Here is a 243,503-nt window from a genome sequence, read left to right as displayed (position 1 = left end):
ATTTAATAAAAAAACTTAAGCTTAGTTATTAATATATTGTTATTATGTTAGAAGCAAAGTAGCTTGGTTATAGGTTTTAAATAAATTATTTAACGGTACCGAAATTCTCAGGAAAATATCAGAAACTAATTCATAAATGATTACCATCATCCATTCGCACCACAATATGATTTCTTATACTAAGTATCCATGTAGAAAATACATGTACTTAATGAATAGGCTATATTTATATGAGTGCTGGACTCCCTAATAATAATGACAATAAATAATAATGTTAATTTTAAATAGCCGGGCGAGTACGACTATTTATCTAATAAACCAAAATAGGTATTATTTTTAAATTGAATTAATAATCAAATAATGTAACTAAAATGACTAAAAAAAATAACTAAAATAATTCGATAATCTTTTACCTTTGTTCGGATCTTGCAATTTATTTATTATTATTTCTCGGTTTCTCTTCTAGTTAGTCAAAAGATACTGGTATTTAAACTAATTTAAATTTGTTTTATAAAGCATGTATATTGGTTCTTCGTATATTCTTCTTCTTCTTCTCAGTCGTGTCACTCTTGACAGAGTATATACTCTGTCATATATATATATATGTATATATATATATATATATATGTTGGCACACGTCACGGATGGCTGAGCGGTAGGTTCCGTCATCACTCGTATTCGATTGAACTCAGTTTAGTCAATAAAACTTTTCAGTAATAATTATTGAAACTCAACACACACAACTTTCACAATGACAGGGTAAACCGACAGTTTCGTTGCACATACCGACAGACCGACTGACTGACTGACAGAGACTCACTGACTGAGACGGACGGAATGACTGTCTGACACGGAATGCCACGACTCTGTCCACGTACCGCCATTTTATACTGTGGCGTTACGGAGTCTACCCTTCATTTTGTGATATTTATCAAAACAACATTTCTTCATTTAAAATAATAATCAAAACCACCGTCTTAATATTACTAAAAGTGTTATCCACGACAACTAAAAGTTGTTATCCACGATATATAACTAGTCAGTCATAAGTATTGTCACACAGTAAAAAAACTTTTCTTTTAGAATGCTGGCCACAAAAAAGGTTTATTGAATTCGAATTTCGAATTGCTCATGAAAATAAAATGTATACTTTTAGAATTTTACTCATTTTTAAATATGGAGTGGACGCTTAAAGAAGACCGTGTTGCAGTTATTTTTTTTCTCTTTTTCTATGATTGAAGGATTACTGGTGGCCCGGAGGCCTTTCCAGTTTCACCAGGACAGGTGGGCGAGCAAAGGCTCAGCCAGGAATTTCCTTCCTTCTTCCTTGTTATTGCGTTGCATCGTTGCGGTTACGCGCCAATTCAAATTTTTAACATACTGAAAATTTTGAATATAACCAAAGATTTAATAAGAAAGTACCATCAAACGATACAATGAAGACTCTAGTGTAGATGACAGGTCAAGAAGTGGTCGCCCTCGGTCTGTTAGGACTCCAGCAGTGATAAAAGCTGTGAAGGCGCGAATTCAAAGAAATCCCAAACGTAAGCAGAAACTGTTGGCCCTTCAGATGGGGTTAAGCAAAACCACGGTGAAAAGGGTGATAAATGAGACTTAGGGCTTCGGGCATATCGAAGAAAAACAGACATCGTTTGAATGCTCGTCTAATGGACCTGAGACTGAAGAGATGCCGCGCTTTGTTGAAGCGGTACGCGGGAAAAAAATATCTGGAAATTCTTTTTTCGGATGAAAAAATTTTACCGTAGAGAGAGCTACAACAAACAAAATGATAAGGTGTACGCACACAGTAGTGAAGAACGAGCAACCGTATTCCGCGTGTCCAACGAGGTCATTTTCCATCCTCGCTCATGGTATGGTTGGGATTTCTTATTGGGGCTTAACAGAGGTACATTTTTGTGAGAAAGTGTAAAAACGAATGCAGTTGTGATCAAAATACAGTCCTGACGAACCTTGTGGAACCTGTTTCTCATACCATGTTCAATAACAGGCACTGGGTATTCCAATAAGATTCGGCGCCAGCTCATAGAGCGAAGAGCACACAAGACTGGCTGGCGGCGCGTGAATCGACTTCATCCGGCACGAAGACTGGCCCTCCTCCAGTCCAGATTTGAATCCGTTAGATTACAAGATATGGCAATACTTGGAGGAAAAGGCGTGCTCAAAGCCTCATCCCAATTGGAGTCACTCAAGACATCCTTGATTAAGGCAGCCGCCGATATTGACATGGACCTCGTTCGTGCTGGATAGACGACTGGCCGCGCAGATTGAAGGCCTGTATTCAAAATCACGGAGGTAATTTTGAATAAACTTTAGTGTCATAAGAATCTATGTTTTGTTAAGTTCATTTTGGTATATGAATGGTAACATAATGAATAAACTTGTTTCAATTATTTTACATTAAATATGTGACAGAATTTATGACCTAACTAGGTATAACTAAAACGTAATCAAAAATACTTCGATAATCTTTTCCCATTGTTCAGACCTTGAAGTTTATTTATATTTATTTTCTAGTTAGTCAAAAGATACTGGTATTTAAACTAATTTAAAGTTGTTTCATAAAGCATATTTGGTTCTTCGAATATTCTATTAGATTTTAATAGCAAGAAATAAAAGTCTTCTTATTTTTTATTATTAAAAAAAAATTCATTCTCACAACAATATTTATGATAAGAACTTTTTTTATTTTTATTGCTTTGATGGGTGGACGAGCTCACAGTCCACCTGATGTTAAGTGGTTACTGTAGCCCATAGACATCTACAACGTAAATGCGTCACCCATCTCAGATATGAGTTCTAAGGTCTCAGTATAGTTACAACGGCTACCCCACCCTTCGAAGCGAAACGCATTACTGCTTCACGGCGGAAATAGGCGGGGTGGTGGTACCTACCCGTGTGGACTCCCAAGTGGTCCTACCACCAGTGATAACGCAAATTATAATTTTGGGGTTTGATTTTTATTACACGATGTTATTCCTTCACCGTGGAAGTCAATCGTGAACATTCGTTGAGTACGTATTTCATTAGAAAAATTGGTACCAGCCTGCGGGATTCGAACACCGGTGCATCGCTACATACGAATGCACCGGACGTCTTATCCTTTAGGCCACGACGACTTCAAAACACGACATGAATCACATACGCTCATCCAGCCAGAAACAGTAGACTGCAGACTGATATCCATACTTAAATACCTTTGTATGTATTTATATTTTTATATTATCGCTATTTAAAAATGAAAATCATAGTGTACCTATATTTTACATATTGAAATTCGCAGAAGAACTGGTTTGACTGACATAGCCAAAGTGATTGTTCGGAAAAAGTGGAAGTTAGCCGGCCACATATGCCGTCGCACTGACAATCGGTGGGGCACAAAAGTACTGGAGTGGAAACCTCATATTGGACGTCGTAGCGTGGGGAGACAGCTAACGAGGTGGTCCAATGTCTTGGTCAAAGTGGTTGGTAGAGACTGGATGCGAAAGGCCAGAGACCGAAGAGAATTGGGTGCATTCGAAGAGACCTGCTGAGCATTGGGTGGACACGGGTTGAAGAAGACGAATTTTGTAATAATAAAATGCAAATCTTTGTACCAAAAACGGATGAAGGAAAGGAAACACTAAAAGAAGGAAATCGATAATCAATTTTTTTATCCTCCCTATGGCACGTTGCAATAGATATGGTGCTGAAGTTATAACCTAATAGGGTTGATATCAGGCAATCGGTCATAAATGCCAAATCCGTATACAGCACGATAAGAAGTCACGCTTACTCTCCACATAATGCAGGATAAGAGTAAGAAGAAGAAAATATATTTGTATTTACATTTAGATATTTAACATTCAGACAAAGAGCAAACTTATTTCATGTATCGCCTTTGACGACATAGGAGCACATAAGCCACGTGGTCACTGTCATTGACTTTGACAATGAAAAAAACAAATGAAATCCCTTACTATATAAAATGTCACTGATAAGTTTTACTGGTAGGTAGTATGTCATTTTGTGAGTCTGCAATTATGGGGTGAGACTAAACATTTACTGTCGTGAAGCAGTCAAATTATATATTTAAAATCCCGACCCTATGCCTCGAGATGGACAGTGACATTCACATGTCCATGTATGTCGTTCGCTCAACTAAGCAACACAACAAAAACTACAGACTTCTACAACTAATCTAATACTAGTAGATGATAACCGAGCTTGGCTCAGTTTTTTTTTTGATAACGCCATCTTGTTTTGTCTTTAAAGCGGTTTGTTGCCCTCAATTAAGAAAAATAGTATTATTATTCGCCAATAGATGTTGGCAAGAGTTGATTATTGAAAACACGAATAAAACAACATTTTCTGAAAATAAATCGTAGCTAGATCGATTTATCGCCCATGAAATCCCCTGTATACTAAATTTTATGAAAATCGTTGGAGCCGTTTCCGAGATTCAGATTATGTACATATATATTAATATACAAGAATTGCTCGTTCAAAGGTATAAGATAAACCAAACAGAATCACCGCGTAATCGATTTGTTACATAACAATAATTAGTTTGCTGGCGACGTGAGGGTTGGGACCCTCGAAAAAAACCACCCCTATTTATTTACCTTGAAACCGGAAACGGTCGCTTTTTTTCCTAAACCACAAGTCAGACGTCGGTTTCCAGACGCCCGCGCCGATGTCATAATAGCTTCGGTCATTATAAGCAGATCATGGTATACTGTAAGAGTACAATAATTTGATGGTTGATTACTATGTAATCGTTGAGAATGTTTTTTGTTGATATTCTTAGATGATAATACGAAGACCTTTAGTAAGTTAGTGAGCCAACACGAGCACGTATCGCCATCTGCCCGATTCGACCATGACGTGGTCGTGTTTATAGGTTCAAATAGTCATTTAACAAGACTCAAGAGAGGTCATGAGCGAGCCGTGTTATCGTCTGCCGTGAAGCAGTAATACTTTTGAGGAATTCAATAACTTAACCTCTTTTGGGTGAGATGAAATACTTCTTACTAGATTTGTAATATGAAACAATAAAGTGCATTCTTTAACAAGTCGTAGCTTCTTTTTTTAGGCTGGTAGCCTTGTGAGGCTTTACCCTAGCGTGTTGGTGAGCTCTCGGGCTCAAACCGGAGTGTTGCTAATACTGACCCTGACACCGGATCGGAAACGCGACCCACTGCGAAGATCCAGCGAGAAACTCAGTGGGCTATGGGTTAATTCGCTCGTCGAGCCCTTCGTCGCAAGCGACGGGTTTGGCGTGGACGGTGACCGGTGCTTGAGGTACCTAAAAGCACCGTTAATGGATCGCATGGTTCCGTAATGACGTGTTTATGGCACGTACCTCCAATACATACCCACTCGTGATAAGTAAATTCTTCATGTGACGAACAAATTTGTTTGCTTTGTGTCCGGATATTTAGTATCTATATGTATATGTTAAAATTATCGCCTTTGGCTTTATCATAATATAGGCAATGATGTAGGTCAGATGAAGGCGTGTTATATCTTATATTATTTATAGATAGCTACGCGTTATTGTTATCTTAAGAAACCGAAATTGGATGACATTAGTTATAGCTCAAATACTAATATTTGTTCAGGCTTAAACCGATCTTTTTCTCTGTCCAAGTCTTCGACGTAATTTGTTAGGTAACATTGTCAAATATAGTCCAATTTTTCCATGAAGATAATTATGAGTTGAAAGAGTGGTTCAGCCGTGGTTTTGTCTACGGGAATCTGGTCTGGGGGCTCTTCCTCACCAAGATCTGAAGTTGGATTGCATAATAATTTCCCATTTGCTAATTTGTAATTGTAAAATCAATAATACGCTGAGGAATATTTGATAAATAACGCAGTATGAAAAGGTGGTGATTAGTTAAGGCTGGCTTTGTTGCTTGCTTTGCTATGAGCGTTAGCTATCACTCAGTAGGGTCATATGTTCATCGACAAATTAAATCAGACTAATGTTTTTAATGTATTAAATCGGTCGTACAAAACACTCGGTGAATGAAAGGACCAGTGCAATAAATCGGTTACCAGTCTCCATAGACATCACGTGGAACGCCCACCCTAAGAAGGTTGAACTTTCAATTTTATCGACAGCTCTCCCACCCTCCAAGCCGGAACGCGTTACTGCCTGTCAGCGGAAATAGCAAGGATTATTAAACACCCTATGTGGTCTTACGATACATCCTACCGCAATAAAATTTTTTTTTTTATTGCCATTGTAGGCAGACGAGCATACGGCCCACCTGATGGTGAGTGGTTACCGTCGCCCATGGACTTCAGCAATGCCAGGGGCAGAGCCAAGCCGCTGCCTAACATTAAGAGTTTAAAAGCTCCTGTCCTGGCGAAACTGGAAAGGCCTCAGGGCCACCAGTAATACTTCAAACATAGAAAAGAAGTTAAAAAGCTTAATACCGTCAAAGATTTGTTTCGGGGGCTCAGATTACAAACTATTAGCGCTTTTAAATAAATGCAGATACGTAGTTTAAATTTAAAATTAAAAAAAATAACATGAACATGACATATGATACATTTTAAATGTCTAGACGATAATCAAATGGCGCCGAATGTTAAGTACTCATAATAGCCGACAGGACGATACATAGCTTAAGGATTCCTATCATATCTCTAAATTTGGGGGATTGCGGGAAACAAGTCGTGTAGCGCGTTCCTAAAGCACTGCAATTACACCATAAATACTTTCATGTGCATCTTACTAAGATTTAGAAGCTTTGAAATTGACCTTGCGTGTTGTGTGGTGTATTGTTATAAGGATTCCATTCAGATTCATGTTCATTCGTCGCCACGAATACTAAGCGAAACGGTTGGTTTATAACTATAAACATTAGCTTTGCCCGCGACTTCGGCCGCGTGGAATAAGTTCACAAATAATTCTTTATTTAGAACAAATTGGTTAGCATAAAAAACGTTATAGTGAGCCAACCTTTAATATAGATATATGCTGTCGCGGACTTCTTTTTAGATCTTTAAAGGGGATCAATTCTGTCGTACATTATTGTATGCAGCGCACGCAGTGGAAGCTCTCAAAAGGGAAAAAACCCAGATTTGAAACATTCTTTATTGGTGCTCTTATCTTAGGGTACGTTATATAGCCTATGGTCTTTCTCAGTTAATGAGCTATCTAACACTGAAATAATTTTTCAAATCAGACCAGTAGTTTTTGAGTTTAGCGCATTCAAACAAACAAACTCTTCAGCTTTATAATATTAGTATAGATTGACGTAAACGTGAAATATATTTTTTTATTGCTCTCTTAAGCAGATGAGCATACAGCCCGTCTGATGCAGTTTTTTTATTTTTTTTATTGCTTAGATGGGTGGCGAGCTCACAGCCCACTTGGTGTTAAGTGATTACTGGAGCCCATAGACATCTACAACGTAAATGCGCCACCCGCCTTGAGATATAACTTCCAGGGTCTCAAGTATAGTTACAATGGCTGCCCACCTTTTAAACCGAAACGCATTACTGCTTCACGGCAGAAATAGGCGGGGCGGTGGTACCTACCCGTGCGGACTCACAAGAAGTCCTACCACAGTAATTACGCAAATTATAATTTTGCGGGTTTGATTTTTATTGCACGATGTTATTCCTTCACCGTGGAAGTCAATCGTGAACATTTGTTAAGTACGTATTTCATTAGAAAAATTGGTAGCCGCCTGTGGGATTCGAACACCGTTGCATCGCTCGATACGAATGCACCGGACGTCTTATCCTTTAGGCCACGACGACTTCAAAACATGTCGCATATGTTGTCAAATACGTTTTTTTCATATACATGTAGTTTTGAGGCTTACCTACACCCGTTTTATAATAATTCCAGTAATTTTTAATTGCTAATTAACACTAAAATATATCTCAAAAATTAATATTTTAAATTTTACACTGCTTTAGAAAATAATCAGTTTTTTTTTTCATTTCCTGAACATTTTACATTTTCAGAGATGTGCCCTTTTCGAAATTGCATATTCAATTCAGCTACAAAAATAACTAGAATAATAATTAATAATAACTGCATACTGACCATATTATTAACATAATCGGATAATTTGATAACAAATATTATTTGCTATTTAATTTTATTTTAATTCAGCCTCAAAATGAAAGTTCATAATCCGATCCGATCCTGTCTAAGTTATTTTTTATGGCGTGAGGATATAATGTCTCATCGAATGTTTTTCCCACAAATTCATAAGTTTGACGCCGATAATTTAAAAACGTATTTTATCGAAATTTACAAAGCTAGTTTCACAGTTGAGTAGCGATAAAATTAAAGATCAACTATATATATATTTTATATAATATTGCTAATGTTTTTCCAATCCTATTATTAATATCTGGTAGCCTAATGTTCTAATCCAGTTACGCTATGAGCTCACGGGGCTCAACCTGAGGGAGCTTGCTAACACTGGCTTTCAGCAAGAGCAGTGCTTTGCAGAATCTACCAACGGATCGGAATCGCGACCCACTGAGAAGATCCGCCAAGAAACTCATTGGGTATTATTGCTTTGAGCAATAACGTTTCGTAGGCAAACCTCTTTTAATTGTTGGATTTTTTTCTTAAGTTACCTTAAGCTCTGATAACTATAAAAGTCTACCTGGATACCCTAATAATATAACAATTACCCGTGATAATTGGAAATGTGAATGCACTCTGATACCAGATGAAGAAGTTTGTATTTCTAATCTGCAACCTAAAGATGGCCATGCATCAATGGCGTCTCCAGTTCTTTGTTTGGAGCATTAGCGTTAGGTTTAGGCAACGACCTTGAAGCTCAGGATGAATTGGTCGTTCCTACCCGAATGTGCTTACAAGGGGCTCACTACCAGTATATATAAGGACGAGATTCAATTAACTATGTATTATTGTATTGAATAGTTGATTGCTTAGTTTGTTGATATTCATGTTGGTTTTACACAAAGCGAAGCGATGCGAATCAACGCTAACATGCAATAATTACATTTTTCCTATACTTTGTGGATAACGGTCTGACTTATAAATATTACGATGATGCATCCAAGCCTTTTTTTTATTGCCCTTGTAGGCAGACGAGCATACGGCCCACCTGATGGTGAGTGGTTACTGTCGCCCATGGACTTCATCAATGCCAGGGCAGAGCCAAGCCGCTGCCTACCGTTTAATACTCTCCACAAGCCTCGTTTGAAGAAGGACATGTTATAGCGCTCGGGAAACACCGTGGAGGGGAGCTCATTCCAAAGCCGGATGGTACGTGGCAAAAAAGATCTCTGGAAACGCACTGTGGATGACCGCAGTGGCTCCAGGTAGTATGGGTGAACTCTACTCCGGTGGTGGGCGGTGCGATGGTAAAAACGAGATGCCGGTATCATCTCTAACAATTCCACAGAGCACTCCCCATGGAACATACGGTACAAAATACAGAGGGAACCGAAGTCCCTCCGCAGACCCAGCGGTTCCAAACGATCCGTGAGAATGGGATTATCGACATAAAAGCCTAATTCGCATTTAGCTAGCATAAGCTATCGCATGACATAGCATCGCGTATGAACATTTCACAATCATTATCGATCCCACAGAACATAATGAGTACAAAATTATTATTTAAAATACGGTTAGGCAGTCGAAATATGGCGGATTTAATATTCATAATATTATATTGAACACGATAATAAGAATGTATGAATATGATTATGTTACACATATACATACATATAGGTTAAGTATTGAGTTTCAATGTTGACAGAAAATAAATAAGTTTTCTGCATAGATTACTTTGTGCTTAGAGATATCGAGAAAGAATGATTTTAGTTATTAATTATCCGTGGATTATTTTTTAGTCTCTGCAGACAAAAGAGTATGACTCATGTGATGGTGAGTGGTTACGGTCGCCCGTGGACTGCAGCAGCGCCAAGATCACAGTGAAGTCTGTCGATTAATCGCGAAGCACTCACGCGCTTCAATTTGAACGGTAAGTCAGGAGTTATGGACTAAATTAGCAAATAATTTATTAATGGTGGTAGGACCTCTGTGAGTCCGCACGGGTAGTTACCACCACCCTGCCTATTTCTGCCGTGAAGCAGTAATGCGTTTCGGTGTGAAGGGTGGGGCAGTCGTAACCATTACGGATCCTCCCGATCCATTAACGGTGCTTTTAAGTACCACAAGCACCGGTCACCGCCCTCGTCGAACCCGTCGCTTGCGATGATGGGCTCGACGGATGAATTAACCCATAGATACAGCCCATTGAGTTTCTCGCCGGATCTTCACAGTGGGTCGCGCTTCCGATCCGGTAGTAGATTCTGCTAAGTACCACTGTTAGCAATACTTCCGGTTTGAGTCCCGTGAGCTCACCTACATGTTAGGGTTAAGCTGAAATAGCCTCTCAAGGCTATCAGCATAGGTAGGGGAAAAAATAAAAAAAATACAAACCATTCAAACATTAAATCATTTTTTTTATATCATCATTCCACATATACCTGTACTCATGTATTAAAAAAATTTAAATATATTAAAAAAATTGTAAGCCGCGCTCTCTGCGCCGAACTAATCTGTCCCGGATCTCAAGTTAATATCAAGTTATCATTATGTTAATTCCTTGTTTCGTCCACAAACTATGCTTGTTCGTTTTAATGGCGCATTAGACATATAATCACGCCGGTACCCATCTGTCCTGGACAACGACTATTAACATGAATTAGGTATTCAGAGAAGAATACATTATTGGGCTTTGAAGTATCACGCTCATAGGATATGACGGCAGACGGAATGACCCGCCGAGGACTCGTTAAATCTCGTTCGAAGTGGAATTGGTATACCAGTATACTCTCGAATGTTAGTACCACGAGAGGCTCGTTACAGAGGTCGATGACATAATAATAATTCATTGAAGTCGTCGTAGCCTAAAGGATAAGACGTCCGGTGCATTCGTATCAAGCGATGCACCGGTGTTCGAATCCCGCAGGCGGGTACAGATTTTTCTAATGAAATACGTACTTGACAAATGTTTACGATTGAATTCCGCGGTGAAGGAATAACATCGTGTAATAAAATCAAACCCGCAAATTATAATTTGCGTTATTACTGGAGGTAGGACCTCTTGTGAGTCCGCACGGTGATACCACCACCCCGCCTATTTCTGCCGTGAAGCAGTAATGCGTTCCGGTTCGAAAGGTGGGCAGCTGTTGTAACTATACCGAGACCTTAGAACTTATATCTCAAGGTGGGTGAAGCATTTACGTTGTAGATGTCTATGTGCTCCAGTAACCAGTAAAAGTAAAAAAAAAACCTGTTCATCAATGTTGTTTGCCTGATGTGGGAATCGAACCCACGACCTTCAGCGCTACAGTCAGAGTACTAACCACTACACTACTGAGTCAGTTATCATTATTAAATATGACCTCCGGGAATGGAATAAACGCATAGGATATAGATAAAAAGAATGGTAATATCGTAAGTAGAAATTGTCTTTTTTTTCCGCGGCAAAGCCGTCACGAGTTTGGGAAATAACGGCAAAGGAAAGATCTTGCACCGAGCCAGTGATATTGCCCAGTAGACCGACGGTCGTAATGTTATTCACATATTCAGGCTAACACGATGTTATTCCGTCACCGGGGAACTCAATCGTGAACTATTGTTAAGTACGTATTTTATTAGAAAAATTAGCCCACTGAGTTTCTTAGCCCACTGAGTTTCTCACCGGATCTTCTCAGAGGGTCGCGTTTCCGATCCGGTGGTAGATTCTGCGAAGCACTGCTCTTGCTAGGGTTCGTGTTAGCAACATCGTCAGGTTGAGCCCCGTGAGCTCACCTACACACGTTAGGGCGAAGCTGAAATAGCCTCTCAAGGCTATCAGCATATGTAGGAAAAAAAAATGGTACCAGTCTGCGGGATTCGAATACCGGTGCATCGTAAGATACGAATGTACCGGGCGTCTTATCCTTTAGGCCACGAAGACTTTTTAGGGCAATTATTTTTTTTGGAAATTATTTACAGTCCCTTATCTAAACCGGAAAATTTTAAATCCAAAAATAAATACGTAATTGTACATAAAAATAATTAATTAATGAAAATAAATGTATTTAGATGCAGTTTTTAGCTACGCTCACTGTAATAATGCGTAATAAATAGGTTTTATTACGTGCTTTATTAGATAAACTTGGCTTATGAAGACTATAAAATTTGCATGATAAATATCATTATTCTAATTGTCTTTTGTGCATTTTAATTTATTCCAAGTACTATTTCAAGTACCGGTCGCCAAACTCGTCCTATGAGAACGCACGGGTAGGTACCACCACCCTGCCTATATCTGCCGCGTGAAGCAGTAATGCGTTTCCGTTTGAAGGCTGGAGCAGCTGTTGCACTGTAAAACTGAGACTTTTTTCATTGATGTCTATTCCGGTAACCACTTAACATCACGCGGGCCGTGAGTTTGTGAGGCGTTCGTAATACAGCTGTAACTCGGCTATCTTAATTTTTTTCATAGACATCTACAACGTAAGTGCTCAATCCTCCTTGAGATATAAGTTCTAAGGTCTCAGTATAGTTACAACGGCTGCCCCGCCCTTCAAACCGAAACGCATTACTGCTTCACGGCAGAAATAGGCGGGGTGGTGCTACCTACCCGCGCGGACTCACACGAGGTCCTACCACCAGTAATAGGACGACTATAATATACTATACTATACTTACTATACTTTTGCTTGTTCATTCGATTTTACTTATCCCGGATCTACAAATCGAAATCAAAAAAATGTAGTACTATTGCTTATTTTTGATATACGAAATTAACACGGTTGATATCTGCCAGATATAGCACAAGAGCCCGTGGGCTCTACCTGTATGTATTTGACCAGACCTGAATTTTCGTACATTGAGACCCCTATACCTACCATGCATGAGGTGGGGACTCACTAAGCTCAAAGTGGTCGACGCGCCGAGCGCTCAGGTAGGACAGGTACCGATTTTGACGGATTTTAAATCCATTTGACCACGTCTGCCGTTTTGAAATTTTTAAAATATATGATTATTATTATCGGAAAATAAGAATGGCAGACCATTATCGCGCATTTTACTTTGTGGCAGACCACTTTGAAAATGCTAAAAAAATAAAATTTTGAAAGTAATTGACCAGATCTGCCATTGATATAATAATATGTTGTTTATTATAGTCTTAAAAACTTATATTGATCACGGCAGACCTCTACATTGCGTACACACATCAACATATAATAAAATCTTAGCTACTACCCGGCCAGATGTATATTATGTTTTCCGTTCACTGTTTTAGAGGAATATAATTTACTTGCGATTTACTTCAGCAATGTATTTACCGAAATTAATATTTTTTTATATTCTATATACTAAACTTCGTTAGTTAGACAATAAAGAAGTGAATTTTTTATGGAATAATTATAAATAATACGGTATAATTCTGATCAAAAAATAATTCAATTGCTCATTTTTATTTCGTCAAGAAAAAATTTAAAAGTGTTAATCAGTTAAAAAATATATGCATGCATTACATATATATATATATCAATTTTCATTCATCATCATCATCATCGGAGTCATCTTTATCGTTAGGCGACTCGTCTTCATCATCCATTGAATCGAATACTGCAAAAATAAAACATAAATTGTAAAATGAACGTAAATTCATCTGAACATGTTCGAGAAAGAATTGTTATCACTTACCAGGAACATTGGTGATTAAGTCACTCACAAAATATGGAAGTTGGTCACCTTCGAACCCTTTGAAGGCATATATGTTGTCCTGCTGAATCCAACCATACTCCAATGGGTCTAAAGTTGTGGGTTGCTTTTTGTAAGCATTTCTCCAAATAGAAGAAATATAGTGGGCCCTCAAAAGTTGTTGATAAAGCTCACTCTTACGCGGTGGTATTGAGCTTGCCTCAAAATTTTGATTTTTTTTCTATAATTTTCATTGATGCCTGAATCTTTATAGTTGCTAACGAATAGCTGGAACCTTCCATCATCTACATCACTAGATTTTTTGGCATTGTATAGCTGGCAAGTTAAATGTTGAATGATAAAAATGAGGAATTGAATTTTTTTTGATCAGCATTATACCGTATTATTTATAATTATTCCATAAAAAATCACTTCTTTATTGTCTAACTAATGAAGTTTAGTATATAGAATATAAAAAAATATTAATTTCGGTAAATACATTGCTAAAGTAAATCGCAAGTAAATTATATTCCTCTAAAACAGTGAACGGAAAACATAATATACATCTGGCCGGGTAGTAGCTATGATTTTATTATATGTTGATGTGTGTACGCAATGTAGAGGTCTGCCGTGATCAATATAAGTTTTTAAGACTATAATAAATAAACAACATATTATTATATCAATGGCAGATCTGGTCAATTACTTTCAAAATTTTATTTTTTTAGCATTTTCAAAGTGGTCTGCCACAAAGTAAAATGCGCGATAATGGTCTGCCATTCTTATTTTCCGATAATAATAATCATATATTTCAAAATTTCAAAACGGCAGACGTGGTCAAATGGATTTAAAATCCGTCAAAATCGGTACCTGTCCTACCTGAGCGCTCGGCGCGTCGACCACTTTGAGCTTAGTGAGTCCCCACCTCATGCATGGTAGGTATAGGGGTCTCAATGTACGAAAATTCAGGTCTGGTCAAATACATACAGGTAGAGCCCACGGGCTCTTAGGCTAATACATCTGTTTCCATATTTTAATCATTAAATTCAATAAATAAGATTTATCGTTGATTTTACAGCGCCATCTACTGTCGAGTAGCGTAAGCAAACGACGCGAGCGCCCGTTCACGCTACGGCAACTCCGCGAACCAAGCGCAATACATCACTTCGTACTAATTGAACTCCAATTTGCTTTAAATTAAATTAGATTTATTGATGTTAACGCGATAAAACGCTAAATCGTTATAATAATACTCGTTCGGTGTGAAATACGAGTGTGTTTATTAAATCAGCATGTATTTAATATGGCTTCTAAATGAGTTATTGTTATTTGTATCAAATACTTGTAATTTGCTTAATAAAGATAATTTAGTGTTTCGCTTATTAAAATCAATCGAGCTTATTAAATACATTAATTATAATATGTATTTGTACGTATTATATGTATTTATTTAAAATTAAAATGATAGTTTAATTATTAATTGGAACACCTTTGTGTTACATCTTTTTACTGGTGGTAGGAAGGACCTCTTGTGAGTCCGCACGGGTAGGTACCACCACCCCGCCTATTTCTGCCGTGAAGCAGAAATACGTTTCGGTTTGAAGGGCGGGGCAACCGTTGTAACTGTACTTGAGACCTTAGAGCTTATATCTCAAGGTGGGTGGCGCATTTACGTTGTAGTTGTCTATGGGCTCCAGTAACCACATAACACCAGGTGCGCTGTGAGCTCGTCCATCCATCTAAGCAATAAAAAAATATTCTAAAGTCCATGTAAGCATTCAAAAAAACTTGTCTTTTTCGGATGTTCTACTTCTAGAAGACGAAACTTCAATCCTATTTACTATACTGAAGTGTTTGCATTTACACGTGCGTATTGGTAATATTACGGTGGGTAACTAACTCAATTCTGCATGTTTTGGGTCGCAAAGAAATCTTGCGTTCCAGCTTTTTTTTTTTTTTTTTTTTTTTTTTTTTTTTTTTATTGCTTAGATGGGTGGACGAGCTCACAGCCCACCTGGTGTTAAGTGGTTACTGGAGCCCATAGACATCTACAACGTAAATGCGCCACCCACCATGAGATATAAGTTTTTTTTTTTTTTTTTTTTTATGATTGAAAGTTTACTGGTGGCCCGAAGGCCTTTCCAGTTTCACCAGGACAGGTGGGCGAGCAAAGGCTCAGCCAAGAGGGGTGGGATTTGCTAACAACTGCCCGAGCGCCTCCGAAGGAGACCTAACAACTCAAGAGCAATTGTTTCGCGAATGAATCTACTACCGGATCGGAATCGCGACCCGCTGAGAAGATCCGGCGAGAAACTCAGCGGGCTGATGCATGGGTTAGGTTGCACGTCGACCTCTTTGTCGAGTTCGACGAGTACGGTTACCGGGGTCCCTAAGCCTGCCCCTAGTATTAGAGCTGAAGGCATCTAATGCAAAGGTTATTGGATCTGATGGATCCGTAAGGACGTGTCTAGGGCGTCGACGGTGACTGGCTCCTGCATGATCAGGATTCGGAGAGTAGTCAGCGGCGGCAACGATAAGGCGATTATCATGACGCATAGCCTTATCGAAGTATCGTTCCGACGCTGACTTCATGTATTTCCGAATTGATTCGAGGCCCAGGTCGTCGTGTAGGTCAACGTTCCTCACGAACCACGGAGCGCCGACAGCTAACCTGCAAAAGCGGGATTGTAGGGATTGGAGGGTGTCTATGTGTGTGCGGGCCGCGTGAGCGAACACCACACTCGCGTAAGTCATGACGGGCCTTATGCAAGTTTTGTAAAGTGTCACCTTGTTCCGAAGGGACATTTTACTCCGCTTACAGATCATGGGGTAGAGTCTACCGAGAATAAACGCGGCACGGTCACGGACTGATTTTATATGCGGGCGGAATGTCATCGATGCATCCAGGGTAACGCCCAGGTACTTGACCTTCCTGGCCCAGGGTATGGGTTGTCTAAAGAGAGTAATCGGGGGTGTGAGATTCCTCCTCCTAATCCGGGAGGAAATCCGTGTGGAGCTTCCCCTCTGAAATAGCACCGCAGTACTTTTCGCTGGGTTGATGTCTATGCGCCATTTTCGGAACCACTGTCCTAGGGCTAGGGCTGCGCTCTGAAGCTTCTTCGCGATTAGGGACTTATTTCTACTAGAATAGTAAACAGTCGTGTCGTCGGCGAATAAAGCTAAATGGGTCGGCGGCGACCGGGGAATATCGTTGACGAATAAGCTAAATAGGAGGGGTGAGAGGACAGAGCCTTGCGGGACTCCAGCTGTGAGAGGTCGTGGGGAGGAGCGGGTTCCCTCGACTCGATATCGAAAAGAGCGGTTCGACAAGAAGTCCCGTATGATGAGCACGAGACTATCCGGCACGCCCATGTTGAATAGTTTGAAAATCAAACCATTGTGCCAGACTTTGTCGAACGCTTTTGCGACGTCGAAGAAGAGAGCTCCCGTGTATAACGGTTTTGGTCGATTAAGCCCCACAAGAATGTGCTCCGTGAGGCGGTGCACCTGTTGAACGCATGAGTGATTTGTACGGAATCCGAATTGTTCATCGATGAGAATGCCCTTGGATGAGACGAAATCTCTGAGGCGCTTGTAGAGCAGACGCTCATACAGTTTGCCTAGAGACATGAGGAGGCTAATCGGGCGGTAGCTCGTCGGATGATTTTTGGTTTACCGGGTTTATGTATGCCGATAACGTCCGCTTCTTTCCACACCGCGGGAAAGATACAGTTCGCCATAGCGGCATTGAAAATAGATGCCAACATCACGATGAGTTGGACGGGTAGAAGTTTAATAACGCGGTTAGATATACCGTCGGAACCGGGAGCCTTGCGAGGACGTAGGTCTTTGATCAAGTCTTTAACTTCCATCGGGGTGACGGGTGGTAACGCATCCGAGGGTGGCAAGGAGGCTCTGCGTTCTACCTCACTGTCTACTAATTCTACATGAACAGGGTCCACGGATTGAGTGCTGGGCGTGCACTGGGTTTGCAATGTATCGGCCAGCAGCTCTGCTTTTTCGTCATCATCAAAGGCCGCGAGTCGGCCTGAGGGCCTACGAGGGGGGCATAGTTACTACCGTATCCGATTTGAGAGTACGAGCTAAGCGGTAGTAAGACCTTTGGGAGGGCGCGAGTCCTTCTAAGAAATCAGACCATCTGGCATCTCGGACTTCGGCGATGCGAGACTTTACGTCGCGTTGTAGGGCACGCATTCGAATACGATTTTCCGCGGTAGGATACCTGTCGTAGGCGCGTATCGAGGCGTTCTTAGCTCTAAGGAGTTCCCTAATATCGTCGGACAATTTGAAGCGGTGAAGGAAGTCCTCCGCTACAACTTGTTTCGATGACCTATCTAATGTCGAGGTGATGTGTGATGTTAAGATGTCTATGGCTTCAGCGGTATCCTGAGGAGACGGGGTAGAGTCCGGGTTAAACGGGAGCGATGGTGGATCAGATTCAGCCAGGCTGATGCCCAGCGTGTGCCAATCCACCACAGTCCTCGTGACGGGAACGGAATCGGGAGCGCGACCGAGCTTCATGACGACGGGACGGTGGTCTGAATCTAACTCTGAAACTACTTCTATCGAGTGTAAGCGCAGAGTTACGTTTTTTAATAACGCTATGTCGAGTATATCCGGGCGATGCGCGATATTTAGCGGGTAGTGAGTCGGGGTTAACGGAGCGACGATATCGAAGGCGAGATCATCGACTAACGCGTCAAGCCGCCTGCCATTCGGGGTTGTGGTGTGTGAGTTCCACCTGATGTGTTTACAATTTAGGTCGCCCGCCAGAATGACAGAGCTCCCCATACCGAGCAGCGCCTCAATATCACTGCTTAGAACGATCTTATCCGGTGGAAGATAAACGGACGCGATAACGATCGGCGCGTGTCCCGTCAGTGAGATTCGGCACACTGATGCTTCGATATTAGCGAGCGCGGGAGGATCGAGCGGGACGCAATGCAGGGCTCTTCTATAGTAAATAACGGTACCACCACCACGGGCAGAGAGCCTGTCGTTCCTGACCATGTTATAGTTCGCGATTTTAGGGTCACGGCGCGCGGGCTTAAGTAGGGTCTCCTGCACTAAGAAAATGTCAATTTGATGGTCACGCAAAAATCACAAACCTGATCACGTTGATTTGCGAGACCGTAAGCGTTAAAAAATCCTATTGTACGGATAAGGGTTTTATTCTACTAATGTACGCCATTGATTACCGGCGGAGTGAGGGGAGGACGTACGTATTTAACGACGCGTATACGTCAGCGTATTCTTGCACAACGGCGATAAAATGTTGTGCAGTGGAGGCGGCGCGAATGGCGTCACCCAAAGCGTTAACACGCTCAAAGTTGATCGACTGAAAAAAGTCGATCGCTAGAGCGAGATTTTCGGACGCGGTCGGAGGGCAGGTCGCGGGGGAGGGACGTATCGCGGGGGTGGGACGAGTCGCGGGGGAGAGAGTTGTAGCCGTGTTCGTGTACGGCAACGGTTTAGCCCAAGCCGAGACGCTGGGCACCGACGCCGGCACGAAAGCAGGCTTAGCCTTCGGCACAGAGGGTACCGTGGCTTTGATGTCTGGGCCGGAAGCTCGGAGGCGGTTTTGACGGGCGACGCGGCGATTTATTTTTGGAGCTCGGGGGCATCCACGGTAGTTCGCGGGGTGACCTTGTGTTCGGCACAGGACACAGCTAGGCGGTTCCGTCGCGGTTTTTTGGTCGCGAGCGCAGAGGGCCGTGGCGTGATCGCCCAAACACTTAACACATCGGGGGCGCGCGTGACAGTTACGGGAAGAGTGCCCGTACAGTTGGCAGTTATGGCACTGACTAGGAGTGCCTTTTTTATGGGGGACTTCGACGGCAATACCGGAGAGCCTACAGACGGTTCGAATGTTAAAAATTTGCTTACCCTCGGGGGTAGGCTGGAGGGCGACTAAAACCATATTGTATGGCTCCCTACCGCGGCCGGTGTGCATGCGGTGCACGGAATTTACTGGTAGGCCTTGTTCTATCAGATCTGCCTTGACGAGATCGGCATCTAGCTCCTTCGGGATTCCACGTATGACAACGCGGAGTTCGCGCTCCTCCTGGAGCGTATAAGTGTGGAAACTTATACGCTCCTTTCGGAGGTAACTTGAGAGGGCCCTATGGTCGTCGGGTGTCGTTACTTTTATTTGAATCCCGTTGGCGAGATTACGGGCGCTGGCAAAATTAATATTTTGGCCTTAAGGGCCAGGGAAACTCGGTCCCAAGCTGCCTTCTCTTGAAGGATAACCGGGGGAGGGGTCTGAGTTTTAGATTGCGCCACCGGTCGCGGCGACGGAGTGGCACGGGCTGGAGGCGCAACGGGAGTCTGAGGGCGGGGGCGCGACGCGTTCGCGGCTTTGCTAATTTTAGCGGCCGCGAGAGCTCGAGACTACGCGGCACGCTTCTTACCCTTTTGTACCAGGGTGAATCCATCCGTCGATGAGGCGGGGGCGAGGTCGACCTCCATCTCCGAGTCAGAGTCGGAGGACGAGGAGGCGGGCGCAGGTGACCTACAAGCAGGAGTTTTGGAGGGCGCGACGGAGGCCGCGGATGATCGCGCTGCTGGAACGGTGGCCACGGCGGACGACGCAGTAGTTTTACTCGCCAGTATAGGCGACGCGGGAACGGCAGGCACGACGGAGGCTGCGGTGCTCGATGTAGACGCTTTGCACGCAGGTACAGGCGACGCAGGAGCAGCGAGCACGGCGGAGTCTTCGAGAGAGCTCGCAGTGTGATTGGCCTTGAAAGCCAGAAACTCTGAGGCGAGCTGTGGGTGACGAAGTCGGAGGAATTCCACGAATACAGCGTCCATGATCGCTGAGTACCCAGGTGGGGCGGCCCCGGGTCTTGAAAACACTCGCCTTGCGGCGAGGCCCCAACTTCTCGGACCTGAGCGGTTCTATTGAACACAGGTGGCAATGCGGCGCGATTACTACAGGACAAAGAAAAAGCACAACAAAACAGAAATTACAAAAAGAAGCAAAACAAATAAATACTTGCAGGAAAACACTTTGTCGGCAAATGTTCCACGAACACAAAAATAACTAAAACAAAACAAATAAAAGCTTCCAGCTTGGTCGGCAGATGTATCACAAACACAGGCCGCGCGAACAATGGCCGGGCTAACAAAAGCCGGGCGAACAAAGACCGGGCGATCGAGTGGACGATGAGCACGTCCGCACGTGACGGGTGCCTCTATCGGAATGGTATAAGTTCTAAGGTCTCAGTATAGTTACAACGGCTACCCCACCCTTCGAACCGAAACGCATTACTGCTTCACGGCGGAAATAAGCGGGGTGGTGGTACCTACCCGTGCGGACTCCCAAGAGGTCCTACCACCAGTGATTACGCAAATTATAATTTTGCGGGTTTGATTTTTATTACACGATGTTATTCCTTCACCGTGGAAGTCAATCGTGAACATTTCTTGAGTACGTATTTCATTAGAAAAATTGGTACCCGCCTGCGGGATTCGAACACCGGTGCATCGCTACACACGAATGCACCGGACGTCTTATCCTTTAGGTCACGACGACTTCGGATTCTCCCGATCCACTATCGATGCTTTTAGGTACCTCAAGCACCGGTCATCGTTCTTGTCGAACCCGTCGCTTGCGACGAAGGGCTCGGCGAGTAAATTAACCTCCAGACACAGTCGGTTTCTCGCCGGACCCTCTCAGTGGGTCGCGTTTCCGATCCGGTGGTAGACTCTGTGAAGCACGGCTCTTGCTAGGGTTCGTGTTAGCAACGTCGTCAGGTTTGAGCCCCGTGAGCTCACCTACTAGTTAAGGTTACGCTGAAATAGCCTCTCAAGGCTATCAGATTAGGTAGGAAAAAAAAGCTTTTAGGTTGGCCAGATCTCTTTCATACAATTGAGATTTCGAACTCATGTCCCAAGGCGGCTGGAAGTATTCCTGGATGTCAATGAGCTCCGACAACCTTAAAACAGCAGGTGTACCGTTAGCTTGTTCAGTTTTTTTAACTGTTTTTGAGTTTTACTGTAAAAATCTTCTAAAAATCTTTAAAAATTTGTAGTCGTCGTGGCCTAAAGGATAAGACATCCGGTGCATTCGTATATAGCGATGCAACGGCGTTCGAATCCCGCAGGCGGGTACTAATTTTTCTAATGAAATAGTACTTATCAAATGTTCACGATTTACTTCCACGGTGAACTAATAACATCGTGTAATAAAAATCAAACCCGCAAAATTATAATTTGTGTAATTACTGGTGGTAGGACCTCTTGTGAGTCCGCACGGGTGAGTACCACCGCCCCGCTTATTTCTGCCGTGAAGCAGTAATGCGTTTCGGCTTGAAGGGCGGGGCAGCCGTTGTAACTATACTGAGACCTTAGAACTTATATCTCAAGGTGTGTGGCGCATTTACGTTGTAGATGTCTATGGGTTCCAGAAACCACTTAACACCAGGTGGGCTGTGAGCTCGTCCACACATCTAGGCAATTAAAAAAAATATCTATAATTGATAGTTTTTTTTTTTCAATATTGCAAAATGATTGCTAATGTTATATAATATACATAAATGTCAGAATTATGGTCGGTTATTTTGATAATTTCCCGGAGTCTTGTTAAAATCTTTATTTTAATATCACTGTTTTGAAGTAAATCTATACTAATATTATAAAGAGGAAAGATTTGTTTGTTTGTTTGTTTCGAATAGGCTCCGAAACTACTGGACCGATTTGAAAAATTCTTTTCCATTAGAAGCCGACATTGTCCCTGATGAACATAGGCTACTTTTTTTAATTTTTTTTCCATTTTTTTTTGTTTCATGTGTGTTTTAATGTTTCCGAAGCGAAGCGAAGGCGGGTCGCTAGTCTTAAATAAGTAAGTTACAATTTTTTTATAGCATGAATAGTGATATAATTTGACATTACAGAAAAATCAGCGAAGGGACCTTCACATATACTTAAACATTAGATCTAAGCCCACTGAGTTTCTCGCCGGATCTTCTGAGTGGGTCGTGATTCCGATCCGGTGGTAGATTCTGCGAAGCACTGCGCTTGCTAGGGCTAGTGTTAGCTATTTCTCTCAGCTTGAGCCCGTGAGCCCCCCTGCCCGTTTGGGCGTAGCCGAAATAGCCCCTTAGGCTACCAGTGAATAGGTAGGAGAAGAAAATTAGATTTACAATAACATTTTCTATATCTCTGCTGACTCTGAGAAGCTAGAAAGGCAACAATTCAAACATTTTTCAGTCTAATCACGTCAAATTATATACCAATCACAATGCGTATTGCCATTTACGGTTGCCGTGTATGATCTATGGTTAACGCGTCATTAAATTAGGCAAATGGGGTCACACATCGACAATGACTCAAATTGATATTTCTGAAATCAACATTTCGTATATTGAAGACGATTTTATTAGTTTGGCATGTGTGTTTGTATGTAGCGGATTCTTATTTTTAGAGACTTCATGCAGACGTCCCATTAACTTGACAATTCGTGAACGCGTCAAGGACCGATGATAATACAATTATTATTGTTTTATAACTTTTTTATTGCTTAGATGGGTGGACGAGCTCACAGCCCACCTGGTGGTTACTGGAGTCCATAGACATCTATAACGTAAATGCGCCACCCATCTTGAGATATAAATTCTAAGGTCTCAAGTATAGTTACAACGGCTGCCCCGCCCTTCAAACCGAAACGTATTTCTGCTTCACGGCAGAAATAGGCGGGGTGGTTACGACTGCCCCACCCTTCAAGCCGAAACGCATTACTGCTTCTCGGCAGAAATAGGCAGGACGGTGTTATCTACCGGTGCGGATTCACAAGAGGTCCTACCACGAGTAAACTTGTCTATTTTTAGTATATTTTTAGACATTTCGAATACCTGATCACGCAGGAGCAAGTCACCGTCGATGTCCTACACACGTCCTTACGGATCCATCAGATCCAATAAACTTGGCATTACACGCCTTTAGCTCTAACACTAGGAGCAGGCTTAGGGACCCCGGTAACCGTACTCATCGAACTCGACAAAGAGATCGACGTGCAACCTAACCCATGCATCAGCCCGCTGAGTTTCTGGCCGGATCTTCTCAGCGGGTCGCGATTCCGATCCGGTAGTAGATTCATTCGCGAAGCAGTTGCTCTTGAGTTATTAGGTCTCCTTCGGAGGCGCTCGGGCAGCTGTTAGCAAATCCCACACCCCCTGGCTGAGCTTTTACTCGCCCACTTGTCCTGGTGAAACTGGAAAGGCCTCCGGGCCACCAGTAATCCTTCAATCATAAAATATATACATTTCGAATACTTCACATCTATTTGTCTATTTAATTGCTTTATTGTCTATTTATGCAGTGATGAAGTGCATTTCGGTTTTAAGGTACTCAAAGTCTTTGACACCATGTCTCAACGTAAGCGGCAGCTTTCTGATAAGCTGCATTTTTTTTTTTGCTTAGATGGGTGGACGATCTCACAGCCCACCTGGTGTTAAGTGGTTACTGGAGCCCATAGACATCTACAATGTAGACGCGCCACCCACCTCGAGATACAAGTTCTAAATTCTCAGTATAGTTACAACGGCTGTCCCACCCTTCAAACCGAAACGCATTACTGCTTCACGGCAGAAATAGGCAGGGCGGCGGTACCTACCCGCGCGGACCCACAAGTGGTCCTACCTGCATCATATTCAGTCATTGAAAAACAAAGCTAGTAAGAGCGGATAGCTTGTCTAGCTCACGCGTTATCTTGCAACGTACATCTGCGCAGTAAAATGTCAAACGTCGTGGCGTGAGTTGCTATTGCGAAACAAAAGGGAAGCCGCGTGCAGCAACTAGTGCATTATATACAAGCGGTTGCTCAAGGAATTTAGCGACACGATACCGAGTATCGTGCTGTAGCCGACAGCGAACAGGGCCGCACTCAGTGAAGCGACCCGTATTTTTTTATTGCTATTGTAATTTTTGGTAATGCAATTTTATTTATTTATTGTAACATAGAATTAGAAAAAGAATCCAATTTTGCATCTGTACTTGAACTAGGTCAGTGGTCGGCAAACTTATTATTAGCCAAAGGGCTTAAAAAATTAAAACGATTAAAAAAAATGAGAGCCAAGTCTGTTTGTAAATGTAGTAAGCATTTATCATAATTTTAGAGATTCATTAAATTATGATGAAATGTTAATACAAAATTTACAGCAATTTTTAAATAAACTCATATAAAAATCAATTTTCAATAATACAAAATATATTGTTTGTGTTAACATTTCATTTATAATAATGCACAAGATTTATTTAATATTAAAAAGATATATTTTTCTTGAAATAATACGTTTTTTTGTAACAAATTATTATTGCAAATCATAAAATAAATGCCTAAATTGTATACTGCTTCGATTAATATATATAATAATCGACATCAGTCTGGGGTGCTGGTATTAAATGACCGTACATACTATTAACCGGCTTTTTCCTCCACAGCCGGATAACATTAGAGGCCGGGCAAGCCTGTAGGATATTTGTGCCATAGCCACACTCAAGAGTTCAAAGAGCCGCATGCGGCTCCGCAGCCGCATTTTGCCGACCTCTGAACTAGTTGATAAAACCTGTATCTTAAGCAAGCTCCTCGTACAAAGAATACAACAGTTTATTTTTATTGCTTTTGATCGGTGGATGAGCTCACAGCCCACCTGGTGTTTAGTGGTTACTGGAGCCCATAGACATCCACAACGTAAATGGGCCACCCATCCCGAGACAAGTTCTAAGGTCTCAAATATGTTACAATGGCTGCCTCACCCTTCAAACCGAAACGCATTACTGCTTCACGGTAGAAATAAGCAGGGTGGTGGTACCCACCCGCGCGTACTTACAAGAGGTCCTACCACCAGAAAACTTCTGATACGAGAGACGGGAAGTCGTCGTGGCCTAAAGGGTAAGGCATTCTTATCTTGCGATGCAGCGGTGTTCGAATCCCAAAATTGGTACCCAAATTTTTCTAATGGAATACGTACCTTACAAATGTTCACGATTTGACTTCCATAATAAAAATCAAACCCGCAAAATTATAAGTTGCATAATTACTGGTGGTAGAACGTCTTTTGAGTCCGCACGGAAAGGTACCATTATCCTGCCTATTTCTGCCGTGAAGCATCTTATTGACCTTACAAGTGACCTTAGAACTCATATCTTAAGGTAGGCATTGACGTTGTACCTGTCTATGGGCTCCGGTAACCACTTAACACTAGGTTGACTGTGAGCTTGTCCACCCATCTAAGCAATAAAAAATAAAACAAAAAAACTGATAAAAAATTTTTTGATTAAAAGTCAAATTATGTTTCCTGAGTCCGCGCCACGGCAAAAATACCGTGGGACCTACCATTTGACGCACGCCAATTCGTACAAAGGGAGACAGATGTCGACTTTTTTCCTCTCTTTTCCACTTCGCAACGAAACACGACATGTTTCGTTGTCAAAAAATAGAAAATACTTTTCACTGAACGTGATATGTTCTTGTGAATTTTCCATGTATACCATGCATCGAGGACAGAGGTGGTAGGAATATCACTGTATTGTTACAAGCGCGTGTATTTTTACAGATTGCCTTAATGGCAATTTATTTATGGGCTAAACATAGGAATGTTGCTTCTGAAATTGGACTGCCGTGGCAATGGTTCACGGCAGCTTCTTCCAGATAATTTTAGGTGGAAAGAATGTCTGGAAGCTCTATGCTATTTACAGACAGCCTAGCCCATACTATATCTGGTCTTATGTGGTACCTGGAATGCATTTGTATCGCGCTGTTTTGATAGTTGAATTAATTCGTAATAACACAATGACTTTCTTCAAACGAAGTTTGCGGAGAGTACTCAATTGTAGGCAGCATCTTGGGTGTGCCCCTGGCATTGCTGAGGTCCATGATGACCGAAACCACTAACCATAAGGTGGGCGATATCCTCGTCTGCCTACAAGGACCTTAAACAAAAACGTAGCTACCCTTCAAAATAAAAACCCAGAATTACTCGTAGCATTAATAAAATAAAAGGCAGGTTTATACGTCGCCTTAATTCCATTGGCTTCAATTCGAATTGTTCGCTCGTATTGTAATTGGAGTACACTTACCAATTTTATAGTTTTGTCGCTTCGCCAACAGATGGCGCAGCTAGGGCTTAAAATAAGAGACTTCAAAAAGAAATGGGTTTTTAAACTCAAAAATATGATTTTCATGTTTATATGTTATTGTAACTATGCAAGGTATATTAGGTATACTTAAAAGGGAAAAAAAAACGTGTTCAAGATTTTTCACAAAAAAAAAATTTCCACCTATTCTGGTAATTTCGAGGTGTTATACCAGACTCACCGATCGTATAAGCGAGCTCACGGGGCTCAGACTTTCAAATTTACTAACACTAGCCCTAGCAAGAGAAGTGATTCGCTGAACCTGGTGGTAGGACTTCTTGTGAGTCCGCACAGGTAGGTACCACCACCCTGCCTATTTCTGCCGTGAAGCAGTAATGCGTTTCGGTTTGAATGATGCGGTAGCCGTTGTAACTATACTTGAGAACTTATATCTCAAGGTGGGTGGACGAGCCCACAGCACACCTGGTGTTAAGTGGTTACTGAAGCCCAAAGATACAAATGGAAATGCCGCCACCTACCTTGAGATATAAGTTCTAAGGTCTTAGTATAGTTACAACGGCTGCCCCACCCTTCAAACCGAAACGTATTACTGCTTCACGGCATAAATAGGCAGGGTAGTGGTACCTACCCGTATGGACTCACAAAAGGTCTTACCACCAGTATTACGCAAATTATAATTTTGCGGTTTTCATTTTTATTACACGATGTTATTCCTTCACCGTGGAAGTCAATCTTGAGCATTTGTTAAGTATGTTTTTCATTAGAAAAATTGATACCCGCCTGCGAAAGTCGAACACCGGTGCATCGCTAGATACGAATGCACCAGACGTCTTATCCTTTAGGCCACGACGACTTCAAACTGTACTATACTGTTAAAACTAATACCTAATAATAATTAGAACTCTTGTCTCAAGGTGAGTGGCGGTATTTATGTTGTAGATGTCTATGGGATCCTGTACATAAGTCTTTAGAAGTGAGCTCATCTACTCATATAAGCCATTAAAAAAACTAACAGCCGCCCCAAACATAAGTCTTTAGAAGTGAGCTCATCTACTCATATAAGCCATTAAAAAAACTAACAGCCGCCCTAACGCCTCCAAAGGAGACCTATCATCAGTTTAATGGTAGCTACTACCGGATTGGAATCGAAAAATTATCATCATAGATTCTCCCGAGTCGTCGATCTAAAGCCGATGTCAACAACCAAGCCACTTACAACATTGAGTGCCTGTTATCAACTAATATCAAAGATCCATCGCAGTATCAAGTGTCGTACATAATATTATAGTTCACTCGAAACATCTTGATACTAATAAGAGCACTTAACTCGGAACCCCTATTTGATTGTTTTGTTCTTTATTTTTATAAACTGCAATTTTATACTTTCGACTTTATCTCTATTAGGGATAGGAGCTTTATTAGCCGCAATATATATCTCAGTTCTGTGAAATCGTTTTATTGGAATTCAGACTTTCGTTGCGAGGAATAAGTTTGAATATCATATTCTGGTCGTTCCGTTAATAACTAATGTTCAAGTATCGTTTTGCGAAATTCGTTCAAAGAGTTTTCGTACATCTGTTTGTACATGTATACGTTTCGTATATATGTATATATATATTTTTTCCTACCTAAGCTGATGGTCTAGGTCTAGAAAGACCATATCAGCGTAACCTTAACTAGTAGGTGAGCTCACGGGGCTCAAACCTGACGATGTTGCTAACATGAACCCTAGCAAGAGCCGTGCTTCACAGAATCTACCGGTGGTAGATTGACTGAGAAGATCCGGTGAGAAACTCAGTGGGCTGTGTCTGTGGTTTATATCACTCGCCGAGCCCTTCGTCGCAGGGTTCGACGAGAGCGCTGACCGGTGCTTGAGGTACCTAAAAGCACCGTTAGTGGATCGGGAGGGATTGCTCGATATTGACCATTCGCAGTCAATGTTGACAATGAAATTTCTTTATGGTGTATTTTATTTTGTGTAATGTTGAGTTTTATATTGTACAAGACACGACGACTAGCTCACTGCTCAGCTAATGTTAAGGCGAAGATGGTCTTGAAGTTTGGGGTACGACAGCTCCGAAAAGACGTGTTTTGGGCGACGTCGATTGTTTAATATTTGTGCAGCAGGGGTGTTAGGTGTTATTATCGTTACAAAATTTCTGGAACCAGTCGCCGCACTCAAAGCCCGCGATAAAAGCTATGCAATAGTTTATTATCTTAATAGCATGTCTGCAATAGCAATCAATAGCTTAATCTGCATCAGCTTAATATCTCCTGCTCTAGCAGATTCTCTTTAGTAATTTTCTTTTAAATGCGACACACAAACTAGATTAGCACTCCCAATATATTCCCACATATGTACATGTTCATAGAATGGTCAGATACATCGACAATCAAAATTTTTACAAGAAGCAACTAGCAGATATTGACCGTAATTGAAGTTTCCTTTCGTTAAATTTGGCTTCAATTCAAAGGAATTCAATTCTTATCCCCAAATGGATAACAACTAAAGCCGTACTATTTGTTATGTGGTACTTATAACATTTCACATAATGCTATAGAATATGCTCAGGGGAATATAGTCATTAACAAGGTTTGTTTTAAAGGTGATTGTAGCTTATTGGATTTCGCCGTGGAATACAGGAAAAGGGGTGAACGTCGAAACACTACAAAGAATGTCGTGATAATAAGCGGACCATGTCTGTTGACCAGACTCCTATGTTGATGGTAAGTAGACAGATATATTTCATAAAGATTTGCAGAGCGTGAGAGCCTGGTGACAAAAATACATTCAACAATATTGGATCAGACGAGTTATCCAGTAAAGCCGGCTGCAGATAAATTAAAATAAGAATAAGCTATTCTTCTTCTTCTTATCAACCCATGGACGTTCACTGCTAGGCATAGACCTCCCTCAAGCCCTCCCAAGCCACAAAGACCGGTCCTGCGCTGCCTGCATCCAGCGGATCCCCGCGATCCTAAATAAATCATCGGCCCATCTTGTGGGAGGCCTACTCACGCTACGTCTTCCAGTACAGAATAAGCTGAGCTATAGATAAAATAGAAATACCATTTCTATATCGACGACTAAGCGAATCCAAGTCATATTGTAAATAGCTTACTTTGATGTTAGAAGACGACGAAGATTTGTTGTCAGGTGAGGCGGGAAACGCAAGTAACTTAACTAAATTTACTGGTGGTAGGACCTCTTGTTAGTCCGCACGGGTAGGTACCACCGCCCCGCCTATTTCTGCCGTGAAGCAGTAATGCGTTTCGGTTTGAATGGTGGAGCAGCCGTTGTAACTATACCTTAGAACTTATCTCAAGGTGGGTGGCGCATTTACGTTGTAGATGTCTATGGGCTTCAGTAACCGCTTAACACCAGGTGGGCTGTGAGCTCGTCCACCCATCTAAGCAACAAAAAAAAATCCTACCAAATCAGCATTTAGAAATATTATATTCGTTCGTTCAAAAATGTCACATTTAATCTGCCTATGATTTATAAATTCGAACAAATACGTACATCCTTGTAATATGTTTGTAAAATATTTGCGGTCCAACGGCAGAGGGACCGTGAAGCGCATACAGGGTGTTTTAAAATTCGTCGAATAATTAAATATTTTTCTTGTTTTTATTTGCCTTAATAAGTGACAACCTCGAAAGACTACCGGAAAATTGGAAGGAAAGACGCCTAGAGGACGTAGTTTCATGAGCTGGTCCGACCAGATTAAGACGACTTTGAGCTCCAGCATCAATGTCGCTATCCACTGCGCTGAGGACAGGAAGGAATGGAGGAGCATGGTCCTAAAAAAAGTGCTCTGTAAAGGTTACGACCCTCAGCACTGAGGGACACGACGCACGGAGGAGAAGGATAGGCAGAGGAGCATACGGTCTATATGATGGTGATTGGTTATTGTTGCTATTGCACGTCACCAGCACTAGGGGCACAGCCAAATCGCTGTCTACACACACTGACAGACCAGGTTGCTTCTTGCGTATTCATAGTGCTATTTATAGATAATTTTTTGCTCTTTAAATTAGAGGCACAAGAGCGGAGGATCTGTATTAAATGGTAAAAAGATCGCGCTAGTGTCACAAAGTCAGTTTTTAAGTTAAATTAGTGAGACTTAAGACCTTATTGCTTTTTACAGTTTAATCACAATTTTATTTCTTCCTTGGCCATCGAGGCTACCGACACTAAATATATTTGTGACAGAATAATACGTGAGGTATAAAAGATTTTTATTAATACTTTAATTAAAATTTATTGGATTATGTTTAAAGAGGAATTGAATGAGAATGAAAGAGGAAAAATACAACACGATGTATGCGATCTCTACAATACAGGTAGCATTGTAGAGAAGGTAAAATATAACGATTCGTGTTCACTCGAGCACTAGCTATTGTTGTGCACTACAATGTAGAGCTGTGATCTCTACCGAAAAATATGTAGAGACAGGATTTTTGTTAGCAGTACTGACAAAGCCAATAGTTTTATTTAAATTGAAGAGTGGCACATGGTGAACTTTTATTAAGAACTGTCTAATTTACGAGCCGCTTTATCATAACCGGTGCTAATTTATACTATAACATTGTTACAGACAGCACATAAGCAACATGCATCATGCTTTACCATCAATAGCAAATCAAAATTAAACTTATTTTATTTTGGGGCTCCCTTAACGCTAGAGATGACACCATATCAATCTCCGCTTAGAATTTCATTACACGTACAATGAATAGAAATCATAATATTATATAAGCGTCAAATAATTGAATTTCCGTAAACAGTTGTGTGTTCGACTGTACTGTTTTGTAACTAATAATTTAGCTGCACGATTACTGTAGAATCACATGGAACACAAATAAAATTATGGGACGTATGGTTTGTAGTTCCAATAAAAGGGGTTTCGATATTATTGTTACGAATATTACTGATCGCACTGCAACATCCAAACTCGGGTACTACGATAAGCCTCACTCAGGGATAAAGGGTTTCTACGCTGTTTTTTTTCCCTGCCTATTCGCTAAGCGTAAGCTGGAATAGCTTAAGAGGCAATTCCAGTTATTCCAGCTAACCTAAGAGCCTATTCCAGACACGCCCGGACGGGTAGGTGAGCTCACGGGCTCAATCTTATCGAATTTGCTAATACTGGCCCTAGCAAGGGCAGTGCTTCGCAGAATCTACCATCGGATCGGAAACGCGACCCACTAAGAAGATCCGGCGAGAAACTCAGTGGGCTGTGTCTATGGGATACTACTAATGTAGTGACAGAGAATATAAAGAGAACTTCATTAGATCTTCTGACCCACAGCTGGTTATGATCAGAGGCAGCTTTGTCAATGGTACAGGGTGTGGGCGCAGTTCTCTTAGGGTACGCTAGCCTTAGCACCTTCAATGAACCTGTTAAATTTGTATCTATTCCATTTTGAGAGCGTGCTTACTAGAGGGTGCTGAGGTAATTATTGCACACGACAACTACATGGGCTAGAGACGCTTTTGATCATGATGTGGCAAATTGAAAACATAAATCTATGCAAAATATGCATCTTTACAAAACCGAAATTCTGTTAGGGAGAATAAGAAACGACACGTTTGACGTCAACATAAAATTTCATTATCTTCTCTTCAAAAAATCAGATGTTTTTTACTTCAGTTACATTCTTGACTTGGCAAAACAATGTTTCTACTAGAAATAGTTTTTACTAATAGCACCGATTACTTAGTTGGATGGACGAGCTCACGGTTCGACTGATATTAAGTTTTTATCAGTCCATAGACATCACTATGCAAATGCCGTCACCGTCTTTGAGGCTCAGGATAAATTGGTCGTTCCTACCCGAATGTGCTTATACTCGTAAGGGGCTCACCATCAGTATATGTAAGGACAAGATTCAATTAACTACATAATATTATTGTACTGAATAGTTGATTGCTTTAGTTTGTTGATATTCATGTTGGTTTTACACAAAGCGAAGCGATGCGAATCAACGCTAACATGCAATCATTAAATTTTGTCAATACTTTGTGGATAACATACTGACGTAAAAATATTACGATGATGCTTCCAAGCATAATTCCCATTTAGCTAGCGTAAGCTACTAATGATTGCACACGACCACTACATGGACTAGAGACGCCTTTGATCATGATGTGGCAAATTGAAAATATAAATCTATGCAGTATATGCACCTTTACAAAATGATTGGGTTAGTTCGCTCATTGGACTCTTTGTCGTAATCGATGAGTTCGGCGAGGACGGAGACGGACGGATAAGCTCTACGCTCAATAACTAACGTTGGATCATAAACTGGTTGCATTGTTAGCTTGCGCGGGTCGGTACCAGAATTCGATTGATTTTGGCGGCGAATCCAATTGAGATTTCGGCTTCTTGTTTCCAAGTTGGTGACGGTATTCAAGTTGCCCTGTCAATGAGCCCGGTATAACTGAAATCGTGCGACATGCAATAGTTAAAATGTTCGTGTAAAAGGTTTTTTCTTTATTCTTTAATGTACACACAGTTAATAAAATTATTAACTCAACAATTGAGTTATCTACCAGCTAACCGTTCTTAAAGAGGGAGAGCTTTACATAAGTGGGTAGAAGAGTACAATCTAATCAATTTACTTATTGATACAATAACAATATCTAGTGGTCCCGCAGTAGTCGAAATTCGATTATATTGACTTCGTATTGATATTCGACTTAATTGAAATTACAATTTTGAACATTATTATAGTCTATAGTAAAACACTACTTCTATAATCTCAGATTTCGTCAAGACTACACTATAGACAAATAGCATGCGTGTGTGTGTCAAATACATGGTAGCGTGTGTGATGTTTTCTTTATTGATTTAATGTATCTTTTATACATTTTTTTAAAAAATATTTTCACTTTGCACTCCTTCTCTATATTTTCTATAAGTGTGGGAAATTTCATACTCCTCCGTCCGTCCAATTTTCGTAAAAAGGAGTACAAAGTTTTTTCTTCACGTATTAATATATAGATAATAATAATAATAATAAAAAAACACTAATACATAATATACACGTTATGTGGATAATTTTATTCACTTCATAAAATTTTCGTTTATCTTTGTTTAGTCTTTATCAGGAATTAGTGGTGTCTATTTATTTATTTAATTGTTATAATTCAATCTACGGTTGTCAAAGAGATTTGTCCATAAAATAAGTTCAGAATATCGAGCGGTGAAACGTGGCTTAAGCGATATTTCGCTCAATATCTTTGTATTTAAGGTCCGTTTTATTTGGTATTAGCATCAACAGTTCGATGTTTGTAATTAAACTTCAATTATGTTTCAGTATTCAATTAGGAACCTAGCTGTGAATAGTTGGTAGAATATGTTGAGCACTGATAGCTTAAATCTCCTGTTTCTGGATATTTTAGGGGGATCGGAGGAGGCTGAGCTCAGCAACCGACGAACAGAAAAGCCACTGAACTGAGCGTAGTTAATTAATTACATTTTCTTTTTATAGCAATCTCTGTATAGTTATGTCAAATTTATAATATTAATGTCACATGCTGAACATATCCGTGGTGCGATTTCAAAAGAGCTAAATTTTGAGTTATAACAATGAGGGCAATGACACCAAGTTATCTGGTGCTCTCCATATGAATCTTATGATAATTTTTTGAACGGTTCAAAAAACTTCTTCCGTTTTTTGGTCACATTTTTTTTCTTTTTCTCCACCTTATCATACTAGGTGGGGTCGGCACAGCTAATTTTTCTCTTCTATTCGCTTCTATCAGCCGTCAGCTCAACACTAACTCCTCTCTCTCTCTCATATCGTCATTCACAACTCCATCCATGTCTTCTTCGGTCGACCTCTTCCCCCTCTACCTTGCACTACCATTTCCAAACATCTCATAGTCACATGCATCTTCTCTCTACACATCACATGTCCATACCAAGCTAACCGTCCGCTCTTTAATTTGTTGCTTACCGGGGCTACTGATATTTTTTCCAAAATATGAAATTTTAAATAGCTCTCCTGTTGAGTTGCAAAAATGTCTCTTAAACGAAACAACTTTTCACCTTTTGATATGATTGTGTCAGACAGGAGCGATTGATGAATAGTGCAGTATTGTCTAAGCCACGTAGTTAATTATAACCGGATACGAGCTAATTTTAAATCAAGTTAACAAGAAGAATATTAACAAAAAAAAAACACAATACAAAAGGAAATATGGAAAAAATGACCTTCGTGTCGTGTTGCACTTGACACTTTTGTATTAATACCATTTTATTTTGGACTTAAATGTTTTAAAATGCAATTTAGAGAAAGATACATAATTAAAATCACTTTAACGATTCGCTAATTGCTTTTATGTAACGTTGACAATAACATTATAATAACAAAAAACGCGAGATTAAACTGTACAAATGGATTAAGCTGTTTGACTTGATTTGTATGATTGATTGATTAAGCTGTGTAACTGTAAAAGTTATTTTAATTACAGCCACTTCTAGTGAAAATCAAACAAAGTGCTAGGTTTTTAAAATCTGATCAAGCTTAAGGCGGGAGAAATTAGTAGGAACTTAGTTGTGAATAGTTGGTAGAATATGTTGAACACTGATAGCTTAAATCTCCTGTTTCTGGAGATTTTAGGGGGATTGGAGGAGGCTGAGCTCAGCAACCGACGAACAGAAAAGCCACTGAACTTACCGTAATTACAATTAAATTTTCTTTTATAGCAATCTCTGTATAGTTATGTCAAATTCATAATATTACTGTCACATGCTCATATGCGTGGTGCGATTTCAGAGCAGGTTAATTTTGAGTTATAACAATTAGGGAAATGGTACCAAGCTATCTCGTGCACTCAGGGACTTCAATAAAATGAAATGAGGATATTATTAACGTATCACGTATTGGTGTCGAAATCACTTAAAATTGCATCATTAAGGATAACTAAAATAACATTGCCGAGGTCTTGATAATTCTATTTCTATAGTATATATATTCTATAATAATATATTCTGGAATATATGATTCTATGAGGGACTTTCTTTTTTATGAATCATAGTAAAAACATAGTTTTGAGGTAAAGAGTACAGTCGAATTCACAACCTCCTCTTTTTTTAAGTCTGTTAAAAAATGCAACGAAAACCTAGGTTGTAAGTGGAGCATGCCAAATTTGGATAGCCGAAGAGTTTCGACAGCTCCAGCAGGGACGAAGATAAATTTATTTTATACGAACGCGACCGGAGATCCATCAAGGGTATATTAGTTAAACAGAAGCAGACTGTCTTTTTTATCACATAATTAGGGTTCCTTTGGATGGTTAGGTGAGCCATTCATGATTTTCGGAACTAAGCGGGGCGTGTGGAGGCGGTGCTGCTCGTTCCTGTTACGGGAACGCCGCCATTTGAGACAACCTCGTGTCTCATGTCTCATGAGGTTCTTTCATTTTTAAATTTTAGCATGACTGTTTCAAATTTTTGATGCTCATGCGAGCTTACAATACCTTCCTACCAAAAATTACGTAAAATTTATTAAATGTCCAAACTATGGTATGAATTTATTATTATAATACAGCATCAGTGGACTATAACTAGAAGATGTAATACAGAACACATTTGGATAGGTGTTTGTTGGAAGTATCAAGATATTCCCTAGAGATGAAGATCAAACAACACAAGGGAGATTCAATAATGTTCATCGGAACATCAGATCAAGTTGGTGTCCGTTCGAAGCCACTTTCGCCTTACAATCTTATACAGAACCATATCACACGTGATATAATAACGCTCTTTATAAAGTCATGAACATTGAAATCGCGATTAGGCCTCGTCCACAATGAGACAGCGGGGCGCCGGCTTATCAGAACAATGCTAATACGCGCAGCGGGCGACGTGTGAACATCGCTTTATAGTTTGCTCTAAGCATAGTCTAACAGCGATTTATGATTACCAACATTTATAATTCCACGCAGGGCGATAAAAAGTGCTCATCGACCTTTAACTCAGCCCACTGATTTTCGTGCCGGACCTTCTCAGTGGGTCACATTTCCAATCTGGTGGTAGATTCTGCTCTTACTAGGGCTAGTGTTAGCAAACTCGTCAGGTTAGAGCCCCGTGAACTCACTTTCTCGCTTGACGAAGCTATAAGCCCTAGAAGCTACTAGCGTAGGTCGACATTTAGAAAGAGACAGCCGGCTAATTTCGGCTTTTTAGAGCGCTATCCCTGTCGCAAGCTACCTATGTATGTGATGTTTTTCAGTCGTTACTGAAGTGCGGTAATGTGCGGACGACTCTTAGTGTTTCGTGTGACAGAGATAACACTTTAAGAAGCTGAAATTAGACCCACCATTCTTTCGAAGAATAATTGTCGTATAATATATTTCGGCGGCTACTGTAAAAATTTATAAAAAGTACTTTATGTATTATTGGCTTGTTCAGTTTTATTCAAGAAACTAATGCACATTTGGTGCGTACTATATACAGGTTTATATGTTTCCCTATTTATTGCCATTCAAGATAGAAGGGATGTTAAGCACAGCTGATCCGCTGTCTAGGGATGTCAAATTCAGAAGATCTAACTTCTATGAAGAAGCTACGGTAGAACGATCTGAGCTATATTCAGCTATAGACATATCTATAGCTACTTCATATCTAATGGTAGCTTCTTCGAGTCTAACATTGTAATCCCCGTCCGGGCATTGTTGGAAGAGCCCCCCTAGACTACTAGCAAAAAGGTAGGGGAAAAAAGCAATTATAACAGCAAGTATTGATTCTGAAAGTGAGCAATTATTAAAACGACAGCTAATAAAAGTTAAAATTGTTGCCTAGCATTGTTCTTTATCGAAAACAGCGATTTAAGCGAAAACGCATCCTCCCGTGGCTTGGCCCAATCAAAATCCAAGGGTTGTCCTTTTTGTGGACAAGTCTATAACGTTGTACATTTACAATGTCCCGCTGTGACCGAAAGGTGTTCACGGCTATTGTACCGTTATCTCCATTAATAAAGCTCAGTGGCAGTAGTTTGTTTAGACATTGGCGAGTGGTTACTACGATATATCGTCTTCTGGCATTAAAACTGTACAATCTCAAAACTTACTAATTTTACAGGAGAGTGATGTGATATTTTTAATATTAATCATCTTTGCAACATTTATTTTTTATTTATTATCAATGAAATTATCTGTCTATTAAAGTAAAATAAAATGATGTGTTAATTTTGTTATTAATAGTCAAAACATAGGTAAACTGAACTAAAAAAAAAACTAAAACTAGACTACGCTCTTTTGACAGTATTTAGGAGAACAATACTGGTAATAACAAATTTTTACGCATATTAACTTAATTTGGGTGGACGAGCTTACAGCCCACCTAGTGTTAAGTGGTTACTGGAGCCCATGGACATCTACAACGTAAATGCGCCACCCACCTTGAGATATAAGTTGTAAGGTCTCAGTATAGTTACAACGGCTGCTCCACCCTTCAAACCGAAACGCATTACTGCTTCACGGCAGAAATAGGCAGGGCGGTGGAATCTACCCGCGCGGAATCACAAGAGGTCCTACCACTAGTTACAATTATACACTTTTAATGCGAAAAGACGATATATTAAGTTTAATGCCGCCAATCGCTTTGAGGACGAAGAACTAATCAGTTCCTCTTCAGATTCATTATTTTGAATAGAGTCTATTTAACTTATCGCGCAGGAAAAACAAAACTCTAAAGCTGGACAGTTTTATTGAATTTCAAAAGAAGGTTTTTTCTTACTGCTTCGGTGGGTGGACGAACTCACGGCACAACTGCTGGTGAGTAGTTACCGGAGCCCATAGACATCTACAACGTAAGTACCACCTACCTTGAGATATTACTTCTTAGGTCTCAGTTTTTACAGTGCAGCCTCTCCCTTCAAATCGAAACGCATTACGGCAGAAATAGGCAGGTCTGAGGTCTGATCTTAAAGCAGAAAGCTTGGGCTAATTTGGCTGATCGAACTAATATTTCATTGTCAAACGCTAAATTAAAAAAAACAAACAACTTCCGTTCGGAATTTAAATAAAAATCGTTTAAAATGTCGCCAAATAGGTATCAAGTTTGCGAACGGCACCTTTTTTTTTTTAAATCGACTCAAACTCTATTCAAAGCCAGAATGTACGGTCAACACAAAAAGTGCTTTATGAAAGAGTATTTTTTTTTAACTGGCCACACCCATGCCGTACATTCGCGAACAATATAGGAGGAAGAGCGGTGTATTATTTCGTTATTGTGTTTTGTTTGTGATTGTACTACCGTTGAAATAGATTTGCGAGTCAGTTAAAACGTCGTAAGTGCTAATTAAACGAATATTCTATTTTGATGAGTATGCCCCTGTGATAAATGCGAATTTCGCTTGTATGTACTCGTTTTGCTTTTATCAGTAGTATTATTGGTCATTCTGAAGTGTTTCTACAACAATAATGTAAAAATAGTATTTTAGATATAATTTATATTTGTATATTTACTTTTATATTGTATTGTATTGCCAATATTGCCAATTTTTTTACTTGTTGTTATTTATTGTCCATATTTTCTTTTTCTAGGTTCAAATGTGTATTGTGTGCCTAATAAATAAATAAATAAATAAATAAGTTATAAATATTTTATTTATCTGGTAGCTTTATAGACCTCTGTAATCTGACAATTTATTATATTGTATTATAAAAAAAAGATTAAAGACGCATTTTATTATCAAAGCTATTTTGTATAATATGTGATACACAATTATCGTGCTATCTACAATTTTATTCAACTTGTCAGCGGCCCATTAGCTCAGTTGGTTAGAGCGTCGTGCTAATAACGCGAAGGTCGCGGGTTCGATCCCCTCATGGGCCACGCTTTATTTTTATTTAAATTTTATAACAATCTAATCTGATTTCTTGCAAAGTTTTTTTTTCTATATTCATCTATAGAGTAGAGACATGGTACATGAAAATCCGTGACAGCAACAAGATTGATGTCTTTGAATGAATGAATGAATGAATAAAGAATGAATGAATGAATGAATGATTTATTTTATTTCAGACTACAACAACAAGTGCATAATATGTGTACATAGTATCATTGAAGCATACTTAAAAGATGGTCAGTTTTAATAAAGAAAGGGGATGTTGACAGTCCATCCACGTGCCATCCACGATAGAACACTCTGGAGGAAAATCACATGTCGTCGCTATCCTCAGTAGTGAGGAAACGATAAATAAGTTTTTTTTTTTTTTATTTCTTAGATTAGTGGACGAGCTCACAGCCCACCTTGTGTTAAGTGGTTACTGGAGCCCATAGACATCTACAACGTAAATGCGCCACCCATCTTGAGATATAAGTTCTAAAGTCTCAAGTATAGTTACAAGAGGTCAAAGGTTTGTCAAAATTCTCTATCTCAGCTGTTTATATGTCACTGCTATAATTTTTTTAAGGGATTTTATGACCTGGTAACTGAGACCTTTAAGTCATGTCTTATTTTAATTTATATTCATATTTTTATGAAAAATGATATTATGGAGTGAAATGAAATGAAGATGATTAATTTGAGACATTAATCAACTGGGACGAAATTAAATGAGATGATACGGGATGAAATATAATCTCAGTAAAATGGTGGTCATTTACTAAGATTTTTTCAGTGGACTTTTTGGAGGATCCCGAGGAGTTACGTCCAGCGGCTTTATTTCATTTTCCCACATTTTTGCACTTTAACAGATATTAAACAGTTAATGAACCACCATTATTACACATTTAAACCCGAAGAAACACTAAATAGACAAAATAAAACAAATCACACAACTTCACTCCTCGCGTTCCCGCCAAAAAGTCCTCACTGCTATAACCATTTTCGATAGTTTTCTGTCGATTTTCAAATTGTATTATTAAAAATAGAGTCCGAGACGAATCAAAATAATCTTTGGTGTAATGTAATTTGATAAACCGTAATTACGTTACGTAATTACATGCGTTTTATGAGTCGGGGCACGTGCGAACACGATACTTAAATAAATGGTTGCCATTTTGTTTTTTTTTTTCGCGTTATGAAAACTTTTTGAGCGTTTTGGAATGTTTTTTTTTAATACTTATAAAGCAAAATATTTTGAAATGAAAAGTAATTTTTGGGATTCATTAATTAACCTTTTTAGTGCTCAGTTTATGTTTAGAATTTTTATGGAGAAATTGCTATAGGATTTTCGAAACTCCAAAAAATACCGAAATTCAATGCTAAATTCACAACAACATAATTTTAAACGGTCATTTATAAATGTTATTAAATTATTAAAAAAGATCTTATACATGCGCAAACTAGGACACGTTCGTATATATAATCAAACTGCGCAATAGTCAGTATTCCGACGCTCCACACTTTTTACGCATTAATAGAGAGTCGATCTATCGATGGTTCGCGCTTAAAGAGTTAAAATTAACCCGAATTTCAAATTGATTTGCTTTTGTCAATGACAGTACTTTTTTATTGAAGCTTATAAGATTTTTCTATGTTTCATTGCACTATATTTATGGAAGAGCTCACGGTTTAATAGATACTGAAGTTCCTAGACAAGCAATGTGAACACAACTAGACCTATTGAGACATGAGCTCAAAGTATCAATTATTAAATTAAAATATAAATTCAATACAACTAAATTCAGTAAAAAATTATAAACCCAATACGAAAGAGCGTTCTTGAATACATGCTGAGTACGTATAGTCTTAAAAAAACAAATAATATGTACCTGCTGGCAGGATCCGAACCTAGTCCCATAGCGCGTCGCGAATACACCGGACGTCTTATCCTTTAGTCCACGGCGACTGACCACGAGCGCATATCGAGATACAATTTGTATTTAACAAAACTTATAGATAATACACATAAATTAGTTATAGATAAGCAATTCAAGCACTCAAAAAGCATTTACGGGCGTCGGCCACTAGATGGCTTCGCTTCGATTAGTTTCTCATTGCTCTTGTAGATGGCAGTAACATATTATATATCCTATATTTTATTTTTAATGAATGATTTTGTAAATGTCCAGAAACCACTAGTCAATTTGCCAATAAGAAGATAATAAAGACTTGCATGATTTTTTTTCTGTGTTTAGTTATACAATAATTAAAAGCCTTAACTTTAACAATATATAGGTTTAGGGGCCTGCGCTACAAGATGTCGCTAATTCCCATACAAACAATTATTTGTCTTATAGTATCGCAATTTCAGGGTTCTGACAAAACTAATAATGGCTTCTAAATACGGGGTGTTAAATTAACTAGCAGTCGGCTCGTGCCGTGTACAGGGTGTTTCATTCCCGCTGTGAATGTTATTTGAAAATTATTACAATTACTCAGCTCACCCCTGTTCTGATCGTGATTAGGTCAAATCGGCTTTTGATGTTAAGCTGATATTGTTTTTCGATTATATCGTAATTAGCTGTATAACTTAACTAAAAAGTCTTTATGCGAAAGTCTTTTAGAGTATAGGTAATATGAAAAGATGCAAATGTCATTTAATGTCAAACTCATTTGTGAAAAAATATTACTTATAAACAGCGATTTTACTCTGTCTCTGATATTGCTGATGTCCATAAGTTACGGTAATCACTCACCATCAGATGAGCCGCGTGTTGAAAAAAAAGTGAACAAAAAAAAAGTCCATTTCAACCATCTTGCACCACATAAAGGCTGACTTTAAAAATATATCACACATTTAAAATTGGAGTGGCTTAATCCAAGATTCTTATTTTTTGGTAAACGCAAGAATTTTTTTGCTGGTGTTAGAACCTCTTGTGACTCCGCCCGGGTAGGTACCACAGCCCTGCCTATTTCTGCCGTGAAGCAGTAATGCGTTTCGGTTTGAAGGGTAGGGCAGCCGTTGTAACTATACTGAGATCTTAGAACTTATATCTCAAGGTGGGTGGCGCATTTACGTTGTAAATGTCTTTGGGCTCCAGTAACCACTTAACACCAGGTGGGCTGTGAGCTCGTCCACCCACCTAAGCAATAAAAAAAAAAAGAAAAAAATGCAATTGACGAATTGTCATTTTTTAGTTTTTCGACTATAATACTTTAAGCTATGATTGAATTAAATTTTATTGAAATTTGAGAGACGCTTGCTTTGAAAGAGACGGAAACAGTACGTTTGTCCTTTTCTGGACTAGAAAGAGACTGTTTGATTTTAATAAACTCATAGAATGCATGTTCATATGTCGTTCGTAGTATTGTAAAATTCATTTTCATATTTTTTGTAGTTAGGCCACTTCAATTCTAAAGACGTGATATGTTACATATCTCTGTCTCTCTCTCTATCTCTCTCTCTCTGTGCGAGTGTGTGTATGTTGCACATTGTATAGCAAAATAACAGGGTAGGCAAAACCGTATTCTTGCCGAACTGTAATTCCAGTTTCGGGGTATAAAATTTATTGTGGCGTAAACACATACGCGGGGATAGTGAAAAACGCGTCCGATCAATGTATTTCGGATGTGGTAATTTATGAGGTGTATTTATTAGTTTTGCTGATTGGGCGGTTGCAAGCTAAACTGTCATGCCTCGTCGATAATAACGACAATAAAGTTGATAGTAAAGCTTATAAAGTTAGTTTAATTGTGTGCGGTCGTAAATTAAAAAAAATATATATATGTATGTATGTGTGTATATGTATATGTGATTTTGTATATATGTATTTTTGTATGTATTCGCAACTTAATATAAATTTCATTGCACCTACCACTATTTACTCTGCACTACCTTTGGTTGACTGGTAGAGAATGCCTTAGGCATTAAGTCCGCCAATGTAAATTTTACATGAAGTGTAATAAATAAAAAATAAAAATAAATCACTTGAGGTACAAATTATATTAAATTAATTGGAAATATACAATATATTGCTGCAATCAACTCTAACAAAAGAACCTAAAACTAAAAACCTTAAAAAATAACAATAATGACTAATTCTTTGTCACTGAGTTTCTCGTCGGATCTTCTCAGTGGGTCGCGTTTCCGATCCGGTGGTAGATTCTGTGAAGCACTGCTCTTGCTAAGGCTAGTGTAAGCAACGTTCCCGGCTTGAGCCCCGTGACCTACACGTCAAGGAGAAGCTTAAATAGCCTTTCAAGGCTATCTCAAGGCTATATAGCATAGGTAGAGAAAAAAAGACGGAGAATATATTTTCCACCGAACGGGTGATATTGCTCGGTAGACCGATGGTCCGAATGTTGTTGTTCGGAACTTGTATATATGCAAGCTTATCTTGAAAATGTCGTAAGCGAGATTCGAGCATCTGTCAAATATCTTGTGTTGTATGATGGCTACGCGCCACAAGTAGTATATGCGTTGTCTCTGGAACTTAAGAAAGAATTAGCGAAAAAGAAAATTATAAATAACGTCCTTGTGTGCTAATGCAGCCCTATTTAATATACTATAATACTGTGAAAATATACGCGTGACAACCCTAAAACGTGTGATCATATTCAGACATTTTTAGGTGTTTTTTATAGATTGATGAAATACGTCGCATCCAAGATTCGTTATTCAATGTGCACCCACGAAAGAACGCTTTGAGTATAGCCGCGCGTATCTCCACGTGGCGAGAGAAAGGTTTTTACAAAAATAATTCTCTCCTGCAACTCGATGCGTACGAAAAAGTTTCTTAGGTCGTGATACAATGGATCGTGGTGGTTAGTAAGTTGATTCTAAGGCAAACGACAATGGCGGAAAACCAGTGTCGGCTTACCATCGCGTACGCTGACGTCGAGACCAATAATGAAATTAATTGGTGGCCATAGACATTAATGACGTAAATGCTCTAGCCATCTGAACACTTGAGATATGTATAGGTATTTCAATTGTATAGTTTTTTTTCCGATTTGTTTTTTTCCCCTGTTCCGGGGGATCTGACAAGACATGTTTTGGGCGACGGTGGCTTTGATTTTCCCCGTCGTCTTGGTCGGATATGTAGCTAACTGTGGCCACAATAAGAGAGTTATCGTACCGCGTTGCTTTTTCAACTTTACTACTTAGCGTTCTGACGCATCTCTATTATACTTACGTATTGGTTCTAGATTTAGGTCATCGTGAAGATCTACATTCCTCACATACCACGGTGCTCCGACGGCTATCCTGCAGAAACAGGATTGGATGACCTGGAGAGAGTTATGTGTGTATGGGCTATAGGGCTATAGTAGTCGTCGTGGCCTAAAGGATAAGACGTCCGGTGTATTCGTATGTAGCGATGCACCGGTGTTCGAATCCCGCAGGCGGGCACCAATTTTTCTAATGAAATACGTACTCAACAAAATATGTTCACGATTGACTTCCACGGTGAAGGAATAACATCGTGTAATAAAAATCAAACCCGCAAAATTATAATTTGTGTAATCACTGGTGGTAGGACCTCTTGGGAGTCCGCACGGGTAGGTACCACCATCCCGCCTATTTCCGCCGTGAAGCAGGAATGCGTTTCGGTTCGAAGGGTGGGGTAGCCGTTGTAACTATACTGAGACAGTAGAACTTATGTCTCGAGGTGGGTGGCGCATTTGCGTTGTGGATGTCTATGGGCTCCAGTAACTACTTAACACCAGGTGGGCTGTGAGAGCTCGTCCACCCATCTAAGCAATAAAAAAAAAAGGTCATGACGTGATTTTTTTTACAAGACGCTATTACTGTATCGTGGTAGTCATTCGAACAAGGGCTAAGTAGGTATCTCTTTAGAAAAATTGATATCCGTTTGCGGGATTCGAACACTGACTAGTTGCATCTGTCGATAGACCGGGTGTCTTATCCTTTAAGCTACGACGATTGTAAGTGAGTTCTTCTGGAACGACAGAAGTATATTACGATATATTCGGAAACCAAGAATATGAATATAGACGCTGATCGGCTTAGCTTAAGAACGAAGATGGCTTGATAGCAACTTATTGCATTATCTAGAGATATGAATTTTAATTTTATTAACGTGATAATCTATAAATAAATCTCTAGTGGTTATTCCGGATGTTCCGTTATAACTACTGAAGCATGCATCCGATTGATTTGAAACTTGGTATCCATGTAGAAAATACATGTACTTAATGGATAGGCTAATATTTATATGAGTGTTGGACTTCCTAATAATCATAGCGATAAATAATAATGTTAATTTTAAATGTCCTGTGAAGCGGGCGAGTACGGCTAGTGTTTTATAAATCCATGAATACCGGTTGCACGCACGAAAAAGTGTCACGTTCCGCCTGAGACTGGGCGTGTAAGCGAGAGCGCGGAACAAGCGATAGAGAGGCACGATCGGCCCAAGCGTTGATTTATCGAAAAAATTAAAAAGATTTTAATTAACTTCTTTTTTGTAATATACAAAATATTGATAATTCACTGATAATAATTCAATTCAATTCATAAAAGTATGCATTTTTTCATCAATGTTTCTTTACGATGTTATCATGTAAAAATATTGTCCGTAAACCGACTTTACAGACAACCAATATATATATATATGTACAAGCCGTACTCGCCCACTTCGCTGGGCATTTAAAAATTAACATTATTATTAAAATTTATTGTCATTATTATTAGGTAGTCCAACACTCATATAAATATTAGACTATCCATTAAGTACATATATTTTCTAGATGGATACCAAGTTTCAAGTCAATCGGATGCATGGTTCTGTAGTTATAACGGAACATCCATAAAAACCACTGTGGATTTGTATATTAGTATAGATATATATTTTTCAAGGCAAGACAAATACAAAATACAATTTATTTAGACTGTCTGTGCGTTGGTAAATATAGCATCAGTTGACTTCGAGCTTTGTGCAATTGCTGCATATAATTAATGGAAGCTTTTTGTTGTACCAACGAACAACATATGGCGCGTATGGATTTTTAGCAAATTTGTTCATGTCATAGCACATTTTCTGATGTTCACAACAAGGCTTGGTTGTTTGAATAAGGAAACATCGACTGACCGTATTTAAAAAGCAACAAAATAAAAATACGAAAACGCTTCATTGAAAGCGAACACGGCAGATGGCGCCCTAAAAAGGGACTTTTTCACGTAAGATTCTATTGTATCAATACCTTTGTACGGGCCCTTCGTTACACAAAAGATTGTTTTATTATTTTTTAAAAAGGGTTCCGTGGGCGTTGCATTTCCGTTCTTTATTCACTTACAGGGCTCCAAGCTATTTTGTGCGCGAGTGTTTTTTGTATTAATTTTTTTTTAAAATTTTTTTTTTGTTAATTTTTGAATATGACACTTGAAGATGTAGGCGTTGCGTTTTAGCGCATATGGTCTGGTTTTTTTTTTGTTAGTTTAGTAAAAATAACGGTATTATAATGTGATATTAATGAATTTTGTTTTGTGTTCTTCGTTTTTTGACGTCAGAGGATACAGTTTTGGTCTTTTTTTTTCTCTGTTCGCTTGTACTACTAGCCCTTCAGCTACGCCCTGATGGGTAGGTCAGAACTCACGAGCTTAATCTGAGAGAATTTGCTAAAACTAGGTAGCGTGTGACAGAGATAACGCCATAGGAAACTGAAATTAGCCGATTGTCTCTTTCTAAAGGTCGATTTTTTTCCTACCTATGCTAGTAAACTCCACGGCTTATGCCAGCTTCTTCGAGCGAGTAGATGAACCCACGAGCTCAATCTGAGAGAATTTGATAACACTAGCCCTAGCAAGAGCAGTGCTTCGCAGAATCTACAAACGGATCTGCATCGTGACTCACTGAGAAGATTTGGCAAGAAGCTCAGTGGGCAGCTTGGATCTGAAATTGGCAGTGGAGCAGGAGTCGCTTGAGTAGACTCGGACGATTTTCGATTAATCGCCATTGCAGACCGCTTGTCAGGAGCACTCGAAGATCTGGCAAGATATGTCACGAATATGCGTGAAGTTTCTTCTTTTTCACTTTCTTTTATATAAATCAAACCTGTCGTATAGTCTTCGTCGTCGAAATTTCAAAATCATACGTATACAATGGCTTAAACTTGTCTTATGAACAAATTAATTTGAATAAGGTTGGTTTTTTTCTTCAGCAAGCATCAGCAGCATCCCATTCTTGGTGGAGTTTGGAATGAATTAAAAGCGGTTGGCTGTCATAATAGGTGGACTAGAAATGGGCGACGCTTAGAGCTTCACCTGTGGTGGGTAGCATGCGCATAGTCATTCCTTATCACCGATGGTAGGGTATATTGACTGAGTCGAACTTACGGCTATACCAATTCTCTAAACCAGGGCCCATGATTGCTTAGCGCCAGCAATTAACAGGCTTTGCCTACCCATTCGGGCTGCCAATACGCCATTCCAGTAAAGCAGGTACGTTTGTAGTTAGTAAACTTGGTAAGTCGTAACCGATATATTATAGGTTCCATTTTCGTCAGTATCTTATGTTAGGAGGTGGAAGGAACTATATCTTCGATCAATTTTTTTTATTGCTTATATGGTGGACGAGCTCACAGCCCATCTGGTGTTAAGTGGTTACTGGAGCCCATAGGCATCTACAACGTAAATGCGCCACCCACCTTGAGATATAAGTTCTACAGTCTCAAGTCTACTTACAACGGCTGCCCCACTCTTCAAACCGAAACGCATTACTGCTTCACGGCAGAAATGAGCATGGTGGTGGTTTCCAACCGCGCGGCCACACAAGAGGTCCTACCACCGAAACGAGCGACTTCTTAGGGCGGCTCACAAGACGACATGGATGTAGAAAGAAAATTTCTCGTCCGCCTTAGAGCTTGGAGCGCGGCACGTCACACGGGCGTCTTGGTCATTAGGCCACGGATGCGAGCGAGAAAAAGAGCGGCGGCGGTAATTAAAATCGCGATCCGCTGACAATTACGATGCGCCCTTATTGAAATGTCTTTGTGGTTCGTTTGCTTTTTGTGTGACGGTATCAACGCAAAATGAGTCAGGTTTTTGTCGCACAGCCTGAGGGCATGTGGGTCGTACGTTGGAGTCCTGAACCGATTGGGAATATGTGAGGGTTTGACCATTTGTTTATTCGGACCTCTGAGTGGTATTATAAAGTGTGACGTCACCGTTGAAGCCGGATGACCGTGTGTGATTTGTTTCTATTTATTATTATTATTTACTAGCGACCCGCCCTCGCTTCGCTTCGGAAACATTAAATTTTATTGTTGATAGGCGAGTCCCGTCATGTTGCTCGCGGCACGACAATAACTGCGGGTGACGCCGCGGGGCGAAGCTATTCTAAAAAAAGTAGCCTCAGTCACTCCTTATATCATCAGCTACCTATTAGTGAAAATCTCATCAAAATCGGTCCGGCCGTTCCAGAGATTAGCCGGAACAAACAGACAGACAAAAATTGTAAAAAATGTTATTTTGGTGTATGTACCGTGTATAAATTCATATGCATGTAGTAAAAAGCGGTTATTTCAATATTACAAACAGACACTCCAATTTTATTTATATGTTTAATAGATGTTATTATAATTTTAATAATTTTGCACCGAAGAATTGGATTGTCATAGTAAAATAATTCAAACGACGCTTTGGATTCCCGCCAAAAATATAAGAATTTTTATGTTGTGGTGTTTATAGGCATACCAGTGCTGCTACACCGGTAGCTAGGTAGTATACTGGTAGTAGCAATTTAGGCCTAACGGTCTAAGATACTAGGACTTTCTGATTTTTTGTCGTCTGTTGTCTATATTAAATTATCTAATGTTATAATGATAATATTCTAATTATGAAAATATTTTAGTGTTTGTCTTCAATATTTTTTTACATTTCTTTCGTTAATCAAATATACAGTGTTGGCTGTTTTAAGAGATCCGTGGGCCGAATTAAAAAAAAAATGAATACGTCGCATTCTTTCTGGTCGTTCCCTCAATGCTGAGGATCGTGACTCCAATCGTATCCAAATCGTATGTCAATCTTCTCCACTCGGTCCGGTTCTGCGCCATATGTACCGCTCCCCATATCAGGCCTCCAGTCACCTCCTTGAGTTGGTCAACCCATCTAGCTGGCGCTCTTCCTCCTCCTCCTCCTCCATCCTACGTCCATTCCTACGTCGCATACGTATTAAATAATCTTTATAATATGTACCTATTCGGATTTGGGAAAAAATAAATACCAAAAGAAGATATTTTACTTTTTTTATTTGACAAAAAAAAATTAATTCACTTTTTCTCTTATTTCCACGTTCCTTACAGCGTACATACAATATAATTATAAAGTAATTTATGCTATCTAGAGATTTAATTATATTTATATTTTCTATATATTACAAAAAAAAAAACTATTTACACAATTTATTATTTTTAAAACATCCCGTAACACCCTTTTAGCATATTCATTCAAATAAAGTAATCTATTCACGTTTTCCGCTTCGACAGATTCATTATAAAAAGAAAAGAAAAAAAGATAATTGGAACTAAAACATTTTAATTACATAGGCGGTAAGCTTGAATAGATTACTTTACTTTACAAATAAAGATATTGCAATAAAATAGAATACATTTTGTTTGCAGTTTATGCATCGTTTTTAAATTTAAAAAAAAAAATGTGCAAAAGGAACTTTGCTATTTCGAATACAGAATAAAAAAATTAAATGGGTAACGTTGCTATTAATCGATTTTACTTATCGATAGTATTTTTGATAATTTAATGACCATTTTTTTATTTAGAAATGTTGATTGTGATCTAAAGTATTATACATTTTTGTTCAATATGAGAGATTTTAATATCATAGAAATATTGATTTGAGCTTCTTTTTTTTTACAATTGTCATAAAACTAATTGAGGCAAAGGGTATCATCGAATTTTAATTTTTCATATTTTCACAGTACTTGTAAATTTGGTTTAAAACTTTTAAAAATGATTTATCACAATAAACTTTTTTGTGCTTCCGTTTCGGATTTATAATTTATTTTTCTAAACGACATAATATAAATTAAAGCTTACAATTACATAAATGATTTCCTTCATAAATTAATTATGTTCATTAATAAAAAATTGCAGTGATTTAAAAAAAAAAAACTAAATCATGTAAATTGCTTTAATAATGATATTTTTGCAACACTGTCTGTTAGGAAAATATGTAAAAACAGTCAATTGTTTTTGAAACATAATTCAGAGCTGGCAGTATTCAATTAAAGAAATACGAACACATCCCGCATTCCGTCAATATTCAATACATAACATTTACAATTACATTATGAACAAATCTTATTTTTATTGTTTTAATTAATTATAAAAAAAAATTTACAATGGTCTTTTAATGTTTAAATTATTTTTCTTATTTCAAAAAAGTTGGTTGTGCCTTTTTCATTTACGATAGGAGACGGCGTCTGGGGGCGGCCATCTTGTTGAGGGGGCCATTTTGTTGAGCCGGCCATCTTTTGTCATCGATTTTGCATTTCACTTTGTCACTCGTTTCTGTGTCCGTAATGTGCTAAACTGCCGGCCATACCCTGCGAGTAAAGCCTGTTTTATTAATAAATATATCCGCTTTAAGTCCCGTTAAAGCTTTTAATATCTTAATTATTAAAACGGTGAATAAACAATAGGTTTTTTTTTGTTGTAATTCAATTAATATAACATGAATATAGTTTTATGGAACGTTGTAAAATGAAATTAGATTTTAATGCTATTTAAATAGATCACAATTGAGACGAACTAAAGATTCTATTGTTTGAACACAATAAGTATTGAGAAACTGTTTTAATACTCACGTTAGAAGTCCAGGGTTCGCGTCCGTTTGATACCAGGAATACTGCGGTACGTACGGTGGGTGAGGCTGTGGGGCTCCCTGGTGATGGAGAGCGTGGGCATGGGCGCCCTTCATGTCCCAAGGACCAGGAGGCGCGCCCTACGACAATAGAAACAGGTGGTTAAATTTGATATCAATGAAGGGACTATCACTGTTGAACGCGAGCAAATTTCAAACTTGAGTCTCGTGTTTGAAGGTGGCATTTCGTTTGTGAAGTCTTCGGTAATCACATAGCTTCAAGCCAGCCGGAACCCGATCTAATTCAAAAAGAAAAAGAGTGGCCCATGAGGGGATCGAACCCGCGACCTTCGCGTTATTAGCACGACGCTCTAACCAACTGAGCTAATGGGCCGCTGACGATTAGCATTAAAAATAATAATTTAATTTTAAAGACACGATAAAAACACAGACAAATCTTACGATAATACGTTTTATCTATTTTTATTTATTGATGGTTATAAATCGAGAATTGTTTGTGTGAATTAACAAATTATTATACATTTTTATTCGATTCAATCCAGCAGGACGATGTGTGTAAGCCTGTATCATTTGCACACGGCATTACAGTTGCAATTTCTATTTGTGAGTTTTATTTGTATACATTATTTATTTGTAAGCTACAAGAGGCGTGACTCGGATTATGGGTAAGACGCCCGGTGTACACGTTACAAGTGACGTCACTATATTAAATCCCGGTATTGCATACCAATTTTTCTCAACTCACACCTACTTGACATCTGTTTATTTCCAGCCTTAAATAAATGCATAGCTCTATGTTACTCTGCATACAAAATTGAAGAAGCTTAAACATGAAAATATATATTATGTAAATAGAATATAATAATATTAAAAAAAACACGTGTGGCACTCGGGGACTGCCGCGGTAAAGCTATTGCAAAGCATTTTTTATCAACTTATGCAATTACAATTAGACAATAATAATTTAATATTAAAACAATAATAAAAATAAGACCACGCTATATTTATAAACATTAATAAAAGCAAAACATTAACTGTCCCCTTCACACTCATAAGCTAGAGAGAGAGAGAGATGGGCAGACTTTTCATAATGCTCATGCAGTGCGACGTCACGCCGCGCGCTTATTCACAAACACTACACCAGCGCAACGTGTGAATGTGTTGAACGCGAGCTACATAGTAGGCGTAATGTCAGGTTATTTTCGTTTCGGAATTTCTTGATTCAGTCGCCGCGCTCAAAGCCCGCCATAAAAGCTATGCATTAGCTTAAAAATAAAGGCATAAATAGTTCTGCGATCATCATAAAAAATCCAGATTCAGTAAAAGTAATTTTAATTATATCTCGCGACAACCCGAAGCGAATTTTGTAACAGCGTTTATTTTGGACAGCCCTAAAAAAAATTAATTAGTATATTGGTGTTACGTCACATCGAAATACTTTTTGTGGTAAGTGCAATATTTTAGGGGTGGTGCTCACTGAAAATTGTTGCGTGTTAACATATAGTATAAGTTTGATGTTCAAAGTTATTAGTAAGTGGACAGGCGTGGCCACATTCAATGCCTTTAGACGCATTACTTTAATGAATACGTAATTAATTTTATGGTGTAGTACTATGGAACCGCCAATGGGAGATGGGAGACTTTCACTCAATTTAGGCAAATGAGTACACGACATTGGTATTGTTTATTTTTATTTTTTCCCTAAGTTGTTTAATGTTTGCCACCTTGAGAGCTGAACTGAAGCTTATTCTATTCCTAGCCTGTTCTATACCAAGGCAATGTCCTTTTTTAAGTATGGCAATTGAATTTTTGTCATTGTTGCCATTGTCAAGACACCCATATTCTGTTGTATGAAAAAAGGAAATGTAACGAAATGAGTTGAGATATAATATTGTTTAAGTAGCTGTGATTATTTACTGAGACTTCAGTAGATTTCATGGGAGCAGCCATGTCCGACGGCTTTGTTCCACTTACCCACCACTGTACATTTTCACGGACGCCAAACGGTTAATAAGCCACTGTTATTACACTTTTGAAACTGCAGAAAAACTAAATTACCAAAAATTTACAATTCACCCTTCTTGGCCCCTGGCATTCTCGCTAACCACCCTGCCTATTTCCGCCGTGAAGCAGTAATGCATTTCGGTTTGAAGGGTAGGGCAGCCGTTGTAACTATACCCATCTTGAGATATAAGTTCTAAGGTTTCTCCGGTTCTAAGGATTCCTTACGAAAAGATACAATTTAGGAAGAGCCAGAGTGAGAAAATAGACAGAGCGTCTTGTGAACCACTTGACCGTGGAGTGAGGAAAAGGATAAATTGAGCTAGGTCGTTTCTCTTATACGCATCATTCCGTATTACAAAATAAATTTGATTTAAGGATGATGATGAAAAATGAAGAAACAGATTACTACACAGCGCAAATGAAGTTTCACTTCTTTCACGAGTACCATTTTTTAATTTTATATGTGTACATATCGAAGCTTAAAAGGCAAACGTGACTAAGCGACAATAGCTGCTTTGTACATAAATGATAGGCAATAACCATATTCGATGCGCAAAATATATATATTTCTAGGTCTATTAAAATCATTTCAATCCTACAGCTACTAGCTAGATTCTGCTACAGCTAGATTCGTTAAAATAAATTTTGTTTTCAGGTATTTCAACTTTTAATTAGTCTACTGTAAAGTTCACGCATTGTCGCTTAAGCCTTGTTCGGACTAGGCGAGTATTTTAGTCGAGTACCGAGTAATTTAGTAGCTAAATGTGTCTGAGCACCAAAAATTTAGTCGAGTAGGTTTGTAAATAATTTAGTCAATTTTGTTCTATTTTTTCGGGCGAGCAGCGAGTAGTTTAGCCACTAAATTACTCGGTACTCGACTAAAATACTCGCCTAGTCCGAACAAGGCTTTAGTCACGTTTGCCTTTCAAGCGTCGATATGTATACACATTTTATGGTATATATACACAAGTTATTCAGAACTATCCTTGTATTGGAGCTCAACTATTACGGAGGGTTCTTAGAAGCGACATTAATTTCTTTGATACAGCAAATTTGATTTGTAATCGATTATCCACGGTTCGATATTAAAACAACGATTGTCTATCGAATTACAGCGATATTTTTATTTTTACATTACAATTTTTTGTTAAATGTCGTTCTCACTTATATCTATATATTATTAATACGTGAAGCAAAAACTTAGTATCCCTTTTTACGAAAATTGCGCAGACGTAGGAGTATGAAATTTTCCACACTTATAAATAATATAGAGAAGGAGTGCAGAATGTTAATATATTTTTTTAATTATGCATTAATAATACATTAAATCAAAAACAAAAACATTACATACACTACCATGTATTTGAGACACACACATACATTATAATATATATGCTCCATGTTTATTGTCAATCTTTTGTTATCGCTCAGTCTGTGGTCGAATAGAGAATAGGTTAATATTGTTTATATTTAATATTATTTGTCTATAGTGTAATCTTGGCAAAATCTGTGATTATAAATAGAAGTAGAACACTGATAAACGAAGATTGCGTTAACACTAACATCGCATGAAAAAACAATCTTTCGATGAATTTAATAATCTTATGTCTTGATGTTCAATAGCAGTGTTTACTGTTTAAGTCTTGTGCCTTTTGTCCTTAAATAAGAAAAAAAATATGCTCAAGTTACGTTCTCTATGATCCCTTCCGGATTTGTGTCGAATGTCATTCGATCCTTAGATAAATATAAGAGTTGACATGCACCGATATTTTGATAGCTCTGTAATGATTTATCTAGACTAGTGGTACCGCCGTAGTCGAAATTCGACTATGATTAATTTTAATTATAAGTTTGAACATTATTAAAGTTCTATTGTCAAAGGCTATTCTACTTCTATTTATAATCACAGATTTTGTCAAGATTACACTATAAACAAATAATATTAAATATAAACAATATTAAACTATCCTCTATTCGACCACAGACTGAGCAATAACAAAAGATTGACAATAAGCATGGAGCATATATATTATTATGTATGTGTGTGTATCAAATACATGATAGTATGTGTAATGTTTTCTTTATGATTTAATGTATTATTAATGCATAATTAAAAAAAAAATATTAACATTCTGCACTCCTTCTCTATATTATTTAAAAGTGTGGGAAATTTTATACTCCTCCGTCCGGGAAATTTTCGTAAAAAGGGGTTCAAAGTTTTTGCTTCGCGTATCAAGATATAGATTTGGTTTTAAAAAATATTCTCTTTGTTAGCTTAGAATGTCTGTGGTAGTATTTACGAACTGCCCCGGTTAATTGAAGCCATGAATTTTGCTGACAAAAGGTATGGTTTACCGACTGTTGTCTTACCTTTAACATCCAGGGCATCGGTCGTCTTGCTCCGTCCACGCTTGGGGAGCCCTCAATGTCTTCCGTTTGAGCGAAATAACCCTCCTACGGCAAAAAACCTACTTCAGCACACACCTTTCAAAGGGACCAACTTGTTTTGCTACTAATATTCAGCGAATTATATTGCTTAATTTTGAAATTTACAAGTACGCTAATTCTGTAAATACGGAGTCAATGGTCAAAGATTCTTTCTAAAGTCTGCTTCGTAAATCGATGCTGGCGTAAGGTAAGGCGTGTTAACCCTCAGACACAGCCCACTGAGTTTCTCACCGGATCTTCTCAGTGGGTCGCGTTTCCGATCCGGTGGTAGATTCTGCGAAGCACTCACTGCTATTGCTAGGGCCAATGCTAGCAATACCTCCGGTTTGAGCCCCGTGAGCTCACCTACACGCTTGGGTAACGCTGATATAGCCTCTCAAGGCTATCAGCATAGGTATGAGAAAAAAAGCTCGGCGATACATTTTTAATTGTATTCCGTTGCGTGCCAAAATCTACCTTATATTTTACAATACATAATCGTTTTTTAATGATATCGATAAGCAGTTAACAGGAAATTTAAGAAAGCGAAACAGACATCCTGGCTGAGACTAGATAAGTGACAGAGCTGACGATTACGATGCAATAACAACAACAAACTCCTTAACGAAATTTTGTGTATTAATGATTTTTTTATTTGAGCGGTAATAGCGGAGTTAAAGTCAAGTTGAACGCTGATCTATGACTTTTCTGTTGCTAAGACGTGTGACGCTCATCTGATATCAAGTGGTTAACGGACTCCATAAATGACCACCCTGCCTATTTCTGCCGTGAAGCAGTATTGCGTTTCGATTTGAAGGTTGGGGCATCCGTTGTAACTATACTGAGACCTTAGAACTTATATCTCAAAGTGGGTGGCGCATTTACGGTTGTAGATGTCTATGGGCTCCAGTAACCACTTAACACCAGGTGGGCTGTGAGATCGTCCACCCATCTAAGCAATAAAAAAAAACCTAAACATCGCCAGCCAGCTTGAGCTGAGAGTTCTAAGTTTCAGCTGTATAGTACAAAGCCTGCCCTACCCTTCGAATCGGAATGCGTTAGGAAGTAGGCAGTGTGGTAGTATCTATCCATGCTCACACGACCCCCTACCACCAGTGTCGGTATGATCTCGTGTGCTTGCATTATTTTCGCGTTACATTAAGCTTCGTCATAAACAAAAGCTTCATTCATTATTATACATAAGTATTCTAATACTAAACAATGTGATAATTTACTAAGACCCAAACGATCCTAAAGAGCAATGTCGAAGGACAATTCGCAGTTTTAGAATTCAAGTGACTTATCTTGAAAATTTTAAGAAAAAGAGTTTTATACTTTGAACGGCCTATGAAGATGTATTCTATAAGTTAGTTATTATTAAATAGTCTCCTTTAATCATAGACAAACTAAAAAATGTGGGAGTTCTTCAATTCACAATGGCGCTTACCAAAAGATAAGAATTTTGAATTAAGCCACTTAAATTTCAAAGGTGCGAATTGTTTGCCTAACCCCAAACATTACAAATGGTACAAATATTTTTCGCTTATGTTAGGGCAGTTTATTGTCGTTTCGGGAATGGAATGATCAAAATAGTGTTCATCCGTGAGCGTTCGTTAGTCTAACTTTACTATATATGTATATGTACGTTGACTTAATTTCGGGGAATCTTCAAACAGATAATTGGGTATCTCTTTGGTGTTGTGACTGGTCACTGAATAGCGGATCCCGGATTTGAAACCCGATATGGATTGGTGTGGGTATTTTTTTTTTTTGTTCAGGGTTCACGGCTGTTGATGCTTTACTTTTTGTTATCGTGTAGGATGATCGCAATACAGGACGAAATTCTAGTTTGGGATAGTTGTATAAAGAAAGTTATGAAAATTCTGGTAATGCCACTCGGTCGGTTAAGTCTTTCTTATTTCTACAGCGAAATAGACGTAGTTTTGGATTTTAATGCATTTGAAACTTCGATTATAGCAGTTGCATCTTCGACTAATACATTTGCAACTGTGACTAATAAAATTACAATTTCGACTAATACATTTGTAACTGTGACTAATAAAATTACAACTTCTACTAATACATTTGCAACTGTGACTAATAAAGTTACAACTTCGACTAACACATTTGCAACTGTGACTAATAAAATTACAACTTCGACTAATACATTTGCAGCCTCGACTTCATGTTTGAAGGTGGCTTTCACGTTCAAATGCCTAGGGGCAGCAGTAACTACTTAAGAATAGGCGGACCGTGAGTTCTTTCGCCCATAAATTTCAATTAAAAAAAACCCATAACAAATAATGAGTTGCTAGTAAATTAACTCACATATCCCACTCGGGGGTCCCATGATTGTTGGTGAGGGGGTTTGACGTCGCACGAGCTCCCATCAGGGGAGCGTCCCGCAGTCGGCTGTAACAATACCATGATTTGAGTCCTTAAATCACCTAACATTTCCTAATAATAACATTATGGTTTCTCCAATAAAAGCGATTGTTTGGATGTTTTTTTTAATTATGTAATCTGTACAGTCGTTAAAGCTTGAAACAAGATTTTTGGTATAGAGCTATCAATCTACAAAAGGCGACGCGCAAGTAATTTCAGTCTATATCTATCTATATATATAAAAATGAATTGCTGTTCGTTAGTCTCGCTAAAACTCGAGAGCGGCTGGACCGATTTGGCTAATTTTGGTCTTGAATTATTTGTAAAAGTCCAGGTAAGGTTTAAAAGGTAGATAAATATAAAAATGCTCGGAATTAAATAAAAACAAACAATTTTGTTTTTCCTTTAATGTGTCTTTTATTTATCGATTGAGGCACTACGAAGTCTGCCGGGTCAGCTAGTATTTAATGAATGTGGTTTAATTTATCTAACAAAAAACATCGACATGTTTACCCTATGTAAAATAATGAAGTGTTTCTTACATATCCGACCTTTACGTCCCAAGAAGCTTGGGGGGGCTGCTTAACGTCCCAATGGGTACCAGTGGGGGACAGTCCGGGGGATAGTTCTGACACGGGTGTCGAACTGGGTGTGGGCGAGTGAGCCTGTGTCGGTCCTCCGCTTTGGTACGCTGAAGGTGAATGCTGGGAGCCACTGGAACTTCCTCCACCACCTGTTATAAAAAAAAAAAAAAATTAAGCTGTTATTTTAACCTTAAATTTCATTGTCTTTGTGCTTATTGACCATCGAATAGCAGTTGGTTACCGTTGCCGAGGCAAAATGCCAAAACACAGTTAAAAAATATATTTTTTCGACCTATGCTGTGAGCCTTGAGAGGCTATTTCAGCTTCTCCTTGACATGTAGGTGAGCTCACGGGGCTCAAACGGGGAGTGTTGCTAGCACTGGCCCTAGCAAAAGTAATGCTACGCAGAATCTACCACCGGATCGGAAACGCGACCCACTGAGAAGATCCGGCGAGAAACTCAGTGGGCTTTGTAAAATACTTAAGCTCTTCTCTAGAACCTCAATTGCTACTTCTCAAACCAGGTCTGCGACTAACCATGTAAGAGCTGATTGTTGCTTGGTGGGCTTCCGGGTGGGAGACCCAGGCTGGGCGGGGGAGCTCCGACTTGGGCCGCCTTCATCATCTTCTTGTATTTGCTCCGACGATTTTGGAACCATATCTTCACCTGACAAACAAAAATAGTGATGTTAAACGCTATTCCAGATAAAAATCGATTTATAAATGTTGCTCTGGATGTTGTCAAATACACGGTAGTGTGAGTAATGTTTTTTTATTTTTATTTAATGTATTATTTACGCATGATTAAAAAAAAATTAGCATTCTGCACTCCTTCTCTATACTCTCTATAAGTTTGGGAAACTTCATAATGTTCCGTTCGCGCAATTTTCGTAAAAAGGGATACGAAGTTTTTGCTTCACGTATTAATATATAGATAATTACAGTTTTCGTTATTTTTTTTGGAACGAAGTTCCTTACGGCAGGCTTGGAGGAGATAGGAATTTTGCTGCGCGACTGAACTGAAAAAAATGTGATAGTAAAAACGGTAAGAAAAAGTCCGTGGAATAAGGCCTTGTTTTCCGCAAAAGTCGCCGTCATGTTTTCGATTTTATTTTTATTGCATAGATGGGTGGACGAGCTCACAGCCCACCTGGTGTTAAGTGGTTACTAGAGCCCATAGACATCTACAACGTAAATGCGCCACCCACCTTGAGATATAAGTTCTAAGGTCTCAAGTATAGTTACAGCGGCTGCCCCACCCTTCAAACCGAAGCGCATTACTGCTTCACGGCAGAAATAGGCAGGGTGGTGGTACCTACCCGCGCGGACTCTCAAGAGGTCCTACCACCAGTAAACCCGTTTGCCTAATTTAATGACGCGTTAACCATAGGTCATACACGGTAACCGTAAATGGCAATACGCATTGTGATTGGTATATAATTGGACGTGATTAGACCGACTGAAAAGAAAAAAGTCCAGAGTCTTTGAACAGGTGTAGCAGAAGTTGACTACATACTGCAGTTACTTTGCAATACTCAGAAGCCCTGTAGTCAATTTGTTAATTCATCTTCGATACCTAAGGGCGTATATAGAATATAAGCGGGTGTACACGGGGGGTAGCGTGCGCGTAGGCGGGGCCAGTGCGGGGCGCGCTACCGTTAGTGTACTGTTACACGCGCTAGTGATGCGACACAACGATTAATTATTTTTATCGAAAAACCTATTCCGATAATGTATTTGATAAAAAAAAAAACGGTACGCATGCAACTTGGCGCACGTGAATGAAGTGAAACTTCTTTTTCGATGTGTCGTATTGTGATTTTCTTCATTTTTCATTCTTAAATCAGATAGCTCTTGTAATAGGGAATGCTGTGTATAAGTGATGCGACATCTTCAACATGTACATTATATATATTTTAAATTGTTGATAGAAAAATAAATGTATGTATTTTTTAAAAACTTCTTTAAAATATTGGAAGTTACTCGTTGCTAACGCTGGCCTGTAACAGGTATACTACGCGCATGGGTTCGTGTGCCACGCTCACTCTCACTCTCACCCTGTCTCTTTCTATTCCCCCTTAAACGGTCCTTAAATTTTCCTTAAACGCTTAACGAAGTCTTGTTGGAAGTCGCATCAGAAGTCTCACTTCAAAAAAAGGGATTCTCATTTCGAAGCTGATATTACGGAGCAGCATATGAGTGCTAATTAAAATTAAATCCGTTCAAATGTAATATCAGGATTCTTAACGATAATATATCCGTCAATTTACATTACACGGAGTTTAAGTTAACGCAGCTTAAGACTAATTACAGCGCACGTCGATGCGAACGGAATGATCGAGACTTGTCTGGTCTCGCATGACAACTGACATTATTGATAACCGATCGATTTGTGCCGTGGCAACTAGCTATAAAAGCATAACCTGTTCTATGTCATAAGGTTTGCCGAGCAAAAAACAGCTCGTGGCGTTTCGTTATAATTTCGTTTACGCTTTTTTTTTCTTTACTGGTGGTAGGAGCTCTTGTGAGTCCGCGCGGGTAGGTACTACCACCCTGCCTATTTCGGCCGTGAAGCAGTAATGCGTTTCGGTTTGAAGGGCGGGGCAGCCGTTGTAACTATACTTGAGAACATAGAACTTATATCTCAAGGTGGGTGGCGCATTTACGTTGTAGATGTCCATGGGCCCCAGTAACCAGTTTACACCAGGTGGGCTGTGAGCTCGTCCACCCATCTAAGCAATAAAAAAAAAAATTAACGATGTTCATTGTCATGTAAATATGCTTTAAGTCGACAATTGTGTTGTAGTTTGATAAGCTCTTTAATATACTTTGTGAGCTTTACGGCTTCGTTCCCGACTTACGTTGTTATGTTTATGCGTGTGAGCTTTTTTTTTCTTCTTAACACTTCATCATCATTTTCTTTCGGGTTTGTTTGAAAGAAGAGTTTTTTCTTGAGAAAAAAGAGTAATTAAGGAATTGTCATATTGCTTATGATTAAATTAGGTTTCATAAGTTTCTCATTTTTAGTGAAATAGTGTTAGTATTGGTAAAAGTTTTAGTAGTAAAAAAAGTAACATATTTCAAGACAAATTTTCAATATTTCAAGACAAAATTCACAAAATCATAACAAAAATGCGTATTACCAATACGAAGTAATGACTCTTTCACATTTAAAAAGTAGCTTATAATGTTATTCTAATGCCAGAAATCAGGTTATAGGCAAAATGGAGGTTGGTAGCCGCATAGAGAATCATGTGATCCGTGAACTCCTTGATATACCTTCGCGTTAACATCGCTACCTATGACTCCCTATTAATTCTTGTCAGCAACAAGGTTATATTTCTTTCAGGGGCAGGATGATAGGAGCCAATATTGCAAACCTCACGGAAAAGAGAAGCCACTCATTGATTTCTAAGACCAGCCTATCAAGTTCGAAGATCGTCTGCGTTTACGATATTAAGAGAAGTAAAAGTATCGATATCGATGTTCCAAAATATTTGCCCCGTCTCTTCGGTTCTAACGTTTCACCCCACCCCGATTAGTAAGGTCATAAAGGCACGTACAACTTAACCCCGTTGAACGAAAGTAGTTTTATTGGTATTTTATTCCTTTAACCCTTTTAAATATGGTTTTGTTTCTTTATTTCGTTATGGGATTAGGTTTCCGTGCTCAGTTTCGCGTTCGTCAGCTAGTGATCCGGGTTCAGCTATGAGACAAGAGAAGATTTTCGTAAACTGAAAAATATTTCCATATCGAATTTCATCTGAATTGCTTGGATGTGACAACAATTTTGATTTTTTTTTATTGCCCTTGTAGGCAGACGAGCATACGGCCCACCTGATGGTGAGTGGTTACCTTCGCCCATGGATTTCAGCAATGCCAGGGGCAGAGCCAAGCCGCTGCCTACCGCTAAGTTCATTTTTAAATAACCGATACGATTTTCTATGCTCTTTTACTGATGGTAGGGAGTCTTGTGAGTCCGCACGAGTAGGTATCACCGCCCTGCCTATTTCTGAAGTGAAGCAGTAATGCGTTTCGGTTTGAATGATGGGGCAGACGTTGTACTGTAAAACTGAGACTCAGAACTCACTCACTTCAGATCTTGAATCATTCAACCAATGCGAAGTGAAAGAATACATGTAGATGTCAAAATTAAACATTATGTTTTTATATATAGATGGATAACCGAGCTCACGTCCCTCCGAGTTATAAGTGGGTGTTATAGCCGAAAATTCTTTCATAATTACTGCTTTTTTCTACGTGACGGAATACAGCATTTTTTCTTGACCGTCACACTGAGTTTTTAAAAGAATTGTAACGAAATATTTTTTCTTTTGGATATAAAACGTTTGGAAAATAAATTTAATTAGTATCGAGTGGGTACTAAGGACACCTCACAAATGCGGTGATAAGTGAAATGAGGATCTGCACTGGAATGTCAGCTGTAATGTCATTGTATAAGATAGTATTTTAATTAATGCATCTAAACCCACAAAAGTCGCCGTCATGGTTTTTTTTTTATTGCTTAGATGGGTGGACGAGCTCAGAGCCCACCTGGTGTTAAGTGGTTACTGGAGCCCATAGAAATCCACAACGTAAATGCGCCACCCACCTTGAGATATAAGTTCTAAGGTCTCCATATAGTTACAACGGCTACCCCACCCTTCAAACCGAAACGCATTACTGCTTCACGGCAGAAATAGGCAGGGCGGTGGTACCTACCCGTGCGGACTCACAAGAGGTCCTACCACCAGTGATTACGCAAATTATAATTTTGCGGGATTGATTTCTATTACACGACGTTATTCCTTCACCGCGGAAGTCAATCGTGAACATTTGTTAAGTACGTTTTCATTAGAAAAATTGGTACCCGCCAGTGGTATTCGACACCGGTGCATCGCTACATACGAATGCACCGGACGTCTTATCCTTTAGGCCACGACGACTAAAAGTGATTTATTCAGATCATTTTAGCAGAATCTTATCTAGAGCTTTCGTTATAGAACACATAGAAAACCGAAGTCTCTTCAGGACTTTCGAATTCGCCTGAATGGGTGATCAGGTCTACCGGAAATTCGGAAGGGCATATCTGTTGCGGAAATGGTATCTCTACATCCTGTATACACTATATACAAAGCGGTTAAAAATTGTTTGTTACCTGTCAAGAATTCATTGACCCCAAACAACAGAAGCATTGAAAAGCTACGTCATTGGAACATGACTCTAGTTCGAAATGCAACTTTTTTTTTTTTTTTTTGTGTGTGTGTGATATAAATGAAACCGCTTGAAGTCCTAAGCGGTCACCATTTCGTCAGGACGACGGTATGCAGTAAATCCAAGCATACCTATAAAATGGCGACGCACGGCGGCGACCACAAAGAGATGTCCGACGTGGGCCGCATAGCACCGAGAAACTTGGTGCCCTCGCGTATACAACTATTCCGCCACTTCCATGGACCGGTTTATGCAATATGTCAGGTGCTATATTCCGTTCGTCAACGGATTTAGTTATTTAAGCCTATTGAGATTTAGATTCGATGATTTTAATACCAACAACTACAGTGTATAAATAAAATACGGGCTTGTAAAATGAATATTCGCGTTTATTCTAAAAAATTTTTAATTTGATTACAACTTGTCATGCATGGGGCTAGAAAGCTGGAATGGAAGAGAGGGTTGCCAAGAACAAATCTTAAAATTAGCAACTTAGTTAGGACTTAGGTGTTATCATTACAATATTACAATAAAATTCTAATGTTCATATTTTGATTGAGCATACAGTATTAACAAACATAATTAAACAGCAAAGCTTAAATGAGCATTTTTGTCGCTAGTCGATCGGCTATTACAGCAAAGTAATTAAATAATAAATAAATATAAATATTTACTAACAATCACGCCACGTTAACTGGTCCCGTGATAAGTTCGTAAAGAACTTGTATTACAGGTACCAGATAACGGAAATAAATGTAAGATTTTTATTATACACATACATATATTTAATTTACATCCATAACCCTGGAAAAGACATTTATATTTATCATACAAATATCTCCCCTTGTCGGGATTCGAACCCGCGACCCCCCTGTGTAGTGACCATGTCACTTACCACTACACCAGACGGCCGTTAAATTTTATTAATTGCAATTACAATTTCAATTTACTGTCGAATTATAAACGTTATTATTTACTGGCGTTATAGAACTTCTGAAGCTTCGTATGCTTTACAATATCCGTGGTCACGAATGTGATCTTGTTCGTAATTATTTGATGTTATAAATAAACACGAGATTAAATCGTAATAATAGTTTTAATTATTTGCATTTACGACACGAAAATATGTACATATTAAAAACAAATTGTTAGAGTGTATTGATGAATTGAAAAGTATTAAAATAAATACATTACTAATAGTGTATTAGTAAAGATCTCATAGACACAGCCCACTGAGTTTCTCGCCGGATCTTCTCAGTGGGTCGCGTTTCCGATCCGGTGGTAGATTCTGCGAAACATTGCTTTTGCTAGGGTCAGTGTCAGCAATACTCCCGGTTTGAGCCCCGTGAGCTCACCTACACCTCAAAGAGAAGCTGAAATAGCCTCTTAAGGCTATCAGCATAGATAGGAGAAAAAAAAGGGGTAAAGATTAAAAACAACATATAATACGTTAATTTTAAATATCAACATGGTATAAGTGGGAATATTTAGAGAGTATTGAGTGTGAGAAAGGGATTAATTAATTGAAAAAAAAAAAAGTATTATTAGCCTTACAGTTCTACTGGAATTCCAGATACAAGCTGTCAATGTTAATCCTGTTAATCCTTTGCCCGATGCATTTGTAATTTTGCTATATGAAAAAGACGTATTTCAAAAATATTTCACTTATATAAAAGCTAATTACGTGTAATGAACGATAGAATTACAAACTTAACAATGCTTTAGTACAGTAAATCAATCAGATATTAATTGACGAAACGACATGAAAAAAAAACTTAATAATAAAACCAAAAAGCGAAACGCTAAATATAATAAATTGTAACGCGAAAACGACTCAATTCGAGTACTCAAAGAAGATATACGAGCGATTAATTAAAATTAAATGAATATTAATGCGTTGCTCGGTGTTGCATGAAGCCGACCAAAAAACAGTAGCGGCTTCGAGCCGCATGCCACTGTCCGCACACTGAATGATGTGGAGTCTGTGCTTATAGTTTTTTTTTTTTTTTTTGCAACTTTAGTCCTTTTGAGACAACAATTTGCGCCTTGTATTCGGTACGCTATTTTTCTCAATCGACCTTGAACAAGTACCGAGGTTAAAACAATGATTTATATGAATATCGTGATAAAAAAATGTCTGGGGAAGGTCGAAAACGATCTGTCAGTTATAAAAGATGAAATAACCACAGTTTATTATTATGTTACGAACGAATCTCGGTACGGTATTTTTTTCTTTTAAATTTTAATCAAATCGACGTTATTTACAAACTATAAAAACGAGTTTCGGGCAAAAGGGTCAAGACTAAAGATCCAAAGACAACAACAACACGAAACTGACACAGTAACGTCAAGTTAAATGTCAAAATCTTTTCCAGAGTATTGTGCAAGAGCGAAATAAAGTGTCGAATAACATTAATTGAGACCTCGACGAATGCTACTGGCTTTTTTTTTAAATGCCAAAGGGTTTTCTCTACGGCTTATCGATAAAATCCTTTTTACTTGTTTTTATTTATCTTATACCTTTAAACGAGCAATTCTAGTATATTAATATATATATAATCTGAATCTCGGAAACGGCTCCAACGATTTTCATAAAATTTAGTATACAGGGGATTTCGGGGGCGATAAATCGATTTAGCTACGATTTATTCTTAGAAAATGTTGTTTTATTCGTGTTTTCAATAATCAACTCTTCCCGACATCTATTGGCGAATAATAATACTATTTTTCTTAATTGAGGGCAACTAGCCGCTTTAAAGACACAACAAGATGGCGTTATCAAAAAAAAAAGCAAAGCAAAGCATCATCTAGTTTTTATTAATTCGCTTTTATGTTCGGATGTTCGAATGGAACTTTGTTTTTGGTTATATTATGGAAAAAAATCGAGACGACTCATAATTTGAGTTCACTAATACATATATACCAGATTCGCGTGATAAAATACTGTCGCTTAATACTGTTTTCTGTTAGAGTAGAAAAAATAAGAGTCGTATCCTTTATAATGCATTGTAAAAGTACAATATTCTATATACGATATTCTTACAATAATTATTTTTAATGTAACATAATTATTTCCAGATTTCCACTCAGCGCATTAGTTAGAAATGTTATTAATATAGTCAACATATTAGAGGCAGGTTACCATTTTTTTAATTTTTTTTTATTGCTTAGATGGGTGGACGAGCTCACAGCCCACCTGGTATTAAGTGGTAAGGAGCCCATATACATCTACAACGTAAATGCGCTACCCACCTTGAGATATAAGTTCTAAGATCTCAGTACAGTTACAACGGCTGCCCCACCAGTAATGATTGACAGCAATTTACTGCATGGTGGTCTTGAGTCAGCCAGTGTTAGCGACATCTCAAAGTGAATGCCGAAGTTAACCTTGATAAATAACATGGAAGATAAGTTTGGCTGTGCAAGATTCACAATCCGAATTCAATAACTCGATGCTCATTCCTTCATCGGTTTTTGGTTACGTAACTATACGCTCCACCTGTTAGCCTCTGAGAATTAAATTTGAAATTGATCTTTAGAATTCCAATAGACATATACAAAATAAGTGCCGCCAGCCACCTCGAGACATAAGTTCTTAGGTCTCAGTTTTTACAGTACAGCGTCTGCCCCGCCTTTAAAACCGAAACGCATGACTTCTTCACGGCAGAAATAGGCAGTGTGGTAGTAGCTACCCGTGCGGACTGACATGACGTCCTACCACCAGTACAAATATGGTCGACATATGTTTTTACGCCTCAGTGAAAGCCATTTCGCCAACCTTAGCTCGGAGTCACGGAATAACAAGTCAATGTGTCGCATTCGCGCGAAACCTATCGATAATTTATCGATACATTTTCCATTCGGGTGTACCCACATCACTATTCACAGTTTTATTTGCATATTTATAAACTTACTATCATTGAGAGCGAATGACAGAGGATGAATTTGCGTATATTACTAAATGGTCGAGTGTTTTAAACTCGCTCGGGTTATTATTACCGTCATGCTTATGTCTGGCACTAAGCATTTGTGGATCCGGTTCTAAGGGGAGGACTGTTCTGCAATATTTAGACTATGACCTCATTACGGCAGCTCATGTTACCTCAATGCTTTTAAGTTATGACACGAACCTAGAGACATGCTCACAAAATATATATATTTTTTATTTATTGCTTAGATGGTTTGACCAGCTCACAGCCCACCTGGTGTTAAGTGGTTACCGGAGCCCATATACATCTACGACGTAAATGCGCTACCCACCTTGAGATATAAGTTTTAAGGTCTCATTATAGTTACAACGGCTTCCCCACTCTTCAAACCGAAACACATACTGCTTCACGGCAGAAATAGGCAGTGCCTACCCGTGCGGACTCACAAGAGCTCCTACCACCAGTAAAAAAGTAAAAATGCAAATCTAAATGCCTTGTGACATATACATATATAGGTGGTACCTATCCGAACTGGGTCTATAAATTAAATAGTAGGGCCATAGTTGAATTTAAGTAATGAAACATTAAAAGCTCTCGTGTCGCCATGGAGTCGCCCTAGGGCTGTCGAAGCTGCTGCGATCCCGTCAATTACAATTAGCGGCGGGATTGTGTTCGGCGCAGCCCTTCTTATTAGCTAAGGGGCAAGATGTGATTACGGTTGTTTGCGGGATTCAATTTATGTTCACGCTCGTTAAGTCTTTTATGGGATATGATATGAATTGTTATGATTATATCAACAATACGTTTAGGCTCGGTCAGATTTATCTATTTGTGGATAATGAAGCGTTGTTTTGGTAAATTTGAGCTATTTGTGTTCCACTAATGGACGAACGTGATCATGGACCGCCGGGCTGTAAGTCGTCGGAGCACATCGACACCGTCACCAAGTTTAAGATGTGACATTGAAGTTTAAGATTTTTTATATGGTGGTCTGCTTTACTAGCTGAAACGCATGATTCCTCCGCGGTAGAATTGTGCAGGATAGTAGCTCCAACCCGGGCGGGCTCAGAACACGAGGTATCAGGAGTAAAAGCATGTTTATATGATGCTTGGTGGCCCCACGACCATCTCATCCGTTGTTAAGCAGTTACCCACTTTGAGAAATGAAATCTCAATCCGCCTACGTCATGGAAAACGGATAGTTCGCTTTAGGCATGTCGCAAGTGTAGCCCACTTAATGCCAAGCGAGCTGACATCATCTGCCCGTCTAGAGCGTAAAGAATTAAATAGTAGTCTCAAGAATTCACTGTCAGAATTCCTTGGATTGAGACCATATTGAGCTTTGAAATTCAGGGCAATTTTCACCATCATATGATGCTTTTTTTCATTGCTTAGTTGGGTGGACGAGCTCCCAGCCCACCTGGTGTTAAGTGGTTACCGGAGCCCATGGAGATCTACGACGTAAATGCGCCACCCACCTTGAGATATAAGTTCTAAGGTCACAAGTTACATGCTCGGGTGGATGAAGATGTCAGATGTTTGAAAGCTTCTCTGCTGTTCGAAGGTTTCCTTAAACTGGTTACCGCCTTTCTTCAAAGTCGGCTCAAGATAGCAGTTTAGAATGGAGACATTCGCTGCCAATAATTTGATACGGTTTCGTGTTGCGTCGTTATTTTGTAAGAAGAGTCTTTACGACCGAAAACGGATTGTAGAGGGTTGTTGAGATATACGGATAGAGCATGTATGGGTGGGTGTTGTATTGTTAAAATTTTATTCTAAGCAAAATTAAATGAAAATATTAATTTCGAAACAATCATATTTATATATTTTTTTTGTAATTTCATCGAGCTTAAATCCAGGCACCAGTAACCACTTAACACCAGGTGGGCTGTGAGTTCGTCCACCCGTCTAGGCAATAAAAAAAAAGATAACGGGACATTTATGCCATATTTCATTTTTCCTTAAATTCTGCTCTGCGAAGCAAGCATTCATTGAGTCTTTAATCAATTTGGATGTAATTAAATGAAACTAGATGAGAGAGGATGAAATGAAGTTTCAGTAAAATGGTGGCTATTTACCGAGATATTTTGAAAAGTCCCAGAAGCTAAGCTCAACCGCTTTGTTTCATTTTCCCGCATTTATGCACTTTCGGAGACGCTAAACATTTGTTAAGCCTCCGTTATCACATGCTTAAGCCTGAAGGAACATTCAATTAACAAAAGCTCACACAGCTTCGCTCCTTTTATCTCCGCCAAAAACCTTTTAACATTTCAATTGTAACGGTCTGAGAGGACATCGACGGATGAATGTGGAATTGTAATTCAAAAACACAACTGTACATCAAAGCCATATATACATATATATATATTAATACGTGAAGCAAAAACTTTGTACCTCTTTTTACGACAATTGCGCGGACGGAGGAGTACGAAATTTCCCACCCTTATAGAGAAATATAGAGAAGGAGCGCAGAATGCTAATATTTTTTTTAAATTATGCATTACATAACAATACATCAAATAAATAATAAAAACATTACGCACACTACATGTTTTTTTTTAATCCTACCTAAGCTGAGAGCCTTGAGAGGCTATTTCAGCGTAACCTTAACTAGTAGGTGCGTTCACGGGGCTCAAACCTGACGACGTTGTTAACACGAACCCTAGCAAGAGCCGTGCTTCGCAGAATCTACCTCCGGATCGGAAACGCGACCCACTGAGAAGATCCAGCGAGAAACTCAGTGGGCTGTGTCTGATGGTTAATTTACTCGCCGAGCCCTTCGTCGCAAGCGTTCGACGAAAACGATGACCGGTGCTTGAGGTATCCGAAAGCACCGTTAGTGGATCGGGAGGATCCGAAATGACGTGTGCCAATGTATTTGACACAGACATATATATACTCTTTGTTTACTGTCAAGCTTTTAATATTACTTAAAGTCTGTGGTCAAATTGAGAATAGGTTAATATTGTTTGTCTATAAGATTATTTGTCTTAACGAAATCTGTGATTATGGAAGTATAATAATTTTTGACAATACATAATAATGTTTATCTTATAATTTTAATTAATTACAGTCGAATTTGGACTACTCTGGGACCTCTAGTACAGTATAATATGGTAAAAGTTATTTAGTTTAAAACGTAAGTTACTATATACCGGTCAGGTTATAAGAGCGATTTCATAATTATTATCGTCATTGTCAGCGGTCCTTGATGCGCGTGGTACCTATTTGGAGAGATATACGACAAAGGGAAGATCTTCCACCGAGCGGATGATATAGCTCGGTAGACCGACGGCCCGAGTGTTGTTGTTCGGAACTTGTATATATGCAGGCTTATCTTGAAAATGTCGTAAGCGAGATTCAGGCATCTGTCAATTATCTTGCGTTGTATGATGGCTACCCGCCACACCTACATACAAACAAACACATATCGAGCGATCAAAAGCGTGATAATAGGTGAGAGATCGCGTCGTATGATAATTTCAAAGATTTTTTATTTTTTATTTATTGCTTAGATGGATGGACGAGCTCACAGGCCACCTGGTGTTAAGGGGTTACTGGAGCCCATAGACATCTACAACGTAAATGCGCCACCCAACTCGAGATATAAGTTCTAAGATCTCAGTATAGTTACAACGGCTAACCCATCCTTCGAACCGAAACGCATTACTGCTTCACGGCGGAAATAGGCGGGGTGGTGGTACCTACCCGTGCGGACTCTCCCAAGAGGTCCTACCACCAGTGTAAAATGTAATAATACCAATACCAATGCGAAACACTAAGCGTCTTTTGTAGTTCTATATTTTGAAATATCGAATAAAATTAACCAGTTACCAATATGAAAAAAAAAAACAAAAAAAAAAAAAAACGAGCACAGAATTTAAAAAAAATGATGCTCAAATAAAATATTATTATTTCTTGGCGGCATTGTTTTTTCGTGTCACGCAAGATGGCTTTCGCAGTTCCCGGAGACGGAAGTGGCGGCCATAATTATTTTCAAATTACATCCACAATTGTATATTCGTAACTTTTGTGTTGTAGGTAACCGTGAGAATGCATAGAACTAAGAACGGGTGACAATTTTTTTGTTTTGTCTATTTTCCATGATGTTTTTTTTTTTTCTTTTTTAATTTCAAATTTAATCGTGTGAGTGTCGGTGTTCTATTTTTTTTTTTTTTTTTTTTCGAACCTATTATCCGACTTGTACCTAGTATGTATTTTAGATGACCTGACGACACACGATAAGGCTGAGATTTCACAATTGCTTTGGGATATGGTATAATGCCGCGGCTCAGAGTTAAAAGCGTGGTGGAACTAGGCAGAATGGAGGCATATCTGCGATGGTGGTAGGACCTCTGGTGAGTCCGCACGGGTGGGTACCACCACTCCGCCTATTTCTGCCGTGAAGCAATAATGCGTTTCGGTTTGAAGGGCGGAGCAGCCGTTGTAACTATACTGAGACCTTAGAACTTATATCTCAAGGTGGGTGGCGCATTTACGTTGTAGATGTCTATGGGCTCCAGTAACCACAATAAAAAAAACTCCTAAATAAAGTTAAAAATTTAAGAGCTTCACAAAAAGGCTAGCTAACCTTCCGGTACGTATTACTGCTTCTCGGTAGATAGCCACTCACAGTTCCGACTCAGCGCATTAATGCTAGGCACAATCAATCTTGCGATGCCCTTGACAAGTCAGTCGCCTCACCTACGACTCGATATTTTCCTATTAATCATCACGACTGACAGCTAGGATGTGGCGTGGATAATGCGATTCGTTGCTTGGACGTCTGCGTTCGTAAGCAACGTTTGCCACGTTCATTAGATAAAAAAAAAAAAAAAACTCCCGCTTATTTTTATTCTATAACTAGCTGACCCGGCAGACTTCGTAGTGCCTCAATCGATAAATAAAAGACACATCAAGGGGACAAATCAAAGGAAAAACAAAATTGTTTGTTTTTTATATAATTCCGAGCTTTTTTTATATTTTCTCATCATCTTTTAAACCTTCCCTGGACTTCCACGAATAATTCAAGACCAAAATTAGCCAAATCGGTCCAGCCGTTCTCGAGTTTTAGCGAGACTAACGAACAGCAATTCATTTTTATATATTATATAGACTGTCATTTTATGTCAAACCAACTTCAGACACCTTTGCGTAAGTTTCCTCAAATAATTCTAAAACAAAACAAAAAAACAGTAATAACATACTTTTTGTGCATTTTATATTCGGAGATGTGTTTTAGGTGAAAAAAAATAATTAAATACGAATTGAAATACGAACGATTCAGTGTCTAGATTAAGTATTGCGTGATGAATCCGTAATAAGATTCGTTGGAATTAAGGTGATTGAATCGAAAAAAATGCTACAAGTTTATCATGGTTATACATTTTTGTCTTTAAATCCTGTATTCATAATGAATTGGCTCCAACTATTTCCACTATGAATTTCAGTTGACCGTGTTAATAATATTTATTTATTATAAAAAAAAAGAACACAATATTCCTAACCCAAAAGTACATGTTATTATCCGCAACATGCTTCGTCAAAAAGTGCAATACTTAATTTCAGCTGCAAGCGTCGTCATATCAATAGTTCAAAAGTTAATAGAAACACGCTTAGATAGCAAATCGAACTAACAATTCGTCTATTTCTCATCCTTTGTTATATAATACTAGTGGACCCGGCGAACTTTGTTCCGCCACACGGTTTGTTTCAAACACATCAACCGGTCAACTTCAAAATTCTACTATAATTAACCATAGAATATATTACGTTTAGCTGTCAGTTGCGTTTTGTTATACCACGTTTTATGTCACGTCCCTTAGGAACGTGATAAAAAGTATCCTATGTCCTTCTCCTGGTTCTAAGCTACCTCCTCACCAAATCCACCAAATCCAAATCAGCCAAATCAGTTCAGCCGTTCCCGAGTTATAAATAGTGTAACTAACACGACTTTCTTTTATATATTATTATATAGATATAACGGTCAGGATTTTAGAGCGAAATTATGAAACTTTTTTTTTTATTGCCGTTGTAGGCAGACGAGCATACGGCCCACCTGATGGTAAGTGGTCACCGTCGCTCATGGACGTCAGCAATGCCAGGGGCAGAGCCAAGCCGCTGCCTACCGCTTAAGTACTCTCCGCAAGCTTCGTTTGAAGAAGGACATGTCATAGCGCTCGGGAAACACCGTGGAGGGGAGCTCATTCCAAAGCCGGATGGTACGTGGCAGAAAAGACCTCTAGAAACGCACTGTCGATTAACGCAGTGGTTTCAGATAATATGGACAAAACTATTGTATTGTCATCAATCAGTTCTTGAATTGTCAAGTTCATCAGACGTCTTGAAGTCAACTGACGTAACTTCTCGGGATCCTCCAAAAAGTCCACTGAAAAAGTCTCAGTATTTTTTTATTTATTGCTTAGATGGGTGAACGAGCTCACAGCCCACCTGGTGTTAAGTAGTTACTGGAGCCCATAGACATCTACAACGTAAATGCGCCACCCACCTTGAGACATAAGTTCTAAGGTCTCGGGTATAGTTACAACGGCTGCCCCGCCCTTCAAACCGAAATGCATTACTGCTTCACGGCAGAAATAAGCAGGGTGGTGGTACCTACCCGCGCGGACTCTCAAGAGGTCCTACCCCCAGTAAAAATGACCAACATTTTACTGAGATTATATTTCATCCCATCTTTTTTTTATTGCTTAAATTGGTGGACGAACTCACAGCCCTCCTGGTGTTAAGTGGTTACCGGAGCCCCTAGACATCTACAACGTAAAGGTGCCACCCACCTTGAGATATAAGTTCTAAGATCTCGGTGTAGTTACAACGGCTGCGGCGCCCTTCAAACCGAAACGCATTACTGCTTCACGGCAGAAATAGGCAGGGTGGTTGTACCTACCCGCGCGGACTCACAAAAGGTCCTACCACCAGTAAGAATCTCATCTCATCTCATATCATTTCATACCACGTTTCATATTAATCAACTTCATTTTATTTCACTTCATATTATTCATAAAAAAATCTATAATATATAAAATATTAGACTGTATGGTATGATACCTTTGCTTTTCCAGTTGTAAAAAGAATACTTCTACTACTAATACTACCCAAGTTAATAAAAGAGTCTTAAAATACAAAGATTTTTATAATATGAAGCTGAAAATAATGATATTTAAAAATATTTTAATTGTATTCTATTCATTTTTTATTTTGTTTGTAATTACCGCGTATTTAATTATTATCTTTTTACGCATGTACATACCTAGTTCTTAGAAATATTAATTTCATCTTTATTGTTTTGTTACAGTGTTGCTGTGCTGTTTTTAAAGTTTTTATGATTACAGGCAAAGATGTTTCAGCTGTTTTTTTATGTATATATATATGATATCTAAGAATTGGTATTAACTGATTTTATATTTCAAACACTGAATAGATATTTTTGTTTTTCTTTTACTTATAATCTAGACAGAGGTATTGCAGCATACGGCCCATTTGACTATAAGTAGGTATCTACCGTCGATCGTGTGCATCAGAAATGTCAGGGACACAGCCAACACGCGACCTGATGCTAACGTTATGAATAAATAAAAAAGTTGAGAAAAAATATATGTAGCTTAACTTTAACTGATTGTTTGTTGGACTATTGAAACTACAGTGATACTACAAGATATTATTGAAACTGCAATGCTTTTACAGTTTTCATGGCTTAAAAAACTTATAATTACACTAGCTGAAGTCGTCGTGGCCTAACGGATAAGACGTCCGGTGCATTCGTGTTGAGCGATGCACCGGTGTTCGAATCCCGCAGGCGGGTACCAATTTTTCTAATGAAATACGTACTCAACAAATGTTCACGATTGATTTCCACGGTGAAGGAATAACATCGTGTAATAAAAATGAAACCCGCAAAATTATAATTTGCGTATTACTGGTGGTAGGACCTCTTGTGAGTCCGCACGGGTAGGTACCACCACCCTGCCTATTTCTGCCATGAAGCAGAAATGCGTTTCGGTTTGAAGGGTGGGGCAGCCGTTGTAATTATAATTGAGACCTTAGAACTTATATCTCAAGGTGGGTGGCGCAATGACGTTGTAGATGTCTATGGGCTCCAGTAACCACTTAACACCAGGTGGGCTGTGAGCTCGTCCACTCATCTAAGCAATAAATAAATTAAAAAAACTGAGTCCCGCGATGTTACCCGCAGTTATTGTCGTACCGCGGGCGATACTGCGTGGCGATTCTAAAAAAAGTAGCCCAAGTTACTCCTTATATCATCAGCTGCCTATCAGTGAAAGTCCCGTCAAAATCGGTCCAGCCGTTCTACAGATTAGTCGGAACAAACAGATAGACAGACAGACAGACAAAATTTGAATTGGCTGAATTTATCGATGAAAAAAAACGGCATTTTAAAATATCTTAAATATCAAGAATTACCGTCAAACACATTTTTAGTGTAAAAAGTTTTTTATAATAATTATATTTATTAGGAAAACAAAACCGGTGGAGGATATGCGGATGCGAATGTAACTATAGAGAAAGCAGATTGCGAATACCACCACCGGCTTTAGTTTATGGTGCCCTGGTACTTCAGTAAAATATCGAAAATCATTTTGGCGATTGTTATCTCTCCGGTATAACTAACTAGTTTTTTAGAAGCAACGACAAACTTCCAACTGATTATGTTTTCCTGGTAATTCGAAATCTAAAATTATAGAAATTTTAATGTCACTTTTTTGATATTTCGCTTATAAGCGAGCAGATGGGATTAGCTTCACGGTGGTAACTTACACAATTTCCTTTGACCTGGTGGAATCTTGGTGCATGAGGTCGAATTTTCAAAGTTGGAAGGTGTGATTGCTTCAGCCCAAAAAGACAGGCGGCACAAATTCATTTGGTCTCATGATGCCTTAAGGTGTGGCACACAAAAAATAAAATATGTTTGTTTTAATTTGTAGGCAACAGCTTGGCGTCATTGCTGAGGTCCATGGGCGACGTTAACCACCTGAGAGTATACTTTGATTTTATGCATAGTTTTTTTTTTAAAGTATCATCTGATAATTGTTTACAGTATAACAAGTTTCTTACAATAATAATTAAATATTTTTCATTTTATTTATCAAAACATAACGATTCGAAATTGATTCCTTCAACGCTCCATCTGCGGTGAGATGTTTTGCGAAAACAACATTATCGTAACCGCCTCCAAATATTTCTAAAATTCTTATTCCTATCGCAATAAAGTTAAATGTCGAATAAAAATTATAATATTCACAGCAAAAAATGCTTTAAATGCGTTTTTGCTTTTACGTACATAATGATGTTCTTTACGTGTATCGATTTAAGACTTAAAACAGCTTGTATTTTTAGTTGTTCAAGAAAATTGTATTACGGAGTTTCGCTGCGGCTTTTTACCTCACGTACTAGAGCTGAGATCTGTCATTATTCAGATAATACCGTCCGTATACGTGCCCAGAAACCTCTACACTAAGAACGGGGTACGTATTATCGATACCTTTTGAAAACTCGAACCCAAAAGACGAAAGCTATTTAAAATTACGCAAAACCAGTGATTGAGCTCTATATAGATGAACTGTCCATAAAGGTTACGATATTTTTCAATACATGTCGGTTCACCCTCGCACCTGGTCGTTTTGATAGTCAATAATTAAAATTAAAAAAAAATCGATAACGGTCCCATCACTAGCCAACATGTCGTATAGCGGCAGTGTTTGTAAACATATAATTAGTCGGTGAGTCGATGCATATCAGGTCCTATTCAGTGTGCGTACTTGAATATACTTAAAGATACGCCTCATACGAACGAAGATTTACTTCGCAAAACATAAATATAAAAAAAAAAAAAGAATTAGCAAGCCGCTGTCAATATGAATTACAGTAATTATAAGAAAGACCCGTGTCCAGCTATCGACGTCCGTGGACTATTAATAAACAAAATTCGTAAATTTGTCTATTCATTTATTATTTTTATTGCCTTTGTAGGCAGACAAGCAAACGGCCCACCTGATGCTAAGTGGTCACCGTCGCTCATGGACGTCAGCAATCAGGGGCAGCCGCTGCCTACCATTAAGTACTCTCCGCAAGCCCCGTTTGAAGAAGGACATGTCATAGCGCTCGGAAAACACCGTGGAGGGGAGTTCATTCCAAAGCCGGATGGTACGTGGTAAAAAAGATTTTTGGAAACGCACTGTCGATGAACGCAGCGGTTCCAGATAATATAGATGAACTCTGCTCCGATGGCGGGTGGTGTGATGATAAAAAGGAGATGAAGGGATTATCTCGAATAATTTCTCAGAGCATTCCCCATGGAACATACCTCCTCCTCCTCCTTGCGTCGGTTTCCTCATTACTGAGGGTCGTGGTGATGGCCTTGAAACAGTTTGTTTTTTATAATGCACCGCCATCTGTTCTTATCTGCAGCTGAGTGCAGAGCATCGTGCACTGTGGTATCAAGGGCTACATGAATCTGGTCCGTCCAACGGGTTGGGTTGCTGCCTCATGGTCGCTTGACCTCGACTTTTCCAGTGACCACCAATTTCTCAAAGCTGTCACTGTCTTTCCTTGCAATGTGGCCAAAGTATTCAAGAATCCCTCGCAGGCAAATACATTGGCACACGTCATTTCGGATCCTCCCGATCCACTAACGGTGCTTTCGGATACCTCAAGCATCGGTCGCCGTCCTCGTCGAGTTCGTGGACTTCGACGAAGAGTTTGACGTGCGAACTATCCCACAGACAGAACCCAATGAGTTTCTTTCTGGGTCTTTTCAGTGGGTCGCGATTGCGATCCGTTAGTAGATACAGCGAAGCACTGCTCTTGCTAGGGCTAGTGTTACCAATTCTCTCAGGTTGAGCCCGTGAGCTCACCTACCGGTTCGTGCGTAGCTGGAATAGCCCCTTAGGCTACCAACGATTAGGTAGGAAAAATATATTCTTTCCTTAAAGGCATTGAGAGTGGATCGAGGGGATCTGACATGACATATTTGGCGCGGCGGCTGCACCCTTCGTCTGGGTCGGGTATGTAATTCGAAGCGGCTACAATAAGGGTGTTATCGTGCCATGCCGATTTCTTGGTGAAAGATTCTGCCACTAATTTATGTGTTCTTATTTGTAGGGCCTGTCATTATACAATACAATTGATGCTTCGATTGAAATCGTTCGAGGCGGTGATGGTCCATTAGCTACATTTGGGAGAAATAATCGACGCAATATAATTTTTTATGAAAAAGCCACTACATTTTTTTTTTATGTTTGATAGATTACTGGTGGCCCGGACTTCCAGCTTCACCAGGACAGGTGGGCGAGCAAAGGCTCAGCCAGGAGGGGTAGGATTTGCTAACAACTGCCCGAGCGCCTCCGAAGGAGACCTAACAACTCAAGAGCAATTGCTTCGCGAATGAATCTACTACCGGATCGGAATCGCGACCCACTGAGAAGATCCGGCGAGAAACTCAGCGGGCTGATGCATGGGTTAGGTTGCACGTCGACCTCTTTGTCGAGTTCGACGAGTACGGTTACCGGGGTTCCTTAGCCTGCTCCTAGTGTTAGAGCTGAAGGTATCTAATGCAAGAGTTATTGGATCTGGTGGATCCGTAAGGACGTGTCTAGGGCGACGACGGTGACTTGCTCCTGCGTGATCAGGATTTGGGGAGTAATCAGCGGCGGCAACGATAAGGCGATTATCATGACGCATAGCTTTATCGAAGTAACGTTCCGACACTGACTTCATGTGTTTACGGATCGATTCGAGGCCCAGGTCGTCGTGTAGGTCGACGTTCCTCACGAACCACGGAGCCCCGACGGCTAACCTGCAAAAGCAGGATTGTAGGGATTAGAGGGTGTCTATGTGTGTGCGGGCCGCGTGAGCGAACACCACACTCGCGTAAGTCATGACGGGCCTTATGCAAGTTTTGTAAAGTGTCACCTTGTTCCGAAGGGACATTTCACTCCGCTTACAGATGATGGGATAGAATCTACCGAGAATAAATGCAGCACGGTCACGGACTGTTTTTATATGCGGGCGGAATGTCATGGATGCATCCAGGGTGAACCCACTACATCAATATCCTGCCTTAATATTGGGAAAAATACCTGAACAATAGAACCAAAACTACATTTTAGGTTTATCAAACATTCAAGATTCACAGATTGGATCGGCGTTAACCAGGACAGCTGATATGCTACAGCCTCTATAAAGATTTACAGGAACCTATGGTCAGGCACTAAAAATGTTAATGTCGTTGTAAGGAGTTTGATTTAGCTTATCAGCTCATGTCTGCTCAGTGTCATGCTGATTCACTACAGGGCATCCTATCGTTATCCCACTTGCTTTTGTTGCATAATTTTTGCAACGGACTTTTGGGAGACATTAATATTGATGGCAAAGAGATCTCTTATAGCAAATGACCGAAGTTTTAACGATCAAGGGCTTCGTGAACCAAGTTATTTAGTTTAGAAATCATAATGTCAATTTAATAGATGTTTGAGATAAGGGTGATTGATTTTTCTGAAAACTGGCGTCGTGTCGTATGTAAAGATCAAGCCATTTCCAGAGTAATGGTTTATTCAGTTCAACCATCACAGGATATGGAACCAGGTTCACTGAAAATACTACGGTTCCACTGTTTTTGATCCCAACTATTTATTATTTAGTTACCTGCCTACTATAAACCGTAATTCTCGTCTAAAATACTAGTGATCTTGTCCATATTGGGCTAGCTATCTTTCCCGCAACCAATGATTAGGTTTGAATACAGAACCGTTGTTCAGACAGCCCTAGCATCATTCTTATTTCAGTTACCTCTCGTCTGGCCATCGAAGTTCATGGAAATATTCAAATTCGTATCGTCAAAACGTGTTAAATCATCGCGTAGCTCCTCCCTCGTGGGGCTGTGTTGTTACTTTGTAACGAGATCGCGAATGTGTGCGTGTGGGAACTAGTTTAGCTGGTATGAGTGATCGTTGCATGTACCAACATTACGACCACACAGCAAAATATAGTGTTGATTAATATGTTCTGCCTCGGGTATATGGGTCGCAGTTTTTCGATGAGACAAACTAGTCGTATGAGAATCTTGTGGCTGTGTTGTTACTTTCTATTTTTTCCCCCTACCTATGCTGATAGCCTTGAGAGGCTATATCAGCTTCCCCTTGACGTGTAGGTGAGCTCACGAAGCTCAAACCGGGAGTGTTGCTAACACTGGCCCTAGCAAGAGTAGTGCTTCGAAGAATCTACCACCGGACCGGAAACGCGACCCACTAAGAAGATCCGGCGAGAAACTCAGTGGGCGGTGTCTATGGGTTAATTCGCTCGTCGAGCCCTTCGTCGCAAGCGACGGGTTCGACGAGGACGGTAACCGGACTTTCTATGTGTACGGTATTCGAGCCCTCAATCGATGTTAAGTTGTTGGAATAAACGGGATGCATTGATGCCCCGGGTCTAAGATTCAAGGTTGATCCTCTTTTTATACTTATACGGACGTAGAGATATTATGATGTTTTTCACTTTTAATTTTATGCTAGGAATTCATTCGCAGCCAGTAAACAAAATGTATATCATATATATATGCAAAAAGGATATTTACACGCTCTAAAATACTTTTGAAAACCCGCTCATTATTCTCTCAATATTAATAAATTATAATAGATTCTCAACTTCAAATTGGGTTTGAAAAGCCCTAAATAATACAACGGTTCATTGAACTTGTCGAGCCACATCTTCCCAGTCCTAAGCTTATAGTTTATAGCTTTTTTTTCATTTTTCCGCCAATGAAAAGTTCTATTTGAAGGCTCGTTAACTCATCTAATATAATTTTATTCGCAATACAGATAAAAGGCTTAAATGCCCAAACAATACATTAAAGCACCAGCTAAATGACGATTATGATCTCAAACACGTAATTGTTGTAATTAGACCGATTTAAATTTAATTATTTCAATAAAGAGCTTAATGTCTGATCATAATAATAGTGCTATTATGGGCTCGTGTTGATTAGGACAGAATATATTTGTTTTAAACACAGACAGACAAAAAAATAATGACAATTGTGTGGATAATCAAAAACGCGGGTAGTTTAGTTATAGTTTCTTAGACGTGCACCCGTTGCGTTCCCCGACAAGGAAAATGCAGTTTTTTGTCTTAAAAAATAAGGCTGAGTATAGAATTAGAATACATAAAGCCTCAACGGATAATATGTCAACTGGACAAAAATATTTCAGTAACGTGATGTTCTCCACACATCCCTAACTTTCTTTAGTTTAGTATTCTCTACGGTCTCCGCGAGTCGTAGACAAAATTAATACAGCTTTTACGCTTAAAGCTCGCGTTTATGATTATCGACATTTCAAATGAGTATTCCGTTATTAATGCCTTTAAATTATAAATTTGAGAACATGTGGTCGATCCCGGCGCTCTAGTCATATTTCCTAAGCAATAACACGCTCCACTCTGAAATCCTAAGTAGCCCTTATTCCAAATGACTCTTTAAATTTACTGTTTTAGGCTGCTAACTATGTGTCCTTGTTTACTTCATTTCAGATACCAAAAGTTTGAGAGCATGGTCGTTCGCATCTAAATTGATGGCTAACCATTGATGCAGAGGATTTATTTGGACTTGCCCATGACTTGGCTTATCTACTTTATCTCCGTTTTAAATAAACTCTTTCAATTCATGTGTTTATATGGCATAAGACCTTGGGTACTTTTGATTGGTAAAAGGATGTGTTGCGATCTTGTACTGGGATCAGTTCTTGTTGTCCTTTCTATTAAAATCTCCATTTTGAATCAGTGATGTGAGATCCTTCCAAAAGTATGGTAGACGTTGTTCCAATGCTTTCATAGTTCGTTTTCCAAGCATTCTTTCTGTCCTAAGCATTCTTTCTGTTAATTACCATCAGACTTTGCGAAAGAACTCGCCTCCACTGTGTTTTCTGCTATGAGTTATCTTTCCACAAACATGTCTGGCGGAGCATATTTACCAGTGAGTAGCGGTTTGGCTGTGTCCTTGGCATTTCTGACGTGTCTTATGGACGCTAGCCAATCATTATCAGATGAACCGTATATTCCACTAAGGGCAATAAAAAAAAGATGTGTGGTGTCGTGGGACACCGGATAGGAACGAAGTTCCTTATTATAAAAATATTAATTTTAAGTTCTATTCGAGGCATAAAGAAATTTAAACTGGAGGTTTCGCAACAATCCACGGTCATTCGGTAACGTGCGAACTTATTGTGGTACACTTCATTCACGGTTGTTTGCATAAGAGTTAGTGTATTGCGCAAACGAACGCTCAGAGATCGTGGTCAATGAATGATAAAAAATATATTATTTTTTGTACGTTATTACAAAGTTAAGTCGTACACTGTGTGCATTACTAATAAAAATCTTACGTTACGGACGTTTTTTCCCGGCTAGCGTACCCCTCCGCATCGTCCCATAAGGAACTTCGTTCCAAAAACGATAAGTCCCTACTCTAGCGTCAGATTTCTTCACTCTGTGACGGTTTCGGATTTTGGTAACGTCCTTATTAACGCACGTGTCTGGCAGTAAGCGAATGTGTGTCAGCGATGATAGGTAGTAAGTAGTACGCTGCTAGTAGTATGCTGGTAAGCGTGTGTGGTGCAGTGAGAGTGACCTCGGTGCAGCGCACCGCGGCCCGCGCCGGACGCGGTTCCGCGCTCTGGCTTCGTAATTGATGTGCATAAACACGTTGCTATGTACAGTGTGTGCTTTTTGAAGCACTCCAAGAAAAAAATTTACATCATGTTAGGAAATGAATTACATTTGCAATGTGCAAAGCTCTGAAAATCCAAACCAGAAATCAACTAGAAGTGGCAACTATGATTTTTATTTCCGATTTTGCGGTGATTTTTGGTTTTCTCCGCTGATAACCAAGAAAAACAACTAAATTATCTATATCGACCGTTAGCCTTTTAGTCGCCTAGTAGGCGGATTTGTGTTTTAACTAACTTCAAAAAAGAGAGAGACGCTCTCGATTTTTTTTTTAATTGCTAGATGGGTGGACGAGTTCACAGCCCACCTGGTGTTAAGTGGTTACTGGTGCCCATAGACATTTACGACGTAAATGCGCCACCCACCTTGAGATATAAGTTCTAAGTTCTCACGTATAGTTACAACGGCTGCCCCACCCTTCAAACCGAAACGCAGTACTGCTTCACGGCAGAAATAGGCAGGGTGGTGGTATCTACCCGCGCGGACTCAAAAGAGGTCCTACCACTAGTAATTACGCAAATTATAATTTTGCGGGTTTCATTTTTATTACACGATGTTATTCCTTCACCGTGGAAGTCAATCGTGAACATTTGTCGAGTGTGTATTTCATTACAAAAATACAATTTTCCAGTCAGTCCCCTTCTCCAGAATTAACCAGTTGGAATTTGAGAAATCTATTTGGCATTAGGTCGGTACATCTAACTGTTCGTTTCTCGTATTAATGTCTCCATTAAGCTTATAACTGACTAACTGACCCGGCAGACTTCGTAGTGCCTCAATCGATAAATAAAATATATAAAATAAACTTAAAACAACACACATCAAAGGAAAAACAAAATTACTATTTTTATTTAATTCCGAGCATTTTCATATTTAACTAACTTTTAAGCCTTCTCTGGACCTCCGCAAATAATACAAGACCAAAATTAGCCAAATCGGTTCAGCCGTTCTCGAGTTTTAGCGAGACTAACGAACAGCAATTCATTTTTATATATATAGAAAAAGAAGAATAGTACTAAAGTACTACCAATACAGCACTGTCTATACTACGTTTGGTTGACTGGTAAAGAATCTCTTAGGCATTAAATCTGGCATCGTAATCTTGTGCATAAAGTTAAATAAACAATAAAAGAAGAGCCATTAAAAATTCTTCCACATAACTATCCCCTCAAAACCCAACCAGCTGTACTAAAACCGACCATAAATTTTTAGAAAGTACACTTCTATAGTAATTAATCAATCAGTATTTTGAACATCCTATATGCAGGGACGCACACATACGTAGAACGCACACAGACAACGTGTCCGGCAGCGCGTGAACTTATTTTGTAAGTACAAAACTGCTATTTTTAAATAATTTATGTTTTATTCGGTACGTGTGTATACCTCATAAAATGATAGAGGCATATTTTTATTGGCTTTTAACGGGGACGAGAAGGGTCACTTTGTGGCAAGCGCACACTATAGTGTTGATACAGTCGCTGTGTGCGAGTATAGTTTGAGACCTATTGACCTTTAGATCTTCACTTATTTTTCGCTTCGAGTCGTAGACACTAATAAAAATCGTAAAAGAACGGTTTAGTTCCTTTTTTATTTTCTAAGTCTTAGACCAGTGAGCCGTCCGTGTCCAATAAAACTGTAAAATATTCGAATAGACGCTATTAATTTAGTAACTGTAAAAGGTGCTTTTTTTATTGCCCTTGTAGGCAGACGAGCATACGGCCCACCTGATGGTGAGTGGTTACTGTCGCCCATGGACTTCAGCAATGCCAGGGGCAGAGGCAAGCCGCTGCCTACCACTTAATACTCTTCACAAGCCTCGTTTGAAGAAGGACATGTCATAGCGCTCGGAAAACACCGTGGAGGGGAGCTCATTCCAAAGCCGGATGGTACGTGGCAGAAAAGATCTTTGGAAACGCACTGTCGATGAATGCAGTGGTTCCACGTCATATGGACAAAACTATTGTATTGTCATCAGTTCTTGAATTGTCAAGTTCATCAGACGTTTTGAAGTCAGTCAACTGACGTAACTTCTCGGGATCCTCCAAAAAGTCCACTGAAAAAGTCTCAGTTTTTTTTTTTTATTGCTTAGATGGGAGGACGAGACTCTGCCCCTGAGAGCCAAGCCGCTGCCTACCACTTAATACTCTTCACAAGTCTCGTTTGAAGAAGAACATGTCATAGCGCTCGGGAAACACCGTGGAGGGGAGCTCATTCCATAGCCGGATGGTACGTGGCAAAAAAGACCTCTGGAAACGCACTGTAGATGACCGCAGTGGCTCCAGGTAGTGTGGATGAACTCTGCTCCGGTGGCGGGCGGTGTGATAGTAAAAACGGGATGTCGGTATCATCTCGAACAATTCCTCAGACAATTCCTTCTCTCGACAGGAAGAGACTCATTCCTTCCTCAGACATCTTGAACAATTCCTTTGTCAATAACGACGAAGAGTTCGACGAGTGAACTAGCCCTTAGACACTGCGAACTGAGTTTCTCGCCGGATCTTCTCAGCGGATCGCGATTCTGTGAAGCACTGCTCTTGCTAGGGCTAGGGTTAGCAAATTCTCTCAGGTTGACCGCGTGAGCTCACCCAACCATCCACAAGAATCTGGAATAGCCCCGGATAAAGCCGTAAAATTGGTTTTAATTATATAAAGACCATATTATTGTTCGTTGATCTACATCACACTTCGAAATTATTGTGAAACTAATCGCACATTTAATGCAGAAGAACTGATAAAAATTTGGAATGTACTTGTAGTATTCTGAGCCCGGATAATTACTTATATCCTGTGTAATCGTGAAGCAGTCATGCCACTTGAAAGATAACACAGGTGTTCTGCAATAAAATAGCAACATCGACCTCACATGTCAAGGTCACTTATCAAATCAAATCAAATCAAATAAAAAAAAATTATTCAACATAAATGAAAGTACATACTTGTTGAACGTCAAAAAGAACTACCGCCAATTCACAAAAATTTGCCTCCGTCATGAGAAAAACTGGCAAGAAACTCAGCGGGCATGTCTTTTTCTTTTCTTTTTTTTTAAATATTAGATAATGTTTTTTAAATATTCATTTTTACAATGAGTATTATAACGTAACAATTATTGCAATATTGAAATGCCCGGAGCGAGCAACTCATGCCCACTTTGTGCAATCTTCTAGATTGGAGATCTAATTTTGTCATTCATTGTTTAAAAAAAATTAAAAAAAAACACGACATATTACTCTGTTATTCCCGCCAAAAATCCTTAGGTCCATAAATCGCTCAATAACGGGTAGGCTGTAAACAAAATTGTTCGTGTTAGCTTAACAAAAAAAAAAAACAAATGCAATTTGAGATTCGCCAACTGTTAGTGTCGCTCAAAATGGAAGTTCCATTGCCCGAATACGAAGAAAAAAAAACGTTTTCGAAACGTCACAAGTTTAATGTTAATCTGACAATTAAAATACAATCTTAGCCCAGTTTTCTTGTTTTCGCCAAAGACTATTACAGAGCGCAGATGGCGCGTGCCTCGCGTTTCTTTTTGCACGAAAATTAACGAAATAAATAAACATTGTATTTTTAATGGCGTTTTAACCTTTAGATCGGTTAATTTATTAAGTCTTCAATGTAGCGAGGGCTGTTTGGGGACCAGTTTTTTTTTTTGTTTTTTTTTTTTTCGAATTTTGCGCAAACGAAATACTGTACACACGTCAAGTGTGATCAGAATTTTTCGTTTCACTGTCTCTGAATGTTCGTAGGATGTTTTCAATAAAGTACCTGACTTTTTTTGGGGTGATGAGCATTGAAGATGTATGGTTTATTTGAGTTTTGTTAATATTTTGTTTCTTCCGATTTAGACATGTAAAATTTTGCGCAAACAAAATACTGTACACACGTCAAGTGTGATCAGAATTTTTCGTTTCACTGTCTCTGAATGTTCGTAGGATGTTTTCAATAAAGTACCTGACTTTTTTGGGGGAGAGGCTAGCATTAAAGATGTATGGTCTATTTGATTTTCTTAATGTAGTGTTTCTTCAGGTTTAGACGTGTAATAACGGTAGATTATCTGTTTATCGTCTGTGAAAGTCCACAAATGCGGGAAAATTAAAAAAAGCCGCTACATGTAGCTTTTCGGGCTCTTCCTAAAAGTCTTAGTAACTAGCTACCATTTTACTGAGATTTTCATTAAATCCCAATTGGTTTAAGGTCTCAAACTAAATCAACTTCATCTCATTCCACTCCATAGTGGTATCACCCAATATTCCTTTTTTAAATAACAGAATTCACATAAATTTAAAATAATTAGAAATTTTATCAACTCGACATTGGCAACCACAAGCCGATTGCCATATTGAAAAAATGAAGAAGAAATAACGTGCTTTGTATTAGCAATGTCAAGAAATATTAACGTTAAGTATTTTTTATGTCCTATTTAATTTGATGTGAAAATTTGTGTTTTATACGTCAGCTAATTTCTAATGGTGGTAGGGCGTCTTATGGGCCCGCACGGGTAGGTACCACCACCCTGCCTATTTCTGTCGTGAAGCAGTAACGCGTTGTACTATAAAATGGAGGATATAGAACTCTGGTCTCAATATCGGCGGCGCTTACGTTGCCGATGCTTATGGGCTCCAGTGACCACTTAACATATGTGACATGAACTGCTACACCCGTGCAAGGAATAAAAAAAAATCGATCCTTCGATTGATTCGATTTGCAATGATTATTGGATACTTCAAGGACGGCTTCTGGGAAATTATCACATGTTACTTACGTGGTATCGATTGCGATTCACATATGGACTTATGCGAGAACTTAAAACCAGCTCTGACAACTTATTAGCTCAGCTGCCGCACAAAAAGGGTGACCGCTTCAAAGCTTCCGTCAAAGCTGCCGCGCGCTTTAGTCGCTCGCGTATGTTGCTATTACAGCTTTCGTTCACTCTCACTTTTGAGTTCAAGGAACGCTTCGAATTAACGAGCCACCGTTTTTAATTGCCAATCAAAGGCCGGTGGGTGATTTCAAATGAATGCGTATATCTACGTAGAAGATTGGACTGGGTCGTACTTATGTGGTGTATTGACGAGATCAAGATATTAGATGGGTATAAAAATCTAGAGATCTATAGAATAGGGATCGTAATGCATAAAAAATAGGCAGGGTGGTGGTACCTATTGTAAGGTTTGTGTTGAAATTAGCAAATTTTCGGAATGCCATATGGTAACACTGTTGGTGGAAGCAATAGCAGCAGTGGGTACGAGGTATAATAAAAAAGGCGGTGGTCGGAAAAAAGACAAAGGATGGCGGTGTATTCTATAGTGAGCACATACCCAAAAGATGTAAAGTGTATTTAAAAAATAAACGAGGACAGAATGAAGTGAACTACTGCAATCTGTGTGTTATTTCATAAGATGCTTAAGCTTCTGAAATAATACGCACTTTTAACGGTCACAGAAGATCTTTTAACTTATATTCCAGAAGCTTCCAAGGGGTATTCTGGCTTTACTATGACTGGTGAGCTTACGGATCTCAGCCTGAGAGACTGTTTTGGTAGCATCTGCAAGAGCAGTGCTTCTCTGAATGTACCACTAGATCGTAATTGTGACCCACTGAGAAGATTCGGCAAGAAGTTCAATAGGATTAAGATTATCAATACGATCCACCCTTAAGTTACAATAATGTTAAGGGAAGCTCACGAATGCTTCGCAAAACGGTCTCCTCCAGCCAAGCCTCCAGCCAATGAGCGGATGTTGGTGGTACTGGCGATTTCAAACTCATTAGATTCACATAAATAAAGCCGTATTGAAGGACGAAGCGACATCTGTTCTAAGCTGCACTCCTTGTCAATATAGACGCTGCATCTGTTGTATTAAGAACGTTTAGATACGTCATCTATATATATATATATATATAAATGAATTGCTGTTCCTTAGTCTCGCTAAAACTCGAGAACGCCTGGACCGATTTGGCTAATTTTGATCTTGAATTATTTGTGGAAGGACAGAGAAGGTTTAAAAGATAAATAAATATGAAAATACTCGGAATTAAATAAAAATAACAATTTTGTTCTTCCTCTGATGTCCCCCCCCCCCCTCGTCGGACGGATTATTTTTGTTTGTTTTAAGTTTATTTTATACAAAACTTTAGTTAGGTCTTTTATTTGTCGATTGAGGCACTACGAAGTCTGCCGGGTCAGCTAGTTGTAAATAAATATATGCATTTCTAATTTTATTTAAGGTGTTTCTATTCAACTAAAATTTTTAAGTATTCAATCATCAATTCAGGACTAGATGAGTTACGATTTTTTTTTCTTTCTAATAATTTTAGGTCACAAATATTTAATAGTCGTGTTTTAAATTCAACAATAGATTTCCTATCGTCATCCCGATATTGCTCTTTGATATTTTCAATTAGTTCTGTCTAACTCATTCCTAAGGCACTGCCGCCATTTTAATTGGAATGGTTATTAGCTTAGGCCGCAAGGTGTGAAACACCGGTTACCTTCGTCGTAACACTTGTTTTTGAATGAAAAAAAATATATATTTGAAAAGCAAAAGTAGTGTAATTTTGAGGCGGGAAAAAAAACCTTGATATATTAAGTTGTGAGTCTTTAAAATGACGCGTGCCCTTTTTGACGTTTGATAATGTTTAATTATTATTGCGGATTAACTAATGTCTTTATGCATTCGAGTGATTGTTATGCTAATCGTTATTTTATCTGTCTCTTTATTATCGGGACATGTGGACAATGAAATTTATGCTTAATCGTTTGGGTTGTAAGGCCGAAATCGGTGTGCTAATTCCAGATCGTTTTGTGTTAACGATCTTTTGATATTGTCGTAAAAATATGGAAAGGGACTATTTTTAACATCGCTTGTTCGGAATCTCTCTCGACTGGCTGCTTGGTGAAGATGTCAGCAAGTTCAATTTAAAAAAAAAATTATATGCATGAACAGGGCCGGATTTAAAATTAATGCCGCTCCCGGGCACCGGAAAAAAAAAGCCGCCTCTATACTGGATTATTACTTAAACTTATAGTTTATTTATATTATTTTTCAGAATTAAAATAACTAATTTATTGAAGAAATTTTATTATATAGGTATAATCCCAAAACATTTTTTTTTTTTTTCTAACAATCATAAAATTTTTAACTTTCCAAATTTTGCCGCCCTTAAAAATTTGCAGCCCTGGCCACTTGCCCCGTCTGCCCCTAGTGTAAATCCGACGCTGTACATGAATGAATCGTATTTTTAATGACCACCAAAAGTTTTGTTTGATTGGGTACAAAGGTGGATAAGCTTACGGTCCATCTGCTATTAAGTGGTTAGCAGAACCCATAGACATGGACAGCGTAATTGCCGCCACTAGAAACCCGACTAAGTCTCACAGAACATACTGCTTTGCCGGAGAAATAACACCTACCCGAGCGCCTCCAAAGGAGACTTAACAACTCAAGAGTAACTGCAGTATGCTTCTGTAATGTTTTCATATACATACTGTCACGTGCGCTGGTTTAGTTAATAGACAAAATGGCCTCGCTACGGACGACACACATGGTAATGGTTCTTTTATCATGTTTATATCGGCATCAAGCGCATCTAGGTAGCTCGTATTGTAACTGGGCGTTTTGTGAGCCTAGGTACCACCACCCCGTCTATTTCTGCCGTGAAGCAGTAATGAGTTTCGGGTTTAAGGGTGGGGCAGCCGTTGTAACCAATACCGTCTTTACCATAAGGGCACACGGGGCCCGTGCCCAGGGCCCCCATTCTCAGGGGGCCCCGAAAGACCGACAATTTCTCTCACACGTTTATTCTCAAAACATTTTTGTCGGGCACATTACACTTTTTTCAGAAATCAGTAATCAGAAGGTATTTACAAGGCATATATATGCCTTGCCTATAATAGAAGATTTTGCTCAACAGAAATCCCAAAAGAAACCGTTATCGAAATCGTAACCAAAAAACCAGCAGCATTCTAATATCATTAATGACATATTATATCATACCGTATTTGATTACCTATAATAAATGGTCATATTCAATAAAAAAATGTTATTATAATTCGCTTTTTTTCGTTTTCAAAAGGGCCTCAAATTCTTGTGTGCCCAAGGACCCCATCCTGGTTTAAGACGTCCCTGGGTAACCATACTTGAGACCTTAGAACTCATATCTCAAGATGGGTTGCGGCTTTAAGTTTTAGATGTCTATGGGCTCCGGTGACCACTTAACACCAGGTGGGCTGTGAGCTCGTTCACCAATCTAAGCAACAAAAAAACCACATAGAACGAGTATTGCACATGTAAAGAAAATAGAGTCGAAGCGATAGCGCCTCTTTCTTGAAGTCAGTTAAAACACAAACCTATTGTTAAAGCCAATAGTCGGTAGGTGACTAAAAGGTTAACGGTCGATTTATATAATTTAGTGTTTATCTTGGTTATCGGTGGGACAAAATCAAAAAACACAACAAAATCGGAAATAAAAATCATAGTCTCTAATTCTAATTATAATAATTAATTCTAGTCGATTTCTGGTTAGGATTTTTAGAGCTTTTCAGATTGGAAATGAAATTGATTTCCTAAGATAGTGTAATTATTCTTATTTCTGCCGTGAAGCAGTAATGCGTTTCGGTTTGAAGGGTGGAGCAGCCGCTGTAACTATACTGAGACCTTAGAACTTATATCTCAAGGTGGGTGGCGCATTTACGTTGTAGATGTCTATGGGCTTCAGTAACCACCTAACACCAGGTGGGCTGTGAGCTCATCCACACGTCTAAGCAATAAAAAAAAACGAGGTTGCGTATTTCCTCCTATAGTTTTTGAGGTTTGATCCGTCGGGTATGTGTCTTTTGTGTGTTGATTCATTTTAACTTGATTTTTTTTTATCGTAGACTAGTTTTTGACCGACTCTGTGGTGGTTAGCATCCCTGGAAGTTTTTTTTTATTGCTTAGATGGGTGGACGAGCTCCCAGCCCACCTGGTGTTAAGTGGTTACTGGAGCCCATAGACATCTACAATGTAAATGCGCCACCCACCTTGAGATATAAGTTCTAAGGTCTCAGTATAGTTACAACGGCTACCCCACCCTTCAAACCGAAACGCATTACTGCTTCACCGTGCGGACTCACAAGAAGTCCTACCAATTTTCATATTTTTTATTGCTTAGATGGGTGGACGTGCTCACGGCCACTTGGTATTAAGCGGTTTCCGGAGCCCATAGACACCTACAACGTAAATGCCGCCACCTACCGTGATATCTGAGTTCTCAGGTCTCAGTTTTTACGGTACATAGATAAGTGCGTAATATTTTATGTTAGTAAATACCTATAGCTATTTACTCACCGCTGTCTGTCGGTTTTTAGGTTAGAGATAAACGCGCGTACCTGCAACAAAACGCCTCAATGTTTAATTGGTTTATAATTGCAGTATTTAAAATAAAAATATTTTAAAATATTTAGTAGGTATTGTCAAGTGTTCTCGGAGTTCATTATCCACTGTCTTAATGATTTCCTCGGCTTCAGTGAGCCTTAGATACAAAAAAAAGGTTTTTTTTTATTGTCATTATCACGAGAGGTGAAAGGCTAATTGGTTGAAGCAACATTTCTGTTAATACGCGACATTTATCTTTGTTATTAAAGGTCCGTTTTATTTGGTATTTAACCCATAGACACAGCCCACTGAGTTTCTCGCCGGATCTTCTCAGTGGGTTGCGTTTGCGACCCGGTGGTAGATTCTGCGAAACACTGCTCTTGCTAGGCCCAGTGTTAGCAACACCTTCAATTTGAGAGCTCACCTACACGCTAGGGTTACGCTGATATAGCCTCTCAAGGCTATCAGCAAAAGCAGGAAAAAAAATTAGCATCAAACATTCGATGTTTTTAATTGAGCTTCAATTAAGCTTACCCCATTCAAATAACGGAAAATAATAATTTTGTTATAATATTTTTTTCAAATTTTAAACTTTAAATGGCTTGTCTTGTAAATTTGCAAAAATTTCGCTTATACGAAACATACTTTCAGCCCTCGTAATATTATTTCCAGTGTTATGGATGCTTTACAGATCTTGTTGTGTCGAACGGTTAGAGTTGTTTTAGAATAACTGCAAAGGGTATATATGTATATATCTTCTGCCGCGAACGGCGCTTTTAGGTACCCCAAACACCGGTAATCGTTCTCGTCGAACCCGTTGCTTGCGATGAAGGGCTCGGCGCGTAAATTAACCCACAGACACAGCCCACTGAGTTTCTCGCCGGATCTTCTCAGTGGGTCGCGTTTCCGATCCGGTGGTAGATTCTGCGAAGCACTGCTCTTGCTAGGGTTCGTGTTAGCAAAGTCATCAGGTTCGAACTCCGTGAGCTCACCTACTAGCCCAGTGACGCTAATCGCTGATATAGTATCTCTAGACCATCAGCTTAGGAATAAAAAGGGGATTGCTCGGCAGATCGACGGTCCTAATGTTATTGTTCAGACTTTGTATATATGTAAGCTTATCTTGAAAATGTCGTTAGCGAGATTCAGGCATCTTTCACATATCTAGTTTACTAAAATGGCTACAGGCACACGAGTTGGCTAACGCGAAATTAAGCCGTAAAATTATTTTTAAACTATTTTTTTAAGCATTGTTATTGTATACACCAGTAAAGTGTCGATAAAACTGTTTGGTGTCAAGTTTGGAATAGGTCAATAGAGAGTTTGTTATATTTGAGACATCTTCTGAATAAATATAATAAGTTTGATTTAAATGAAGCAGGAATAGATGGATAGGAATTTGAGATCAGAACTTGATTAGGACATTTCGGATATAGTAATTTTAATTTTTTTTGCTTTGATGTGTACGAGCTCACAGCCCACTTGGTGTTAAGTGGTTACCGCCACTTTACGCCAGATTTGCCCCAAACCCACTAGGTATCAATGACCTCATAGCAGCTACGACTTCCACCACTGTATTTACAGGTTTTGTGGTGTGGTAGTGGCAGAAGTGGAACGGAACATAAAGAAGCCATCAGCTGTCATTAAAATTTATTCAACTGATTCAAATATGAAAAACACAAGAAAACGCCATACGAATTCGAAATAAGTACCGCGAATGAATTGAAATTCTTTTGAACGCTCGAATTTGAATCTTATGAACACAGCATAAAGTCTTTTTCGATCGTTGTCGATAGAATACAAGAAAAATACATTCAAATTTGAAATATAATGACCATTTCATTTTCGACTTTCGATCGTTTGAAAATGAGCTTTATTCGTTTGACGAAAAGGAAGGATGGCGGGTCCGCGTTAATGGTTTGTCGGGAGTCGCGCACCGTGACGTCACATTTCGGTAAACACGGTCGATGCACATACAGTATGACCACACTATAGTGAGATTATATTTTTTTTTTTGTATTATTTTGTAAGCAAAATATTTTTTAGCGAAAATTTATAGATAAGGAAAAGCATTTCAAAGTATGCTTTGCAAGTTTTTGGTAACGTCCTCAAATGTGCATACAGGTGATGTAGACACTAGTAAAGCTAGACGTAGACAAACCGTTTGACAAAAAAAAAATCTGCAGATTAATACGTAGTCAAAACATTTAGGGTGGCCATTTTGAATCCGTTATGAAACTAAGAATTTTCGATAAGTTTCTAAAGAACAGTTACGAGGCGGTCATCACGCGAGCGTTCGAAATTCGAAAACTAACGTACTGACGTTTCCGGTTCCTAAAAATTAAAAAAAAAAAACTCTACTGACTGACAGCTCGACAAATTCCCCTTCATGCTGCCCGATTTGAAGCGTGCACCTTATCTCCTTGTGTCTGAGTTTGGTATTAACAAAAAATCCAATTGATTCGTTTGAATATAAAATTGTAGGTTGTAAGGTTTCGTCATAAAGGCGCCGATGTGTTTTGATTCGGTCCATGTTATTTCGTGTTTTGAAATATCAAAAAGATATTTTATTCGAAATACGAATTTCGTTAAGAACAGATGGATTGAGCATATGGTGAACACGGACATTGCTAAGGATGGTTTCTTTTAATTTTTTTTTATTTCAATTTACGTAGATCTTTCGACCGTTGATAAAGTTCCGCAGTGTTTGTTTCCTGATAATCATATTTCGAAAATTGGCGGGTACTGTTTTTAGGGTAGTTCAATTAAAGCTGTATTTGTAGATTTTAATTTTTTTTAAATCTGTATCTTAATACGTGAAGCAAAAACTTTGTATCCCTTTTTACGAAAATTGCGCGGACGAAGAAGTATGAAATTTTCCACACTTATAGAGAATATAGAGAAGAAGTGCACAATGCTAATTTTTTTTAAAGAATGCATAAAATATACATTAAATCAATAAAGAAAACATTACACACACTACATACCATGTATTTGACGCACACACGCATGCATACTATTTATTGTCAAACTTTTGTTCTTGACGTCTGTGGTCAAATTGAGAATAGATTAAATATTGTTTGTCTTTATTAATATTTGTCTATAGTGTAGTCTTCGCGAAATCTATGATTATAGAAGTTTAATAAATAGTCTTTGACAATAGAGCCCTAATAACGTTCAAACTTATAATTTCAATTAATTATAGTCGAATTTCGACTACTGCGGGACCACTAGTTACAATAAAAGACCTTGCGAATAAATAACACTGAAGTGTGAAACCTACACTGACTCTGTCAATGTCAAGTGTACAAAGATATTAAGTGTATTATCTATGACAAGGAGACGCCGTGTATAATGTTTGATATTGTTTGCTGACCGAGATTGTGATAATAATTGTTTCTTATTCGAAACATTGTCATCCTATTAATGACATATGACAGTTATAGAATAGTGAATGTCGTATGCTAATTGATAATCGATTTCGGATATCGATATTCAATATCGATATATGTTTTGTTTGAATGGAATCCGTTCAAAATGTACACTGCACATTTGAACAATGAGAGGAATTTTCACAGAACGTTATTTGGCGACAGAAGAGCCCCCTTATTCTGATCGTAATGAACTATACCAAGGCATAGTTAGCAGGTGTCAGCCAGCTGTGGACATCCTCAACATGTCCTGATGTACCCACCTGATCAACTCTCGATGCTGTCAGAAGCGACTAACCCTAACGGCGAATAAAGTTCAGTGTCTCAGAGTGTGAAAATTCAGTGGCTTCAGAAGCTTCAGTAACCACTCAACGTCAGATAGGCCGTGAGTTGATTCATCTGGCTTTGCAACCGAAAATAATGAAAAGTAGACGACCTCATAACCCATTAAGTGATGTTACAACTTGAAGGCGGCATTGAGAAGTGGCGGATGAAAGGCGATTGCATGCAGCAGAGATGCGAATGTTGCGATGGATGTGTGGAGTAACGAGAATCGATAGAATACGGAATGAATATGTTAGAGGAAGTCTGAAAGTGGCACCTCTGACAGAGAAGCTGAGAAGTGCGCGTTTGAGATGGTATGGACATGTGATGAGACGAAATGAAAATGAGGTTGGTAAGAAAATGTTAACTATGAATGTGGAAGGATATAGAGGAAGAGGTAGACCTAAGAAGAAATGGATGGATTGCGTGAAAAACGATATGGGTAAGAGGGGAGTGAGCGAAGAAATAGTATATGATAGAAGAGTATGGAGGGAGAAAACATGTCGCGCCGACCCCAGGCGACTGGGAGAAGGGCAGGATAATTATTGAGAAGTGGCTCTCCTACCTCATAATTGCACGGATAGCTGCTTTGCGATCGAAATGAGAGGCTTAGTGGTTCAGATCCACGTGAACTCATAACGCATCCTAACAACGACATAGAAGAGTGATCATAACACGATCTATTCCCACTAATTATGACGGTAGTTGCATGTATTTTTTTTTTGTTTAAAGATCCCTATCTTACATTACCGAATCAAGAAGGACGTTGAAACGTATTGAAATTAACAAAAATAAAAAAAAGAAAGTTGTCCGACCGTATGTAATACTCGGAAACGACCAAGAACCCGACCTTTAACATTGCACAGATACAATTACATTTCTTGACATTTAACAGGTTCGACTTGACACTTTCGTCACGGATTTTTGGGATACGAAAAAAAAAAAAAATCGTCTATGAACCCGCGATGTATTCGAATTAAAGGAATTCATTAATAGCTTCTTTTGGGTTCCTTCCACTTTACTTATAGCTTTATTTTAGCATTTTCATGGGTATTCTCAAATCGAAGACATATTTAAAGCTATTTTCACTGCGTCACCAATTGTTTTTATTACTTTTTACTTTATTTTATTTAGGACTTATGCAGCGATTTCTTTTGCTTACCGGAGAAGAAAAAATCTATAGTATTCGCGGGAATGATAGTTCAATGGTATGACATTTACGACCCACCTTGAAACAGAGGTCGGAGTCAACTGAAAAAATACCTACTACAGATTCTCTTCAAATATTATGACAGTGATTGAATAAAAAAATAAATAGCAATAAATATAAGAACGTTGTTATTAATTGCTTTGAGAATTACTTCCAGTCGGCGAACGGATATCAACACGGACTATGTTCGTGAAATGTTAATAATTTTAAATATCGAAATCACTCGAGGAATGAAAGGCCATTTGGTTTAAGCGACATTTTGCTAAATACGCGACATTGTGTTTGTAATTAAACCTATTTTATTTAATACTAGCGACCCGCCCTCGCTTCGCTTCGGAAACATTAAATTTTATTATTGATAGTTGAGTCCCGCGATGCTACCCGCGGTTATTGTCGTACCGCGGGTGACGCCGCGGGGCAAAGCTAGTCTAAAAAAAGCTTAAGTTACTCCTTATATCATCAGCTACCTATCAGTGAAAGTCGCGTCAAAATCGGTCCAGCCGTTCCAGAGATTAGCCGAAACAGACAGACAGACAGACAAAAATTGTAAAAAATGTTATTTTGGTGTATGTACCGTATATATATTCATCTGCATGTAGTAAAAAGAGGCTATTTCAATATTACAAACAGACACTCCAATTTTATTTATATGTAGAGATTAGTATCCCGAATTGTGGACACGTGGAATCCACAATTCGACGTTTTTAATTGAACTTCAATTAAGCTTAACCCATTCAAATAGCCAAAGAAGTTTTTAGTTACGATATTTTTTCCAAATTTTAAGCTTTCAATGACTTACCTGTTAAATTGCAAAAATGTCGCTAAAACTAAATAGCTTTTCGCCCCTCTATATAGTATTTTTTTAAGCCAACAGCAACGTATTATGTCACATGTGGGTACCTCCATTTTGTCGTCGTATAGAGCTAGTAGCTTAGCGTATAGAGAGGTAAGAGAATAGAGTTTAATAAGTTAGTAAATAATATCTGATTGGATTCTGTTGATGTGAATTCATAAAGTTTTATTAAACGCTTTTATGCGTATGTATTTTAGTGACATAGTGAGTTAAGAACGTACTTACACTTAGTGTTTTATTAAATTATTTGTCACATAACTAAAGCGATTGGAATAAGTGATTTTTTTTGTGACATAATGACTTAAGAACGTACTTCCACTTAGAGTTTCATTAAATTATTTGTCACATAACTAAAGCGATTGGAATAAGTGATTTTTTTGTGACATAATGACTTAAGAACGTACTTCCACTTAGAGTTTCATTAAATTATTTGTCACATAACTAAAGCGATTGGAATAAGTGATTTTTTTTGTGACATAATGAGTTAAGAAAGTACTTCCACTTAGAGTTTCATTAAATTATTTGTCACATAACTAAAGCGATCGGAATAAGTGATTTTTTTGTGACATAATGAGTTAAGAACGTACTTACACTTAGTGTTTCATTAAATTATTTGTCACATAACTAAAGCGATTTTTTTGTTTCCCTTGTCGACGACGCCTTGTAGGATACGGCTCGCCTGATGGTGAGTGGTTACCGTCGCTCGTGGACATCAGCAATGCCAGGGTAAAAGCCAAACCGCTGCCCACGAATGAATGAACTCTTTCGATATTATCCGGAACCCAGAGCATCAAAACGATTCCGACAAACGGACGATTCTTTACAAACGGCGCGTTACTTTTTATGTTTCATATATCGAAATGATTGATAGGAGATTTGATGTCTATTTTTTTGTTTGTTACGTCATTAGCAGTTAATTAGTTGTGAACTCGATTGTTTGATGTTGTCGGCTGAGGGTGGATAGAGGTGGCCACACGGTTATTTTTGTTGTTTGAAAGCAGTCTTGTTTGTTTTGATGTGTCTCTGTTGGTTTGACGATAAAATAAAAATGCAAATTGACATTGACAATGTCATTGACAATAATTGTTTTTGACACATTTCGTTTTGCTGTTAAACGAGCGATCTCGTGAGGGGTCTGGTGTTAACAGGAGTTGTGGATGTCACCACGTATATACCGCTTTGAGTCACGAAGTTAAGATCGAAGAAGGACTATATCTGAGACCTACCAAACCTGATAACTAAATAAAAAAATTATTGGCTCGCAATACGCTTCGCCGTAACTCAGAATACTTTTATTTAAGTTGACTTTACAAAAACATTCCTAATCGAAAATTATTCAGTGGCATTTGTATAAGCGCATCATTTTTAGGATGACGTTATCTAATAGTAGGTATATTCTTCGACTTTAGTAGATAGCGGACGCAGATCAAAGTAGCTTTAAAGCAGCCTAAGTACGATTTCATCTCTAGCTTAATAATTTAATTTTAAATTTTTTAACGTTTTTGTATATTTGACAGTTTTGTATATTTGACAGTTTTGTATATTTGACAATTTTGTATATTTGACAGTTTTCGTCATCACGGACGACTGTCTTTAAATAGATTTCTAACTTAATGCTGACCGATTTTAAGAACATACGAGTTTAAGCTTCCGAGCTTCGGGAGACAATGACATAGTCAGTGCTGATCCACATGCTTGAGACGTTTACACAAGATCGTTGCAAATTCAGAACAGAATATAATTAAAAACGCCTTTATTGGCATGTAACAGTACTCTTAGACACGAATCCGTCTCGCACACAAAAGACGGCACGTTTGATCACAATTACAGCCTCGTCCGACAAATAAACGATCGCAGACTGAAACGCAGGTGCCCCGCCCGATGATTTATTGGTAACACCAAAACAAATCGATACACTAATTGGATTGATTCGATTATTACATCAATCGATATTGCACAACACTTTTGTTCGTTGAATGAGGATTTTTTTATTTACCACCCTTGGCCTTTTGAGGCAGGTAGTTTTTGACAGTGACGTGTGAGACGTCACCGAACGTATTTTTTTTTTCCCGATGGATGTTATAAAGCTAAGACATACGCCGAGAAAGGGTCTAGTATCAAGGCGATGGATTGTGATAGCCAGTCCGCATTTATAGATGTTAAGGCGTACAGTGATCCCGTTCCATTGGATGCTGGTGATGTCTGTTTTCTCGTTAACGCTGATCGTGAAGAGCGTTCCCGATTTTAATTCCCTATGGATTTATTTTTAGCAGCAGACTCTTGTGCTGTCCTATCCTCGGGTGGACATACGACGCGTTTGTCACAAAGTACAGCTTTAAGCTCAGGTTGGTGAGCTCATGGGCCCAACCTGAGAGAATTTGCTAACGCTGGCCCTAGCAAGAGCAGTGCTTCGCTGAATCGGGAAACCACTGGGAATCGGAATCGCGACCCACTGAGAAGATCCGGCGAGAAACTCAGGCTGTGTCTGTGGGAAAGAGTTTGGTATTTGCACTGTGCTAGCTTAGGAATTTTATTTATTTTATATTTTCTATTTCTAGATAAGGGTTATACGAACGTTGCTATTCATAGTTTAACAAAAAAACAGTAATTAACTGTTATAAAATAAGTATATATGTAACTGTAAGAACACCTGAGATATTCGCAGTTCGATATTCAAATCGTACATTAAAATTTTGTTTTGCAAATTGAAATTCTTGTTGGACGTTACGAAACATAGTACCAACCTACAAGTTACAACTAGAGAGACACGGCGTCTTGAGTAAGCATCCGGTGGTCCAATCGAGCCAATATACGTACCAGCTCAACATGACCCCCGATAGCTTACACAATTTCCCCTCTAAGCCCGTATTAGTTCGAGTTAAGAAGCGAGGGGGAGTTCGTTTTAAACTGGCCGCCGTCACTTGAGCGTATTACGGGTTAATCGGGACTTCCTACTTATGGACCCGTGAGCGAACCGCCGCTGAGATTTGTTCCAATTTCGAATTTGAACTTTTGATTATGGAACGTACTCGGGCGAGCTAATACGAAACGACCTCGTGTTCTTAATTAATAAAACCTGCATTCGAAAACGTTCGAATGTTCGATCATTCTTTTTTTTTGTACTAATTCAATTCTCTTTGGTTGGTAACTGTTAATAATTTTATGTTGCTATTCCTGGATTTTCAAAACAGTGAATTCGACTAAAGAACATTCGTAGCTCGGATAAAAAATTACAACAGTAAAATATTAAACTGAAGGTTAAATTATTTTATCTATATATTAATACGTGAAGCAAAAACTTTGTATCCCTTTTTACGAAAATTGCGCGGACGGAGGAGTATGAAATATCCCACACTTATAGAGAATATAGAGAAGGAGTTCAGAATGTAAATATTTTTTTTAAAGTATGCAAAACATTCAATCAATAAAGAAAACATTACACACACTACATACGCATATTTGACGCACACACGCATCAATACTATTTATTGTCAAACTTTTCTTCTCGACGTCTGTGTTCAAATCGAGAATAGATTAAATATTGTTTGTCTTTATTAATATTTGTCTAAAGTGTAGTCTTGACAAAATTTGTGACTATAAAAATATAATAGTCTTTGAAAATAGAATCATAATAAATAGTGCACACACTTATAATTTCAATTAATTATAGTCGAATTTCGACTACTGCGGGACCTGTAGTTATATTAAATGCAACTGACATTAAGATTCTGAAGTTAATCTTTGGCGGGAACTATACTTTTGTGTCTGACGTAGGCTTATGGTGCAGTCCGTAATTTAATAACCGAGTTATTGGAATACCGAACAGTTCTTTTTAAGCTACAATTAATTACATCAATGGAATCATTGGAAATATATTTTTCTTGCAATAGACATTGACCGAACGTACCTCTATTCAACCTATATACATATTTCCTTTTGTGTCTGTACTTATTATAATAAAGTTTTTATTTATTTATTTTTATTTAAATACTTTTATTTTATTTATAATTGGAGAATATTAGCTTAACGTTCCCAAGCGATCTAATATAAGGCGTTTTCTGTGCATTACGTTTAAGAAAAGTCACAGTGAAATTTTGTAACAATTTATTTCATTACAAATATATGTACTTAATCTAACTATAATTGCTCCAAATATAAAGCGATTTGGCCTATGCTTAAAAATCTCCATCTCGATACAAATTCGACCGTCTTTTTTTTTATTGCCCTTGTAGGCAGACGAGCATACGGCCCACCTGATGGTGAGTGGTTACCGTCGCCCATAGACTACAGCAATGCCAGGGGCAGAGCCAAGCCGCTGCCTACCGCTTAATACTCTCCACAAGCCTCGTTTGAAGAAGGACATGTCATAGCGCTCGGGAAACACCAAGCCTCCAAGACGGCAGTCTCAGAGAATTCAAATTGTAATATTTTAACCACTTAAGTCAACAGGTGGATCGATAGTCGCATGTCCACGTTTTTTTTTTCCTTAGCAACACTGAATATTGAAATGACATATGTAAACGTCACTGTCACATTTGACAGCACATTTCGCGATACCACACGAAATTTCAAAATTGGAACAAAGCAACGAGCAAAACGTGGCGTATTCATGAGCGCGTAACTTAAATGGTTTATAGGAACAAAAACAAAAAAACAAAAAAACCACGACCATTTCACGTGGACACCTCATTCCCTCACGCCACTTTCTGAGTTGGGTCGAAGCTGATAAACGTTTAATATTAATGAGGTGTTATTTTATACTGGTCCATTCGTTTACACGAGTCTTTGTTGTGTGTTTTCATTATTCAATATTTATTAAATAAAATCTTATTTATATCGACGAAAGTGTATTTGGTTAAAGCGATATTTTATCAACTTTACAGGACAGCCATTTAAAGTTCAAATTTTGGAAATAAATCGTAACAAAAAAGTCTTTTTTTTATTGCTTAGATGGGTGGACGAGCTCACAGCCCAACTGGGGTTAAGTGGTTACTGGAGCCCATAGACATCCATCGTAAATGCACCACCCACCTTGAGATATAAGTTCTAAGGTCTCAAGTATAGTTACAACGGCTGCCCCGCCCTTCAAACCGAAACGTATTTCTGCTTCACGGCAGAAATAGGCAGGGTGGTGGTACCCACCCGCGCGGACTCGCAAAGAGGTCCTACCAGTAATTACGCAAATTATAATTTTGCGGGTTTCATTTTTATTACATGTTATTCCTTCACCGCGGAAGTCAATCGTGAACATTTGTTGAGTGCGTATTTCATTAGAAAAATTGGTACCGGTGCATCCGTTAGGCCACGACGTCTTTAGCTATTTGAATGGGGTAAGCTTAATTGAAGTTCAATTAAAAATATCGAACTGTTGATGCTAATACCAAATAAAACGGACCTTTAATCAATCCTTTCACCCCTCGTTATGTGAGTGTACTTCTTCGAACCATATACTCCAAAAAACTCCTAACTAAGCCGCCAAATAACACAAGCACAAAGAGTTCGTATATCTGTATTTAGCACACTTTTATTAGTTTGGTATGTATGTATGTTTGTAAGGGTATCTTTGATTATCATTTTTACAGACTACAAGAGGTCTGATAAGCTTCAAAATTTGTACACAGACCAAAAACCTATAAAACTACAATATTTTATAACTTCGTTATAATATTCTGACTAGCGTCAACAGGATTAAAAAAAAATGTAATTAATTGCTTCATCCTCCTCCTTGCGTCGTTTTCCTCATTACTGAGGGTCGTGACTCCTGCGCTGTATCAGTTTCTCCCGTACGATTTCCCTCCATTTGCTGCGATCCTTAGCTTTGCTACATAAACATAATAATATAAATATCACTAGCAAGTCGGCCATGCCCTTAATACTGTCAGTGTCCATGACAAATGCATCGGTAGCAACGTTTCCATCATCAATTACAGTCATTGAAATTGAAGCAACACTTGACATTGCATACTCCGCGAGTTTTATCTCGTGTCGTCCGTAACATTGGAATCGATTCCGTGCCACGTGCACTCGAATGCGGGTTTCCTAGTATAGAAGACATATTTTTTTTCCTACACACAACTAGTTCAATACACATTTTTATGTGAATACCATTGGAAAAACTCATTGGTGTTGCGTAATTCTGGTTCGCGCGACCATTGTTCTAGAACGTTCTTCCTAATGATTAATTATCTTTTGTTTAGCTTTTAGCTGAGCTTAGGATGTAAGTGTGCTCTGAGGAATTGTTCGAGATGATATTGTGTATTGATGTAATTGTTCGGCATCTCGTTTTTACCATCGCACCGCCCGCCACCGGAGTAGAGTTCATCCATGTTACCTGGAGCCACTCCACGCGGTCATCCACAGTGCGTTTCCAGAGATCTTTTTTGCCACGTACCATCCGGCTATGGAATGAGCTCCCCTCCACGGTGTTTCCCGAGCACTATGACATGTCCTTCTTCAAACGAGGCTTGTGGAAAGTATTAAGCGGTAGGCAGCGACTTGGCTCTGCCCCTGGCATTGCTGAAGTCCATGGGCGATGGTAACCACTCACCATCAGGTGGGCCGTATGCCCGTCTGCCTACAAAGGCAATAAAAAAAAAAAGTGTTTTCCCAGATACTAAGTCCACTGAGTTTCTGGTCGGATCCTCTCTGTGTGTCGCGTTTGCGATCCGGTGGTAGATTCTGCGAAGCACTGCTCTTGCTAGGGCTAGTATTAGCAACGACCTCAGGCTAGAGCCCCGTGAGCTCATCTACTTGTCAGATTACGCTGGCATAATCCTCTAAAGTTAGGTAGGCAAAAAAAAACACAATACTTCGTCCCGTGACCATCTTTGTCAAAAGGACAGCCGTCTCATAGTAAAATAGCCTTGTTTCAAGGTGGGTGATGGATATTACATTATGATATAGTAGATATGTTATTAGCGGGCGATGAGCTCGCTTACCCAAACTAGAGCATCAATAAATGCAAATGATTTTTAGACGTGATTATGTTATTGACACGTTTTTTTTAGCTTCAAGTGTCTATAATATTTTGGTCATGTTGCACGCAGGTGGGCAAATTGGAACGCCTTGTGGAGACCGGTAAAATAAAAATACCTGTCAGCAACGCACTCCACCAAGCTACAGAACGGGGTGGAGACGGCTAGTTGACGGAATCAAACGGAGTCACGATCCTCAGCAATGAGGGACCGATTGAAGAGAGAGAGAGAGAGAGAGAGAGAGAGAGAGAGAGAGAGAGAGAGAGAGAGAGAGAGAGAGAGAGAGAGAGAGAGAGAGAGAGAGACAGTCTATAATAAAGATATTTTTCAACGCGATTTTCTCCGACTTGAAAACGTCCGATCAACTTGAAAACTCGCACACGCGTCAATGACTCAATGACGATACAGTAGTTAAATAATAAAACACTTTAGCCTAATATCTTGATTAAGATAAACAAGAGAAAAAAACCTATATAATTCTCGAATCGGCTTGTTGTTAAAAAGGGGCGCCATTTTATTTTTCAAACTACATTTACTAGATGCAACAACAATGAATCGACAATAAATTATTAAATTAATAATGTTTCCTTGTTTTTACGTAATAAGTCATTCTTTAGCACGGCTCCTATTGATAATGACTCAAGTCGCAAGGTAATCTTTATATTATAAGACAAATCGTTACTAATAAGCTAGTAATTGTTTGGATTGTAAGTAGTAATGCTTACATCTCGCACGAACTGGGATGTGTGTAAAGCGTTGGCGTTTGAAAGAAGGATTACTGGTGGCCTGGAGGCCTTTCTAAATTTACCAGGACAGATGGGCGAGCAAGGGCTCAGCCAGGAGGGATGGGATTTGCTAACAGCTGTCCGAGCATCTCCAAAGAAGACCTAACAACTCAAAAGCAGCTGCTTCGCGAATGAGTCTACTACCGGATCGGAATCGATATGTTATACTGTGAACTTACCGTCCGTATTGATAGAGCAAGGTGCCTATAGTGACGTCAATAGGCTATGGGTACGTCACGTCCTATAAGGCATGTTGTGGTCCCTCATCGCCCTTCGGATCCGAAGCCTAAGGCCTCTGTCGTGGCCTATACCGGTACTTAGGTCAATTTGGTTTGGTACCACCTCGCTACGTATCACTTACTGTGCTTGAACAGCGTCATATCGCAGACGACTGCTGGCTCGTATAAAGAGAACTAGATGATGATATTCTTTTGATAACGCTATCTTGTTGTGTCTTTAAAGCGGTTAGTTGCCCTCGATTAAGAAAAGTAGTATTATTATTCGCCAATAGATGTCGGGTAGAGTTGGTTATTGAAAACACGAATAAAACAACATTTTCTGAAAATAAATCGTAGCTAGATCGATTTATCGCCCCCGAAATCCCCTGTATACAAAATTTTATGAAAATCGTTGGAGCCGTTTCCGAGATTCAGATTATATATATATATTAATATACAAGAATTGCTCGTTTAAAGATAAGATATGATGTCGACAAAAGAGAATATCGCATTCAACAGAACAAAACAAGAGTATCATCATTGTAGTCTAATCATTTTAAATCAAAAATGCATTTTTAATTAACCCTTTGACTGACTGTAGGTCACCAGTGCCTTACGCGGCGCACTGAAGTAATTATGTCGATTTCTGTTACCTACTAACGCGTCTGGATTGCTTAACTTTGTCTTCTATTGTTTTTAATGTATTTTATAATCATTTAAGTCTCTCAGAAATAGATTCATTCTGAGTATCGTTCGGATTTGCCTTCCCTAAAGTCAACTAGATATTATCGTAGCGCCTTAAGAGAGAGAGAGAGAGCGAGAGAGTATTCTTTATTGTACATCGACAAAAGAAACAATGGGAAACATTAAATACAAAAAAATAAGTACAATTGGCGGTCTTATCGCTAAGAGCGATCTCTTCCAGACAACCATCAGGTGGAAAAGAATCGTTTGGAAACTGATTACACGCGGTGTACCAATCAATTGAAATATATATATACACACATACACACTTATACACATATACATACACAATTCCTTACTTATAGTAGCCTTAGTAACAGAAATTGGCATAATTACTTCAGTGGGCCACGTAGGGTATCGCTGACCTAAATTTTAGTCAAAGAGTTAAGGTTAACTTAACAAGCATAGAATAGACTATAGCATAGAAGCCCTAGCAGCTTCCATATGAAAAAAAAGAATCGTGAGAATCGGTTCACCTAGAAAAAAGTTCTTAACCAACAGATATTAAGCTCGGACGGACGGGTTACGACCCTGCCTATTTATGCCGTAAAGCAGTTTGAAGAGTGGGGCAACCGTACTGTAAAAACCAAGACCCTATGTGAGCTCCGGTGACCACTTAACACTAGGTGACCCATCAACTCGTCCAGGCATCAATTAAAAAAAAAGCATACACATAGAGTCGAATTGAGATCTTCTGAAGTCGGTAAAAAATAATAATAAACCTTTACTGTATTAATATTCAAATTCAACACAACTCTGTCTGGTGTGAACGTAGCGTGATGGTGCTCCGAAGTGACTGTGGCGTTTCAAGGCAGCCCATTGAATGGTGGGAGGTTCCCCTGAACTAAATATGTGCATAGCAAGGAAATTATACAATAACCAGACGTTGCTTGTACCAAGTAATTGCTGGTAGATCTCATGGAGGCGTCTTCGAGGTAAAAGAAATAGCACGTGGTTACAAACTTGAAAGCCGTTAGTTTGGACAACACTAAAACCCCGTTTAATGATACATAAACCCAGATTAGTACCTTAAAACCGCTGTTTTTTTGGGGATATTTGTACATTAAATTTAACTCATAGTTTGTATGGTTGGTAACACCATAGGTACCGTCGTGAGGTTGAAGCCTCAAATGTACTGTGAGACAACTGTCCTGTACTGCAAAGCATGACGGCTTTGCGGCAAAAATAGGCAAGGTTGTGGTACCTACTTGTTCGCATTCAGAATACCATGTAGTAATTACGATTTTCCCTATCTAGTCGCTGGTAGCCTAAGAGGTTGTTTTAGCTACGCCTACACGGGTAGGTGGGCTCACTGGTTCAACCTGAGAGAATTTGCTAACACTAGCCCTAGCAAGAGCAGTGCTTCGCAGAATCTACTATTTTGACCCACTGAGAAGATCCGACGAGAAACTCAGCGGGGTAATCCATACTTATATATAAATCTACAGTGGTTTTTACGAATGTTCCGTTATAACTACTGAACCATGCATCCGATTGACTTGAAACTTGGTATCCATGTAGAAAATACATGTACTTAATAGATAAGCTAATATTTATATGATTGTTAGACTCACTAATAATAGTATCAATAAATAATAATGTTAATTTTAAATCCCCAGCGAAGCGGGCGAGTAGGGCTAGTTATATTATAAATATTTAAACTGTATTCAATCTTTTGGCTCTAACGATTTATGATATCATGAGTATTTTACTTGATAAGGTGGCGTCATTTAGTTCTTGGTAGCTTAGGGCTCAGATAGCTGCCCTGCGTCACGTGTCCCTTAAACTGGTCTACCTGTCCCAAACGATTTCTAGCTAACGTTTATCTTTAAAAATATGTTTACTTACTCAATTTTAATAAAGCAAAGGTTTCTCTTTGACTTCTTAGGTTTTTTTTTTCAACGAATGAAGAGATATTAATAAATTTGTTGACCACACCCTGAGTCGGATGCATTTACACCGTATTGTAATAATGCTGATTTTTGTTTTCGACTCCAATCGTCCTAAATATCCTATCATAATCTCAGTTTCTATAGACGCAAAATGTGTATGTAGGTATCTTAGTGATTAAACAAGAATCGTTTTATATATTCGCGTGACAAAATATTGAGTAACTCAACACTGAATCGATTATAACAGTTTTCTTTGTGTTCCTTGTTAGGTACAGCTCCTTGAAATCGCTGCTAAGCTTAATGATTCGTTTGAGGAAATAAATGACAAATGGTAGATTTTATGAGTGACTTTCTAGCTGGGCCTATCTCTAATATATATATATATATAATATATCTCTCTCTATATATATATATAGAGAGAGAAAAAGAGTGACGACTCTTGTTTCATCTTGGTATTTGCTTGATTGAGTTTCCAGAAGCAATTACGTTCTGAACGATTTTAAAGTATGTCCTTTGAGAAAATTCGCTAATGAGTTCAAAGCTTTTTTATATATCTAATATGTACGTTGTATGTATTTTAGATAAAATCAAATGTTAAAGTTTTTCCGTGTAGAATAAAGAACAAAATAATATTAATTTCATGTTACTAGCCTACGCTTTTTGGTGTGAATGTCGATGCGGTGTGAATGTAAGCTATCTCTTTTAAGACGCGAAAATTAATAAATAATACCCGGGCTCCGCCCCCTCACATACGCGTTAAGGCATCAACAATTTATTGTACTGTTTAAGCTATTGTGTTTGAATACGTAATGATAATTACAAGTGAATTGATATTTTTTAAACGCTTGGACACGGTATAGAGAACGCGGTTCGCGAAATATCATATTAAATAAAGTGAAGTTGATGGGTGCTCATGGTACTACTCGGCTGCTCATAAAGAATGGCATTAAGGATACCTTTTGTCCTATAGCTAACGAAGTAGACACATTTGTTTGTACTACCTATAATATGTTTTTTTTTTTTTATCGCCCTTGTAGGCAGACGAGCACAGGGCCCACCCGATGGTAAGTGGTTACCGTCGCCCATGGGCTTCAGCAATGCCAGGGACAGAGCCAAGCCGCTGCCTACCGCTTAAAACCGGGTCTTTACCCCCGTTAACAAAACACCCATCTGCTTTCACCTATTTTCATATCATTGAGCTCTGTTGAGCCATTTAAAAGCGTCTAAGGTGACTTTGTCTCACCTTTATATCCTTAGAACAGTGACTAATCTATACTAATATATAAATCATCAGTGGTTTTTACGGATGTTCCGTTATAACTACTAAACCATGCATCCGATCGATTTGAAATTTGGTATCCATGTAGAAAATACATGCACTTAATGGATAGGCTAATATTTATATGAGTGTTGGACTCCCTAATAATAATGGCAAAAAATAATAATGACAACTTTAAATGCCCAGTGAAGCGGGCATTTAATCGTCTAGTACATTATAATTTAACAATAGCCTTTTCTTTTATGTATAGTTGTGTCACCGTCACTCCTATATATCAAAAATTATCCAACAGATCCGGCCTCAATTTAGGATTCCCTGTGTTAAATGGGTATCAGAGACTGACATACATTAGATACTTTTTTTAAATAACTACATTTATAGATAGTAAGCACTCAGACAAAGAGAAAACAAATCTGTTCATCACGCGAATGATTGCTTGATGCGGGAATAGAACCCACGACTCTCGGCTCGGTGTGTCCAGACCGCTAACTACGGCACCACCGATTCAGTCAAGTTGTTTAATTAATATTAATATTAATTCAGTCAGTATTCGTAGGTCGTTTGATTTACTTTAAATATAAAATTAACAGACAAACAAACACATGATTTTATATATACATAATTTTTATTGCTTATATGGGTGGCGAGCTCACAGCCCACCTAGCGTTAAGTGGTTACTGGAGCCCATAGACATTTACAACGTAAATGCGTCACCCACCTTGAAATATAAGTTCTAAGGTCTCAGTATAGTTACAACGGCTGCCCCACCCTTCAAACCGAAACGCATTACTGCTTCACGACAGAAATAGGCAGGGTGGTGGGTATCTACATGTGCGGACTCACAAGAGGACCACCAGTAAATTTCCACTTAAATATCTCCACTTATATCTCCAAATCTCACTTAGAATTGCAATGGAATCACTTAGAATTTTATTACGGGTGGTAGGACCTCTTGTGGGTCCGCGCGGGTGGGTACCACCACCGTGCCTATTTCTGCCGTGAAGCAGTAATGCGTTTCGGTTTGAAGGGTGGGGCAGCCGTTGTAACTATACTTGAGACCTTAGAACTTATATCTCAAGGTGGGTGGCGCATTTACGTTGTGGATGTCTATGGGCTCCAGTAACCACTTAGCCCCAGGTGCGTTGTGAGCTCGTCCATCCATCTAAGCAATAAAAATTTTTTGTAAGAAACATTCGGAGTTGGCATTGACGGTTTTGCATGGGTATCAAAGCCATGACCTTCAGTTAGCGAGGTCGCGTTGAAAAACTTAGAGTATACATACATACGCTCAAGAAAACAATCTAGGTAAATAAAAACTTGCATTAAAAATCTAGACTTTATTAAGGATAACAAAGGATGAAACGGCTCAAAAAGTACTAGGACGGCATGAAAGAAAAGAAGTTTTTAATACTTGGAAATCAAGAAAACGGCACACATACCGAGCAGACGACACGGCGATACTGTGTCGAACACTGTGCTCACTTCGAAGGAAAAACGCTTAGCGTATTAAACACAGAGCCACAAATGGAAAACCCTTTCCAAGTAAACGTTGATTGCCTTGAAGCTGCATTAAGATCGTCCGTCGCGCTCTAACACGTAACAGCCGGCGTTAGCCCCGTCTCTCTCGCTCGATTACGCAAAAGCTAGTTATGCCGGTGTTGTGTTAAAATTGTTTTCTAATATGTATATACTATACAGTTTTTTTTTTTCATTTATTTAATTGACCAAACGTCCATTGTTATGTTCCGTTATTTGTAAGAAATAATTGTTTTTTTTTATCTTTTTTTTTTTTTTTCTTTAGTTATTCCCCCAATTTTAGAAGTACGGTGTGCATAACAATAAACGAAAAGCTTTCTAAAAGTTTTGTACAATGTTGAAGTTTAACTTTTGCTTAATGTATCCGAAGGAAGACGAGTGTACGGTCCTCCTGACGGTGAGTGGTAATAATGCACCAGTAATACCATAGAAAGACTGTTCAAACCCGGTTGATGGTAACATATTTCCGTGGTACCTTAAGAAAATCTAAGACTCTACTGCGTAGAACTGAGGTACTTAAAATCAGTGTTACGAAGCGCTGATCTAACCGGCCTTAGTCACCACCTTTATCATTCCTGCCACGTCATCAAATTGATAGTTATAACATAAACACCCTTGAGACGTGAGGTCGTGCCTCAAACGGGAACGCGTCGCGCGCCCCGACGACCTCACAATACGCCCGGCAGTAACATTGTCTAAAAGTCGACTAAAAAGAAACAAATCGGGAAAACCTAAAGGAAATGACGTCACACAAACAAAAATCATAAAAAAGAAATCCGTGCTATTAGCAAAAAAAAATACACAAAACAATTATTATTTATAGATGAAACTTGTGTGTGTGTTTTTTTTAAATAATGTTTTTATCGTTCACAAAGAAATATTATTATTACTAGAACTACCCGTATTCAGAGTACATGGATGTAGCTGCTATTAAATACTACATTTCTAGATGAGCCAATGGTTTTGGGACTGTCTACGCAGCAGTACTGCCTTCGGGTAGGATCTTATGGCAGGAGGCGGCATTGACCCATGTGTGAACCGGGAAATTGTTCACTTATGTAAGCATGAAAAAAAAACGTTCGTAAAAACGTCATATTTCTATGACTTTCCAATTTAGTATAAATTCTTGAAGCTCATGAGGCTTGCGAGGCTTTCGTGCCTTAAGTTTTTTACCTTTACTGGTGGTAGGATCTCTTGTGAGTCCGCACGGGTAGGCACCACCACCCCGCCTATTTCTGCCGTGAAGCAGTAATGCGTTTCGGTTTGAAGGGTGGGGCAGCCGTTGTAACTATACTTGAGACCTTAGAGCTTATATCTCAAGGTGGGTGGCGCATTTACGTTGTAAATAACTGTGGGCTCCAGTAACCACTTAACACCAGGTGGGCTGTGAGCTCGTCTATCCATATAAGCAATAAATAAAAAAAGCTGCTTTCAGACTACGCTATAATATAATAGCATATAGTATATAGCTCATAGCACAACAATATCGCGCACCATACATTGTTAAGGACACGTTCACACTGTACTGTACTATATATTATTGAATAAGTATACGCTGCTATACTATATGGCACTATAGTATAGCGTAGTCTGAAAGCAGCATAAATGTCTACGGGCTAGTCTTAACATCAGACGGCTCGACTGACCATCTGCCCCGAGATACGATGACAAAAAACAGCCAAGCCTCATGGTCCGTTCGCTTATTTTCTCAAGGCATTTAGAGTTCATCAGGATTATTGAACCGTGTCAATGACGTCATTTGTGCTTAGCTGTGATTAGATTGAACGTAGAGAGAAATTAAAAAAAAAATGTGTGCAATTCAGACGTGGTAGACGTGAAACCTTCAAAAATTTTGGCTCCAAGATAATGAACGAATGTAAAATTTCGGGAAGAGGATAATTGTAGGTTTTAGTAATGTATAGTGATACAAATTTTGATAATTATTACATTTTATTTTTAAACTGAGTTCGTATATATTACATAGATTTATTCAGAATGTATTTTTTTTCCTGCCTAAGCTGATAGCCTTGAGAGGCTATTTCAGCGTAACCTTAACTAGTAGGTCAGCTCACGGGGCTCAAACCCGAGTGATGCTAACACTGACCGTAGCAAGAGCAGTGCTTCGCAGAATCTACCACCGGATCGGAAACGCGACCCACTGAGAAGATCCGGCAAGAAACTCAGTGGGCTGTGTCTATGGGTTAATTCACTCGTCAAGCCCTTCTTCACAAGCGACGGGCTCGACGAGGACGATGACCGGTGCTTGTGGTACCTAAAAGCACCGTTAATGGATCGGGAGGATCCGTAATGACGTGTTGAGAATGTATTAAGTACGAATATTTGGTACGAAGCAGAGCACAAAGAGAACCACGAATATAAGAAACACTGCATAATGCTTCCTATCTCGTTTTCTCCCATGTTAAATCTGATGAGTTTATGTATCTGTCTCTTTTTACTGTCGCTTTTTCGTTTCATTGACTTTCAAATCACAACGATGCTAAAAGAAGTTTTCACTTCAAACAAAAAACTAGTACTTTCATGCCACTCAAAAGGCGAAACCATGCGATGAATAAATCCACCTTCACTAAAGATTTCTTCATTTAATTCTCTATTTAAATTGAACTTCTGATTATGACAGATTACCATCGCAAAAACCGTCCGACACGACTGGCAACATTGCTCAATGCACAACTTTAAATTCAAGATAATAAAAAAAAAAAATCCTTGCGTAACAAATCGAAATACGTTGCCACCGTAAAAATAAAAATAAAAACATGACATGGCAAGGTCGACGCGGACACATAATAATTAAGTCCTAATAAATAATTATTAAAAAAAAATTGCAATTTTTTTTTTAATTACCTACTTGCTTGTAGTTAGGCAATATTACACTTCGAGAACCCGTTAAGAGGTGTTTTTTTTTTCTTCATTCAGCTGACGAGATGAGTTTTTACGTCACTTAATAAACAATTCAAACACCGACACAAGACTGATACTAAAGTGGAGATTGTGTTATGCACCGATAAAAATCACATTACTTTTAAATTAAGCTAATATAGCATGGACAGTTTCATGCCACAGTGCTGTAAATAAATAAATAAATAATAGTTTTAAATAATATTAATAAACGCCCACGCTTTTTTACAATAAAATCGTTTTTTCTTACACTATTTTTAATTCAAATTTATTAAAATTTATTTTCTATTTTTTAGTTACATTTTCTATAAAAGCGTATTTTGTTAGTTTTTTTTAAACTGTTATTTTTCACTTTTTGGTTGAATTCCAATTTTTTCTTTTTTTTTTTTCAATTTTTTTTTTAAATATTTAATTGTCATCGGTCCTTAATAAGTATACCAAATTTAGAATTAATCCGAGGTTTTGAAGGGGGTCAAAATCATGTTCAAAGATTCCGTTACAAACACACATACATACGTCTGAAGCTAATAAAAGCGTATTAAAAATCATATAATCAGAATAGGGTGAACAATGACTAAGACAAAGAGGATAATTTTTATCCATATGTGTATATTTCCATATGGTAAGCGTAGTGTGGGTCGACCCTAAACCAGATGTAACGACGACCTAGTGAGAATCGCTGGGTCACGATGGATACAGGTGGTAACGGACCAACCGCACTGGAGATCAATTGGCTTATATTCGGCAGTGGATAGACTGAGATGATGATGATATTTCCATAGACACTTAAACGCTTAGAATGGTCTGGAAATTTCTGGTGGTAGGGCGTAGGGGCACGCACGGGTAGGTACCAACCACCCTGCCTATTTCGGTACTGAATCCTCGGCTACTGATCAGAGATAATGGAAATGGGACTTCAGTTTCGGGTAAGTCTAGATGTCATTTTTATTACATTAGTGGGTGAACTTTATTACATTACTGGTGGTAGGACATCTTGTGAGTCCGCACGGGTAGGTACCACCATCCCACCTATTTCTGTCGTGAAGCAGTAATGCGTTTCGGTTTGAAGGGTTACGCAGCTGTTGTACTGTAAAACTGAGACTTATAACTCATGTCTCAAGGTGGATAGCGGTATTTTCGTTGTTGATGTCTATGGACCACTCCACACCAGTTCGACTGTATGCTCTTTCATCTAAACAATAAAATAAACCGTATGTTTGGTGAGGCCTAAACTCGATACACCGTCAGAACAACTGTACGTAGTTGCAAAACAACTTTAATATAAAATAATAAAGTAAGTAGCTTCTTTCAATATATACAAGCACACGTTTTAATTAAGCACAGGAAACACACAAACGCTATTGACATCGTCACGCACACATTCAAAAATAACGCGAGTACGGTCAACAAAACAAAAGCAAAAAAATAATAATTTTAAAATCTACATAATAACTGCAGGAACGAACGGAATTTGAATTTGGTTCGGAATTCGTCTTAGTTTTAAACGATTGATCGCCTCAAAGTCATTTGAACACGAAAAAGACTGAGAAAAGTCCGTATAATAATAGTTTAAATAAAGAATGTTCAGCAGAAAAAAGGGTTTTCGCGCATCACAAGGTATTATTTATACACTAGCTGCTTTTTAATACACGCTTCAAGACTCACGAATGTATACACCGAGACGCTTATAGTCCTACATTTTGTTACTGTTCCAATCTAATCGTACTCATCGAACTCGGCCAAGAGTTCGACGTGCAACCTAACCTAAACATCAGCCCGCTGAGTTTCTCGCCGGATCTTCTCTGCGGGTCGCGATTACGATCCGGTAGTAGATTCACTCGTGAAGCAGCTGCTCTTGAGTTGTTAGGTCTCCTTTAGAGGCACTCGGGCAGCTGTTAGCAAATTCCACCTCTCTTGGCTGAGTCTGTGCTCGTCCACCTGTTCTGTTGTAACTGGAAAAGCCTTCGCGCCACCAGTAATCCCTCAATTATACAAAAAAAAACAGTTCGAATGCAGGCTAGGTTTATAAAAATACAATTATTAGTACTACTATATGAAAAAAAAAGATGAAAATGTATTCGGATCGCTAAATGGAAACTACTGGAATGTGTAGTATTTAAAAAAATGTACGAAATATTAAGAAATTAATCTGTTGTCGCTACCCCGTTTTTCCGTTTAATATAATGCATCTAGATCCAACTTGACTGACTCAGATCTCGTGATAAATCCATGAAATATGACTATAACTGCGTTTCTAAAATATTACGAAACAACTCAACTTCTCGATGGTTCGACCGACACATGTTTTTATCGAAATTAACATTAATAAGCTTTGTGTGTTAATGCAATGTTATTAACCCACTAAGTATCTCGCCAGATCTTCTCAGCGGGTCGTGATTCCGATTCAGTGGTAGATTCAGCGAAGCACCACCCTTGCTAGGGCTTCTTCTTCTTCTTATCAGCCCATGGACGTCCACTGCTGGACATAGGCTTCCCCCAAGCCTCACCACAAAGACTGGTCCTGCGCTGCCTGCATCCAGCGGATCCCCGCGAACTTCAATAGATCGTCTGTCCATCTTGTGGGAGGCCTACCCACGCTACGTCTTCCAGTACGCGGTCGCCACTCAAGAACTTTCTGGCCCCAACGGCCATCCGTTCTACGAGCAATGTGTCCTGCCTACTGCCACTTCAATGTCGCAATCCTTTGGGCTATGTCGGTTACCATAGGGCTAGTGTTAGCAAATTCGCCAGGTTAAGCCCCGTGAGCTCGCCCAGATGCTCACCGAGCTAGTATAAGCCCTTCCTCGTCACCAGAATAGGTAGGCAAAAAAACCAATGCTAAGAAAGCTTTGTTGCTTAATTTCAATGTATAATTTTTATTTTACCTTTAACTCAAATTTTAAGCCATCACGAAATTACACCTTGACAGTTGTCATTTATGACAGCAAACGTCATGGGATGGCGCTGTAGCTGTAATGTTTTGACTAGAAGGCAGCGGTGTGTTACATTTTTTGTATACGAACGCTGACATTTCCGTTGTACGTAATGATATGACTCGCGGCCGTTGTTTAAATGTAAGGGACCTTTGAGACCGAAGATTGATCTCGAGATATTGATTAAAAGTGTGCTTTTGTATTCGGGTCATCGAAGATAAGAGTATGAATGGAAATAGAACAGTTTTCCGACGGTAGTGCGTGTTGACCACACTATTATCAGACTTTATTTATTTATTTTTCTCATCTGTTATTGTAATGATGATGTGTTACTGTAACTAATCATTGTTAGCCTAAGGGACTATTCCAGCTACGTGCGTACGGATAGCTGAGCCCACGGATTCAATCTGGGAGGACTTGCTAACACTAGCCCTAGCTAGAGCAGTGCTTCGCAGAGTCTACCACCGGATCGGAATCGCGACGCAAAAAGATAATCCGGAGATAATTCGCAAAAAGAAACTCATTGGACTAGTTTTACCGGTAGTAAGTTATTAAGATGCTTACTTAGGACATGAGAACTTAGCTGAAACATCGAGGAGAAGAAGGCAGATATAGTTCATGGTATTTCAAGTTCTTTGAGAAAATACAAGAAGACTTGGTAGGAGCTTTTGTAAAGTCCAAAGAAATTGAAGGCCAAAGGTATCATTCATTGACGATCACCCAGACATTCTTGTGTAGTTTAAAAATAGATATCTTCGAACTTATTTAATGATCTAACATCATGTGCGTCGCAAACGACGTCCAATTTAGCATGACCCGTTAAACACTTTGAACTCACCGTTACGAGTTCCACTTAAGAGCAGTCAGACGTGCCAATTTATATTTGCGCTCCGTACGTCCGATGTGAAAGATAAGGTCGTGTAAAAAATGAAGTAATTGCAAAATACAAAAATGCTTTTCGTTTTCCGTTGCCGTATTTTGGTTTTTAAAATTGAATGTCAATTCGTTGCGGGCTTGCTTGTCGTTTTTTTCTTAGCTGTCAAAGTCATTTTCGTGAGTTTGGCAAACGGTTGAAAAAGTATCCTTTTTTTCCCCTAACTATTAACTGATAGGCTAAGGGGCTGTTCTAGCTAAGCCTGGACGGGTAGATAGGCTCAGGGGCTCAACCAAAAGTCTCCCTTCTCACCTGGCTACGTCATTTCTGTAGCGAAGCAAATGACATTATTGTTCGCAGCGATAGAGTCGTTAATGTTTATACAAAAACAAAAAACAACCAATAATAATTATTTTAATCCGATGAACTTTAAGGCTTACGGTCGGAATTTATACGAGGGATTATGAGTTTTAATGAGGTAGATTGAAGCGTTCAATTCGTTCAGACGTGTTATTGCGATTTACGGTAAATTTATCGCGAACGATGCAAGTCTTATGGAAATTTTAATTAAAACGAGCCACGAATTGCTTCGTTTTTTTTTATTGCTTAGATGGGTGGACGAGCTCACAGCCCATCTGATTTTAAGTGGTTACTGGAGCCCATAGACATCTACAACGTAAATGCGCCACCCACCACGAGATATAAGTTCTAAGGTCTCAGTATAGTTACAACGGCTGCCCCACCCTTCAAACCGAAACGCGTTACTGCTTCGGAGCCCATAGACATCTACAACGTAAATGTGCCACCCACCTTGAGTTATAAGTTCTAAGGTCTCAGTATAGTTACAACGGCTGCCCCACCCTTCAAACCGAAACGTATTACTGCTTCTCGGCAGAAATAGGCAAGGCGGTGGTACCTACCCGTGCGGACTCACAAGAGGTCCTACCACCAGTAAACTGTGTCGCTGTTCGCTTAAATGCTAAACAGAATTACATCTATACGAAACTTTGAATGGGTAAAGGGGCTATCCGAGCTGAGTCAAAATTAACGGGCTCTCTTTTCATTGATAAGACATTTTAGCTGCTTCTTCTGAGGACAGGAACATGAACCACGTCAATGACCTCGAGAAATTCATTGATTAATCCTGAAATTCTAGAATCACAATGACTTAATTTAGAGTCTACAATTGAGCCTGGTGATCCTTTTATACTACACTAAGCTACACACACACACACAGCTGTGAATACGAAAATCAAATTTCACGATAAAAGAAGTCAAAAATCAAAGGCGAAGTGCGTTTTACCCACTGACGTTATGTGAGTCTGTGAGATTAAGCAATTGTTTTTATTTTATGATTCCACGTAATGAATTTGAATCTTCTTTTAAATCTATATATTAATACGTGAAGCAAAAACTTTGTACCCCTTTTTACGAAAATTGCGCGGATGGAGGAGTACGAAATTTCCCACACTTAAAAAGAATATAGAGGAGGAGTGCAGAATGCTAATATTTTATTTAACTTATGGATTAAAAATACACTAAATCAATAAAGAAAACATTACACACACTACCATGAATTTGACATATACATATGTACTCTTTGTCTACTGTCAACTTTTGTTATTACTTAAAGTCTGTGGTCAAATTGAGAATAGGTTAATATTGATATCTTTAATTATATTTGTCTATAGTCTTGGCGAAATCTGTGATTATAGAAGTTTAATAGTCTTTGACAACAGAACCATAATAGTGTTCAAATTTATAATTTCAATTAATTAAAGTCGAATTTCGACTACTGCGCCACTAGTATAGTTTAATCCGCAAATTGATTTGCGTCCGAGCCTAGCTGAAATGTTCCCTTAGGCTACCAGGGAAAAGGTAGAGAAAAACAACTGATCGTTTCGTCTATTTGCCCAGCCCTTCAAGTCGGAATGCTGCACTGGAATCGCGGCAGAAACAATCGGGAAGCTTCCTGGTCCGGTCGGCAAAAATGCACAAAACCTAATGTTTTTTCGATGTTAATTAAGATATAAATATGATATAACATGTCGTTTTTAATACCACCGCGCCACAAGGTCGTGAGAAAGGAGATGTTGATCCATTGTATGGTAATTAACGTTTTTATTATCAACTTACGATACAAACGCAGAAGCCAGTTAAAAATCAAACGAACCAAGTGTTCTCGATGTTACAGACATTGATTACTGGTGGTAGGACCTCTTGTGAGTCTACGCGGGTAGGTACCACCACCCTGTCTATTTCTGCCGTGAAGCAGTAATGCGTTTCGTCTTGAAGGGTGGGGCAGCCGTTGTAACTATACTTGAGACCCTAGAACTTATATCTCAAGGTGGGTGGCGCATTTACGTTGTAGATGTCAATGGGTTCCAGTAACCACATAAGACCAGGTGGGCTGTGAGCTCGTCCACCCACCTAAGTAGTAAAAAATATATATTGGCAAATGCGTCACAGTATTTCCCCATGGATACCAGATAAAGATACCGCGTAAACAGAAACAACAATTTCAAATTATAGTCATTCAGAGTTACTTAACGTATGCGTTACCTAGGCGGCACTGAAAATTTCGAGAATTAACGAAGTGACACAACATTACTATTTAAAAATGTATTTATTGCTTTTCGAAGTATTCTCCGCGAAATTTGACATATTTTTCCATACGATGGAACCAATCATTGAAGCAACCATTCCATTCGGAAGTTGGGGTCTCCAAAATGGCCGTTTTGTAGGCGTCCACAGCTTCTTCAGGTGATTAAAATCTCTGTCCACGCAATTTATTCTTTATTTTAGGGAAAGTATAGAAATCATTAGGGCTTAGGTCGGGGCTGTACGGCGGATGGTCTAATAATTCTGTGTTTTCTTGCTCTAAAAACTCTTTTGTTCTGTGCGCGGTGTGAAAACTCGCATTGTCGTGATGGAGGATGATGCGGCGGTTGCAGTTCTCTTTACGGAGTTCAGAAACGACCTGTGGCAAACAAATGCTAGCATACCATTCTGCATTAACCGTTCTTTGTCCCTCAAGAGGAATAGTCGTAACATGGCCGGTTTTGGAGACAAACGTGGCCACCATTTTTTTTGCAACACTCCGTGAACGAACAATTTTTGTTGGCTTTAACTCATTTTCGAACACCCAAACTCGTGACTGGTTTTTTGTTTCGGGTTCGTACGCGTATATCCAGGATTCGTCACCTGATACAATGTTGTATACAGCATTTGAGGATCCTGCGTGGAATCTTTCGAGAGTTCTGTCGCACCAAGTAACGCGAGCCGCTTTTTGCTCTTCACAGAGCGAATGCGGTATCCATCGGAAAAACAACTTTTTTACACCTAATTGTTCATGCAAGATTATTTGTATTTGACTCATGCCAATGTCTAAAGTTGCCTGAATTTCGCGGTACCTCACATGTTTTTTTTTTTTTTTATTTTTTTTTATTGCCCTTGTAGGCAGACGAGCATACGGCCCACCTGATGGTGAGTGGTTACCGTCGCCCATGGACTTCAGCAATGCCAGGGGCAGAGCCAAGCCGCTGCCTACCAAACCTACATGTCGATCTTCCTCAATCAGCTTACGCACAGCATCAACGTTTTCTTGGGTGACTGCAGTTTTTGGACGACCTTGACGGGGATCATCACTGAGCTTGACACGTCCACGTTGAAACTCAGCAAACCAGCGATAAATTGTGGTTTTGGATGGGGCTTCATCACCAAATGCAGAAATCATCCGGTCAACACACTTTTTTTGTGTTAAACCACTTCGAAAGTCATAATAAATCATCGCTCTTGAATTTTCTCGAGTCAATTCCATTTTCTCAACGACTAAACAAGTTTGACAAAACCTCGTGACAAGACCGAGAATCTTTTTTTAAATAAATAAATAGTATTCGATTTTTAAAACCAAGGAGTTTTCAATTAAAAAGATATATGTTTTATATGACAGGAACAGTGGAAATATTCCATTCCCGATACTTTTAGTGCAGCCCTCGTAAAAACGTATGCCTATTTATAAACTTAATGTTTAATGATCTTTTAATCTAGTTCATTAATAATTTTATTGAGTTAATTTAACATTTTTATGTTGTACAATTATTGCATGATCTTAGTCGGGTCTAGTTGAAGTTGTGACTTCTCGCGTAGAAGGCATGATACTGATAGGCTATGACAGTGTCCTTTTGCACATGTTCCGATGCGGGCTCAACACATCTGCTTGATATAACACGAGCTCATTAAAAACGCAAACTACAATTAAAAAGTAATTAGAATTAGTAATTGAAGTCGACGTGGCCTAAAAGATACGACGTCCGGTGCATTCATGTGAGCGATGCACCGGTGTTCGAATCCCGCAGGCGGGTACCAATTTTTCTAATGAAATACGTACTTAACAAATGTTCACGATTGACTTCCACGGTGAAGGAATAACATCGTGTAATAAAAATCGATCTCGCAAAATTATAGTTTGCGTAATTAGGTACTGGTGGTAGGACCTCTTGTGAGTCCGCACGGGTAGGTACTACCACCCTACCTATTTCTGCCGTGAAGCAGTAATGCGTTTCGGTTTGAAGGGTGGGTTGTAACTATACTTGAGACCTTAGAACTTATATCTATATCATCTAAGCAATAAAAAAAAGGTAATAAAGGTATCCAGACGCCTTAATAACAGAAATCGGCATAATTATGTACTTGGGTGCGTCGCGTAGGGCACCGGTGACCTACACAGCAGTCCAAGGGCTAATGCCTCAAAATACTCTTATTCTGTGACAAATACGAGATTGTACTATTAGGTACGAAGTTAAAGAAAGTGAATAATTTAAATATTAACTGAGGCTTAAACTAGTTCGTACTAAGATAAATTGAGTACTAATTAAATGCAGGATATAACTACACAATCTATCTGTATTTATGATCTAAGTCGTGTTTCACTTGTAGCTTCATATATTTAGTGCATAATAGAGCTCGACGTTATATTAACGTTAAATAAAATAATAATAATAATAATTGTGAGGAGGTTTCTCACTCTGGAGTCCTAACCACAGGTGGCTTGTGTCGTAGACACCGCCATCAGCGGCAATCTATCTTTATATAGTGTTTTTTAAAAATTGTATTTTTAAAATCTTTTTTTAAAAAATATTATGTAATTAATACGATTCTAAATAAATATAAATAAATAATAATAATAAATCCACCGACATGTGGAGGGTGGTATCTACAGAAATAATCCCGGTAGATGTGTCGGTGAATGGTTTGATCCCTAAAAGCCTCTCAAAACATCTCGAGAGGCTTGGTCTCAACAAAAAGTCGGTGGTGGCCCAAATGCAAAAAGCAGTTTTGCTCGACAATGCCCGTATAGTTCGCCGGTTTCTCTTCCTATAGTCCCTAACGCTCCGGCCGTTTGTTGCCCACCTCGCCGGAGTGTGTCCTGCCGTCTTCCCAGGCGTGGCAGTGTTTAATACATTATAATAATAATAATAAATATTTACTAACAATCACGCCACGTTAACTGGTCCCGTGATAAGTTCGTAAAGAACTTGTGTTACAGGTACCAGATAACGGAAATATATGTAAGATTTTTTTATTATACACACACATATATTTAATATACATCCATAACCCTGGAAAAGACATTTTATATTTATCTTACAAAAATCTTCCCTTGGCGGGATTCGAACCCGCGACCCCCTTGTGTAGTGACCATGTCACTTACCACTACACCAGACGGCCGTTTGAATCATTTGAAGCGTTAATGATTGTATATCGAAGTATTAACGTCGACTAGTGGTCCCGCAGTAGTCGAAATTCTACTATAATTAATTGAAATTATAAGTTTGAACATTATTATGTTTCTATAGTCAAAGACATTTTATTTTGCTTCTATTATAATCACAGATTTCGCCAAGACTACACTATAGACAAATATTAACAAAGACAAACAATATTTAATCTATTCTCAATTTGACCATAGTCTATAAGCAATAAGAAAAGTTTGACAATAAACAAATAATATGCATGCGTGTGTGTGTTTCAAATACACGGTAGTGTGTGCAATGTTTTCTTTATTGATTTAATGTATCTTTTATGCATTATTTAAAAAAAAATATTAGCATTGTGCACTCCTTCTCTATATTCTCTATAAGTGTGGAAAATTTCATACTCCTCCGTCCATTGAGATTAAATATTGTTTTTCTTTGTTAATATTTTTTACAGTGTATGTATTTTTTAGTCTTGGCGAAATTTGTGATTATAGAAGTATAAAATACAATCATAATAGTGTACAAACTTACAATCCCAAATAATTATAGTCGAATTTCGACTACTGCGGGACCTCTAGTATAGATTACTTCATATAGGTATTTTAAAGATACTTGTTCAGTCGAGAGTCTAAGAATGTTGTTGTACATATTAAATACGGCGCGCGTGGACAACAACAATAACAAAAAGATTAGATATCACTTTTGATGACGTCCATCAATAGTTTTTTATGAAAGAACTGTGATGTTTAAGAACTCACCTATTTTTATGAAGCGTAAGCTGAAATGCACGAGAGGTGGAAATAAGAAGATAGTCTGTGACACGAGATTTTTTACCGCCAAAATTAAGACAAAAAATAAAAAGAGTATAACTTAAAACTGTGTAAGCCTCTGCAAACAATAAACCTCCTATTGTTTCGAGTGATCCAAAAAACACGATTTTCACGCGAAATAAAGAAGGGACTCTATTCGGACTCCCTTATAACAAAAATCAGACGACCTAGTGGCGTAAACAGACAATACTAATCTTGCTGTCATGTAGATGACATTGCAGCTGGTCATTGAAATGTGGTGTACCACAACCCGTGGACATCAAATTGAGAGTTATAGTTGAATTTTCAAATAAATGCCACAATTCCTATTAACTTCGAAATACCAGCGGTATGTGTAGCGATGTGCAATTAGAAACAGTGTGCTTATTACGTTCGTACGTTCTCGATCGCGTAAAAGTAAAAAACGCGCCCCTAGCGGCAAACGAAGAGAAGCTGTTCTAACTCCATACAAATTTGAGTTAACTTTCACGCTATCGAGAACGTTAATAAACTCGCACTAAACACACAGACATGCCTCACTTCCCGCTACCGTATATATCAAAGCAATTTGTGAATGTCTCACAAAAATAATAATTATGTAGAACAGATTTTACGGGAAACGAAGAGAAGCTGTTCCAACTCCATACAAATTTGAGTTAACTTTTACGCTATCGATAACGTTAATAAACTCGCACTAAGTACACAGATATGTCTAACTCCCCGCTGCCGTATATATTAAAGCAATTCGTGAATGTCTCACAAAAAGTAATAATTATGTAGAACAGATTTTACGGCAAACGAAGAGAAGCTGTTCCAACTTCATACAAATTTGAGTTAACTTTTACGCTATCGATAACGTTAATATACTCGCACTAAGCACACAGATACGCCTCACTTCCCACTGCCGTATATATTAAAGCAATTCGTGAATGTCTTACAAAAAAAATAATCGAAGAGATTTTACACGATAAAACATTATTTTCTATAATGTATATTTAACAAAGATAACGATTCTTGTATAAAAAAAAACATTGCGATCCCCCGAATGACCTCAAAAGTTACCAGTGAACACGTGAACACACAAATGCGTACATATATAATATACAAGCAGACAAGGGAAAACAGTTCGTGACCATTCTTTCGTTTTCATATTAATCGATTTTCTCATATTTTGATATACATGTAGAGGTGTTTATCGATTACAGTTTTCAAATCAAAGAAATCGAAATACATTTTCCCAACTTTACAAGATTTGTCAGTAAGATCCAGCCTTTTCTTAGTTTCTCGGCAGATCTTCGCCGGTCACGATTCCGATCCGGTGGTAGATTCTGCGAAGCTCTTGCTAAGGCTAGTGTTAGTAAACTCTCTCAAATTGAACCCGCAAGTTCAGCTACACGTCCGCGCGAAGCTGAAATAGCCTCTTAGGCTACCAGCCAAAAGGTAGAAGAAAATACTGTTCTAGTTACGTCTAGTGGTAGCTAAATGTTGTTAGGTCGATCATCGTTAACTCGCCCACCAGTTAGGTGTAACCGGAAGATTACCATGAGTAGTGTTGCCAGATGACCGTGTGAATTTCCCCCCAACTTTTTTCGGAAACCCCCCGAAAATAGGCTTTTTGAAGAAAAAAACCCCCAAAACAGTTTTTACTTATTTTAAAGAAGAAATAAAAAACCAAAAGGATTCTTTTATTTTTTAATCAAGCTATCCCTATAACTTCAACCATCTCTAAACAATTATCACGATCATATTCACTTTCATTATTATTATTTAAAGCATTCTCGTTTTTGAAGTTAAAGATATTTAACATGTCCGATGTGGAAACAAAATTTATGCATCTATTTGGCAGTGAAAATCGAATCCTGAGAACCGCTTCGGCAGTTTCTATTGCTATTTGGTTGCATAATTCGTCCTTTATAATATTAACTTGTGAATAGTATAGTAGACTATAATTATTCTAATAGTAATTGCAAATTGATACTCAAAAAACCTCCGAAATTTCTCCCAACTAACTTTTTCCCCCCGAATGTCCCCCCAAAGAATCTTTCCCCCCAAATTTCCCCCCCAAGGTCGAAAAACCTCCCGAATTTGCAGGGAATCCCTCCCATCTGGCAACTGTGACCATGAGACAACCGCCGATTACGCAGAAGAAATAAAGCAATGATTAAATAAAACAATGCGTAAAACGAATCGAAACCTTGAGTTGTCAGTGATTAGGATCGAATTTTGAGTACTACAAAAACACAAGTTACTATAAAATCCCAAAAAAGGTTTTCTATTATTGATCTCTCTGATTGTCTGCATACTTGGACACGATTATTAATAATATATTAGATGATGACCGAGCTTTGCTCGGTTTTTTATTTGATAACGCCATCTTGTTGTGTCTTTAAAGCGGTTAGTTGCCCTCAATTAAGAAAAATAGTATTATTATTCGCCAATAAATGTCGGGAAGAGTTGATTATTGAAAACACGAATAAAACAACATTTTCTGAAAATAAATCGTAGCTAGGTCGATTTATCGCCTCCGAAATCTCCTGTATACTAAATTTTATGAAAATCGTTGGAGCCGTTTCCGAGATTCAGATTATATGCATATATATTAACATTAACACGGTTAGCGTGGTATGGACATGTGATGCGTAGAGAGAAGATGCATGTGACTAGGAGATGTATGGAAATGGTAGTGCAAGGTAGAGGGGGAAGAGGTCGACCGAAGAAGACATGGATGGAGTGTGTGAATGACGATATGAGAGAGAGAGGAATGAGTGTTGAGATGACGGCTGATAGAAGAGAATGGAAGAGAAAAATTAGCTGTGCCGACCCCACCTAGTCGGATAAGGTGGAGATAAAGAAGAAGATATTAACATACAAGAATTGCTCGTTTAAAGGTATAAGATAACAGCTTAATAAAGCTTGCGTTAAATTTTACCTACAAATTACAAACGATAAATTATATTAACAATCAATATCAAAACCCAAGCAAAGCCGCTGTCGAATGCACGTCTTAAAATAGGAAACCGCATTCGTGAACAATCCTAGAAATTCATAGGCGAATTATTTTTAAGTGTCATGTCAAATTAGTTCCGCGCGCTACTCATGTATTAACATTTTTGAATTATCCGTTTTGAATAATTAGATCTTAATCTATTAACTAGTTTTAACTGTGAGTAGGTAAAATACGCCAATATAGACCAACGTCAGGGGATTTTAATGTTATCAGTCTTTTTGGCTACTGATCAGAGACTATGGAAATACGACTTCAGTTTCGGGTAAGTCTAGATGTGATTTTTATTACATTAGTGGCTGAACTTTATTACATTACTGGTGGTAGGATATCTTGTGAGTCCGCACGGTTAGGTACCACGACCCGATCCATTTTCTGCCGTGAAGCAGTAATGTGTTTCGGTTTGAAGGGTGGGGCAGTTGTATTGTTAAAACGGAGACCTCACAACTCATGTCTCGAGGTGGGCGGAGGTATATGCGCTGTAGATGGGCTCCGGCTGCAACTTAGCAAAGCTATAGCTATAAAAAAAATTAACAGTCACCTCACCTTTAGATACATTGAAGCCTCATTCCTATGGAACGTATTGTAATGGCGGTAAGCCATCGTATCTTTTATTTTATTTTTTTATTGCTTAGTTGTGTAGACGAGCTCACAGCCCACCTGGTGTTAAGTGGTTACTGGAGCCCATAGACATCTACAACGTAAAATGCGCCACACACCTTGAGATATAGTTCTAAGGTCTCAGTATAGTCACAACGGCTGCCCCACCCTTCAGACCGAAACGCATTACTGCTTCATGGCAGAAATAGGCGGGGTGGTGGTACCTACCCGTGCGGACTCACAAGAGGTCCTACCTCCAGTAAACAGTATTTAGGATTAGGGGAAAACGTTATACAAAATAATTTTAATAACATTTTCGACCTCACTACAGGGTGGACGCCACTTATATTGTGCTCGACAGACACACAACGACGACACAACATCAGATGGGCTATGTCTTCGTTCATCAATTCACGTGTTATAAATAAAGCAGTATTTTTTTATTTAAATACATAAAATATAAATAAATAAAAAATGTTTGTCGCGGTTGCAATACCAAAGTACTAAGTGGACAAACTCTAAACGACATCCTTTAAAACCCGTTATCTGTGACGCATTTTCTTATTGAGCAGTTTATTTATATTCACATTTATAATATAGTATGACAAACTAGATTGCAGCGTGTAATAACAAGTTGCAATGCATATAATTAAAAATAATTTTACAAGCTTTTAACATTACTGTTATCCCAGTTCGGTATATCCAACCAAACGAACAGAATCAAAGGGTATCTATCCGTAAATAATCTCACTAAAATTTGTACTAGATTAAACTTTGTGGAGTTCTATACCAAAAGAATCTCTTCTTCTATATACGACTATTTATTCAAGAGTTTTATACCTTGTTTAAAATAGCAACTTTTTGGTTTCCCTTCTTTTAATTTGGTATGTAGCGTAAGGGCCTATTTCAGTGATTTACGGATAAATAGGTGAGCTCACAGGCTTAACCCGAGAGAGCTTTAGAACCTTACTGGTGGTATGACCTCTTATGAACCCGCGCAGGTAGGTACAACCGCCCTGCCTATTTCTGCCGTGAAGCAGTAATGCGTTTCGGTTTGAAGGGTGGGGCAGCCGTTGAAACTACTTATATACTTGAGACCTTAGAACTTATATCTCAAGGTGGGTGGCGCATTTACGTCGTAGATGTCTATGGGCTCCAGTAACCACTTAACACCAGGTGGGCTGTGAACGCGTCCACCCATCTAAGCAATAAAAAAAAAACTGAGAGAGTTTGCTAACACTAACCCTAGCAAGAGCAGTTCTTCGCTGAATCTACTACCGGATCGGAATCGCGACCCACTGAGAAGATCCGACAAGAAACTCATTGGGCTTAGTAATTCTGTTATGATTGCGACATATTCTCTTGTTCAATATGTCTATCTTCCAATATCTATCTATAATCCAATAATCCATTTAATATCGTGTTTAAGCGTGACCCCAGTTTTTTGTACATTTGAGCGGCTTTTGAGGTGTGCTGAGGCCTCATACTGTGTGGTTTCATTTTGTTAAAAACCACTGCCTATATCTAGCCGAGAATCTTGAATTAAGTTAGCGAACAATCACAAGTCGTATTCTCGAAGAAGTTTTAATTACGGCCAAGTAATTAAAAAGCATTGTGGGACCGAGGAAAATTTGTTTGTTGTTTAATTACATAGGCGACGTTGTGGCGTGGGCGTGTTTGGTCGGTAAAATTGTTTTGTTGTTTTCATCGGTTTTCGCGATGCGATTTCCAAGACATAGTCTGGAAAAGCTTCTCATTCTTGTTCAGGTGGAGAGGAAACGACCTAAGGACAGGGCACAAGCGAGACGGTCCAACACTAAGGAGGACAGTTAGAGGACGCATCCAAGAGGCAATCCACCTCACAGCGGACCGATGTTCATGGAAGTACTTGCGTACATGTGGTCGCGATCCTCAGCAATGAGAGAATGACAGAGAAGAAAAATAAGACATAATTATAATTACGTTTACAATTCAATCTTGCGTGTTTTTTTTTTTTAATTTTCTTTTTACTATTTCCGACCTTTCGAATGATTTATGGTATTCGTGATCAGCGAGAACGACTCTCACCCTCATCGTGAATGTAATTTTAAATTAGTTTAATGATTATTCAGCTTCTTATTCGCCGGTAGCCTAAGGGGCCAGCTACGAGCGGATGGTTAGGTGAGCTAACGGGCTCAACCTGAGATAATTTGCTAACACAGTGCGCTTCCAGCGATCTGTTTTGCCATGTACCATCCGGCTTTTGAATGAGCTCCCCTCCACGGTGTTTCCCTAGGGCTATGACATGTCCTTCTTCAAACCAGGCTTGTGGGGAGTACTTAACGGTAGGCAGCGGCTTGGCTCTGCCCCTGGCATTACTGAAGTCCATGGGCGACGGTAACTACTACCATCAGGGGGGCTGTGTGCTCGTCTGCCTACAAGGGCAATAAAAATTTAAAAAAAAAAGTAGCCCTAGCAAGAATTGTGCTTGTTGACTGTTTTTTAATGTTAATTGTGTTTTGGTGTGCAATAAAGAGTATTTTCTCTCTCTCTCTCTCTCTCTGCTTCGCTGAATCTAGCAGTGAACAGGAATCGCGACCTACTAAGAAAACTTTGCGAGAAACTCAATGGGGTTCTATGGGCTAATAACTCTTGAAAATTTAGGTTCGCAAATTTATTTTAATAATAAAAATACTAGTATATTTGAAGTTTTTAGAAAATTTCCGTGTTCTGAAGTTAATTATTCAATTTAGACGTCACGTTCTTTCTACAAATGTATGTTTATGTAGCATTTATATATGTATAAGCGGCTACGTTAAATTCAGCTTTTAATTATATGTTAATTCTTGCTTTGCTTTGCTTTGTTTTTGTGTTTCTCGAATAATTTTAATTGTTCTTAATCACGAGGACCTTAATTTGGATTACTATTTGTTATTCTATTATGTTAGTCTAAGCCGTTGAGATTCCTAGAAATAACTAAAGAATTATGAATGTTTTTGTGTGATTGTTGTCTGTGCATACCTCATTTGATTGTGATTAAACTTGCTACAGTTTCTATTGGCACTCCAGAGTGGGTTTCTGTAGTAGAGGAAGCGGGAGTGGTTCCAACAAATTTAAGTATTTAAGAGATAAATACGAAGATAACCGGATTTAACTGGTTACATTATGAAAATGTATGAAAATCGTGTATATAATTGTAAAATTGTACTATCAAGCTGAAATGCTTAGTCGTGACAAACTCAACTAAACTATCGCCCGTCTGATTTTCCATTGCCGAAATTACGGGTAGATGTCATCATTCTGCCCAATTCCTCGGTAATGCGAAGCCTGTTTTAGCTTTAGGAGACATCGGCCAATCGAGATTCCGCTTCATAGCTCAACTCTTTTTTTTTGCCCTTGTAGGCAGACGAGCACACGGCCCACCTGATGGTGAGTGGTTACCGTTGCCCGTGGACTTCAGCAATGCCAGGGGTAGAGCCAAGCCGCTGCCTACCGCTGCGGCATACTGCAATTATAAATCTAGATAGGCTGAGTGACGGAAATTTCCACGAAATACTGGATCTGTAATCACAGGCTTGCTTATTGGGTATTTTTTGAGTGAGTCAAAGTACCGGGGTCACCGACCTCTGTTTCCTGACTAATAAAATACGGACAATGAAGATACGTATTTATTGACGTAAACAAATCCCAATAACCCTCCGCTTCGAACAGAACCGAAAAGGTCATTGTGACTCCTATGTAGATCGATATAAAAATAATAATAATAATAAAAAAAAACAAAAAAAAGAAATCATAAACTTCCAATGCTTTAACTGTGAATCGACTTTCGGCTGCTTCTGATCAAAGGCTGTATTAAAATTAAAATTCATTAACATCGATATAACGACATTTGATCGTTATGTCATAATTAAAGCGATGTTTAGTGGTGGCGCCACCTGTCGGTAGCTCGTTAACGAGCGCGGTAATAGCGAGTCCGAAAGTGCTACGAAAATATAACACATTATTTCACGGCCGTAATTAAGCCTTGAGACGTGAGGCCGATGTCTAAAGAGCACCGTAACGATGTCGATGCATGACCACTTTGAGACAAATATAGGGAGTATAATTTATAATACACTGCGCTTTCCTGTTAAATACTTCCCATAGACACAGCCACTGAATTTCTCGCCGGATTTTCTCAGTGGGTCGCGTTTCCGATCCGGTGGTAGATTCTGCGAAGCACTGCTCTTGCTAGGGCCACTGTTAGTACCATTCCGGTTTGAGCCCCGTGAGCTCACCTACACGTTAGGGCGAAGCTGATATAACCTCTCAAGGCTATCAGCATAGGTAGGAAAATAAAATAATTTCAATACTTCAATTAAGCACAAGATATATTTAATTCTGGCACATTCTTATGTTGAATATCACTTCACCGCCATTGATGTTAAATTTGGGCGGATTTTTTCATTACCCGATCTCTACACATGTGTGTTGTGTAGAAATTCTGTACATGCCTGCGAGGTTTAAGAACCGTCGCAACTAATGGTAGGACCTCTTGTGAGTCCGCACGGGTAGGTACCACCGCCCTGCCTATTTCTGCCGTGGAGCAGTAACGCGTTTTGGTTTGAAGTGTGGGGCAGCCTTTGTAACTGTACTAAGACCTTAGAACTCACATCTCAAGGTGGGTGGCGCATTTGCGTTGTAGATGTCTACAGGCTGCAGTAACCACTTAACACCAGGCTGTGAACTCGTCCACCCATCTAAGCAATAAAAAAATATATACCTTCAAAATATTATTTAAATTCCCATTGACAAACGTCATCCTTCTTCTGCTCTCCAGTCACCTGGGCTCGGTGCCACATGTTTTCTCTTTCCACACTCCTCTATCATATACAATTTCTTCGCTAACTCCCCTTTTACACATATCGTCTTTCACCTAATACATCCATTCCTAACTAACAAACATATTTGTTTGTTTTTTTACAACACGCACATCGTTAATCCGAAATTATTCGAAGCACTTTTGTAAGCGACAGTACATGGCCTTCCGGTTTTTAACCCCGTATCCAGATATGAAGTTTCGATCTTGTCAATCTCACAGCGAGCCGCTACATCTAGACATAAAACGCAATCATAACCAATTTCAAAATCGGAACTTAAAATTGACGTTCTTAACAGGTCTCTGGTTTTTTTTTTTATTTTCCTCCCTACCTATTCGCTGGTAGCCTAAATGGCTATTATAGCTACGCCAGAACGGGTAGGTGAGTTCACGGGCTCAACCTGAGAGAATTTGCTAACACTAGCCCTAGCAAGAGCAGTGCTCCGCTAAATCTATTACCGGATCAGAATCGCGACCCACTGAGAGCATCCGGCGAGAACTTCAGTAAGAAAGGTTGTTGGTATGCGATACTATGATTTACGTAGATTTCGGATTCAGAAAAAAACCTTATTAATATTACCTTTATAATATAAAATGTATAGTCGGCTGAGCTTCTAAGAGTCTACCAGGCGATTAGTGGCTACCAGAAACCATAACCATTTTAACGACAAACTAAATGCTTATACCGTATCACGGATGCCTTTTCCACCAGTCCCAATTTCTTTACGGCATAAATAGACCTGTCGGGCACCACCAGTGTTCGTTCACAAGTCGATCTACCACCAATACTTATGCAAAACATAATTATCGCATTAACACCACAATTTTTCTAGCTGTAGCTATACTGAGACCTTAGAACTTATATCTCAAGACGAATGGCGCATTTACGTGGTAGATGTCTATGGGCTCCAGTAACCAATTGAGACCAAGTGGGCTGTGAGCTTCTCCACACAACTAAGAAAAAAAATTAGCTTGGGTCTGAAGTGAGCTTTATGAGCTGTTTATCGTTGTCGTAGGCGGATGAGCTTAAGACCACCTGATGGAACTTAATTGAGTGAAGTAGCTACCTTGACACTTGACATTTCCAAGCTAGGACTATCTTGTTTGTAAAACTGCCGAATAGCTTTATCAAAGATAATTTCGGGTGGGAGTCAAACGCAAGCCCCGCAGGACAATAGAGTCGCTGATCGAACTATAGTGCGCGCGGAAGCGCTAATCACCTTCTGAGGTATGTGGGGGGTGAGACGAAGGAGGGCGCGATTGACAAGACGCACACGACATATTTAAGTGCAGATAAATCTCAGAATAACATGTTAGAATTAACGTAATGGGTACCTAATTGTAATATCGTATCTTTCTATTTATATTTTTTCAATTTTTATAGACCGACAGAGCAACGTAAGCGATGGCGCTGAACCGCATCAAAAATGTGCAATAAATTAAAAATACGACCGACTGTCTAGTTAAAAACAATTAAAACTAACCATTAAGTTCGATTGTGTTCAATTGTTTACAATTGATGACAATTTCCCAATTATTGAGAACAGTTTCTTTTGAAACAGCTCTCTCGTGGAGAATTAAAAACATTTTTACGTTCCGCAGGATATTGGTTTTTGTCCGTTATCTTCTTTTATTATTATATATACTATCGGTCCCCCGGTAGTCGAAATTCGACTATAAGTAATTGAAATAAGTTTGTACACTATTATGATTCTATTGTCAAAGACTTACCATACTTCTATAATCACAGATATCGCCAAGACTCCACTTTAGACAAATATTATAGTTACTATTTTATTTACTAATAATATATTTACTGGTGGTAGGACCTCTTGTGAGTCCGCACGGGTAGGTACCACCGCCCCGCCTTTTTCTGCCGTGAAGCAATAATGCGTTTCGGTTTGAAGGGTGGGGCAGCCGTTGTAACTATACTGAGATCTTAGAACTTAGATCTCAAGGTGTGTGGCGCATTTACGCTGTAGATGTCTATGGGCTCCAGTAACCACTTAACACCAGGTGGGCTGTGAGCTCGTCCACAAATCTAAGCAATAAAAAAAAAATTAATAAAGGCAAACAATATTTAATTTATTCTCAATTTGACCACAGACTATAAGCAATAAGAAAAGTTTGACTATAAAGAAACAGTAGGCATGCGTGAGTGTGTCAAATATATGGTAGTATGTGTAATGTTTTTTTCATGTATTTTTATGCATAATTTAAAAAAAAGTTTATCATTCTGCACTCCTTCTCTATATTCTCTATAAGTGTGGGAAATTTCATACTCCTCCGTGCGCACAATTTTGGTAAAAAGGGGTACAAAGTTTTTGCTTCATGTATTATTATATAGTTATAGATATTGCGAGTACGAAGTATGTATTTGAGCGGAATGATTTTACGTTGATTTATACAAAATTTAATGGAATTAAACGAGACTACATAAGATAAAATAATGCTCCAATAAAATGTATCCATTTTACGATACTTCAATGGAACTATTCAGAGGAATAAAGGGAGGGTTTTTTTTTGTTTAAGGAATTTTATGACCTGGTAACTAAGACCTTTAAGTCATGTCTTATTTTAATTTATATTCTTATTTTTATAAAACATGATGGAGTGAAATGAAATGAAGATGATTAATTTGAGACATTAACGAAATGGGATAAAATTAAATTAAATGAGATTATAGGTGATGAAATATAATCTCAGTAAAATGGTGGACATTTACTGAAATTTTTTCAGTGGACTTTTTGGAAGATCCCGAGAAGCTACGTTCAGTGGCTTTGTTTCATTTTTCCACATTTGTGCACATTCACAGATACTAAACAGTTAATTAACCACCGTTATTACACATTTAAACCTGAAGAAACACTAAATAGACAAAATAAAACAAATCACAGAACTTCAAAAAAAGGCCAGGAATAGAGGTAAGGTTAACGATTGTGTTACCAACTTAAAAATTATTAAATTTTAATTTTTTTTATTGCTTATATTGGTGGACGAGCTCACAGCCCACCTGGTGTTAAGTGGTTACTGGAGCCCATAGACATCTACAACTTAAATACGCTACTCACCTCGAGTTAAGTTCTAAGGTCTCAAGTATAGTTACAATGTTGGATATAAATTTCATTAGTACCTACATAACTGTTTGTAAAACACTAAATATCAATAACATTACTTTCTCGTGTCGGGATAAGTTAATTGAGCAAGCAATGAGAGGCCACGAGTGGGAAAATATCATCTCCACTCCGACATATATATGTATATAACTATATTATATGTAATGGTCTTTTTACAAACGAAAAATGAACTCAACCAGTGACCAGGTGCGGAAACATCTGTTTAATTAACTAATCACCCGTAATTTGCCTTGATTGATTTAAATGCGCGAAGAAAACGTATTTATCATTAAAACATTTCGATTGAGCTATTAAAAAAAAAAGCAATTTAATTGCTCTAATTAAAAGAAAAGGGGTGAGTTTTGATGTTTGAGCCGATCGGTCTTTTTATTTGTTTTATTTTATTTATTAGTACACACATACAATACACGTTACACAGTACACATTACAAGCTAAAAATATACATAAAAATACAAATAAAAAGAAACCAAATCTGGTTTTATCAAAATCGGTGGTGGGAAGTGCTATCAGCACTATCTGGTATGTACTTCTGTCCTAGGTATTTATCCCGTAAAGCACTATTATTAGTTTTAAATTAATTAATTTCCCTCTGTCTTATCACTCTTGTCAGAGCGGCCGTAGTCGTCATTTAGCATCATTGCTCTGGGCAGATGCTGTGCGCCTTACAAGCAATCGCAACTTCTTCCGGTTTGTGGTGAGCCTGGTACACTCTTGCAAATACAAAACTAATTAATGGAGGTACGTAAAATGATGTACATTTTCAAGTACTCACTCACAGAGGCGGCGAAGCAAATCTTTTTGCTAATTATTATTGGTGCCTCCAGCTTGCATCATGTTCCTCAGTGCTGAGGGTCGTGACCTTTACAGAGCACTTTTGTTTGGATCATGTTCCTCTATTTCTTCCTGCCCTCAGTGCAGTGGATAGCGACATTGATGCTAGAGTCCAATGTCGTTTTGGTCCTCTTGGTACCATCAAAACATTACTTAAATTTCCACTAGCGTATTCAAAAGTACTTTTGTAAGCGATAGTACATGTCATCCGGTTTTTAACCCCGCCGGATATAAAGATTCGATCTTGTCTCTTTCATCAAGCTGTAGGAGTGTAGCTGCAACCATATGTTTTCTTGCTAATAAGAGGCTACGCGGATAATTCTTCCCTAATCGACACCGATGCGGACTGCGGCGATGATCCGTCTCATGTTATCCGGTTCGAAGGACCATAATATCCGTTATCCGGATGTAGCTGGGACTTTGACGTCAACTGTCAAGATAGCAATAATTTCATAGTGTATAAAGCCCGATGTATGCTAGATAGGAAATGAAACAGCAATGACGCCATTCGTAAATTTTTCGTAATTTGCGTAATAATTTTTTTTTGTATAAACATAGCGATAGATAGCGAATTTTTGGTGACAGATGATATTGATACGTAATTTACGTTACTTTAAAATTTTCTATAAAATTTAGTTATTTTGTTAAGTTTTGGAGGTTTTTTTTTATAGTGGTAACATTTTGTAGTTGTCAAAAAAATGAACCGTATTAAGATGGAACAGTATTGTACCTTATTATTTGATTTATGTACAATCGATTTAATCTTCCCACGGGCTGAAAATATGCTCCAATCAAATCTCGGCATTATCCCGAGACGTTGCTTTGTAAAATTAACAATTTAGATGAAACAAACAACACGCACTTTTTTAGTCGTCGTGGCCTAACGGATAAGACGTCCGGTGCATTCGTGTTGAGCGATGCACCGGTGTTCGAATCCCGCAGGCGGGTACCAATTTTTCAAATGAAATACGTACTCAACAAATGTTCACGATTGACTTCCACGGTGAAGGAATAACATCGTGTAATAAAAATGAAACCCGCAAAATTATAATTTGCGTAATTACTGGTGGTAGGACCTCTTGTGAGTCCGCGCGGGTGGGTACCACCACCCTGCCTATTTCTGCCGTGAAGCAGTAATGCGTTTCGGTTTGAAGGGTGGGGCAGCCGTCGTTACTATACTTGAGACCTTAGAACTTGTATCTCAAGGTGAGTGGCGCATTTACGTTGTGGATGTCTATGGGCTCCAGTAACCACTTAACATCAGGTGGGCTGTGAGCTCGTCCACCCATCTAAGCAATAAAAAAAAAAAAAAAAAAAATTAATAGAACAATACATAATATCTTGGCTCTACCAATAAAAATGTCAATATAGTAAATCGCACAGTCACTAATTTGAACGTTAAGAATGATGACTTTCTATTTTCGAAATGGCCCGACGTGATTGGCTGTCAAACTTCGACCGCTGACCAATGGGAGCTCGTCAAATGCAGTGACTAGGCACTTTTAGAACAATCGTGTGGATTTTTTTGAGCTTTTTTTTTGTAATGTATTAAAAATCCAGCTTCCGTTAAAGTGGCGGGGCTTCTGACTTTTGGTTAGTTGATTGAGGCCTCGAGATCTTTTGTGAGTCACTGATGCCCCGACGGACATCGCCCTACTTTTTAGACGGGGAAACGTGTATTTAAATGGCAATACGTTTGAAGTCCTCGTGGCCTAAAGGATAAGACATCCGGTGCATTCGTATTGAGCGATGCACCAGTGTTCGAATCCCGCAGGCGGGTACTAATTTTTCTGATGAAATGCTTACTTAACAAACGTTCACGATTTACTTGCACGATGAAGGAATAGCATCGTGTAATAAAAATCAAAATCATTAGTACCCGCTCCCTTACAAAAGCTCAAAAGAATCGTTAATGCGACATACATTTTAATCGCATTAGAATAATGAAATTTGTCTAAGCTTTTATTAGCTTTTTTTTCTTTCTTGACTAATCGACAGGGAAAATAGTACAAATCAAAAGAAGAATTAAAGCTATCTACCGCCCTGTTGGCTTATTGCTACTGTGAGTCTCTCAAAATACCATAACTTCGATACGGGGTGCATACGACCTCCCTTCTCACCTAAAGTTGAGCAGTTATTATAGTAGAAGTATAAATTCTGGCCGATAAAGTATTCTAGCAACAAATCAATCAACATCGTGGTACCTACCCGGCCAGAACCGAAAAAATGACTAACCACCACTAAAATATTATATCCCTATAGTACGAAGTCTCGTGCTGATTACTTTAAAAAAAAAAAAACTTCACTTACAAAGAAAGATCTTACAAAAAAAAATCAAAGTAATTTAAAATCACATCTAGCCTAGATTGATCGTGGTTACCAAATAAACAGTATTCGGACTAACAAAAGGCGACCCATAAGAAAAAGGCTGGCAATCATAATGTAATTGTGACATTAGTCACACGTTCTGGCAACACCGGCACACTCACTGACATCAATCATTCTGTTCTGTCAGATGTAAATTAAGTTTACTTTTTTATGGGAATACGCATAGAGAATTGCAATTGTAAAATAAAAATAAATTGGTCTACCATCACATTTACCAGGATTGGCTGTTTATTTAAATCTTCAAGCACGTCTTAAATACTTCCTTATATTCATAAAAAAAAATGTTATTTATTTAGTAATCACGCTGTCTTTATTAATGACATAATGTTGAATGCTCTATATAACCGATTCAATGATTCCTTTCGACTCGATGATTACTTGAAATATTCCACGAATGCCTAATGGCTAATAATCCAAAAATTAGGCATGAAATAGGCGCGTGTTCTGTTTCTATGATAGTAATAGTCGAAAGATACCTGATTTGCATATCTTCTTAAAATTAGGTGGTTTGAATTATATTATCATTATGATCCTCAAAACCTAAATAATCAATAAAATTTAACGAATAGTTGATAGAAAATTGCTTGAAAATCGATTTTTTTTTTTGTACTTTCTTCTTCAACCCATTATTTTATATCAATGGATAGATAAAAATGCTTTTTTGACACAATAAGTAATAACATTCGTACCGTTTTTTTATTATTTTAGTTTAATCTGTTTGGCTATTAAATAAAAAGTGGTAACAAACAGTTTACAATCCACTATTAAAAACATTCGAACTTGGCTGTACAAACCATGGTTCCCGTTACCCGTTCTCATCGAAGAAAACGACCATAAAAAATCGCGTTGGCGCCTTCCCAAAGGCGTATCCTATTCACAGAGTATAAAACAGAAAAAAAAAAACTCAACTTTCTGATACAAAACATTGTACATTGATTAGTCTTTCATTAATTATTACGACCAAATCTAAAAGCCGTGGTCCATTCCGAGAATCGATGAATCGGTCGTAAAAAAAATCTCTCTAATATGTTACAACAAAATTGTTTTTAAGCCTAGACGTTGAAACCGCGCACGGGAAACAAACTTAGTGTCATTCACTATGATATTGGTAAAAGCCCGCTAAACTTCTCGTTGGATCTTTTCAGTGGGTCGCGATTCCGATCTGGTGCTAGATTCTGCGAAGCACTGCTCTTGCTAGGACTAGTGTGGGCAAATTCTCTCAGGTCGGCCCCTTGAGCTCACCAACCCGTCCGGACGTAGCTGGAATAATAACCTCTTAGGCTACTAGAGAATTGGTAGGGAAAAAATTAAGGTAAAAGGCAATATAATTTGCACATAGTGACAGTCTTATGGCGTATGAAGATTTGCCCAAAGGTACACTGCTGTCTATCGCTGCCGCTAATATTTCCCAGTTTAAAAGGTGGGACACTTTACATAAAAGTGGCGATGTGAGTAAGTTCATCTGAGTCATTGCTGGTATATATTTTATGTATGTTTAAGACAATGACATTAAAAAATCATTCAAATTCTGGTACAAAAATTATCTCGGAGCATTTTGACAATTATTTTATAAATGATAAATAAATATACTGCTAATTTAGCTACTCATTACATTAATTTGAAAACAGAAAAATATGAACTTAATGCCGAAAGTGATAACGTATATTTTCGGATGCGTAGTTTGCTATCAATAGATCTATGTGTAGAATATAGAATAGTGCGGGATTCTATTCAACTTTTTATAGTTTTAATGTTGAATCGAATCGCGGTATAGATTAGCTAGGGTTGGGATATAAATAATAGTTAGTTATCGATAAATTAATTCTAAATGAAAATATTCGTAACTATACTAACTCCGGTAGCCCTAAATATAAAATGCAAGAAAAAGACTATGCGATAAATGGCAACCTAAAAATTAAAAGAAACTTATTGGAATTTCCAAATTTACAAATTTTCATCCGAAAAGGAAAAATATGCCTTCTTTGACATTTACAAGCTATTTCCTTGCTATAGTCAATAATGTTGGACGCCCTCCCAGCCAAGTGGTGCGAGATATTGTGAGAGGTGATCGGCAAGAAGAGACGGCTTAGTGACGTAAGTTGCGACGGGACTATCTCCAGATGTTTAGTGCGAGTTTTTTAACTCCTCGATTACGTAAAAGTTAAATGTGTTTGGAGTTAGAACAGCACCCCTAGCGACGAACGTAGGGAAGCCAACTCCATACAAATTCATCCATTCACTGGTGGTAGGACATCTTGTGAGTCCGCGCGGGTAGGTACCACCACCCTGCCTATTTCTGCCGTGAAGCCGTAATGCGTTTGAGTAGGGCAGCCGTTGTAACTATACTTGAGACCTTAGAACTTATATCTCAAGATGGGTGGCGCATTTACGTTGTAGATGTCTATGGGCTCCATTAACCGCTTAACACCAGGTGGGCTGTGAGCTCGTCCACACATCTGAGCCATAACAAAAGTTGAGTTAACTTTTACACGATCGAAAAGTTAAAAAAACACGCACTAAGCACACAGGAGTTGTCGACTTTAGGCTGATAACGATGATGACGTGGTCAATAATTAGGATCAGTTACACAGGTTAAGAACTCATATAATCGAACACAAAATATACATACATTTAATAGAGGTAACGGTATATATATACCTAATATAAAAATGAATTTCTGTTCGTTAGTCTCGCTAAAACTCGAGAACGGCTGGACCGATTTGGCTAATATTGGTCTTGAATTACTTGTGGAAGTCCAGAGAAGGTTTAAAAGGTAGATAAATATGAAAATGCTCGGAATTCAATAAAATCACAATTTTGTTTTTCCTTTGATCTGTCCCCCTTCGGACGCTTTCTTTTTGTTTGTTTTAAGTTTATTTTATTTATCGATTGAGGCACTACGAAGTCTGCCGGGTCATCTAGTCTCCAATATACTTTATCGACAAATTCTCACGGACGCCGCGTTCTTCCCTACGAAGAGCGGGTTCATCAAAGCGGACACAACCCGAACAATAACTGAGAAAACTTAAATTATAATAAAATTAAGTGTGGATAGTTTTTTTTTTTTTTTGTAGCCCTCGAAGTTTAACCGACTTTACTAATAGTGTAGTTACATCGAATGTTATTGTACGTGTTATGCTCCTCACACTAGTACACTTACAAATTTGAGTTAACTTTTACGCTGTCGAGAACGTTAAAAAACTCGCACTAAGCACATGATTCTGTTAGCATTCTCCTGTTACAAAGGCGAAAATGTTTCCCTTTCACAAATGTCGGGATATAGATAAAAAAAACACATGTGTAACTTGACAAAAAAAAGTCCTTTTTAATAAAAGCTCTAAGACAAAACAATATCCCTCGCTTTTTTAATTATACGTTAAAATAAAATTGTCAATTCACTATCAGCTGCGTTTAGAGAAAAAAAATATATAATTACACCTTTCACGATGTCATTAGATTTCAAGTATTATTCCCGTGGTCTTAAAGTCAGTTTTTATCTGCACAAATATTCTAAGATAAGACAGTAGTGTATACGCACACAATGTTTTCATAATTATAGTTCTTGTGACATAATTACACACGTGTGGTCGGGGCGCCATTTTGTTTTTTCTTTTTTTTTTTCAAACGTTTCTGAATTTCGTAACTATTATATTTTGAAACTACAGAAGTGTTCGAATTTTAAATTTAGAATTTATTTTACAGTATTTTTAATTGGTATTAATTTATGTTTTTTTTAAATCTCAGACTATGGTTTAGCATTTTGTTGTTTTTTCAAATTTGAAATATTCTATTAATGAACGTGTATTGAAGATACAGTTCGATGTTTAGTAAAGTTTTGAGTTGTGATAGCTTAAGGTTTTTGAATGTCGAGGTGGTATGTGTCTCTTTCCCTTTGCCGTTCCTTCTGCTTGAATAGTGACGTCACAATTCAGTAGTCCGTATTAGCAGTATAGCGTGCTCTCTATTTAGCATGACTTTTAATATATTCAACTCCCTTACTCCCGAACTAACTCGAACCAAAACAATAAGCATATTAATTAATTTACGACAAATTTCTTTAGATATTTGATCACAAAGTGTAGTATGTAGAGTTTTTAAACTAGTATTAATTTACCCTACTGTATGGTTTATTTTACGTCGCCCTCTTGATTCGTTACGATTTCCATAAGTCACGATTCAAGCGATGCGAGGCCATGACGTCATACCCCGTGACGTCATACCGCGTGACGTGTGCAAAACTCTTCATGGTAAATGTCATCGTGTCTTCAACTTACCTGCGTCTGCGTTAGTCCGAGGCTGGCCGCCAACTCCGCCCGCTCCGGCAGCGCTAGGTACTGCGTCCTCTGGAACCTTCTATTCAACTGCTGGAGTTGAAGGCTGGAGTATATTGTGCGGGGTTTCCTCATCTTCTTCCCTTTGCCGTTCACGCGGAGACCGGGGTCGTCCGAGAGACCGCATTTCTCTGTAAACAAATACAACATATTTAAGATGCTACCATCGTGTCAGTTACTGTCTGTGAGTCTTTTGAAGTTATACTTCTTTAGGCGCGTTATGAAAAATTGATGAGAGTGAAATTTTACGATGCGCGCGCACCGTGACACTAAATTAACAGAATGAAGTTGCCCACTAAATCGCTCATTACAATACGACCGACGTAGCTTGGCGAGTCTGAATATAGCCGCAGGTGAGCTTTCCGAACCGTACCGAGAATTACCGAATTTATACGATGTCAAGAAAAGGAATGTCCAATATGCGTGTTTGAGGATGTTGTTTAATCGATATTTTTTTCAAATTGATTAAAATTTAAATAAAAATAAATAAATAAATTTAATAAAAATAAAGTATAACTTCTTACGTAGGTACATAAGTACACGCACCCTTTTTTTATTGCTTAGATGGGTGAACGAGCGTGAGTGGGTGAATTATCGTTCTTAAGCTAATAGATTAAATCTGTTAATATGCTATGTGTTTGATTTAATTTTACTTGGCACTTTCAATGGACCCATACGCGTACCACATTATTGCCTATTTCTGCTGCAAACTCGCCATTAACTCAGCTCTCTCTTCTCAAAGAGCTGCAGTACCTACCCACGATGTTTTATGGAACTCTCTATCATTAGCTTACAGATATTTATGCCAGGTATTTTTTTATTGCTTATATGGGTGGACGAGCTCACAGCCCACCTGGTGCCAAGTGGTTACTGGAGCCCGTAGACATCTACGACGTAAATGCGCCACCCACCTTGAGATATCAGTTCTAAGGTCTCAAGTATAGTTACGACGACTGCCCCACCCTTCAAACCGAAACGCATTAATGCTTCACGGCAGAAATAGGCAGGGCGGTGGTACCAACCCGCGCGGACTCACAAGAGGTCCTACCACCAGTAAAAATGTAGATTTAATAATGAAGGTAGTTGTAAAATTTCTTCATTAAGGCAAGTCTACATTGTCTCCAGCTCATGTAAGACAAAGTAAGGGGCTATGCATATAGTTGGTCGGAAATACTCCATCATGATGCTCACATGTTGGCTCAATATTATCGTCATTTCGATTAGATACTTAATAATCCGAAATTTGTAACTAAAAAGAAAACCGACTCGAAGGCAATTAAATATTTTTTATGGTTAATCCAAAACTGCTGATTAGATTTAAGTATACGGAACCACATGAGAAGCACTAGCTTTCGTACAGAAAAAGAATCAACAAAATTGTGTCACCTAGACAAAAGGTCTGGTTTCTGACGCACATAAAATATTATAATCTCATATAATACAAACCTAAAAAAACGATTGAAAGATTCTTGCTTTGCGACATATATATTATATATATCGTTTCTGTAGGTCTTGATTTCTCTGTGTATTTCTTCAATTTTATAACTACTTGACTTTTGGCGAAAACGCGAGGAATAAAGTTGTATGATTTGTTTTATTTTGTCTATTTAGTGTTTCTTCAGGCTTAAATGTGTAATAACGGAAAAAGTCTCAGTAAATGACCACCATTTCACTGAGATTATAATAATATTTCATCCCATATCATGTCATCTCATTTCATTTCGTTTTCATTTTATTTCATATTATCGGTTTTCATATTAAAAAAAGTTTTTATTAAAATTAAAATAAGACTTGACCTAAAGGCCTGAAATCCCTTAAAAAAATTATAAGTACTCTATGCTATCACGGCACGTCAAACTTTTTTTTAAATTCCAAATCTTGTATGTAAAAACCTTTAGCCCATACAGCCATGAATGTCAGATATTACTATGAAGCCTTTTTTTCGTTGACTCCTGTGCTTCAATTTGATCGTGTCGCATTAATCACAGATTAAAAATCAAACCAAAAAAAAAACAAACGTCCATTCTATCTTAAAATCTAATCTATACCGTTTTCTAAACGAATACCATACCGCGTATGTACATCGGATACATCGCGTTTTCGTCCAGTAACACACACACACCCCCATCGTAAATCAACTCACACAGAACGACGCAATAAATCAACAATATAAATATTCGAGTTACACGATGCCCCGCGAAGGCCCGCCATCCATTTTGTAAAATATATGAAAGGCACATGCTACTTGATAATAATAGTCAGTGGTAAGTTGTAATTATTGGGGGTCTTGTGTATCGCGACGATCGGATCGCCGCGAGTCGTACGCGTCCGACACCCAGCTCTTTTTGGCGGCAAAGGAACGTTCGAATATTAATATCTCAACAATAATTTGATGGTCTCGAACGACGTTTTTTATTTTTTATTTTTTGTTTACGTCGTTTTCAACTTTAACATGTTTCCGAACGTGATGCGTGGAGAATCCTCTTCGATTTTTAGAATCCGTGTGCTTCGTGTTCGAAAGAAAAAAAAAAACGTGTTTGTTGTTTTTTTTTGCTTCCCTTTTCTTTAAATTTGAAGATGCGTTCTCGTCTAGCGACCTTATAATAAATGCATTTGACCTTTGCAAGTAACTATTTTGATGTTCATGTCAATTTCGCTGAGACATTTTGTTTGATAGCTTCGAGATCTGACCGTGAAGGATGCGGGACGAGCTTGACAAATTTATATTACTTAAATTATTTTTTATTCTTCTAATAACATATATAGAACATAGATAAGTATGTTTTAACCTTACAAGGGTAGAGATACATACATACATTTATCATTGCTGCGAACCACTCATTAGACAATTGACACACATACCTCAAGCCTCCAAGTAAATGACTTCACCCGTCTATTTAATAAAATTTAAATTAATATTAAAAACTTTATCTGAAACCATTCGCCATTAAGCCACGTCGTATTGAAACCTGAAAACGACAATATTACATTCGTTTTTCTATAAGTTTATCTTTCCCTAATTTACTGCTATTAAGAAAATATTTGGATGGGCTGTGTGAAAGAGGATATGCTAATTTTTTTTTCATACCTAAACTGATATCTTGAGAGACCATATCAGCGTCACAGGGCCAGTAGGTGAGCTCACGGGGCTCAAACCTGAAGTTGTTGCTAACACGAATCCTAGCAAGAGCAGTGCTTCGCAGAATCTATCACCGGATCGGAAACGCGACTCACTGAGAAGATCCGGCGAGAAACTCAGCGGGCTGTGTCTGTGGGTTAATTTACTTGTCGAGCCCTTCGTCGCAAGCGACGGGTTCGATGGGAACGATGACCAGTGCTTGAGGTACCTAAAAGCACCGTTAGTGGATCGAGAGGATCCGAAATGACTTGTTTTGGACCACGTCGACTGCTTTCCATTTTGTCCGTAGGGTGTGGAATCGACGCACAGAAAATTATCTAAAATATTACGAAATTCTTTTTTTTTTGGAAATTATTATGCCTTGACAACGAGACCTTTCAGCCAATGCTTACTTTCTTTTGTTATAATATGAAGCGAAATGAGATAAGCTTCATACTTCATGATATCAGCTTAGGTATGAATAAAAAAAACCAGTATTTTAAAATCAACATCAAGTTTTATTTTTTAATTTGATATTTTGTTAATTAACACTGTGTTAATGTACTTGTCGAAATCATCGAAGAGTTCGAGGTGAACAAAGCTTATAGCATCAGCCTACTGAGTCTCCCGCTTCTTCTCAACGGATTTGGAACCAGTAGTAGATACATTAGCGGCAGCTGCTCTTGAGCTGTTAGGCCTCCTTTGGATGCCCTCGGGCAGCTACCTATTACCAAGCCCCACCCCTCCTAGCTGAGCTCGTATTGCCCACCTGTCCTGGTGAAACTGGAGAGGCCTCCGGGCCACCAGTAATCCGTCTATCCCAAAAACATAAACTATTATAGTTTCGTACACAAAAACTGTTTTCTCCCTTATATAATAAAGAAGAATTTTTATAGAATTACTAGGCTATTGCCCGCGACTTCGTCTGCGTGGAATAATTACTTTGGCATAACGCTAAATTTTACCCACCCACTTCATTTGCGTAGAAAGTGAAAATACTTTTGAATAATAGAGAATGTTAAGGAGCCATTTTTTTAAACTTTTAAAGGGGAACAATTCTGTCATACATTATTTTAGCGTAACTTTAACCGTTATCACAGCGCACGCAGCGGAAGCTCTCAAAAGCGAAAAATACCCCGATTTTGAAACATTATTTATTGGTGCTCCGCTTGCATTGGTCTTAGCGCGATGTTATATAGCCTATAGCCTCGGCCCTGTTATATAGCCTTCAAATCGGACCAGTAGTTCCTGAGATTAGCGCGTTCAAACATACAAACTCTTCAGCTTTATAATATTATAAGTTTTTTTTTTTATTGTCTTTGTAGGCAGACGGGCATACGGCCCACCTGATGGTAAGTGGTTACCGTCGCCCATGGACTTCAGCAATGCCAGGGGCAGAGCCAAGCCGCTGCCTACCGAAGTATAGATTTTGTGCGTATATTTTATCACTTTTGTTTTAATATCTAATTCCACTCACAATATCGTGGTGCTGCATTAGAATTTTACGTTTTTCGCAAAGCCTCCAACTAAATCGTTCGGAATTTTGTATAACAAGAGGGGAAAAATTAAAAACGTATTTTTATTCAATGTTTCCGAGAATCCATTCCCATGGCAAGTATTAGCCGTCCGTGTGTGAGTTTAATTAGGGCTGGCAATCGTCCGGTTGTGTTTTTATTGATTTATCGATAAATTTTCATTGGTGTCGCTTTCGTCGTTTCTATCGTCATAAGGTCGGTTCATTGGTTTCGAGTTTGGATTCTTGGTAAAGGTCAGTCGTTGTCTTTGTTGAAGTTGGCTGTTATTTGGAATCTGGCTGTATTTGTTTATGTTTTTTTATTGCCCTTGTAGGCAAACGAGCTTACGGCCCACCTGATGGTGAGTGGTTACCGTCGCCCATGGACTTCAGCAATGCCAGGGGCAGAGCCAAGCCGCTTCCTACCGCTAAATGTCTTATAGTTGTGTTTGTTGCAAGGAAGAAAAGTGACAGTCTTGATAAACTACTCATCACCTGTAATGTGGAAGGAAAAAGGGCAAGAGGGCGTAGTCCCATGCGCTGGTCCAATCAAAGTAAGACCTCATTGGACTCCAGCATCAATGTCGCTATCCACTGCGCTGAGGACGGGAAAGAATGGTGGAATATAGTCTGAACAGAAATGCCCCGTAAAGGTCGCGACCCTCAGCACTGAGGAACATCATGCAATTATATCATTATTTAGAAGATCTGTTGTTGTCATGCCATTAATCCTGACAAAAAATCGAATGTGTTAATCCAGATTATAAAATATAATTGTGTATTAAGTACATTCAGGTTTTAGTGACGAAAATACAGACTTTCACATTTATAATAATTAGTATAGATCAATTTCTTTGAGCCGGAGTGAGTAGCTACCTCCTGCATGTTCTGCCGCAAAGCATATTGTACTCTATTTTAAAGTGGAGAACAGTCGTTTTTTTAATACAGCTGACATACTGAGTAGCGAACTGTCATAGAATAATAATAGATCCGACAAAAGCTTGACATTGTCAAGAGGACTCATACAAGTTCAAGATAGCAGCAAGCGGTCTACACACTCTACACTAAATGAAAGATCTTTCCTTTGTCGTTTCTAATAAAGGGTGACAATTTTCGTTATGATCTTTATGTTCGAATAACAATTTAACACCACCATTTATATTTCGTAATGTAATTCAGCCATAGTCGCCTTAGACAAACAAAAATAACCAATTTAAAAAAAAATATGTCACATAAAATACTTATTATCATATCGATACATCTCGCGTCCCTACGTCTAACGTACACAGCAAACTGACAGACCTACAGACAAAACAATGGAGTGCCCGAAGCGGGACCACACCCACCTAGTGATGTCAACTGTGCAGCGCTAGGGACGTGAAATTATCGATACTAATAAAGATTAATCGATGATTTAATATAACATACAAACATACGATTAATTATTTCATATGACGTAATGTTCAATTATGTAGTCGCCATTAAAATCCTTATATGAGCAAGAGATATGCTCTACATTCACTCGCTCTTCCAGAGCTTAAAATATTAATAGCTTCAAATTTTATAGCAAATTTAAGGCATTTTTTTTTGAAAAGGTATTACATACATTCGTACTTGTGTATTGTATAATACAAAAATTGATTGCTATCTCTTTTCAACTACACTTTGGCGTTTTTCTTGAGGTAGAAAAGTGAAAGTTCATGGATGAAAATTGCAAAAGCATTTGAAAAGTTTAGCTTAGAAGCCCAGCGCTATATGACAGAGCTCTTAACCACAACATCAGATAAAGACTTTTTGAGCCGTGCCTGTGTCCTACATTGTAACAATAACTAACTTAACTTTCCAATCGACTAGTATGGTTGGTTAGTTTACGTTAGAAATTGGCTGATGGTCGCTCACATTGAAACCACTTGTACTAAAGCATTGCAATACCGTTCAAAATTATGCGAATATATTACGCATAGATTAACGCACGCGAATACAGATTAACTCAATGCAAAGTATGACACTGACAATTCTGACAGACAGCCAGTCGATGACATTTGAGTTGGGGCCGATGAAATTTTTTTTCTTTCTAAGCTATTATTTTTTGATTTTACAAATTATATGAATATATATACAAATTATATCGATATAGAAAGACAATTTAATGGCTTTTCTTCATAAATTGGATAGTGGATAGAGGAGAGAGTGTACAGAATCTACTCTTATCTTACGTCTTGATGAAACCGTAACCAGAAACTTGTAGAAATTTAAACATATTTGTTACCTGAAGTAGAGGCACTTTCAAAGCGCATCGTCTTTTAGGAACTCCGCCCACGGAACCGCCCATCGAAAAGCCGAGATATTAAAAGGCCCAGTGAAAAAACAATAAAAGCTTTACAAGAACAAGAGGAAGAAATAAAATAAAAAAAGAGAAAAATCGGCCTTCGTGCTTTTAAATGAGGCATCACTAATGTTGTTCAAACGCAAACCGATTTACCGTTGATCTGAATTGTGTTGATCAAGCTCGTTGATGTAAATCCAGGCTTTAAGCCAAGCTACGGCTAATAGTTGCAACTATTTTCGCTGCAGAAGTCAATCTAATCTCAGGTCGGATTGTACTGGTGGTAGGACCTCTTAACAGATCTAGAGGCCGCAGCCATACTCGTTGGTCCGATCAGATCCGCACCGCTTTGGACAGTACAGTGTACAGCGCGCTGCATGACGCCGTGGACAGGGGAAAGTGGAAAAAGCTCCTAACATTGAAGCTCATGGGTGATGGTGGTCACGACCCTCAGACATGAGGAGCACGACTCGAGGAGGAGGACCTCTTATGAGTCCCCGCGGGTAGGTACCACCACGCCGCCTATTTCTGCGGTGAAGCAGTAATGTGTTTCGGTTTGAAGGGCGGGGCAGCCGTTGTAACTATACTGAGAGCTTAGAACTTGTGTAGAATAGGGATCGAAGCGCATAAAATAAAAGTTACAATGTTCCAAAATCTTCTATTATAATAATAACTAATAATTAACACTTTTATTACGTCTTGCTCATTTTTCAATCGTCTTCGCCATCTTCCAATTCTCTGTCATTCTCTTCTCCCTTTCTTTCCGTTTTCTCTCACTCACATATTAACGCTCCGTTCCACATTCTTTTCATACGTTCCGTTCTTACCAATACTACATTTATATCTCAAGCTGAGTGGCGCATTTACGTCGTAGATGTCTATGGGCTCCAGTAACCACTTAACACCAGGTGGGCTGTGAGCTCGTCCACCCATATAAGCAATATAAAAGTAATACCTGGCATAAATATCTGTAAGGATACCGAGACCAGGATGTTTTTCGCAAAGTTAATAATGAAAATTAAATTTCGTTGTCTTAGAGGCCAAAAAAAATCAAAATGTTTCACAGCTCTACGGAGATACTTCTAATAAACACATGGTCCCTAAGTTTGTTTCGCCGGTTGATCGATCGATATAAGCGATTTTTAATTCAACGACGAATTAAAAATTGACTTACTGAATTTAATATTCGAGTTATACCGTATTATAATACCGTATGTTCCATGGGGAGTGCTCTGAGGAATTGTTCGAGATGATACCGGCATCTCGTTTTTACCATCGCACCGCCCGCCACCGGACTAGAGTTCACCCATCATACTACCTGGAGCCACTGCGGTCATCCACAGTGCGTTTCCAGAGGTCTCTTTTGCCACGTACCATCCGGCTATGGAATGAGCTCCCCTCCACGGTGTTTCCCGAGCGCTATGACATGTACTTCTTCAAACGAGGCTTGTGGAGAGTATTAAGCGGTAGGCAGCGGCTTGGCTTTGCCCCTGGCATTGCTGAAGTCCATGGGCAACGGTAACCACTCACCATCAGGTGAGCCGTATGCTCGTCTGCCTACAAGGGCAATAAAAAAAAATATATTTGCCCAATCAATCCGCCGTCACTCACATTAAGACAAGAGCTCAATGTCTCAATTAGTAAAGCTGCCTCAAACTTGAGGCCTGAATACACGACGGCATCGCGGCAAACGAACCTAGTTTTTCACACCCGCGTGTATGCCACATGAATCATGTAATTATTGTTTTTTTTTTTACGTGCGTGACAAAAACAGTTGCTAGTTTGGGGTCGCGTCGCAACTGTTGCCCGATTGTGGTTTTACTAATTGCAACAATTCTTGTTTTCATTTTATTTTTTTATTCATTTCTAGGGCGCCTGAACGTGGTACCTATTCTTTTAACGCTCAATGCTAAGTCGTATTGAGCTATAGATTAATAGAATTAACTCGGATTCACGGATTCATGGACGTGTGATGCGTAGAGAGGAGATTCATGTGACTAGGAGATGTATGGAAATGGTAGGGCAAGGTAGAGGGGTAAGAGGTCGACCGAAGAAGACATTGATGGAGTGTGTGAATGACGATATGAGAGAGAGAGGAGTGAGTGTTGAGATGACGGCTGATAGAGAAGAATGCAAGAGAAAAATTCGCTTTGCCGACCCTACCTAGTGGGATAAGATGGAGAAAAAGAAGAGAAGAGACACAGCCGGATAAAAACTTTACACATTAATATTATACATACATACGAACTATCAAGCTTTTAATTAATCATATTTACGACGCGAAAAACGCACGCCCACGGCCAATAAAACTTTTACGAATAAAAAAATCGCAACATCAAATACAATTTGAGGACCGTAGACCGTAAAAGTAATTTTGATTATAAATTTTAGATTTTTTTTTGTTGACGTTACACTGAATAAGAATCATGAATGAGCGCATAGATGCGTCAAAATATTAATGAAATCGGCTTTAGTGACGGGTGATTGTAATGTTAACGACGGTATTATCTCGAAGGATCCATCAGAACATTCCTCATCGAATTTACCTTATAAACCACAAAGACGAACCAAAATAACTTCAATGACCATTTTACATGGCACTGAACACAGATAATAAAAAAATCTATTATAATATTATGTATTTATCATCATTCTACACTTTAAATAATTAGAAAATACCCACTAATTACATATTATTACTATTCAATAACACCAAGCTACAAATAAAGCTACAATCATCTAAAGCTAGTGGTGTAACATGAGCCGCATAAAGCGCCGGACCTTACTTTTTGTTCTAAAACAAAAAAAGCCCGAAAATAACGTCGACGTAAAAAGCTTTCTGGAGCTTAAAGCGAGGTCGGGAACACCTCCTACTATAACGATCCAAAATATGCTCTAGTTTGTACTTTAACTAATTTTTATTAGAGAGTTTCTATGTAGATTGGATGAAGAACGTCCATCACGAACCTTTCTGACTGGTGGTAGGACCTCTTGTGAGTCCGCACAGGTAGCTACCACCACTCTGCCTATTTCTGCCGTGAAGAAGTAATGCGTTTCGGTTTGAAGGGTGGGGCAGCCGTTGTAACCATACTGAGACCTTAGAACTTATATCTCAAGGTGGGTGGCGTATTTACGTTGTAGATATCCAGGGCTCCAGTAACCACTTAACACCAGTTGAGCTGTGAGCTCGTCCACCCATCTAAGCACTAAAAAATAAAATAAAAAGAAAACCTTGGGAGGACTTGTGTCCACTGGAGAAGGTCTTTCGATTGATAGCGGTCCACAATTATTATCAGAATTTAGTATCAATGGGTTTTACTGGACGTATACCAAGCCGAATAGGTACCATCATTCTGGCTGCGAAGCTGTCAAGACTTCGGGTTTGAAGCATGAGGCTGCTATTTTTTAATATAACAGAGACTTGAATAGTTCGTCTTAACACGTCCTTACGTATCCATCAGATCCAAGAACCTTTGCATTAGACGCCTTCAGCTCCAATACTAGAAGCAGGCTTAGAGACCCCGGTAACCGTACTCGTCGAACTCGACAAAGAGGTCGACGTGCAACCTAACCCATGCATCAGCCTGCTGAGTTTCTCGCCGGATCTTCTCAGCGGGTCGCGATTCCGACCCGGAGTAGATTCATTCGCGAAGCAATTGCTCTTGAGCTGTTAGGTCTCCTTCGGAGGCACTCGGGCAGTTGTTAGCAAATCCCACCCTTCCTGGCTGAGCCTTTGCTCGCCCACCTGTTCTGGTGAAACTGGAAAGGCCTTCGGGCCACCAGTAATCTTTTAATCATAAAAAAAACAGTTCGTCTTAACGTGCGACGTGACATCTAAAGGCTGCAGAAGCCACTGACTATCGGTTGGGTAGGTGCTTATTTACGTGGTCTTTAGCGAGAAACAAAATTCAAAATGAGCTATTGACAAGCGTATATAGACTTTACAGCAATCAAATCAAGGCCTAATATCATTAAAACGAAAACTATAACACACGGATTCGCCAAATAGATTGCAGAACAATATATTTTCAACAAACATAATTAGTCATATTATATAATTATATCATAAGTCAAGCTTGTAACGAGCTGTTATGACAGTTCGCGTTAGCTTCTCTGTATTAGCTAATTAATAGCTGCATACAGATGATTTACGGCTGGTAATTAAATTGAATTTAAGGTGTTTTTTTGTTTTATTATTTGTATACTATAAACAAACATTACAGCAGTAGTTTTTATTCACATATAAAATTCGTATAAAAACAACTTTTGTTCTAAAGGTTATTCATATTTTGTAAACTCTAATAAAATTAATGGAAAGATGTTCATATCAACAGAAATTAAGTAATTTTTAATTACGTAGACCTATGGACTCTACAATGTAGAGCTTGTGTGAAAAAAATTAACTGTTTTATGATCCAATGAAAATATAGACACATCATAATGCTATTAGTTTTAATGACCTCTTGACATTTGAGTTTATCAATTTAATGTAGAGTTAATTGACCTCATATTAATATGAGTCGTTTTTGTGGAAATACGTAGACTTCTAAATGGCTAGAGGCGACATATATTAATTTCGGCGACTGAAGCTTTCTAGGATCTCTCGTTAATCTAACTTAGGAAGCGCAGGTGATTTTGGTACACCGGCCTTTCATTTTGATTCCCGGTCAGACTTCAAACGAAGGTACTGGAACATTCTCTTTTTTTTTTTTTTTTTTATTGCCCTTGTAGGCCGACGAGCATACGGCCCACCTGATGGTAAGTGGTTACCGTCGCCCATGGACTTCAGCAATGCCAGGAGCAGAGCCAAGCCGCCGCCTACAGTTCGCTTGTTCCCCATGTTAAGTGATTACCGGAATCCATCTTGCTATCTCACTCTTTCGGGACAGATCAAATAATAGTTATAAAGTCTTTAACTACCTTTAAAACCCGTATTTTTTGTACGGACTCTATTATTGCCTTGAAAAATAGGACCACATCTAAGAGCTACGACTTCTAAAAATTTCCGCAGTTGTTCAATGTTCCTACCTAAGTCCCAGAATTTAAGTCCCTGGTTCCTTAAGCAGATCTCCTGCGCAGCATTCCTGCTTCCCAGTTAGAAGGACAGGGTCCTCCAATCTTATATCTCGAGGTGGTCTTATCCATGAACTCCACTTTAGGAGAGTGAGGATACGAGCTTTATCGTAAATATAAGCAAAAAAATTCAATTAATCTTTAAACTATGTTAAATTTACCAAATTATTTATTGGTTAAATCATTGAGCCACATTAGCGTAAAACTGCGCCATATTAAGACATTTCTTTTTAAACAATCAAATACAATACCGAAATGACTTAATTTAGCGACATTCTTCTCAACAGTGAAGAAAAATTCCTGGTTATTTGTCAAAAAATAATAATAATAAAAAACTGTTAGAATCGCGTGACTACTTACCGCAATCAAGGTAGTGCTTTAGTCATAAGAAACAATGCTGTGCGACGACAAAGAGTGCAAGTCACGAATTTAAGATTTACAATATTTTTTTTATCCATTTAAGCTCAATTTTCAAGTGCTACAATTATTGCAATTAATTCTGTATCTCTTGAGATTTAACTTACTATTTGTTTCATTGTAAATATGAAGATACAGTGTATCAAGATTTGACGCTACATTCACGTAAGTAATTTATCCAATAAATAAAAAACACATTGATAAAAAAAATTCGAAAATGTTAGTAAATATTTCGATCATTCAAACAAAAAGCTCGCTTGCAAAAATCGCTGTGCATTCTACAATCTAGAAATTTCTCCAGTGCGTACCGAAACATATACGAGACAAGTACGCCCAGAATTCGAATACCAAACATTGTCAACAATAACACCGAACAGAAAAAATTTGCAACTGGAATTTTTTTTCCTGCCTAAGCTGATAGCCTTGAGAGGCTATTTCAACGTAACCTTAACTAGTAGGTGAGCTCAAACCGGGGTGATGCTAACACTGACCCTAGCAAGAGCAGTGCTTCGCAGAATCTACCACCGAATCGGAAACGCGACCCACTGAGAAGATCCGGCGAGAAACTCAGTGGGCTGTGTCTGTGGGTTATTATTATATTATATACCTATATATATATATATATATATATATTCGTTCGTCGAGCCCTTCATCGCAAGCGACGGGTTCGACGAGGACGGTGACCGGTGCTTGCAGTACTTAAAAGCACCGTTAATAGATCGGGAGGATCCGTAATGACGTGTTTTGGGTGACGTTGAGCAACTGGAATTGAAATTGGATCCCGTTTTATTTCTGCTGTTCTTGCTAGACCGACACTAGCACCACTAACTAATATCTTTTCGTGGGCGTCGTAAACGCCGACAAAGGATTACAGGATAACGGGCAGCAGAACTTTCTGAGTATTAAGCTAGCGTACTGCGACCTCGGAGACTGATAGGGCAAGTAAATAATATAATAATAGAATCAGGAGCAAAACCCTCATTACTGCGACCGCGGGGAGCAATAAGCAATGATATAACTAGAGGATCGGGAGTGAAAACCTCATTCCTCAACCAACCACGTAATTCGGCCTGGCTCTGCCCCTAGCATTGCTAAGTCCATCGGCAACGGTAACCACTCACTATCAGGTGGGCCGTATGCTCGTCTGCCTAAGAGGTTAATAAAAAAATAACTTTCAATTGCCGAAATTTACAAATTTATAGTTAGAGCCTTTGTCCTGACGCAGTTTTATTGTTGTTTCGTAAAACACGCACCGACCTTTGCGCATGAAGACATAGCCATTCGTCGCCAGCCAGAAATGACGGACCTCTGCTGTTTTGATGACCTTCATTTCCCATATATAGGTACTTTCAGCATTAAATTTCTAGAAACAGGACATTTGGGCTCCAAAATTGTAACCTCAGCTGGTTTTTGAAGTATAAACTTCTTTAGCATCGTTGTGATTCAAAAGTCGATAAAACGAAAGAGCGACAGTAAAAAGAGACAGATACATAAATTCATAAGATTTAACGTAGGAGAAAACGAGATAGGAAGCATTATACAGTGTTTCTTAAATTCGTGGTTCTCATTGTGCTCTGCTTCGTACTTAATACATTATGAATAAATCTATGTAGTATATACGAATTAAATTTAAAATAATTATCAAAACTTTATATCACTATACATTACTAAACCTACAATTATCCTCTTCCCGAAATTTTACATTCGTCTTATTATCTTGAAGCCAAAATTTTTGAAGGATTCACTTCTACTACGTGTGAAGTGGACACATGTTTTGTTTAAATTATTTTTAATATGTGTGCACGAGGTCATGGCCCACCTGATGTTAAATCCCCACCGTAGCTCGTCATCGACAACGTTAATACCAATGCCACCCAATTTGAGACACGAGTTCTAAGACTCAGTTTTACAGTATAACGGTGCCCCGCGTTTCAAGCCGAAACAAGTTACTGCTTCTGCTGCATTAGGAAAAGAAATTTGCCTTTAGGATTCCCTCACGACGTGTCACACAACTTATTTAGACATAACATAGATAGATAAGCAACAATAAACAACATAGATAGATAAGCGAGCTCACAGCCCACCTGGCGTTAAGTGGTTACTGGAGCCAATAGGCATCTACAACCTAAATACCGCCACCCACCTTGAGATATGAGTTCTAAGGTCTCAGTATAGTTACAACGGTTGCCCCACCCTTCAAACTTCATTCGCCCGTTTTACCAACTAAGTCGCGGTATATTTACTCAATTCGAGTCGTAAGATTGGCAACGACCTTCACACATACTATTGCTGACTTCGCAATCAAGAACCACAGAGCCGAGAGCTAATCGCGGCAGTTAAATTTTTTAATTCACTCTGAGAAACTACGAACGAATCTATGTATAAAAAATGAATATCTGTAGCTTTGAATGAATTGATTTAAAACTCTAGTAGTTATTGTGAGCACTTCGATGTAGGATTCTGGCAAAGTGAATTAGATTAAGTGAGTCGTCTATTATCAAAGGCGGCAATCTGTACATTTGGACAAAAAATTTTTATTGATATGTCAATACAGATTTATTTGAATATAATCGTCTCCTTCAAAGAATACGGTTCAAAACCTGCATTAAATAAAGGTTAATAGTTAACCTGTTATTTATCTAAGATGTCGTTCCGAAGAGTTATGTGACTGCCAATGGAATACAAAGTCAATAATTCGTTTTTCTGATTTACCAATCATTGTCCAAAAGTCAGATTGCCGCCTTTGATAATAGTCGACTCAAGTGTAGTATTATAGTTTAAGTAATTGTCTAAATTTTTTGTTAAGCCCCGCAATAATTATGATTGTATGTTACTAGTTGCTATTTTTTTTATTTTTTTTTAAAACTTCTGTTACTTAACTACAATTATGTTATCCTAGACGTTTTAATATTTTATTGTGACATTTTTCAATTAATCTTATTTTTGATTTCAAGATTTTGTCATCATTAGCATTGTCGTTAGTATTGTACCAATAACTGAGGTGACATTTACTTCTTGTCGATTCGCCGATCTTTCTGAATTGGTGAATAGTTTGTGAGTCTTCTTCTTTTGCCCTTATCTCTCCCTCTATGCGTGGTGGGTGTAGCATGCCTCTTTTTCCATTCAGGCCTATCACACAACATTTCTGCTTTGGATTCTCTAACATATTCACTTTCATACAGCCCATTCTAATATTTTTTGTACGTTCCCTCCTCGCATTACCTTCTTAACTAGATTCTTGTTGGCTACATGATCGTCTTTATAAATCTTTATCTTTATATTTTTATTGTTTTTTTTCTTTATCTTTTTTTTACTTCGCATATCATATAGAACTTTCCACTCACAACACACTATTTTCGCTCTCACTAACTCTCTTTTTAGACTTCCCCTTTGTGGGAATTACATCACTGTCTCTATACAACTAATTAAACCAACAAACTAAACTAGATTTCATACCTGTACTAGTACAATAGAGTTTGGACCCTCAGACCTTCAATGCAATAAACCTTTCAACGCAATATAAAAAAAAACCCTAGAAGCCGTACCCTCATGATGAGCATTAGTAAGTCAATTGACGATCACCTCTTATTATACAATTAACATTGTTATACAAACCGATGTTACTTAATACAATTGTCCCTCCTATAGCCCGAGAGATTTATGGCTCTTCGATCACAGAAACACAAAGGAAAATCAACTTTAACGCGAAGGCGTAACGCTCGTTTTCGGACACAGCCTAAATATATCGTCCAGTATCAATGGAACTGTTAACGAGGTGTAGTTTGGGAAGAATCGGGTCTTACTAAGTTGGAGTATCAACCCTACAAAAGTCGAGATGAGAATTTATAGGTGATGATAGATTTGTCACAATTTGTTTTGGTACCGGTTTGTTGAAGTTTAATGCTTTAATGGTTACGTTCGAATTAGATGATGAATTGAAGGATGTTCCTCATTTTATTTACTAAGATACAGTTTTAAGTCTGTCAGAGAAGTTGGGGATCAGTACAGAACTGTAAAAGACTGAAGAACTGTAGATTAACTGTATATAAATTAAAAGACTCTTCTAGACTTAAAGACTAGGAGGAGTCTTAGACACCGAATGAGCTGTCGCTATAGTGGTTTTTAAGTAAGTGAAAAAATGGGGGCGCATAAAAATAATTTATTCTCAAAATGGGCAGTGGGCAAAATAGGTTTGGGAGCCCCTGACCTAGACTGATCGATTAGCTGTTAACAGCTGTAAAACAAAGACCTCCAATCCGTTTAGAAAGTTAGAAATCCTACTATATTTGGGAAACTGCTTTATAGAATCGACCTTGCGACGCCGATGAGGAAGCGGAGTGCCGGTTAGCTAGGCAAAGCCGTGGGGCCGTCGAAACAGCGATAATCTAAGCTGAAGCGAGAGCGACTAGCAGCGAATTAATCCAGTACATCTGTATATATAAAAATGAATTGCTGTTCGTTAGTTTCGCTAAAACTCGAGAACGGCTGGACCGATTTGGCTAATTTTGGTCTTGAATTATTTGTGGAAATCCAGAGAAGGTTTAAAAGGTAAATAAATATGAAGATGCTCGGAATTAAATAAAATAACAATTTTGTTTTCCCTTTTATGTGTCCCCCCCATCGGAAGGATTCCTTTTGTTTGTTTTAAGTTTATTTTATACAAAAGTTTAGGTCTTTTATTTATCGATTGAGGCACTACATGGTCTGCCGGGTCAGCTAGTTCGTTATAAAACACTTAATTTTGTTAATATAAAAATAACTCTTTCTATCCATTTTATTAGATTTTACAAAACAAAAATACTCTCAAGAGAGACCAGCCCAATAAATATCACGAAAGGAACGCAAAGAAATAAATAAAAAACTACTCTAAGTTTAATAGAGAAAGTTGTTGATGTCTATTTAGCAGCTGGGATTCTCTTAACGTGAATACGAAATTCGAAGTGCCAGAATTCAATATCACATTTTTTTCTGTGTTTATACGAAGCAAAAATGACTATATAATATTTTCTTCGTTGTTCGCAATATAATTAGACATAATGCGAATTATACTTTTACAGTTTAATTTCTCGTATTTTATAATTATTATTATTTTCCAACGCTTCGAATACTTTAGAGTTTTACAGACTACTTAATTGCCCGTAAAAATAGTTCTAATTGAGTGAATATTTTTTTGTTTGTTTCATATGAAATTGAAAAATTTTGCACGGAAATTGTCTCGGTACTTTAAAAGTAATTTTTGCATTGCGATAGTATTTAAATATTGGTGTTTAAATCTACAGATTGCGACTCCTATGTATTTTCCTCTATCTAATGGTATACAGTGACGTACCCATGGTGTTTCCCAACGCACCATAATAATTGCATGACTCAGAGATTAATCTTCTTCTTAAACTCGCGTCCACCCAATGCTGAGTAGGTCTCTTCATATACACTCCATTCTTTTTGATCTGTTGCCTTTCACATCCAGTTCTTACCAGCTATGTACTGGTATTTGTACTGGTGGTAGGATCGCTTGTGAGTCCGCGCAGGTAGGTACCACCACCCTGCCTATTTCTGCCGTGAAGCAGTAATGCGTTTCGGTTTGAATGCCGGGGCAGCCGTTGCAACTATATTGAGACCTTAGAACTTTTGTCTCAAGGTGGGTGGCGCATTTACGTCGTAGATGTCTATGGGTTCCAGTAACCACTTAACACCAGGTAGGCTGTGGTCCACCTCATTGGCTGAGTCTCCACCTTACAACGTCCAGTACGAGGTCTCTACTCATATAAAAACAGCATTCAAACTAATGCCTCTGGTTTCGTGGCCCCAAACATAATAGTCGGCTTCCTTTGCACGAAAAATTTTGGCGTCTTAAAAAGTGTCTGCAGTTTTTTTATTCGGTTCGCGTGTTCGTTGTTGTTTTTTTTTATCGGCTAGGATGCTCGAAAGCGAAATCGATACGAACGATGATCTGAAATCGATTATTATCGAAGCTGATGTATGCGGCCGTCAAAATATTTCATGTAACCACTTAATTTGTTTCATTGATTCAATAATCGTTGCTCTGTTTCTTTTTTGGTTTGATTACTTATAGAATTACATACGTATACATATTATCCGTGTGTTATGTACTCGTAATTATGTAGTATTTTAGTATAATAATTATATTCTTGATTCAATTGATAAGTAAACCGCGAATAGTTTATTTCTTGAAATGATCATTGTCCCCTTGGTTTATTAACTGTTTGATATTTGTGAAAGTGCACAAATGTGGGAAAATGGTAAACAAAGCCGCTGGACGTAACATTTCGGGGTCCTCCAAAAAGTCCACTGAAAAAATCTCAATAAATAACCACCATTTCACTTAGATTATATTTCATCCCATATCGTCTCATTTAATTTAATTTCATCCCGGTTGATTAATGTTTCAAATTAATCATCTTCATTTCATTTTACTCCATATTATCATTTTTCATAAAATTATAAAAATATAAATTCAATTATGACATGATTTAAAGGTCCTAGTTATCAGGTCATAAAATTCCTTAAAAAAAAAGAACTAGTAATAACCTAAATATACCATAAATGTGGGTAGATGAATTAAAATCCATAAATTGAACTCCTCATGATTCGTCAACTTTCAAAAAAGTCGAAGTGACGAAAACCCGAGGAGCTTTCGACAATACAAAGTTTCGCTTAAATTACAGTGCCGGCCACATTTATAATTCAAGAGACGAAAATCGACGTTTTACACGGAATAGGTACATGATTTTTTTTACATTTGAAAGTGGCATTATGGGATGAGGTGAGGCCAAAGATACCTCGGGACACGATTAACAAGCATTCCAATGAAAATCACTGAAATCGGCAAATAGAAACCAAACAAATGTGACATTTTGCGTATTTACTTATTCAGGACTAGCGGCCCGCTTCGGCTCCGCTCGGGTCTTTAACAAAAATTTCAACGATATTTGACGTTGTGTTATTTTTTTAATTAAAAGAACACTTATTGCGGCTTAACTATAATAGTCAGACATATGCAGTCGCGACACTTTTTGTAATTAATAATATGTTCTACAAAGTCGTAGTACATTATTTTATTCTATCATCAATGTTTTCGCAGGGCACGCGATGTAAAGGATATTTCAGGTAATTTTTTTACACCTTGGGTTACATTATTGGAGTTGTAGTAAGGTACCCATTTTTTTTTCAAAATAGATTATAGCCTATGTCACTCGAGAATAGTGTAGCTTCCAAATAGTGAAAGAATTTTTCAAATCGGTTCAATAGTTTCGGAGCCTATTTAATACCAACAAACAAACAAATCTTTCCTCTTTATAATATTAGTATAGATAATCTGAGTTTTTTTTTTCTTTCTCCCCCATATTTGAAGTCAACTCAAGTCATAAAAATATTACCCTTAAAGCCTTGGGTATTGCAGATGTATTCTCAGTACTGAAGTACTCCAAAACACATAAAAGGAAGATTATAATAAATGGACCAAGATTTATAGCAGCCGTCCAACGACTGATATTACTGATATTGAGACTAGGTAGCTCCAGCCATCTAGGCACTAGGTAACACACACGATGCTTCTATTCTAATTTTGACAACCCCTGCCCGAAGACTGATTCCAGAGCCGCTGGTAATACACCTTCTGAGCTCGAACAGATATCACCATCTTTTGAGTCCTACAATGGGCCTTTACTCAATAAAATTGACTTCGCATACCCGTGGGCTGATAGATAGATAGATAGGTATCTCGTAAAAAGATCTTGGGTATGAAGGTAGTCGGTAATGTGAGGAGGGGACGTGCTAAAAAATGGGATTGGCTGTGTGTAAGAGGATATGCGAGAGAAGAGGGCGAGTGCAGAGATGATGTATAATAGACTTGAATGGAAAAAGAGGATATGTTGCGTCGACTTCAGATAGTCGGAATAGGGGTAAAAGAAGAAGTAAACCTCAAAGTCAGTGCTTGTTATGAAAAAAAAATTTTTCATACCTATGCTGATAAGTCTTGCGTGACTATGTCAGCGTAGCCTAACAAGCTGACGGGGCTCAAATCTGACGACGTTGCTAACACTAACCCTAGCAAGAGCAGTGCTTCGCAGAATCTACCACCGGGTAGGAATCGTGACCCACTGAGAAGATCCGGCGAGAAACTCGGTGGGCTGTGTCTGTGGGTTAATTTGCTCGACGAGCTCTTCGTCGCACAGGGAACAAGAAAGGTGACCGGTGCTTGAGGTACCTCAAGCACCGTTTATGGATCGGGAGGATCCGAAATGACGTGATGAGAGGTAGTTAATAGGGTCGGTATAGATATAGGTAAGTAGTTAGTAGATAGTTAATAAGGTAGTATAGATTATCATTTATTCGAACTTAATAAGTTAACAAAGTGTTGTCAATATTTTTTTGGAGATAATCTTGTCAGTCAATGAACGAAACGGGCAAAAGAATCCTTTGTTTTAAAGTCTAATATTACTACTTGCATGTGTGCTACAAAAGAGGTTGCATATTTTTCTTGCTCATAAAAATATAAAGATCTAATTTTGTATTTTTATTTATTAATGATGAAGTTTTAAAACGATGAAACCTCGCTAATCGACTGCGATCATAAAAACATATCCAATAAAACACCTCGCACATAGATTTATTACCGAAAAAAGTATAAAAGAATAGCCATTCAATTACTGTCATTCAAATTATAAGTTCGGAAAGTGTGTTACCCCGAAATTATGACACTATTTGCTCAGCGTTTAGTTTTATAACTCTGTGGCCATTTTCTTTCACTTTCCCCAAACGAAATTATAGACATCGAGTATTTTGTCCGACAATTACAACACTTTACCATGACTTAATATGAATTTTTTTTTTCCCGTAACTAGCATATTAATAATTTATTACAGTTTAACGTTATCATATGACTTTTTACGCGCCTCATTTCGGGTGTAGAGAGAATGAGCGATCTTGAATAAAAGATCGATTTACGTGAATGTAATGTAGAATTAATTCATTTCATAATTTTCCTTCGCGTGTGCTAGATATAATTTTAATGTTGCTTTTGTTTTTTCATTAAACTTATCTTCTATTTTATATTTATCTGTCTTCTATTTATAACATGAATTTCGTTACGTTTTCCTTCTATATTGCTTCCGACGTTTTGTATACAATTTTCGAGATTCCGAAAGACCGAGGATTCATTTGGTAAATTACGCACGGATACTTTATTTGTACACACTGTTAATAAAATACAGTAATTGGGATAAGATATAAAAAAATGGCTAGCTTAACTCAACAATTGAGTTATCTACCAGCTAACCGTTCTCAAAGAAGGAAAGCTTTACATTAGTGGGTAGATGAGTACAATCTAATTAGCAATAAAAATAACAAAAATAAACACTAATACATAATATCAAACTATATACATACACAATTACACAAATAAATAACATAAACATATACATACACGTACATATATAATGAAATACATAAAATAAATACATATAAGTAAGTAATACTAAATTGATAGATAGTGCTCCTTTTATGCCTTCTTGAATACTTCAAGTGAGGGACTTGCACGGATTGAGTGTGGAACTGAGTTCCACAGACGCACAGAGTGCACAGTGAACGAACCACCGTAGCGGCTGGAAGAGTGAGGGGGAAAATTAAGGAGAAGGGATCTACTTGTACGACAGGGTACACCACGGGGCATCTGGTACCCGAAGCGCTCACGGAGGTACTGGGGAACAGCTGGGTTATTGAGGATGTTGAACAGCATACATAAAACATGTACATCACGGCGGATACTCATAGTTTTCGTGAGCTTTTTGAGTACATTTTTTTCTTACCTATTTGCTGGTAGCCTAAGGCAATTTTCTAGCTACGCCCAGACGGGTAGGCGAGCTCACGGGCTCAACCTGAGAGATATTGTTAACACTAGCCCTAGCAAGAGCAGTGCTTCACTAAATTTACTACCGGATCGGAATCACGATTCACTAAGAAGATCCGGCGAAAAACTCAGTGTGCAATTATTATTATTTTTTATTGCTTAGCTATGTGGACGAGCTCACAGCTCACCTAGTGTCAAGTGGTTACTGAGCCTATAGTATACTTCAATGTATATATTATTATGTCTATTGGTGACATCAGTGTCGACGTCTTCATGATACAGCTATTAGTAATTGCAGTAGGCCGCGTCTCCAGACGCGGTCTCTTCAGACGCGTTATACAGAATGTAAAGAAATAATTCAGTGTTATAGATAAATGTGACTTACCGTCTTTGGGCGGACTTGCACACTGCGGCGCGTAAGACCCTAAATGGTACCCATAGGTGTTTTGGTGCATAGGAGGGAAAGGATAACCTAATGATCTAGGACTCGGAAACCCTGATGCTTCGTGAGGATTCTGCTGACCCCCCGGACTACCAAAATGATGGGGATGCTGATACCCCCCCTTGAAAGGCCCATAACCGTGCTGCTGTAATTCTATAAACGCAGATTTTGACACATTCGTGGGGGTCGAGTTGGCTGAATTTGATATATCGTGGGGGGTCTGTGAGCCCCCGAGGTGGTGGTGGTCGAGGTTATCCTGTGACGTCATAGCGGGCTGAGGGGTGGAAGGGCCCCCCCCGTCCGTGGACTGGGGAGGCCCGAACGGATCTGTAAAACTCAGGGTGCTGGGTTTGTTGTTTGGTGATTGAATTCGGGTAATTTTGAGGGCTTTCTTGTTCTTCTCGGGTATCCCGCTTGATTAGCCTGGGGACAAGGAAAAATCGACTTTAAAAACATACGTTTAACATCCACAGTTATTTAAGTAGGTCTCACGGATTTACATATACGGAAAGAAGGTATTGAATGGTCTTTTGTGTTTATTCAATTAAAGAATTTCAATTTACAACGAAAACAAAATGGAGACAATAAAACGTTTCGATCTCGCGCGCAATGATGGCTGTCCGATGATGCTTAACGGTTTTTTTTTTTTTTTTTTTTCTTCAAATATTTCGACGCGAACGCCCGCGCCCAAGGGGTCAGCCGGGGTCACGGCGCGTAGGTTTCCCGAAAACAAAAACTTCGTCTCGGGCAATTGAATCGACGAGTTCGCTTTGTCGATCTAATCGGTTTAAAAATGCGTCGCGTCGTGACAATCACATACTTTGTCCGGTTTATTCAACGTGCTGTAAGTTCAGTGAAAATTAATTCGGTGAGAAGACCTGGTCGCTCTGTGTACACACTTGGGGACGCAGCGAGATGAGAAAAGCCAGCCTCATTTGTAGCTATGTTAAGGAGCAAGCGCAAAGTGCAAGACTTGTGAGGGCTCTATGAGAACTTTTTTACTGGTGGTAGGACCTCTTGAGAGTCCGCGCGGTTTGGTACCACCACCCCGCCTATTTCTGCCGTGAAGCAGTAATGCGTTTCGGTTTGAAGGGTGGGGCAGCCGTTGTAACTATACTTGAGACCTTAGAACTTATATCTCAAGTTGGGTGGCGCATTTACGTTGTGGATGTCTATGGGCTCCAGTAACCACTTAACACCAGGTGGGCTGTCAGCTTGTCCACCCATATAAGCAATAAAAAAAAGGACAGCCAGCCTCATTTGGAGCAATAATAAGGAGCAACCGCAAAACAAAGCCAGGTGGAGACTTGTGAGGGCTCTATGAGAACTAGGTACTCAACGACTATAACAATCACTTTAATGATAGGTATACAGGAAGGATATGTTCGCAAAACCAGCAAAAAAATCAATAATGTGTCAAAACGATTTTTTTTTTATTGCCTTTCTAGGCAGACGAGCATACGGCCCACCTGATGGTGAGTGGTTACCGTCGCCCATGGACTTCAGCAATGCCAAGGGCAGAGCCAAGCCGCTGCCTACCGCAAAAGTTTGTTCACTACTCGGTATGTCTGTGATTCACGAAACCCGAATATAACATTAAATCTCCTATTGGCTATCGGCTATCTTATCACAAAATTAAACCAGGCATAAGTCTTCTTCTTTTCTTTTTTGTCTCCACCTTATCCTACTAAGTGGGGTCGGCACAGCTATTTTTTCTCTTCCATTATCTTCTATCAGCCGTCATCTCAACACCCACTCCTCTCTCTCTCTCATATCGTCATTCCCACACTCCATCCATATCTTCTTTGGTCGACCACTTCCCCCTCTACCTTGCACTATCATTTCCATCCATGCTTGCCATTATTTATGCCATCAACCATCATCATCATCAAGCATAAGTAAACTAAATATTATATAACAAAGACTAAATATTAAAAACTAAATATTATGTAATATATAATAAAGCATCAAACTCTAACGTTTAAATACTTCGCGGTCGAAACATTTCCGAAGATATTGTCATAACAATGACATTGTCAGTGCTTATAACGCGCGAAAATATAAAACAGAAAAAACAGCTACAAATATTCGCATTTCACAAAAAGAGCAACGTAAAAACATTCTTAAAGCATCTAACTAAAGCCCAATAAGCTGGATTTAAACAAATCTCGCAGAGCTTTTATTAAAAAAGAAAAACACTTAAAATTTCAAAAATCAATTCAAAAACTCTTTCTTTTGACCTAAAATTAAACGAAAGACATTATCAGACATCACCTATTTTATTGAGCTGTGTTTTATTGTTATTTTATTTAACAAAATAACTAATTGCTAGCCGTTTTCATGAGTTATTGGTGGAATACGTATATATAATACAATAATATGTTAGTGACGGTAGTCGCTCACGATCGTTTTTTTATTTTTTTTTTTTTTTTTTTTTTTTTTTTTTTTTTTTTTTTTTTTTTTTTTTTTTTTTTTTTTTTTTTTCACAGCAAGCCGTGATTCAGTAGCTATTTGAAAGATTGAGCCTTCACAATCATCGTTTCGCATGTATTATATCAATATAAACATGATTAAGGTTTTTTTTTATTGCTTAGATGTGTAGACGAGCTCACATCTGCAACGTAAATGGGCCACCTACCTTGATATGAGTCGTCTATTATCAAAGGTGGCAATCTGTGCATTTGGACAAAAAAAAGTTATTGATATGTCAATACAGATTGATTTGAATATAATCGTCTCCTTCAAAGAATACGGTTCAAAACCTGCATTAAATAAAGGTTAATACTTAACCTGTTATTTATCTAAGATGTCGTTCAGAAGAGTTTTGTGACTGCCAATGGAATACAAAGTCAGTAATTCGTTTTTCCGATTTACTAATAATTGTCCAAAAGTCACATTGCCGGCTTTGATAATAGTCGACTCATATATAAGTTCTGAGGTCTCAGTATAGTTACAACGGCTGCCCCACCCTCCAAACCGAAACGCAATACTGCTTCACGGCAGAAATAAGCGGGGTGGTGGTACCTACCCGTGCGGACTCCCAAGAGGTCCTACCACGAGTAACGTGTCTCAAAGACGTGAAACCAAGACGTGAAAAAACAAAATGCTTATGCTTTATAGAGGCGCCAGTACGCACCGTCAAGTATGACGAATTAATTCTTAAGGCGGGTTCCGTGAATCTAGGTTTTATATAAAAACAAAACCGTTATATTAAAACGTTCCATATTCAAAGACTCGAGGGTTTTCTTGTGTCTATGAGTGTTTCAGCTTATATCTATGTCTACTGAAAGCCTGCATTTTAGCCTGATGACATTATGCTCATGTCTCAAAGTTTATTCGCGTTGTGCTGACCCGGCTAGGAAACTAACTCAGCAGTAGATTCGAGTATTGTCAGCTTCTGAATTTAGGCTGTCGTTGTTGATTTCAGTTTTCGGACGACCATGGGGCTCATTTTAAAGATCAAAATGTCCATTTTGGAAGTGTTCAAATAACAAGTCGTGTGTTTGTTTGTACTGTTCAATCCTTATGTTGCGTTGTGGTAAATAAGCATGGACTGTATTTATTGCTTTAGAGATATTTATTAGTCCTTATTATTATTATTTTTATTGCCCATGTAGGCAGACGAGCATACGGCCCACCTAATGGTGAATGGTTACCGTCGCCAATGGACTTCAGCAACCAGGGGCAGAGGTCAGCCTTTGCCTACCGTTAAGCACTCTCTACAAGCCTCGTTTGAAGAAGGACATGTCATAGCGCTCGGGAAACACCGTGGAGGGGAGCTCATTCCATAGTCGGATGGTACGTGGCAAAAAACACCTCTAGAAACGCACTGTCGATGAACGCAGCGGTTCCAGATGATATAGATAAACTCTGCTCCGAAGGCGGGAGGTGCGATGATAAAAAGGAGACGAGGGGATCATCTCAAACAATTCCTCCAATTATGTGACAAATTAAAGATTGAATATTATAACAGAAATATGAAATCGATGCGTCGCCCTTGGCGGCAGGAATTGAAAGGGGAAAAGTGTCATGGCGGACGTGGCTCGTTGACACTTTTGACTTATTATGTCATATATTTTGACATACATGTAAGTAATGTTGTGAGCCGTTTACGCGGCATTGCTAGCTCGACGGAACTCATATTCCATAATTATTTTTACTTAATAGTGTCCATATTGATGTAAAAATAATATATATTCATATGTATTGAAAACAAAACGCTAGTCGATAAAGAAATGTCTGAATTTGAAAATATAATTTAGTGTTTATAAAAAATGCTAAAATCAATTAATAGTTACACTAATGACACGATCAAATTTCGAGCATACGGCTTTAAAGTGGTTTTTGTCACCAGTCGCCCATGGACAGCAGCAGCAGGCAGGGACGTCTTAAATTAGGCTGGGGCACACAAGAATTTGAGGCCCTTTTGGAAAGTAAAAAAAGATTTATTTACTGAGTATGACCATTTATTATAGGTAATCAAATACAGTATGATATAATATGTTATTAATGATATAAGAATGCTGCTGGTTTTTTGGTTACGATTTCGATAACGGAAACCGTTATCGTCAAGATAAATTAGGTAGGATGCGTTCGGAAATATTATTAATATAGTAGAAATAGTCATCGATATAATGGCGTAGTATATGCCTTGAAAATACCTTCTGATAAGATTACTGATTTGTGAAAAAAGTTTAATGTGCCCGACAAAATGTTTTGAGAATAAATGTGTGAGAGAAATTGTTGGTCCTTCGGGGCCCCCTCAGAATGGGGGCCCTGGACACAGGCCCCGTGTGCCCTTATGATAAAGACGGTATTGGCAACAGGTAAGCACAAGATACATAATATAGAGAAATTTCAATTTTCGAAAACGAATTTGAAAATTTTTTAGCCAACATAATCATAAATTCTACAAACTTTATTCTGGAACATTCAATGGAAACATTGTAACCAGCCGAAACAACCAATAAAATTACTCACATACTAATTTAATTTAATTTGTTAGCGAGCTCATCATTTTACTACGATAACTATGTAGTGAGTGTTCAGAATGTCAACCGCTTAAGTGAGAATATTAATATTCGTAAGTGCTCTAAGATAAGTTTAAGCATTTACACAAATATTAGTGTTAAATGATTATGTATGAATAAATTAACCCACTGAAAGTGAGATATATTTATTTACATTAAACTTTAATATTTATGATTCCAATTTTGTAAATCGAAGATAATGTAATTGTGTCCAATGTTATAAATATGTAATTGATATTGGAATAAGTTCTATAAAAATAACATGATTCCAATACTTAAAGATAATGCTCTCACCCACCTTGAAGTCAAATTTTACTGAAGTATTTAATAATAATATTGTAATAACAACCATCCATGTCTGTGCTTGCAACATGCCTTACCGTTATTTCAATATAGAAGTATAAAACTAAAAACTTCTGTTCTAAATAATAATACATACTATAAATTCATATTTCGAAATGTCAACAATAAGTATGTACTCTAAATAAAAAAAAAAATCGATGATTCTCTAACACTGAACCCTGAAGCATCGAACTGATGAAGCGAGATAGATTTATTGGAGAAATTAACGGGAGCGACAGAGATAGCGTCCGGTAATTAACGCAAAGAACTCGCCGAAAACGATTCTTTTTTTAAAGGCTTCTAAACTCATTTGTTTTAACGTTTACGGACTTATTTTGCGTTCTAAGAAAAAGTTTTATACCAAATGAAATTTTAATGCTATGCAAAAAGACTGTTCGATATTTAAACACTAATGCCCATTGTCTGTTAAAAAAATGGACTTTTTGGCGGGAACGCGAGGAGTGAAGTTGTGTTATTTGTTTTACTATGTATATTTAGTGTTTCTTCAGGTTTAAATGTGTAATAACGGTGGTTTATTAACTGTTTAGTGACTGTGAAAGTGCAAAAATGTGGGCAAATGAAACAAAGCCGCTGGACGTAACTTCTCCTCCAAAAAGTCCACTGAAAAACCACCATTTTACTGAGATTATATTAATTCATCCCATATCATCTCATTTCATTTAATTTCATCCCAGTTGATTAATGTCTCAAATTAATCATCTTCATTTCATTTCATTTCACTCCAGATTCCCATTTTTCATAAAAATAAGAATATTTTATAAATTAAAATAAGACATGACTTAAAGGTCTTAGTTACCAAGTCATAAAATCCCATAAAAATAATGTTTACAAAATGCATGTTCCAATATTTTAGTTATATTTTGACATTTGACGCCAACAGCAATGACATCACGCGAAGTCAGTCTAACTTTTTAGCGGGAAAGCGATTCGGGCAGTTATGAAAATGTGTACCTGGATTGTTTTTGCCTTCCTATTGCTAGTAACCTCGACAGGTTACGTTAGCTTCCGGACTTAGCCTGGAAGGCTTAGTTAACACTAGTCCTAGCAAGAGCATGGCTTCGCTGAATCTACCACCGGATCGGAATCGCGAACCACTGAGAAGATCTGGCATATTAGTGCATAAGTGTGTGAAAATGGGACAATTCTGTAGGGAATTCCTAAGGAATGGCGTCCCTCTGTCGTACTAGATGTACCTTCACAGCTGGATTCTACTCCATCAGCACTACATGACTGAGCCATTTGAACCCAAGCGCCTTCATTTCAATTCCATTCCTTTTTTTTATTGATAAAAATAAAATAAAAAACTACAAAGTTATCAACTTTATTTTATTCACAATGATTTATAAAAAATATATAATAATAATATACAAAGAAACAGCTATTTATATGAATAATAATAATAACCGTCATCACGTAGACTATACATTAGACACTATAGCCATCATACTGAGACTATACATCTTATATTATATATAAAAATGAATAGCTGTTCGCTAGTCTCGCTAAAACTCGAGAACGGCTGGACCGATTTGGCTAATTTTGGTCTCAAATTAGTTATGGAAGTCCAGAGAAGGTTTAAAAGGTAGCTAAATATGAAAACGCTCGGAGTTAAATAAAAATATCAATTTTGTTTTCCTTTTATGTGTTTCCCGTCGGACCGATTCCTTTTGTTTAAATAATAAAAATCTTACGTTACGGACGTTTTTTTTCCGGTTCGGGTACCCCTCCGCATCGTCCCATAAGGAACTTCGTTCCAAAAAACTAACTTTTATCATATTGATAGCAAAGAAACATAATTTCTGTTAAAATTTGAAACGACAACAAAAAAATAAGAATTCTCAAGCTAGATCCGTGTTGGAATTTCGCAATGCACGTAACTTCTTTGGTTTTAGACGTCGTATGCATAAAAATAATGGACGCCTAACTTGTATTAATTGATAGAGACAATAAAATCGCTCGTACGTTGGGTGGATCGCGTGCCGGATATATTTTTACGATCGAAAGAAACATTGGATCCGACACGGTCCGTGTTTACGAACGATTATGTTCCCGTTAAGATTTTTCGGGTTTTTTTTATATATATATATACTAGCTGACCCGGCAGACTTCGTAGTGCCTCAATCGATAAATAAAAGACCTAAACTTTTGTATAAAATAAACTTAAAACAAAAAAAAGACGGGGAACACATCAAAGGAAAAACAAAATTGTTATTTTTATTTAATTCCGAGCATTTTGTCATATTTATCTACCTTTTAAACCTTCTCTGGACTTCCACAAGTAATTCAAGATCATAATTAGCCAAATCGATCCAGCCGTTCTCGAGTTTTAGCGAGACTAACGAACAGCAATTCATTTTATATGTATAGATATACATATACATATATTTATGTTGGACTGTCAATAGTTCTAAGTGGCTTGCTTTGATCGGGTTAGTGGCCAAAAACGTGCACCTCAAACCAAACACAATACCTAACACTTAATCGTTAGGTTGTGCAATAAAAATTAATGTACAACATTAACTTGGGTTATTTCTCGTTAATAATATACTGTAAAGAAAAAAAAAACGAATCAAATTTAAAGTTTGTTTTTATGTTTTTGGTTAATTGAAAATCTAAATTTTAGTAAAATAAATAAATGAATATTAACTAAAAATCACGCCACGTTAACTGGTCCCGTGATAAGTTCGTAAAGAACTTGTGTTACAGGTACACCAGATAATGGAAATAAATGTAAGATTTATGTTATACACATACATATATTTAATATATATCCATAACCCCGGAAAAGACATTTTATATTTATCATACAAATATCTTCCCTTGGCGGGATTCGAAACCGTGACCGCCTTGTGTAGTGACCATGTCACTAACTACTACACCAGACGGCCGAAAATGTTGACAATAATGAAATTCGAGTCGCAGAATCTAAAACGGATGAACTAAAAGAGAAGCGAAGAGAGGAAACAGAGAAATATCTCCCAATGACATGTTGCAATGGACATAGTACTGGAGACATTACTGGTGGTATGACCTCTATGGAGAATCGGACACAATGATTAAACCTACTACGCTACAAACGAATACATAAAAATAGAGAGATATCAAGAATCAGAGGTAAAATCGTTGAACGATTATAATAATAAACATAAGTATTTGTAATGAATACTTATGTTCTCCTGGAAATAAATTGTATTCTACCTAAATACAAGTGAAATTACTCAAAATTTTGTACGATAAGTTAACAAAATTGTGACAAAAACAGATTCAGAAGTGTCAAAGCCAACGGTCTAAGTTTCAAGTTTCGATCCAATCGGACAAATGGTGACAGATAGATCTATCTAGTCATGCCATCATTTAAAAATGAAACCCGCAAAATCATAATTTGCGTAATTACTGGTGGTAGGACCTCTTGTGAGTCCGCGCGGGTAGATACCACCATCTTGCCTATTTCTGCCGTGAAGCAGTAATGCGTTTCGGCTTGAAGGGAACGTAAATGCGCCACCCATGTTGAGATATAAGTTCTAAGGTCTCAGTATAGTTACAACGCTGCCCCACCCTTCAAAACGAAACGCATTACTGCTTCACGGCAGAAATAGGCAGGGCGGTGGTACCTATCCGTGCGGACTCACAAGAGGTCCTATCACCAGTAATACTTGGTCCACCAAGAAAAGTTCTCCCTCCTCCTCCATTCAATCGTTCATTGCTGAGGATCGTGATACGCCTGTCTGAAACCTTTTCGTGAGATTTGTAGCCACTTAAGGTCAGTGGCCCAGTGAAGTTCGCCACCCAGTCCCGCACCCAAATGTTCGGGCACTTCATTAATTTTCCATCCAATTTCCCCGTCACTATAACAAGTCACTCCAGAAAAAAAAATCTGACACAACTAAAAAATTACAATCGAATTGAGAACGACTTCCTTTTTTTAGAGTCAAGCCACTACAAAAGCAGGCGACAGGAGACCGCCTTGTCACGAAAGAGTTCTAAACGTCTTTAGCGACGGATGTTATTTTTTATCCTCGATCATACGTAGTCACTAAGTGACAGTTGCCTGCTGAGGTGCCCCATATAACGGGGGCGGAGCTCCATGTGGCCGTGCGTAAAATGTGCGCGAAGGACACGGCGCCCGGCCCGGACGGCGTCCATGGCCGGGTTTGGGTCTTGGCTCTTGGTGCCCTGGGGGACCGACTCTTGAGGCTTTACAACTCCTGCCTCGAGTCGGGACGGTTTCCTTCATCGTGGAGGACGGGCAGACTCGTGCTGTTGAGAAAGGAGGGGCGCCCGGCGGATACTGCCGCCGGGTACCGTCCCATCGTGTTGCTGGATGAGGTGGGTAAGCTGCTGGAACGCATTCTGGCGGCCCGCATCATTCAGCATCTGATCGGGGTGGGACCCGATCTGTCGGCGGAGCAGTATGGCTTTCGAGAGGGCCGCTCAACGGTGGACGCGATCCTTCGCGTACGGGCTCTCTCGGAAGAAGCCGTCTCCAGGGGTGGGGTGGCCTTGGCGGTGTCGCTCGACATCGCCAATGCGTTTAACACCCTGCCCTGGTCCGTGATAGGGGGGGCACTGGAAAGACACGGAGTGCCTCTCTACCTTCGCCGACTGGTGGGTTCCTACTTGGAGGACAGATCGGTCACGTGTACCGGACACGGTGGGATCGTACACAGGTTCCCGGTCATGCGCGGTGTTCCACAGGGGTCGGTGCTCGGCCCCCTTTTGTGGAACATCGGGTATGACTGGGTACTGAGGGGTGCCCTCCTCCCGGGCCTAAGCGTAATCTGTTACGCAGACGACACGCTGATCGTGGCCCGGGGGGGGAGTTTTGCTGAGTCTGCTCGTCTTGCCACCGCTGGGGTGGCGCATGTCGTCGGCAAAATCAGGAGATTGGGCCTCGACGTGGCGCTCAGTAAATCCGAGGCCATGTGGTTCCACAGGCCCCGGAGAGTGCCACCTGTCGATGCCCATATCATGGTGGGAGGCGTCCGTATCGAGGTCGGGGTGCAGTTGAAGTACCTCGGCCTCATTCTGGACAGTCGTTGGACCTTCCGTGCTCACTTTCAGAACCTGGTCCCTCGTTTGTTGGGTGGCCGGCGCGTTAAGCCGGCTTCTGCCCAACGTGGGGGGGCCTGACCAGGTGACGCGCCGTCTCTATACGGGGGTGGTGCGATCAATGGCCCTATACGGGGCGCCCGTGTGGGGCCAGTCCCTGGCCGTGGGGGTAGCAAAGCTGCTGCAACGGCCGCAACGCACCATCGCGGTCAGGGTCATCCGTGGCTATCGCACCATCTCCTTCGAGGCGGCGTGTGTACTGGCTGGGACGCCGCCTTGGGTCCTGGAGGCGGAGGCGCTCGCCGCTGACTATCAGTGGCGGGCTGACCTTCGTTCCCGGGGCGTGGCACGTCCCAGCCCCAGTGTGGTCAGAGCGCGGAAGGCCCAATCTCGGCGGTCCGTGCTGGAGTCATGGTCCAGACGGCTGGCCGATCCTTCGGCTGGTCGTAGGACCGTCGAGGCGATTCACCCGGTTCTTGTGAATTGGGTGAATCGTGACAGAGGACGCCTCACTTTCCGGCTCACGCAGGTGCTCACTGGGCATGGTTGCTTCGGTGAGTTCCTGCACCGGATCGGAGCCGAGCCGACGGCAGAGTGCCACCATTGTGGTTGCGACTTGGACACGGTGGAGCACACGCTCTTCGCCTGCCCCGCATGGGAGGGGTGGCGCCGTGTCCTCGTCGCAAAAATAGGAAACGACTTGTCGTTGCCGAGTGTTGTGGCATCGATGCTCGGTGACGACGAGTCGTGGAAGGCGATGCTCGACTTCTGCGAGTGCACCATCTCGCAGAAGGAGGCGGCGGGGCGCGTGAGAGACGCACAGGCCCGCCGCCGTCGAGCGGGGGCCAGGGAGGCGGATCTCGCCCAAGCCCTGGCCCTCTAAGTGTTTCGGGTCCCCCTCATATGTCGGTCTGGGGACCGGCGAGGGGGACCTAAGAAGACGTCGTGCAAGCTGCTCTGCACGCGTTTTACGCATGAGCATCCGGGTGATGGAAGGCCGGCTATCCTCAACCCACGCTGGTTCTGACCCAGCGGGGTATTCCGTAGGATAGACCATTCTAACCGGCGCCATCTAGGCGGGCTTCGGATAGCCTGCCGACCGAGAGGGCTGGTGGTCGTGGCGCCGACGACCACCAGTCCGGCGTCCCGAGGGGGAGGGTGATGGGAGAGATGTGCTCCGCACTAAACGCTTCACTTTCCCCCCTTTGCCTTTTCATGAGTTTTGTCTCATGCGAGGTTTGGACGTTGGTTGTTGAGAGACAGGAGGTTTTAGTCGGTTCGACTCCGACATACCCCGCCCTCCATCCCCAGGGAAGGGCGGAAGTCCGGCGATTTCCTCCTGACAAAAAAAAAAAAAAAAAAAAAAAAAAAAAAAAAAAAAAAAAAAAAAAAAAAAAAAAAAAGTGACAGTTGCATTTCAAAGCAGGTGCCTTGGCGCTTTTGAGTAATCTACACAATACCAACGCGAAATAACCTTAAGCTTCAAGTTTGAAGCCATAGAAAAAAGCACCCAGATATGGAAAAAAATTAGATCCCGGTTAATACGACAAAAAAAAAGAGACTAATAATGAAAGAAAGAGAAATTGTAGATTTCGCATGCTGATAACTTATTAATGAAATATGCAAGAAAAAAGAACTAGTGCTGCACGATACGGTGGTATCGATTTTTTTAATATCGATCATTCGATTAATGAAAGCGTTTGAAATTTTTAAGAATACGGACAATTAATCTTTATATTCCAGACGTCAAAATCTGCTGAACACAGAACTCAATAACTTATGCATACCATCATTAAAATTAGTTTGACAAAATTTTTATCAATTTCCAAATTGATTGAAAGATGTTGAATAATATATACCTAGTGGTAATATAAAAAAAAGGAATGCGAATAAAATTTTTATTTAAGCATGTCCATTTACGGCAACAATGAAGAAAATAGTACACCACATTTAATAACAAAACCTAATTGATGTTAGCAAAGTTTTTTTACCTACGAATTGCAGGAAGGAATTCGTTTTAAAATCGATTACAAAATAAAATCGATATACCTCATTCGTGAAGCCGGTGAAGCCAGTAAATTGACGCGTTAAGGACTTGTCCATTTATAATCTTGGCACACTTCTAATTAGAAGTTCATCGCGGCGAATAATAAAAAAAAAACAACAACAACTCAGAATTAATGACTTGTAATGTTTATTCTGTAGGGCTACGTATGTGGTTAGAATTAATACGATACGACACGATATTCCGAAACATCGTAGTGCTTAATTTGTTTTATATTAGAGTCCTTTCACATTGATCAAGGGCACTTTTGTACATTTCACAGTATAACAGCTGCAACATTAATTTCGTGTCATTTCTAAGACCTACCATGCTGACAAGAAGGTACAATCCGCGCTGGAACTGATTGTCGACTTAGACATTGAATATTTATTTGTACTAATAATAACGTAGTATTTATAATACATTTAGGACGTCTGGTGTAGTGGTAAGTGACATGGTCACTACACAAGGGGGTTGCGGGTTCGAATCCCGCCAAGGGAAGATATTTGTATGATAAATATAAATGTCTTTTCCGGGGTTATGGATGTATATTAAATATATGTATGTGTATAATAAAAATCTTACATTTATTTCCGTTATCTGGTACCTGTAACACAAGTTCTTTACGAACTTATCACGGGACCAGTTAACGTGGCGTGATTGTTAGTAAATATTTATTTATTATTTATTTAGGCGATACGATTTAAAAAAAATCGTCTTCCGATTTCGACGCGTTCTATCTACAAACGTTAAGTTTCTTGTTCATTATGAGCGTTGATCCAAAACGATCATGAGAAAAGTTGTGCTTTTTTTTACGCGGAGTTTTCTAATGTTACTCTTTACGAGCTCTCTCGAGCTTTTTTGTTAGAAAAACTATACGTAAAACAGAGCCGAACATTATAACGAAGCAACCGACCTTAATTCGAAATCCTCTAACTATCTTATACCTTTATCCAAGCAATTCTTGTATAATAATATAACTATATAATCTGAATCTCGGAAACGGCTCCAACGATTTTCATAAAATTTAGTATACAGAGGATTTCGGGGGCGATAAATCGATCTAGCTACGATTTATTTTCAGAAAATGATGATTTATTCGTATTTTCAATAATCAACTCTTCGCGACATCTATTGGCGAATAATAATACTATTTTTCTTAATTGAGAGCAACTAACCGCTTTAAAGACACAACAAGATGGCGTTATCAAAAAAAAAAAACCGAGGAAAGCTCGTTCATCATCTAGTATTTATTAACGGAGTTTACGAACAAGTGCTCTGTACTTGACGAAGCTATACTTAGTACAACGAAACCATTGATGCGAATCGAAGGGCTCCATGGGAACTGATGGTGTTCATAAATTATGGCCCCCATGAAGCTATCGTTCGGTGACGTCAGTCTTAAAGCTAACTGATTAATGCATGAATGACTTTGTAATTCTACAATATCTATACGTTCTAATTATTACTATTACTAGATGAGTTTTTGATAACGCCATCTTGTTGTGTCTTTAAAGCGGTTAGTTGCCCTCAATTAAGAAAAATAGTATTATTATTCGCCAATAGATGTCGGGAAGAGTTGATTGTTGAAAACACAAATAAAACTACATTTCCTGAAAATAAATCGTAGCTAGATCGATTTATCGGCCTCGAAATCCCCTGTATACTAAATTTTATGAAAATCGTTGGAGCCGTTTCCGAGATTCAGATTACATATATATATATTAATATACAAGAATTGCTCGTTTAAATGTATAAGATTACGGTTTAAAATTGCGTTTTTTTAATGTCACTACATCCTAAGTAATGCTTATAAATATTATGATATTCTTAGTTGATAAGGCCTCCACTTGTTTATTATTATTCTTTGCTTATTTTATTTTCTATATTGTATTCTTTCTATTTTTAATTTAATTTTGACTTAAATGTGTGTAAAGAAAAACCTATATTATTAAAAACGTATTAGTTTTTAAAAAGGATTTTTCTTCAGTGTCATGTAGTGAAGTCTTGCATTCAGTGAAAAGAGAGTGCAGTTTTATATAGTTTATTAATACTGTTTACTGTTTAGCATTTATATTAATATTAATATTATAGTTTTAATATTAATTTTAAAACAGATTTTAGAGGCTTTATACGTTGTAAATGTGTAACGTTGTTTTCTTATTATGTCACAGAAAACACAATTAAGTATTTTAACGTTTATTAATATTGAAATATTCCATATGCATATGTGTATCTGAAATGTGTAAAATTATTATCCGATAAATAAATGAATTATTATAATTACCATAATCTATATTTATTTAAAATCTTATTAATTATACACTATTTAAAAAAAAGATAATTTTTTTTTTTTTTTTATTGCTTAGATGGGTGGACGAGCTCACAGCCCACCTGGTGTTAAGTGGTTACTGGAGCCCATAGACATCCACAACGTAAATGCGCCACCCACCTTGAGATACAAGTTCTAAGGTCTCAAGTATAGTTACAAACGGCTGCCCCACCCTTCAAACCGAAACGCATTACTGCTTCACGGCAGAAATAGGCAGGGCGGTGGTACCCACCCGCGCGGACTCACAAGAGGTCCTACCACCAGTAATTACGCAAATTATAATTTTGCGGGTTTCACTTTCATTTTTCAAAATACAATTTAAAAAATATATATATTAATAGAATAGATTACCGCAGATGGCGGTGTCTACGACACAAGCCACCAGTGGTTAGGGTTTAAGAGTGAGAAACCTCCTCACCATACGAGTAGATGACAGAAACAATCTTATTATTATTATTATTGTTTCTGTCATTTCGAATACTGTACAGTTTTGGTGGTCGCGAAACTTCTACTCATTCTTATCTTAGTCCTACAAATGGCCAATTAAGTGTTCGATTTTCAAGAATTCTCTTAGTATTAATACCCGCGTACTGTGGTTGCCAATATATTCCCGATCTTGCGGAACGAATGGTAAACAGTCGACGTCGCGCTAAACACGTAATTTCTAATTCTGCGAAGCACTGCTCTTGCTAAGATTAGTGTTAGCAACATTGTCAGGTTTGAGCCCCGTGAGCTCATCTACTTGTTAGGTTACACTGACATAGCCTCTCAAGGCTATCAGCTTAGATCAGCTTAGGTAGGGACAAAAAAAAGTAATTGCCCACCAACATTTTTTATTGCTATGGGTGGACGAGCCCACAGCCCACCTGGTGTTAAGTAGTTACCGGAGCCCATAGACATCTACGACGTAAATCTACCACCCACCTTGAGATATAAGTTCTAAAGGTCTCAAGTATAGTTACAACGGCTGCCCCACCCTTCAAACCGAAACGCATTACTGCTTCACGGGAGAAATAGGCAGGGCGGTGGTACCTACCCGCGCAGACTCACCAGAGTGATAATCGCCTTATCGTTGCCGCCGCTGACTACTCCCCGAATCCTGATCACGCAGGAGCCAGTCACCGTCGACGCCCTAGACACGTCCTTACGGATCCATCAGATCCAATAACCTTTGCATTAGACGCCTTCAGCTCTAACACTAGGAGCAGGCTTAGGGACCTCGGTAATCGTACTCGTCGAACTCGACAAAGAGTTCGCCGTGCAACCTAACCCATGAATCATCTCGCTGAGTTTCTCGCCGGATCTTCTCAGCGGGTCGCGATTCCGATCCGGTAGTAGATTCATTCGCGAAGCAGCTACTCTTGAGCTGTTAGGTCTCCTTCGGAGGCGCTCGGGTAGCTGTTAGCAAATCCCACCTCTCCTGGCTGAGCCTTTGCTCGCTCACGTGTCCTGGTGAAACTGGAAAGGCCTCCGGGCCACCAGTAATCTTTCAATCATAAAAAAAAAAACTCACCAGAGCTCCTACCACTAGTAAAATTAATAATATTAAAAAACAAACCTAAACTTAAACCGTAAAAATAGGTTTAATTGTGATAATGAATGCTAATACAAAATACTTAACTAAAGCCAAGCAAAAAGTAATTATTCGTGGCTAAGAATTTTCCGTTTGACGTATTTGGATGCCTTGAACTAAGAGCACGGTGGTATTGTTTCGCTTGCAGCTGATGCTGCGCGTTTTGCGATCCATACTTTTTTAATTGACTCCGAAACGCTAAGGCTCGCGATCCAATAATTTTAGCATTTTTAAGAGTCCATAAACGTCACTAACGTAGACGCCACGTTGAGACATGAGTTCTATAATACAAATATTTATTATAGGTCTATTGTGAAATATTTTTTGTAAAATAGATTATCCCTCATGGGATTGCTTTCCTATATTTTTGGGTTACGTTTATTTAACACTAGCTTTTGCCCGCGACTTCGTCCGCGTGGAATAGTTACTTTGGCATAACGCTAAATTTTACTCCCCACTTCATTTACGTAGAAAGTGAAAATATTTTTGAATTATAGAATGTTAAGGAGCTATTTAAATCCCTATTTTGAAACATTCTTTATTGGTGCTCCACTTGTATTGGCCTTACCGTGATGCTATGTAGCCTATAGCCTTCCTCAATAAATGAGCTATCTAACACTAAAATATTTTTTCAAATCAGACCAGTAGTAGTTCCTGAGATTAGCGCGCTCAAACAAAAAAACTCTTCAGTTTTATAATATTAGTATAGATATATTGGTTCGCAAACACGTTTTTGGGTTATAAAGAAAAAAAAATCATCTGCTAGTCATAGATAGCTGTGTTATTCTAAAATAATACATGGGAGGTGTTATCCTCAGGTAAGTTTCGTATAGTTACGAATCTTTATTTGGCCCGGGGGCCGATTCTCGAAGATATTTGGGCCAAATGGGCAAACGGGCATAATATGGGACTCCTGCCCACCATAACATGATAGTAGTGAGTTAACGGATTCACTAAGCCACTACGCTTTGTTCGCGGAAAAATAATGTATAACATAAAATGGAACGTAGACCTTACATTTTCTCGGAACTCTGATATTTTCCAATTTAACAAAAAAAATTAAAAGTGTGAACATTCTGATTACGTGCCCTAAATAAGCTCCCCTAATATTTTCATTATCAATACGACACTCCACAACAATAGAAATGCAATCCGCTTAAAAATCAGCTAGACAGTTCGTCGGTCGCGTGTCACAGCGGGCGCCATTTTGTAGTTATATCCTTCGCGTAATGGCCGCTAATAATGGCCGCATTAGTTGGGGCGCGAAAACGTCACAAATCAATAGAATTATAAATGCGGACTTGACTGTCAACTTTAATATTTTATTCATTTAAATTCATTGATGTTCGACTGTACCTACCTTATGTTAAATAACCGTGTAGCCAAATAGCAAAGGCAAAATCATTCACAGAGTGGGAATTTCACATTGCTTGCACATTGCAACATCGTCAATCTAAATATTTTTAGCAACGGTTCAGGTATATTTGCAAACACTTCTTCATCTTTATTCAGGCGTGTACAAAAACTGAGGTGAGCACGTAGTGTCATTTGATATGAACACATAAAACATAAGCTTGTTAGAGTGTCAGGAAACCGAATAAAATGTGAAATTTTTATCATTCGAAAATCTAAAATATAATTGTAAACTTTTTTTTATTGCTATTCGATGGTAGCCTAGAATACTCGTCGTGGCCTAAAGGATAAGACGTCCAGTACATTCGTATTGAGCGATGCACCGGTGTTCGAATCCCGCAGGCGAGTACCAAAGTTTTCTAATGAAATACGTACTCAACAAATGTTCACAAGTGACTTCCATGATGAAGGAATGACATCGTGTAATAAAAATCAAAACCGCAAAATTATAATTTGCGTAATTACTAGTTATAGACCTCTTGTGAGTCCACACGGGTAGGTAACACCGCCCTATTTCTGCCGTGAAGCAGTAATGCGTTTCGGTTCGAAGGGAGGGCTAGCCGTTGTAACTATACTGAGATCTTAGAACTTATATCTCAAGGTGGGTGGCGCATTTACGTTATAGATGTCCATGGGCTCCAGTAACCACTTAACACCAGGTGGGCTGTGAGCTCGTCCATCCATCTAAGCAATAAAAATAAATACCGGCTCGACACAAAACACGCCCTCTATTAATGCAATAGAAAAACTATAAAAATACCACTTCGCAATAACACCTTGTACGATTTGAATTTTACAATGAGTATTAACGTTAATTCGTGTTTTAATGTATCGATTACAGGCTGCATATCGATTACCGAGTATTACTGTGAACATCGGTTGGATGATTATCGATTTTAAATGTCCACTGTGTTTTTTATTCGCCGCTACCTTATGCATATCCGTTTTCCGTTTTTTAAAACTCGATGAAGTTTACTAGGGACAATAATATCGGCTTACGTAATCGCAGTATTTTACTATTGATACTCAAACCTCATTTCTCATCTGGAAAGGCCTCCGGGCCAGCAGTAAGCCTTCAATCCTAAAAAAAAAACCTCATTTCTCAAGTTCGGAGGCGGCAATGACCACTTAACGCTATGGACCATAAAAAAGACCAGAAATTTTAAATTCAATTTACCAAATTAATTTTGGATGTTTAGTACAAAAAATATTTAGCGAAAATTTAGTTTTGAAAAAACGCCTAAGCCGAGAATTACGAAAAATCGATTGAAAATTCCATTGCGACAATACTACCATTGGTTTACAGGAGTGACAATATAATATAATATTATATTGTCACAAGTATGGGATTTCGTAGCTCTGTGGGCGCACAATTTGAAATTTCAAATATCTCGTCGGTACGCAAGAATCAAATCGATTTTCTCATTTACGTTACGTTAACCGAAAAACGAATTAGACCGTTATCTAAAATCATTGGTGAGTTCAGACAAAGAATGTTTCTACTATCGAGCCAGCGTCGGATCTGACGCGCGGTAGATTAGCGTGAGATAAAGTCGCGGATAACAGCAAAAAAAACATTGTTCGTTGCCATTAGAAAATTCTTCGTTTGAAAATTCTTTGCCTTGTGGAAATTTAGCGTCAGCATTTGTTTAATACGCGTTTTCTATCTTCGTTTCGAACGTCAGCGTGTGCCGTGAGCCGTCAGGGTGTTGACGGTGAATTGTATCAGTTATTATTTCGCTGTCCAAGATATAAAAGTTGATATCGCAATGTGGTTCATCCACTGTGGTGAAGTCGAAATTCCTATTAGTTTATTCACGACCGCTTGGCGACAGAACTAAATAGGACCGATGCTGTGTAGACTCTAAATCGGTAACTAACCAAATCCAAAAGTATGTGTGTTTCGCATCCAAACCACTTAACTGATCAACAAAGAAGTTGCGTATGCCCTCTGTTAGGGATATAGAAAAGGGCACGGAATGATTTTCTCGCCCAGAAAAACAGAAATATTCACCAGGTGCATCGACCTTAATGAAGTTTCTGGTAGTAACATTTTAGCAGATTTAAAAATGAAGAACGTTGTGAATTGGATTGCTAATTCAACTTTTTTCTAGGAGAATCGATTTCACAGTACTTTATTTATTTGAAATTTGTGTTACATTTATTATTATTATTGCATGATTCAATTTTAGTACTGGGATGGGATTTAAAATCAAATAATTAAAATAAAATCAATCAAAGAAATAATTGGGAAAACGTGCTGGATAACCCACGCTTTATTGAAGACAAAACTGTCGAGATTAGAATCCGGGTGTAGACGCATAACTCCTACGTGAATAAACAGGCGTCTTAGTGGCAATAGCGACGGATCCGCCAAGGACATTTACTTGTAAATTTCAATCAACTTTTTTTACAATTACAGCGATATATAAGTTTTTTGTACGATAAGCAACGAGTCTTTGCAACAGAAAAACAAATTCTAGTAAATCCAAGAGAATATAATGAAGAAAAAAGAACACTTATTGATAATCTATATGATGGTGTGGCGTTTTGTGAGCCAGCACGGTTAGGTACCACCACCCTGCCTATTTCTGCCGTGACGCAGTAATGCGTTTCGGTTTGAAGGCTGGGGCAGCCGTTGTACTGTAAAAACGGAGACTTAGAACTCATTTCTCAAGGTGGATGGCGGCATTTACGTTTGTTGATGTCTACGGGCTCCAGACCATGTGGACCGTGAACTACCCCCCCCCCCCCCTATTATGAGCAATAAGCAAGATACTATCCCTCAAACTATCATATACGTGCGACACGACAAGCATTTTCATTTTTACAAGCGCGTTATTAGAATTACTAGAGGTCCCGCAGTAGTCGAAATTCGACTATAATTAATTGGAATTGTAAGTTTGTACACTATTAGGATTGTATTTTATATTTCTATAATCACAAACTTCGCCAAGGCTACACTATAAAAAATATTAATAAAGACAAACAATATTTAATCTATTCTCAATTTGACCACAGACGTCAAGAAAAAAAGTTTGACAATAAATAGTATGCATGCGTGTGTGCGTCAAATACATGGTGTGTAGTGTGTGTAATGTTTTTCTTATTGATTTAATGTATCTTTTATGCATTATTTCAAAAAAATATTAGCATTGTGCACTTCTTCTCTATATTCTCTATAAGTGTGGAAAATTTCATACTCCTCCGTCCGCGCAATTTTCATAAAAAGGGATACAAAGTTTTTGCTTTACGTATTAATATATAGATTATTTTATGTCGGTTAATAAAACAGGTTAAGATACGTATGTTTTTTTTTATCATTACACGAGACTCGTTCGTTTTGAATGACATTTAAGAGGCAAACGTTATTCATTTGTGAAGCGAGCCGCCACTTCGTTCGGTAGTTCTGTTCTGACGGTAGTTTCGCAATTACACGGGGTTGCCAGATAAATTCGTTTTAAATATCTACCATTTCCAAATAAAATCTCGTGAAACGCTCACGAACATGTCCGTAGATTTCATAAAATTGTATAGAAATGTTTTCGTAATAAGGCGTATTACTTAAAGTATAAGTTTTTTACAAGAGATATAAACGAAACATTAATGGCGAAATAAAAGAAATATTTTTTGAAATAGCATAATTGAGTCGTCTATTATCAAAGGTGGCAATCTGTGCATTTGGACAAAAAAATGTTATTGATATGTCAATACAGATTTATTTGAATATAATCGTCTCCTTCAAAGAATACGGTTCAAAACCTGCATTAAATAAAGGTTAATAGTTAACCTGTTATTTATCTAAGATGTCGTTCAGAAGAGTTTTGTGACTGCCAATGGAATACAAAGTCAATAATTCGTTTTTCTGATTTACCAATAATTATCCAAAAGTCACATTGCCGGCTTTGATAATAGTCGACTCAATTGTTCTCTTTCTTCTGTATAACTGCTGTCACCACCTCACCACTTAGTAAGGTAACCATTCATCATCGTAAGCTTATCTGCTTACAAGGGCAATAAAAAAAAACACACTCATACACACGAAACATGACAATAAGACGCTTATACTTATAGACTATCCGATCAAACAAACTTTTTTATGACTTATTAATGAATTAAAATTAACATTTACGGCTTAATCGTCCGCGACTACTAATACAGTAAAGTATTAAAAGCATTGGAAATAAAATAATATAATAAGAATAAAAAATATAAGATTTAGCTGTAAAAGTATTTTAATTGGGTCTAGGGACTAGCAAAAACCGAAGACATTAGTATATTAATGTTTTTAAATTTCCAATTAAGTAACTCGAAATATTATTCAGTATTTTGTAATTCTTATTCATATGGCAACACTGTTAATACCGAACGTCAGCTGAAAAGCGACATATTGATTCAATTACATATCAATTATTTATTAATCGGCTGTTTTATAATGGTTTTTATATCCCCTACCTATAAAGAGCAAACAGAAACATAGACAAACTTAAACATAAAAGTCTTAAATACGAACTTAGTTCTGACACTGTCGTTTTTTAGGGTTTTTATAATCTGGTAACTAAGACCTTTAAGTAATATCTTATTTAAATTTATATTCTTAATTTTATGAAAAATGATAATATGGAGTGAAATGAAATAAAGATGATTAATTTGAGACATTAATCAACTGGGATGAAATTAAATGAAATAAGATAAGATGATATGGGATGAAATATAATCTCACTAAAATGGTGGTCATTTACTAAGATTTTTTTAGTGAACTTTTTGGAAGATCCCGAAAAGTTACGTCCAGCAGCTTTGTTTCATTTTCCCACATTTGTGCACTTTCACAGATATTAAACAGTTAATAAACCACCGTTATTACACATTTAAATCTGAAGAAACACTAAATAGACAAAATAAAACAAATCATACAACTTCACTCGTCGGGCTCCCGCCAAAAAGTCTGAAAATACTTACGATTGGAGAAAGACAAAGAATAACGCATGATTAATATTAATGTAATTTAATTTTTTAAATTGGAATGATCTGGAAGCGATTTTCAGTTTATTATTTCCGACTTTCCGATTTATTATTTTGTATTATCCAATAAGCCATGACGACTTCGGCGTGTTAGCAAATCTTTAAGATTGAAGCTGTGAGCTCACCTACCATTTTGAGAGTAGCTGTAATAGCTCTTTAGGCTACCCAAGGTAGGGAGAAAATTGGTAACGGAATAGTATTCGCGCGTTCAATCAGGAAGAGCAATAAAAAACCTTCAGCACTCTTTATTCGCATTCATCTAGATCCATCAATTACCAGCTACTTTTAAAGGGAGGCGAGTTGAATCCGATAAAAATTCAAACAAAAAGAAAATAGAAATTCAACGGAGTGACCATAACGAGAAAACATCATCAACCTAGTCCGAGCCAATCAAATACGCATTATCACGGATAAATCAAAACAGTCGAATCTTTATAAGCCGGAGACCACACGTGTAGAGTTTTCAAATGACAAAAAAATGTATCGTCGAATCAACAGTTGACCTAGAAGAAAGTTCTAGAACGCATTAAAAACAGTCGATTTCTAATAACCTTAGCTTTTTTGAAGCCACTTAAACAATAGGAGCGATTGTATTCATAGCTTCAATTGACGGGACAGCATTTATTTCCGACTTTACATTAAAGATAATCCTCACAAGCTATTTAATCGAGAGAGATTTTTACTGGTGGTAGGACCTCTTGTAAGCCCGCACGAGTAGGTACCACCGCTCCGCCTATTTCTGCCGTGAAGCAGTAATGCGTTTCGGTTTGAAGGGTGGGGCAGCCGTTGTAACTATACTTGAGACCTTAGAACTTATATCTCAAGGTGTGTGGCGCATTTACGCTGTAGATGTCTATGGGCTCCAGTAACCACTTAGCACCAGGTGGGCTGTGAGCTCGTCCACACATATAAGCAATAAAAAAAAAAGATCAACAACGTAAGATGACAGTCTCCACGATTTAGTTGAGAACGAAGAATGAGCTCTGAGATGGTGGATGTTTGAGTTAATTCTATCGCACAAAAAGGCGATTGCATGCAGCAGAGATGCGAATGTTGCGATGGATGTGTGGAGTGGTGGTAGGAGCTCTTTTGAGTCTGCACGGGTAGGTACCACCACCCCGCTATTCATGCCGTGAAGCAGTAATGCGTTTCGGTTTGAAGAGACCTTAGTATTTATATCTTAAGATGGGTGACAGCATTTGCGTTGTAGATGTCTATGGGCTCCGGTAACCGCTTAACACCAGGTGGGCTGTGAGTTCGTCCACCCGCTTATGCAATGAATAAAAAAACATAGAAATAACAGTAAATTGCATCTTTTTTTGTTCAAACTGTCGACCCCGGTCAGGATGTTAGAGCGAAGTTATAAAACTATTGTATCGTCAACGGTCCTTGACGCGTGTGCGAATTGTCGAGTTTATCAGACGTATTGAAGTCAATGGAAATGATGTTCAAAGATTCCGTCACATATTAAACAAAACTTAAATAAATACAAAGCTAATAAAAGCGTGTTAATATCAAGTCGCTACTGTTCAAATATATTAAGTGTATAATCTATGGCTACTGTCACGGAAGGTGTCGTTCAACAAAGATATAATCTGTTTGTCTGTCACTTTGACACTCATCTATATTGACACGTCAATAACGTGTCATCTACGACAAGCTATTTTAAAGATTCTCTTTGTTATTCTAATTCATTTGATTCATGCGCTCAACTAAAGTCAGTAGATTTGTAGAAACATTTTGAACTAATTGAATTAACTTGACAACTTTAAAATAATTATTTTTAATTAATACGTGAAGCAAAAACTTTGTATCCCTTTTTACGAAAATTGCGCGGACGGAGGAGTATGAAATTTTCCACACTTATAGAGAATATAGAGAAGAAGTGCACAATGCTAATATTTTTTTAAAATGATGCATAAAAAATACATTAAATCAATAAAGAAAACATTACACACACTACATACCATGTATTTGACGCACACACGCATGCATACTATTTATTGTGAAACTTTTGTTCTTGACGTCTGTTGTCAAATTGAGTATAGATTAAATATTATTTGCCTTTGTTAATATTTTTTATAGTGTAGCCTTGGAGAAATTTGTGATTATAGAAGTATAAAATACAATCATAATAGTGTACAAACTTACAATTCCAATTAATTATAGTTGAATTTCGACCACTGCGGGACCACTAGTTATTTTTAATTGGCTTTTAAACGTCAAATATGATGTATTTAAATAAAAATAATAGTTTAAAAAAACTAACAAAATACGCTTTTATAGAAGATTCAACTAAAAAATTGAAAATATATTTTAATAAATTTGAATTAAAAATAGTGTAAGAAAAAATTAATTTTATTGTAAAAAAAGCGTGGGGTGCTGGTATCAGTAGTTATAAATATTTTATGAACAGATATGAGTAGAAGGGTTATTTTGATAATATTCTTTCGTCCTTTTTCATTTTTTAGTTTAATTTCAAATTTTTCAATTTTTTTTATTTCAAATTCAAATTCAAATTCAAATTCGTTACATACTAACATACATACTTACGTCTGAAGCTAATAAAAGCGTAGGTATTAAAAAGATACCTAATGTGTTCTTTGTTACAAATAAAATTTCAGCTACTGTATCGATTTATGAAATATTAAACACTCTTTGGTGTTGCTTAGTGACAGATTCATTTCCCGCGCGGGAAATAGCAGTAATTCTACTATGAAGAAGTCTCATCACTGTGTCTCAGCTTAAAGGATGAAACAGTAGTTATAATCTATTGAAACTTCAGCCTCTATCTAGAGATGTAAACGGAGATTTGATAGCCACTTCTTCTTCTTTTGTTAGATCGTTGGCTCGCGCGGCTTGCGCATTTGCCACAGAGCCAATTAAAAGGTTGGGAAACTACGTAATAAAAAAAAAAAAACAGGATCGGATTCGGAAGAGAAAGATTAGGAAGTTAGAGGATATATGAAAATACATATATAATAAGAATAAAATTAAATATGTATACATCATTAGATAATATAAAAAAGACAATAAACTATATACATTAGAAGAATGCACAGATAAGACACATAATGGAAGTAGGAAAAGGAATATTACCTCCATTTGTAAAGCTAGAGACAAACAGAAATTACTTGCAACGAATTAAGTTATTTTTAAAGTAGACCGTGTTGTAAGAATGAATTAATGGATTCCTAAATCAAACAATACGTCAGACTTAATGTCATTCCCTCTTTCTGCGTGTAAAGAAACGTCAATGTCAATTAAGTTAATGTCAATTGTTTTTTTTTTAAATCAGAATTCTTGTTGACGCGAATTTCAAATAAAGAAACGAATCCAGAAGCATCCGAAATTAAGCGCGAAACGATTATATCTCATTTAATCGAATAAAATCCCTTTGCGTCTCTGTTTACGCTTAAAAAATAATTATGACATCAACGGACACCCACGTTTGTGTTTCGTTAAACGAATACGTCTAAGTTTTTGCGCTAGGATCTGGATTCCGCGGCCGTTTCGTCTTTTTCGCTTTTCGGCCCCTTTGATGCTTCGTATTCGAGATTCGACAATGGATTCGGAATTGTTTTCGGGCTTCGGCGTGATCCTGCCTTTATCAAACGTGACTTAGAATTGAGTGTTTTGGGATATTTGTCAAATCGTTAATTATGTTTATGAGAGAGTAGAGATAAGTGTGTTGTTAGTTTTAAATGTTGTTAGGATTTTGTTTGATATTAATTTTTTTATCAGCGACTTTACTTTTGGCACCGGCACTTTGGCTATTTCATTGACAAGCATCAGACGTCCTAGGAACTAATAAACCTATAAATTTCTTGTCTTAAGGTGGACCTTATATTCTAGTTTCTGTAGGCTCCAGTAGCGGTTAGATTAAAAAAAAAGTGGTCCCAAAACTCCTTTGAAGCTTTCTTCCGACATAGAGTTTTTTATCAAGCTAGTTTTAATACAATAGATTTGCTATTTACATAAGAGTCGTTGTGTTTTTATCTCCTACGCGTTTCTAAGCAATACGTCCGATGAGAGATCATTGGCACAGTTTTTTTGGCATATTAGGATAGGTTTCTGTCGCACTACCAACAAAGCAAGATTAGTGGCGCGCAATTAGTTTTTTTTAATTGCTTAGATTAGTGGACGAGCTCACAGCCTACCTGGTATCAAGTAGCTACCGTGGCCCATAGACATCTACAGTGTAAATGCCGCCACCCATCTCGAGACAAGAGTTCTAAGGCCACAGTACAACAGCTGCCCCAGCCTTCAAACCTAAACGCATTCACGGTAGAAATAGGCCATGTGATGGTACCTACCCGTGCGGACTCACAAGACGTCCTACCACCATTTTTAACATAGCACGTATTGCGTACAGTTTTCGACCCATTAGAACCGAAATTCGGATCGAATTATCAATTTTATAATGGTATACTGAGTGCTACATACTTCAAATCCAAACGCAGGACTATTTCACGGCAGAAATAGGCCCGACGTTCTTCAATCCACGACTTAAATTACTTGCACGGTAAATCACACGATTTTAGTGAATGCCAGAGCGCGGCTAGTTATATTTCAAAGATATTGTATACACTTTTAATAAAGCAATTATTTACACATAAGACTCTCCGCCATTTTGCCTACCTAGGATTTTAGAGAGAAAACTGACAATCTCGAAAGACTTCTCATCACCGGTAAAGTGGAAGGAAAGAGACCTAGTGGGCGTAGTCCCATGCTCTGGTCCGGACAGATTAAGACGACTTTGGATTCCAGCATCAATGTCGGTATCCACTGCGCGGAGGACAGAAAGGAATGGAGGAACATAGTCCTAACAAAAGTAAAGGTCACGACCCTCAGCACTGAGGAATACGACGTATCGAGCGGAGGAGGACACATAATCGATTTAATAGCCTCAAAATTCATATCCCAATACGATAAATAACCGCGTGATATGCAGCTCAAGCGAACCCGTAACTTTTTAATTAATTTATGTAGTTTTAGAATTAACAATAGAAACTTAAATTGCACATCGGAATGACAGTTATCTTCATCCTTTTTTGTATAAACTGTCCATACCGAGGAGGATATTAGAGCGAAGTTATAAATATATTTTTTTATTACCCTTGTAGGCAGACGAGAATACGGCCCACCTGATGGTGAGTGGTTACCGTCGCTCATGGACTTCAGCAATGCTAGGGGCAGAGCCAAGCCGCTGCCTACCGCTTAATACTTTCCACAAGCCTCGTTTGAAGAAGGACATGTCATAGCGCTCGGGAAACACCGTGGAGGGGAGCTCATTCCATAGCCGGATGGTACGTAGCAAAAAAGACCTCTGGAAACGCACTGTGGATGACCGCAGTGGCTCCAGATAGTACGGATGAACTCTACTCCGGTGGCGGGCGGTGCGATGGTAAAACGAGATGCCGGTATCATCTCAAACAATTCCTCAGAGCACTCCCCAAAAACTGTATATTATTTTAGTCTATTCGAATACGGTTCCCCTAAAGCCTTACAGAATAAGAAGAACAAGATAATATATTGTGATCGAACAAATACATAAACGCATTATTAACTATTCATCTATTTAAAATTACTTTCTGCGTTTGCAATTACTTTACGGACTTAATCTTCGGTTTTTTATCGTCATTAAAATTTTTTTTTTTTTTTTGTTGCTTAGATGGGGGACGAGCTCACAGCCCACCTGGTATTAAGTGGTTACTGGAGCCCATAGACATCTACAACGTAAATGCGCCACCCACCTTGAGATATAAGTTCTAAGGTCTCAGTATAGTTACAACGGCTACCCCACCCTTCAAACCGAAACGCATTACTGCTTCACGGCAGAAATAGGCGGGGCGGTGGTACCTACCCGTGCGGACTCACAAGAGGTCCTACCACCAGTGAAAATGTTTCGAATATTTTACATTTTTCGTGGTAATTAAGTACTTAAGTAAGTGTTATTAATAGATACATATTTAAATAGCTTAACGAATTGTATGAGAGCTTAAAGACTTGATCCTATATTTTTAAAAGCTTTTTTTTCTACCTCATAGTTTGTAGCCTAGCTACTTATGAATCGGTAGGTGAGCTCACAGGGCTAAGCCTGACGTCGTTGCTAACACTAGCCCTAGCGAAAGCAGTGCTTCGCTGAATCTACCGCTGGATCGGAATCGCGACCCGCTGAGAATATCCGGCGAGAAACTCAGTAGGTTTTGTTGTGTTGTATTATGAAACTAATCGTTGCCACCTAAAAGATTGAATAGGTAATCCTATTGGAATTTCCTTGTTATAAGTTAACCTATTTCTTTTCTTTTTTAAGACAGTTATAAATTTAGCCTTAATACGTTTTAAAATAGACAATTCATATTTTTTCGTAATATCTAATGTTCATCGTAAAAAAAAACATAATTAAAATTACTTTTAGGATCAAGTAAGAAATTTCGCGATTTTTTTGTCTTCGTTCACTATGCGTCTAAGAATCTTTCGTCGTGACCACGGTAACTGTAAAGTGGTCTAACTATCAGCCCACCGAATTCCACTGTTGGACATAGGACATAAAGTGATAATAGTAATTATATTCACGATAAGATAAGATAAAACGCTAAACGTAAGAGATTCCGGAATACTCAAGCTTTGAATTCCTTTTTTTTAATGCAAACTGCAAATATATATAATAAATACTTTTTTGTACGGACAAATAGGCCTAAAGATTAAGGCCTTGTGCAAATTTTCCTCATCATTAATGCATGTCGATGTCTGTATTTTCCCTATGTACTCCGAAATGACTGGACCGATCCTGATGAAATTTTCAGGTAATCTTTACATAAGCCTAGCGGGTGTTCTTGTGAAGTTTGGTAGCGATCGAATGAAGAGCGAATCGAAAATCGCTCATCAAAGCGAACCGGGTTTGACTGGTTATTTAAAATTTTACAACAAGCTGCGTAGTATTCTTTAAATGTTTTATAGTAAAAATGTCTTTCGTGTTTTAGTTTGTTTGAAATTTAAAAATACGTTTATATGTTTTAAGAGGCATGCTGTATCTCTGGTAGTTAGTTAGAAACAAGACTAAGATCATTTAAGTTCGTTTAATGGATAGCAGTGTCTATTTTGGGTCATACGTGAAACCACAATCGGGTTTTAAGACATACAAAAAAACATTACGTAATATGCTAAATTAATTATTTTTATTATTGTTCGGAAAAAAATTATCATGTACTCACGGTTTTAATTTTAATCAAGCGAACAAACACAGCATCACTTCACTATTATTAATATCGACACCACAAATAACGTCTCACAATTTATTTATTTATTTATTTTTTAAGTTAATATCAAACACACACGTATTTATTAAACACAGGCGCGATTTTTGAATTCGGAACGCAAACAGTTACTTTTCGAAATATGCAACGGCCAATTCTAGAATTAGAATCGAGATTCGAATATTTTTTTTCTGGAATGTTTCTAATTAAAAACGTTGGGAAGTTAAACACTGGGCCGGGGCGGAGCACGCTAAATTGTTATGTAGCAATTATAAAGAATAAGGACGGGCGACGTAATTGGTTATCAATTAGGCTTGCATTATTCGCTGAGCACGTGGTGTCATTTTCCGTAATCTCGAATTTAGAGTCGAATCGGTTCAATGAAAACCCGTTACGTCAGGTTATCGAGGTCATTTTCAACAACCGACCACCGCTCAAATCACAACCGATCACTAAACACGGCCGATAACAGTCATCAAACGAGAGAACAGTCACGGGACGAGCGAATCGAAAAACAAAAAAAATATATAACTGAAAACAAAAAAAAAAAACGAAAAACAAAAAATTACGCGAATCTCGAACGCACACAGACACACAACTCCGTCCAATTAAAGATAATGCTTGTGGATATTTTAATAGCGTTCCCCTCCGTAGAGAAATCCGACACAACCAACTCGCGTTGGATTTAAACACTTAATGACCGGTTGGGGGAAATCGTCCGGGAAACGAACGGCTCAGCTGTGTTGCTGTCTCGCTCTGAATAGTGCCCAAGAATGCCGCGTCTACGGCCCGTGTGGCGCTGCGATCGGCATATAGGTGGAGCCGGTAGCTAGGTGTGGCATTGCGAGGCGTGGACTTGATGCCATTGGTGGTTTTCGGTACGTGATTTTCTCGCGGATCCGACTACGGTTGGCACCGATCGATCGTTAGAGGGTTGCCATTATATGTTTTTTATTGGTATTTTTTGGTCGTGCAGTAACCTGTGGATGACCACGCCTATCCGAGTTAGACTTCGGCTATCAATCCAGGAGGTGCTCGTTTTTTTTTTTTGTTTTTTTTTTTTGTTGCGTGCGGTTTTTTTTTATCTGTGCCGTAATGTGTCAACGTCGTGTGATGTTTGTGCATGATGATTCTCGTCTAGTGATACTTCTCCGAGAAGCTTTTGAACTAGTGACGACGAAAGCTCGCGAAAAGCTAGTGTCGCGAAGCTAAAGTTTATTAGATATTCGTAAGATCATAATAAAGTTAGTTATGAATTTTTGCGTAGAGCTTAGATTAAATGTAGAGTTAGTTATATCGTGTTTGTAAGTCTTTTTACTATTAATAACACAATATTTGTGTTTTTGGAAAAATAAATATTATTTGTAAAAGTGGAATAGGTATTGACAGCTTCTCTAGAATAGTTCTATTAACTCTATCTATCGCTAGAGCCATTATTCGATTGAGAACGATTATCTCTACAATTGATATTAATTTTAATATCTAGTAGGGTTATAATTTTTTTTGCAATATTATATTTATGAGAGTTTATATAAAATAAAACAGTATTGTAATTTAAAATGCAACCTAGTTTAAAATATGATCAATTTGGTTTATAGAGAACATTTATTTTTACATTTTTTTTTAAATTTTTATTGCTTAGATTTATGGACGAGCTCACAGCCCACCTGGTGTTAAGTGGTTACTGGAGCCCATAGACATCTACAGCGTAAATGCGCCACACACCTTGAGATATAAGTTCTAAGTTACAACGGCTGCCCCACCCTTCAAACCGAAACGCATTACTGCTTCACGGCAGAAATAGGCGGGGCGGTGGTACCTACCCGTGCGGACTCACAAGAGGTCCTATTACCAGTAATTACGCAAATTATAATTTTGCGGGTTTGATTTTTATTACACGATGTTATTCCTTCACCGTGGAAGTCAATCGTGAACATTTGTTGAGTACGTATTTCATTAGAAAAATTGGTACCCGCCTGCGGGATTCGAACACCGGTGCATAGCTAGATACGAATGTACCGGACGTCTTATCCTTTAGGCCACGATGACTTTTTAAATATTGCACGCACGACCCGCAACTTATATTAAGTTGTTATTGGACATAATTACTTCTAAACGTGACCCGCCATGCACCTTGAGACAGGGTAACACAGCCTCAACTATTTAACTCCACCCATCAAATAGGAACTCATGATTGGCGGTGTAAATAGGCGAAAACTGTGTTATCCATCCCGATGCCTCCAATGAACACTACGCTAACTCCAAATTCTTAGATTTACAGGAGGAGCGTTTAAACGAAAAAAGTTGATAAAATCTTTATTATTGCAGATGTATTTATGGTTTTTTTGTGTAGCTAACTGATTTACTCTTGCTTCGAACCCCATCAATAATGATTAATTGTAATACTTTTAAAATAGTGAAGCGATTTTATTTTATATTATATTTATCATCGCACCTCCCGCCATCGGAGCAGAGTTCATCCATATTATCTGGAACCGCTGCGTTCATCGACAGTGCGTTTCCAGAGATCTTTTTTACCACGTACCATTCGGCTATGGAATGAGCTCCCCTCCACGGTGTTTCCCGAGCGCTATGACATGTCCTTCTTCAAACGAGGCTTGTGGAGAGTACTTTATGGTAGGCAGCGGCTTAGCTCTGCCCCTGGCATTGCTGACGTCCATGAGCGACGGTGACCACTTACCATCAGGTGGGCCGTATGCTCGGCTGCCTACAAAGGCAATAAAAAAAAAAAGATTTGCGTGAGAAAGGAAAATTTCAAAATTTTGAGGCATCGATTTAGAATCCTCCTGCCCTTCGTCCTGTGAATCCTTTGGTCGCGTTATACGAACCCCATACGGACATAGCTGAAACAAATCAACGCAATTTCTTACACAATCAAAACTTTATTTACGGCTTAAGCCCGGATATTTTTATTGTATATTTGTTTTTATTGCTTAGATGCACGGACGAGTTCACGTACCATCTTGTGTTAAGTGGTTACCGGAGCCCGTAGATATCAACAAAATGAATGCTGCTAACTAACTTGAGGCAATGTTTCTTAGTTTTACAGTACAAGGGCTGACCCAGCTTTCAAACCGAAACGCATTACTGCTTCGCGGTACAAATAGGCAGGGTGGTGGTACCTACCCGTGCGGGCTCTCAATACGCCCTAGCACCAGCAAATAATGATTACATGAGTGATCATTTTCGATGTTTCCAAAACATTGCAATTTTCGTGGTCACTCACATCCATTGCCTCGTTACAGTATTCATCTTCTTTAACCTGTGTCCAGCCAATGCTGAGTGAAGCGTCAAAATGTCATTTTGACATTTTACTGTCGAAAAGTTATTAGTACTAGCGACCCGCCCTCGCTTCGCTTCGGAAACTGTAATTTATTATTATTTCTCTACTATTTAATGGATATTATTATACATATAAACCTTCATCTTCAATCACTCTATCTATTAAAAAAAACCGCATCAAAATCCGTTGCGTAGTTTTAAAGATTTAAGCATACATAGGGATAGGTATAGGGACAGAGAAAGCGACTTTGTTTTATACTATGTAGTGATAGTAATATAGAATTGTAAAATCAACGTTTTAGCTCTAAACATAGAACCACTAAATTTTTTTTTATCGCTTAGTTGGGTGGATGTCTATGGGCTCCAGTAACCACTTAACACCAGGTGAGCTGCGAGCTTGTCCAACCATCTAAGAAAAAAATAAAAAAAATAACTAAACTCTTTACAGATCACTAATCATTAAGATCTACCTACGAGGACTATTTAAATAAAACTTTTTACGTTTTAACCTCGCCTTTTTTTATTCTTTATACACATGGAATACACTACAATAATTTCGAGAACTTATAAAATGGGGAGCTTAACTCAACAATTGATTTATCTACCAGCTAACCGTTCTTAAAGAGGGAGGGCTTTACATAAGTGGGCAGAGGAGTGCGATATTTTTTAATTTTTTTTTTATTGCTTAGATGGGTGGACGAGCTCACAGCCCACCTGGTGTTAAGTGGTTACTGGAGCTCATGGACATCCACAACGTAAATGCGCCACCCACCTTGAGATATAAATTCTAAGGTCTCAAGTAAGTTACAACGTAACAAGTTACAACGTCTCAAGTAAGTTCTTTAAAACTTTTATTTTATTTCACATTACAGTCGTTCGCGACCACGTAACCATATTGAGATCTTAGAACTTATATCTCAAGGTGGGTGGCGTATTCACGTTGTAGATGTCCATGGGCTCCAGTAACCACTTAACACCAGGTGGGCTGTGAGCTCGTCCACCGAACAAAGCAATAAATAAATAAAATCGTAAACTATAAATTATCCGAAACGTCAGTAATACAAGAATAGCGTTAAACAAACCCAAGATCAAATCAAACCGAAAAATTAATTTTAATTGCTTCTAAGACTCGCAGTAACTTGAAGTAAATACATAAAGTACATTCGTCTGTCGAAGCTACGCGATACATAAATTTCATGTGTTAATACCACACCAGAAGCCTTCGGAAGATTTTCCAGTATAGATTGCTTGAACTGGAAAACCTTTGTACCCCTTTTTACGAAAATTACGCGGACGGAGGAGTATTATAAATTTCCCACACTGATAGAGAATATAGAGAAGGAGTCCAGAATGCTAATAATAATTTATTAATTTTAATTATTCATTAAAAAAACATTTAATCAATAAAAATAAAAACATTACACACACTACCATATATTTGACACACACACATAGGTATATTATACCTACTCTTTGTTTTTTTTTTCCTTCCTAAGCTGATAGCCTGGAGAGGCTATTTCAGCGTAACCTTAACTAGTAGGTGAGCTCACGGGGCTCAAACCGGAGTGCTGCTAACACTGGCTCTAGCAAGAGCAGTGCTTCGCAGAATCTACCACCGGATAAGAAACACGACCCACTGAGAAGATCCGGCGAGAAACTCAGTGGGCTGTGTCTATGGGCTTTGTTTATTGACAAGCTTTTGTTATTGCTTAAAGTCTGTCATCAAATTGAGTATAAGTTAATATTGTTCATCTTTAAGTTCAAACTTATAATTTCAATTAATTATAGTCGAATTTCGACTACCGACGGACCACTAGTATCTAAAGATAAAAACAGCAAAAATTGTAATAAGCGTGATTACTGAATCACTGAGACGTACTTCTCAAGCCTTAAAGTGGGTAATTTACGATTTGTTCTCTATGGGATACGATAAACTCTTAACATTGAATAGGTCGTGATCATTGATAGACCTGTTCACTAGTCAACACAAAACAAAAAAAAACAATAAGAACAAAATCCTATAAAGAAAATAGTATTTATTTGTTTTATTTTTATTTTTATTGCTTAGATGGGTGGACGAGCTCACAGCCCACCTGGTGTTAAGTGGTTACTGGAGCCCATAGACATCTACAACGTAAATGCGCCACCCACCTTGAGACATAAGTTCTAAAGTCTCAAGTATAGTTACAACGGCTGCCCCACCCTTCAAACCGAAACACATTACTGCTTCACGGCAGAAATAGGCAGGGTGGTGGTACCTACCCGCGCGGACTCACAAGAGGTCCTACCACCAAATAGATTGTGTCTTAATGGTTGTGTATTATTTTTTTTAAACCTTAGTTTTACGGTCATGCTTTAATACCTTTCATATTGTACACTTTTCCCCTCTTACACATCGTATTTCTCTCTGCTAATGGTTTGCTGGAAGAAAACTCATGAATGAGTTAAGCTCGCCTTTGTACATAGTATTTAGACATTCTTTTAAATCTGTTTTTATTGTATTTTCTTTTTTGTGTACAATAAGTATAAATAAAGAAAAACAATCAGCCTGCAGTTCTTACTAAAAAAGACTAACTTGACAACCACGTAGAGAGATCGAAAGTGGAAATGGAAATCTCAGTTGTAATGTTTCTGACCCTTCAAACCCGTACGCAAATGCTTGACGCTAGATATATATATGTATAAAGATCTTTAAGTAGACAGGATTGTGGTTCATGTCCATGAAGGCTCTTAAACACACTGAGTCTCACGCCGGATCTTCTCACAGGATTCCGATCCGATGGTAGTTTCAGGGAAGCACTTTTTACTAAGACCTCTTGTGAGTCCGCACAAGTACCTAGATACCACCACCCTGCCTACGTTTGCCGTGAAGCAGTAATGCGTTTCGGTTTGAAGGGTGGGGAATCCGTTGTAACTATACTGATACTTTAGAACTTATATCTCAAAGTGGGTGGCGCATTTACTTTGTAGATGTCTATGGGTTCCAGTAACCACTTAACACCAGGTAGGCTGTGAACTCGTCGATCCATCTATGCAAAAACACTACTCTTGCTAGGGCTAGTATTATCAAAGTCTCGTAGACTTAGCCTCGTGAGCTGGTCTACACGCTCAGTGAAATCAATATAACCCCTAGAAGTTACAAGCAGTAGGTAGGACAAAAAAATAGGGGCTCCTATTACACTTTAACTCTACTTAATTGGTTCCAAGGGAAGTGAGTGGACCAGGGGACCATTACCAACACGGAGATGTAGCTTCACCCAATCAGTCCTCAGAAACAATCCTCTTGGTATATATAGCTAATAGAAAATACAGACACACAAAACTGGTCCTATTAAACTGAAATCTTAAAACATGAATGTGTGGTAGGGTTTTATAAGCCCAGCTTCCTCGAGCTAATGTATTCTGAAGTCAGTATTTTCTTCAGGTCTTCGCAACTCGCGGACACAATTAAAACTAGTTTTACGGTTCATTCTAGAGTTTTGACGTGACAACGTCTTATAATTCGATGGAGCCGGCTGCACGCACGAAAAAACATGTCTCATGTGGCGTTACCTCGTTCTGAGGCGTATTTTGTTATGATGGTGTCACGTTCAATTATCGTCAGTAAACCGACTGTACAGACAACCGAATTTTTATTTTATTTATATTCCCTGTCGTGTCACTCTTGTCAGAACGGTCGTGGTCATCATTTGGAGTCATTGTTGTGGGTAGATGTTGTGCGCCTCACGAGCATTGCCACTTCTTCTGGTTTCTGGATGCCTGGGTACACTCATGCAAACAACCGCTAACTGCCGACTTGATTTGGTCGGTCCATCGCATGGGTAGCCTTCCACGTGGTCTGGTGCCTTCTATTTTCAATTTTTTAGACCGAAGTCCCTTCTGGGACTATGCGGAGGGTTTTTTTTTTTTCTTTTTTTTTTATTGCCCTTGTAGGCAGACGAGCATACGGCCCACCTGATGGTGAGTGGTTACCGTCGCCCATGGACTTCAGCAATGCCAGGGGCAGAGCCAAGCCGCTGCCTATCGCTTAATACTCTCCATAAGCCTCGTTTGAAGAAGGACATGTCATAGCGCTCGGGAAACACCGTGGAGGGGAGCTCATTTCATAGCCGGATGGTGCGTGGCAAAAAAGATCTCTGGAAGCGCACTGTGGATGACCGCAGTGGCTCCAGGTAGTATGGATGAACTCTACTCCAGTGGCGGGCGGTGCGGTGGTAAAAGCGAGATGCCGGTATCATCTCGAATAATTCCTAAGAACCCTAACCGGGAAAAAACGTCCGTAACGTAAGATTTTTATTAGTAATGCACACAGTGTACGACTTAACTATGTAATAACGTACAAATTAGTAATGCGCACAGTGTACGACTTAACTTTGTAATAACGTATAAAAAATAACATATTTTTTATCATTCATTGACCACGATCTCACGTGTTCCTTTGCGCAATATACTAACTCATAAGCAAACAACTGTGAGTGAAGTGTACCACAATAAGTTCGCACGTTGCCGAATGACCGTCAGTTGTTGTGAAACCTCCAGTTTTATTTTCTTTATACCTCGAAGAGAACTTAAAATTAATATTTTTATAATAAGGAACTTCGTTCCTATCCGGTGTCCCACGACACCACACATCTTTTTTTTTAATTATCATTAGAGTATTAACAATGCTTCGTATACTATACAGTTTCCGTGGTCACGGTCAACTAAACTATTATAAGTAAGGTAAAGGTGAATATTTATTTTTTTATGATGAAACAGTAAATAGAATGATGATTAATGATACTGTGTGTTCTCAAGCTTCCCAAGCTTCCCTACTCTTAACTTCCCTACTCTTAGCAAGTATTTTTGGGGTCGACCAGAATTGATACCACCCTCTACCCATGAAGCAACGACGCAGTCCAATCTGAAGATTAATATAACTACTATTACGATCAATTTGTGAGAACTTAAACTTTTTTAACACGCCTCACTTCTCATAAACAGTATTAGTATATAATAATAATAGTCCATAAAAGCCACCACCAACACCAAGTAGGAAGACTTCTACCACTTCTACGAGTATAGTACAATTATTGGCGGTAGGACCTCTTATGGTTACTGGTTGTAAGACCTCTTATGAGTCCGCACGGGTAGGTACCACCACCCTGCCTATTTCTGTCGTGAAGCAGTAATGCGTTTCGGTTTGAACTAACTATACTGAGACCTTAAAACTTATATCTCAAGGTGGGTGGCGCATTTACGTTGTAGATGTCTATGGGCTCCAGTAATCACCTAGCACCAGATGGGCTGTGAGCTCGTCCATCCATCTAACCAATAAAAAAAAAATAAAAAAAAATGACGTGGTGGTACCTATCCATCTACTTAATCTAAAGTCAATAATGAGGATTCAATTAATGTGACTTTCAGCAATGGAGAGCGACATCTGCTCTGGCAGACACGAAGCATCTGGATGCTTCAGGACAGATCCTCAGACACATCACGACTTCAACTCTGACAGCCTGTCAATCATATTGACGCTGTCAATAGAAACTCGTCAGTCCACGGACAAGTTCAAACATCCTTTAACACTATTCAAAAACACAATTAATTAGGTCCACTAACACGCATCCCTTTGGCTCCGAGAAGAAATCGAATCGAAAAAAATAAAATAATACAGTTTTATTGGGCAATAAAAGCCCGCGCCGGCTCCCCTTTGCTAAAACCAGAGCTTCCTAGAAAGCTTAATAAGATATGTTTTACAATTTATTTATTTTACTTAGAATTCGTCGGATTTTATTTTTATTGTTTTATTAAAGTTTTATTAAAATTAATTGTTTGTTTGAAAATGCTCTGGGCTATATATTTCAAGTTGGGTGTCGTAAAGATTGATAGGGCCTCTTATAATGGCTGAGACCGTAATGCAGTCGTCAGTTTCAATTGAATTCAATTATGAAATCTAAATTTATTGTTTTATTTTCCACAAGAGGTCGGACACCCCTCCCCTCCCCCACTCTTTAATCCGGAAAATGTCACGAACTCCTGACAGGTACAGACAAGGGTGGTGGTACCTACTCTTGCATTACGTCTAACCACAATTGACTGATGATACGTCTCTGGAAAGGTACCACAATCCTGCTTAGTTCTGGCGCCAAGTAAAAACAGATAGGGCAGCCGTTGTACTTATTACTCACCTCTCAAGGTAAGTGACGATATTTACGTTGTTGATGTCTCCGGGCCCCGACATTCACTTAATAGATGGGTCGGGAGCTTATTCAGATGTCTAATCAATAAAAGAAAACCGCAATTTTTATAGCCCTAATGCTTGATATGCCAGGCACGAGATTGTTTACAAAGCAGGAAAAGACTGGATGACCACTGCTAAAGATAAGAAAAAATGGGATTCTTTGGAGGAGACTTATGCCGTGAGGAAGTCCACATTAAAAGAAGATTGCATGAGCAGTAGGTTTATTATGGTTACTTATATAATTATTAAATACTAAATTGATTAAGCTCTATTTGATTTTTTGTGGAATCAATTAAAGCTATTTTATTATTTACTAGCGTACCGCTCCAGCTCCGCTCGGGTCTTTATCAAAAATTTCAACGATATTTGACCTTGTTTAATTTTTAAAAATAAAAGAACACTTATTGCGACATAACTATAACAGTTACAAATATGCTGTCGCGACCCTTTTTGTAAATCATAATGTGTTCTACAAAGTGGTAATACATTATTCTATCATCAATAGTTTTCGCAGGGCACGCGATGTAAAGAATATTTTAGGTAATTTTTTTACACCTTAGGTTACATTATTGGACTTTAAATAAGGATCCATAATTTTTTTCAAAAAAGATTATAGCTATTCTACTCGGGAATAGTGTAGCTTCCAAGCAGCGAAAGAATTTTTCAAATCGGTTCAGTAGTTTCGCAGTCTATTCAATACAAACAAACAAACAAATCTTTCCTCTTTATAATATCAGTATAGAAGTATAGATTAAATACTAAATTAATTAAGCTCTATCTGATTTTTGTGGAATCAAATAAAGCTATTTTATTATTTATTATTATTACTAGCTTTTATCCGCGACTCCGTCAGCGTGGAATAGTTACTCTAGCATAACGTTAAATTTTACCCCCACTTCATTTACGTAGAAAGTGAAAATATTTTTGAATCATAAAATGTTAAGGAGCTATTTAAGCCCATATTTTGAATATATATACTTCCTAGCCTTCCTCAATAAATGGGTTATCTAACACTGAAAGAATTTTTCAAATCGAACCAGTAGTTCCTGAGATTAGCGCGTTCAAACAAACTCTTTAGCTTTATAATATTAGTATAGATCAATGCTGATATGGGAGATGCTCAATACAGAATACAATAATAGCTGGATTAAGTGTGCTATAAGCGCCGTGCGCCAACGAATACTCACGAAGACAGCCGAAAGCCCCCGACCCTACATCGGGCCCAAACCGCGGTGCTTTCATCCCTCTATTTAGCATTGTTAATCATTTTTTACTGCCAAAATTGACAGTTGGCATGAGTCGGGCCTTTTGCAGTTTTTTTTTTTCAATAATGGCAACCCATTGTGCCATTGTTACGGGGAGGTCTAATAGGGGTTTGCGATTTTTTTTGCCGCTCTCCCAAAATCGCAATACAGGTGAATTTGTAAAAGGGGTTCTTGTTGTTCTATATTTTTGGTTTGGACTGCTAGTGCGATTTTTTTTCTCCTACCTATGCTGATAGCGTTCAGAGGCTATTTCAGCTTTACCCTAGCGTGTAGGTGAGTTCTTGGGGCTCAAACCGGAGTGTTGCTAACACTGGCCCTAGCAAGAGCAGTGTTTCGCAGAATCTACCACCGGATCGGAAACGCGACCCACTGAGAAGATCCGGCGAGAAACTCAGTGGGCTGTGTCTATGGGCTAGCTTACTCGCCGAACTCTTCGTCGCAAGCGACGGGTTCGACGAGAACGGTGATCGGTGCTTGAGGTACCTAAAAGCACCGTTAATCGATCCAGAGGATCCGTAATGACGTGAGCTAGTGAATAGTGCTCGTTCGACGTAATTCTACGGAAATCACGTACTCAAATAAAGAGCAAGCAAACCTGTTCATCATACGTATGTTTGCCTCAAGTAGGACTAGAACCCAGGACCCAGGACAGAGGGTCGCACTACTACACCACCGAGTCAGTCAATACATGACAATATCAACAATCACGTACAAATTACCCTTCATTGTACTACAAAAAAACACACACACATTATTATTGACATTTCTGTTATTTTTCCCACAATTCAAATGAGATGCGTGCACATGAATTACTGAACGATTTGCTGGACAAATTGTTTAACAATCAGAAGCAATTGTTAAAAGGCCTTCGATATCAAGGATGGACAGGCAAAGTCGGGTAGCAAACGGAACTATGGCGATTGATAGATGAACTGGTGGTTTTACTGGTGATAGGACCTCTTGTGAGTCAGCACGGGTAGGTACCACCACCCCGCTTATTTCTGCCATGAAGAAATAATGCGTTTCGGTTTGAAGGGTGGGGCAGCCGTTGTAGCTATACTTGAGACCTCAGAATTTAAATCTCAAGGTGGGTGGCGCATTTACGTTGTAAATGTCTATGGGTTCCAGTAACCACTTAACACCAGGTGGGCTGTGAGCTCGTCCACCCATCTAAGAAATAAAAAAAAAGATTCTAAATTTAACAGAATTTAACTTAATTCGCAAGGTATACTTACATGACTTTTTCTCTTCAATAGGGTGAATGAACTGACCTAGTGTAAGGTTAATTGATGTCTATAGATTACAAGTACAGAACGTGAATGCCATCGCCAACAATAATGGAAGGGTGAGAGAGGGGGCTTAGTTAGTACTTTAAGGCATACGCTTGGTTTAAAAGAGACGGAAAGAGTACGTCTGTCCTTTTCTAAAATAAAAGATAGTGTTTATTTTTCTAAGCTGTTAGAATACGTCATGTTTATAAGTAGTTTGAAGTATAAAACAAGTATTCTTAACAAATTTAACTAAGCCACATCAATTAAAAAGGTATGGTGTATTCTAAGGATACATTAGATTTGGACCTCATAAACCATAGTGACATTCGCGTTGTCTCATCTAGGAATTCGGATAAATTACCGGTCACCGTCCTCGTCGAACCCGTCGCTTGCGACGAAGGGCTCGACGAGCGAATTAACTCATTGACACAACCCACTGAGTTTCTCGCCGGATCTTCTCAGTGAGTCGCGATTCCGATCCGATGGTAGATTCTGCGAAGCATTTCTCTTGCTAGGGTCAGTGTTAGCATCACTCCGGTTTGAGCCCCGTAAGCTCACCTACTAGTTGGTTAAGGTTACGCTGAAATAGCCTTTCAAGGCTATCAGGTTAGGTAGGAAAAAAAAAGTTTATATTCTTAACCACTTTTCGGCACTCAAAAACAGTACCTCTACTGTCAGATTTCACACAAAAATAAACCAAAATAAGTCACAATTCGCTAAGCAGAGAGTGGCACACAAAAAAAGCCTTGTAAAAACGCGCGATCATTGTACACTAATGCGTTTTGGAAGAAGACATCACCACGGATTCTGTAAAGTCATCGTCCTAACAAACGAACGGGAGTCCACTGTGTCCGGGAAAACGTCAAAACATTAATATTTCGATGAGTAATTAATGTTCTGTGTATGGAGAATAAAACTAAGCACCATCTTGTATAGGGCTCAAGTTGAAAAAGTGTCCACCTGTAAATAGCAAGCTATTTTTCGAAGACTCACCGAAATAGCGCTAGTGTTGGAAGTTTTTATTGCTTAGACGGTGGGACGATCTCACAGCCCACCTGGTGTGAGGCGGTTACTTTAGCCCATAGACATCTACAACGTAAATACGCCACCCACCTTGAGATATAAGTTCTAAGGTTTCAAGTATAGTTACAACGGCTGTTTCACTCTTCAAACCGAAACGCATTACTGCTTCACGGCAAAAATAGGCGGGGCGGTGGTATCTACCCGCGTGGACTCACAAGAGGTCCTACCACCAGTGGATTTTTTTGCTACCTAAGTTGGTAGCCTTTAGAGGCTATGCCAACGTAACCGAGCAAGTTGGCGAGCTCACGGGGCTCTAACCTGATGACGTTGGTAACACTAGCCCTAGCAAGAGCAATGCATCGCAGAAGCTACCATCGCAGAGAAACTCAGTGGGCTGTGTCTGTGGATTAATTTACTCACCAAGCCCTTCTTCGCAAGTGACGGGTTCGACGAGAACGGTGACTGGTGCTTGTGGTACCTAAAACCACCGATAGTGGATCAAGAGGATCCGTAATGACGTGTGTAGTTTGGTACTTTATTATCTATAGGTATTGTATGAAGGATATGCTGTAGTCCGTAAAGACATGCCTGTATACTTCGCGGCAGATATGGACAAAATACATAAATATAGATATTATTATGATGCTTTGGTAAATGCTTAATGTACAACAAAAAGTCTACACTAAATTTTGCAGATAGACCGTTAAATGACAATTTGGTACACAAAATTAACCTCAAAGTGCTCTCCTGTAAAGTATCGTTTTTCAATTTCGATATCATACGTAGGGACAGTCGAAATATATTATTGAAAAATTGGTTCAGTCTCGTCTTGGATAAGAACTGCATAAGTACTTGGATTGAGGAGCTAGCAGCCAAATGGGAGAGAGGAGATTTGGTGGAGATTTTTTGTCTATTTTATTTATTTATTTTTTATTGCTAAGGTAGGTGGGCGAGCTCACAGCCCACCTGGTGTTAAGTGGTTACTGGAACCTATAGACATCTACAACGCAAACGTGTGGAAGTCAATCGTGAACAATTGTTAAGTACGTATTTCATTAGAAAAATTGGTACCCGCCTGTGCGGGATTCGAACACCGTTGCATCGTTATATACAAATGCACCGGACGTCTTATCCTTTAGGCCACGACGACTTCAAATTTGAGTTAAAGGCGACACAAAATTCCGGCAATAATGCACCCAACAAAACTTTTAATTGCGCAATCCTATTTAAGCGAACATTAATTGAAGCGTTGGCTCAAAAGACTGGTAGCATCTATTCGCATGAAATACGAAATAACAGTCAAATAAACAATAAAATGTGAAAACCAATTTTGTTCGACGCTTTCGTTAACAAATATATAGAGATTTATATTTGTTATCCGTTGTAATGGCGATCTGAACTTTAGGACTTCGGTATTTAAGTCCTATTTGTGGGATCGATAAATTTCTATTTGAGCGTAGATTTAATTTTGTTGTCGTAAAAACCTCGATCCCGGTCTAACGAGGTGGGTTTTTAATTATTTTAAAGTCTGTGTGTGTTAATTTTGTTTTTTTTTTTTTTCGTTTTTTTTTTTCTTTTTCGGCCCACGTTCCGCGGTCCCTTTGTCCGCGGCGCTTTGTACATATTTTTTTATCTGCTTTCGTTTGTATAATTTGTATAATGTCGTGTTAGCGCCATTTTCGAATGTTAGATCCTTTTTAAATGATCGTTTGTAATTTTTTTTTTCTTCGTTCGTTTCCGGTCGTCGATGATTTTTGTCCGATTTTTCTATTTATTTATTTAACTCGTTGTTATGAATTGTTTTAAACATCACGACTAATGAGGTTGTAGACACTTTTATTTTATTTATGATTAAATAATGTTTCGAATCCCACTATCACTGCAAATGCGAATGCGAATAATTTTGGTGGTAGGACCTCTTGTGAGTCCGCGCGGGTAGGTACCACCACCCTGCCTATTTCTGCCGTGAAGCAGTAATGCGTTTCGGTTTGAAGGGTGGGGCAGCCGTTGTAACTATACTTGAGACCAACTTATATCTCAAGGTGGGTGGCGCATTTACGTTGTAGATGTCTATGGGCTCCAGTAACCACTCAACACCAGGTGGGCTGTAAGCTCGTCCATCCATTTAAGCAATAAAAAATAAAAAAACAAACATAAAATAGAATGATTATAGAAACCAAAATTGTAATTGGTATTACCTCTTAAATTGGAATTATAATCACTCATATTGCTCACGCAGCCCGCATTCACCTAAACTCTCTCCAGATCATCCAATCCCATTTTTGCAGGACAGATCATCAGTCAGAGCACCGCGGCACCTGAGAAATTTCAAACATTTGTAATATTGTACAAAAAAAATATTTACGACCTCTATAATTTTTTTAAAGACTTCAAATGGATTGCGTTGCAGATACTACTACAGAACAATGTAACGAAAAATAATCGAAATCAAAACGAACTAAAAACCTATGGAGCGCACACTAAATCATATTATTTCGTTACGGTCACAAATGACATTGTGTTTCGGCAGTCAGACGCATATCGGTCCATCCTTGAATCATTGTAAGCATTTCACTTGGAGAAAGAACTCTTGCGGCAAAAAAAAAAACAAAGTCAAGAACTCTGTGAATCGTATGTCAGATTTTTTTTATAGCTTAGATGGGTGGACGACAGCCCACCTGGTGTTAAGTGGTTACTGGAGCCCATAGACATCTACGACGTAAATGCGCCGCCCACCTTGAGATATCAGTTCTAAGGTCTCAGTATAGTTACAACGGCTGCCCCGCCCTTCAAACCGAAACGCATTACTGCTTCACGGCAGAAATAGGCAGGGCGGTGGTACATAACCGCGCGGACTCACAAGAGGTCCTACCACTAGTAAACAAAATTAAGCGAATACATTCTATTATAACTGCACTTTTACCTGATAGTCCTAGGTAGGCAGACAAGCAAAAGCTCCACGTGATGGAGACTGATATCATCGCTCAAAGATATCAGATCAAGTGACTGCCTAAAGCTGAGTAATCCTGCTTAAAGAAAAACATGTAATAGCGCTCTGGAAACACGGCGGAGGCGAGCTCATTCCAAAACCGGATGGTATGTGGCAGAAAATATCACTGGAAACGCACTGTGAGTGAATACAGTGGTTGCGAAGTAGGCGCTTTGCTCGGGTGGCGGTCATTAGTGGTGATAGTTATTTAATAGAAAAACGTGTTCCTACCAGGTCGGCGTGCAAATATTATTCTAAATTATTTACATTAAATGCAGACAGTATATGTATTAATTAATTAAAATATCAATATAAAATTATAAATAAAATATGAAGTCGTCGCGGCCTAACGGATAAGACGTTCGATGCATTCGTGTTGAGCGATGCGCCGGTGTTCGAATCTCAGGCGGGTACCAATTTTTCTAATGAAATACGTACTCAACAAATGTTCACGATTGACTTCCACGGTGAAGGAATAACATCGTGTAATAAAAATGAAACCCGCAAAATTATAATTTGCGTAATTACTGGTGGTAGGACCTCTTGTGAGTCCGCGCGGGTAGGTACCACAGCCCCACCTATTTCTGCCGTGAAGCAGTAATGCGTTTCGGTTTGAAGGGTGGGGCAGCCGTTGTAACTATACTGAGACCTTAGAACTTATATCTCAAGATGGGTAGCGCATTTACGTTGAAAATGTCTATGGGCTCCAGTAACCACTTAACACTAGGTGGGCTGTGAGCTCGTCCACCCATCCAAGCAATAAAAAAAAATTGAACTTAATTTCGAATGAATGTAATAAAAATATGCAAGCGCTTGTTTCAATCAAATCCTATTATTTTGTGCATCCAAAAACTTTAACATGTGTCCACGTGGCTCCGATTTCAGGATTACTCCGGATTCCTTAGCTCTGAATGTCTCCAGTCGAACATTCAAAACGATAATCCGTACAAAGAAATGACGCACTTCGCTTCACTTCACTTCGCTTCACTTCATTACATTACGATTGAAATACCGTTTTGTTACTATTCATTTCGTATGTATAGGTTCTGTTGTCCGTAAAGTTTACGGAAGTTTTTGTTAAATGTTACTTCGTTCGTGATATGTATATGCAACTATTTCTAAGCGGTGTTCAATAATTTATCTTTGAGATTAAGTTTTTTTATTTTAAAATACTCTCTACAAGCAAAAGATTAAGAAATCAATATTTTTCTTTTCTATATATAAAAATGAATTGCTGTTCGTTAGTCTCGCTAAAACTCGAGAACGGCTGGACCGATTTGGCCAATTTTGGTCTTGAATTATTTGTGGAAGTCCAGAGAAGGTTTAAAAGGTAAATAAATATGAAAATGCTCGGAATTAAATAAAAATAAATGAATAAAAATAATTATAAATTGTATAGAAAACACAATAAGTTTTTGTTGTTTATTATAGACTAGCTTTTACCCGCGACTCCAATAACAATTTTGTTTTTCCTTTGATGTGTTCCCCGTCGGACGGATTCCTTTTGTTTGTTTTAAGTTTATTTTATACAAAAGTTTAGGTCTTTTATTTATCGATTGAGGCACTACGAAGTCTGCCGGGTCAGCTAGTATAATATAAAAATTCAATGAGTTCAATATTTGTCGGTCAGCGGGTCGCGTTTCCGATCCAGTGATAGATTCTGGGAAGCACTGCTCTTGCTAGGGCTAGTGTTAGCCTAAGCCCCGTGAGCTCGCCTAATCGTTCGGCAAATCTAGTATAACCCCCGAGCTTACTAGAATAGGTCGCCGAAAAAGAATGCCTAAGGAAATACAATCAAAGAAAGAATGAAATCGTCTAACAAAAAACAAATCCGGACCACATGAATGATAAAATTGCGTAATTAGTTGGCCTACTTAGCAGCACATTCACTCGCTCCGGATTTGAAGGTGTCAAATGGAGAATGTGTGTCTTAAAATGGATCGCGTGAAAAAAACTTTGTACCCCTTTTTATGTAAATTGCGTGGACAGAGGAATATGAAATTTCCCACACTTTTAAAGAATAAAGAGAAGGAAGGAGTGCAGTATATTAATATTTCTTTTAATTATGCATAAAAAATACATTAAATCAATAAAAAAACAATACACACACTACCATGTATTTGACACAAGACATATATAATTAGGTTTCATACTTCAGTGTATATATACTCTTTGTTTATTGTCAAACTTTTGTTTGTCTGTGGTCAAATGGAGAATAGATTAATATTGTTTGTTTTTAATATTATTCGTCTATAGTGTTGTCTATAGTGAAATTCGTCTATAGTGAAAACTGTGATTAAAGAAATATAATAGTCTTTGAGAATAAAACTTCGACTATTTAACGATGCTTTTAAGTACCTCAAGCACCGGTCACCGTCCTCGTCGAACCAGTCGCTTGCGACGAAGGACTCGACGAGTCAATTAACCCACAGACACAGCCCACTGAGTTTCTCTCCGGATCTTCTCAGTGGGTCGCGTTTCCGATCCGGTGGTAGATTCCGCGAAGCACTGCTCTTGCTAGGGTTAGTGTTAGCAACGTCGTCCGGTTAGCTCAGCTTATTAGGTTACGCTGACATAGCCTCATGTCTCATGTCTCAATGTGGGTGACGATATCCACGTTGTAATCGATACCTTTCGACGTTATTTTTTGTCATATTTTCTTTTATTTATCGCTAAGATGTGTGCACAGGCTCGCGGCCCACTTGATGTTAAGTGCTCACTGGAGGCCGTACACATGAAAAACTTGGATGCCGCCACCCACCTTGAGACATGAGTTCTAAGACTAAGGTTTTACAGTACAACAGTAACACCCCTCAATACGAAATGCATTACTGCTTCACAGGAGAAACAGGCAGGCTGGTGGTACCCGTCATAGTCTTTACGTTTCATCTTTTACCGGTATAGCTTGACATGTATCCAGTTCACTGTCATTTCAGAGCGATATCATTAGCCACTTAGTTTCCAGATCTTATCAGTGGGTCGCGATTCCGATCTGGAGGTAGTAGATTCAGCAAAGCACTCCTCTTACTAGGGCGGACGTTAGCTAATTGTCCCAGGCTGAGCCCTATGAGCTCATCTATCAGTCCGAGTATAGCTGGAACAGCTCCTTAGACCACCAGTTAGGGAAAAAAGCGAAATCTCTTACGGATTCCAACACTGAAGGAAAGAAACCTTTCAAAAGTCTTCTTTTTTTTTTTTTTTTTTTTTTTTCTTTTTATTGATGCACAAAACAAATTACAACCAAAGAAATTATAAGTTTAAATGTTTAACATAACAATCTGGATTGCAATTCAAAACAGGTGCATACAGAAAAAAATTTACAACTGAACATATGCCTAAATACGATGTATACATACTCACATACGCTCCCACTCACACACACACACACACACAGCCGCACGCACACACACTCACACACATATGTAAGTTACTATCTGATTAAATTAGATCTAATGTATTATTAACTGGACAATATTAATTATTTGAGAATATGTTTAACTAATTTACAATATTTATAAAAATTACTCTCAAATATATCAAGATCAGTGTTGTCACTTGCCAACTCATTATAATGTCGTGCCATTCTAACAATGGGATTAAAGTATGAGATGTTATTTTTGTGAACTTCAAATGCAAAAAGATTAGTGCAATGTGATCTACGCGCAGTATATCTGGTATTAAAAGATATTTGCGAAATTAAATCACTTGAATTTATTATATAATGTATGATTTTGTACAAATAGACTAAGTCAAAGTATTTACGACGAAGAGATAAAGATTCAATTTTGAATTGGGTTAGTCTATATTCATAATTAAGATTATTTCGACCTGGTTTCAAACGGTAAGCTAATATCCTAAGACATTTTTTCTGCACTCTTTCAATATCATCTATATGAACTTTATAATACGGAGACCATCTTCTTCTTTTTCTCCACCTTATCCCATTAGCGGAGGTCAGCACAGCTAATTTTTCTGGTCCATTCTCTTCTATCAGCCGTCATCTTAACACTCACTCCTCTTTCTTTCATATCGTCATTCACACACTCCATCCATGTCTTCTTTGGTCGACCTCTTCCCCCTCTACCTTGCACTACCATATATCTCCAAGTCACATGCATCTTCTCTCTACGCATCACATGTCCATACCACGCTAACCGTCCGCTCTTTAATTTGTAAATTACCGGGGCTACTTTCACACTTCCTCTGATATAAGTCGTCGTGGCCTAAAGGATAAGACGTCCGGTGCATTGGTGTTGAGCGATGCACCGGTGCTCGAATCCCGCAGGCGGGTACCAATTTTTCTAATGAAATACGTACTCAACAAATGTTCTCAATTGACTTCCATGGTGAAGGAATAACATCGTGTAGTAAAAATCAAACCCGCAAATTTTAATTTGCGTAATTACTGGTGGTAGGACCTCTTGTGAGTCCGCGCGGGTAAGTACCACCACCCCGCAGTAATACGTTTCGGTTTGAAGGGTGGGGCAGCCGTTGTGACTATACTTGAGACCATAGAACTTATATCTCAAAGTGGGCGGTGCATTTACGTCGTAGATGTCTATGGGCTCCAGTAACCACTTAACACTAGGTGGGCTGTGAGCTTGTCCACCCATCTAAGCAATAAAATTAAATAAAAAACACTTATTCTCACTCAGTGATATACTCACTCATGAAAGAAACATTTCAAAAGTGTTTTTTATGAAAAATAAATTCGTTTCTTTTTTTTAAATATAAGCCCACCGAAGTACATGGTCCGGCTATGATATATACATAAAAAGATATCGCGTGCGTTCCGTCCGTACATGCCCCGTGTATAATTGTACATAATCTATGTGTTGGGATAATATAATTTACGTTTGCCGTGCGGTAATCACAGAGTGTGGTTCTCGCGTTCGACGTTGTATAGTGTGATGGAATTCGGTTTTGTATTCTTTAAATTTATAATGTATTTTTATTGTGTGTTCTTTATTGAAAGTTATTTTTAATTAAAACTTTTGTTTTTATCTGACTTTATAACTGACTAGCGGCCCGCTCCGGCTCCGCTCGGGTCTTTAACGAAAATTTCAACGATATTTGACGTTGTTTTATTTTTTTAAATAAAATAACACTTATTGCTAAAGATAAGAAAAATGGGATTCTTTGGAGGAGGCTTTTACCCTGAGGGGGTCCACATTAGAAGGAGATTAAATTACATGAGTAGTAGATTTTTTATGGTTACCTAGTAATATAATTATTAAGTACTAAACTAATTAAGCTCTATCTCATTTTTTGTGGAATCAAATAAAGCTATTTTATTATTTACTAGCAGCCCGCTCCGGCTCCGCTCGGGTCTTTAACAAAAATGTCAACGATATTTGACGTTGTTTTATTTTTTTTAAATAAAATAACACTTAATGCGGCGTAACTATAATACTTAGAAATAATAATATGCTCTAGCGACACTTTTTGTGTTCTACAAAGTCGTAGTACATTATTTTATTCTATCATCAACGATTTTCGAAGGGCACGCGATGTAGAGAATAGTTTAGGTCATTTTTTTACACCTTGGGTTACATTATTGGAGTTTTAGTAAGCATCCCTAATTTTTTTCAAATAAGATTATAGCCTATGTCACGCGGGAATAGTGTAGCTTCCAAACAGTGAAAGAATTTTTCAAATCGGTTCAGTAGTTTCGGAGCCTATTCAATACAAACAAACAAACAAATCTTTCCTCTTTATAATATTATATAGTAACTAGCTGACCCGGCAAACGTTGTGTTGCCTTAAATAAGATTTCTACGGAAATTCTACTGTAGAAACATCATTTAACCACATAAATCCTCATTATAAACAAAAAAAAATATCCAAAATATTAAAATAAAAAATAAATGTTTGGGGTGGACAACCCTTTTCACTTAGGGGTATGAAAAATAGATAGTAGCCGATTCTCAGACCTACTGAACATACTATTGATACACAAATAAAACCAAAAAAACATGGCTGAAAAATGTATAGTATTGTATAGCTCTCAAATTATATATTAATATATAATTTGAGAGCTATACAATACTATACAAATTTAATTACACTTAAGTGTATAATCTATGATGTATAGTGAGTAAGTAAGACAGGAGACCGGCTTCGTCCTCATCCCTACTACGTGATGTTTGCTGGATGAGTGGTGACACCTGGCGGGGATAACTGATCAATTGATAGTTGATCAGTAGTCGACCGGCGAGGGCGGGAGATCAAATTCAATTTAAAAAAAATCATAATTAAAGGAACTTGAAATTATAAACTCTGAATAAATTAATAAATTTAGTATAATAGATAATAATTTAGAAAAATAATAAATTTAGCGTACTACAATTATAAAATTTTATTGCCATCTTGCAACCTTATTGCAGATCTGTGCATAGAAAAAAATATATTAATCGGGGTGGAAAAATAGGGGTTGATCATATAAGAGTGAAAATTGAGAGTAATATGATTTTTTTTATTTTAAGTCATAACAAAATAAAATAAAAAACTTGCCAAAAAAATTAAAGTTTATAATTAACAAATAAAAAATAGCGGTTGATCATAGAGGGTGAAAAATTGAGAGTAACATCAGATTTTTTATTTTAATTCATGACGAAATAAAAATAAAAATGAAAATCTTGGCAAAAAAATTAAAGTTTATAATTAACAAATAAAAATAGGGGTTGATCATAGAGGGGTGAAAATTTCAGAGTAATATGAATTTTTTTATTCTACGTCATGACAAAATAAAAACAAAATTCTCGCAAAAAATTTTAAAATTTTTAATTTTCAAATAAAAAATAAGGGTTGATCGTAGAGGGGTGAAAATTTAGGGTTGTATGTATTTTTGTATGTTGTATCATAAAAAAAGAGAAATTAAAATTTTTGTCTAAACAATAAAAAATAAAATTTAGGGGTGGACTACCCCTAACATTTAGGGGGATGAAAAATAGATGTTGGCCGATTCTCATAGATACCGGATAAGCACAAAAAATTTCATCAAAATCGGTCAAGCCGTTTCGGAGGAGTATGGCAACGAAAACTGTGACACGAGAATTTTATATATTAGATAGTAATATATAGTATAGATGCGCTGGATGTTTTTGTCGCAAAGGAGGCCCGCGTAGTGGTTTAAGCAGTGGAACATTTATTATACAGTATGATTACATACATCGAAGACTTCGATTAAAAGTTGGTAGATGGCCTAGGAGCGTCTAAGCGTTCACGTTCAGCTCTCTATCTACTCAAAGTCAAGTAACCACTCTGTAAAAATCATAAATTACTAATTCGCCTCAAATTTCATTTTTAATTTTATCTCACTTTTGGATCACTCGCAATAATCAGGTTCGATATTTAAAAATATTAAGATTTAAAAAAAAAATACTCACCCCGTATGTTCCGAAGCTCGTCAGATGTAAAAACAATCGCGTTTCCTCCCGCGGTCCTGATTGAAGTATTATTTCTGTGTACCGTCACCAAAAACAATACGAATCGTACGGTTTTTTTTTTTGCACATACGCACAAGGCTCTTCTGTTTTTTTTTTTTTCAATATGGCTATTGATTTTTTGTGACGCCGTTGTTGCTAGCTTCAAGCATATAAAATCATCAACTAATATTTCCATATTTTGTTAAATGATAATTCAAATATACTGGATCGAAATTAAAATAAGTTGACTTTTTTGAAAACAAATAATTTGGGAAGAAAAAAAAACCGGCTTGATGTTTATAGACTTTATTGTACGAAAATCTATAGCATTTAGATTACGAGAGAATGGGACAGAATACTTTTGTAGACATGGCTTAAACTTTTTTAAAATTTGTTTTATTGCTTTGATGTGTGGACGAGCTCGTAGCCCAACTGGTGTTAAGTGGTTACTGGAGCCCATAGACATCTACAAAGTAAATGCGCCACCCACCTTGAGATATAAGTTCTAAGGTCTCAAGTATAGTTACAACGTCTGCCCCACCCTTCAAACCGAAACGCATTACTGCTTCACGGCAGAAATAGGCCCTGATTACTGATGGCCAGCCAGACTACTTCAGGTCAGCCATATCTTTGTTTGTCTATTGACGCAATAAAACTACTACACAGCTCCTAGACACTACAGTTTTTAACTGATGATGCAGTTAAAGACAAACCTAAAACACACTATGTTGAATGGGGATTGGAAACGTAAAGCAGCTGTCGTATCCCCTGACGATCTGTGATGCATACATAATACTAAGTCCAAAAGTCTTTGGTTTCTTTTAATTAATTTCTTTATAAGCTTTTAAAAAAATATATTTACTTTTCTTGTTGACGGTACATAGCTCAATGGCGCCGCTGTCTGTCTTTGTCGTGCACGTTTGACGTTTCGCTCTGACTCAATGTCACACAAAATCTTGCTATTGTTATGATTAAAACCTTTCATATTTTACATAATATTCCGTTTCATTTTGTAAATGAATAAAAATAATTATAAATTGTATAGAAAACACAATATGTTTTTGTTGTTTATTATAGACTAGCTTTTGCCCACTACTCCGTCCGCGTGGAATAGTTACTTTGGCATAACGCCTTATTTTACCCGCCACTTCATTCACGTAGAAAGAAAATATTTTTGAATTATAGAATGCTAAGGAGCTGTTTAAGCCCCGATTTTGAAACATTCTTTATTGGTACTCTTATCTTAGCGTGATGTTATATTATAGCCTATAGCCTTCCTGAATAAATGGGCTAACTAACACTGAAATAATTTTTCAAATCGAACCAGTAGTTCCTGAGATTAGCGCATTCAAACAAACAAACTCTTCAGCTTTATAATATTAGTATAGATTTCATTTACACGGAAACAGCTTTTTATTTCTTTTAATAGAATAAAAACCAAACCTTGTGCTTCTTACCGATTCTGCTCCGTGCTTTTAAAAGACTACTACTTGAATAAAACGCTTTTTGGCTTTGAATTTGTTGCTTAATTTACAAAAGCACACATGTATTTTTTATGAATGAGGGATTACTCTTCTTGACTTAGAGGCCTTTCCAGTTTCACCGGGACAGGTGGGTGAATCACACATATAACCGACCTCATGTTGAGACTAAGGAGACGAATCATCGTACAAAACTGAACTTCGACTTCTCAAGGTTCTTTCTCAACGGCTTTTATTTATTAAAAGGAATACCATCAGCCATACCATACTGTAGGATCACACACACATGCCTACTACCGTACGTGGCGTGTTACCTGGCTACGTAATGCAAGGTGTCATCTTCACCATTCCACGTGATTCCACGCTTATGGGAAAAGGATATTGGGACGACAGTCCAGTTGTAACGGTCATACAGCGAACACAGTTCCACTTAGATAGCTATAATAAAACTGTATGTACCTATTGTAACGGCCGTCTGGTGTAGTGGTAAGCGACATGGTCACTACACAAGCGGGTCGCGGGTTCGAATCCCGCCAAGGGAAGATATTTGTATGATAAATATAAATGTCTTTTCCAGGGTTATGGATGTATATTAAATATATGTATGTGTATAATAAAAATCTTACATTTATATCCGTTATCTGGTACCTGTAACACAAGTTCTTTACGAACTTATCACGGGACCAGTTAACGTGGCGTGATTGTTAGTAAATATTTATTTATTTATTTATTATTTATTTATTGTATTTTCAGTAAATATACAAGTGTGTGCTTTTTTTTTCTTTTTTATTGCTTAGATGGATGGACGACCTCACAGCCCACCTGATGTTAAGTGGTTACTGGAGCCCATAGACATCTACAACGTAAATGCGCCACCCATCTTGAGATATAAGTTCTAAGGTCTCAGTATAGTTAAAACGGCTACCCCACCCTTCGGACCGAAACGCATTACTGCTTCACGGCGGAAATAGGCGGGGCGGTGGTACCTAACCGTGCGGGCTCTCAAGAGGTCCTACCACCAGTGATAACGCAAATTATAATTTTGCGTGTTTGATTTTTATTACACGATGTTGTTCCGTACACCGTGGAAGACAAGCGTGAACATTTGTTGAGTACGTATTTCATTAGAAAAATTGGTACCCGCCTGCGGGATTCGAACACCGGTGCATCGCTACATACGAATGCACCGGACGTTTTATCCTTTAGGCCGCGACGACTTCAAATTTAATTACAATTAATAACGACTTTCATTTACAACAACTGGGCTCATCCTAAACTGGTGACCCCAACTCGACTGGGTCATCCTAAACATACCATCACCAAAATTACAAAGACAGTAATAGAGAGCTAATAATTAGGTACTGCTCGTACATATTATTGGACTATGGACCCAGATGGTCAGATACTACAAAGTGTCCTATGAGCGATTCGCTTGAGTCTCGGTTCGGCATCTTTGTGTGGGTGGCAACACCGTGGTAGTTTTCGTTTGGTGGTAGGACCTCTTGTGAGTCCGCACGGGTAGGTGCCACCGCTCTGCCTATTTGTGCCGTGAAGCAGTAATACGTTTCGGTTTGAAGGATTGAAGCAGCCGTTGTAACTATACTTGAGACCTTAGAAGTTATATCGCAAGGTGTGTGGTGCATTCACGTTGTAGATGTCTATGGGCTCCAGTAACCAATTAACACCAGGTGGGCTGTGAGCTCGTCCACACATCTAAGAAATAAAAAAATAAAAAATTAATAATAAAGACGTGTTGTACATCTGCACTTTTCCTGCAATTTCGCTGGTAGCCTTAGGGGCCAAGGGGTGGGTGAGCTCACGGGCTCAAGCTGAGAGAATTTGCTAGCACTAACCTTAGCAAGAGTATTGTTTCGCTGAATCTACCACCGGATCGGAATCGCGACCCACTGAGAAGATCCAGCGAGAAACCCAGTGGGCACATCTGCACGTATAAATAGCGAAGCTCACCTTCAGGCTCGTTTTATAGAAAATCCAACCAAAAAAAATTGAAAATGAATTTCAATAAATTTGAATTAAAAACAGTCTAACAAAAAAATGATTTTATTGTAAAAAGCGTGGGGTGCTTTTCAGGATCTGTTCATAAAATATCTTACACTATTTTTAATTCAAATTTATTAAAATTTATTTTAATTTTTTTTATGTTGGATTTTCTTTAAAAGCGTATTTTGTTCGTTTTTTTAAACTATTATTTATTTATTTTGGAATAAATACGATCTGCTTACGATTGACCATTGCTTCATGGTACATCAAGGAATAGCTTATTAAAACCTCTTCAGCCAGATCCTTTTCAATGATCTACTGTGACGCCAGCAGTGATGACGTCACATCACGAAAGTCCACATTCCCAAAATGTGTTTTCACAAACAAAAAATACAACCACAAAAAAAAATGAATCTAATAAAGTTTCAACTCAAACGCCAAAGCATCGTTTAGTTTAATAGTTAACAATTAAACAATAACAATTAACAGTTATAAACAATGTGCTATTTCTTTTACACGTTGTAGGTATGTTCAAAGAATTTTTAACATAAACTTTATTCACATCGAAAATTTCGTAGGTATGTTTGTTTGATTGTATCTCAATTTTCGCGGTGACATTGCTTGACAGCAGATGTCTTATGAATTTCATTGTATGCACTTACTATACATAATATGTCTGGGATTTTAATTAGTTATTTTGTGCCGACATAAAGAGTTGCTAGTGACACTTTCTTATCCATAAAGCACTGTACCGATTTGTGGATCCATTAATAAATAAAATCATAGAAAACCCACTGCCCTATTTATTAAAACAAGTCTTACCCGGTGTTACCCGGGTCATGTCATTTATACTAATTCGGGATTTGAACGATAAAGGGAAGATCTTCAATAGCACGGACAAAATGTCCAGTAGACCAACTGCTTAAAACCAAATGTAACAAATGTATTATTTTTCTTAATGAAGGATTACTGGTGGCTCGGAGGCCTTTCCAGTTTTACTAAGATAGATGGGCGAGCAAAAGCTCAGCCAGGAGGGGATGGGATTTGCTAACAGCTGCCCTAGCGCATCCAAGGACTAGGCCACTGAGTTTTTCGCCGGATCTTCTCAGTGGGCCGCATTTCCATTGGTAGATTCTGCGGAGCACTGCTCTTGCTAGGCCCAGTGTTAGCAACACGCCCGGTTTGAGCCCCGTGAGCTCACTTACTAGCTCGGTGAATCTAGAATAACCCCTCGAGGCTACTAGAATAGGTAGAAAAAAAACCAAGGAGACTTAACAATTCAAGAGCAACTGCTTCGCCAATGAATCCACTACCAGATCAGAATCGCGATTTTTTTTTTAATTGGTTAGATGGGTGAACGAGCTCACAGCCCACCTGGCGTTAAATGGTTACTGGAGCCTATAGACGTCTACAACGTAAATGCGTCACCCACCCTGAGATATAAATTCTCAGTATAGTTACAACGACTTTCCCACCCTTCAAACCGAAACGCATTACTGCTTCACGGCAAAAACAAGCGGGGTGGTGGCACCTACCCATGCGGACTCACAAGAGGTCCTACCACCAGTAATGTATGGGTGAGGTTGCATGTCGAACCCTTTGTCGAGTTTAACAAGTACTAACCCTTCACTAATCTAGACAAAATAAGATTAATTTAGCTTGTCCCAGTACACACTTTTTCTTTACATGTCAATGGGAATACAATGGTATTATTCTTGGCCCAATAACCTGATAAGCATACTGCCTATCTAAGTTGAATCAGCTGAATGTTGAATGTTAAATCAGTAGGGCTTTTCCAGTAAATATTTTCCTAGATTTCTCGATCTCGAACGAGAATGGATAGAATACGGAATGAATATGTTAGAGGAAGTCTGAAAGTGGCACCTGTGACAGAGAAGCTGAGGAGTGCACGTTTGGGATGGTATGGACATGTGATGAGACGAAATGAAAATGAGGTTGTTAAGAGAGTGTTAACTATGAATGTGGAAGGATTTAGAGGAAGAGGTAGACCTAAGAAGAAATGGATGGATTGTGTGAACAACGATATGGGTAGGAGGGGAGTGAGCGAAGAAATGGTATATGATAGAAGAGTATGGAAGGAGAAAACATGTTGCGCCGACCCCAGGTGACTGGGAGAAGGGCAGGATAATGATGAATGATGATTTTCCTAGATTTCTCGAGTCGTAAAACATAATTAAAATTACATTTATATAGTTTTATCGCGCATCAATTATTTTCAACGCTTCGTATTCTTAACATCAAAACCGTAAAGTTATAATAATACGAGTAATTGACCCGTAAAAGTTGTTTTAATTATTAGTTAATACTTTCAACTCAACCTTTTAGATACAGGCAGGGTCGCGCGCGAAACATTGTTATATTATAGAATATTGAATGTATTTAATTGCAGCATCCACTAAACGTTCCGTAGTGCGGGCTTCGTGGTAAAACCGCGCGGTTTATGACTCACGAGGGTCCACGTTCTATTCCGGGAAACGCTAGCGTCGTTCCGTGTCTGTTTGCACTAGTTTATTGCATAATACAGTTTCTCACTTTATTAAGGATCCTCCCGATCCACTAACGGTGCTTTTAGGTACCACAAGCACCGGTCACCGTTCTCGTCGAACCCGTCGCTTGCGACGAAGGGCTCGACGAGTGAATTAACCCATAGAAACAGCCTTATTTTGTCTATAAGCTTACGGTAGGTAACGGCTTGGCTCTGCCCCTGGCATTGCTGAAGCCCATGGGTGACGGTAACCACTCACAATCAGGTGAGCCGTATGCTCGTCTGCCTACAAGGGCAATAAAAAATAATTAAAAAACCACAGATTTTGTTGCCGGATCTTCTCAATTGATCGCGTTTTCGATCCAGTGGTAGATTCTGCGAAGCACTGCTCTTGCTAGGGTCAGTGTTAGCAACACACCCGGTTTGGGCCCCGTGAGCTCACCTACACGTCAAGGAGAAGCTGAAATAGCCTCTCAAGGCTATCAGCATAGGTAGAAAAAAAAACTGTTTTAGTTTAATTGCAAATTGTGTTTTTTTATTGCCCTTGTAGGCAGACGAGCATACAGCCCACCCGATGGTGAGTGGTTACCGTCGCCCATGGACTTCAGCAATGCCTACTGTGTGTGTCAGTCAGTGTTCTAGACGTTTGAACATGTTCACCTAATCACCTAATGCAAGGTAATTTTTTTAATGGACGAGCTCACGGCCCACTTGAAGTTAAGTGGTCACCGGAGCCTATAGACAGGAACAACGTAAATGTCACGGCTCACCTTGAGATAAGATATTTCAAATCTCCGTTTTTACAGTACCATGGCTGCCCCACCCTTCAAACCGAAATGTATTACTGCTTCACGACAAAATTAAGCAGGGTAGTAGTACCTACCTACTCACAAGACATCTAGTATAACAGTAATTACAGCAAAGGCATCGAAAGGTGATTGGCGCCGTGAAAGTATCCGAAAAACTTCATAGTGCGTGACGTCATTTGAGGCTAAAATAAAGAGCTACAAGAATTACCCACATATGACACAGCGCGCTTTGATTGATGCTATAAAATGTTAGAGAATTTTTTATGTTCGTTGAAAATGTAAACAATTAAAATTTCACGAATATAATTAATAATAATGATTGAACGGTAATTTGTTTTAATTCGATTAATAAACATTCCTTGCAACTATAGTTAATTCTTGCGGTTTTCGCGGATCGTAGATTGAGCGCGAGCCGTCGATATATCGACTCTCTATTAACGCGTATTAAGTGCGGAGCGTCGGGATACCGACTATTGCGCAGTTCGGTTCATAGATAATACACATCAATTAGTTATACGAGGGCTGCACTAAAAGTATCGGGAATGGAATATTTCCACTGTTCCTGTCATATTAAAATCTTTTTAATTGAAAACTCCTTGGTTTTAAAAATCGAATACCATTTATTTATTTAAAAAAAGATTCTCGGTCTTGTCACGAGGTTTTGTCAAACTTGTTTCGTCGTTGAGAAAATGGAATTGACTCGAGAAAATTCAAGAGCGATGATTTATTATGACTTTCGAAGTGGTTTAACACAAAAACAGTGTGTTGACCGGATGATTTCTGCATTTGGTGATGAAGCCCCATCCAAAACCACAATTTATCGCTGGTTTGCTGAGTTTCAACGTGGACGTGTCAAGCTCAGTGATGATCCCCGTCGTCCAAAAACTGCAGTCACCCAAGAAACGTTGATGGTGTGCATAAGCTGATTGAGGAAGATCGACATGTGACATACCGCGAAATTCAGGCAACTTTAGACATTGGCATGAGTCAAATACAAATAATCTTGCATGAACAATTAGGTGTAAAAAAGTTGTTTTCCCGATGGATACCACATTCGCTCTGTGAAGAGAAAAAAGCGGCTCGCGTTACTTGGTGCGTCAGAACTCTCGAAAGATTCCACGCAGGATCCTCAAATTCTCTATACAACATTGTATCAGGTGACGAATCCTGGATATACGCGTACGAACCCGAAACAAAAAACCAGTCACGAGTTTGGGTGTTCGAAAATGAGTTAAAGCCAACAAATATTGTTCGTTCACGGAGTGTTGCAAAAAAAATGGTGGCCACGTTTGTCTCCGAAACCGGCCATGTTACGACTATTCCTCTTGAGGGACAAAGAACAGTTAATGCAGAATGGTATGCTAGCATTTGTTTGCCACAGGTCGTTTCTGAACTCCGTAAAGAGAACTGCAACCGCCGCATCATCCTCCATCACGACAACGCGAGTTCTCACACCGCGCACAGAACAAAAGAGTTTTTAGAGCAAGAAAACATAGAATTATTAGACCATCCGCCGTACAGCCCTGACCTAAGCCCTAATGATTTCTATACTTTCCCTAAAATAAAGAATAAATTGCGTGGACAGAGATTTTCATCACCTGAAGAAGCTGTGGAGCCTACAAAACGGCCATTTTGGAGACCCCAACTTCCGAATGGAATGGTTGCTTCAATGATTGGTTCCATCGTATGGAAAAATGTGTCAAATTTCGCGGAGAATACTTCGAAAAGCAATAAATACATTTTTAAATAGTAATGTTGTGTCACTTCGTTAATTCCCGAAATTTTCAGTGCCGCCTATGTAGATAAGCAACTCAAGCACTCAACAAAAATGCTTACGGGCGTCGGCCACTAGATGGCTTCTCTTCGATTAGTTTCTCATTGCTCCTGTAGATGGCAGTAACATATTACCTATCCTATATTTTATTTATAATGAAGGATTTCTTAAATTGTCAGAAACATAAATTGATAAAATTTAATCTATTTGTCTATTTAATAAAGAATTCTATGATTTATTATTTTTACTTGCTGTGTTTAGTTATACTATAATTAAATGCGTTAACTTTAACAACATATGAGTTTGGGGGCACCCGCTACAAGATGTCGTTAGTTTCCATACATCTATTTTTTTTGTCTTAAAGTATCCCAGTTTCAGAGTTCAGGTTCGGTTTTTAGGATATACGGACGTGTCGTAACGCGCGTACGTATAACGTTTTTAATAACTAACATTTGTAAATGGCCGCATAAAATTATTTTGCTGTGAATTTAGCATTAAATTTATTTATTTATTTTCTATAATTTTAAGGATAACCTTTTTAAAAGTTTACTACTTTTTCAAAAATCGTTCAAATAATTTCTGCAAAATATGTGAAATTAAGCTCAGCGCTAAAAGGGTTCGTTCGAACTATTTCTCTCACGTTCCGTTACATTAGTCGTCTGTGACCACAAAAAGGGTAGAGTATTCGAAACTTTGGAAATAATATAATAAATATAAAATAATATAATGAAAATAAAACACGAGATCAAACCTTAAAAATTATTTTGATTATTTTCCTTTACTTAACTATTTGGGCTTATCGTAAGCTTTCGCTTTTCGATTTTGGATAATACCTTTCTTTGATTAAAAAAAACACCTTTTTTATCTATAGCCGCACGTAAAACCGATTCCTGACGTGGCGACGCAAATCGTAGCGATGAATTGCTGCGCTCTCTTTAAATATAATATATACTGTCTATATGTAGTAGGATGTACCTACATAGTGGCGACGCGTCGCCATGCGCAAGCTATTTCTTAATGTTAATATTTAATTTTTCATTATGCCACATGACTATACTGAGACCTCAGAACTATATCTCAAGGTGTGTGGCGCATTTACGTTGTAGATGTCTATGGGCTCCAGTAACCACTTAACACCAGGTGGGCTGTGAGCTCGTCCACATATCTAAGCAATAAAAATAAATAAAAAAAAAAACATGAATTTCCTGTCGTAAACTATCCTTTTATGCATCTATTATACCTGTACAGAATAACATCAATGTTTTATATCTGCCAGCCTTCCCGGGACACCTAGACATTTTTTTTTTATTTTCTTTACGACTCTCTAATACCAATAAAATATTGCAAAAATTTCCATTGACTTGTTATTATAGTTATTTATGTTCATTTAAAAATATTTTTTTAAGGCAGCGTAATTTAAGTCTATTTGAATTCTGTATTTGAACTCCTGGTCTGAGGTTCCTCAAAACAAGACCATCGGCTTCTGTGCCACGAGTGCTAATATATTTAATTACATTATCCCACATTAAAACTTTTGCTAGTCACCGTGACTCAACAAAATTTCACGAAAGAGCCTTATGAAAGCTCTGGCGCCGTACACTTGCGGACAATGAGTTGGATACAGATTATTTTATTTTTATGGATCTTACGTTGAACTAGATAGGTTCACGAGTTTACCTAGCGTTAAATGGTTTTCATAGGTCACAGTATGATTCTTGTTGTAGTCTTGCTAACAGGAACGCAACCACTTTGAGACAGCTATAGACATAAAAATGCTTAGACCTGCATGCTAGTGCATGCTATTAATTAAGAACCACTTAACACCAGGTGGGCTGTGAGCTCGTTCACCCATCTAAGCAATAAATAAATAAAAATACTCAATATACCTACTCGTTATCCTCTCCTCCTCCCTGACCCGCATTCCTCATGTCTGAGGGTCGTGACCATCTCCTCCCATCTTCTTCTCGTAGTCCTAGATGTCGCTTAAACTAAATAGCCTTTGACCCCTCGATATAATCAGACATTCTCACACAAACTAAAGTATTTTAAGGAAACAACAGAACCGCTAGTGTGTCAAAGCGATTATTTTTTTTATAATTAGGTTCACACAACTGGATAAAATCTGCATTCATAAACATTGAACTTAAAAAAAATACATTATACAATTCACCCCTTTGGGTGAGGACATCTTGCATAAGAGCGGTTGTGAATAAGAGAAAAACATCGATAAATAATATTAAAACTAAGAGAAAAAAAAAACTGCAAATAAAAAAACATTGAAAAATTAAAAAAATTAGAGGGAAATTAAAGTTCAATAAAAATCAAATGCGGTTGATCTAAGGTCAGTGTGGATCACAGATCTTAAATTTATTTGCTCACCATAATATGGTACTAAAATTATGGTAATAAATAATAATAACAAATCAATATAAGTGCATATTATAAATTAATTTTACTCAAACATTCTGCACGGAAGTGTAAAGTTGACTCAGCGTTCTTTGAAAGATGTCTTATTTACGAAATGTATCGTCACATAAAACTGAACGTTACCTTTGTTTAAATTAAGATCAAATTCAATTGAAACTGTAATATTAGAGCCGTATTATCATCTTTCTTATTTTAATTAGTATTAACGTTTTTGAAGGTAGACCAATACATTTGATTAGATTTTTTTCGAATTCGACCTCATGTCTCAAGGTGGGTGCCAGCGTTTATATTGATGTCTATGGGCTCCAGGGTCTTAACACCACATGATCGGTGACCATTTTCACACATTTACACAATAAAATAGTATGTATATTAGTGTACCTTTCGTCATTCCCGTAGACATAATTAAAACTTTAACCTTATAACATTAGTTTTACGGTTTAATATCCCGTTTTTTTTATTATAATTATAATAATTCCAATGTTTCGAAAACTCCACAGTTTTTGTAGTCGCGGACGCTGTATATAGATGTAAGTATCCACTGAGTTTCTGGCCGGATCTTCTCAGTGGGTCGCGACTTTTATCCGGTGGTAGATGCTGCGAGGCACTGCTGCTTTTTACTGGTGGTAGGACCTCTTGTGAGTCCGCGCGGATAGGTACCACCGCCCTGCCTATTTCTGCCGTGAAGCAGTAATGCGTTTCGGTTTGAAGGGGGGGACAGTCATTGTAACTACTTGAGACCTTAGAACTTATATCTCAAGGTGGGTGGCGCATTTACGTTGTAGATGTCTATGGGCTCCAGTAACCACTTAACACCAGGTGGGCTGTGAGCTCGTCCAACCATCTAAGCAATAATATATATATATATATAAACTTAAAATTAATGAAAACCTTAATCTAGTTTCTTGTCTGAATTTTACAAATTTTCTGTAAATCTGTTTGCCAATTGACAAAGGCCTCCTCCAACTTCAATATAGATCTGTCTAAAGTAATCTAGCCTTTCTATTCAGTTCGGAGTAATTGTGAAACCTCTTTTCCACGTTGTGCTATAGATTAGTACTGACTGATTAACATCAAATCATTGCTTTAGTAAGTATATAAATCCGTAATCTTCATTTATCATCAAACAAACGGGACACGGGAAATGAAGATTTATTAATTTTCAAAACACTTTCACACGCAATAAAACAACTGCCCAAACGAACGCACAAAAGAATAGTCAAGATTAATTACTTTTTAATTCCGCCATTTTCGTTGCGTCATCTCACGTTTGCGCGGGAACTGATCGTAAGTTTTTTTTTTCACCGGACAACGGCCGCGAAAGTGTAAAGCCACTAATTTATTATTTTGTTTTTTGACTTAATTTTCATTAAGACTTTGTTGTACTATACCAATGCCTAGCCTTCATACTCCATATAATGTTTGTAAGTCACAACAGTACTTATGCACATTTAATATAGGAATATATTTAAACGTAGGTACATATACAAGTGTGTATATCAAACTAGTGTCGGGAAACCTAATTTGGGCCTAGGTGATAGGCTTAACAGGCCACGCGGCGCAAAGCTAGTATTAAAAAGTAGCCTAAGTTACTTCTTCTATGTTTTTTTTTAATGTTTGATAGATTAGTATTAGAGTATTAAGCGGTAGGCAGCGGCTTGGCTCTGCCCCTGGCATTGCTGAAGTCCATGGGCGACGGTAACCACTCACCATCAGGTGGGCCGTATGTTCGTCTGCCTACAAGGGCAATAAAAAAAAAAGATTACTGATGGCCCGAAGGCCTTTCCAGTTTCACAGGACAGGTGGGCGAGCAAAGGCTCAACCAGGAGGGGTGGGATTTGCTAACAACTGCCCGAGCGCCTCCGAAGGAGACCTAACAACTCAAGAGTAATTGTTTCGCGAATGAATCTACTACCGGATCGGAATCGCGACCCGCTGAGAAGATCCGGCGAGAAACTCAGCGGGCTGCGTTAGCTCTTCTATGAATGAAGTATGTGTATGTATCGTATATAATAATACGCATGCATTCATAATTATGCATGTGGTAAAAAGCGGCTATTTCAATATTACAAACAGACACTCCAATTGTATTTATTTGTATAGATAGATATAACATCACCAGTTCCAGGTTTTTAATTGAACTCAAATTAAATTTATTCCACTCAAATATGTAGGTGAAGAAATGTTTTTTTTATGATATTTTTTTCCAAAATAAAAACTTTAAATGGTTCTCCTGTAAATATTGCCAAAATATCGCTGAAACCCAAATAACATTTCACCCCCTCGATATGAATCATAGAATTTACCTCAACAAATACTTCGTACAAATACAGAATACGAATAAGAAAACAGTGACGAGGAAAACTAATTGAAAAACCACGTTAAAAATCGTACGAAAATCATCAAAATTACAACATTATTATCGATTAGAAAACAAAGTAATGAATCAAGACATCTCGTTCATTATTAGTTACATTGACGTAACATAATAAATTGGAACGTGATTTCTGTGGAATTTATTTTATTTATTTATTTGGGAAACCAACAGTACAAAACAAACATATAATTTATTGAAATATAGCTAAAACAATAATCAAACAAGTTACCACCATCAAAATATGTACTAATATTAAAAAGCTAATCTCAGGAACTACTGGTCCGATTTGAAAAATTATTTCAGTGTTAGATAACCCATTAATTGAGGAAGGCTATAGCCTATATAACATCACCGTAAGGCCAATACAAGTGGAGCAACAATAAAGAATGTTTCAAAATAGGGGTTTAAATAGCTCCATAACATTCTATTTATATAATTCAAAAATATTTTCACTTTCTACGTAAATGAAGTGGGCGGTAAAATTTAGCGTTATGCCAAAGTAACTATTCCACGCGAACGGAGTCTCGGGCAAAAGCTAGTCACATATATGTAGAAAGTGAACAAAAGGAAAAAAAAATTTCTAAATTTAAGTTTACAAAATATCACAGAATGTTACAAAAATATGGATAGGTACATACCTACATATCGAAATATTTTATTGTCTTTTACACATTACACGAAGAAAAGCGAGACTGTATCAGCGAAATCCCTTCGCAATCCAAGAGTTGAGGACCGCGTTGATCAGTCGATATTATTCCAAGCACAGGTCACCGCTCTCGACGAACGCGAAGAAACCACAAACACAACCGACAAAGACGATGCGTCCGCCCTAGATACGTTCTTACGGATCCATCAGATCTAATAACCCTTGCATTTTCATATCAGGGATAGTTCTATTTGCGAATTTGGTCTTGACGAAGGCTCTCCAAATCACATGTTTTTCAGCTGTCCTCGTATCTATCTTCCTCCATCTATGATCTCCTTCCTCCTGATATTCCTCGCCCCATTGATCTCAAATCTCTTCTTTCCCTTATCAACTTTCCTTTCGTTTATATTCTTAGTTCATTCATTAACCATAATAATATTAAGCTGTAGTTTGTCTGTCTTTTATCGAACTAACCCCTGTATATATATTGTGTGCATCTTCTTTGTTGTAGGTAAATCCACAGAGATCCTGTCATCAAACATTCTTAGCTACTCACTTAATTCTTAGTGAATATCTGTGACCTTGCTCGTTCACGAAGCCCGCTATAGAAAGCAGAGTATTATATGCACTTGACATTGGCGAAATCTAAAAGGAAACGCCATAAGCCTAAGAGATAGATAACCCTTCCATTAGAAGCCTTTAGCTCTAACACTAGGAGCAGGCTTAGGGACTCCGGTAACCGTACTCACGCAAGTGCAAGTTAACCTAAACATTAGCGAGCTGAGTTTCTGGCCGGATCTACTCAGTGGGTCGCGACTCCGATCCGGTAGTAGAGTCAGACACTGCTCTTGCTAGGGCAGATGTTGTCAAAGTCACTCAAATTGAGCCCCGTGAGCTCGCCTACACGATCAGTGAAGCTAGGGTAACATTTAGAGGTCGTCTGAACATTAATTAAATTGATAGTTTTGATCCAATCCAAACCAATATTGATATATTAAAAAAATAAAACCTATCGTTGATTACTCATGGTTATTACCTTTTTAATTCTAAAATAAGGGATATATATTTATATTTTTTTACTAACAATCACGCCACGTTAACTGGTCCCGTGATAAGTTCGTAAAGAACTTGTGTTACAGGTACCAGATGACGGAAATAAATGTAAGATTTTTATTATACACATACATATATTTAACATACATCCATAGCCCTGGAAAAGTCATTTATATTTATCATACAAAATATCTTCCCTTGGCGGGATTCGAACCCGCGAACCCCTTGTGTAGTGAGTCACTTACCACTACACCAGACAGCCGTTAAATTATTATTAAACTATTATTATTGAGATTCTTATATGTTAATTAGTTTTTTTTTTATTTGGAGACACGATCCGTGGATCGATTGTTTAATATTTAATTTAACGTCATTGTAAAAATTATTGTAGGCTATCCGAGATGTCTGACTCGCGTTTTTCAGCGCGTCTCATTGTTCATTGTTACATTTTACCACGATCGTGCTAATTATAAATAAAAAAAGAGTAATTTGTAATAGGAAATGCAGTTGGCGGCGAGTTCGAAATCAAAAGTTGATTACTAAGTGTGCAGACATTGTTGTGTATTTGTTACATAGTGGGGAAAACGGATTAAAGATTTACAAGAAAAATATGACTATGACTATGACGTTCCAAAAATATAAATTTTTGGAACGAAGTTCCTTATGGGACAATGCTGAGGGGTACCCTAACCGGGAAAAAACGTCCGTAACGTAAGCTTTTTATTAGTAATGCACACAGTGTACGACTTAACTTTGTAATAATGTACAAAAAATAACATATTTTTTTATCATTCATTGACCACGATCTCAGAGCGTTCGTTTGCGCAATACACTAACTCTTATGCAAAAAACCGTGAATGAAGTGTACCACAATAAGTTCGCACGTTACCGAATGACCGTGGGCTGTCGCGAAACCTCCAGTTTTATTTTCTTTATACCTCGAATAGAACCTAAAATTAATATTTTTATAATAAGGAACTTTGTTCCTATCCGGTGTCCCACGACACCACACTTCTTTTTCTTTATTGCTTATATGGGTGGACGAGCTCACAGCCCACCCGGTGTTAAGCGGTTACTGGAGCCCATAGACATCTACAACGTAAATGCGCCACCCACCTTGAGATATAAGTTCTAAGGTCTCAGTATAGTTACAACGGCTACCCCACCCTTCAAACCGAAACGCATTACTGCTTCACGGCAGAAATAGGCGGGGTGGTGGTACCTACCCGTGCGGACTCACAAGAGGTCCTACCACCAGTAAAACTTAATTAGAATCTTTTGACACAAAAGATAGGCACACATAAAATACACATGAATTGGAGAGGGATGTACCTATAAATTTATTTTTATGTGTGTGTGTACTGTGTTGCCTTTATAATTCCTTTTTCTTTGTCCACTTTCTACTCGTGTAAAGGGTTATGGGGGAGCCTTGTTTTGTGCTGTTGGCTTCAAAAATGCTTCTTCTATTTTGAGAGATTAGAGTCTTTGAACGCATGGCCCATAGGGAATGATCGTATTCTCGTATGTATCATAAAATCAAAAGACAAATTTAGTGAGGCTACATTTAAAAAAAAAAAAATGGCGTTTGAAACCATAAAGGTCATAAAATCATTGAAAAAACAATCGAGTAGGTGTAATTAAAAAAAAAGTCACAATTACAATTGTAATAAATAAATACAACTATATATCTTTATATATAAAAATGAATTGCTGTTCGTTAGTCTCGCTAAAACTCGAGAACGGCTGGACCGATTTGGCTAATTTTGGTCTTGAATTATTCGTGGAAATCCAAGGAAGGTTTAAAAGGTAGATAAATATGAAAATACTCGGTATTAAATAAAAATAACAATTTTGTTTTTCCTTTGATGTGTCCTCCGTCGGACCGATTCCTTTTGTTTGTTTTAAGTTTATTTTATACAAAAATTTAGGTCTTTTATTTGAGTCTTCTATTATCAAAGGTGGCAATCTGTGCATTTGGACAATTTTTTTTTATTGATATGTCAATACAGATTGATTTGAATATAATCGTCTCCTTCAAAGAATACGGTTCAAAACCTGCATTAAATAAAGGTTAATAGTTAACCTGTTATTTATCTAAGATGTCGTTCCAAAGAGTTTTGTGACTGCCAATGGAATACAAAGTCAATAATTCGTTTTTCTGATTTACCAATCATTGTCCAAAAGTCACATTGCCGGCTTTGATAATAGTCGACTCATTTATCGATTGAGGCAATACGAAATCTGCCGAGTCAGCTAGTACCTAATAAAATAGAATTCGTAAACCTATTTTATGCGTTTGAAAAATGTATTCGAGTATTGGAAAATATACGTCATTTAGGCAAAATCATTGAGAGACATAGCTGCTAATCAAATCCGACTGAAGTACCTAACTAACTTTTAAAGATTCGGATACTAAGCTTAGAGCGCGGCGCCGTGGGCGTGTCTCGACCACGAAACCAAAGTGTCAGTGGCGCCGAAGCTTTTGAGCTTTTTTTTCTATGTTTTTTTTAAGACGCCCCGCGGCAAAAGCGTCAATGCGGGGCAGCGTGAAAGCGTTCCCTGTAATTTAATTACGCTCAATATTTGGCGACGTGTCCTTTCCCAAAAAAAAAATATAATTTTAATTTAGGAACATTGTAAATAACGTCCAAGAAATAAATAACTAATTAAAAAAGTATGTATTGTGACGAATATTCTTATTCCAGAACTATTTATGTATGCGATTTAATTACGGTATTCTCTATAAAGGCTCCTAGGCAATTCATATCTGTGTAATCTAACACAGATATCAATAGATGGCGCTGTTTGCAATAAAATTGTTTACAATGCTAATTATTATTATTATTTGTATCTAATTTACAAGGCTAACTATTTGATGTAACAGAAACAAGATTTACCAAAATCGGATCGCCTATTCGTTACAATGCCAAAATATCAAAATTTAAAAGCACCACTTAAAATATTTCGAACGCCCAAAACACGTGAAATTAATTATTGAATTTAGTACTGATTTCTTAAGAATAATCTGATAATATAATTACTTCCGCCATCAGATGATGGCATAGTAGGTAGTAGAGAATTGCTAGCAGTAAGGGCAGTGTTTCGCTGAACCTACCACCGGATCGAAATCGCAACCCACTGAGAAGATCCGGCGAGATACTCAATGGGCGTGCTCTGAATTGAACAATTTAAATACACACAATAAATACGTAATAACTTTTGGCGCGATCTTTGAATATTACGCAACTTGCTACAGTAGCGCCGCCCTGTCGGTCGCTTTTCGACTTACATTTTATCATACACAGATAGTTCTACAACAGCTCATTAAAAAACATTTCAGATAATAATAAAAAAATGCTCATTCTTTATCCAATTCTACTGGCTACAGTTACAAATGGACCCCTGGAATACGTAATCCGTAATTACTGTAATTATATATCGTTTTTTTTTTTTAATAGAACAATGTTGCCCTTAAAGTTTGTACACGCGCCGCTTCGCCTCAGGCGATACCGTTCAGACGGTGCCTTGTCGGCAGTGATGGAGCCCGAAAGCTCGCAAACCAAAGCCACTACCTATCATTGAGAACTGTAAAGTCGTTTAAGCACAAAGGTGATTCGCGTAAAACGACAACAATAAAATTTATATCTCGAAAAACACGTTATTATCAAACATGGCGTCGGCGGCGACGAGGTTAAGAAAATGTTGGCGTCATCAAAAATAATTCACCGGAACAGTCCTCATAGAAACATATTATTTTATTACTGTATCTGTTTTTTTTTTATTTATTTAAATTGAAACTAATCGTTCCACAGCGGATGTGCATTTGTAATTTTTGCTCCGAATTTGACTCCAATAATGAATTGAATAAATATTTATTTACATTATTGGTAAAAATCTCTTAATTTCAAATTAACGTATTCTTTTGTATTATGTACGTTTCTGCCCTGCTTATATCAAATGCATGATAGATAGCCAGTTGTGGTTGGTAAAGTTTGGCACATGTATTACTAGATAAATTCCATAAAGTTTAAGTTAGTCAGTAAATGGACGCAAGAAAGCATTTTAAGTTTGCGATTCTAGAAAAAAAACCAACCACGATTGAAGCAATGGTCTTTCGGTACCACGAAACACAGACGTGTTATTACACAGGGACCGGCACGCAATTTGAAATATAAAAAAAAAATCCTTTGCTCCAAATCTCTAATTTACCGAAAAAACTATATCATTCACGACCCTTTTCTATTTTTTTTTTATTCTTGAGCGTGACTTTTGACTGACTGCTTTCGCCTTGCGGCTGTATCCTATGCCTTACGACCGCAAACGAAGAAGAAAAAAACAACAAAACATGGCGCCGGCCGATCGCGTGCTCTTTTCGGCGGGAAGAGGCTTTTATGAAGAAAAAAAAAATCATTCACATTTTTACCTGTTACGTGTCGGTAAGACAAAACGTTGTCGATCGTTGTTATTAGATTTAATTATTGCGGTTCCTCCAAGGCTCCTTCGATCTGTCTGCCGTTTGTAATGACCACGTACTGACCACCCGCATATTATAGATCGTTACACATAAAGCATTTAATTATCACGCTAATTGTTTCGACTGCGAAACTCGGATCTCCTTTGTCAATCTGTATTTCTTCTTCAATAAAAAAAATGTATACAGGCCAATGAATCCATAGAGACGACTCAGAAAAAAGAACGCCATCCATCTTGAGACAAGCGTTGGACGTCGAATTTCATTAAATTGACAAATTAGAAGTTGTTTACTTTGTCGCATTATGTGTTCTCCGTAGATATTAAAGGATGGTAGATATCACGCATCCTTGGCGAACACCCTTATGGAATTTGAAACGGCCTGATGTTAAATCTCCTACAGTCACAGTGCCGTATCCTGACTCATACAGCTTGCGAACCAGCATTACGAGATGGTCCGGTACACCTGTCTCGGGAAGAACTTTCCACAGTCTCTCCCACTTAACGCATTCAAAGGCCTTTTGGTAATCTACAAAACACATAAAAGTTGGAGTGTCATATTCATAGCACTTTTTTATTATAAGCCGAAGGTTTAGGATTAAATCCATAGATAATATTTTAAATTTTAATTAAATATTATATTAATACGTGAAGCAAAAACTTTGTACCCCTTTTTACGAAAATTTCGCGGACGGAGAAGTATGAAACTTCTCATACTTATAGAGAATATAGAGAAGGAGTGCACAATGCTAATATTTTTTATATAATAATGCTTAAAAAATACTTTAAATCAATAAAGAAAACATTACACACACTACCGTGTATTTCACACAACACATACATAAAATATACTCTTTGTTTACTGTCAATTGGGAAACTTTTGTGATTGCTTAAGTTTGTGGTCGAATTGAAAATATATTAATTTTGTTTGTCTTTAATATTATTGATCTATAGTGCAGTTTTGGCGAATACTGTGATTATATTATCGAAGTACAATAGTGTTTTACAATAGAACCATAATAAGCTTATAATTTCAATTAATTATAGTCGAATTTCGACTACTGCGGGACCTCTAGTTTTAATTGTTTCGTCGTACACGTCGAAAAGAACCAACGAATTAACATGATCTGAAAGTGTCTATCCTAGCCTATACTTTATTCCGAAAATATCTCCTTACCGCGGAAAACTACACTGTGACTTGTCGCTGACCGCGCGGGCAAAGTCACGGGTAACAGCTGGTAATATTATAAACACATAACCGACGATCCCGAATAAAGTGAAATAGACTCCTAGTTAAAATGTGCCAGCAACATCTCTATTGCTAATACATTAATACGGGCGTTTACAGAAATTATAGCTTCCAATTTTTCCGGTGGGGAAATGACATCATAGAGCACCTTGGCGTTTAGGACAAAGAAAAGGGCACCAGACCGCGTGGAAGGTTGCCCATGCGATGGACCAATTAATGAAGTCGGCAGTTGGCATTTATTTACATGTGTGTACCACAAACTGGAAGGAGTGGTATTATTTGTGAGGCTCATACATTCTGCACACAGCAATGACACTGACTGACGACCACAGACCGCTCTGACAAGAGTGCTACGACAAAGAAAATTTGTTAAGCAATTCATAATAACACCATCATAAATAGACCCATCAAATGTATCAAATACCTACACTAATTAATTGTCACTAGACGCCCTCGTTGTAGGCTATAAAAGAAGCGACCGTTATGCTCACATAAGCTCAGGTGAGCTCACGGGCTCAACCTGAGAGAATATACTAACAATAGCCCTAGTAAGATTAGAGTTTCGCAGAACTTCGGATCGGAATAGGGACCCACTGAGAAGATCCGGCAAGAAACTCAGTGGGTTAACTCTTGGGCGTGGAACTCCCCACCCACTTTACAATCGGTACCTTTACAACTAGATATGTGTCGTTCGCGAACGAACGAATCAAACGACCTGGGTCTCAAATTCCGCGCGATCGATAGGGTCACTTCAAAAAATATGAGTCGTTCACTAAATTGACTCGTTTAACCATCGATATATTACCACAAAAATATCATTTTGTCAACAGGTCAGTACTGATCTGAATCTCTAAAATTGAACGAACGACACATATCTATTTACAACTACAACCTGTTGTAGTAGGTAGTAATAGTAGGTAGTAGATAAGTAGGCATATCGATAGTCTATATACATACACAAGCCAGCGAATGCTCTGCAACGTCAGCGTTCTAAATGTACACATTTACATAATTATTTTAATAAACAGCATTTTGGTAATGTTATGTGCTTCAGTTTTTAACCTTACGCCAAAGATGTAAATGCGGTCGAATATAGTCTCCATAAGACTCACTAGATGACTCTTTTTGCTATTTTTGATAGTAGATTTCGATGACAAAAAAAAACATCTGCAATTCAAACATGGTAGAAGTGAAACCTTCAAAAATTAAAATACAATTATCCTAAATGTCTAAGTATATGTAAAATTTTGTCATTAGTAAATAATTGTAAATCATCTTTTATAGGATGAGGTAGCGCCCTCTGTGAATTGATATTTTAACTTCACGTATTAATTAAAATTCACTACAAGAGGTTTCATACACACGGTAGTATTAAAAAATCTCATAGATAGCGTTGTATTAAAAAAACACTACCGTAAAATGGGGTCGATAGAAACATTTTTAGACTTTGAATCAGATTTTCACTATGCTTCCGACTTTAAATAAGAAACAATTTTTGTTGGAGTAT

At 38.3% G+C, this 243,503-nt stretch overlaps 2 protein-coding genes and 2 non-coding genes across 10 annotated transcripts; 1 reads left to right on the top strand and 3 right to left on the bottom strand.

The window, feature by feature from the left end:
- Positions 1–13,537: 13,537 nt before the first annotated feature.
- On the bottom strand, positions 13,538–14,747 carry LOC149503432 (uncharacterized). Its single transcript, XM_089732682.1, has 3 exons — positions 14,736–14,747; positions 13,721–13,958; positions 13,538–13,642 (listed from the first exon to the last, which is right to left on the bottom strand). Exons 1-3 carry the CDS (start codon positions 14,745–14,747, stop codon positions 13,569–13,571), a joined length of 324 nt encoding a protein of 107 aa, XP_089588808.1. The 3' UTR covers positions 13,538–13,568.
- A 24,872-nt stretch (positions 14,748–39,619) lies between these two features.
- On the top strand, positions 39,620–39,693 carry TRNAI-AAU (transfer RNA isoleucine (anticodon AAU)). Its single transcript has one exon. It is a non-coding gene; the product is annotated as a tRNA-Ile (tRNA).
- A 10,244-nt stretch (positions 39,694–49,937) lies between these two features.
- Positions 49,938–198,407, bottom strand: Dll (homeotic protein distal-less). 7 transcript variants are annotated; one of them, XM_028172822.2, is made up of 9 exons: positions 197,661–198,407; positions 167,561–168,040; positions 144,804–144,991; positions 59,484–59,613; positions 58,914–59,095; positions 58,306–58,389; positions 55,921–56,004; positions 51,530–51,666; positions 49,938–51,281 (listed from the first exon to the last, which is right to left on the bottom strand). In XM_028172822.2, the coding sequence occupies exons 2-9, from the start codon at positions 167,883–167,885 to the stop codon at positions 51,224–51,226; spliced, it is 1,188 nt and encodes a 395-aa protein (XP_028028623.1). In that variant the 5' UTR covers positions 167,886–168,040; positions 197,661–198,407; the 3' UTR covers positions 49,938–51,223. The 7 variants fall into 7 exon arrangements, with proteins under 7 accessions (XP_028028623.1, XP_028028621.1, XP_028028624.1 ...); XM_028172820.2 differs by having other exon boundaries at positions 58,905–59,095; positions 197,661–198,406; XM_028172823.2 differs by having other exon boundaries at positions 49,938–51,268; positions 58,905–59,095; positions 197,661–198,405.
- On the bottom strand, positions 51,846–51,919 carry TRNAI-AAU (transfer RNA isoleucine (anticodon AAU)). The gene has a single exon. It is a non-coding gene; the product is annotated as a tRNA-Ile (tRNA).
- Positions 198,408–243,503: the final 45,096 nt, after the last annotated feature.

The sequence above is a fragment of the Bombyx mandarina genome, chromosome 02 (assembly GCF_030267445.1).
Source record: "Bombyx mandarina strain Sakado chromosome 02, ASM3026744v2".
Taxonomy (NCBI): domain Eukaryota; kingdom Metazoa; phylum Arthropoda; class Insecta; order Lepidoptera; family Bombycidae; genus Bombyx; species Bombyx mandarina.
The sequence above is the reverse complement of the archived record's forward strand: the minus strand, read 5'-3'. Positions and strand labels throughout refer to the sequence as shown.

What these genes read in the sequence shown, in the direction of transcription:
- LOC149503432 (XM_089732682.1), bottom strand. An exon ending in CTTAATCACCAATGTTCCTG is followed by an intron (nt 13,643 to 13,720) that starts GTAAGTGATAAC and finishes TTATTTTTGCAG; the next exon opens with TATTCGATTCAATGGATGAT.
- Dll (XM_028172820.2), bottom strand. Translation starts at nt 167,885, where the DNA reads ATGACGTCACAGGATAACCTCGACCACCACCACCTCGGGGGCTCACAG. An exon ending in GGGACGTAAAGGTCGGATAT is followed by an intron (nt 58,390 to 58,904) that starts GTAAGAAACACT and finishes GTATTGTTACAG; the next exon opens with CCGACTGCGGGACGCTCCCC. An exon ending in CGATGCCCTGGATGTTAAAG is followed by an intron (nt 51,667 to 55,920) that starts GTAAGACAACAG and finishes CTATTGTCGTAG; the next exon opens with GGCGCGCCTCCTGGTCCTTG.